Here is a 288,358-nt window from a genome sequence, read left to right on the forward strand (position 1 = left end):
TTCAAATCCTGGCTCTGCCTGTTCAGTAAGCCAGCACCTATTCAGTAGGAGACCTTGGGCAAGTCTCCCCAACACTGCTACTGCCTATAGAGCGTGTCCTAGTGGCTGCAGCTCTGGCACTTTGAATCCGCCAGGAGAAAAGCGTGATATAAATGTTCTGTGTTTGTTTAAAGTTATGACAGATCTGAGTTTTCTCATTCACCTCATGTCTTGGTCTCTAGACTTGATTGTGATTTGTTAACCTCCTTGCCGGTTCTCCCGAACTCAGTTCGGGGTAACCTGCGCAGGAGGATTTCTCAGGCCCCGCTGGGCCGATTTGCATAATTTTTTTTTCCTACACGCAGCTAGCACTTTGCTAGCTGCGTGTAGTACGCGATCGCCGCCGCTACCCGCCGCGCCACCCCCCCCCCCCCCCCGCCCCAGGCCCCTGCGCAGCCTGGCCAATTAGTGCCAGGCAGCGCTAAGGGGCGGATTAAAAAAAATTTAAAAAAAGTGCGGCGCTGCCTCCTTGCCGGATTTTTTAGAACGGCAAGGAGGTTAAAGAGTAACTGTAGTCAAAATAACAATGAATAAAATTGCTTTTTTCCCCCCAACACTAATTTATAAGTTATTTGTCAGTGTTTGACCACTGTATAATCTTTCCTCTCCCTGATTTACTTTCTGAAATGTATAACAGTCAGCAAAATCTTTAGTACTGGCAAGTAATCTCTGTGGAATGTTTGTTTACTGAGAGTTCTAAAGCCAGTAGAAAATATACCTTGTCTCGCAGAATGCTCTAGGGGAGAAATGCGCATAATAAACAGCCTAGGCTAAGCCTCAGTGGGAGAGCAGGGCTACATACCAATATACAGCTTTAAGAAGTGTTTCTGATACTGAAGACAGGAATATTACTATAAAAGTGGGTATCCTGAATGATTTACTTCATCCTACTATATGTTGTTACAATTCCTCTGTAAGTGCTCCAGGCTTATAGGAGTCCTTTGAGGCCATCTCAGGTATTTGTGACCTGATGGCATTAGCCTGAATAGTTTAAAATAACACTTTTTATGCTGTAATGCCAGTGTAACGCTTGCGGAATAATCTCCGTGGTCAGCGCACAAGACGTGCTCTGACACGGCGGAAATCCTCCACAAGCGTATGAAGGGGGGAACCCAGCTTTGGTGCAAGCACCAGTAAAGGGCAATTCCCACCGGCAGATGGCGCTGTGGGGTGCAGACGAGTACAATCGCTGCACGGCCACAGATGCCGGATGGGGATTGTACAGATCAAGACAATGCGGGGCTGAACAGCCCTTAAAGAGAAAGAGCACAGGTACAGAATGAATGTGTGTTCACCAATCTAGTCGCGACCCTGCGACGGTGAACACACATCAGCAGAAACAAAAGTAGGAACGCGATCGTGAGAAGGGCGATCGCCAGAAGTGACACAAGACAGATCAGAACAGAACACGAGAGGAGCAAAGGCACAGCAAATGATAATAATGAGAAGTAACGAAAATAACAAACGCTAACTAAACGCGAACACCGCACTCATTCGCAACAGCGAACGGGTTTACAGCGCGGTCTCCGCGTGTTAAGCACAACAGAGACAAGCACGCCTAACTAACCACCGACAGACAAACACGAAACAGAGAACGCGAGCGCTTGCTTAACGGTTACCTCACCGAGCCTACAGCAAGCGTTCGTATCAGACAAGACAGACAAACGGAAAACAGGAATAAGCTAGGAAGGATCCACAGCCGCTACCGCTGGGGGCTAGTGCGATCCAAGCAAGACAGGCAGATGAGATAGCTGGTAGCAACCGCTGCTCCAGCTATACTCCAGGAAGACAGAACAGAAGGATCCACAGCACTACCGCTAGAGGCTAGTGCGATCCAGGAAAACAGAACAGAAGGATCCACAGCGCTAGCGCAAGACTAGTGCGATCCAAGCTTGATAGATCAGAAGGGTCTACCGGTAGCAACCGCTGCCCTGGTTAGCACCCAGACAAACAGGACGATTTCCTGTCGACCACCGCTGGGACAGGACAATCGCAACAGACAGACAAAACAGATATGCAATCTAACTGCACTAGGAACTGCCTATAACTTTAACAAGAAATAGCATGGCTGACACTCTAGAAGTGTTTACAACAAACACTGAAGGAATGACCAGCAAAGGACTCTGGGAAACATAGCTTTTTATAGTGCCAGTCATCACAGGAGGCAGGTAGGGAATTTGCACGAATGTATGCAAATTCCTCAACAGCAGAACAGACCAGAAACTTGCAAAGGAAAGACAGGTCTCTCTTCCAGAGACCTGTAACCTTCAGACTAGAGGAATGGTCAAACAGCTGTCTGCCAGTGCAGCCAGCTGAGCGGATCATCACAGCCAGAAGTCTGCTTTCTCTGAGTTTAACGGGAACCTCTACTCTAGACCAAAAACATGTCAAACTCCACCAGGGAAGCTATACTGGAGGTGATGCAAGTGAACTGTATAGGGAGGGGAGGCTGTCATTAGACACCAGGGGCCTATATAGAGGAGGGAGGGGCCACTAAACACCAGGGAACTGTATAGGGGAGGTAGGGGGCCACTAGACACCAGGTAACTGCATAGCAGAGGGAAGACCACCAATCACCAGGGAGCTGTATAGGGGAGGTAGGGGACCACTAGACACCAGGGAACTGTATAGTGGAGGGAGGACCACTAAATACCAGGAAACTGTATAGAGGAGAGAGGGGCCACTAGACACCAGGGAACGGTATAGTGGAGGGAGGGAGGACCACTAAATACCAGGGAACTGTATAGGGGAAGGAGGGCCACTAGACACCAGGAAATTATAAAGGGGAGGGAGGAGGGCCACTAGACACCAGTGAACTTTATGGGGGAGAGGGTAAGGAGGACCACTAGACACCAGGAAATTATAAAGGGGAGGGAGGAGGGCCACTAGACACCAGGAAACTGTATTGGGGATGGAGGGGCCACTAGACACCAAGGAACTATATAGAGGAGGGAGGGGCTACTAGACACCAGGGAACTGTATAGTGGAGGGAGGACCACTAAAAACCAGGGAACTGTATAGAGGAGGGAGGGGCCACTAGACACCAAGGAACTATATAGAGGAGGGAGGGGCCACTAGACACCAGGGAACGGTATAGTGGAGTGAGAATCACTAAACACAGGGAACTGTATAAGGGAAGGAGGACCACTAGACACCAGGAAATTATAAAGGGGAGGATGGAGGGCCACTAGACACCAGTAAACTGTATGGGGGAGAGGGGATATGCTCACCAGGGAACTTTATAAAGGAGGGAGGTGGCTACAAGACTTGGCCCACGACTTAGTCCCAGTGTTCAATTTCAGCCCACTTTGTACTTGGGGTTGACACCCCTGCTCTAGACTCTAGCAAACTGTTCCTGTCTTCACGGTAGCTCCGCCTGCTATGAATGTCAGATACAATTAATTTTCTTGATTTCTTCCTGAGTGGAGATCCTATACATCACCAAGTGAGGGCTACAATTTATTGCAAACCACGATGGATTAGCCTCAGAGGTTAAATTTAATGTTTTCTCTTGAAGGTTATTGGGAAGACTGTACTGTGCTTGGATGGTGATGAGAGCCGGAAATATTATTGTTTCTGAAAACTGTCATCAACTCTTACAGGAGGGGGCTGAGTCATGGTAATAGCTATATAAACCAGTATACTCATAAGTATGGAGGCTCTTAAGTGCAAATATATATATTCCCGCTGGCTTATACAGTGATTGCAGGGATCTGCAACCCACTTTGTGAGTATAGCTACATATACTAACCACTTCCCATTTATTAACAATTCTACACCATTGGGCTCCCGGTCTCTCTGTTTAACTAGGTATTCTTGTGTACAAGGTCTCTACAAGGGTTACAGAAACCGAATACCTGAATTCAATAAGCTAGCTCAAATTACTAAAAATAAACTGGCAATTTTATTTGCTTTTGTCGTATTCATACATTTCCTACTCTTATCTAATAAACTCCGTCCCACTTAATTGTGGTGAAATCAAGGCAATCTCCCTCCATAAAGTTACTGTATATCCATACATCAGTCCTTGTGTAACCATGAATTGGTCTTGCAACTTTATTAGCTCTACGCTTCAGCACAGGGGCTACACTGAAGAGAAGAGGTGCCAAGCTGCTATTGGACCCAAAGCTGTGTGATACTCCGTTTGTTGATTGCCTGATGAAGCGGGACTGCGCCCGTGAAACGCGTTGCAGTATTTTATAGGAGTATGTGAATAAATACATACTCCTACAGAGGTGCCTGGCTCTTCTACTGACCACATATGTTATTGCTCTGTTGTTATTGCCTGATGAAGCGGGATCAAACCTGCGAAACGTGTTGCATATTTGGAGTTCATAAATAAAATATATTGACTGTCTTTACTACAGTCGTTGTGTGTCTACTTGGAGGAGGTAAGTCCACCACTACCTCCTCTATTTACCAAGAATTTGGTTTTTAAGCTCATTTAGCTTCCTTTTATCCTTTTGGCGCCTCTGTTCTCCTGCATAACAGCATCGTGTCTGTTTTGGTGTGGCAGGTCCACCACCGCCACCTGAATATTTTAAACGTTTTAGTATATTTTACTCTTCTGGCGCCTCTGTACACCTTTATATAAAGTTTTCCACCCTTGGTGGAAGGGTGGTACACCCTTTTTTCTCCTATCTACAGAGAGAGACATCTTAGTCCTGAGTAGGGACAGGCCTAATCACCCTACCTGCCTGTACAGTGGTTGCCTAAGCGGTAACCCATGTTTGTAAGTATAATACTTGCATTTCATTAATCCTCCTTGATTCAATACATACTACACTATTTTGGGCTCTCGGTTTTCTGCTTTGACTGAAGAGAAGAGGGACATTTTCGAATTCAGTGTGATATGTCATTTAAAACATTTCTTTCCTGTTATGCAATTAGAAATCTTGTTATAATGGGCTGATTAATGCAGTGTAGTTCAGATGAGAAATCTCTGTACTGAACAATAGGGTTATAGGATATTTCTTATGGTTTTAATATGTCCTAAATACAGACACAAAAACACTATAGATTGTGTTTACATAATAATGACAAGAGTCCAAAAGACTAACAGTTGCACAATCAGTCACAACTCTAAAGTTAAATGAGCTCTTCCTTGTCCAAATCACTCAGGGAACAGTTTAGATGATGAAAAACCACCACACTGCTTGCATACAGCATCAGGAGGCATGCAACTTCTGGTGTGCCATTAGATTTTTTTCACTTGTAAAACATTTCCCACACTCTGAACACAAAACAGACACTTCACCAGCATGGCTCCTCTGGTGTCTAAGAAATGCTACTTTCCCAGAGAACCCTTTCCCACATTCTGAACAAGAGAACGGTCGCACGCCTGTGTGCTTTCTCTGGTGCCTCACAAGGTCTCTTTTCTTACTGTATCGTTTCCCACACTCTGAACATGAAAAAGGTCGCTCGCCAGTGTGACTTCTCTGGTGTGTGTGAAGAGTTCCTTGATCAGCAAAACACTTCCCACACTCTGAACATGGAAATGGGCGTTCACCTGTGTGAGTTCTTTGGTGAATTAGGAGGATTCTTTTATCGGTAAAACATCTGCCACACTCTGCACAGGAGAAGGGACGCTCACCAGTGTGAGTTCTCTGGTGCTTGAGGAGGTGTCCTTTTTGAACAAAGGATTTCCCACACTCTAAACATGAAAAAGGACGCTCACCAGTATGGGTTCTCTGGTGTTTGAGAAGGCCTCCTTTCTCTGTGAAACCTTTCCCACACTCTGAACAGGACAGAGGACGCTCAGCCATGTGACTTCTCTGGTGTACCACAAGGGTTCCTTTCCGAGCAAAACATTTTCCACAATCTGAACAAGAAAAAGGACGTTCGCCAGAATGAATCTGCTGGTGTTCAAGGAGGTGTCCTTTCTGCATGAAACATTTCCCACACTCTGAACAGGAAAAAGGCCGCTCACCAGTGTGAGTTCTGCGGTGCTTCAGAAGGTCACCTTTTTTAATGAAACCTTTCCCACACTCTGAGCATGTGTGGGTGTGGATTCGACGATGTTTCAGAAATTCTCCCTTCTCGGTAAAAGATTTACCACACTCCAAACACAGAAAAGGTGGCCAATCTATGTGACTTATCTGGTGTTTAAAAAGGTCTCCTTTTCTGACAAAGCCTAATCTACACTGTGGACAGGAAAACAGCTTCTTCTCAGTGTGGACCTTCAAATGATCAGCAAGACTTTCTGCATCTGAAAAACATCTGCTGCATTTTGAACATGAGAAGAAGGGCTTTTCTTCAGAGTAAACTCTCTGGTGGTTAAATGATACTGTCTCCATCCTTAATGATTTCCCACCCTCAGTACTTAAATGGGTATCCTCATGTGTGTTGGTCTTCTGATGTTCAGCTTGAGATGATTCAGAGGCAAAGAGCTTATTATTCATAAGAGTGGAGCTATGTAATGTAGCACAAGATCCCTCCAGAACAGAATTGTCAGATGATGTGTGCGGAGATGGAAGAAGGATATCTGGAGTAACACGTGACTCATCAGAAGCTTCCTCACCACTAGAGGGAGATGTTCCTCTATCTGCACTGTGACCTCTGTGATGGGTGCTTCCAGGAACGGGAGAAGATTGCGTGTCGCCGTTGTCTTCTGCAGCATCATCTGGATGTGCCATCAAGTTTTCCTTGGAGAGGTTCCCCTTGTACTGTCCATCTGATGGAGAAATTATAATGTTCAAAATATGTATAATTTCTATGTCTTCTAAGCAGGAAATATATAATTATGTCAGTAGCATTACAGAGCTGAACTATTAAAGGTAAAGCCATCATACAGTAACTTCAAGAAAAGAGCAATACAATTAAATGCAAAATCCAGCCACCCATGACACATTGTACACAACAATGGAATCACTGTCATATAAATGGAGATGGAGGTAAGATGTTATACTGAGGGATGGAGATGGGCCTTTCATATGGTGTACAGTATCTCCTTCTCATTTGTTGGCACTATGTTATACTGAGGAATGGAGATGGGCCTTTCATATGGTGTACAGTATCTGCTCCTCATTTGTTGGTACTATGACATTATACTGAGGAATGGAGATGGGCCTTTCATATGGTGTACAGTATCTCCCCCTTATTTGTTGGTGCTATGATGTTATACTGAGGAATGGAGATGGGACTTTCATATGATGTACAGTATCTCCTCCTCATTTGTTGGTACTATGATGTTATACTGAGGAATGGAGATGGGCCTTTCATATGGTGTACAGTATCTCCTCCTCATTTGTTGGCACTATGATGTTACACTGAGGAATGGAGATGGGCCTTTCATATGGTGCACAGTATCTGCTTCTCATTTGTTGGAGCTATGATGTTATACTGAGGAATGGAGATGGGCCTTTCATATGGTGTACAGTATCTCCTCCTCATTTGTTGGTGCTATGATGTTATACTGAGGAATGGAGATGGGCCTTTAATACGGTATACAGTATCTCCTCCTCATTTGTTGGTACTATGATGTTATACTAAGGGATGGAGATGGGCCTTTCATATGGTGTACAGCAGTGTTTCTCAACATTTTATTGGTATGTACCCCTTTTAAAACCCTGTACTCACCAAGTACCCCCTGGCATAGTAAACATTATCACAAGTACCCCTTGACAAATATATATTTAATCGTAGTATATAATAATTGATTCTAAGCTATTTCCAAGCATCTACTATTGCTTTTAATTTGCTAAAACACTAATTTGGTGTTGTTTAAATAAGAGGTATCATTTTCTGTAACTCTAAATTTGTTATTCTTGGTTAAGTATATCAAGCCCGAGTACCCCCTGGAACCATCAGAAGTACCCCCTGGGGTACGCGTACCACACGTTGAGAACCTAGGGTGTACAGTATCTCCTCCTCATTTGTTGGTACTATGATATTATACTGAGGAATGGAGATGGACCTTCCATATGGTGTACAGAATCTCCTCCTCATTTGTTGGTGCTATGATGTTATACTGAGGAATGGAGATGGGCCTTTCATATGGTGTACAGTATCTCCTCCTCATTTGTTGGTGCTATGATGTTATACTGAGGAATGGAGATGGGCCTTTCATATGGTGTATATCTCCTCCTCATTTATTGGTGCTATGATGTTATACTGAGGAATAGAAGTGGGTAATTCATATGGTGTATCATATCTCCTCCTTATTTGTACTATAACTTAATCCTGACTCCATAACTATAGTCCTCATTTTGCAAGTTGTTCATATTACATAATGATCTGAAGGTCTCCTGAAATCCCATCAATGCTGCAAGACTTGAACTTAGAGTTATATACTGTGTATTGGAGATATACTATGCTTCGTTATTAAACATTAGTTACCTGTTCCAATATCCAAAGAACATTCTTCCTTTTTCACTGTCCCCGTCATTTCATCCTCTTCTGTAGGCTGCTGATCACTCATCACATGTGTCGCTGCTTCTTCCACTTTAAAGTTATGCTTTATATCAGCATGTTCTTCAGTCTAAGGCCATAATTTGATAAAAAAAAATGTAAAAATGGCATAATAAAGTTCACGAAGAACAATACAGTGTCATTCAAAATGGGATCTGATCTCTACACCCTCCTCAGATTCACCTACCTGATAATGGTGGGGGACGGTGTGATCTTCCTGTGGACAATCCTGGGAATAAAGAGAACCTGTACATCTCTCTGGTGGGTTTCTGTTACTAGATCCATCTGTAGGAAACACACACACGTTGACTGAATACATTATCTCCATGTGATTATAAAGTGATGGGGAATCTAGGTGGACCCTCCATACAAGAAATTAAAGTCTCCTCTTACCCAGTGATGTGAGGGCCGGCTGATTTTCCATCATGGTGTCCTTGTTTTCTTCTATATCCTGATAATTTTCTATTTCCACTTCCTCCTCCTCATCTTTGATCTCGTCTTTAACAATTATATTGATATCAGTGATGCTTCTCCCCTGACATTAAAAACAAACAATTAATAATAGTAACAAGGCAACTGGTATATAGATCATAACATTGTAGCATACTGCAGTTTATCCATGGAGTTTATACCTGATAACAGGATTGAGTCTTCTGATCTTCCACCACAGGGTTCTCCTCCTCCTGAAATGCAGGGCATTTCTGGCAATGAGAAACAAAACAGGGAAGAAGGACATATACAAGAATTTAGCATTATTAGGTTATTAGAAAGCACTTTGAGGCCCTCACATGCTGTGTATCAATTCTCCAGATCCATGAAGTCTCACTGGGCAAGTTTCCAAAACCAATATGGTGAAACAACTGTTGGGGAAGTATTTTAATGATTTACTAGGAATTGCTGGTGGAACCATAGAGCCACCTTCCAACCACCCAGGTATGCATGGACACTGTACAGTTTTGCTACAACTCTGATCATTCAGTTTTTTTTTTTACTACAAATATGTATCAACTTGCTGTTTATTGTACCACACTATTTTGCTTTTAAAATATAGTGACAGACTTTTTCTGGCCTTTTTGGAAGTTATGCACTCTACTACAACAATCTTGAGCACATAGTTGTCTCTGGGTGGATGTACTGGCTATCCCTATTGCTTAAATACAGCTGAACCGAGTGCCTGCCAGCTCTCTTCCATTTCTCTAGCAATAAGTGAATAGGACAAGTCTGCAATGGCGCTGAAAAACCATTTGTATTAACTGTCATCATGCAGAATCTTATTAAAAAGTTTAATTTCATCTAAGCACATCTGAAGGTTTCATCTTGTCACCTACAGCTTCACTATGTACAAAGAGCATCCGCCACCTTCACTATCCTTTTGCAAAGGAGCAGAGACTCAGTATGGAACAGACATTCCTTCTGCTTAATGGATAAATGTCCCATAATTCCCAGCAACGCTCACCTCTCCCACCAGCAGCTCCATCATCTTCCTGATGGCTTCCAGAATCTTTTGCTTTCTGTTTTTCTTGGGCATCACAGAGTGCCGTGAAGGAACTATAATAGTCACATGACCGCCAGGTTTGACTGGAGGTGGAATCTGTTTAAAAAAGGCCATTAGACCAACAATAATGTCACAAGAACTTCCACAAATCCACCTATGACCGTTTTGATTCCTCCTCACCTCTCTAGTCAGATATGTATTTTAATATCAGCGAGAAGAGTGCTGTTATATGATCTCCCAGAATCCTCCTCACATATCCTAATAATGGCTGGATAATGTAATCTTTCTCAGCTCTTCCTGTTCAGCCAGCACCTATTCAGTAAGGGCTATTTAGTTGGGCAAGACTCCCTGACACTGCTACTGTCCACTGAGCATGCCCTAGTGACTGCAGCTCAAGCGCTTTGAGTCCACCAGGGGGAAATTGCAATAGAAATGTTATTTGTCCTCCCAGAATCCTGTTTTATTAATGGAGATAAGAGTGATCTTATGTGAGCTCCTAGAATCCTCCTCAACCCTCTAGCCGCATGTGTATTTTATTAATAGAGATGAGCAACCTCAGGGTAGGTGGTGGGGTGCAATCAGGGGCGTAGCAATAGGGGTTGCGACCGCATCGGGGCCCTTGAGCCAGAGAGGCCCTCCCTCAACTGCAGTATTAGCTCTCTATGGGTCCTGTGCTCATAATAATCACTTCTATATATACTTTGAATAGTGGTAATCATTAACAAGCTGTTCCCCATCCCCTTCTTGCACCTCTGACACTGTAGTTGCCATTGGCAGTTCTTGGTGCACCATATCAATTGTTATGCATAGAGTGCTTGGGAGGCCCCATTGTAAAACATGCATTGGGGTCCACAGCTCCTTAGCTACGCCACTGGGTGTAATAGGAGGGGACCTGTGATATGTATTGTATGTAATTTGTGTAATAAAAGAGAATAAAAACGTTATGAAATAAAGAGAGATGAGCGATGTCATGTGACTTGTCAAAAACATTCTCACCTCTCCGGTCAGCAGGTAAATGACCTCCAGGGCGAGGCTGAACACCCTTTCGGTCATATGACTCCAGTCCACCTCCATCCTCAGTGATGTGGTCATGTGACCTGTCCTGAATACACAATTCATTCATCAATATATTATTACAGGAACTTTTTCTGTTTTTATTTCTTAGGCTAGATAGAGTGGGGGAGTGTTTGGCCTGGTACACACCATTCAATTTTCAATTCAGATCCTACTTTTGATCGAGAAAATTAGCTGATTGGGCAAAAATATATACAGCCTACATATTGCCAGTGTGCGATCCTAAGCTAAAAATCAATCTTTTTCTCAATTGGAAGCACATCAGACATGCTGGAAAATATTGAAGGAAATACTGGGTATTGCTTTGTGTGTATGCCGTTTTGATTCATTTTCAATCAACATCCAATCAGAAAACTGATCCCAATTAGAAAAAAATTGGATACGTGTGTATGCTAGCTTTAGTCTATACCCAATCGATGTCAGACATGAATATTGATCTGATCACTCACTCAGATAAGATTTAAAGCGTAACAGGCTTTAGAGAGTTGTCCTATAAATCCATCCATCTCATATCTCTCTGTGGGCTTGATTCATTAAGTTTATCGCACTGAAACAGTGCACGTTAATTCTTATTGCACACGTTAATTTAATTAGCGCAACTAAATGTGGCCATGATGCTAGTGAAGTGCTAATTTAATTAACGCATGCATTAAGAATTATCTTGCGCTGTTCTAGCGTGATAAGCTTAAAGGGAACCTTAACTGAGAGGGATATGGATGTTTCCTTTTAAACAATACCAGTCGCTTGGCAATCCTGATGATCTTTTTTGCTGCAATAGTGGTTGAATCACACACCTGCAACAAGCATGCAGCTAATCCAGTCTGACTTCAGTCCGAGCACCTGATCTGCATGCCTGTTGAGGGGCTGTGGCTAAAAGTATTAGAGACACAGGATCAGCAGGAGAGTCAGGCAACTGGTATTATTCTAAAAGGAACAATCCATATACTTCTCAGTTTAGGTTCCCTTTAATGAATCAAGCCATATACAATTCACTTTTTCACCTGAGTTTTCTCTTAAGTGATATATTCACAACTTGTAAATAAAATGCATTTTAAACCACCAGCAAGCAAGAAGATATTCAAAATAATTTTAATGGTATTTTTTTCTATTGCAAAGTGCTGAAAAAATATTTTAAAGCACACAGCCGAGGAAAAAAAACAAGATCTGCTTACCTGGGGCTTCCTCCATCCCCTGGCTAGTGATCAGTCCCTCCCGCAGCTCTGGGATCCCCTCCGTTGCAGATGCTGACCTTGCCAGGTCGGCATCTTTTGCATCTGTGCAAATGCGCAGCCATACTTCCATGGCTGGGAGCGTTCTGCTCAGGAGCAGAACGCTGCAGGCCACGGGAGCATGATCGCAAGTGGCACAGCTGTGCGTAGGAGCAGAACGCTCCAGGCCACGGGAGCGTGATCACAAGTGGCACCGCTGTGCGCAGGAGCAGAACGCTCCAGGCCACGGGAGCGTGATCGCAAGTGGCACAGCTGTGCGTAGGAGCAGAACGCTCCAGGCCACAGGAGCGTGATCGCAAGTGGCACATCTGTGCGTAGGAGTAGAACGCTCCAGGCCACGGGAGCGTGATCGCAAGTGGCATAGCTGTGTGCAGGAGCAGAACGCTCCAGGCCACGGGAGCGTGATCACAAGTGGCACCGCTGTGCGCAGGAGCAGAACGCTCCAGGCCACGGGAGCGTGATCGCAAGTGGCACAGCTGTGTGCAGGAGCAGAACGCTCCAGGCCACGGGAGCGTGATCACAAGTGGCACCGCTGTGCGCAGGAGCAGAACGCTCCAGGCCACGGGAGCGTGATCACAAGTGTGGCAGAGGCGGTGCTTAAGTGTCCCTCTTTCTCATCTCAAAAAGTTGGGAGGTATGGGCACAGCTGTGCGCAGGCGCAGAAGATGCCGACCTGGCGAAGTCAGCATCTGCAACAGACGGGACCCTGGAGCTGCAGCAAGGGACAGATCACTAGCCAGGGGATGGAGGAAGCCCCAGGTTAGTAGATCTTGCTTTTTGTTTTTTTTCCCTCAGACCTGTCCTTTAAAGAGAAGATGAAACATGATCTCCTAGGAAAAAAAGAATTGCATATGGGCCAATGTATCTATCTGTCCTTCTGTCTGTTTATCTACCCCAAATTCACTTATAGATTTATCCAACCATCCCATCTAGTCTATCTATCCATCCATATCTAGGCTATCTATTCCATACCTATCTATACACACACCTATCCATCTAGGAATAATATGGTAAATATACTAAACAACAATAATAACGGATAATAACAATATTACCTCCTGTGCAGCAGCTGCCAATCCTAATGAGGTCTCCTCCCACTTCCCCTATAAGCTGATACTTCCTATGCACATATACATTGATATCTATTTCCTCTTTGCGTTCCATTTGCTGTGAATGAGGTCTCCATCTTGTGGAGGAAAGAGGACCTGCAGCCTTCTAGCCAGACTTTTTATTTACTCTCATTTTTGTTGTACAAGCAAGACGTTTTGAATCAGGATGATATTGGCTAACTTAAAAGAATAAGAGTAAGCAAGCTTTCGGCTTTGCAGCCTTTGTCGGGCTTCAATCCTGTTTGCTTGCAAGCTGATGGAACAGACAGCTTTATACATGCAACATCAAAAGGGGGTACAAACATTCTTTTCAAGCATAAATAAATGTCATTAAGATGCCTTAAGTGAAACAGAACATCTAAATGGGGTTGGAGGTTGTTAGCTGAGATAAGAATCTTTGTTTACACAATCCTCACAGACCTGGGAGTTAGACTGTTACAGAGGCATCGTAAATTCTGAGTTCACAAGTTTAGCTATATAGGCTGAGAAAGAGATTTGGCATTAAATATCATCAGCCTCATACCAGTATAAAAAGTTTGTCTTTAATCAAGCTTTTGTCCACCGTTTTGAACAAATTTTTAAATTTCATTTCCGCTATTAATCTGTCATTTGATGTTTTGAAGCCACCCTTTAGAGCAGTGACACAAAGATCATACATGCTGAGTCCGTTGGAACGAAAGTGTGTAGCAACTGGGAGTTCAGATTTGGTATCGTTAATAGTGCGCCTGTGTCCATTCATACGTTTGCACAGAGTTTGTCCAGTTTCTCCCACATACCTTTTGATGTTGCATGTATATAGCTGTCTGTTCCATCAGCTTGCAAGCAAACAGGATTGAAGCCCGATGAAGGCTTAACAGCCGAAAGCTTGCTTGCATCTAACACTAAAAGATATACCATCCGGCACTACGTTTCATAGGTCCATAGATCTGTCATTTATTGCATCATCAACATTTTAAGCCTTGTATAGGTCCATGCTCACTGATACATATATGCAGTTACAGTTCATACCCTGTCCATGTCAGCTGTGGGGCAATGTGGGAGCAGGCGGACCGCTGCTCCCACATTGCCCCACAGCTGACATGGACAGGGTATGAACTGTAACTGCATATAAGTATCACTGAGCATGGACCTATACAAGGCTTGAAATGTTGATGATGCAATAAATGACAGATCTATGGACCTATGAAACGTAGTGCCGGATGGTATATCTTTTAGTGTTAGATGCATTGGATGATCCTTTTCAGCATTCTGAGCACACGGAAGGTTGACACCCTGTCATCCCTGTACCAGGAAATCCCTCCATGTTTGCCTCATAAACACAGTGCCAGTCTTTTTTTGCTTTTGTTTTTCTTCTTTTTGTGCAGAAAGCTTGCTTGCTCTTATTCTTTTAAGTTAGCCAATAAATGGCATCATTCTAATTTAAAACGTCTTGCTTTTACTGATGGCTAACACGGTACAATACCCTACTGCTACTGTTTTGTTGTCCAAAATTTACGTTACTACCTAATAAAATTCCAAATAGGTCAATTGGAAGGAAATTAAATGCATTTCATTACAATAAAACTGAACTTCAGTGTGTTGTGAGATTTTCACCTCGAATGGGACTTCCAGTGAGCTGCTGAGTAGAACTATTTACAATCAGGTCCTTGGAGTCGGTACAAAAATCACCCGCCTCCGCCTCCAACTCCTCAGTTTACGAAACCACTGACTCCAGGTACCCAAAATTGCTCCGAATCCACAGTCGGTCGAGGTGGCCACACACGATACAATAAAATCATCTGATTGTACGGCAATTCAATAAATTTGATCGGATCTCCTGACAAAATCTAAAGCTTTTTTTTTTTTTCATTCTTCTGAAATATCCGATCGGATTTCCTGTTTTTTTCTATTTTTATCGATCCGGATTGCTGGAAATTTTTCTAAAGATTATATGGTGTGTGTTAGAAACCCAGTATCTTCAAGGGGGGATTCCTGAAAGGTCTCTCCTCCTCGTCCGATGGCGCTACAGCCCAATTTGAGCCTTGGCCTCCTTTAGTATTCTGCCCCTTCCATCTCTATCTATTGTTGGCTGTTTCCAGCTGCGTATCTTAAGCAGTTCTTTGGCATCTTTGTCAACTTCCTCTGCCCATCTCTTTCTAGGTCTTCCAGTTGGTCTTCGTCCATCCATACTCCTTGTAAAGATTGGCACGCACAACATAATAATATGGTGGGACATTAGAGTATAACTATAGTAGGGATTAGATTGTGAGCTCCTCTGAGGACAGTCTGTGACGTGACTATATAATCTGTAAAATGCTGTAAAGATGCCTGTGCTTTATAAATAATCATATTATGGTAAGACAGACTATGACCATGCTAGAAATAGATTGTGGCCTCCTCTGAGGACAGTCAGTGACATGACTATGCACTCTGTAAAGTGCTACAGATGTGCTACAGATGTCCATGCTATATAATACATAATGGGCAGAATGAGACGATGTTGATTATTTTTATTTTTTAGCGGGGAGGAAGGTTGGAGAGAGATGATAAGACAGAGACAGGAGAGTGGGAGAAAGAGATAGAAGAGAGTGGGGGAAAGGTAGAGGTAGAAAGTGAAAGGCAGGATGCCTGTAGTAGACATTCTGGTGTCTCAGCTTGTGCCTTCCCCCAGACACTGCACCGGCCCAGCTCAGGCGGGGGGGGTGGGGGCGGAGTTTGCGGGGAGGGGTACATTCTGGGTACCAGTAATCAACCCCAAAACCTGCCTATGAAGAATAAGATAAAGCAAATGTGAGTCCACAAGATCCGGAATTTGTGAGAACTAATGTGTGGCTATGCAGAAGGCCAAAGAGGTGTCTGATCATTTACTGCTATCTGATTAATAAATCGCCAGCTTCTGAATCAGATTAGCCTCTTGCAATGTTTCGGTTTGGGCAATCCTCTATACCCCCCGTTTGGGCAATCCTCTATTGCACATGGCTGCAACCACCCTGAATTCTATATAAATGTTTCCACGTCAGAGAAACACCCCTCTGTGATATCTGCTGCGCCTGCTGTTATCTCCTGCATCTGTTGTTAGCTACTTTTAAAACTTTATGTAAACAAACAGGAAAGTACACTTAGGTTATACAATTTTAATATGCAATCAAACTGTGCATCGTTAATATAAATTTCTATGTCATTGTATGTCCACATTGTAGTGTTATGGAGTAGGGGAACATTTTGTCACATGTCCCCAAATATTCAGTATTATGAAGAAACCTAAAGAAACTGATGTATTTTGTGGTCATTGGGGTATATTCACTAAACTGTGGTAAGCAAAATAACGAGCATAAAATCTTACCGCATGCTGAGTAGAGCAGAATGCTACAAATTACAGGCAATGCATTATGCTCTGCTCATCGCGCATTAAGACTTTACTTAAGCTATTTTGCCCATTGCAATTTAGTGAATATACCCTCTTGTAACTGAGAACATTAGCAATAGGTGTTTCAAAGCCAAAATCTATGCATGTAAGAAGAACAGGTAGGCATGTAAGAAGAACAAGTAGCTTAAAGCGTACCTGAAATGACATGTGACATGAGATAAACATCGGGACATACAGTATAATACTAGCTTTAGTAAGTGAAGTGTGGTCCGGTGTCAGCCGAGAAGCAGAAATGCAGACATCAAACCAACAAACGTTGATTCCAGTGATACCTTTGGCTGTCCTTGCAGATTTCTTCTTTTTTTTCTTTCTTTAGACTGGCTGACTTTTTAACACTACTGTTTGTAGTTGCTCTCTGGATGAGAGATAAGCTGATTATTGAGCGCGCTGTGCTTAATCGGTAGTGACAAATCCTGCCAGAGTTCATTGGACTAGGGAAGTCTTTTTACACTTCAAAGGGGGTACAACTGTGTGACATCATGTCAGATTGAGCCTACAGAAAGATATATAAAGGTGCGTACACACGCACTACTGCCGCCAACGACGGGTCCGTCAGACCCTCCCGCTGGGTGGTCGTTCAGCCGACAGTAAAATGTGTACATGCGCTCTCGGCGGACTGATAAGGCTGTGTCTGATCGATCTGCTGAGCGGATCGCTCAGAAACAGCCTTAGCAGTCCACCGACAGCACGTGCACACGTGCTACTGTCGGCTAAACGTCCGCCCAGCGGGAGGGACTGACGGACCCGTCGTTGGCGGCAGTAGTGCGTATGTACGCACCTTAAGTCTGTATGTGATTCAAAACTTCTTATTGTACGGTTATGATACAGTTCTGTATAATGCCTGATGAACAAATCGTAATGTTTCGAAAGCTTGCAATAAACCATGTACAGTCAGTCATTAAAGGTATCACAAGAATCAATGTTTGGTGGTTTGGTAGCTTTAGTAAGAATTCTCTCAAGTGACATTACAACACAAGTTAAAAACAGCTTGTCAATTCAGTCCAGTTTCCTTAAAAATTAAAGAGATGCTAAAACAGCTGATAAACAGTAATATAATGATTTTAATAAAGTTTAAAGTGTTTCACTTACCTGGGGCTTCTACCAGCCCCTAGCAGCCTTACTGTCCTGCACCGGTCCTCCACGATCCTCTGTTCTCCTGTCGCCGCTAGTTTTGTTACCGTCAATGCGGCAACTGCGTGCCCCGAGCCAGCGTATCTTTGTTGCGTTCCTAAGAAAGGACGCTATTACGGGCGGGAACGCGAATAAAGATACCCGGGATGTGCAGGCGCAGTTGCTGCATCGACGGTAACGAAACTAGCTGGCGGCGGGAGAACGGAGGATCGTGGAGGACCACGGGACAGGAAGGCTGAAAGGGGCTGGCAGAAGCCCCAGGTAAGTGAAACACTTCTTTTTTTTTTTTTTATATATTCAGTTCCGCCCCCAAGTACAGGAGGGTCAAAGGGTCATTACTTCACTTTCTCTTCCAGCTTAAAAGGCAGAGTGTGGATTCTAAACTGCATCTGTGAGTGTGATGCGCAAACTTGCAAATTAAAGCATTCAACTGGAAATAAAAGTAGGAAAGTAGGAGAGTCATTTCCATGTTACCAATCTACACACATAATTATCTCATACATTTATTTTTACTTCAAGTTCACTTTAACAGGTCCTGTTGCAAATCATTTTGGTTGTTATGAAGCAGGCATATACAGTACGTATTATTGGTCCGGTCATATGCTCCCAGTTCCCAGCTCTTATTTCAAGTGGTGCAATCTAGGAGGAGGGCCAAACTACAAACAGACCCTGAATCTCTAATTCAGGCTGAGAATGGGGCGGGGTTTACAGACTGCGGCATATTGTCACTCACAACAATGATGCTCTGACTCCTAAGAAACTACCTTCTGCCCTTCAGATTCTCAGTTCCCATCATGCTGTGTAACAACATCAAACCTGACTCTACTGTATTAGATTCAGCAACTGATACATTGGGCATCAGTTTTTTTGTGTGGTTTTCCATTGCATTTTTTGCATCTGTACCAGTCACTGCATTCTTCCACTGCTGCCGCAACCCTCCGTTTGGGTCCCTGCATGCTAAAAACACTGGAATACTGATCCTAGACCCTCATCAGAAGCATCTCAGGCTCTCACATCTTTTGCAAAAGATCAGTGGGAATCCTTCCTGAATACCAGGGAGGATTTTCATTGGTCCACTATTTAGTGAACCAATGAGAATCCTCCTTGGGGAGGGTTGATTTCCAATGGTGTATTGCAAACCAACTGTAGCCTAATGCTTCTGTTCGGGCCCTGGGATCAGTATACCAGCGTTTCTAGTGTGCAGGGGACAATGAAGCAAGTTCAACCAGCAGTGAAGATTTTCAATTCATAGTTTTATTCACAAAGATAGTGAATACAAAGCCGTCACCCAATGATGGAATCAGGTGTAAGTATAGCGCGCAGATGTATAAAGCTCTCAGATGCTCACAGTGCTGTAGGATACACATGGAAGCGAGTGTATCTACATTGCAGCTGGGCAAAATAGCACAACGGACAGTCGCCGTTTCCAGCGGTCTCCCACTCTTTGTCAAGTGCAGCGCTGTGAGCATCTGAAAGCCTTATGCATTTGAGAGCTATACTTACACCTGATTCCATCAATGGGTGACGGCTTTGTATTCACTATCTTTGTGAATAAAACTACGAATTGAAAATCTTCACTGCTGGTCGAACTTGCTTCATTGGAATTCAAGTCTGATAGCCACACAGACCGGACTGTGCAGGAAGGATCTGCAGCAAGTGAGGTATGCTGTTCAGAAGGTATACTTAGAGTGCGGGGGCTGAATGGACAGCGGCAGCGGCGGAGGGCCCAAGTAGACAGCAGCAGGTATTTTGCAAAATGTACACGGCAAGCTGCCTACTGAGAACATCATCCGTCATCATCTGCGTCATCTGGCAGATCTAAAAAAGTCCTACAGAACCCAAAGTTACGTTCCACTTATCGGAACAGACCGAATGGATCCATTCAAAACGGATTAATGTGAATGGATCCCATTGCTTTGCATACATTCTTTTTCACTAAACGAAAAGTTTTTATTGCCAGTGTGACCGCGGCCGAAGTGTGGACAATGTGTAACAAGGACTCTGCTCTGTGGCAGCAATGAGGGAGTTTCTGGGAAATATCGCTGCCATAGTGCTGAGGAAGTGCAGTCTGACCTTACTTATATTATAGAAGTCGAGTTACACTTTAAAGGAAACCGGAATTGAAAATAAACTGCTGGGATAAACAATTGTATCTGTTCTCCTACTCCCAAAAATGACTTTTTTATTTTTAGAATGCCCATGTTTTATTTTCTTTTTAAAAGCTAAAAGAGTAGATTTATTGTTGTATTGTCTCATATGAATGATACAGTCTTCTACACAGTCTCTCCATTTTCCAGAGCTAAAATATATGAACGATTTACCTAGCTATCCCCTCCACTCAGAATCTGTTCTCTGCCAGGAAAGAGTTTTACGGTTAAGGGTTACGTTTTAGTCCCGCTAGATCCCAACTGTCACTTGCATATCTAAATGGAAAACAAAAGTTTGCTTTTTTAAAACAGAAAGAATTTGCGATAATTCAGGTTGGAGTGAGTTTGAGATGTCTCCCAGTGCATCACTGCTGAATATATGCAAATTAACCATTGTAACCCTTAGAAGCTAAATATCTAAATGGTTAACTCTTTCAGGCAGAAAAAGAAAAAAAAAAGGACACAGTCTAGTTATTTGTATGTTTGGCAGTGTACATACACTTGTCTATGTCACATCATTTACACTCTAAGCTTTTTTTCTGCCTGGCATTAAAGAGAACCTGAGACAATGTAAAAAGAAGCATTTACACATACCTGGGGCTTCCTCCAGCCCCCTGCAGGACGAATGGTCCCTTGCTGCCTTCCTCCGCTGTCTCGATTCTCCGCTATGGGTCCTCGTAGGTGAACGAGTCAGAGCAGAGTGCGCATGCACAGCACGCCCGCATGCGCCATCGTGCTCCCACCACTGGGAAAGTTCTGCACAGGTGCAGAACGCTCCCAGCCATGGCAGTGTGAGTGGCCGGACTGAACCTGTGCCGACTGGCTCACTTACCGGGACCCATTGTGGAGAATCAGCAACGATCAGCCTGCAAAGGGCTGTAGGAAGCCCCAGGTATGTATTATTTTCTTTTTTACATCGTCTCAGGTACAGTTTAATATTTAAATATATATTAATGACCTCTTAATATCTACCTTTTTTATGGCTCTGCTTACCACAAAATGCATTGTTGTATATGATTTTTACCCAGTTTTTTTTATCAAAAATTAGTTACTGAACCTGTCATAAAAAATAAAATGCTTGAACTGTCCTTAAAGCATATCATTACGAATAATTCAGTAGACTTCAAGACTGAAGAGTAGCAGTCACAGAACGTGTCCCATCTCGGAAGTGTGAGGCACTCTCGGCCTTGTAGTGAGGTATCCGGCCCCAGTGCTGTTGTATTCTGATACTCTGAAATTCCAACAAAACCATCAGTGGGTGTGCATTCTCTGGTGTACCAGAAGATTGCCTTTAGTTGAAAAACATTTCCCACACTCTGAACATGGAAATGGACGTTCGCCAGTGTGGGTCTGCTGGTGTCTCAGAAGGTTTGCTTTTTGGCTGAAAGCCTTTCCACACTCAGGACACAGAAAAGGCCGCTCGCCGGTGTGGGTTTGCTGGTGGATAAGAAGGCTTGCTTTGACAGTGAAACTTTTCCCACATTCCGAACATGAAAATGGCCGCTCGCCTGTATGAGATCTCTGGTGCGTAACAAGAGCTCCTCTCATTCTGAACCTCTTCCCACATTGTAAACATGGAAAGGGACGCTCACCTGTGTGACTTCTCTGGTGTATGTGAAGGGTTGCCTTTTCAATAAAACCTTTCCCACACTCTGAACACTGAAAAGGCCTCTCGCCGGTGTGGATTCTCTGGTGCTTGAGAAGGCCTCCACTTTGAATGAAACCTTTCCCACACTCTGCACAGGAAAAAGGCCGCTCTCCAGTGTGGCTCCTCTGGTGTACCTGAAGGTTCCCTTTATCAGTGAAACATTGCCCACACTCTGGACAAGGGAAAAGACACTCTCCTGTGTGGGATCTCTGGTGCAACAAAAGGCTTCTTTTGCGATTGAAGCGTTTGCCACACTCTGAACAGGAAAAAGGCCTTTCATCGTTATGGGTTCGTTGATGTATGAGGAGAGCTCCTTTTTGGCTGAAACATTTCCCACACTTAGGACATGAATATGGCCGCTCGCCAGTGTGGCTGTGCTGATGCATGAGAAGATTTCCTTTCTGGCTAAAACATTTCCCACATTCTGAGCAGGAGAAAGGCCGCTCTCCAGTGTGATGCCTCTTGTGTTTATGGAGGCCTCCATTTGTAATAAAACTTTTCCCACACTCTGAACATGAGAAAGGCCGCTCACCAGCATGGACTCTCTGGTGTTTAAGGAAGACCCCTTTCTGAGTGAAGCCTTTCCCACAATCTGAGCAGAAAAATGGCAGCTCCCTAGAGTGGGCTTTCTGGTGATTAAGGAGGTTTCCTTCCTTAGAGAAGTTCCTGCCGCAATCGGAACATGTAAAGGGGTGGTCAGCTGTATGGGTTCTCTGGTGTACAAGCAGGCCTACCTTCTGAGTAAAGCCTTTCCCACACTCTGGACAGGAAAAAGGTCGCTCGTCGGTGTGGGTTCTTTGGTGATTAAGGAGGTTTCCTTTCTTCATGAAACCCTTACCACACTCTGAACAGACGTGGGTCTGAAGTACAGGAAGGATTTCGTCATGGCTCTGCTGGTGCGTTAGAAGGTCTTCATTGCTAATGAAACTCATTCCACAATGTGGACAGGAAAATAACCTCTCTCCAGCATGGACTCTCATATGGACTTTGAGGCCTTCCAGGTCTGAAAACCATTCATCACAAACTGAACACGAACAGCGGTTTTCTCGAGTGAGACTTCTTTTCTGTGCAGAAGAGTCAAAATCCGGCCTAACTGATTTCCCACACTCTGGATGTGGAAACTGACCCTCATGTGTATCTGTCCACTGATGTTTATCAAGAAATGTCTCAGAGTCACAACTTTGAGCAAATTCTGAATGTGGGAAAACACTATTGATCTTCAGGCTGGTGCTAACTGGTGAAGAACATGATGCCACCAGATCGGACAGGCCTTGTTGTCTAGTCAGGCTTGAAAGATGGACATCTGAGGTAGTCTTGTATGGTCCACCAGAAGATTCTACAGGATTTAAGGTACATGAAGATCTTTCCACACTGGAAACTCTTTGGGTTTTGTGATGAGCAATGGAGTTTCCTCCGTGAGAACATTGTGTGACGCCATTATCTTCTGCAGCATCACGTGGGCGTGACATAAGATGTCCTTCCAAGGGGTTCCCAGAATACCGCCCATCTGTTGGGAAAGCTTTACTATTAAAAAAATCATTTAATGATTGATTGCAATATTGACAAAGATGGTAATGGTAAAACCTCTTTTGCAAGACTACTTAACTCTTTAGCAGCCGATTTATGTATGATTACATCCCAATTGCCTGCATTATACCTGTGACCTGCTAATGTAACATGCTCCTTCACCCCACCTAATCTCAAACTGCCTCAACTTGGCCTCCTCATTAAAGTGGACCTGAACACAAGGAAAGCATAGAGAAATACATCCTGTGTGTTTTTAGAGAGAAAAGCCGGCCTACTACCCCCTCACCTGTAAGTAACCACAAGTGTAATTTAATCTTTCAGCTGTGTCAGCACAGAAAATCGGCAGACAAAGCTAATATGTAAACACAGGATGTTAACCTTTTGTCTGCTTCCATGAAAGCAAAAAGTAGACACACTGTAGATTTATTGCAGGAGTTCTGTAAGCTGTAACAAAAAAAATTTTTCTTTAAAGGAAACATCAAACGGTTTAAAAAAAAAAAAAAAGCAGATCTAGAGACCGGCTGGGAGCAGCGCTGTGGCGAGGGACACATAAGCTGCCAAGGGGTAGAGGAAGCCCCAGGTAATTAGATCTGATTTTCTTTTAAACCTGATATTTACATTAAAGGTTGTTATGCTGTTGCTCATCTTTTAGAGGAGGTTTTGAGTTCAGGTCCGCTTTAACACATTTAAAGAGAACATAAACTGAGAAGGATATGGATTTTCTTTTTAAAATAATACCAGTTGCCTGACTCTCCTTCAGATCCTGTATCTCTAATACTTTTAGCCGTAGCCCCTCAACAAGCATGCAGATCAGGTGCTCTGACTGAATTCAGACTGGATTAGCTGCATGCTTGTTCCAAGTGTGTGATTCAGCCACTACTGCAGCCAAATAGATCAGCAGGACTGACAAGCAATTGGTACTGTTTAAAAAGAAACATCCATATCCCTCTCAGTTAAGGTTCCCTTCAATTATCTCTCAACATTAATCTCTTTAAAATTACCTATCCATCCTTGGCTCTGCCCTAATGATTCATTAATTATCAACCTACACTAAACACCTCCAGAAATTCTCTCACATACGTACTATGATGTTATACTGAGGAATGGAGATGGGCCTTTCATATGGTGTACAGTATCTCCTCCTCATTTGTTGGTACTATGATGTTATACTGAGGAATGGAGATGGGCCTTTCATATGGTGTACGGTATCTCCCCCTCATTTGTTGGTACTATGATGTTATACTGAGGAATGGAGATAGGCCTTTCATGTGGTGTACAGTATCTCCTCCTCATTTGTTGGTGCTATGATGTTATACTGAGGAATGGAGATGGGCCTTTCATATGGTGTACAGTATCTCCTCCTCATTTGTTGGTACTATGATGTTATACTGAGGAATGGAGATGGGCCTTTCATATGGTGTACAAGATCTCCTCCTCATTTGTTGGTGCTATGATGTTATACTGAGGAATGGAGATGGGCCTTTCATATGGTGTACATTATCTCCTCCTCATTTGTTGGTACTATGATGTTATACCGAGGAATGGAGATGGGCCTTTCATATGGTGTACATTATCTCCTCCTCATTTGTTGGTACTATGATGTTATACTGAGGAATGGAGATGGGCCTTTCATATGGTGTACATTATCTCCTCCTCATTTGTTGGTGCTATGATGTTATAGTGAGGAATAGAGATGGGCCTTTCATATGGTGTACAGTATCTCCTCCTCATGTGTTGGTAATATGATGTTATACTGAGGAATGGAGATGGGCCTCTCATATGGTGTACAGTATCTCCTCCTCATTTGTTGGAGATACTGAGGAATGGAGATGGAACTTTCATATAGTGTACAGTATCTCCTCCTCATTTGTTGGTATTCTGATGTTATACTGAGGAATGGAGATGAGACTTTCATATGGTGTACAGTATCTCCTCCTCATTTGTTGGTACTATGATGTTATACTGAGGAATGGAGATAGGCCTTTCATATGGTGTACAGTATCTCCGCCTCATTTGTTGGTGCTATGATGTTATACTGAGGAATGGAGATGGACCTTTCATATGGTGTACAGTATCTCCTCATTTGTTGGTACTATGATGTTATACTGAGGAATGGAAATGGGCCTTTCATATGGTGTACAGTATCTCCTCATTTGTTGGTGCTATGATGTTATACTGAGGAATGGAGATAGGCCTTTCATATGGTGTACAGTATCTCCTCCTCATTTGTTGGTGCTATGATGTTATACCGAGGAATGGAGATGGGCTTTTCATATGGTGTACATTATCTCCTCCTCATTTGTTGGTACTATGATGTTATACTGAGGAATGGAGATGGGCCTTTCATATGGTGTACAGTATCTCCTCCTCATGTGTTGGTAATATGATGTTATACTGAGGAATGGAGATGGGCCTCTCATATGGTGTACAGTATCTCCTCCTCATTTGTTGGAGATACTGAGGAATGGAGATGGAACTTTCATATAGTGTACAGTATCTCCTCCTCATTTGTTGGTACTATGATGTTATACTGAGAAATGGAGATGGGCCTTTCATATGGTGTACAGTATCTCCTCCTCATGTGTTGGTAATATGATGTTATACTGAGGAATGGAGATGGGCCTCTCATATGGTGTACAGTATCTCCTCCTCATTTGTTGGAGATACTGAGGAATGGAGATGGAACTTTCATATAGTGTACAGTATCTCCTCCTCATTTGTTGGTACTATGATGTTATACTGAGGAATGGAGATAGGCCTTTCATGTGGTGTACAGTATCTCCTCCTAATTTGTTGGTGCTATGATGTTATACTGAGGAATGGAGATGGGCCTTTCATATGGTGTACAGTATCTCCTCCTCATTTGTTGGTACTATGATGTTATACTGAGGAATGGGGATGGGCCTTTCATATGGTGTACAGTATCTCCTCCTCATTTGTTGGAGATACTGAGGAATGGAGATGGAACTTTCATATGGTGTACAATATCTCCTCCTCATTTGTTGGTGCTATGATGTTATACTGAGGAATGGAGATGGGCCTTTCATATGGTGTACATTATCTCCTCCTCATTTGTTGGTACTATGATGGTATACCGAGGAATGGAGATGGGCCTTTCATATGGTGTACATTATCTCCTCCTCATTTGTTGGTACTATGATGTTATACTGAGGAATGGAGATGGGCCTTTCATATGGTGTACATTATCTCCTCCTCATTTGTTGGTGCTATGATGTTATAGTGAGGAATGGAGATGGGCCTTTCATATGGTGTACAGTATCTCCTCCTCATGTGTTGGTAATATGATGTTATACTGAGGAATGGAGATGGGCCTCTCATATGGTGTACAGTATCTCCTCCTCATTTGTTGGAGATACTGAGGAATGGAGATGGAACTTTCATATAGTGTACAGTATCTCCTCCTCATTTGTTGGTATTTTGATGTTATACTGAGGAATGGAGATGAGACTTTCATATGGTGTACAGTATCTCCTCCTCATTTGTTGGTACTATGACGTTATACTGAGGAATGGAGATAGGCCTTTCATATGGTGTACAGTATCTCCGCCTCATTTGTTGGTGCTATGATGTTATACTGAGGAATGGAGATGGACCTTTCATATGGTGTACAGTATCTCCTCATTTGTTGGTACTATGATGTTATACTGAGGAATGGAGATGGGCCTTTCATATGGTGTACAGTATCTCCTCATTTGTTGGTGCTATGATGTTATACTGAGGAAAGGAGATAGGCCTTTCATATGGTGTACAGTATCTCCTCCTCATTTGTTGGTGCTATGATGTTATACCGAGGAATGGAGATGGGCCTTTCATATGGTGTACATTATCTCCTCCTCATTTGTTGGTACTATGATGTTATACTGAGGAATGGAGATGGGCCTTTCATATGGTGTACAGTATCTCCTCCCCATTTGTTGGTACTATGATGTTATACTGAGGAATGGAGATGGGCCTTTCATATGGTGTACAGTATCTCCTCCTCATGTGTTGGTAATATGATGTTATACTGAGGAATGGAGATGGGCCTCTCATATGGTGTACAGTATCTCCTCCTCATTTGTTGGAGATACTGAGGAATGGAGATGGAACTTTCATATAGTGTACAGTATCTCCTCCTCATTTGTTGGTATTCTGATGTTATACTGAGGAATGGAGATGAGACTTTCATATGGTGTACAGTATCTCCTCCTCATTTGTTGGTACTATGATGTTATACTGAGGAATGGAGATAGGCCTTTCATATGGTGTACAGTATCTCCGCCTCATTTGTTAGTGCTATGATGTTATACTGAGGAATGGAGATGGACCTTTCATATGGTGTACAGTATCTCCTCCTCATTTGTTGGTACTATGATGTTATACTGAGGAATGGAGATGGGCCTTTCATATGGTGTACAGTACCTCCTCCTCATTTGTTGGTGCTATGTTATACTGAGGAATGGAGATGGGCCTTTCATATGGTGTACAGTATCTCCTCCTCATTTGTTGGTACTATGATGTTATACTGAGGAATGGAGATGGGCCTTTCATATGGTGTACAGTATCTCCTCCTCATTTGTTGGTGCTATGATGTTATACTGAGGAATGGAGATGGGCCTATCATATGGTGTACAGTATCTCCTCCTCATTTGTTGGTACTATAATGTTATACTGTAGAATGAAGATGGACCTTTCATTTGGTGTACAGTATCTCCCCCTTATTTGTTGGAGATACTGAGGAATGGAGATGGAACTTTCATATAGTGTACAGTATCTCCCCCTACTTTGTTGGTACTATGATGTTATACTTATGACAAGGAGATGGAATTTTCATATGGTGTTCAGTATTGTATCTGCATATGGTGGAACAAAACAGCTTGGCTTTCCACACCTCAGTACTCGGGAATCACAATTGCAATTCTCTATTTTCTAGCCTGTGGACACAATTCTGTTAGGAGGATAGAGAAATACCACAAAAAATGGCAGGCGTGTTTTACCAGGCAATGATTCCTTTACTGGAGCTGATGTATGGCGTTACCCTTATTTCAAGTTTATGACTCACCTTGGCCAATATTTACACCAAATTCCTCCTCTTTCATTCTCCTCATCTTTCCACCCGCTACCATAATTGTCTGATCACCCATCACATAGGTCTCTTCTTCTTCTTCTTCTTTAAATTTAAGTTTCTTATCAGTCATTTCTTCAACCTAAACTCACACAATAACGAAAACAACATTTTAAAAATAAGATCAACAGCAATAATCAGGAAACAATGAAGAATATACTTTCACTTTCAAGTTGCTTTTGAGTTGTAGAACCTACCTGATCATGGTGAAGGATGGAGTGATCTTCCTGTGGACAATCTCTCGAATAAAGTAGACTTGTACATCTTTCTGTGGGGTCTCTGTTACTGGATCTATCTGTAGGAAACACACACTGACTGAATACATTGTCTCTGAGTTTATCAGATGATGGGGGATCTATGTGTACCCTCCGTACTCATGTCGCCTTTACAAGACATGGAGGTCTCCTCTTACCTGATGATGTGAGGGGTGTCTGATTCACTGTCATGGCATCCTTGTGGTGGTCCTTTTGTCCTTCTAAATAATCAATGTCATCCACGTCTTCCTCATCTTCCTCTTTGAACTCTTCTTTGACAAGAATATTGAAGTCAGTCAGGATCCCATCCTAAACATATAAGGGGTAAGACAGAAAAGAATGCAGATAACATATTTAGACCATATGTGACATGATTACTATGGGTTATCCACGGAGCTTCTACCTGATCATGGAGTGGGACCTTCTGACCTTCCATCACATTGTTCACCTCTTGAGCCTTCTGTCCTTCTAGACACTCTTCCTCTCCCTGCAGTGAAGGAATTTAGGAAGGTAAGACACATTGCATGCATGGAGGCGCTTCATTTGTAATTACAGTGTACCAGAGTAAACACCCGGGGCTTCCTCCCGCCCCATAAGCACGTCTGAGTCCCATGTCTTCCTCCCGCGGTCTGACGTTCAGCCGCAATCAGCCCCAGTAACTGGCTCAATCAGGTCCAGTCGGGGTCTTGTGCGCATGCACAGTAGTCCTGGACTGACGTGACTCAGCCTGTTACCAAGGCTGATAATCTGGTTTACTTTAAGTAGATACGCAGAAGAAGTTTCGACTGGACCAGTTTAATAAAACGCTCATTAAAAATTGACACTTATTAATAAGTAATGCAGAACTATAGAGAGCATTCATAAAGAAGGATTACTGTATATTATATCAAATGTGTATGACTGTGATGAGTGCATTAGAGTGTGAGCTCCTCTGGTGCAGAGACTGATGGGAATGGATCAGTGGTCTCCGTACAGCACTGTGGTATATAAGTCAGAGCTATATAAATGTATAATAATAATAATACTATAGTGTGTGACTGTGGTAAGGACATTAGAGTGTAAGCTTCTCTGGTGCAGACACTGATGAGAATGGATGAGTGATCTCTGTACAGCACTGAGGAAGGGGTCAGTAATCTCTGTACAGTGCTGTGGAATATGTCAGAGCCATATAAATGTATAATAATGATAATAAGTGTGTGACTGTGGTGAGGAGATTAGAGTGTAAGCGCCTCTGTTGCAGAGACTGATGAGAATGGATAAGTGATCGCTGTACACTAAGGAAGGACCCGGATGTGGTCGCTCTCTTGAAAAAAACGGAGACAGAAGTCCACCTTGGAGGCAGCCACGGGTATACTGTCACCTACCCTCCGAACAGGTTATGTACGAGGGTGTATTATGCACAAATAGGGAGGAAGAGGTGTCTTTCCCCCCCTATTTGCACAGTATAAGCTGTTTATTGGTCCTGTGGTGGTAGTAATTACTTCTATAGATGCTTTGAATAGTAGTAATCATTAAAAAACTGTTCCCCATCCACTTCTTGCACCTCTAATACAGTAGATGACCTTGGCAGGTTTTGTTGCGCCATATCAATTGTTACGTATAGAGTGCTTGGGGGGGGGGGGGGGGGGTCAAGCAGCTCCTTTTGTGCAGAGACTGATGAGAATGGTTCAGTGATCTCTAGACAGCACTGTAGAATATGCCAGAGCTATATAAGTGTATACAGTAATAATAATAGTGTGTGGTTGTGGTGAGGACATTAAGCACCACTGGTGCAGAGATGATGGGAATGGATCAGACACATCTGTACAGCACTGTGGAATGTCAGAGCTATAAAAATATATGATGAGAATGTATGACTGTGGTGGGGACATTAGAGTGTAAGTTCCTCTGGTGCATGCAGAGACTGGTGAAAATGGTTCCGTAATCTTTGTACAGCACTGTGAAATGTCAGAGCTATATAAATGTATAATAATAATAGTGTGTGAATGTGGTGAGGACATTAGAGTGTCAGCTCCTCTGGTGCAGATACTGAAGGGAAAAAAATCAGAGATATCTGTACAGTGCTGTGGAATATCTCACAGCAATTTAATTGTATAAGATAATAATATAAATATTAATGAAATCTCTTGTTACCTCCATTGCTGCCAGTCCCAGCAATGTATGTTCTCTACTTCCCTTTAACCCAGAACTTCCTGTCTGTAGACTCCACCTCTTCCTGCTTGAACACTGCATGTGCTATTAGTAGGATTACCATCTTGTGGAGAATAGAGAAAGTACAGCCATCGTTCATTAATTGTTGCTTGTTTTTTTTTTTTTACCAGTTGTGTATTGTGTTACAATACAAAAAAAATCATCTTTACATGAGTCTGCATCCAGGAATAGAACACATTCTGCCCCTGTGCTCTCTATTCTCATGCGGAAGGTCTCTTGGCTCCTTGTGATGTGCAAAAAAAACATCCACAGTGAAGGTGTTCATACACTGGCAGATGGGACAGCTGATTCACTCTTCAGAAATCCCTCTCTGATCGAAATCTGATAAGAGAAAGTGCTATTGCTGCCAGTAAACTAAACACAGATTTGCAATAGATTTCAGCATGAATTGTATTGGAAATCTGTCCAGCTTCCTCCGTCTGTGGGTCCACCAGGTCTACCCCATCTATGTAGTTGATTGCCCCTCCCCCCCCCCCCCCCGCCCCAATGGCCAGTGTGCAGTGTAGTTTTGGCTTACCTGTCCGCCGACACCCCTCCTCCTCCACGTCTTACTCTACTGCCACCTGGGTGTCCTGTACCCCCTTGCGTGCCATGTGCATGACTTCAGTGGGGTTGCAAACACAGCAGGAGCGCACCAGGGGACAGGAGAGCCAAGACTACATTGCACACTAACCACATGTCCAGGGGGTACACATTATATATAGGGGGACTGGCCGGGGGTAAGTCTGTCATCGGGAAAGTGAACGCCGCTATTGCTGTGTACCCGACCACATGCTTTTTGCTCCAGATCTTTCCAGCATCGTTCCAATTGATTTTGCCCAAAAATTGATCAAACCTATGAGCCTCCGATCGGGAGGCAGCTTTGAAATCCCTGCCAGAGTCACTCACCTTTAGGTTGCCATACATTGGCAGATGATCACCTGACCTGGCCAAAAAATATCCAAATCTGATCTTGGAGGGATCTATTCCTCTAGCGCTGTAATAACAGCGCAGGAGATTTGGACACAGCTGGAGCCACCATAGACCGTAAAAGGAATTACAGCTATGGCGGGACACACAGTAACTTCGGCGCCGTCCGAAGACAGAACTGAAGTTACTTTTAAAACACTATAATTTGGCCATCATTTCCCAGTATCCACGTGGCCCTAGAGGGGGAACAGTAATTAACGCCACCGGGACTTGTGCAGCAGTAGAATAAGCCATATAACGTCTGCGCCCAAGTCTCCCGGCGGACAGTTATCTCATACGCCTATTCCTGCCACACACTGCAAATAGATTTATAAAAGATTTCAGCTTGAAGTGCTCCCCCCCTACAGTGCTCTCCCGGGGCCCCGGCGGAGTACTTGCAATAGAGCACATTCACCTGTCTGGCCAGCGCACTCTTTCTGGTGTCCTTCCATCTTCATCCCCAAACACAGGAGCCTTATTTCCTTTCACAATCTAACTAGCCCTGTTCAAAGTTCTACATCTGTCTCAGCTAATTTAGATAATTGTAGAACTAAGAAAAGACTAAAGCTGGCCATACATCAGGTGACTTGGTGGCCGATCGATCATCTGATTCGATTATTATAAACAAAACGGATGAAAATTGGTGCTAAGAGCATGCCCCTATCAACAATGCAACCAGGGGTGCTCGGATACCCCTTTTCAAAATCTGAATTGATCCGGATACCCAGATATCCGGATCCAGATCGGATATCCGGATCTGATCGTTCTGATATCTGCGTACATGCGGATATCCAAATGCATTATCCGGGCTATCCGGGAGGATTCGGATATCCGGATGAAAAAAACGGAAGTGGCCTATAAATAGCTTCCAAAACGTTTTTTGAGGTAAATGATGCATGTAGCATCATGTTTTTTTTAAAAGGAAACACTAATTTATTATGTGGGGAGTTAAAAATACAAAAAAAATGGTTATAAATTAACATCAGGAGTAGGTTCCAGACAGCGGTTGTGCAGCATTGTGTCCAAAGTCCAACCGCACATCTGGGACATGACAGTTTTCAGCTCAGACACCTCCCAAAAAATTACACAGCAATTGTGTTCAGATAGTTCACCATGGCACCTAGTGTTGGTACCACGGCACAGTAAAACATTAGGAGAGGTTCCAGGAAGCGGTCGTACTGCCGCAGTTGGGGCCTCCCCACAACTCGGACTGCACAGACACCTCCAAAAAAATTACACAGCAATTGTGTTTAGTTTACATAGTTCACCATGGCACCTAGTGTGTTGGTACCACGGCTGTAAAATTTTTTGAACCAGACTTATGACTCAAGATGGAGCCTGGAGGTTGTGGTGGTAAGGCAGGCATAGTGATTTCCAGCCACTTCATTTCCCCCTCTTGCCAACAACAGGGGCCAGGAATTCACCGACCACCCAAGCCTGGTTTATTTTGAGAAACGTCAGTCTGTCCACAGACTGGGTGGACAGACGAGAGTGCTTCTCTGTGACCACGCCACAGGCCGTGACAGCACGCTGGAAGGGGGGCAAGCAAGGACTTCCAGGGCGTACTGCACCAGCTCGCTCCAAATATCCAGGTGCTTGACCCAGTAATCTAAGGAGTCCACAGGGGTGTCGCTGTCAAGCCTGCTGTAGGACCCTATGTAGTCTGCCACCATCCGGGCCAGGCGCTGGTTCTGACTTTGATAGCCACATGCTGCTGCAGGCACCTCCTCAGTCGGCAGCTGTACCGGCGTGGAGTACGGCGCCGTTGTGAGAGACAGCAGGTTTGATGGGCACCTGCTGCTGATGGACGCAGGCACTTGCTGCTGTGCTGGCAGGGGGGGGGGGGAGGCTTCCTCCAAGCGCCGAACCAGGGATCCTCATTCAGCACACAGGGTCTCCTCCTGCAGGCAGGAACTGATGCAGCTTCCCCTTCAGCCGTGGGTCCAGCATCAGGGTGATCCACATGTCCTCCCGAGCACGCATCTGCTTGACCCTTGGGTAGGCACTGCAGCATGTGCGCTGCCATGGGGAAGAGGGCTGCCATCTCTGCTGACACATACTCTTCATCACCCCCAGTGCTGTCCTCCTCCTCCTCTGATTCCTGAGCCTCCCCCTGCTCTCTCCAACCCCGCACCACTGCAGCTGCACTTGGCTGTGCCTCCTCATCTTCAAGGTCAGGGACCTCCAACGCCAAGTCCTCAACCTCCTCCTCCTGACGCAAAGAGGTGGACTGTGAAGGTTGCTGCTGCTGCTCCTGCTGGATCAAGGCTGCCTCTCCCACTTCCAGCAGAGCATCGAGGGCCTTGTCCAGCATGCACACCATGGTCACCCACTCACACAGTGACGCACGGTCCTGGCTGACCATGTTGGTGGCCTCAAGGAAGGGTGCCAGCACCAAGCACACAGCTGCATTTTTTCCCACACTGCATTCAGGATGATGTCCGGGGGGTGGGTGGTGCCGGTCCCAAACACGGTGACATCTGCCGTGGCTCTGGCCAGGTATCGGTTGACAGCCTGCCTCTGTTCAACCAGACGCTCTAACATGGCCAGGGTGGAGTTCCATCGTGTTGCAACATCAATAATGAGCCGGTGCCGTGGGAGGTTCAGCTCCAGCTGTGCGGCTTCCAGGGCCGCTGAGGCACTGCCCGAGCGGCGGAAATAACCCACTGTTTTCCGAGCCGCTTTGAAAAGTGGGTCCATCCCCTGGTAGGTGCTCAGAAATTTCTGCACCACCAGGTTCAGGACGTGGGCCAGACAGGGGATGTGGGTGAGGTATCCCCGGTGGATAGCAGCAACCAGGTTGGCCCCATTATCGGACACCACCTCTCCAACTCTGAGGCCTCTAGGGGTCAGCCAACTCCTCTCCTGCTCTCGGAGTTTGGCCAGGACATGGTCTTCCGTCAGCTTGGCCTTCCCCAGGCTGACTATCTCCAGCAGCGCATGGCAGTGGCGGTCCTTCACACTGCTGCTGAGGTGGGGGCGGCGGCAGGTTTGCTGGAGGGTAGAACCAGACCAGAGGAACCTGCTGCACTTCCCCTGGCCATGCTGTGGGGTGGCACCACCCACTGGATTGCTGCTGTGTCCGATGCTGCTGTCCCCTCGTCATCCCCTTCCACCAAACTGACCCAGTGCGCGGTGAATGAAAGGTACCGGCCTGTCCCGAACTGGCTTGACCATGAGTCCATGGTCACATGGACCCGCTCACCCACCGCATAATCCAGCCCATTCTCCACGTTGGCCATCGCGAAGCGGTGCAGTGCTGGCCGTGCGTGAGCAGTAGTGCCGGCTGGGTATTGGACAATCCAATCCAGCCCTGCGCTCTGCAGGAGTGCATGCATGTCGCTCCCCTCCTGCACAAAGGAGTACGGGAGGAGCTGGGAGGACATGCAAGCAGGCCGTTCAGCTGGCGGTAGAGATGGCCCGAACGGTTCGCCGGCGAACGGTTCCCGGCGAGCTTTGGTGTTTTTTTTTCCGGAAGTTCGGTTCGCCCCCATAATGCACATTTAGGGTCAACTTTGACCCTCTACATCACAGTCAGCAGGCACATTGTAGCCAATCAGGCTACACTCCCTCCTAGAGCCACTCCCCCCCCCCCCCCTTATTTAAGGCAGGCCCTGCCGGCCATTACAGTCACTCGTGTGCCTGCAGTAAATAGAGAAGGGACAGTTGCTGCAGACTCTCTCATAGGGAAAGATTAGTTAGGCTCTTGTAGGCTTGTTAGCTTGCTCCTTGTTGATTCTTATTGCTAAAATCAGTGCTGGGCCGAAATTACGCATTAGCGTAATTACGCATCGTAATTCACTACAAATGCACCGTAAGCGTTACGTGTAAGGTTACGGTATTACGCGTAATTAATTACGCGTAGACCGTAGGTTACGTTATTACGCGTAACAAATTACGCGGAAGACAGTAAACTCCCATTGAAATTACACAGTCTGCCGTAATCGCGTAATATTACGCTCCCGTATAATATAAAAAAGCCGCCGACTTTAAGGGTTAATAGCAAAGCCCCCTTAATTGCTAAGAGCCTCAAATTTGGAGAATATATTAAGGAGATCAGAAGGAATAAGAGGAAATTTTTTTTTTTCAAAAAGACCTTATAGTTTTTGAGAAAATCGATGTTAAAGTTTCAAAGGAAAAATATATACATTTAAAAACCCGCCGACTTTAACGGTTAATAGCAAAGCCTGCTTAAAATTTAGGAACACCAAATTCACGGGGTATATTAAGGGGATCAGTGGGAATAAGAGGACATTTTTTTTTTTCAAAAAGACCTTATAGTTTTTGAGAAAATCGATTTTTAAGTTTCAAGGGCAAAAATGTCTTTTAAATGCGGAAAATGTCCGTTTTTTTTGCACAGGTAACAATAGTGTTTTATTTTCATAGATTCCCCCAAGTGGGAAGAGTTTTACTTACTTCGTTCTGAGTGTGGGAAATATAAAAAAAAAAACACGACGTGGGGTCCCCCCTCCCAGACCTCTTTAACCCCTTGTCCCCCATGCAGACAGGGATAGCCAGAATGCGGAGCACCGGCCGCGTGGGGCTCCGCACCCTGACTATACCAGCCCGCATGGTCCATGGATTGGGGGGTCTCAGAAGGGGAGGGGCAGCCAAGCTTTCCCCTCCCACTCCGAGCCCTTGTCCAATCCAAGGACAAGGGGCTCTTCTCCACCTCCGATGGGCTGTGGAGATGGAGGCCGCGATTTCCTGGGGGGGGGGGGGGGGTTCATGGTGGCATCTGGGAGTCCCCTTTAAAAAGGGGTCCCCCAGATGCCCACCCCCCCTCCCAGGAGAAATGAGTATAGAGGTACTTATACCCCTTACCCATTTCCTTTAAAAGTTAAAAGTAAATAAACACACAAACCCATAGAAAAAGTATTTTAATTGAACAAAAAACATAACCACGAAAAAAGTCCTTTAATATTCTTAATTAACCATTAATACTTACCTGTCCCTTTAAAAGCCAGTTCCCACGCAATATCCTCGGAAATATACTAATCAGTTACAATGTAACAAAGTTGTTACAATGTAACAACTTTGTTACTTTGTAACTCCACCGCACCCGACGTCACTCGCCGCTCACCCGCCGGCCGCCGCATACACGCTCTAAGTCCCCGCCGGCTCCCGCCGTCCACTCCGCCCACACCTGTCACCCATATACATGCTGGCACCCATGGGTGCCAGCATGTATATAGGTGACATGTGGGAGAGGCGGGGAGGGCAGCGAGAGCCGGCGGGACTTAGCGTCCTTCACCCGACAGAGCTCTGAGCTATATAGCTCAGAGCTCTCTAAAGCATCTTTGTATTTGGGCTCCAAGGAGCCCCATTGGTCCTTAGTAGAGTTGGGCTGAACCTCCGATTTTAGGTTCGCGAACCCTGTTCGCGAACTTCCGCGAAAGGTTCGGTTCGCGAAAAAGTTCGCGAACCGCCATAGACTTCAATGGGGAGGCGAACTTTCAAAGTTTTAAAAAATTCTATCAACTGGAAAAATGATAGAAAACATGTTTCAAAAGCTCTAATACCTGGAGCCACACCTAATTGAGTGAAATACACATCACTGCTGGAGGACCCGCCCACCCTCCCTCCTCCAAGCAAGGTCCTTTATACCATTTGCCTACCTACACTAATTAGTTATGGGACAGCTGCTACACACTCTGCTAGGGAGATTTTAATTCCTCCCTCCTCCCACCTCCCTCCTCCCTTCTACCCTTCTACCTATTCCCTATTCCCTCCTCCCTCCTACCGGAGGGAGGAGGGTCTCTTCTGCCAGGGAATTATACTATTTTAAAAACCAGTATACATCATACCATAGCTGGTACATCATACCATAGCTGGGAATACATACATGAGTATACATCATACCATAGCTGGGAATCGAACGCAGATCTCACTGTGTGGTGGACACGTCACCCTAAGCACTGTACCACTACAGAAGTAAGTGAAGCTAGCCTAAAATTTAACATTTATGCTCAATGCAATAGAACCATTAGGTTGCTTAAAGGAGAACTGTAGTGAGAGGTATATGGAGGCTGCCATATTGATTTCCTTTTAAGCTATACCAGTTGCCTGGCAGCCCTGCTGATCTATTTGGCTGCAGTAGTGTGAATCACACCAGAAACAAGCATGCAGCTAATTTTTCCTTTTAAAATAATACCAGTTGCCTGAATTGCCTGCTGATCCTGTGTCTCTAATACTTTTAGCCACAGCCCCTGAACAAGCATGCAGATCAGGTGCTCTGACTGAAGTCAGACTGGATTAGCTGCATGCTTGTTTCAGGGTGTGATTCAGCCACTATTGCAGTCACAAAGATCAGCTGGACTGCCAGGCAACTGGTATTGTTTACAGGAAACAGCCATATCACTCTCAGTTAAGGTTCCCTTTAAAGGAGAACTGTAGTGAAAGGTATATGGAGGCTACCATATTGATTTCCTTTTAAGCAATACCAGTTACCTGGCTATCCTGCAGATCCTCTGCCTCCAATACTTTTAGCCCTAGACCCTGAACAAGCATGCAGCAGATCTGGTGTTTGACATTTTTGTAAGATCTGACAAGATTAGCTGCATGCTTGTTTCTGGTGTGATTCACACTACTGCAGCCAAATAGATCAGCAGGGCTGCCAGGCAACTGGTATAGCTTAAAAGGAAATCAATATGGCAGCCTCCATATACCTCTCACTACAGTTCTCCTTTAAGCAACCTAATGGTTCTATTGCATTGAGCATAAATGTTAAATTTTAGGCTAGCTTCACTTACTTCTGTAGTGGTACAGTGCTTAGGGTGACGTGTCCACCACACAGTGAGATCTGGGTTCGATTCCCAGCTATGGTATGATGTATACTCATGTATGTATTCCCAGCTATGGTATGATGTACCAGCTATGGTATGATGTATACTGGTTTTTAAAATAGTATAATTCCCTGGCAGAAGAGACCCTCCTCCCTCCGGTAGGAGGGAGGAGGGAATAGGTAGAAGGGTAGGAGGGAGGAGGGAGGTGGGAGGAATTAAAATCTCCCTAGCAGAGTGTGTACCAGCTGTCCCATAATTAATTAGTGTAGGCAGACAACTGAGTCAAATGGTATAAAGGACCTAGCTTGAAGGGAGGGTGGGTGGGTTCTCTAACACTGAAAGCAGTGTGTTTGACAATAACATGTCTGCTGACAGTGAAATGGAGGCTAAAAATTTTGCTCAATACAGCATTATGGGGCAAATCGAACTTCCGCAAAAGTTCGCCTGATACAGGCGACCGCGAACCCCCAAAGTTCGCCTGGAACCGTTCGGCCCAACTCTAGTCCTTAGCAGACCAATGGGGTTCCTTCTGATTTAAAGGAACCCCATTGGTCTGCTAAGTCCCCGCCGGCTCCGCTGCCCTCCCCGCCTCTCCCACATGTCACCTAGGCTATATACATGCTGGCACCCATGGGTGCCAGCATGTATATGGGTGACAGGTGTGGGCGGAGTGGACGGCTGGAGCCGGTGGGGACTTAGAGCGTGTATGCGGCGGCCGGCGGGTAAGCGGCAAGTGACGTCGGGTGCGGTGGAGTTACAAAGTAACAAAGTTGTTACATTGTAACAACTTTGTTACATTGTAACTGATTAGTATATTTCCGAGGATATTGCGTGGGAACTGGCTTTTAAAGGGACAGGTAAGTATTAATGGTTAATTAAGAATATTAAAGGACTTTTTTCGTGGTTATGTTTTTTGTTCAATTAAAATACTTTTTCTATGTGTTTGTGTGTTTATTTACTTTTAACTCTTAAAGGAAATGGGTAAGGGGTACAAGTACCTCTATACTCATTTCTCCTGGGAGTGGGGGTGGGCATCTGGGGGACCCCTTTTTAAAGGGGACTCCCAGATGCCACCATGAACCCCCCCCCAGGAAATCGCGGCCTCCACCTCCACCGCCCATCGGAGGTGGAGAAGAGCCCCTTGTCCTTGGATTGGAGAAGGGCTCGGAGGGGGAGGGGAAAGCTTGGCTGCCCCTCCCCTTTCCGAGACCCCCCAATCCATGGACCATGCGGGCTGGTATAGTCAGGGTGCGGAGCCCCACGCAGCCGGTGCTCCGCATTCTGGCTATCACAGTCTGCATGGGGGACAAGGGGTTAAAGAGGTCTGGGAGGGGGGACCCCATGTCGCTTTTTTTAAAATATTTCCCACACTCAGAACGAAGTAAGTAAAACTCTTCCCACTTGGGGGAATCTATGAAAATAATACACTATTGTTACCTGTGCAAAAAAAACGGACATTTTCCGCATTTAAAATACATTTTTGCCCTTGAAACTTAAAAATCGATTTTCTCAAAAACTATAAGGTCTTTTTGAAAAAAAAATTTTTCCTCTTATTCCCACTGATCCCCTTAATATACCCTGTGAATTTGGTGTTCCTAAATTTTAAGCAGGCTTTGCTATTAACCGTTAAAGTCGGCGGGTTTTTGAATGTATATATTTTTCCTTTGAAACTTTAACATCGATTTTCTCAAAAACTATAAGGTCTTTTTGAAAAAAAAATTTTTCCTCTTATTCCTTCTGATCTCCTTAATATATTCTCCAAATTTGAGGCTCTTAGCAATTAAGGGGGCTTTGCTATTAACCCTTAAAGTCGGCGGCTACCTAACATTGATCCATGCGTCAACTTTTCCGCTTGGCAGCATGACCGCATTAATTGCTAGTAGGAATTTACGCGTAAGCCAATAACGTAACAACCTGAATTACGGTATTCTTACGCGTAATTGCGTAAGGGCTATGCGTAATTACAGACATGTACCGTAAATGAATGTCTACGCCGTAAGCGTAATTCCGTAATGCGTAATAGCGTAAAATTACGCGTAATGATCCGTAAGCGTCGTTTTTTCCATTACGCCCAGCACTGGCTAAAATAGCACGCCACAACAGCTGTTTTAAGAGCTAACCTTGTTCTTGTGATCTATTTTTTTTTCTGTGTGTCCCACTGACACTTGTGTTGCAAAGACAGCCTTGCTAATTCATACTGTGTGTGCTACTGCCAGGCCCAGCACATGATTCAGTGACTACCTGTGTGTGTGACAGGTGCACATTGTAATACCCATTATTGCATATACCTACCTACCTGTTGTTCACAGTGCACCCACCTACCTACGTGAGTTGAGTGCACAACACAGTGTCACTGTGCCTGTCCGCTACCTGTCTGTGTGTGACAGGTGCACATTGTAATACCCAGTACTGCATATACCTACCTACCTACCTACCTGTTGTTCACAGTGCACCCACCTACCTACGTGAGTTGAGTGCACGCAGTGTCACTGTGCCTGTCCGCTACCTGTCTGTGTGTGACAGGTGCACATTGTAATACCCAGTACTGCATATACCTACCTACCTACCTGTTGTTCACAGTGCACCCACCTACCTACATGAGTTGAGCGCACGCAGTGTCACTGTGCCTCAGATTCTCGTTACAGGCAGTGAACAGCCAGCAGAAAAAGTAATTTAAAAAAAATAGATGTAAGCTTAAACTATGTTAGAGAAAGAACCATTGAAAGTTGATAAAGCAGTCAGACATTACCTGACATCACTGAGTGAGGAAGAGCAATCTCGCCATGGTGCGCACCAGTCCAGCACGGCCATCACTACACAAACAGCTGTTTGAGGTGGGTTACACAGTGAGTTTGGTGTGTCAATGTGTACATTACTCTAATTACACTCCCTGATTGCTGTATACACACGCAAGATGTTTTAAAGCACTTTAGGCCTGCAATTTAGCATTCAATGTGATTTCTGCCCTTAAAACGCTGCTTTGCGTCCAATCCAGATTTTTCCCTGGGACTTTTGGCATGTATCCCACTCCGCCATGCCCCCCTCCAGGTGTTAGACCCCTTGAAGCATCTTTTCCATCAGTTTTGTGGCCAGCATAAATGTTTCTAGTTTTCAAAGTTCGCCTCCACATTGAAGTCTATTGCGGTTCGCGCGAACTGAATTTTCGTGGAAGTAGCACGGGAAGAGGAGGAGGGAGCAGGAGACCACTGAGGAAGACTGGCTGCCTGAACAGGCCTCAGTGTTGGCAGGAGTGGCACTGGCAAAGGGGGTTCTGGTGGTGCTTTTGGTCGGAACACTGCCAGCACCAGCTTCCTTCAGCCTCTTGAACTCCTCATGCTCATGAAGATGTTTGTTGGCCAGGTGGTTGATGAAGCTGGAGGTGCTGTAGTTGGAGGGGGTTGCAACCTCTGCTCAGCTTCACCTGGCACACTTTACAAGTCACAAACTTGCTGTCCACTGAGGGCAGATCAAAAAACTGCCAGATCGGGGATTGTAATTTTTTCTTACGCCCTGAATGGGCTGCTGCTTTTCTCCCTGTGGTGGTTGGCCCTGCGGTGGTTGGGGCCTGGGGTTGAGTGGTGCAGCTGGTGGTAGTGGCAGAAGATGAAGCAGCAGGCTGTGGGTCCCGCATTCCACGCCCACTGCTGCTCCTGCCAATATCAGTGATGCTGATCCTCTGTGACAGACCCACAGATGCATCCTCCTCCTCAGACTCACAGCCAACATCCCCCTCCTGTGGTTGGTAGTCACGGTCCTTCATCTCGTCATCAGAATCAGAATCATTTTATTTCGCCAAGCACGACTGGGTTGTGCCCAGAATTGGGTTTGGCATACAGGGCACAATACACAATATGTTATACAAACACAATACAATACAGATACAGTTCCATACACAATTTCGCTACTGCTCAACGTTTTAACCTTGGTCTGCAATAGATCATCAGTTCATCAATCCTGCATGATCACGCATTATCAGCCCATGGTTTTCTACCTATTGCGTAAGGTGCATCAGTGCAGTTGGGTTCTGTGTAGGGAGTTTGTGAAGAGAGTTCAGAGAGTTCACAGCAGAGGGGAAGAAGCTGTTCCTGTGCCTTGAGGTCCTGGTGGCAATGGACCTGAACCTCCGGCCTGAACGGAGTCGGCTGAAAAAACGGTAACCTGGATGAGAGGGATCGTTAGTAATCCTCAGTGCTCTGGATTCTGGAACGCAGTCTGGTTGGAATTGTAGAGGAGGTCCAGAGGGGGGAGTGGTTTCCCGATTATCCTCTCCGCTGATCTTATCACCCTCTGTAGTTTGTATCTGTCACTGGCGGAAGAACCAGCGTACCAGACCAGGATAGAGGAGCAGAGTACGGATTCGACTGTGGCGGAATAGAAACTCGTCAGGAGTTTCTGGGACATACGTAACTTCTTCAGTTGGCGGAGGAAAAAAAGCCTCTGCTGGGCCTTTCTCTGTGTGGATGTGGTGTTGGATTTCCACGTTAAGTCCTTGGAGATGGTTGTGCCCAAGAGACGTGCACAGGGGACTATTTCCACTTCCAAGCCGTCGATGCAGATTGGGGGTGGGAGGGCCGGGGCGCATTTCCTAAAGTCAACAACCACCTCAACGGTTTTTGCGGTGTTGAGGACCAGGCCATTTTCCCTGCACCAGTGGCAGATTCTCTCAACCTGGTGGCGGTACTCCTGCTCTTCATTTTTGGTAATGAGGCCCACTATGGTGGTATCGTCAGTGAACTTGATCACTTTGACAGAGTCTGACGTGGATCATTATCAGCATCATACTCCCCCTCAAACAATTGCGGGGATGTTGATGACCCCCCAAACGCCTCTTTTGCTGACACCTCAGGCAAGGAATCCTCCCCAACAATCACCGTCACCATCTTTGACTCCTCCGCAAACCCCAGTCCCAGTGCGCCCAAAAAGTCCTTCTCAAAATCAGTGGTAACCGCCAGGGCCGGCCCTACACTTTTTGCCGCCTGAGGAAAATTTCTAAAAAATTGCTGCTGCTGCCGCCCCCCCCGTGGGGAGGAGGGCCGCCGAGCTGGAGGGGTAGCGGGCAGGACAGGGGTATTGGGCCTAGCGGCGGGGAGGGGGGTCGGACCCCCCCCTCCCTCGCCTGGGTCCCCCGATCTGCGCTTCCCTCCAGCCTTACATAGTGAAGCAGCCAGCCGCTACTCGTACGATGCACGAGCGGGGAGGACTCACCTCTTCCCAGCGTGCGCTCCACTGACTTCACTTCCTGCAGCGTTGCAGGAAGTGACGTCAGTGGAGCGCACGCTGGAACGAGGAAGAGGTGAGTCCTCCCCGCCCGTGCCTCTTACGAGTAGCGGCTGGCTGCTTCACTATGTAAGGCAGGAGGGGAGCGCAGATCGGGGGACCCAGGCGAGGGAGGGGGAGTACGACCCCCCTCCCCGCCGCTAGGCCCAATACCCCCGTCCTGCCCGCTACCCCTCCAGCTCGGCGGCCGGCTCCCCGCACCCAAGGACGGGCGGGTGCCGCCCCTAGAAAGATGCCGCCTGAGGCAAAAGTTTCACCCCGCCTCATGAGCGGGCCGGGCCTGGTAACCGCCCTGATTGCGCTTGCGGTGTCTGGACTACAGAGTGTGCCGACTGAGGGTAGGCTGCCCACTGGAGTCGACATGATGACCGACGAGTCCCCATGCACTGCTGGGCAGCTGGTGCTGCTCCTGCGAACAGGAGTGGTGGTGGGGGTGGAGGTGTCTGTTGTAGAGCTGGTGGTGGCCTGCTCATCCACCATCAGGTGCATCACAGGCTCGGCGTCTTTCTCCTCCAATTTGCGGCGCTGACCCTGCTGAAAAATGGCCGCTACACGCTGCTGCGCATCTGCAGCGTGACTCCCCCTATCAGCTGGGCACCCAGTGCGTCCACGGCCAGTGGCTAGCGGCGGAATGGACACTGGTGCGGCAGAAATGCTGTCGGTGACGGTGCCAGCAATGTTCCCTCTCTTCTTGCCCTTGATGCCCTTTCCCCGGCTGCCAGTGCCAGCAAACATAGTGCAAGTTTGTGTGATGATGATGTCACCAGATGGATGTGGGGTACTTGCACTTTATTGAAATTGGTGTTGGACTTTGATGAATCAGCACGGGGGTGACAGACAACTGAGTAGAAGAAGAAAACAGTGTGCACACTAACGGACGGTCTATCTGTCACTCACACTGACAATCAGCAGCGCAGCAGAAATGCAGTGATCTGTACCTAACACAGACACAGTACTAGTCTCTAACAACTAAGCACTGCAGTAATAACTACACAATAACACAGTAATCCCTATGCCTTAAACTATACTGTAGCTAAGGTAATATAGCACAGGCCTGGCCTGTGTGCACCAACAGCACAGACACAGACACCTAACTAGCAGAGCTGCTGCAAGCTGCAGAAGAGACTGTCACACACACTAACTAAAATCACAATGCAACAAACTAGTTAAACAACTATAAAAGAGTGGTATAGTACAGGTGTTTATGTGCAAAAACGCTGGGTTTAAACACAGTACTATGCACTTGCTTTAGCCAAACAGCACTGGAGTGTCTCTCAGTGTACAGTCACAAAGCAAGGACGAGTTCCCTCAACATGGCCGCCTCTTTATATACAGGGGGAAGCTGGCCAGAGTTCCCCTCTGTGGTTGCTAGGGCTTCTGCTGGGTGCCCTCTGATTGGCTCAATGACGTAATCTCCTTAGTTACAGTATTTGGATTCGGATATCCGACGGCCACCAGAAATAGGCCTGTGCAGCTGAAAGTAAGAGATGGCCATGCTTTCATGCCCAATCGCCTGGCCAAAAAAAAAGCCTGATTGGCTCATAAGTAGAGAAGGGATAGACTTTTCTGTCCTACCTCCTGACCAATGGAAGTAGGTCTGAGCAGTCCAAAGAAAGGGAGTGGTAGGCTTTCATGTCTCTTCTTCTGGTCAATGAAAGAAGGTGAGGTGGTCTTGCAGAGGGATTAGATTGTGAACTCCTCTGGGAACATCTGTAATGCAGTGTTGCTCGGATACCCCCCGATCACGGATTAGAGTAAATCCGGCCACGCCAGACTCCAAATCCAGATAAGCCGTGATTTGATGCGGATTTTGCCGTGATTGCATTTAGAATCTGTGACCATGGCTGTGATCATGGATTTGGCTTTAACGTTAAAAGCAAAGCCCCCATACATGCTACAATCACCAAAATTGCATGGATTATAAAGGTTAAAAGTGGCTACAACAACAAAAAATGCATAAAGATATTTTAGTTTTTGAGAAAAATCGATTTTAAAGTTAAATTAACACTTTAAATGCGGCTATTAATTGGTAATAATTGGTTTTAAACAGGGAAATAGACTTTAAGCAATCACAGAGTCCCCAAGCAGAGTTCCTAGCAAACTACAACCATGCAGGCAGGTGATGAGTCCCAATGGCCCCTGGCGGTGGTACCACTGGAGGTGGATGAGTGGACGACACCACAAAAACACCTAGAGTTTTTTTTTTTCTTTTTGCAGCGACAGCAATGACATGGCAGCAGAGTTGTCCGTGGACCCTGCCGGTGGGAACACAGACTTTAGTAGTGGATTACAACATCAGCGGAAGCAAGAGAAAGTCTAAGCAGTCAGCGGCAGCACAGAAGAAGACTATGGAACCTCACTGGAGGTACCACAGGATGATAATGCTGCTCAAAAATTATATGCATCGTGGACCCTGGTGGTGGGGACACAGACTTTAGTAGTGAAATTCAGTAGAAGCAGGAGGACTAAGCAGTCAGTGCGGCAGCACAAGAAAAGACTTTGGCACCTCAGCATGATAATGCTGCCCAAAAATTATATGCATCCATGGACCCTGCCGTTAGGAACAGTGGTGCTCTCCAGAGATTGCAAATTTGAATTTACCCGTGATGACGGGTAGATTTTCATGATTGCCGAACTCGAATTCGAAGAGCTATACTGCTCCCGAATTTGAAGTCGAATGTACCCGAATAGTCAATGTCGAATTCGGCCGTGATCACGGGTGTTAATGCGTGATCACGAACTCGGCTTCGGAATCCAGGGGATGACATAATTGGGCCAATCAGAAGGCCCCCAGCCGAGGCTTTAGCAACCAATCAGAGGAGGGGAGCCTGGCCCTCCCCTCCTCTATATAAAGCAGCGGCCATGTTGCGGAACCCGTCCTTGCTTGTGACTGTGCGGTACTGAGAGCATCTCCAGTGCTGCTGCGTGTCTTAGCAAGTGCTTTTCTTGTGCTAAACCCAGTGTTTTACATCCTACACACCTCCTGAACACATTTATTGTACTCATTTATAGTTAGATAGTGATTTGATTGTTATAGTTCAGTCAGCTAGTGTAGTGTATATACTGTATACTGTGCTAGGCTAGTGTTAGGTCTGTGTGCAGGCTAGGCCTGCTAGCCTAGGTAGCCTTAGCCTACTAGTTTAGGTAGGTTAGGGATTATAGTTAGTTGTGTACCAGTACTAGTTTTCTTAATTTCTACTGTTAGTCTGTGAGTTTATTAGCTTCAGTACTGTGTAATAGTTACCTCACAGGCCAGCATCTGTTGTGATCTGTGACTGTCATCTGCCCCACCCTATTGATTGCATCCGTGTGTGGCAGACTTTTATTGTCACCCACTGTCACACGAGTTAGTTATCGTCTACTACACTACTACTAGGGATTATAGTTAGTTATGTACTAGTACTAGTTTACTTAATTTCTACTGTTAGTCTGTGAGTTTATTAGCTTCAGTACTGTGTAATAGTTACCTCACAGGCCAGCATCTGTTGTGATCTGTGACTGTCATCTGCCCGACCCTATTGATTGCATCCGTGTGTGGCAGACTTTTATTGTCACCCACTGTCACACGAGTTAGTTATCATCTACTACTAGGGATTATAGTTAGTTGTTACCTAAGTACTAGTTTACTTAATTTCTACTGTTAGTCTGTGAGTTTATTAGCTTCAGTATTGTGTAATGGTAACTTCACAGGCCAGCATCTGTTGTGATCTGTGACTGACTGCGTGTCCTCTGCCCGAACCTATTGATTGCATCCGTGTGTAACAGACTTTTATTGTCACTCACGGTCTGTCACACGAGTGAGTTATCGACTACTGTATACACTACACTATTGCTAGGGATTATAGTTAGTAGTAGTTGTTACCTACGTACTAGTTTACTTAATTTGCACTGCTATAGTCTGTGAGTTTATTTAATGCCGCAGGTTTCACTACTAGTCTACTACTGTGTAATAGTTACTTCACAGGCCAGTGGCCACTAGGCCAGGCCAGCATCTGTTGTGATCTGTGACTGTCCTCTGCCCCACCCTATTGATTGTGTCCGTGTGTGACAGACTTTTGTCACCCACTGTCACACGAGTTAGTTATACTGTAGACTACACTACTGTTAGTAGTACTACTACTATTTAAAAAAAAAAACTTTCATTTTTTGTTGTCACTCACCAGTCACCACCAACCCAGACACTTTATTAAAGTTTACACCCTTTCTACACATATTTTTTTGTTTTTCTTACTGTACTTGTATAATTGTACAATGACTGCCAGAGGTAGAGGGTGAGGCACCACCAGGAGAGACAGCGCCATTGCTGCAGCCACAGCCAGCACCAGCAGGTCTGTGACTGGTCCGCCGCCAGACACTGACCGCAGAGTTGTGGAGAAGGGAGCAGAGGCGCAGTAGCATGTTGTGCCCATCTTTGCCCCAGATCATCACCCCCGGGCAATTGCGGAGAGTCAGGTTGTGGAATTGGTGGCGGAGCAGCAAGCCACCGTTTCCAGCCAGACCTCCAGCACCAGCGAGACCAGTGCCACCACCACCAGCACTCCCATCCGCAGCAAGCCTCCACCACTGCTTGAGGTCACGTCGACCCCAGCGACCAGCCTGCCCTCAATGAGCGCACTCTTTACACCAGGGACCGTGAGCGTTTTGAGGGATGTGGTTGCCCAGTTTGAGGAGGAGATGATGGGGGCATGCAAGGAGGAGGAGTATGAGGTGGAGGAGTTTGTTGTTGGCGCACAACAACCAAAATTTAATGAGGAGAAGGAGGGCCTGATGCAGGGGATGTTGGGGCAGAGGAGTTGGTTGAGGGCTCAGAGGAGATGTTTGGGGATGATGATGATGATGAGGTGGGGGACAGTCCCTATGTGCCACCACCAGCACAGTTGGTTGAAGGCAGCTCGTCATCGGAGAAGGTGTCTCTGGGACAGGGGCGCGACAGCAGCATAGCAGCCAACACAGGGCATGGAAGGCAGCTGGAACTGCAGCCGCCTGCGCAGTCCACTTCTGCCCAGGAATTTGAGTTGTTGGAGGAGGACGAGGAGGAGTTGGAGCTGCTGGATGTTGCTGTTGAGGGGGAACAGCGGAGTGCAGCAGCAATGTGTAAGAATCTATATGTTGGTTGCTATTGGCAACAGCAACTCCTTAGAGTTGCAACTCACAGCGACAGCATACAGGAGATAGAGTGGAGACAGCCACCTTCACCTTTAAGGGGTTTATTCAGCAATCAAGCATCTTGTGTTACATGTTGATTTATTCAGAGTATAAATAGTCTTTCCTATGTCCTATGTACATCACATATTTTCAGCATACAGACATGAAGCTAGTATTCTAACTAGGAAGCGTAGATAGCAGGATAACATGCAGAAGACGGAGCAGAAGTAGTCCTCCGGCATCCTCTCTATATACTTTTATATGAACATCGAAGAGTTAAAGGTGACATCATCTGAGCCATACCCCCAAGCCTACAATTGGCAGGCATGGGCATGTGACCCACCTCCTCATCTAATATACCAGTGCTTTATAACCTAGTTGCAAGGAATGTTTTGTAAATATTGGCTTTGTTTACCGTTTCCGTCGTCTAACTGTCGGTACAGTTAGACCTGATAACCCATTATGTGTCCTTCTAGAGGAACATGTTCCTTGTAACTGACTGCATCATTTCTCTCTGAGAAACTCTGCTTAAAGAGACCCTGTACTTTAGTACCTGAGGCCTAGAATTCAAGTATACTTACATTCTAACAGCCCCCCTGAAATGACTTGAGATGCGGGTTTCTCCATTAGGGTGCAGACCTATGAGCCTGTTTTTGTTATGTTTCACCCCTCCATGCTCGTTTCCAAACACACTCTCTCTGCTTTAAGTGAAGGCCCCTGGGAGGGAGAGCAAGACTTCTTGTCTCTCTGGGAAAGCCCTTCTTCTAAGCCCTCATCCCATTCTCCGCTCAGCCTTCTCGTCACAGGCGTATCCCTTACATACTCCACTTGACTATGTGAAACTTGCTTGTATAAAGGTGGTTTTCTAGAAGACCCCTAGCACTGTTCCGTCGCTTTGGGTACAATCAGCTCCGTCCCATAGGTACCGTCTGAAACCTTGTATTATGTGGCTTTGCTTGAAAATATAGGCTTGTGAGGTTGTGTACTTGACCCCAATCCTCTAACCATGTTTATTTGTTTGCGTAATTTTAAACACAAACTCACCTGTGTAATGATGCATATGATTGTAATCCCCATCACTACGACCAGTGGGTGCAGGAAAAAGGTTTGAACTGCGGAGGGCCAGTCTGAGTGCCCCTGGAATATCGCTCCATCAGGTCAGACTGGAACTCACCTGATTATATTTGTGTTCAACCTCTGTCAGCTCTCCACAATCATTAAACCTTGTTAGACTCCTCTCCTTTTAATTATTTTTCATATTGAAAATTGACATGCACAACATTATATATTATACATATTTGCCTATACTCATATACCCATCAATGGAATAGTATCCGCTCGGGGAACATATAAATAACATAACAAAAATAACAGCTTGGCGATATCATCAACAACTCATGAGAGGAGACTGTTATGATTGCTGTTCAGTAAGTACTCAAGAAATGTGATGCAATTTGATAAATGTTGAAGGCTATGGTGTATTCTTCTGCCAGGTTCGCTGCATGTGCCTTGCCGTGAGATATGGACCCTTCTCAAATTAGCTTTAACCTCCTTGGCGGTATGGACGAGCTCAGCCCGCCCATGTACGCCAAGGAGGATTGCTCAGCCCCTGGAGGGTCTTTTTACTTACTTTTTTTTTTCCGATTATGAGCACTTTGCTAGCTACATGTTCTGTTCGATCGCCGCCGCTACCCGCCGATCCGCCGCTAAAGGGGCTGTCCCCCCAGAAACGTCGATGACGTCATGTCTGATCATCACCATGGCGACGGGAGAAGCGACGATAGGAAGACACGCTTCTCGCAGGATCTCGGACACGTAAGTATAGCCGGCGGGGATTGGGAAGGTGGATGCGGCGTGGACGGCGTGGCGTACTGCTGTAGCTAGCAAAACGCTAGCTACAGCAAGCGGAAAGAAAATATTTAACAAAATGGGTAATGCGTACTTATGTACGCATTACCCAGAACGCCAGGGAGGTTAAACATCTTATAGCATCTCTCAAGGCGGGCATACTGTAGAGAAATGGCTATGATAAGCTACTGAAAACTTTCAACTCACCTAACGGATAAGAGGTACCCTCACTAACCTCAATATAACATATTTATTTAGCTATACCTTGTGAGAATCAGGATGTGGGGGGCCGCTGTGTGGGGCGCCTTACACCCCGGCCCGGGGTTGGGTCCCGACACTGGGGCGCCGCGCACAGGGGCCCTTCCACGCTCATATGTCATATATTCTTACTCCTGCCTCTCGATAAGCTGCACCCCCTAGATAAAACACCTATCTATTTATAAATTGCTCTTCATGAGTTGAATAAAACCATAACTAGAAAAGATATAGCATATAGCTTTCTTTTTAACAGATGACTTTATCTTAACCCCTCCTAGTGTCTGTTAAGTTAGTTAGTGTCTGTTAAGCCTCATCTACACGCGTAGATGAGGCTCCGATCCGGCGGCTCGATTAGCCGCCGAATCGCCTCTTCCACATCCCCGCGCGTCGCCCGCGCCGGATACGATTCCCCGCTCGTCCCCGCTGGCGCCGCTTATCTTCCGCTCAATTCCCTGCCATTATCCCCTCGCGGGGAACGAGCAGGGAATCAGCGGTGGGGAGATCCGTCCTGTCGGATCAGCGGCTTGATTGATAAGGAACATCGGAGCCTCATCTACGCGTGTAGATGAGGCTTAAGACAGGGAGATTATACACTGGATGGCATCAACATCCTTCAGTATAAAATCTCCTACATTGTCCTACCTTAATCTTAATCATACACTCTCCTGTGTACTTAGGAAAGACCTACTGTGTCCTTATATAAGTGATTAATTAGACAACTGTATCTTCTTTACTGTTAAAAAACAAAACAAAAGGTTCTGCGTCCTGGTTGATACTCATCACCAGGTGTTGTTGAGCAGCATCTGCTCTACAGTCACTCCCCCGTTTGCAGGCTTCGTCCTGTGAGTAGATACCCAAGAAGGTCTTTGTCGATCTAGGTATCTGGGTTGTATAACCAGTTAGGGAAGTAAGCTGTGGCAATGGTTATTGTTCTTTCTTATGTTTCATTGCGACAGCAGGGTGTTCTGTTTTGGTTTTGTGGTTCTGGAAGAAGCTTATATGTGTTCACTATTCTTATGCTGTATCCTAACACACCTCGAAAGTGTCCTCATATCATACTCAACTGTGTTCAGTGCTCTCACCTCCCGCCCACCTCTCTGAAGTATACTCTAGCTCAGGCATGGGCAAACTTGGCCCTCCAGCTGTTAAGGTACTACAAATCCCACAATGCATTTGCCTTTATGAGTCATTAATGTGGCTGTCAGACTCCTGCAATGCATTGTGGGACTAGTAGTTCCTCAACTGCTGGAGGGCCAAGTTTTCCCATGCCTGCTCTAGCTCCTAGGGTTAATACCTTGCTCTCATTTAATCGCATAATCAGCCATGGATTCACCAATTAAAATCATTTCTTGGAATGTCAGATGACTCTGTTCCTCCTTTAAAAGGTCACTAATGTTCCAGTATATACATAGGCACAAACCTCACATTTTGATCCTTCAGGAAACACATTTAGACAGCTCTTCTGTGAAAGCGCTGCGAAAACCCTGGGTAGGCAAAGCCTACCATTCTACCTATTCCTCATTCTCTAGCGGGACCTCAGTGTTGATTAGTAAATCTCTGAACTATAAAATTATCAACTCTTACACGGACACTGATGGAAGATACATCATAATACACATGTCAATATATGGCACCCTTCTATGCATTGTGGGTATCTATGCCCATCCCCCATTACAGGCCTCGCTATTACAACAAAATACAATTAAACTACAAAAATTTCTTCCAGCCAAACTCCTAATTGGCGATTTCAATGACATTTTAGAAGCTAAAAAGGATAGCACTAATCATTCTAGAGTGGCTGGTTCTGACTTGGTCCAATGGGCAGACGCTACGTCCCTTACAGAGATATGGAGATGGAAGAACTCTACGAAAACTGCTTTTTCACACTTCTCATCTACCCATAAATCAGCTTCGAGAACAGATCTGGCATTTGGGAATGCCGAACTGTTATCGCACATACAATCAGCTCAGTATCTGCCCAGTGGACTCTCCGATAATGCTCCTCTTGAAGTCTCTTGTTCTTTTGGCGCTTATAAAAATAAAGCTCTTTGAAAGCTTCACCCCAAGTGGATACAGGATAAAGATATAGGGGCTGCAATTTCTAGCTCCATTCAAAACTACTGGGATATCAATGAGGGAACTGCCTCACCACAAAATACTTGGGATGCTTTCAAGGCTACAATTCGTGGGGATTATATCAATCAAATATCAGCCTGTAGAAAAGAATATGAATTCACCCTAACGAAACTAGTTGAGAGCTAAGAGCGAGTCACCAGTGCCTACGCAGCTACCCCTGATGATAATACTTATAGTGAGTTGATGCAATGCAAAAGAACGCTACATTTACATATGACAGATTTAACTAAAACCTCTCTTATATAATGGCAGCAAGCTATTTTTAAAAGAGGGGAGATAAAAATGGGGAACTTTTAGCAAATATAGCCCATAACCCTTCTGAACACTCAAATATCCCTGAGATTAAACTTGATTCTGGCGATCTCACTGCCAATCCGTCTGAGATTCTAACACAATTCCACTCTTACGACTCAGATCTGTATGCAAATTCAATGGTGAAAATGCACAAATCTCTTATCCCAGCTGGAGATTCAAAGACTAGATGAGGAGACTTCCCAAGCCCTTGATAAAGACAAAGTACTGGAAGCAACTCTCTCTTTCCCCTCTCAGAAATACCCAGGCCCAGATGGGATTCCCATCGAATTCTATAAAAGATATATCAGAATTTTGGCCCCATTCTTAACCAAATTATACAACCACGGTATGGCTGGAAATGGTTTTCCTGAGTCATTCTCTCAGGCACATGTAATCCTCATACCTAAACCAGACAAAAATCCCTATTGTCCAATCTCCCTACTAAATAATGACCAAAAAATTCCAGCCAAAATCCTTTCCACCAGAGTAAATAAATGCATAACTGATATAATAGACCCCGATCAAACAGGCTTCATGCCCCAAAAGACGACAGATATCAACTTACGACCAGATTTATACACATATCCAATTGTCTTCCGGGACTGAAGTACCACGAGCACTCGCATTCCTTGACATACAGAAGGCTTTTGACTCTGTGGAGTGGAGGTATCTCTGGTTGACCCTAGCCAAATTTGGATTCAGTCCTAAATTTATCTCTGGACTTAAAGTTATATATAGCAATCAAATCGGCCAAATGTTATCCGGGGATATTCACTAAAAAGTGGCACTAGGCAGGGGTGCCCTCTCTCTCCAGCCCTCTTTGCGTTGGCCATCGAACCTATAGCAATGGCAATACGCCAAAATAACTCTTTGAAGGGCTTTCGCGTGGGGAAGCTGGAGGAGAGGGTATCTCTCTATGCAGATGATATGGTGCTATATCTGGAAGATCCTAACAACTCCATAAATGGCGTGCTTGACATATTCAATTCATTTTCTCCATTGTCAGGATTATATGTTAACTGGAGTAAATCAAAGATACTTCCTCTTACACAGAATTCTCAGTTGGTTAAATACTTAGGGGTTTGGATATCCCATAACTCTTTGGACTTCTACCAGCACACCCTCCTGCCCTTACGGAAACTAAACATAAATTGACCAGCTGGAAATGTCTCCCTTTATCCCTGGTAGGCAGAATCAACTTAATTAAAATGAAGTTACTACCAAAATATACATATATATTCAGGAACTCCCCCATACAACCAAACAAAACAAGTAAACTCATTGATGTGCAGCTTCATCTGGGATAACAAAACTCCCCAAATGAGTTTAAGGAAGCTACAGAGGCCATGGACAGAGGGGGGGCTAGCCTTCCCTAACTTTTACAAATATTTCTTAGCTAGCCAATTGGTGACTGCTCACTAGTGGCTTGCTCAGGACCACTCTAACTCATCTACGGTACTGGAGGCGGCGTGTTTAGCTCTTGCCCAGATCCTCTATAGAGGAGTCAAAGCACCTTACCCTCTCACTTTAAATATGAAAGTTGTAATCGAGGCCTGGAATACAGTACACTCTTGGTACAAAGCCCCAATCAACAGAGTATCTCCCAACACCCCTATCTGGAACAACCCTACACTCGAACAATTTTACACTGTTCCGGACCCGGTCGTTTGGATAAGGAAGGGCATCTCTCAGCTGAGACACATTATCTCGAACAGTACTCTTACTTCTTTTGACAGTCTTAAAGAAAACTTCACATTGCCTAACAGCTATTTCTTTTGTTATCTCCAGCTGAGACATGCATTTCAAACACAATACGGCGGGGCCCGGATTAGTTTACAGCGTTCCGAATTAGAAGACATTCTCTGCAATGAAAATCTCTAAAAAGCTCTTTCCTCTGTATAATAAACACATAATACTGCTTACGGAACCCCATTCCACAGCATACATGCAGCCATGGACTGGTTTAATTCCTGGATGAGGACTGAGAAAATGTTCTCATAAAACCTTTTGAATATTTAATAGCATCAAAAGATAAATTGATACAATGTAATATAATTCACAGAGCTTATATGACACCCTCCAGACTTGTTAAATTTCGATCCTCGGAGGGCTCCAGTTGCTGGAGATGTGGGGTTGATTCTGCAAATTTTGACCATATTTTCTGGCTCTGTTCAGCGATAGCCTCAAAATGGGAAGAAACATGTAAATATATTTCACGATTAACAAAACTAAGGGTCCCCCTGAACCATTTGGAGAAGTAACAACCTTAGCTCCAACCAGAGCTCAAAGAGCACTATTGGGCCTCCTACTGTTTTACTACAGGAAATCTATATTGCTGCATTGGAAACAGCAAGACCCTCCAACAATTCCATTCTGAAAAAACCTTATCAACTCATCTCTGCATTTATACAAGGCAGCATACATTGCCAGAGGTGGTGCTACTAAATTTCAAAAAGTCTGGGGACTATGGACAAAAAAATCGAGATATTAGATAACATGTAGACTTTGATGAGGAGGAACGGGTCTTCTCACTATATGTATGATTTTGATATATAATCAAATATACAAACCTTCACACATTCTATAAATATGCATTTGTAGGAATCTGCTCTTGTAATCTGCCTGGAGTATTTGGGGAGAGGGGGGAGGGAATGGGTGTTAAAAATATTAATGAGCAGTAATTACCTGTGCACTTAATAATGGATGCTATACTTTCAAATTGGGATGCAGTTATAATCCATGCTTAATGTCTAACCATTTTATATGTATAACAACTTATGTATTCAAGTGTCCTTACTGTAAGCTTAATGGTTTGTTTGTGTGTAATCCCCTTCTGTTTGGGGAATGTTGTTCTTATTGTGTGTTTTTAAAATTAAATAAAATAAAAAAATAAACCTGGTGAATCTGAGGGTCTCCGCAGTGAAGAGATGCTAGCTTTGAAGTACAGGGGAAAAAGGGGCGTATACATGCAATCCACATTATATACTCCTGAAAGCATAAACCCAGGATTGGAGAAGCCGAGAAACCTGAATGTGTGCATGAATACAACCAATATATGGGCGGTGTAGACTACAATGACGCGGTGATGAAGACGTACCTGGCCACACGCAAAACTAGATATTGGTATAAAAAAGTAGCCTTATACTAGCTGCAACTGGGCATTTACAACAGCTTAATGTTATACAAAATGTCACAAAACACTGGCAGCTATTTAGAATTTGAGGAGGGAATTGTTGCCTCTTTCATTTCCAAATCTGAACCTAACCCTGGCAGAAGACTTGATTCTGTTGCGAGACCTTCTGGATATCATTTACCAGAAATAATACCAGAGACGGAAAAAAAGAAACACCCCCAGAAAAAGTACAGAGTCTGCACTATAAAGAGGAGGACGGATACACGATTCCATTGCCTCGACTGTCCCGAAAAAACAGGACTTTGTTTGAAAGACTGTTTTAGAGTGTACCACTCTGAAAAAAATCCTTTATATATTTTCTCCTACCAGGCTCCACACAAACACCCAGCCTCTCTAGCCAGTATATACAAAACAGTCTAGAGAGTTTAGGGGTTTCATAGGAACAGCATCAGTCTCTATTCTTCATCAATACAAATTCTCCTCGACTGCAGTCGTAAAATGTAGACAGGTCACACAAGGATCCAAAACACAGAACCAAAATTTGTCTGAAACTTGTTTCAGGGCTAAAAGCCGCTTCCTCGGAGGCACACAAATATATAGATATCAGGTAAAACCAGGATTAGAAGACCGCAATCTGAAATGCTGTATAAACTGGTGTGGCACATAAAGTGTGCTCTCCACAAAGACCAAGTGAAGCTATATCAGCCACAATGAAGTCTGAGGTAAAGAAACTGTCAAATTCCTGCCAAAATGACCCCATTCTGTAAACTAGACCCCCTGAGGTATCCATCGATGGGGGCATTTATAAATTTGACTAGTTTACAGAATGGGGTCATTTTGGAGGGAATTAGACAGTCTTTTTGGCCTGAGCTGGAAAATGCAAACATGTTATTTATGCTCTTTGAAAGATCAATTATTGACAACTTTTCTAAACACTGCTATTTCATAAAGCAATCGTCTAGCCCCACATATCTGGTATCGTTTTATTCAGAAGGGATTACTAAATCATTTGTGGGGTAAATTTCTACAATACTTCAAAGCATGTCTGTGAAAAAAAAACAGAAAAACTGACATGTCTGAATAAAACAATTAATTTTTCTTTTTATTACATCCATTGTTCCATCAATATCCACCAAAACTCGTTTTTTGAAAATGATCAATGTCCCCATCAATGGATACCTCAGGGGGTCTAGTTTACAGAATGGGGTCATTTTAATTGGAATTTTACTATTTCAGTGGCTTAGTGCTTCAGAGAATTGATGTACAATGCAGAAAACAAGCATTGTAACCTTTGTTCACTGAAGAGCTAGGTTACACTTTTTTTCACAGTCCCTACAATGTACCGAATATTTAAATAATTTTCATTTTTTTGCACATCTGTATTGGAAACATATGGCAGAATACATTTTGAAAAGGTTTTATGTTTCAACTCAAGATATTTACATATTTTTGGTTGAACATTTCAGACAATATACCTTTTTTTGCATATATTCTCTTAAAAAACAAATACAATTCCACTATCAATATAATTAAGTGTTATAGAAAAGAAGCCCTGTTACTTCTGAAAAAAAAATAATATCTCATTTGTTGGGATAGACCAAAAATTGACTGAGATATTTAACCACTTGCCGACCGCGCACTCATAACGCGCATCGGCAAAGTGGCAGCTGCAGGACCAGCGACGCACATCTGCGTCGCCGGCTGCAGGCTATTTAATCAGGAAACAGCTGCTCGCGCTAGCGGCTGCTTCCCGTCAATTCACGGCAGGGGGCTCCGTGAATAGCCTGCGGGCCGCCGATCGCCGCTCGCAGGCTAAATGTAAACACAAGCGGAAATAATCCACTTTGTTTACATTTGTACAACGCTGCTAACAGCAGCAGCGTTGTACTAGATCAGCGATCCCCGGCCAATCAGCAGCCGGGGATCGCTGTCACATGACAGGCAGGAGCCTGTTAGAGGCTGTACCGGACAGATCTGTTCCTGTGCAGCCTCCGATCTCCGTGGCAGGGAGGGAGGGAGAAAGAGAATCCTGCGGTGGAGGGGGCTTTGAGGTGCCCCCGCCAGCCACACGCAGGCAGGAGCGATCAGACCCCCCAGCACATCATCCCCCTAGTGGGGAAAAAAGGGGGGCGATCTGGTCGCTCTGCCTGGTATTTGATCTGTGCTGGGGGCTGTAGAGCCCACCCAGCACAGATCAGCGAAATCAGCACTGGTCCTTAAAGGGGGGTAATGGCTGGGTCCTCAAGTGGTTAAACTCAAACAAAAGCATCTCAAAACCAGAAAAATTGCTCTGGTCCTTAAGTGTGTTTTATATGTCAGTCCTTAACCACTTGCCGACCGCACGCTTATACTGTGCGTCGGCAAAGTGGCAGCTGCAGGACCAGCGACGCAGTACTGCGTCGCCAGCTGCAGGCTGATTAATCAGGAAGCAGCCGCTCGCGCGAGCGGCTGCTTCCTGTCAATTCACGGCGGGGGGCTCCGTGAATAGCCTGCGGGCCGCCGATGGCGGCTCGCAGGCTAAATGTAAACACAAGCGGAAATAATCCGCTTTGTTCACATTGTACGGCGCTGCTGCGCAGCAGCGCCGTAAGGCAGATCGGCGATCCCCGGCCAATCAGCGGCCGGGGATCGCCGCCATGTGACAGAGGACGTCCTGTCACTGGCTGCACAGGACGGATAGCGTCCTGTGCAGCCCGGATCACTGGGGGGACAGGTAGGAGAGGGAGGGGGAGGGAATGTCGCCGCGGAGGGGGGCTTTGAGGTGCCCCCTCCCGCAACATGTCACCAGCAGGAGCGATCAGACCCCCCCTGCACATCATCCCCATAGGGGGGAAAAAAGGGGGGCGATCTGATCGCTCTGCGTGCCCGCTGATCTGTGCTGGGGGCTGCAGAGCCCACCCAGCACAGATCCCATCAAACAGCGCTGGTCCTTAAGGGGGGGTAAAGGGTGGGTCCTCAAGTGGTTAATTGAATCAAGTGAAGAATGTAACACAAGATAAGGTTATCACCAGTTCAGATGCAGCTGCCCCTGCAGGAGAAAAAGTCAGTCCTGTGATTTAACCGTTTGAATGCTGTTTTACTAAAGAAAAAAAAATTATGTTAGTATATTATATGCTGTAAATAATCTTTTAGAGCAAATAAGAAATACTGGGTTTCATTCCACTTTAAGGCCTCTTTCACAGTGCGACATTAAAGTTGCACGTTAAAACAACATTTAACGCAGAATAACTCACTGCAATGAAGACTCAATGCCCCATTTACAGTGCACACGTTGCGTTGGTGACTAACGCTGTACGTTAAGTGAAAGTGCTGCATGCTGTGCGCTATACACGATATTAGCTGCGTTAGACTATTTGCACATGCTCAGTAATGACTTAGAAGCATACTTTTCATTGCCTGTATGCTCTACTGTACTATAACAGGGCATTAAGTTGCGGTACGACTTTTTTTGGGCGAAGCATTGTAATTTGCATTGCGATTTTAACGTTGCATCGAAATGCAACGTCCTACTGTGAAAGAGGCCTTAGTGTCCAATAAAAACTGTCTTTTATACCTTATTTCCTCATTGAGGTCAGAGATTGTTTTATTCTACAATTTAGACTAATTTTGCACAAAAGCATTTGTTTTTTATTTTATTTTTTGGGTGGAGGGGGTGTCCCCTTCCATTTGTTATAAAACCAATACAGAATTCAGGTGAAAAAAAATCTCATAGGATTAGGACTAGCAATCAATTTCAAAAAGCCTTGTCTACCTGGGAATTTGTCCAGCCCTGTCTTATGCATCCATTAAAGGCCACCAAACGTTGGTCATCACTATCAGCATCGGTGAGTCTTCTTGTGTGCCTTTAGACCTGCTTTGAATGCAAAAGATTTCCCACACTCTGAGCATGAGAAAGGCTGCTCACGCATATGCCTGTTCTGGTGCGTAACAAGGTGTGCTTTCAGCAAGAAAGATTTCCCACACTCTGAGCATGAAAAGGGACGCACACCGGTATGACTCCTCTTGTGGATGAAAAGGTTTTCCCTGCGCAAAAAACACTTCCCACACTCCGCACAAGGAAAAGGCCGCTCGCCAGTGTGCGATCTCTGGTGCGCAAGAAGGTTTTCTTTTCTAGGGAAACACTTCCCACACTGCGGACATGGATATGGACGCTCCCCAGAGTGGGATTGCTGGTGTCTAAGCAGGTGTCCTTTCTCAGTGAAGCCTTTCCCACACTCTGAACATGAAAATGGCCGCTCCCCAGTGTGGATTCTTCGATGTTTTAGGAGGTCTGCTTTACTGACGCAAAATTTTCCACACTCAGAACATGAATAGGGGCGCTCACCAGCATGGGTTAGCCTGTATTTGTGCTTGTCTCCTTTGTTAGCACAGCACTCCCCACACTCTAAACACAGAAAAGGCCCTTGGCCATTATAAGTCTGCTGGAATTTTGAAAGGTGTTCTTTGTTGAAACAGCATTTCCCACACTCTGAACATGGAAAGGGACGTTCATCTGTGTGTGATTGCTGGTGTGCAAGAAAATCTCCTTTCCTAATAAAACACTGTCCACACTCTGCACAGGGGAATTTCTGCTCCCCAGTGTGACCCTTCAAATGTCTCTTAAAGCTGTTCTTAAACGAAAAACATCTGCCACATTCGGGACACGAAAATGGTTTTCCACTGGTGTCACTGCCCTGGGTGGTAACAGGTACCTCGTGTGTTGTCCCACTCTGTGAATGTGAGAAAGTCTTGTGGTCACCTGATAAAAAAAAAAATATATAAAATAATGGCAAAACTATTTTCATGTTCTCCACATTATAGAGATAGATTAATCATAGTATGTAAAATATCTCGCCTCTTTTATTAGTATTGTGATGTTATACTGAGGAATGGAGATGGGCCTTTCACATGGTGTACAGTATCTCCTCCTCATTTGTTGGTACAGTGATGTTATACTGAGTAATGGAGATGGGCCTTTCATATGGTGCACAGTATATCCTCCTCATTTGTTAGTGCTATGATGTTATACTGAGGAATGGAGATGGGCCTTTCATATGGTGTACAGTATCTCCTCCTCATTTGTTGGTACTATGATGTTATACTGAGGAATGGAGGTGGACATTTCATATGGTGTACAGTATCTCCTCCTCATTTGCTTGTACTATGATGTTATACTGAGGAATGGAGATGGGCCTTTCATATGGTGTATAGTATCTCCTCCTCATTTGTTGGTGCTATGATGTTATACTGAGGAATGGAGATGGGCCTTTCATATGGTGTACAGTATCTCCTCCTCATTTGTTGGTGCTATGAAGTTATACTGAGGAATGGAGATGGACCTTTCATATGGTGTACAGCATCTCCTCCTCATTTGTTGTACTATGATGTTATACTGAGGAATGGAGATGGGCCTTTCATATGGTGTACAGCATCTCCTCCTCATTTGTTGGTACTATGATGTTATACGGAGGAATGGAGACGGGCCTTTCATATGGTGTACAGTATCTCCTCCTCATTTGTTGTACTATGATGTTACACTGAGGAAAGAAGGCGGGCCTCTCATATGGTGTACAGTATCTCCTCCTCATTTGTTGGTGCTATGATATTATACTAAGGAATGGAGATGGGCCTTTCATATGGTATACAGTACCTCCTTCTCATTTGTTGGTGCTATGATATTATACTGAGGAATTGAGATGAGCCTTTCACATGGTGTACAATTTTGTTTTAACACACAGTACATGGTACCTTTAGGGCAATACTTATGTTGGGGTCATGGTGTTACTTATAATATTGAGGAAGGGAGGTGGACCTTTTCATATGTTGTACAGTACCCCTTCCTGTAAAGCTTAAAACTTATCAAGAAATAAAGGCACATGCATTCCTTAGTTCTAGGTCTTACAGGCCAATTGCTTTTATTCAATGGTGTGAAACTTTGGTCAATCTCCATTGATATGTGTAACTAGTAGCTGAAGACATGGAATGGAAATAAGAAAAGATTCTGAGCCTGTCTGTTACTTGCCTGTGTTAATATCTGGATGAAATTCCTCATCACTTGTCCTCATCATATCCTCATCTTCACTCCCTCTCAGATAAGGTTCTTCCTCTTCCTCTTTAATTGTTACTGCTATAATATCCTCCTCCTCCACAGACCGATGCTCATTCCTCACAGGCATTCCGTCTTCTTTTTTCACAGCACCTTTCATAATTGTTAGTTCTTCACCCTACAGTCATGAAATTATGATAACACAATAATGAAGTCTACACAGAAGAATATTATCTCATGGAGTTTAAAGCCTTATGTAAGATGTAAGTTCTAGTTCCTCAGTTCTACCTACCTGATAATGGTGGGGGATGTGGACTTCTTCCTGTGGACAGACCTTGATAGAAACCGAACCAGAAGGTTCCTCTGGTGGGTTTCTGTTATTGGATCCATCTGTAGGAAACACACACTGACTAAATACATTGCCTCTATGTGATTATCATTTGATGGGGAATTTAGGTGGACCTATTACTGCTCTCCTTTATAATAAATGAAAGTTACCAGGTAATTTCAGGGGTGGTTGTTTCTCCCTCAGGACTTTGTTGCTGCCATCTAACTTCTTCCACTTTTCTATCTCAACTTCTTCCTCTTCATCTTTTATCTCTTGTTTAACAATAATAATATTAAAATCAGTGAAGTTTTTCACCTGAAAGCATAAGGAATAGATATCAGTAGTAACAAGGAAGCCAATGTATGGATAATAGGTAGCTTAAACACCACAGATTATGCATGGAGCTTCTACCTGAGGATGAGTTGGGATCTTCTGATCTTCCATCACAATGTTCTTCTCCTGATCCTTCGGTCTTTCTAGATGTTTCTCCTCCTGCAGTGCAGAGAAACGCACATTGAGAAACAATACTGGGAAGGAGCATCAATGGCAAAAACCGAGCACACAATTCAACAGAATCAAAGTATTTTTTCAGAATACTCATTTATAGATTAGTCAGTGTTTGCCCATTGTGAAATCTTTCCTTTCCCTGATTTACAATCTGAAATGTATCACTGGTGGTGACATCTTTAACCACTTTACCCCCAGCCTTACGAATTTCTCCGTCCCTTTTTCCATCCTTTTACCACCAGGGACGGAGAAATCCGTACTTCCCGCGCTCCTGCCGCTGGCCGCGCTTCCGCTCGCTTATGCGCGCAATCCTGCTCGCATGCACGCCGCCCGGAGATCAATGAATGGAAAAACCATTCCTGTTCGTTGATCTAAGCCCCGCAATGATACACTGCTTCTATGAGAAGCAGCGCGATCATTGTGAAAAAAAAACAAACTTTCCCAGCTTCATAGCACTTCCTGCAAGCGTCCCTCCGGACGCTTGCAGGTCGCATTAACAAAATGTTACTGTGGCCATCTTGTGGTCAAATAGTAAAACTACACCCTAAAGCATTTTTCACATACAAATATATTAGTTTTACACAAAAAAATAACTCATTACCTCCCACACTCCCCAATTTTTTTTTTTTTTTGGGGGGGGGGGGGGGGTGTTAAAAAAAATACAAAAAATTACAATTAAAAAAGTACATAAATAGTTACCTTAGGGACTGAACTTTTTAAATATTTATGTCAGGAGGGTACAACACTGTTACTTTATAAACTATGGGCTTGTAATTAGGGATGGACGCAAAACTGAAAAAAAAGCACCTTTATTTCCAAATAAAATATTGGCGCCAAACATTGTGATAGGGTCACAATTTAAATGGTTTTATAATCGGGACAAATGGGCAAATAAATTTCATGGGTTTAAATTACAGTAGCATGCATTATTTAAAAACTATAATGGCCGAGAATTGAAAAATAATGAATTTTTTCCCACATTTTTCCTATTTTCCCATTAAAACATATTTAGAATAAAATAATTCTTGACATAATGTCCCACCTAAAGAAAGCCTAATTGGTGGCGGAAAAAACAAGATATAGTTTATTTCATTGTGATAAGTAATGATAAAGTTATAGACGAATGAATGGAAGGAGCGCTGAAAGGTGAAAATTGCTCTGGTGCTCAAGGGGTAAAACCCCTCAGTGGTGAAGTGGTTAAGCCTGGTGATCTCTGTGGAATGTTTGTTTACTTAGAGTTCTATGCACAGAGGTTTCTTGTGGGAAAGGGGGTATTGGCTACTGATAGGGATGAAGTTAAATCCTGGGTCAAAGTTCCTCTAAGTAGGTGCAGACATCATTGAATAGTGTGTATATATACACACTATATAAACTGCTGGAGACTTTTCAGGCTTGAACAGCATAAGGGCCTACTGACTTTGAATACACTATGAACAGATTGTGTAGGTAGGTAAGCACTCATACTACATGGAAGTGGTAACATTTGCCAATCAAAATTCTACAAGTGTACCGGGCTTTAGCCTGCTATAATCTGTATTGACTGTGCTGTGACCAACGAGCACCTGCTTGCTATACTGATAACAGCCAGGCTGTTGATCTGATCCTGTGACCCCAGCACCACAAGGCAACACTGCTAACCACTTACAACATCCTAACTGATTATATACAAGCTAATATCTTTTACCTCTTCTGCTGTCAGTTTCAGCAACGTCTCCTCTCCATTTTCTTCCACCTTCGCTAAAAATCCCCAAGTTCCTGTCTGTGTCCCACACCACTTCCTGCCTATGGTTCCACCACTTAGCATATGTACGTTTCATTCAGCACAGCAAGAACTGCCATCTTGTGGAGAAACTAGGAACTACACCCATACTTCATTGATACATCGTACAATACAATAAAATAAGATTTGTAAAACACTTTTGCCCTTGGAGTCAAAGCACATAGATATGCCTCAATCAATACATAGCTGCAAGATGCACAGCTCCCAACTCCCTCTTTGGGAACCAAATCCCTCTGTCCTTCTTTCTTCCTTATTTACTCCTCTTTCAAGACTGATCTACAGATCTGTGTTAATATATGTATTTTTCTACCGAAAATATGTTTAACTGACTGTAAATTTTATTCCCATTAATTCAATTGATATATTTCTTTTTTTCCCCATATATTAAAATTAAGAAAAACTAATGAGAATAGAAGACCAGTATGGTTTGAATAATAAAACTAGATCTTTTGATTCTGTATTCTTTGTGAGATGCATAGGGGTGTGGTGGGGGCATGGTTAGAGGTTTGGAAGGGGTGTGTCTTTCCCTCTTTCTTAACTCAAAAAGTTAGGAGGTGTGTCCATATGTTTGGTAAACTCTTACCCAGTATGGCTGTCCCTGGGCTGGCACAGCATCCCCATGGCTATGCACATGCTGACGTCCTCATAGACAGGTGTGCATGGCCACGCTTCCATTTTAGAGGCCAAATAGCCACTCTGTTAATCTGACAGCCAATGGGCTGCTGGGACTTGTAATCTCATCTGATATGTTCCTGTCCAAATAAAACTGCCCCTGTCCAGCACACCTTGTGTTTAACTGTGTTTTTTTTTCTTTTTTAAACAAGAAAAGGTTTGAAGAGATTAACTTGCGCAGTGGATAGCAATCAGACATATGAGATACATCTATTATTATTGATTTATATAGCGCTAGCATCTTCTGTGGTGCTGTACAACACAATACAAGGTATAACAATGTAATATAAGCAATACAGTTACAGTTAACAGTACAATACAAAGGTGGATTACAGCCGATGCAGTGAACAAATCAACTACAGATTTTTACATAATGTTGGGAGATATGCAAACACATTACACAGCATTGTGAGACAAAAGTGGAAGAGAGCACTTGCCAATTGGCCTACTTACAGTCTAAAGGGTTTATGAATAGTATAATAGGGAAGGGAAGCTGTTGTAAGATTAACTTTCTGAAAATCGGTTGTTTAAAGGGCCCTAACACCTGGACAGTGGCATGGCAGAGGTGGATACATGGCAAAAGTTCCACCAAAAATTACATAGTTTACGCAGAGTCGTGTTTGAAAGGGACCCTGAACGTTATATATAAAAATAAAATCGGTACTTACCTGGGGCTACCTCCAGCCTACCGTAGGCTATGAGTTCCCCGGCGTCATCTTGGCTCCTCACCCGGTCCTGCTGGAGACTTCATTACCGGCGACACCCGGGCCAAGTGTTGGCCCAACACTTCCTGAGGTCAAGGTAGGAAACCATGCATGCACAGGAGTTTCATGCCGGCCACCGTGATGACGCATAGCGTCACCGTTCAGGAAGTGTTGGGCCGACACTCTGCCTGGGTGTCGCCGGTAATGAAGTCGCCAGCAGGACTGGGTGAGGAGCCAGGAAGAAGCCGGGGGAACTCGCAGTCGGCCTACGGTGGGCTGGAGGTAGCCCCAGGTAAGTACCGATTTCATTTTTATCTACCGCTTAGGGTCTTTTTAATCTCTGTAGGGCAGAAATCACATAACATTCCTACATTTGTGCATTGTGCAATAAAGTGCTTTAAAACGTCCAGCCTGTACACGTCGATCAGGTAGTGTAATGGTTAAGCCCAGTTCACACTGACAGACAAAACGCCGTGCTTATCACACCACAAATAACCACAAAGAGCTTTAGTGATAACATCAGGTGAGCGAATAATTGTTTTTATTAGTTGACACTTCCAGGACGTAAATGTTAGTCCTCTCTGCAGCAATATTTGCGTAGTGGTGATGGTCGCCGTGCTTGTGCGCACGTTTACGGGAGTGCACGCGGTTTTCCAGGCCCTATGTTCAGGCTGAGGTAGTTAAATGACATTGAAGTGACCAAAAAAAACTACTGATTTTGCAGTTTGGGCCCAGCGTTGGATTAGTAGGCTTTATTGATCACCTGAGGTGACCATACATAAATACATTTTTGCAAAACTTATGCAGTGCATAAAATTTTGTTTGATCACAATGAAGCAAACAAGCTTATTGTCTTGGATGTGCTAACACAATAATATAGCTCATTGCTTTGTTTTCATAACAGTGGCTCATATTTATGTTGTTCGTCGCCAGCTAGTCTGGCCTCTTCACTGGATAAACTCAAAGACACAAAACCATGTTCCAGTGTTTCTAGAAATGCTGCTTAAAGGGAGACTCTGCAAATCAAGTCTTTTAACTAAACTCAGTTAAAGTAACTGAGGCCTGCGAATTCAATCATATAACACTTAAATTCTTACAGTCCCCCCTGAAAAGGCTTGATCTGCAGATCCCTTCTACTGGTTCAGACAGCACCGTTTTCTTTTCTTTATGTTTCACTATTCGTTGCTCATGCTCACACACTTTCTCTGCTCTAGGTGGTTATCCCTGGGAGAGAGGGCAAGACCTCTTGGCCTTCCTGTAACCAGGCTATCTGGGGATGCCCTACTTCTAGGTCCCTATATACCACATTGTTAGCATTTGCGTCACTTGCGTATCCCTTACAAACTTGCATGATCATGGAAAAGTGAAACTTGTTTGTCTGTTAAGCAACGGAGCAGTACCAGGTGTCTTCTAAAAGAACGCCTTTAAACAAACAATCAGCTCCCTCATAGGTACTGCTGAAAGCTATACACCTAACCTTGTATGTCGCTTAGCTTGGAAATATTGGCTTATGAGATTGTTTATCTGACACCAATCTCTTAACCATGTTAATTTGTTTGCGTAGTTTCACACACAAACTCACCTGTGTAATGATGCCCAAGATTGTCATCCTCATCATTACGACTAGTGAGTGTAGAAAGAAATTTTGAACTGCAGAGGCCCAGTCTGAGTGTCCCTGGAACATCGCCAGAAACCTTCTCTACCAGGTCAGTCTGGAACTCACCTGATTGAATTTGTGTTCAACCTCTTTAAGATCCCCTTGATCATGGTGAAATATCACCTCTAGTTTAGTGTTCTGTTTGTTTAACCGTTGTACCAAAGTGTGGTCTTGTGTCCATTTATCCCATGGCGTTTTATCTTTCAGGATGGGCACTTCATGTGGAGCTTTGAACTTTAGAGTTCTCTTAACAATTTGAGGAATAACGTAGTCAAACCTTGCTGACTTGATCCATATGGGATCTCCGCTCACACAATAAGTTCCCCTTGGAAGATTAACCTTGTCGGAACAATTATGAAAATGTACCGTGAATGTGTCAGTAGACATCATGTTTAAAAAACAAACTTTTCCTTCAGCCACCGGAGATATTGGTTTGGCTTCGGGATGGATCTTTTGAATGGCAGCTGCGCATTCTGTGTTACTGAGCCAGCATGCTTCCTCACTAAATCTGACTTGCCAAACACAGTTACTTCTCTGAGTATTGCCAGCATAACGACACATCTACTTGTTTCACCTCCCCATCTAGCGCCAAAAAATGTTGACCTCTCAGGTCACGGTGTAAGACGTGTGTTGAGGAAACAGGTGTCCCCAGTGATACTACTGGAAAAACTACCTGTGTTTTTCCATCGGTAGGAACTAAGGAAGTAGCGGTGCATAAAGAATTGTCGCACCCTTTCCCCCTGTTTACCCAGACATCTCCGTGCATCCATGCAAAAGATCCTTCCCCACGAAAATCGATAAATCTCTCCTTGTCAAGTCTCAGTTGTAAAGGAGTTTTACCTTCTGATAAGGCTAGAGCCATTAGCAAATCTATAGAAAAGATGTCTTCTCTTAGAGACAATATGTAAACACAATACAATTCATTCAATTTATGATGTGAAAAAAAAGAAAACGTTTATTAAGGACTTATCCAGAAACATCAAGAATTAAAAAGTATAAAACCACCCTCTTAAACCGATTATAATCGGAAATCTCTCCAGGAGCTAGGATCAGAGCAGTGACAAATCATTTGTATAAGTGACTAGTGCACGAAAAATAGTATATTGCACAAATCCCTTCACTATCGTACCACCAATAAACTACCTACATAACTTATCATTCGTAAATCTTCCATAAAAAATCCTTGCCTGTGAACAAAAAAGTGCTGCGTGCTGTCTAAATATAAACAATCTATTGTGAACATATCACTAAACCAATTCCAAAACAATCTATAGTGAAACAGTAATATCACAATAAGTTATACTGTGCAATGCAAAAATACTATGCAAGATCTATTTGGACCTTTAAACTCTAGGAACTGTGGGATGCAAAAACTGTATGTCCATGCTCCTTCATCCTCCTGCGCTATTTTTAAACTCCCTCTTTTTAGTCCCATCACAGAGAGTCCCCGGGGTGCTACCTGATGTATCCCAGGATTCTACCTCTCTACTCCAAAAAGTCCCCTGATCCATTAAACTCAAGTCCCATGCTGACCCTTGTGGCCCTCCCCAGAAGAATACTGTAGGTATTCGTTCTTCTGGGAAATTGAGTAGCATCTCAATGACAAAAGATGTTCCCAACTGTCCTGATTGGACCTTTGCCCCCCCCCCCTTATGTCCTGAGGCAAAATGCGTAAATGCGGAAGAATATACTCTCTGCAATGTTTCAATTAAGAGTACCTCCTCACTTACCCATCTAGCATGTGGGTAAGTGGCTAAATGTGGACTGTGTAATATTGTCTCATATTGTGACCCGTGTAGTGAGGATGATGTTACCTGAGTTGACACTCCCTTCCTCGGGATCGCTCCCCCCACCCTCTTTCTCACCTGAAAATGTGTCTGGATCACGATTCTTACTTCTCATTTCGATAAACCAAACCCTTCTGCTTTCCAGCCTTTACGTGTGTATAGTTGTCTCAGAGACACCCTCTGTTGGTTGCTCCAGAGTGTGACATTGTTCACTGCTTCTCTCCTGGAGAAGTGACGCTTACTGCTCGTTCCTCTCCACTCTAGAACCATCTCACTCCAGAGAACCAAGACAAGGTAATCCTGAACAACACACTCCACCTTTTGCATGTACCCATTGTACTGCAACGTACCAGCACACTTGACCCTTCATACCTTTCACCAACATTGTGCCATGAAATTTATTTCCACCTGGCACCAGTGATCTTTTCCTCCTTCCCGGTTCGGTCCAGTCGGGCCAATCAGAGGGAAGTGCAAAAGGATCAGTACCCTTTTCTCCAAACAACTAAAGCCCCTCAGCTGTTTTAGTACCGAGCACTAAAGAGTTAAATGTGATATCATCTGAGCAGGAACTCATCGCCTGCGATTGGCTGATAAAACCTCATGATATAATGACAGGCACGGTCTATACTGTGCTTGCCCGAACTATCACCTAGTTCTAAGAACTGTCATCTTGTTCTGAAGAGGTCATTTGTTTAATGTTCTTGTGAGAATATTTTCATAACAGTGGCTCAAATTTATGTTGTTTGTCGCCAGCTAGTCTGGCCTCTGCACTGGATAAACTCTTTAACCTTGGCTGGTGTTGTGTAAGACACAAAACCATGTTCAAGTGTTTCTAGAAATGCTGCTTAAAGGGAGACTTAAGTCAAAAATAAAAAATGATTTTTACTCACCTGGGGCATCCCTCAGCCCCCTGAAGCTGTATGGTGCCCTCACAGCCTCGCTCCGATCCTCCTGTCCCCGCCGGTGGCTACTTCCGGGTTCGGCGACAGCCGCCGACAGGCTGGGAACGCGAGTGATTCTCCGCGTTCCCAGCCGCTATATCACCCTCTATGCCGCGTTCCCAGTCTGTCGGCGGCTGTCGCCGAACCCGGAAGTAGCCGCCGGCAAGGAACAGGAGGATCGGAGCGAGGCTGTGAGAGCACCATACAGCTTCAGGGGGCTGAGGGATGCCCCAGGTGAGTAAAAATCATCTTTTTATTTTTGACTTAAGTATCCCTGCAAATCAAATCCCTGCAAATCAAGAGAGACTCTGCAAATCAAGTCTTTTAACTAAATTCAGTTAAAGTAACTGAGGCCTACGAATTCAATCATATAATACTTCAATTCTTACAAATACAAGGTATAACAATGGAATATAAGCAATACAGTTACAGTTAACAGTACAATACAAAGGTGGATTACAGCTGATGCAGTGAACAAATCAACTACCGATTTTTACATAATGTTGGGAGATATGCAGGCACATTACACAGTGTTGTGAGACAAAAGTGGAAGAGAGCACTTGCCAATTGGCCTACTTACAGTCTAAAGGGTTTATGAATAGTATAATAGGGAAGGGAAGCTGTTGTACGACGAACTTTCTGAAAATCGATTCATGAATGAACCGTGAACATTTCTGCATTCATTTGCTAACCGGCAAACGTGGTGAAACCTGCCACTTCAATGGGCAGGCAAATTCTAACACCTCTAGTGACTATTTCACATAACTGATGTATAAGTTGTTTAAAGGACCCTAACACCTGGACAGTGGCATGGCAGAGGTGGATACATGGCAAAAGTTCCCCGGAAAATTACATAGTTTACGCAGAGTCGTGTTTTAAAGGAACTCTGAACGTTATATATAAAAATAAAATCTGTACTTACCTGGGGCTACCTCCAGCCCACCGTAGGCTGCGAGTTCCCCGGCTTCCTCTTGGCTCCTCACCCGGTCCCGCTGAAGACTTCATTACCGGCGACACCCGGGCCGAGTGTTGGCCCAACACTTCCTGAGCGGTGAAGCTCCGCGTCATCACGGTGGCCGCTACTCGTCATCACGGTGGCCAGCGTGACAGTCCTGCACATGCACAGGTCAAGGTAGGAAACAACGCATGCACAGGAGTTTCATGCTGGCCACCAGCGGGAGCGGGTGAGGAGCCAGTAAGAAGCCAGGGGACCTCGTAGTCGGCCTACGGTGGGCTGGAGGTAGCCCCAGGTAAGTACCAACTTCATTTTTATCTACCGCTTAGGGTCTTTTTAATCTCTGTAGGGCAGAATTCACATAACATTCCTACATTTGTGCATTGTGCAATAAAGTGTTTTAAAACGTCCAGCGTGTACACGTCGATCAGGTAGTGTAATGGTTAAGCCCAGTTCACACTGACAGACAAACCGCCGTGTTTACCACACCACAAATAACCACAAAGAGCTTTAGTGATAACATCAGGTGAGCAAATAATTGTTTTTATTAGTTGACACTTCCAGGACGTAAATGTTAGTCCTCTCTGCAGCAAGATTTGCGTAGTGGTGACGGTCGCCATGCTTGTGCGCACATTTGCGGGAGTGCACGCGGTTCTCCAGGCCCTATGTTCAGGCTGAGGTAGATAAATGACAGTGAAGTGACCCAAAAAACGACTGATTTTGCAGTTTGGGCCCAGTGTTGGATTAGTAGGCTTTGTTGATCACCTGAGGTGACCATACATAAATACATTTTTGCAAAACTTATGCAGTGGATACAATTTAGTTTGACCACAATGAAGCAAACAACCATATCGTCTTGGATGTGCTAACACAATAATATTGCTCATTGCTTCATTGAGATATCCAAGCCCCTTCACCACGAAAAGGTAACAATCATGAAGGGGAATTGACATGTACATGCCTTTATTTTTTGTATTTTTTTATGCAGCCACTGTAGCACCAGAGGCCAGAAAAAAATTGCAATTCCATGCCTGAAAAATGAGGTTTTGTTGCAGCCGCTGTAGCAGAGGCCTGAAAAATTCAGGATTTATCTGTATAAAATGTGACACGGCCGGCAGCAGGGCACAGCACAAAAAAACAAAAACAAAACTAAACTAAAAAAAAACAGTCCTTACAAGCACTATTGGATTATGTAGTCAGTGCCCTACTAGCAGCAGCACACCTGTCTCCAACAGCTTAATTGTGCACTGGATACACAGAACAGCAATCTAACAATCATAGCTGGCCTTTGACCTGAGCGACCGGAAGGGGCGCCGGCTTCCAGGGGAGCGCACATGATGTGCATTTAACTGCCCCTTGCTGCATTTCTACTTGCTGGCTGTGGGCTCCAGGTCCGTCTGTGGCTGCTGTGAGTGGTATCTCCGCTCCCTGGTGCTGCTGGGGGTGATGGGGCGAAGACTCCAGGAACCTGCTGCTGCCTCTTGCTGAGTCTGTGTGAGCGGTGTGTGCCAGTATCGCCGCCCCTTGCTCATAGGCGACGTTTGAGCCGCACACTAATCAGAGAGAGACCTGCTTGTCACTCCTGACTCCTGGCCATCTTCTGTCCCCAGCTACAAGCAGAAAAGTAAGGTTCCCCAACTGCCTCCCGGTTGGGGAAGTGTGTGTGTGTATGTGTGTGTGTGTGTGTGTGTGTGTGTGTGTGTGTGTGTGTGTGTGTGTGTGTGTGTGTGTGTGTGTGTGTGTGTGTGTGTGGGGGGGGGGGGGGGGGGGGTGCTTATATATGCTATGCTTATATATTATTTACCTGCCTAGCTATAAACACTAAAAGGGGGATCTGTTTATATATACTAAAGGGGGTTCTGCCTATATACACTAAAGGGGGGAGGGGAATCTGCCTATATACACTAAAAGGGGGGTATGCCTATCTACACTAAAAAGGGGGGGGGGGGGATCTGCTTATATACACTTAAGGGGATCTTGCACATGGGCGTGTGTGTGCGCATGCATGCGATGAGGATGAATGGGGGGGGGGGGGGCACCATAATCTGGTTACGGCCAGGGCGCTGTGAATAGAGATGGCCTGAACGATTCGCCGCCGAACGGTTCTCGGCGAACTTTGGTGGTTCGTGCTCGCCAGCGAAGGCAAACTTTTCCGGAAGTCTGGTTCGCCCTATAATGCACCATTAGAGTCAACTTTGACCCTCTACATCACAGTCAGCAGGCACATTGTAGCCAATCAGGCTACACTCCCTCCTGGAGCCACCCCCCCCCCCATTACACTCACTCGTGTGCCTGCAGTAATTAGGGAAGGGACAGCTGCTGCAGACTCTCTCATAGGGAAATATTAGTTAGGCTCTTGTATGCTTCTTAGCTTGCTCCTTGTTGATTCTTATTGCTAAAATAGCACTCCACAACAGCTCTTTTGAGAGCTAATCTTGTTCTTGTGATATATATATTTTTTTTCCTGTGTGTCCCACTGACACTTGTGTTGCATAGACACCCTTGATAATTCATACTGTGTGTGCCACTGCCAGGCCCAGCACATTCAGTGACTACCTATGTGTGTGACAGGTGCATATTGTAATACCCATTACTGCATATACCTACCTACCTGTTGTTCACAGTGCAAACCCCTACCTATGTGAGCTGAGCGCACGCAGTGTCACTGTGCCTGTCCGCTACCTGTCTGTGTGTGACAGGTGCATATTGTAATACCCATCACTGCATATACCTACCTACCTGTTCACAGTGCACACACCTATCCTACGTGAGCTGAGCGCACGCAGTGTCACTGTGCCTATCCACTTCCTGTCTGTGTGACAGGTGCACATTGTAGTACCCAGTACTGCATATACCTACCTACCTGTTGTTCACAGTGCACCCACCTACCTACATGAGCTGAGTGCACGCAGTGTCACTGTGCCTGTCCACTACCTGTCTGTGTGTGACAGGTGCATATCTTAATACACATTACTGCATATACCTACCTACCTGTTGTTCACAGTGCACCCACCTACGTGAGCTGAGCGCACGCAGTGTCACTGTGCCTGTCCGCTTCCTGTCTGTGTGTGACAGGTGCACATTGTAATACCCATCACTGCATATACCTACCTACCTGTTGTTCACAGTGCACCCACCTACCTACGTGAGCTGAGCGCATGCAGTGTCACTGTGCCTGTCCGCTACCTGTCTGTGTGTGACAGGTGCACATTGTAATACCCATCACTGCATATACCTACCTACCTGTTGTTCACAGTGCACCCACCTACCTACGTGAGCTGAGCGCATGCAGTGTCACTGTGCCTGTCCGCTACCTGTCTGTTTGACAGGTGCACATTGTAATACTCATTACTGCATATACCTACCTACCTGTTGTTCACAGTGCACCCACCTACCTACGTGAGTTGAGCGCACGCAGTGTCATTGTGCCTGTCCGCTACCTGTCTGTGTGCGACAGGTGCACATTGTAATACCCATCACTGCATATACCTACCTACCTGTTGTTCACAGTGCACCCACCTACCTAAGTGAGCTGAGCGCATGCAGTGTCACTGTTCCTGTCCGCTACCTGTCTGAGTGTGACAGGTGCACATTGTAATACCCATTACTGCATATACCTACCTGTTGTGTTAAGTGCACCCACCTACCTACGTGAGTGCACGCAGTGTGATATACCACTCCGTGCATACCTGTGTGACTGCACATTGTATTAGTCAAGTCAGTGCATACCTTTCAATTCATCCCCCAGATAAGGACACAACGGACAAAACAGGCAGAGGTAGAGGCAGACCCAGAGAAAGGCAACCCAGCAGGTCTGTGCAAGGTCGTGTTGATGTGATTTCGTGCGGCCCTGGCCCAAAGTACACTGCTCAGAAGAAGGCACGTCCCATTAACTCCCAAGATTGTCATGACGTGCTTGGCTATTTAACACAGAACACTTCTTCCGCAGCCACTCAAAGGCACATTCAAATAATTCTTCAGAAGATGATTGCACATGCTAGGGGTACTGCATGGAAAACAGCATGCTTGTCTATGCAGACCAAGTTAAAGTGAACCGAGCACCTTTTTAGCACTCAGGACATTTCTATAGCACATGAAAAATGCATGCCAACAATCTGTTTCATTATTAAAATAAACTTTTATTTTACCTTGTATTTTACAATCAAAGGAGTTTTAATAGCCTGTTTCAGCAGCCTGACCGTCCACAGAAATCTCAGGAAGCTAATTGTTTTATTTAACTAATTACCCAGAAGAGAACAATCTCTTTTCAACAACAAAGGGGGTGGGTAATTAGGACTGTTTCTTTAAAAACATTGTGTGTTTCAAACAGTCCTAATTACCCACCCCCTTTGTTGTTGAAAAGAGATTGTTTTCTTCTGGGTAATTAGCTCAATAAAACAATTAGCTTCCTGAGATTTCTGTGGACGGTCAGGCTGCTGAAACAGGCTATTAAAACTCCTTTGATTGTAAAATACAAGGTAAAATAAAAGTTTATTTTAATAATAAAACAGATTGTTGGCATGCATTTTTGCTATAGAAATGTCCTGAGTGCTAAAAAGGTGCTTGGTTCACTTTAACAGCAGATTTTAAGATAATGGCTCAAGCCTTATCAGAAGGTAAAACTCCTTTACAACTGAAACTTGACAAGGAGAGATTTATCGATTTTCGTGGGGAAGGATCTTTTGCATGGATGCACCGAGATGTCTGGGTAAACAGGTGGAAAGGGTGCGACAATTCTTTATGCACCGCTACTTCCTTAGTTCCTACCAATGGAAAAACACAGGTAGTTTTTCCAGTAGTATCCCTGGGTACACCTGTTTCCTCAACACATGTCTTACACCATGACCTGAGAGGTCAACATTTTTTGGTGCTAGACGGGGAGGTGAAACAAGTACAGTGTTCTCCCCAGAATTTTTTTCCAGCCGGGTGGCATGAAATCATAGTCGGGTGGCATGAAATAGTAGCCGGGTGGGGTGAGATGAGAGAATGCAGGGCCAGTGCTTTTGTAAGCAACTCTGCTTACAGCATAGGAGGAAGTGAGCCGATGACAGCCGGGTGGTCACCAAAACTAGCCGGGTGGAGAACCCGGCTAAAAGATCCTGGGGAGAACACTGAAGTAGATTTGTCGTTATGCTGGCAATTCTCAGAAAATTACCTGTGTTTGCCGGGGCAAGTCAGATTTAGTGAGGAAGCATGCTGGCTCAATAACACAGAATGCGCAGCTGCCATTCAAAAGATCCATCCCGAAGCCAAACCAATATCTCCGGTGGCTGAAGGAAAAGTTTTTTTTTTTTTAAAACATGATGTCTACTGACACATTCACGGTACATTTTCATAATTGTTCCGACAAGGTTGATCTTCCAAGGGGAACTTATTGTGTGAGCGGAGATCCCATATGGATCAAGTCAGCAAGGTTTGACTACGTTATTCCTTAAATTGTTAAGAGAACTCTAAAGCTCAAAGCTCCACAGGAAGTGCCTATCCTGAGAGATAAAACGCCATGGGAAAAATGGGTACAGGTTTTAACACAAGACCACACTTTGTTACAATGCTTAAACAAACAGAACACTAAACTAGAGGTGATATTTCACCATGATCAAGGGATCTTAAAGAGGTTGAACACAAATATAATCAGGTGAGTTCCAGTCTGACCTGGTGGTAGGGCTGCACGATTTTAGGGTAAAATCGAAATTGCGATTTTTCTCTCAGAAATCGCAATTTCGATTTTCCCCCGATTTTTTTCAAATCCTGCTTTTTGCACTTTGGGGCAGCAGGAGGGGGGGGTTGTGTTTGTTCACGGTCCGGAATGCCCGTCCGCACTGCCCGGTCCGCTGTCTGTAACTTGCTTTTGGCCCCGCTGTGCGCGGATTGGCCAGAAGCAGTGAATATGTATAAGTGTTAATGAGCGGGGGGCGGATCCACTCGAGCGAGCGGCGGGCACATACAGCATTACTAATCACTGGCTAGCGATGGAATCACGGCAGCGGTAGGCGGAGCTGTATGCTCTGTACAGCTCCGCCTACCGCTGCCATCATTCCATCGCTAGCCAGTGATTAGTAATGCTGTATGTGCCCGGCCGCTCTCTCGAGTGGATCCGCCCCCCCGCTCATTAACACTTATACATATTCTCTGCTTCTGGCCAATCCGCGCACAGCGGGGCCAGAAGCAGTGATCCTCAACACTAGCAGTTTAACTAACAACATTAAGCTCGACTGAGATTTTCAGCTTGTGCTGCAAGGAGGGCACATCTGAGTCAAGCGCAGATAGTACTGGTACTATCTGCGCTTGACTCAGACGTGCCCTCCTTGCAGCACAAGCTGAAAATCTCAGTCGAGCTTAATGTTAGTTAAGCTGCTAGTGTTGAGGATCACTGCTTCTGGCCCCGCTGTGCGCGGATTGGCCAGAAGCAGTGAATATGTATAAGTGTTAATGAGCGGGGGGGGGGGGGGGGGGGGCGGATCCATTCGAGAGAGCGGCCAGGCACACAGCATACAGCTCCGCCTACCGCTGCCGTGATTCCATCGCTAGCCAGTGTTTAGTAATGCTGTATGTGCCCGCCGCTCGCTCGAGTGGATCCCCCCCTCGCTTATTAACACTTATACATATTCACTGCTTTTGGCCAATCCGCGCACAGCGGGGCCAGAAGCAAGTTACAAACAGCGGACCGAAAAACCGAAGGTACTGACGATCAGCAGATCGTCTTGCCACGAACCGCGGTTTCGGTTTTGAACCGAAAAACCGTGCAGCCCTACCTGGTAGAGAAGGTTTATGGCGATGTTCCAGGGACACTCGGACTGGGCCTCTGCAGTTCAAAATTTCTTTCTACACCCACTAGCCGTAATGATGGGGATGACAATCTTGGGCATCATTACACAGGTGAGTTTGTGTGTGAAATTACGCAAACAAATTAACATGGTTAAGAGATTGGTGTCAGATAAACAATCTCATAAGCCAATATTTCCAAGCTAAGCAATACACAAGGTGAGGTGTCTAGCTTTCAGCAGTACCTATGGTGATGGAGCTGATTGTATAAAGGTGGTTTTCTAGAAGACCCCTAGCACTGCTCTGTCGCTTTGGGTACAAACAAGTTTCACTTTTCCATGGTCAAGTGAGGTATGTAAGGGATGCGCCTGTGACGAGAATGCTGAGCGGAGAATGGGATGAGGGCTTAGAAGAAGGGCATTCCCAGAGAGACAAGAGGTCTTGCTCTCCCTCCCAGGGACATTCACCTAGAGCAGAGAGAGTGTGTTTGGAAACGAGCATGGAGGGGTGAAACAAAAACAGGCTCATGGATGCTGTCTGAACCAGTAGAAGGGATCTGCAGATCAAGCCTTTTCAGGGGGGATTGTTAGAATTTAAGTATTACCATATATACTCGCATATAAGCCGACCCGCGTATAAGTCGAGGTACCCACTTTTCCCTCAGTAACCAAGAAAAAGTGATTGACTCACGTATAAGCCCCCTCCCCAGTATAGCTCTCCACAGTAGCCAGATGTTCCCCCAGTACAAGTCAGCCCACCTCCACTTAGTCAGATGGGCCCCAAGGATGGTACAGCTGTGTCTCAAGATGTCACTAGATGGTGTCATATATAGACAGTGATTGCCACACCGAAAGAACACTCGGATCATTGCACCCCTGACACGCTGCTTGCACGCTCTGCTCCACAAGCCAGGACACACAGGTAGTCCTGAGCAGTGCAGTCTGCACACCAGGTTGCAGGGGATGAGGGGCACGGACACAGCAGGGAGGCAGCTAGCAAGAGCAGGTTCACTAGTGCACAATCCTTATGGTCCTCTGCCAGTAACAAAACCTGCTCCATCATCCATTCTTCTCCACTGACTCGCATATAAGCTGAGGGGGTAACTTTTCAGCACATTTTTTGTACTGAAAAATTAGGCTTATACGCGAGTATATACAGTATATGCTCGAATTCGTAGGCCTCAGTTACTTTAACTGAGGTTAATTAAAAGACTTGATTTGCAGAGTATGCCTTTAAAGAGGATTTCTAGAAGCACTGAAGAACAGTGCGATACGGGAACTCCCAAGGCTGTATCAGAGATATCCAGTACAGAGGGCAGACCAGCTGGCGACGAACAACATAAACATGAGCAATTGTTATGAAAACATTCTCACAAGAACAGTAAACAATGGCCTCTTCAGAACAAAATGACAGTTCCTTGGAAAAGGGACTTTTCCAGGACATGCGCAGTAAAGACTGGGCTGGTCATTATATCACGAGGTCACATTTAACTCTTTAGAGTTTAGTATAAGAAGAGGTAAGAAGGGAAGAATGGCTACTTCTTCTGCTGCTTCTGACTTCTGGCTGATGACTTCCACCCTTTACTCTTTTTGAGATGTATTGTCATCTTATCTAACTGTATGCTGTATATAGGCCTATGGGCTACGTAGTATAGATGTAAAATAAGTATAGATGTAATATAAGAGAAGACCTGGTTGCCATGCATCGAAGATAATAAGGTTGTTGCTTCATTGTGGACAGACTCAATTTGATCAGCTGGACAGTCACTGTTGTTCTATCATTGAGCTACCACAGCCCAGCGACCATATGGGCTTGAAAACCGACGCCTGCTCTCTCGCCATGGTGCGCACCAGTCCAACACGGCCGTCACTACACAAACAGCTGTTCGCGGTGCGTTACACAGTGAGTTTGGTGTGTCAGTGTGAAGCAGAACTCTAATTACACTCCCTGATTGATGTATACACATGCAAGATGTTTTAAAGCACTTTAGGCCTGCAATTTAGCATTCAATGTGATTTCTGCCCTTAAAGTGATCCTTAAGCCAACTGAAAAAAATGAGATTTACTCACCTGGGGCTTCCCTCAGCCCCCAGCAGCCGATCGGTGCCCTCGCAGCTCCGCTCCGATGTCCCAGGACCCGCCGGCGAGCACTTCCGGTTTGGCCGTCACCGGCCGACAGGCATGGGAACGCGAGTGATTGTTCGCGTTCCCAGCCTGTATATCGCCCCCTATGCTGCTATTGCGGCCAGGAGGCTGCAATAGCAGCATAGGGGGCGATATACAGGCTGGGAACGCGAACAATCACTCGCGTTCCCATGCCTGTCGGCCGGTGACGGTGAAACCGGAAGTCGCCGCCGGCGGGTCCTGGGACATTGGAGCGGAGCTGCGAGGGCACCGATCGGCTGCTGGGGGCTGAGGGAAGCCCCAGGTGAGTAAATCTCATTTTTTTCAGTTGGCTTAAGGATCACTTTAAAACGCTGCTTTGCGTCAAATCCAGATTTTTCCCCGGGACTTTGGGCATGTATCCCACTCCGCCATGCCCCCTCCAGGTGTTAGACCCCTTGAAACATCATTTCCATCACTTTTGTGGCCAGCATAAATGTTTCTAGTTTTTAAAGTTCGCCTCCCGATTAAAGTCTATTGTGGTTCGCGAAAGTTCGCGCGAACCGAACTTTCACGGAAGTTCGCGAACCCGGCTCGCGAACCAAAAATCGGAGGTTCGGGCCATCTCTACTCTTCACCTCACTCGCTCTCCTCTCTCTTCTCCTCCTACTCTGACTGCATGCTGTAAGTGTAAACACAGTACAAACATGATGATTGTGTCATGGGGACCATTTCACAATGTCAGCACCACAAGACCCCCTACAAGCTACAGGAAATGTGACCACAAATAAGCAATGCTAGCAAGAATGCTAGCATGAATGCCATACTAACAAACACAGACTCTCAATTTCATCATATTTGATATAAAAAACGCCTCTATTAACCATATTCCTGCCCCAAATGAATTATCATAAATTGTTATCTCAATAAAGCTATATGAAGATGGGCTGTGCCTAAAAAACAAAGGAAGTTAATCACTCTGAACCTAACAAACATCTCTTGTGTTTGTTTTAATTCAGCTCCTTGCATGCATTAAGTCTGATTAACTGTCAATCAATATGGAACACCTGGATAAAATCAGAGGAGCAGTTTGCTTCTATTACAATTGTCTGGTAAGAACATTCACGATCTCTGATTCTCACACTGCTCCCCAGTTATATGTATAGTATCCCCAGTTATATAATACTCCCCTTATGTTGTCCACAGTTAAAGTGCATGTCTTTCATTGCACCCAGTTATACTGTTTCCCTTACAATGTGACTAGTTATAGTGCTGCCGATATAATATGCCCAGTTATAGTGCTGCCGTTATACTATGTCCAGTTATAACAATATTTTTATAGCGTTTTTCTCCCTGGGGACTCAAAGCGCTGTGGCCCTGCATTATGCAGTCTCAAAGGCTCGGGAAAAGAGGTGAGTGTTTAGCCTTTTTTTAAAGCTGTCCAGAGAAGGAGCCTCTCGTACTGATTGTGGAAGTGAGTTCCATACAGTAGGGGCTGCATAGGAAAAGGCCCGAGCACCAAATGTTAAGTGCGTCCTGGGAATAACCAGCTTCATCTTGTTGGCAGAGCGGAGGGTGCGTGGAGGGGCATAAAGTTCCAATAGATCCGCTATGTATTTGGTGCTGCCCTTGTAATATGCCCAGTTATAGTGCTGCCCTTATATGGCCCGTTATAGTGCTGCCCTTGTAGTATGGCCCGTTATAGTGCTACTATTATAATATGCCCGGTTATAGTGCTGCTCTTATAGTATGCCCAGTTGTAGTGCTGCTCTTATAGTATGCCCAGTTATAGTGCTTCCCTTATAGTATGCCCAGTTATAGTGCTGCCCTTATAGTATGCCCAGTTATAGTGCTACTCTTATACTATGCCCAGTTGTACTACTGTCCTTATAGTATGCCCAGTTATAGTGCTGCCCTTATACTATGCCCAGTTATAGTGCTGCCCTTATACTATGTCCAGTTATAGTGCTACTCTTTTACTATGCCCAGTTGTACTACTGTCCTTATAGTATGCCCAGTTATAGAGCTGCCCTTATACTATGCCCAGTTATAGTGCTGCCCTTATAATATGCCCAGTTATAGTGCTGCCCTTATACTATGCCCAGTTATAGAGCTGCCCTTATACTATGCCCAGTTATAGTGCTACCATTATAGTATGCCCAGTTATAGTGCTGCCCTTATACTATGCCCAGTAGGAGAACAGAGGCACCAGCAGGATAAAAGTGGATAAAAACTTTAAAATTTGCTGGGAGGAAGTGGTGGACTTACCTCCATAAAGCAGACACGAAAGACTGTCTGAATAGTAGTCACATTTATTAATTAGTACCCCAAAACAGTGCAACGCGTTTCGCAGGCCCAGCCCGCTTCATCAGGCAATAAAAATGGGGACAAGACAGAATTTCAGCAATAGCAGGTGTGGCGCTACACCTGCTATTGCTGAAATTCTGTCTTGTCCCCATTTTTATTGCCTGATGAAGCGGGCTGGGCCTGCGAAACGCGTTGCACTGTTTTGGGGTACTAATTAATAAATGTGACTACTATTCAGACAGTCTTTCGTGTCTGCTTTATGGAGGTAAGTCCACCACTTCCTCCCAGCAAATTTTAAAGTTTTTATCCACTTTTATCCTGCTGGCGCCTCTGTTCTCCTACTGCTATACCGTGTCCACCCCTGGTGGAGGGGTGATCTACCCCCTTTCGCATCTACAGAGAGCGACTTCTTATCCCTGAGTGAGGACAGGTCTAATCTCCTCACCTGCCTATACAGTGGTTGCCTGTGTGGTAACCCATGTTTGTGAGTATAATTTTCTCACGATAACCTTTACTTCATTTATTATTATTATTATTATTATTATTATTATTTATTAGATTTATATAGCGCCAACATATTACGCAGCGCTGTACAATAAATAGGCTTACAGACAATGATAACAGGGTTGACAGAACAATACAGGTAACGGACCATAGAGACAACAATACAGGTAATAGCAATAAGATACACAACACAATGCAGATAATAGTACAATGCCAGATCATAAACTGGAATGGTAGTGGTAAAAAATTACCAGTTCCAAATTCTGGGTAAAGTGCACACAGTCAAGTATGATACACAAGGGAAGAGGGCCCTGCCAAAGGCTTACAATCTAGAGGGAGGGGCTGGTGACACAAAAGGAGGGGGTGCATCAAGAAGTTATTGGCAGAAAGGATTAGGGTAGTGTCGAGTTGATGTAGGCCTCCTTGAAGAAGTGAGTTTTGAGTGCTTTTTTGAAGGTGTTGAAGGTGGGAGCAAGCCTGATGGGCAGCGGGAGAGAGTTCCACAGGATAGGGGCAGCTCTAGTGAAGTCCTGCAGTCTGGCATGGGAGTGCGAGATGCGTGGGGTGGTTAAGAGGAGGTCGTTGGAGGAGCGAAGTGGGCGGCCAGGTGTATATCTGCTGACCAGGTCAGAGATGTAGGTTGGGCAGGACTTGTGTAAGGATTTGTATGCCAAACATAGGATCTTGAAGTTGATTCTGAAGTGAATTGGAAGCCAATGAAGGGATTTGCGTAGGGGAGTTGTGGAGACAGAGCGGTGGGAGGAGTAGATGAGTCTGGCTGCTGCGTTCATGATGGATTTTAGGGGGGCGATGCGGTTTTGAGGAAGGCCTGACAAGAGGGAGTTGCAGTAGTCCAGGCGGGAGATGATGAGGGCATGGACAAGGAGTTTGGTAGTGTCTGGGGTCAGGAAAGGCCGGATCTTGGAGATGTTGCGTAAGTGGAAATAGCAGGCTCTAGCTACGGTTTGGATGTGGGAGGTGAAGGAGAGGGCCGAGTCTAGGGTGACACCCAGGCAGCGGGCTTGTGTGGTTGGATGAATGATTGTGCCATTGACAGTGACATAGAGGTCAGTGGGGGGTGAAGCAGCACGGGGCGGGAAGATTAGGAGCTCAGTCTTATCCAGGTTTAATTTTAGGAACCTGGCAGACATCCACGATGAAATAGCTGAGAGACCAGAGGATACCTTCTCCATGGTGGTGGTGGAGAGGTCAGTGGTATGTAGGTAAATCTGGGTGTCATCTGCATATAGGTGATAGTTGAAACCCAGAGAGGAGATGAGTTTTCCTATGGAGGCGGTGTAAATGGAAAACAGCAGGGGACCAAGAACAGAGCCTTGGGGGACCCCAACTGAAAGTGGGAAGGAGGTTGAGGAGGAACCATTGAAGGAGGTCTTGAAGGAGCGATTTGAGAGGTAGGAGGAAAACCATGCTAGGGCACGGTCTTGGATACCCACAGATTGCAGTGACTGGAGTAGCAGGGAGTGATCAACAGTGTCGAATGCAGATGAGAGGTCTAGGAGGAGAAGGATAGTGTATTTTCCTTCGGCCTTGGCAAGCGTGAGGTCATTGACGACCTTGGTGAGGGCAGTCTCGGTGGAGTGACCTTGCCGAAATCCTGATTGTAGGGGATCAAATAGGGAGTTGGAGTCAAGGTAATGGGTCATGCGTTGGTGGACTAAACGCTCTAGGAGTTTAGATGCAAAAGGGAGTAAGGAGATAGGACGGTAGCTGGATGGAAGTGAGGGGTCTAGTGAGGGTTTTTTAAGTAGGGGAAGTACAGTGGCCTGTTTGAAGTCAGAGGGGAAGGTACCCGTAGAGAGGGAGAGGTTAAACAGAGTGGTGAGGACAGGAGCCAGAACAGGGAAGTGAGGACGGAGGCATTTGGATGGCACAGGGTCTAGGGGGCTGGAGGTGGCAGGAGAAGTGGCTAGGAGACGGCTGACTTGGTCCTCTGTGATAGGAGTAAAGGCAGTGAGTGGAGGGTGGGGTGGGGAATAGGTATTGGTGGGGGAGGAAGAGGTGGTGGAGTGGAGGCATGAGATTTCCCGTCGGATGCTGGCTATTTTGTCGGTAAAGTGGGTGGACAGATCAGTGGCTGAGAGGGCGGAGGTGGGGGGAGGAGTGGTGGGGTTAAGGAGGGAGTTGAAGGTGGCGAAGAGGCGCCGAGGGTTGGAGGCTTGGGATCCGATCAAGGCAGCAAAGTATTTTTGTTTAGCATCAGTTAATGCGGTATAGAACAGCTGCAGGTTGGCCTTGTACGCCAAGAAGTCGGAGTTGCTGCGGGATTTCCTCCATTTGCGTTCGTAGGTGCGTGTCTGTTTTTGGAGGTTGCGAGTGTGTGCATTGTGCCAGGGCTGGGGGTTGATGGGACGGCTGGGGCGGAATGTGGGGGGTGCAGCAATGTCTAGGGCTGCTGAAAGGGTCTGGTTGTATTTGGCCACAGCTTGGTTTGGGCAGGTAACGTTAGGGAGGGTGGATGAGAGGGAGTGGAGGGGGTTGGCTAGTGCAGTTGGGTCTAGGTTATGCAAATCTCTCTGCCAACGACCTGAGGGTGGAGGAGGGTTGGGGGAGGATGATGGGGAGATGGAGAAAGTGAGAAGGTGATGGTCGGAGAGGGGGAAGGGTGTGATGTCCAGGTTGGGGAGGGTGGCTGATTTTGAGAGAATCAGGTCGAGAGTGTGGCCAGCGCGGTGGGTGGGGGAATTGGTGTGTTGGGAGAGGCCAAGGGAAGTAGTGAGGGAGAGCAGTTGAGAGGCTTCAGGGGAGTAAGGACTGTCCATGGGTATGTTGAAGTCCCCAAGTATGATTGTGGGGAGGTCAGAGGAGAGGATGTGTGGGAGCCAAGAGGCCAGGTTGTCCAGGAATTGTTTAATGGAGGTGGATGGGGGGCGGTAAAGGACTGTGATGACTGCTGGAAGGGGATGGTAGAGGCGGATAACATGTGTCTCAAAGGATGTAAAGTTTAAAGAAGGGGGTGGCGTGAGGACACGGAAAGTGCAGGACGGGGAGAGGAGCAGACCCACCCCTCCCCCAGACCTGTTTTCTGGTCTGGGGGTGTGACTGAGGTGAAGTCCCCCATAGGAGAGGGCCGCTGCTGCAGCAGAGTCAGAGGGGGTGAGCCATGTCTCTGTGAGGGCAAGGAGGGTGAGGGAGTTGGAGAGGAAAAGGTCATGGATTTCAGTGAGTTTGTTGCGGACTGATCTAGCATTCCAGAGGGCGCAGGAGAGAGGGGTGGTGTGCTTGTGAGAGATCTGGATGGGAATGAGGGAGGAGAGGGAGTGAGTGTGGGTGCGGGAAGGAACTGTGAGGGGGGTGGAGACATGTTTAGAGTGGGGTGTGCATGGAGTCAGTGATGGAGTGGTATGGGAGTTGCGTGGGGTTGGAGGGTAAAATGGGAGGGTAGAGTTACATAAGGTGACCTTATTGAGGACTAGGTGGTGAAGGAGCAGGTGGAGGAAGAGCATATTGTGATATGTAGATAGTGGAGGAAGAGGTGTGCAGAAAGGTGGAGGAGTCATGGAGTTTGAGAGTAGGGAGAGATGGTTTGTGTAGGCCGAGATGTTTGGCAGTGTTTAAAGTTGTAAATAATGCAAATACCTTAGTGACTGCTTAATGCTGCTGGATTGCTGGTGAATTCTGGTAAATTCAATTAGTAAGATCCTTAAAGCGATCCTTAAAATGCGAGCCGACAATCGTCAAAGCCGATTACACAGCATCCTTATGAACATCCACACAGCCCTAATGTTTGAATAAGATTGGTCTAGAGACCATTAGCCTCCACTACAATCAGCTGTGAGCTGGACAGGAAGTTGACCAGCATGGGGGTGGACTATGCAAATACTTAGAGCTGGGTGGATAAAGAGGTGTGAATCAAGCAGACAGTAAGATAACAATAGCTTGGGGGGGGGGGGGGGGGGATACAGGTAAATGCAAGCAATTTAGATATTAGAGTAAGGGCAGATCAGAAAAAATAATTAAGTCCCATACACAGGTAGATGCAATTTGAGAATCGTGTGCAGATGTAGAAAGTCCCATACACAGGTAGATGCAATTTGAGAATCGTGTGCAGATGTAGAAAGTCCCATACACAGGTAGATGCAATTTGAGAATCGTGTGCAGATGTAGAAAGTCCCATACACAGGTAGATGCAATTTGAGAATCGTGTGCAGATGTAGAAAGTCCCATACACAGGTAGATGCAATTTGAGAATCGTGTGCAGATGTAGAAAGTCCCATACACAGGTAGATGCAATTTGAGAATCGTGTGCAGATGTAGAAAGTCCCATACACAGGTAGATGCAATTTGAGAATCGTGTGCAGATGTAGAAAGTCCCATACACAGGTAGATGCAATTTGAGAATCGTGTGCAGATGTAGAAAGTCCCATACACAGGTAGATGCAATTTGAGAATCGTGTGCAGATTTATGCTTAACATACTACACTATATTGGGCTCTCGGTTTCTCTACACTTTATACTATGCCCAGTTATAGAGCTGCCCTTATACTATGCCCAGTTATAGAGCTGCCCTTATACTATGCCCAGTTATAGTCCTGCCCTTATACTATGCGCAGTTATAGTGCTGCCCTTATACTATGCCCAGTTATAGTGCTGCCCTTTACTATACCCAGTTATAGTGCTGTCCTTATATTATGCCCAGTTATAGTGCTGCCCTTTACTATGCCCAGTTATAGTGCTCTCCTTATAGTATGCCCAGTCATAGTGCTGCCCTTTACTATGCTCAGTTATAGTGCTGCCCTTATAGTATGCCCAATTATAGTGTTCTCCTTATAGTATGCCCAGTTATAGTGCTGCCCTTATACTATGCCCAGTTATAGTGCTGCCCTTATACTATGCCCAGTTATAGTGCTCTCCTTATAGTATGCCCAGTTATAGTGCTGCCCTTATACTATGCCCAGTTATAGTGCTGCCCTTATACTATGCCCAGTTATAGTGCTGCCCTTATACTATGCCCAGTTATAGTGCTGCCCTTATACTATGCCCAGTTATAGTGCTGCCCTTATACTATGCCCAGTTATAGTGCTGCCCTTATACTATGGCCAGTTATAGTGCTGCCCTTATACTATGGCCAGTTATAGTGCTGCCCTTATACTATGGCCAGTTATAGTGCTGCCCTTATACTATGGCCAGTTATAGTGCTGCCCTTTACTATGCCCAGTTATAGTGCTGCCCTTATAGTAAGCCCAGTTATAGTGCTGCCCTTATACTATGCCCAGTTATAGTGCTGCCCTTATACTATGCCCAGTTATAGTGCTGCCCTTTACTATACCCAGTTATAGTGCTGTCCTTATATTATGCCCAGTTATAGTGCTGCCCTTTACTATGCCCAGTTATAGTGCTCTCCTTATAGTATGCCCAGTTATAGTGCTGCCCTTATACTATGCCCAGTTAGAGTGCTGCCCTTATACTATGCCCAGTTATAGTGCTGCCCTTATATTATGCCCAGTTATAGTGCTGCCCTTATACTATGCCCAGTTATAGTGCTGCCCTTATAGTATGCCCAGTTATAGTGCTGCCCTTATACTATGCCCAGTTATAGTCAGTGGCGTAGCTAAAGAGCTGTGGGCCCCGGTGCAAGTTTTACATGGGGCCCCCCCAAGCACTCTATACATAACAATTGATACGGCGCACCAAAACCTGCCAAGGACAACCCCAGTGTCAGAAGTGCAAGAAGGGGATGGGGAACAGTGTGTTAAGGAATATTACTATTCAAAGCATCTATAGAAGTGATTATTACCAGCACAGGACCAATAGAGAGCTAATACTGTGATAGAGGGTGGACCCTTCGGGGCCCCTCTGGCCCAAGGGCCCCGATGCGGTCGCTACCTCTGCACCCCCTATTGCTACGCCCCTGGTTATAGTGCTGCCCTTATACTATGCCCAGTTATAGTGCTGTCCTTATACTATGCCCATTTATAGTGCTCTCCTTATAATATGCTGTTATAGCACTTCCCCAGTCCTAATGCTCCACTTATTGTTACTGACTATAAATACATCATGTAATTAAACTATACAAAAAAATTACCTCGTATTCCCTGCTGTACTTCCAGTCTCAGTCAGCCGTGACTCTTCTGCTACTTCTTCTTATCAGGTCACTTCTTATTTCCTGTTTGAAGGATACACACCTCCTTCTCTGGGTGCCCCACCCCAATCCAATCACGCTTGTACTATGCCTTTCCTTGCCATAGCTGGCACTGCCATCTTGTGGAGGAAATATAAACGGCAGTCGACTTTGCTCTGCTTTGCATAGCAGTTATAATCCCCTACCTCAGGGGCGTCCACACTTTTTCAGCTTGCGAGCTACTTTAAAAATTGCCTAAACTTAGCATTTATAATGTTGGTATATTATATGACACAGCCCCGTTTCTAGGGGCGTGCGAGGCGTGCCGTTGCCCTGAGCGCAGAGGGAGGGGGGCACGGAGGGGGAGCCGCGGCCACACTGAGACTCAGCCGCTGGAGGGGAACCTGACTTCTCCCCATCTTCCTCTCGCCGGGGCTCCCCTTCGTGCTCCCCCTCTTAACAGGAAGTAGCGTGTATATCAGCGGCTAAGCAGACGGAGATCAGCGGCAGGTGAGCGGCGGCGATTGGAACAAGCAGGGATCTGAGTTATTAATACATGCTTCCCTGCGCTAACTCTGCATAGAGAGGAAGCACGGAGGATAGCCCCAGGGAGAGGAAGATGGGGAGAAGTCGGGCTCCCCTCCAGCGGCTGAGTCTCAGTGTGTCCTCTGCTCCCCCTTCATCGCCTATGGGGGGGTGTCACCTACCTATCTAACCTATATTGCAGGCACCTACCTTTCTAACCGATACTGGGGGCTCCTACCTATCTAACCTATACGCGGGCACCTACCTATCTAACCTATACTGCGGGCACTTACCTAGCTAACCTATACTGGGGGTGCCTACCTATCTAGCTTATACTAATGGCACCCACCTACCTTCTACTGTGGGCACCTACCTACCTAACATGTATTGCGGGCCCCTACCTATCTAACCTATATTGTGAGCACCTACCTATCTAAACTATACTGGGGGCACCTACCTATCTAACCTATGCTGGGGGCTCCAACCTATCTAGCCTATACTGCGGGCACCTACCTATCTAACTTATACTGGTGGCAACTATACTGGCTACCTTTATTGGAGGCAACTACCTAGCTAACCTACACTTGGGGGCTATACCAGGTGCACCTGCCTGTCTAATCTATACTGGGGACATCTATACTGGGCTGTCTTCCTATACTGAAGGTACCTACCTGGTTAAACTATACTGGGGGCAATTATACTGGCTACCTATACTGGGGGAACCTATAGCTGGCTACATATACTAGGTGCAACTAGACCTGGCTAACCTATACTGCAGGAACCTATACCCGGCTCCATGGGGGGGGGGGGGGGTTCAATGTTTACCCCCTTGCCCTGGGTGCAATTTACCCTAGAAACTGCCCTGTTATCACAATATAAATGCTAAGTTTAGCATTTGAAATGTTGGTAGATCTCTTGAATACACACACACACATCCAATTGCACCACAAGCATTAAGCATAGACATAGGCAAAATAAAAAAACTCTCTCTCTCTCTCTCTCTCTCTCTCTCTCTCTCTCTCTCTCTCTCTCTCTCACACACACACACACACACACACACACACACACACTCAATCCTTCCTTACCCCTCCCGACCACCACCACAAAAAGTAGAGTCAACTTGAATTCCAACCTTTAAAGTGTACTGGAGCTGAAACATTAAAAAGATTGCATACATACCTGGGGCTTCCTCCAGCCCCATCCGCTCCGATCACTCCCATGCCGCCGTCCTCCGCTGCCCCCAGCTTTGGGAACCGAGTCCCAACACATACGTCGGTCAGAGTCAGTCTAACGTAAGAGAAGTGCGCTGTTTGCGTATCTCTCCAGCAGTCGCTGGAAAGATACATAGAGGGTACACTTCTCTTGCGTAGTTGGCCATGACTGACGTCAGCAGGGGCGTATCTGGGTAATATAGAGCCTATGGCAAACAATGAAATTGCACCCCCCCCCCCCAGTCAGAGCCCCCTTCCTCTCTAAAAACAACATCCTTTCTTGTGTACTTGTGTTATGGTTGACTGTGTTTTTGAGCCCAGGATTTTGCTAAAGTTACTTTTTTGGAAATATCTCTTCTTATTCCCTCTCTGTCCTATTTTCCAACACTAAGCCAAGTGCGCCCTACATACATGTTAAGTAGCCATTTTCCCCAGATAATAATCCCGTATGGCAGGCATGGGGGCACAGCACAGGGGCAGGCTTGGCAGTGCAGCACAGGGGCAGGCATGGCACCCATGGTGCTGTGGCGCCCATGGCACGAGCCATGCCTGCACCCCTCTAGATAGAGGCGTATCTAGAGGGGTGCAGGCATGGCTCATGCCATGGGCGCCATAGCACCATGGGCGCCAGGCTGCCTCTGTGCTGTGTCCCATGCCTGCCCCAGTGCTGCAACACCATGCCTGTCCCTGTGCTGCACCACCCTTTGCTGCTCCCCTCAAGCCTGCTACTATGCTGTGCCCCATGCCTGCCCCCATGCCTCTCCCTCACTCAGACCTCAGATCAGATTAATTCTGTTATCTGGGGAACATGGCTACTTAATTTGTGCATTTATGTAGGGTGTACTTGGCTTAGTGTTGAAAAAAGAGGACAGAGAGGCAATAAGAGATATAAGCGATATTTCTAAAAAAGTAACCTTAGTAATATCCCAAGCCAAAAACCACAGGCAACCATAACACATGTACATGAGAAAGGATGCTGTTTTAGAGGTAAAGGGCCCTCTAAGGGGGAGTGGAGGGGCACAATTTCAATGTCTGCCACGGGCTCTCTATTACCCAGATACGCCCCTGCAGTGAGTGCACGCACGCGCAAACACGCGCAGGAGCTAGCCTATGAACAGTGACTGAGTGAGTGTCCCTAGTACAGTAAGTAAGTAAGTAGTAACAGTCAGTAAGTACAACTAACTAATTACAATAATGAATCAGTTATCAGAAGGAAATAGAGTGTGTGTAGTGTGTGTACACAGACAGTGAGTGCACACACGCAGGAGCTAGTAGCCTATGAACAGTGACTGAGTGTCCTAGACTCCTAGTACAGTAAGAGTAAGTAGTAACAGTAAGTACAACTAACTAATTACAATAATCAATCAGTTATCAGAAGGAAATAGAGTGTGTGTAGTGTGTACACAGACAGTGAGTGCACACACGCAGGAGCTAGTAGCCTATGAACAGTGACTGAGTGTCCTAGACTCCTAGTACAGTAAGTAGTAACAGTAAGTACAACTAACTAATTACAATAATCAATTACAATAATCAATCAGTTATCAGAAGGAAATAGAGTGTGTGTAGTGTGTACACAGAAAGTGAGTGCACACACGCAGGAGCTAGTAGCCTATGAACAGTGACTGAGTGTCCTAGACTCCTAGTACAGTAAGAGTAAGTAGTAACAGTAAGTACAAACAACTAACTAATTACAATAATCAATCAGTTATCAGAAGGAAATAGAGTGTGTGTAGTGTGTGTACACAGACAGTGAGTGCACACACGCAGGAGCTAGTAGACTATGAACAGTGACTGAGTGTCCTAGACTCCTAGTACAGTAAGAGTAAGTAGTAACAGTAAGTACAACTAACTAATTACAATAAGCAATCAGTTATCAGAAGGAAATAGAGTGTGTGTAGTGTGTGTACACAGACAGTGAGTGCACACACGCAGGAGCTAGTAGCCTATGAACAGTGACTGAGTGTCCTAGACTCCTAGTACAGTAAGAGTAAGTAGTAACAGTAAGTACAAACAACTAACTAATTACAATAATCAATCAGTTATCAGAAGGAAATAGAGTGTGTGTAGTGTGTACACAGACAGTGAGTGCACACACGCAGGAGCTAGTAGCCTATGAACAGTGACTGAGTGTCCTAGACTCCTAGTACAGTAAGTAGTAACAGTAAGTACAACTAACTAATTACAATAATCAATCAGTTATCAGAAGGAAATAGAGTGTGTGTAGTGTGTACACAGACAGTGAGTGCACACACGCAGGAGCTAGTAGCCTATGAACAGTGACTGAGTGTCCTAGACTCCTAGTACAGTAAGTAGTAACAGTAAGTACAACTAACTAATTACAATAATCAATTACAATAATCAATCAGTTATCAGAAGGAAATAGAATGTGTGTAGTGTGTACACAGAAAGTGAGTGCACACACGCAGGAGCAGCTAGTAGCCTATGAACAGTGACAGTGAGTGTCCTAGTACAGTTACAGTATATAACTACAATACTAATACAATCAGTAGTAAAGGACAGCAGAAATACTGGTATAGAATAGAGAGAAATAAACAGAGGACAGGAGGACAGCTGCCCACACAGGCAAGGCCCTGAGGCCTAAAGCTGTAAGCCTGCAGCAGCTGGCCTGTCTCTATGTAACACAAAAGCTACTAACTAAAATACAATGTCTAACTAACTAACAACAATATAGGTGTGTATAGGAGGTGTATGTGAGCAAAAACGCTAGGTAAATGACCACAATAGAGCTCTTGCTAAGCCAAAGCACAAAGGAGCAACTCTCTCTCTGTACAAGTCTCAGGCAAGCACGGAGAAACGGAACATGGCGGCCGCTATTTATAGGGTAGGGGCTGGCCAGGGTCCCCCTCTGTGATTGGCTGCCGTCAGAGGGCCTGGGAGCCCTCTGATTGGCTCTAAGGACATCAATCTGGGCTATGACGCTATTCGAGCTCGGTACCGAGCTCGAATAGCGCCGTTTGCTCGAATAGCTCGAATAGTGAATGGGCTATTCGAGTGTACTCGAATAGCCCATTCGAATAGCTACAGCTATTCGGAGCTCGAATACCGAGCTCGAATAGCTGGAAAAGAGCTCGAATATTCGAGCTACTCGAATATTCGAGCTCTGCTGAGCACCACTGATCAACAGTTTGTTGTGTCTACCTGGAGGAGGGAAATCCACCTCGGCCTTCCCCGATTTTTAAACTTTTTATTGACTTTTATCCTTTTGGCTCCCCTGTTTGCCTGTACAAGTTATACAAACAAGTTAAACATGTGTTTGGCAACTGGTAAGGACAAATCCCCATGCTATGCTTACATAAGAGCCACTTCGAATACCCGCGTCCATTGTGAGTGTATTTTTATTACTTTTTATATTAAACTAATGATTTTACACTAGCATCCTTTGAGTTTTAGTGACACCAAGAAGGCTGATACAGCTGGGGCGTTTGTGTTTTGGTCGTATCACATTTGCTATAATTATTGCCTCCGAATATTAGGGAGGACACCAGGGTGAGTGCGGGCATGTATTGGGGGAGTGTCCTGGCACTGGCATGGTGGTACACACTGAGATGACGGGAGTTGTCATCCCTAATCTCTAAACATTAGTAAACTTTACTTTTTTCTTTTGATCAAGCAATGTGGGCTGCAGTTAGCATATTCCCCACAAGATGGCAGTGTGATTTTGTCAGGTGGAACGCATAGACACTCGGGAAGTGAGATTAGAAGTGGGAGAGTAGCTGAGAGTAGATATTTATTGTCAGGACTGGCAACGGCAGAGGAGGTATCGTTTTATTTTTGTATTTACACCCAGAGACCTGTATTTCCCTTCCACCATAATAACCTGCTGTTACTTTACAAGTGTAGTACACTTTTCTTCTACATATACGTGTGTCCTAGATAACTGGGGCAAGAGAGGAATGGGCTGTGTGATTCGCTTCCCTGGCTGAAATCATGCTACTAAAGGTCACCCAACTTATCAGAGAACTCACAGAAGGTGGGAGAGAGTTAAAGCCAGCTATGCATGGGTCATCCTGATGCAGTAGTGTAGCTAAGGAGCACTTTGTACATAACAATTGATATGGCACCCCAAAACCTGCCAAGGACAACCACAGTGTCAGAGGAGCATGCAGTGAAAGGGGAATAGTTTGTTAATGATCACTACTATTTAAGGCATTTACATAAGTGATTATTACCAGCACAGGACCAATATAGAGCTAAAACTGTGGTTGTGGGAGGGCCCCAATGCGGTCGCAACCTCTGCACCCCCTATTGCTACGCCACTGTCCTGATGGTCAGCAAATTACCGGAAATTGATTGAGTACTAGTCTACTTGAAGGGACCCAGCAGAAAACATCATAGGGGAATTTAGCTAACGTGATTGGGTGGACAGCACCCTCTTAAACCTTTTAGGTTTCGGATAGGAGTAAACTACGCCCACAGTATCCTGCCAATCACAATGTTTTGTGCTGCAGAGGGTGCTCTGATTTGAGAACTATTCCCCATGAAGTTTCCTTCTGGGACCCCTCAGCTGGACTAACGCCTCATTCATTCAGTTGACTCAGACTCTTTGTGACCATATGTACTCCTGTAAGCCTGATGTCTCTCTCTGTCAATCACTGCTTCTTTCAGCTGTTGCATAGGCATGTTCATAGCTTCACAAATGCTGTCTATTCACCTTCACAAAGAATCCAATCTTCTCACTAGTAGTGTTGTCCGGATCATGAACGATTCGGATCTTTGATCCGAATCTCTTTTGTGAGTCGAATCATCCGAATCATCAAAATGAGTGATTCGGATCGCAAAAGGGGCGGGGCCAGGAGCAACACGCCCCCTTCTCAGCGGGCAGTGGGGTCATGGAAGCAGAGCTGAGATGGATCGTTCTGTTGGAGAGGAGTCAGGGACAGGTAGATGAGAGAGAGAGGACATCGGTGCCACTGCCAGATATGTGTAGAGCACACATACTGGCTATAACGTGCTGCTCATTACAGGCTGTCTGTTCCGTAGTTGTGCACAGTGGACGAATTGGAAACTTTTGGCTCAGCTCAGCACAGCTCAGTAACTTTGCAGGCACTGTGATTGCTGTGCAATATGATCCTCCTGCACTCGCTCTAAACAGCTGCACTTCACTTCTGGGAATGCTTTGGGGAATGCTTTCTTTTACTGTGCAACGTTTGCATTCAAAGTATACAGATGAACATATAGGTGAAATATATGTAAAGCATGATTGCAGCATGTGGGTATTGTGTGCAAACAAACATTTCTGCTCTCTGCTCGTCCCTCCTCCCTTCTCTGTCCACTCCCTGCCCTCTGTCCATCTTCTCCCCTTCTCTGTGTGTCCTCCCCCCTCCCCTTCTCCTGTCCTGCTAGTCATTTCACCCCCGAATGCTTCCGTAGTAAAATGATCCGAGATTCGGATCAAAGATCCGGATCTTTTCAATGATCCGATTCGAATCATCCGGATAATTGAAAAGATCCGAACTTCGCATCTCTACTCACTAGGTGACCAAAGTATTAGCGTTATAATAGTAGTATCAACCCCTCTAGTGAACACTCTTGCTTTATTTCATTAGAGGGGAACTTTATCCAAGGATTGAACTTTAATCCAACCAGTACCCGATACCCCATTTCCTATGAGAAATCTTTACCTTTTCTCGAATAGATCATCGAGGGGGAGGTTCTGTATGGTTGAGGCAAATAGCGTCTGTTTCCAACGGCCAAGCAAGCAGTATCTCCTTCTGTGCATAGAACTCCTAGTAACGAACATTCCGTACAGATCACCTGGCAGGACTAAAGATGTTACCACCAGTGATAAATTTCAAAATGTAAAACTGGGAGAGTAAAGATTTTACAATGGGCAAACACTGACTAAAATAATCTATAAATTAATATTGAAAAAAATAAACCATTTTATTCATTATGTTATTTTCACTACAGTTCCTCTTTAAGTATTGACTGGTTAGATCTTCTGGCAGTCCAGGGAACTCTCAGTAGCTTTCTCCACACGCGCGTTACCATAGACTTACATGACTTCCGGTACAAGGCAGATCGCCACAGGACCGTAACATAGGTACAGTGGGTTGCAAAAGTATTCAGCCCCCTTGAAGTTTTCCACATTTTGTCACATTTACTGCCACAAACATGAATCAATTTTATTGGAATTCCACATGAAAGACCAACACAAAGTGGTGTACACGTGAGAAATGGATCAAAAATCATACATGATTCCAAACATTTTTTACAAATAAATAACTGCAAAGTGGTGTGTGCATAAATATTCGGCCCCCTTTGATCTGAGTGCAGTCAGTTGCCTATAGACATTGCCTGATGAGTGCTAATGACTAAATAGAGTGCACCTGTGTGTAATCTAATGTCAGTACAAATACAGCTGCTCTGTGAGGGCCTCAGAGGTTGTCTAAGAGAATATTGGGAGCAACAACACCGTGAAGTCCAAAGAACACACAAGACAGGTCAGGGATCAAGTTATAAAGCAGGCTTAGGCTACAAAGAGATTTCCAAAGCCTTGAACATCCCACGGAGCACTGTTCAAGCAATCATTCAGAAATGGAAGGATTATGGCACAACTGTAAATCTACCAAGACAAGGCCATTCACCTAAACTCACAGGCCGAACAAGGAGAGCGCTGATCAGAAATGCAGTCAAGAGGCCCATGGTGACTCTGGACGAGCTGCAGAGATCTACAGCTCAGGTGGGAGACTCTGTCCATAGGACAACTATTAGTCATGCACTGTACAAAGTTGGCCTTTATGGAAGAGTGGCAAGAAGAAAGGTATTGTTAACAGAAAGCATAAGAAGTCCCGTTTGCAGTTTGCCACAAGCCATGTGGGGGACACAGCAACCATGTGGAAGAAGGTGCTCTGGCCAGATGAGACCAAAATGGAACTTTTTGGCCAAAATGCAAAACGCTGTGTGCGGCGGAAAACTAACACTGCACATCATTCTGAACACACCATCCCCACTGTCAAATATGGTGGTGGCAGCATCATGCTCGGTGGGTGCATCTCTTCAGCAGGGACAGGGAAGCTGGCCAGAGTTGATGGGAAGATGGATGGAGCCAAATACAGGGCAAACTTACATACCTGATATTTAACTCTTTCAGGCAGGGAAAAAAAAAGGAACACAGCTTAGTTATTTGTGTGCTAAGCACTGTACATACACATGTCTATCTCATCATGTCACATGTCACTTTGGGTATCGTTTAAAAGGCAGATCCACGGAAAAAAAAAATACTAATCCACTTACCTGGGGGTTCCTCCAGCCCGTGGCAGGCAGGACGTGCCCTCGCCGCCGCTCCGGAGGCTCCCGGTCTTGTCCGGTGGCTCACCTGACCTGGCCTGGCCGGCTTCCTGGTCGGGCTTCTCCTTGCGCTCCAATGTGCGTCACACGCGGTCGCGCTGACGTCATCGGACGTCCTACGGACTGTACTGACCAGGCGCAGAACTACTACGCCTGCGCAGTACAGCCTGGAGGACGTCCGATGACGTCAGTGCGACGGCGTGAGACGCACGTTGGAGCGCACAAGAGCCTGACCTGGAAGCCGGCCAGGCCAGGTTGGGTGAGCCACCGGAGAAGACCGGGAGCCTCCGGAGCGGCGTCGAGGGCACGTCCTGCCTGCCACGGGCTGGAGGAAGCCCCAGGTAAGTGGATTAGTATTTTTTTTCTCTGTGAACCCTCCCTTTAACTATCCTGATCTTTGTTGGTAAAGTGACATCTCTATCCTTTAGTATCTTGTCCAAACTTGCCATAGCTTTCCTCCCAAGCAACAAGCATCTCCTAATCTCACTGCTGCATTTGCCATCTTCAGATGTCTTTGATCCCAGAAAGATGAAATCTGTTTAACTTTTTTTTTAAATGATCAATGGAACAAGAGAATGAACGTTGTACAGATTATAGCCAGGCAGCCTGTGCTACTCACTGGAGAGGGGAGGAAAGACAATAGGGTGGCACACAAGTGAGAGGCGACTAGCAGGACGGGTACATGCAGCACAATGGCCTCATTTATCACATGCTCGTTAGCAATCCACCATAGCAGATTGCTGAATGACATCATGGTGCAGCTATCCACAGAATAGAATCTTGGCTGTGTCCATAAGTGCTATCCAACTGTTCTATAATGAGGTAGTCAGACTTTCTGGTGATCTATGTCTTAGTAATCACACTTGTAGCTTGGCTGCCAGTGAGACGCCCTGGGGGTGCAGATGTTGGAGAAGGATAATTGGGAGAACAGGAAAAGACCGACTTAAAGGCTAACATGCTACAGAAAATGTGTCAGCGCTATATAAAAATGTGATTTATTAATGATCTCACACAGTGGGCTCCTGCAGGCAGTCAATAATCAAAATAATTCCTTTACAGAGAAAAGCATCCTGTATTGGTCACATGACCGTATCTGCAAGGATGGAGGAGGACTGTAGTCACCTGACGGAGAGGATATTAGACCTCACCCTGGAGATCATCTACCTGCTGACTGGAGAGGTGAGGAGGATTCTGGGAGGTCACATGACATCACTCTTATTTTTGTGTATACACACACACACACACGACCAGAACGGTGAGGAGGATTCTGGGAGGTCACATGACATCGCTCTTATTTCTGTGAGTAAAACACAACACAACACTCGCGCGCGTGGCCATGTGAGGAGGATTCTGGGAGGTCACTATGTCACTCTTAACTCTATTGATAATACATATATCTGACCTCAGAGATAAGTTGGATTCTGGGAGGTCACATGACATCACTTTTCTCGCTATTGATAGAATACACATCAGAGTAGAGGTGAGGAGAATTCTGGGAGGTCACATGACATTGTTTTTCTCTCTGTTAGTAAAACACATGTCTGATCAGAGAGTTAAGGAGGATTCTGGGAGGTCCATAAAAACCTTGTAGTCACATATAACATAGAAATGTATATGAAACTGGACTGGCTGGACAAAGGACTGGGAGAAATAAAATCTTTTGTCTTTGGTTAGTTTGACACGTGTTGAGTAGAGGAGGTCCAAGAGATGCTAACGGTTCTGGCTTGCATGCAGATTGTATGCATCTTGGCCAATCATATGCCTTTCCTTCTGGTTTTAATTGATGCCTTTCCAAACTGCATATAATTTACATAGTATTGGTGCAGAGCTTCAATAAATAGAATAAAAGTGTGGCTTTGCATGCAAGCTTAAATCATTAGCATCTCACTGGTCGTGTCTTCGGTGCTCAGGTGTGGGCAGCACAGCATGGAGTGAGGTAGGCCTGTTTGACCACTGAGAGGCACCACTGGCCATAGTTCCCATGAGTTTCCAGAGCTTATTTAGGAGGCTACGCTCCCAGATTATTCACTGAACGTGATTTATATGTCTGTGATCCTCAGTGCCTGTCTGCCCCATCCCCAGTGACCGACTTGTGCTGTGTGGCTGTGTGTGTGTGCGTGCGTGCGTGCGTGCGTGTGTGTGTGTGTGTGGTTCTGGGAAAGTTATAGCAATACCCTTGATCTTTCCATACAGAATTGTCCTCCAGTGAAGTCTGGTGATCTTATGTCCATCATGGTGCCCCCACCTCACTCCCTGACATCCATAGGACGAAAGAAGCAGAGGATTCTAGATGTCACCAAGAAAATGATAGAGCTGCTGACAGGAGAGGTGAGCGGTGCTGGGAATTATAGGACATTATCCAGTAAAAGGCAAGGTACGGATGTGGTTTGTGATTGTATCATTCTGTGTGTCAGGTTCCTATAAGGTGTCAGGATGTCGTCATCTATTTCTCCATGGAGGAGTGGCAGTATATAGAAGGACACAGGGGCCTCTACAAGGATGTCATGATGGAGAACAAACCAACCCTCACATCACTGGGTAAGGGGGGACTTTCATGTCTTGTAAAGGAGAGAGCGGTAAGGAGGGGTCTTCTAGATCCCCCATTATATAAGCGCATAGAAACTATGTATTCAGGCAGTGTGTGTGTTTCCTACAGATGGATCCAATAAGACAAACTCACCAGAGACATGTACAGGTCCTCTTTATTCCCAGGACTGTCCACAGGAGGATCCCACCATCCACCACCATGATCAGGTTGGTGGAAATGAGAGTGTTGAATTTGAAAGTGGCACCAAACTATGGGGTTGAAATTTTTAAATGACTTCTCTCACCTTGGCCCTTATTTCATTTTTATCCTGACTTTTCTCCTAGGAGCTGATTTTTCATTATTTTTTGTCACTTTGCAATTATCAAAAAGTAGGTGAAAAGTACTGCAAAAATAATTTTGAGTGAATTAAGAGGTGGGTTGAATAGTGGCTCTTCTTTGTATCTCACTTTGTCTATCAACAAGCACAAAATAAAAGATTGAAAAAGTAATCTCACAGTTAAAGGACCACTGTAGTGAGAGGTATAAGGAGGATGCCATATTTATTTCCTTTTAAACAATACCACTTGCCTGACAGCCCTGCCGATCTATTTGGCTTTAGTAGTGCTTGAATAATACCAGAAACAAGCATGCAGCTAATCTGGTCAGATCTGACAATAATGTCAGAAACACCTGATCTGCTGCATGCTTGTTCAGGGTCTATGGCTAAAAGTATTAGAGGCAGAAGATCAGCAGGATAGCCAGGCAACTGGTATTGTTTAAAAGGAAATAAATATGGCAGCCTCCATATCCCTCTCATTACAGTTGTTCTTTAAGGTTAATCTTTAATCAGGAACAACTTTTTTTTTTGCTTGAAGAATGCTGTAAAGATATTTTATAGATACGGTGAGGAACCAATAATGAAAGAAAACTGATACTATGGTTTTTGGCTCTGCCCCTACATGAAATAATGTGTGGACCACACAAGCTCTTCTTTTGAGTGATCTGGCAAATCTGTTTTATTGTCTATCATACTTGTAGGCCGAGGACCTGATCAAGTTGACTTTTGAAGGGAAAGAGGAAGAAGAAAACACTTTGGTGAGGGATGAAGAGAAATGTATGGAGAAGTTTGAGCTGAGAACAATTACAAAGGAAGATGTTCTTACAGAGATCAACTCAGGTGGGTAATAAATATCATTGTTTCCAAAATGTATATTTTCCTCTCTATTTTTACTTAATTTATTGGTGGACAGATTGGTGGAAAGGAATAACTAAATATTGATGTCTATCTCCATTCCATGGAGATGGACATCAATGTGTAATTCTAAGGCTTACAGATCAGTTGCTCCTATTTATTGCCTGATGAAGAGAGTTAATGCCAGTGAAACGTGTTGCATTTTTTTGTATAGTATATACAAAAGTATATATTATTAAAGAATTTTTATACTGAATACTAACTATCTGAGTCTATTTGGGGAGGTTAGTCCACCGCTACCTCCCATTTTAAACTGCTTTTAATTTATTTTACTCTACTCTGCTGCATCTGCTCCAGAATAATGAAGTATTCTTAGTCTACCCTTCGTAGAGAGGAGTTACGCCTATCTGTTTCATTTCTACAGAGATCAACATTTTAATCTGAGTAGGTTACCATTAGTACCAACAAATGAGGAAGAGATAGTGTACACCATATGAAAGGCCCATCTCCATTCCTCAGTATAACATCATAGTAACAACAAATGAGGAGGAGATACTGTACACCATATGAAAGGCCCATCTCCATTCCTCAGTATAACATCATAGTACCAACAAATGAGGAAGAGATAGTGTACACCATATGAAAGGCCCATCTCCATTCCTCAGTATAACATCATAGTAACAACAAATGAGGAGGAGATACTGTACACCATATGAAAGGCCCGTCTCCATTCCTCAGTATAACATCATAGTACCAACAAATGAGGAGGAGATACTGTACACCATATGAAAGGCCCATCTCCATTCCTCAGTATAACATCATAGCACCAACAAATGAGGAGGAGATACTGTACACCATATGAAAGGCCCATCTCCATTCCTCAGTATAACATCATAGTACCAACAAATGAGGAGGAGATACTGTACACCATATGAAAGGCCCGTCTCCATTCCTCAGTATAACATCATAGTACCAACAAATGAGGAGGAGATACTGTACACCATATGAAAGGCCCATCTCCATTCCTCAGTATAACATCATAGCACCAACAAATGAGGAGGAGATACTGTACACCATATGAAAGGCCCGTCTCCATTCCTCAGTATAACATCATAGTACCAACAAATGAGGAGGAGATACTGTACACCATATGAAAGGCCCATCTCCATTCCTCAGTATAACATCATAGTACCAACAAATGAGGAAGAGATAGTGTACACCATATGAAAGGCCCATCTCCATTCCTCAGTATAACATCATAGTAACAACAAATGAGGAGGAGATACTGTACACCATATGAAAGGCCCGTCTCCATTCCTCAGTATAACATCATAGTACCAACAAATGAGGAGGAGATACTGTACACCATATGAAAGGCCCATCTCCATTCCTCAGTATAACATCATAGCACCAACAAATGAGGAGGAGATACTGTACACCATATGAAAGGCCCATCTCCATTCCTCAGTATAACATCATAGCACCAACAAATGAGGAGGAGATACTGTACACCATATGAAAGGCCCATCTCCATTCCTCAGTATAACATCATAGTACCAACAAATGAGGAGGAGATGCTGTACACCATATGAAAGGCCCATCTCCATTCCTCAGTATAACATCATAGTGCTAACAAATGAGGAGGAGATACTGTACACCATATGAAAGGCCCATCTCCATTCCTCAGTATAACAGCATAGTACCAACAAATGAGGAGGAGATACTGTACACCATATGAAAGGCCCATCTCCATTCCTCAATATAACATCATAGTACCAACAAATGAGGAGGAGATACTGTACACCATATGAAAGGCCCATCTCCTTTCCTCAGTATAACATAGTTTCAGCAGCTGGGATAGAGGTAGATCCATATCCAGTCTATGGTATGATATTGTCACCAGTGAACCCAAATGTGCCGTAGCTGGTGTGGTTGTGTTATATATATATTCTTGAACTTGATGACAATCATAGATGAGCTTTGTCTGCAGAATTGAAACATTGACACGTGTAACAGTAACATTTTCTCTCCAGCAGGGGAATACAATGTTGGGAACGCCTCAGAGGGACATCTTATGTTACATCCAGACATTACTGTGGATAGAGGAATGGAGAAGCCACCCGATCATGAGAAATTACAAGCTTTCAACTTAGACCCCTATGTGCCATGTTGCAGAGCCAATACAGCAACAGATCCATCTAATGCAGAGGAATCTCCTTGTGATCCATCACTTTATGCCAAATATGGAGACGATCAGAGATTTCAATGTCTTGAATGCAGCAAATGTTTCACATCAGAAGCAAATCTTGCCGAGCACAGAAAGACGCACATGCGGCCTGTGTCTTGTTTAGAGTGTGGGAAATGTTTTAGATGGAAATCCAAACTTATCATTCACCAGAGAATTCACACCGGCGAGAGGCCCTTCCCTTGTTCTGGGTGTGAGAAATCATTCAAAACGAACTCAGAACTTGTGAGTCATCAGAGAGTTCACACTAGTGAGAAGCCCTTTGTCTGTTCTGAGTGTGGGAAATCATTCAGATCTATGTCAAGACTTGTTAATCATCAGAGTGTTCACACCGGTGATAAGCCCTATGCCTGTCCTGATTGTGGGAAAGCATTCAGAGTTATTCCAGAACTTGTTAGTCACCAGAGAGTTCACACCAGCGAGAGGCCTTATTCTTGTCCCGAGTGTGGGAAATCATTCAAATCAAAGTCAAACCTTGCCAAACACCATAGATCTCACACCATTGAGAGGCTCTATCCTTGTTCTGAATGTGGGAGACATTTTAGAGTAAATTCAGAACTTATTGTTCACCATAGAATTCACACTGGCGAGAAGCCCTATGGTTGCTCTGAGTGTGGGAAATCTTTCAGATCAAAACCACAGCTTGTTGGTCACCAGAGAGTTCACACCGGAGAGAAGCCTTATCTCTGTTCCCAGTGTGGATGCTCATTCAGATCAACGTCTAATTTAGTCAGCCACCAAAGAGTCCACAATGGTCAGAGGCTGCGTCTAGGTTCAGAGAGCGGGAATTACTTCAGAGAAAAGTCAGAACCTGTTTAACACCAGACAGGCCTCATCACTGGGAGACCTTTATGCTTGTTCTAAGAGTGGGAAATTGTTAAGGGTACATTTAGAAAGGATTGTCAATGAGATGCAAAGTTGATGCAGCATTATACAAATTATGCATGCAAATTTATGTAGCTTGAACATGGAACAACTCTTTGTGTTCAGAGTTTGGAAAATCATTTAAAAAAATTATGTCTCCATACAAATCAGAGAGTTTACATCGATGAGATGGCAATTTCCTGTTCAGAGTGTGGGAATCAGTGAAGAGCGCAATTGTTAATAGGGATGTAAAAGGCACCCACTGGAGTATAAAATTATTGAAATCAGTGGAAATGTTGAGGTAAGAGACTAGGCGCTAGTCTACTTTCTGGGACCCACCGCAAATCCCCATAGACACTTTCAGCTGGGCTGCAAAACGGAACAAATGTCTGCTTTCACCTTGTTTAAACCCCCACAAGCCTTATATCCCCGGGTAGCTAAGCATGCCCTCTAACGGACATTTAGGTTTTCGGTAAAAAAAAGTTTACATTGTCTATGTAGGAGCTCCCGAACGGCCTAAATCTCGGGTCCATCGGCCAGCTTAATTCTGCTGTGCAGGTCGTTTCTTCCTCCTCATTGGAGGGTTTGTTAGCTGACAACAAAAGCTGGCACGCCCCCACCTAACAATCCCTCCAATGAGGAGGAAGAAACGACCTGCAGAGCAGAACTAAGATGGCCGATGGACCCGAAATTGCAGCTGTCCGGTGGCTAGTATACAGTCAGTTAAGTTTTTTTTTTTTTTTTACCGAAAACCACAAAATTCGTTACAGGGCATGCTTAGCTACCCGGGGATATAAGGCTTGTGGGGGTTTAAACAAGGTGAAAGCAGACATTTGTTCCGTTTTGCAGCCCAGCTGAAAGTGTCTATGGGGATTTGCGGTGGGTCCCCTAAAGTAGACTAGCGCCGACATTTGTCCCGTTTTGCAGCCCAGCTGAAAGTGTCTATGGGGATTTGTGGTGGGTCCCCGAAAGTAGACTAGCGCCTTATTCTGCTGTGCAGGTCGTTTCTTCCTCCTCATTGGAGGGTTTGTTAGCTGACAATAAAAGCTGGCACGCCCCCACCTAACAATCCCTCCAATGAGGAGGAAGAAACGACCTGCAGAGCAGAACTAAGATGGCCGATGGACTCGAAATTGCAGCCGTCCGGCGGCTAGTATACAGTCAGTTAAGTTTTTTTTTTTTTTTTTACCAAAAACCACAAAATTCGTTAGAGGGCATGCTTAGCTACCCGGGAATATAAGGCTTGTGGGGGTTTAAACAAGGTGAAAGCAGACATTTGTTCCATTTTGCAGCCCAGCTGAAAGTGTCTATGGGGATTTCCGGTGGGTCCCCTAAAGTAGACTAGCGCCAGAAACTACTTACCTAGAGAAGAATGTCTAAGCTTGTATGTTCCATAGATAAAGTTTTATTTGCACTTGTTTCTTCAGCATACAAGTTTAGACATTCATCTCTAGGTAAGCAGTGTCTTACCATACCTTTAACCTCCTTGGCGGTATGAAAAATACCGCCAGGAGGGAGCGCAGCAGTTTTTTAAAAAAAAAATAATTTTTTAATCATGTAGCGAGCCGAGGGCTCGCTACATGATAGCCGCTGCTGAGCGGCATCCCCCCGCCCGCTTCGATCGCCTTCGGCGATCTCCGATCAGGAAATCCCGTTCATAGAACGGGATTTCCTGGAGGGCTTCCCCCGTCGCCATGGCGACGGGGCGGGATGACGTCACCGACGTCACTGACGTCGGGACGTCATTGGGAGTCCCGGGCCACCCCTCGGCGCTGCCTGGCACTGATTGGCCAGGCAGCGCTGGGGTCTGGAGGGGGGGGGGGGCCCGCGCCGCAGCAGATAGCGGCGATCGGGCAGGGGCCGGCGGCGATCAGAGTGCTGGCGCAGCTAGCAAAGTGCTAGCTGCGTCCAGCAAAACAAAAATTATGAAAATCGGCCCAGCAGGGCCTGAGCGGCACCCTCCGGCGGCTTACCCCGTGTCACACACGGGGTTACCGCCAAGGAGGTTAAAGCCTCATCTACATCGTAAATTTTTTTGTCAGATTGGATCTATTTGATAATTTCCAACCGGTCCGTTAGATTTTGCAATAGCTTTTGGGTCCTTATCAAAAGCAAAATCTATCGAAAAATTGATCTGAAACAATTTGGATGTCTACACAAGATGCAGTTTCTTATTAGATCTATCTAACAGATCCGTCTATCTGATGGGAAATTGTACCGTGCAGATGAGGATTTACACTGATTTGAATCATTTAATACTTCCATGGGCACCTCTTAACTTTCCTGTTTACAATTGCGTTACCCTCAGTTGGAGGGCAGTGATAGTAGTCTCACTTTTAAGAGAGAGCGACCTACCCATCAAGAGATCCTCTATTAACCCCAGTGTGGGACGGGTGTTCCCCGCACATACATGTAATTAAGGCACTAGGAAATGTGGGTGCAGGATAATGCCAAAAAACGGCTCACCCTGCTCCTGCAAAAGTCCTGGCAGCGTTAATTACTATTTCCCCTCCAGGCCGCCATTGACACTGGTGAAAGACACAATTCGGCTTCCAGCTATTGCTGATGGCCAAATTACCGTATATTCCGGCGTATAAGTCGACCCCCAACTTTTCCAGTTAAAATATAGAGTTTGGGATATACTTGCTGTATAAGACTACCCCTCTTCCAATGCACACCAAATAAAAAATATCATATACTGGTGCTATGTATGAACAGATACTGGTGTTGTACTGTATGTGATACCCAGTATATAACCATATATAGGTGATCGACTGGTTGGATTGGTCAACTCTCCCTAAGCGGGTTGGTCAGCTCTCCCTGTTTATCAGAGAGGTATGAAAGAATAGATTGCGCTGTGCCCATAAAACACGCCTCTTTCACCCGTCTGGCCCACCCTTGTATGCTATTTACCTCCTCTGCCTCTCAGATCTTGCACATGTGCACCTGCGCCGCTTCACAACTGTCCTCAGCAGTGAGATATGAGAGGCAGTAACAGGACAGGGCGTATCACCCGGCATCAATGACACCCGTCGTATAAGACGACCCCTGACTTTTCAGATGATTTTCAAGGGTTAAAAAGTAGACTTATATGCCAGTATATACAGTACTCTTTTTTTGTAAATTGTAATTTGGGCTCCATCTTTTGATGGCCCCCAAATTACTGTCTGAACGCAGCTTTGGACCCTAAATTTAACCCGTATCCCCAGGTCCTCAGGTGGTTCTGTTTAGCAACCCGGGTTTTTGAGTACCTCGTTTTTTCCACACTACTTCTTCCAAGTGTCTAAAGGTGGCCATACATCTCTCAAGCTTCGTCCTCAATCCACATACACGCACCCCACATGGTTGCCAGAGTAATGGGGGCATGCGGGTGACGTCACACACACACCCACTTATGCGCCGACAACCACATGGGGTGCGTGTATGCGGTGAGTAGGGATGATCAATGAGATGCAAATGCTTCCGAAATTATGCACATTTTCATGCAAATATATTCAGCTTGAAAATGGAACAATCAAATTAAACCCTGATTTCAATTTTCAAACTGCAAATATTTTCTTAAAAATTTGCATCAACTTGGAAGAATTTGCATAGCTTTGATCATCCCTAGTGGCGAGGTGACAAGTGTTTCTGCTGAAATCGATCTGGAATCCGCCTGTGGTGTATGGGCAGCAGACATATTCGTCTCTGATCAGATTCAATCAGAGAGAGATCTTGGTTTATTTGCCTGTACATCATCTGCTGTATGGGCACTATAAACGAAATACACTATATTGGTTTTCTTTCCTTCTCTTGGGCTTGATTCACTATGCGGTGCTAACCTACTTAGCACGTCTAAAGTCTTTAGGCCCGCTAACCAGGGTGCTAAGTAGGTTAGCACCGGTTTTCTCAATCAGATCAAGTCCTATGCGCGCGCTAAGTCCCATAGGCTTTAATGGGCAGTTCGCACGGATTGCCCTGCGCTCTGTGAAGTGCGCGCGCAAAACTTTGTGCACGGTACTTTGCGCGCGATCACTACTTCCCACATTTACACTCAGTTTAGACGTGATAAGGGCCAGTGCTAACAGTTAGCACTGCTTTGTGAATCGAGCCCCTTGTGTTCATTTTTTTCCACCTCCTTAATGTAGAGAGCAAATTTATATTTCATTGAAGGGGAAAGCCATTGTTATGTTTTGAGAGGAATACATCATTTAGATTTAAAGTGTATTTTATTTTCACACTGCTGAAAAAAAAGCCCTCTGCTGAAAAAAAGCCCTTTTCTTTTTTCGATTGTGGGAAATCAGTTGAGAATAAAAAGCTGTAAATGTATTATTAGTGGCCTTTTTATTGTTCTGAGTGCAAAAGAATTTACAGAGAGGGAAGAGACTGTGTCACTAGAGGTGTACCGAACGGTGCGCCGGCGAATGGTTCCAGGTGAACATTGGGGGTTCGCGTTCGCCTGCGTCAGGCGAACTTTTCCGGAAGTTCGATTCGCCCCATAATGCACTATGAGGGTCAACTTTGACCCTCTGCATCACAGTCAGCAGGCACATTGTAGCCATTCAGGCTACAGTAAGCCCTGGAGGCCCCCCCCCCCCCCCCCCTTATATAAGGCAGCCTCCGGCGGCCATTACAGTCACTCGTGTGCCTGCTAGAGAGAGGAAAGGGACAGCTGCTGCAGACTTTTTCTCTTAGGGACAGATTAGTTAGGTTCTAGGCTGCTTTGCTTGTTCCTGACTGATTAATATTGCTTTTAAAGCACCCAGCAACAGCTCTTTTCAGAGCTCAACCTGTACATTTTTTTTTCTGACACTTTTGTTGCATGCACAGCCTTGCTAATTGATAGTGTGTGTGCCACTGCCAGCAGCCCAGCACATTCAGTGACTGACTGCCTGTGTGTGTGACAGGGAGCTGCACATTGTACTACCCAGTACTGCATATACCCCAGTACCTGTTGTGTTTACTTAACCCACCTCATCACTGCATATACCTAGCTTTGTGTTGAGTGAACCCAGCTCACTGCATCTAACTACCCAGTACCTGTTGTGTTTACTTAACCCACCTCATCACTGCATATACCTAGCGTTGTGTTGAGTGAACCCAGCTCACTGCATCTAAGTCTAACTACCTGTTGTGTTGAGTGAGAACCCACCTCACTGCATCTTAAGTACCTTTACTGTATACTGTTCAGTGAACCCAGCTCACTGCATCTAACTACCCAGTACCTGTTGTGTTTACTTAACCCACATCATCACTGCATATACCTAGCGTGGTGTTGAGTGAACCCAGCTCACTGCATCTAACTACCTGTTGTGTTGAGTGTGAACCCACCTGGCCACCTCACTGCATCTAACTACCTGTTGTGTTGAGTGAGAACCCACCTCACTGCATCTTAAGTACCTTTACTGTTGAGTGAACCCAGCTCACTGCATCTAACTACCTGTTGTGTTGAGTGTGAACTCACCTGGCCACCTCACTGCATCTAACTACCTGTTGTGTTGAGTGAGAACCCACCTCACTGCATCTTAAGTACCTTTACTGTTGAGTGAACCCAGCTCACTGCATCTAACTACCTGTTGTGTTGAGTGTGAACCCACCTGGCCACCTCACTGCATCTAACTACCTGTTGTGTTGAGTGAGAACCCACCTCACTGCATCTTAAGTACCTTTACTGTTGAGTGAACCCAGCTCACTGCATCTAACTACCCAGTACCTGTTGTGTTTACTTAACCCACCTCATCACTGCATATACCTAGCCTTGTGTTGAGTGAACCCAGCTCACTGCATCTAATTACCTGTTGTGTTGAGTGTGAACCTACCTGGCCACCTCACTGCATCTAACTACCTGTTGTGTTGAGTGAGAACCCACCTCACTGCATATAGCTAGCATACCCCCGAGATGGACAAAATGGACAAACCAGGTAGAGGAAGAGGTAGAGGCAGACCCAGAGGAAGGCCACCAGGCACCGGCAGGTCTGTGGCTGTGCGAGGTGGTGTTGCTGTGATTTCATGCGGACCTGCCCCAAAATACAGTGCTCAGAAGAAGGCACGTGCCATCACATCCCAAAATCGTGAGGAGGTGATTGAGTATTTAACACAGAACACCTCATCTCCCGCAGCCACCAGCGCTACAACAAGCACCACATCCGCTGCATTTGACACTTCGCAGGAGTTATTTGGTGGTGGTGGTGAAATCACTGATTCCCAGCCACTACTGCAACAACAACAAGAAGGCGCAGGTACACCACCTCATACGTCTGAGTTAGGTGGCGATAGTATGGACGTAACGTGTGTGGATGGGGATGATGGTGGACCACCTGAAGTTGGTGCACTTGAGGAGGTGTCTGAGGAAAGCGCAGCTGGCCAGGAGGATTATGATGACGATTATACGGATACCACATATGTTCCCGGTAGAGGAGATGACCAGGGGGACAATTCAGAGGAGGAGTCAGAGAGGAGTAGGAGGAGACGACTCCATGATAGAAGCAGAGGGAGCTCGTCCTCAGAAACAGCTGGGGGCAGTGTCCGGTGCCATGTATCGCCAGCTATGGCCAGGGAGCACACATGCCCTTCAACGTCAGCTGCTGCTGATGCCACCGTAGCGCCATCAGCCCAGGGGGGCTCAGCGGTTTGGAAATTTTTTCACGTGTGTGTCTCAGATCGGAGCAAAGCCATCTGTTGTCTCTGCCAGCAAAAATTGAGCCGTGGAAAGGCCAACTGTCACGTAGGGACAAGTGCTTTACGAAGGCACCTGGAGAGAAGGCACAAACAGCTATGGCAAGAACACCTGAGGAAAAGAAGCACCCCTCAAAAGACAAGCAGCGGAGAACAACCGTGGCAGCCGTCACAGGGGGCTTCTGCTGCTCCACGTTCCCATGGTATTGTTCGTGGCTGGGGGGGAGGAAGAATGGATACACTTTTAAACAATTTAAAAATACAACCATCTAAACTTTCAAACAATTTAAAAATACAACCATCTAAACTTTCAAACAATTTAAAAATACAACCATCTATCATTTTCAAAAAATTTAAAAAAAGGGCAAAAAAACTTGCCCTCCGTAAAACATTCTTGGCAAATGCTTTCGACTTGGTTTGTCTTCCGCTGGCTCAAGGGTCCATCTGACCACAGATGCCTGGTCTGCAAAGCACGGTCAGGGCAGCTACAGCATGGGTCTCAGCAGGCTCCCACTTCGGGCCGCAATCCAACCTTCATTCCCCGCGGTGACAATGGCAGACTTGCCCTCCATAACGGATTCCCGTTAAAGGATTTAAAGTTAATTCATTTCAAATACACAGCAGGGCCTCGAAAGTCCGCCTCCTGTATTGTTATTTTTGGTCACTACCTCGGGGCGGGCGTGCATGCCTACCTGCTGCCCTCCTTGGATGTGTGGTGGTAGCCGTTTCTCAGGCTCCACACCGGATTCCATCCCTCATTTCCCGGCCATTACCCGGGGTCACAAATGACAGACTTGCCCGCCTCCATATGATTCTCGTGAAAGGAATCTGGTGTCATCTTTGCCCGCCATAACTGGTTCTCGTTAAAGGATTTAAAGTACATTCATTTCAAATACACAGCAGGGCCTCGAAAGTCCGCCTCCTGTATTGTTATTTTTGGTCACTACCTCGGGGCGGGCGTGCATGCCTGCCCGCTGCCCTCCGTGGATGTGTAGTGGTAGCCGTTGCTCAGGCTCCACACCGGATTCAAACCTCTCATTCCCCGGCCATTACCCGGGGTCACAATGGCAGACTTGCCCGCCTCCACAGGATTCTCATTGTAGCGGTACTGAACAAGTACACAGCAAGTAGAAAATGTAAATTAAAAACAAAACGTAAGCCTTTTAACAATGCCATGGAAAGTTGAGAAGGAAGTCACACATTACCTGACATCACTGAGTGAGGAAGAGCAATCACGCCATGTTGTGCATCAGTCCAGCATGGCCGTCACTACACAAACAGCTGTTTGCGGTGCGTTACACAGTGAGTTTGGTGTGTCAGTGTGAAGCAGTACTCTAATTACACTCCCTGTTTGATGTATACACATGCAAGATGTTTGAAAGCACGTTAGGCCTGCAATTTAGCATTCAATGTGATTTCTGCCCTTAAAACGCTGCTTTGCGTCACATCCAGATTTTTCACCGGGACTTTTGGCATGTATCCCACTTCGCCATGCCCCCCTCCAGGTGTTAGACCCCTTGAAACATCTTTTCCATCACTTTTGTGGCCAGCATAATTTTTTCTATTTTTCAAGTTCGCCTCCCCATTGAAGTCTATTGCGGTTCGCGAATTTTTCCGCGAACCGAACCTTCTGCGGAAGTTCGCGAACCCGGTTCGCGAACCGAAAATCGGAGGTTCGCGACATCTATACTTCTCACATGTACACCACTTTGTATTGGTCTTTTACGTCGAATTCCAATAAAATTGATGCATGTTTGTGGCAGTAATGTGACAAAATGTGGAAAACTTCAAGGGGGCCGAATATTTTTGCAACCCACTGTATGTAGGGCGTACTTGGCTTAGAGTTAGAAAAGAGTACAGAGAGAGAATGAGAAAAGATACTAAAAAATAATAATTTCCGGAATATCCCGAGCTGAAGAACATATGTACGCGAGAAAGGAGGCTGTTTTTAGAGGGGAAGGGGGCTCTGACTGGGGAAGGGGGCACAATTTCAGTGTTTGCCATAGGCTCTATATTACCCAGATACGCTCCTGCATATACCCTGCCCTTGGGTGGGGAGGAGGGTGAGGGTGCCCGTGGGTAGGGATGAGGGTGAGAATGGCAGTTAGTGGGGAGGAGGGTGCCACTGTAGAAGGCAAAAAAAATGATTGAGGCGCCAGCTGCGCTGAAGTGGGATGCAGGATGCCGGTCATGACATTCCTTCCTCCCTCCCTCCCTTGGAATCTGCCCCCCTGTGTCCCCCCTGCTAGCAGAGTGCGCAGCTGAGCGGAGCGGGCTGTCATGACCGGCATCCCGCATCCCACTTCGGTGCGGCTGGTGCCTCGATCATTTTTTTCACCCTCTCTGCCCACTGCCACCCCGGACACATAGGGAGGGGGGGGGGGGGGGAAGCGCGGGATAGCGGGACAGTCCCGCACGATTCGGGACGGTTGGGGGCTATGCTTTATGGGTACAAGTGGTTTAGGGTAATGAAAGAGTTGCAAAATCACGTTGCACATCGATTGAAGCTCTAGGACCCACTACAGGTGCTTTGCGACAAATTGCAGAAGTGCCGGGTTTCACCGCTATTCCCTAAGTGGTCGCAATGTGGCTATTGCAGCCAGTGATGCGATAGCTCCCATAATGCTGCCTGCAAGCAGTGTTTTGCGATCGCAGAGCTACTGGGACCACCTTCATAAGGATTCACTGGTGTGGCACTCACTGCAAAAGCTATCCCGGTGGGTCCAAATCCAAGGGGGGATTTTGCAGCGATCTGTACATTTTTTATTACGTGCACATGCGCCAAAAATGCTACAGGCACAACGATTGCAATTTTAGGAAATCGATAAAGTGGGATGATCCCCTCCATTGACTTTCAGTGATTTGGAATCGCTGGTTTCAAATCGCTGCTGAAAACACTCGGACCCCAGATCAGTTCCCTAGCTAGCGTTCACCTGTAGCATGCAGTTCCTCTATTCTCCACAAGATGGCATTGCTACTTATAGTAAATGGAACGCATAGAAAGGAAGTTATGTCTGGTACAGACAGGAAGAGTGGTGTCAGAGGTGAGCTTTGAGGAAGAAGAGAGAAGACATTGCTGGGACTGGCAGCAGAGGAGGTAATAAGAGATTATAATTGTGTGATTATTATTCATCTACACCCAGTAAGCCTTCTGCATCTACCTATTACCAGCAGCAGCTTCTACACACATAGAAGGTGATTTATGAATATATGATGATAGTATAGTGGATTACTCTGAATCAAAGGTTGGACACACAGCAGAAAGACATATAGGGTATACTACTCTGCTCTGGAAAGCAAAGGGGGTGGCTACAACATGCAGTTGCCTAGTGTCCAAGTCCATTAGTAGATTGTCCCAAAATTAACAATATGATCTATTCAGACTCTGGTTCGACAGCTTTTGCGTGCTAGTCTACTTTAGGGGACCCAGCAGGAAACTTCATAGGAAAGTTCTGCTAATTGATTGGATGGACGGCACCCTCTTAAACTGCTAGGTTTCACATAGGTTGTATTAAACTACGCCCACACTCTTCGGCCAATCACAACACTTTATGCTTTAGAGGGTGCTGTGATTGGAGAACGGTTCCCTATGAGGATTTCTGCTAGGACCTCTAAAGTAGAATAGCGCCTCAATTGGTGTTTGAAAAGTTAGTTCCAGGGAAAAAAAAATATATCTTTGTTATGGAGGTGGGAACACTCAGTGGGTCTGTATGATTTTTACTCATGTCTTTGCCCCCTGTGGATCTGACACAGCAATAGTGATAGATCACTCCTTGACTGAAAATCTATGAGGCAGTGACCTATTCTATTACACTCCTTGTTGTCAGTTTTAGCAGTAATCCATCAATCCTCAAACCACTTAATGCAATCCAATCCAACGCTGTGCAGCTGTCATTCCTCTACCCACTCAATGGAGATCAGCCGACATGCCTGATCCACCTTCTCATTCCTGAGCTGTCCAGGAATCAATGTAAGTCAATCACGCAGGTTAGAGGTGATGTAATCCTTGACAAGTTAGTCACTTTGGCTTTTCACTGACTGGAAAGTGAACTTTGCACAGGACTGATCAAACTGCAAAGCCTAATAATTATTTCCACCTATCAGCTTGACTGATTTATCAGCTGGTAATTAGCCAGTAGTTTTCAGAAACTGATTAGCCCTTAGTTGAGATCCAAGTGAATTTTGCTTCCTGTAGATCAGGAAAAACACCCCAACCAAATTTTGAGCACAACCTTAGATTGGGCATGTTGGGACAACAGGTTGGAAAAAAGGTTAATGCGAGTGGCCAGCCTTATATGGGATAGTAGGATGGAGGAGACACAGCAGAAAACATCATAGGGAACAGTTCTCCAATCACAGCACCCTCTACAACTTGAATCATTCTTATTGGCTGAATAGTGTAGGGGTAGTTATTATGACAACCTATTCAGAACCTAAAAGTCGTAGAGGGTGCTGTCAGTGGAGAAGTGTTGAAGCATCAACCAATCACGTTAGTGGATTTCCCTATGAGGTGTCCCAGCGCTGGGGCACCTCAACTACTCTAGCACAGCAAAATGATCATGGGAACATCTGAAGATCAACCCCCCCCCCCCCACTTCCCCCCCTCCCCCCCCACACACACATAGTAGCCACTCATCGCTTTTCCCAGCCCCGTGGCACATAGTGGTCAGTCATTATTTTACCCATCCACCTCCCCTAATGCAGTGGTCAGTCTCTTTATCCAGCACCCTCTCAACCTGCCACCCCTCGCCCCGACCCCCGTGGCGCATATTTGCCAATCATCTCTTTCTCTCCCTCCCCCCGACATAGTGGCCAGTCATCACTTTACCCAGCCACTTCCCCTGACACAGTGGCTATTCATGTTCCCCCCCCCCCCCCTGTGTAGTGACCAGTCATCTCTTTTCCTAGCACTGACCCAGCCAACCCCCCCCCCCCACCCGTCATAGTGCCTGGTCATCACCATACCCAGACACACCCCCCCCCCCCTTAGCCGATGTATTGGCCAGTCTATTTATCCAGCCACCTCTCAACCCACCGCCCCTCTCCCCCTGCAGCACATACTGGCCAATCATCTCCTCCCCCCACCACCAACTTAGTTGCTAGTCATCTCGTTACCCAGCCTCCCGCCCCATGCACTCATAGTGGCCAGTAACTTAACTTTGTGCACCCTCCCCCCCACCCTCGCTCTTAATTGCTATTGTTCTGTATATTGTACAAACAGCCCCCCACCCCCACCTTTCTAGAGTAGCACAGGGAGTACTTTCATTTTCCTTCTGATAGTCATGCTGTGTGCTAATATCCTACAGCTCCTGATCACATATGTGCTGCCCCCAGGAGGTTGAGAGGACCCAATGCAGTGTCCAGATCAGGCAAATATCAAAGTGCTCCCTGAACTACTCTGCATTTTGGGAGGGAGGACAAGTAAAGCCTGCTGCGGTGCCAATAGTAAATGGTTGCTTTGACGTTCTCTCCCCTCTCTGCCAGAAGACCTTATGTTAAAATGTATGTCATATTATCCAGAATCTATCAGGCAAGATAACTCTGTTTATTATCCAGCTGCAGGGAGGAGCATCCATCTTGGACATATCACATGACCACGTCACTGAGGATGGATGGGGACTGGAGTCACATGACGCAGAGGATATTAGGTCTCACCCTGGAGATCATCCACCTGCTGACTGGAGAGGTGAGGAGGATTATGAGAGGTTGCATTATGTTGGTCTTATTTCTGGTAATAAAACACATCACTGTTATCAGGCGAGGACTCTGGGAAGTCACATGACATCACTTATATTGCTATTAATAAAACACACATCTGACTGGAGAGGTGAGGAGGATTCTGGGAGGTTGCATTATGTTGGTCTTATTTCTTGTAATAAAGAAAATAAACCTGACTGCAGAGGTGACAAGGGTTCTAGGAGGCCACATGACATCACTGTTATCAGGTGATCATTATGGGAAGTCACATGACATCACTTATATCGCTATTAATCAAACACACATCTGACTGGAGAGGTAAGAAGGATTCTGGTACTTAAAGAGAACCCGAGGTGGGTTTGAAGAGTACGATCTGCATACAGAGGCTGGATCTGCCTATACAGCCCAGCCTCTGTTGCTATCCCAAACCCCCCTAAGGTCCCCCTGCACTCTGCAATCCCTCATAAATCACAGCCACGCTGCTGACAAACAGCTTGTCAGAGCTGGCTGTGTTTATCTCTATAGTGTCAGTCTGCTGCTCTCCCCGCCTCCTGCATAACTCCAGTCCCCGCCTGCATCCCTTCCCTCCCTGCTGATTGGAGGGAAGGGACGGGGGCAGGGACCGGAGCTATGCAGAAGGCGGGGGAGCAGCTGAGACTGACACTACAGATGTACACAGCCTCACAGCACGGCTGTGATTTATAGGGGTTTGCAGAGTGCAGGGGGACCTTAGGGGGGTTTGGGATAGCAACAGAGGCTGGGCTGTATAGGCAGATCCAGCCTCTGTATTCAGATAACATTCTTTAAACACACCTCGGGTTCTCTTTAACACTACTCATATCTATGTTAATAAAACACAAGTGACCAGAGATGTGAGAAAGGTTCTGGAAGGGCCACACAACACTATTTATGCTCTTTCCATACAGCGCTTTCCTCCTATGAAGTCTGTTGGTCATGTGACCATTTCAGTGCCGTCACCTCACTCTCTGAAATCCAAGAAACACAGCAAGCCAAAGATTCTAGAAGTTGCTTATAAGATCATTGAGCTGCTGGAAGGAAAGGTGAGCAGTGCTTGGAATGTAATGTTTTTGCTAGGTTGGCAATGTTTTGCTGAATTATTTTGTACTTAACCACTTAAGGACCACGATCCCCCCCCCCCCCCTAGTGACCAGGCTATTTTTTTACAATTAAGGCCACTGCAGCTTTAAGGGCTCGCTTTAGGGCCACACAACTCAGCACACAAGTGATTTCCCCCCTTTTCTGTTGGTTGGCTATGATCACTCCAAGGATGTTTATTTATTTATTTATTTATTTTTTTGGTAAATATTTATATCCTTTTTTTTTATAATACATTTCCTCTTTTTTTTTTTTATTTGTGTCCCAGTCCCTCCCTCCCCTCACCAGCCAATCACTGTGATCGGCTGTCATAGGCATCAACCCTGAGCCTGCCAGGGTCCCCAGTTCAGCGCTGCTGTCTCCTGGCGGCGATCGCCGCTGGGAGACTGATGACGGATCGAAGCTGCACTCACATAAGCGCATGTGATCGCCTGCAAATCACTTCCCCAGGACTGCACGTGTTGGGCGGTCCTGGGGCTGCTGCCACGCCCACGCCAATTGGTGTGGAGTGGTTCTTAAGAGGTTAAAGCATACTTAATTTGAGGTGAAACTGACTAAGGTAATCACAGAGGTATGTTCATGCTGGGGCCACATACCTCTGTGCATTATCCGATCCTCTCCTTCCACAGCCCCGGCTCTAATCACTTTTTGAAAAATATGATCTTTGACTAAAGTCAAATTTTCAGACAGGAAGAGGCAGAGTTACAGCAATGTTCCTCCTATCACACGCAATTCCCTCCTCTTCCCCACCCCTAAGGCATCTGAATGTTGCAGGGTAGAGAAAGAAATGGAAGGGTGATAGGAGGGAACATGGCCACATGCCTGCCACCTCCTGTCTGAAAATTTGACTTCAGCCAAAAGTCACATTTTTCAAGGGAGGATTACAGAGACCCGGGTGATTGCAGAGCATAGCTCTGTTCTTAACTTAGTTAGCTTTGCCTTAGCTCAGCTATACTTTAATTTATAAATTCTTATTTTCAGTGCATTGTGCCTAAGTGTTTCCAAATTCTCTGCAATACAGGAGGAGGAGGAGGAGGAACACCTGGAGGGACAGGAGTATTCTGAGGAGAATATTGTGATTGAAGATCCTAAGATTCCACCCCACCTTCAGGTATAAGCTCCATGGATAAACATTGCTGGTTATGTTATTATCTATATGATCTATATGTTGGCTACCTTGTTAATACTATTGTTTTTACTGATCTTTTCAGGGGAGGAGTCCTAATGATTCTAGTATTGTTGTTAAACAAGAAATAAAAGTTGAAGATGTAATGGAAGAGTGGCAGTATATAGAAGGACCTAATGACACGATGGAGAATCAGCCGCTCCTCATTTCACTGGGTAAGAGGAGACTTTCATTTATTGTAAAGGAAAGAGCAATACGAAGCGTCCACCTAGATCCCCCCATCGTCTGTTAGACACATAGAAACAATGGAGTTGATTAATTAAAGGACGTAACGTGAGCAACCTCCACTTACTAGCACCAATAAATCAGCGCAACTTAATGTTGTTTCCCTGCACGCTACAGACGCTAGTGGCAGCGTAGCGTGCAAGAACCTTATTGCTTACTTATGGCCCCTACGCTGCCACTAGCGCCCGTAGCATGCAGGGAAACAACATTAAGTCGCACTGATTTATTAGCGCGAGGAACAGGGGGTTGCTTGCGCTATTTCCTTTAATAAATCAACCCCAATGTAATCAGTCAGTGTGTGTTTTATACAGATGGATCCAGTAACAGGAACCCACCAGAGAGATGTACAGGTCCTCTTTGTTCCCAGGGTTGTCCACAGGAAGAATACAACTCCACCTTCTTTAATCAGGTAGCTAAAACCAAGGGTCTGGCCCTTAGAAGTGTGTAGAGCATTATATGGTCTATGAATGTTTACATTTCAAGATATTATTTTCATTCAGGTGAAAAGGGAAGAAGAAACTTGTATGAGGCGTGAACAGCAGGATACAGGGGATGTTGAAATAATGGATACAAAGAAAGAGGAAAGTTTTCGGGACGTAAGAACTGGTAAGTTATTTATCTTCTTGTAAATTAACCATGTCGTCCAACAAAAGGAAAGGCCCATCCCCATTCCTCAGTATAACATCATAGCACCAAGAAATGAGGAGGGGATACTGTACAACATATGAAAGACCCATCTACATTCCTGAGTATAACATCACAGTACCAACAAATGGGGAGGAGATACTGTACACCATAGGAAAGGCCCATCTCCATTCCTCAGCATAACATCATAGTACCAACACATGAGGAGGAGATACTGTACACCATAGGAAAGGCCCATCTCCATTCCTCAGTATAACATCATAGTACCAACAAATGAGGAGATACTGTACACCATATGAAAGGCCCATCTCCATTCCTCAGTATAACATCATAGCACCAAGAAATGAGGAGGGGATACTGTACAACATATGAAAGACCAATCTACATTCCTCAGTATAACATCATAGTACCAACAAATGAGGAGGAGATACTGTACACCATATGAAAGACCCATCTACATTCCTCAGTATAACATCATAGTACCAACAAATGAGGAGGAGATACTGTACACCATATGAAAGGTGCATCTCCATTCCTCAGTATAACATCATAGCACCAACAAATGAGGAGGAGATACTGTACACCATATGAAAGGCCCATCTACATTCCTCAGTATAACATCATAGCGCCAACAAATGAGGAGGAGATACTGTACACCATATGAAAGGCCCATCTCCATTCCTCAGTATAACATGTTCAATGTTCTCCCCAGAAATTTTTCCCAGCCGGGTGGCATGAAAAAGTAGCCGGGTGGATTGTAAGAGGGGAATGCAGGGTCGGTGCAACTCTGCTTAAAGCAGAAGAGGAGGTGAGCTGATAACAGCCGGGTACTCAGCAAAACTAGCCAGGTGGAGCACCCGGCTAAAAGAACCTGGGGAGAACACTGATTATAGTACCAACAAATGAGGAGGAGATACTGTACACTATATGTAAGGCCCATCTCGATTCCTTTGTATATATTCAAAGCACCAACACTTGAGGAGGAGATACTGTACACTATATGAAAGGCCCATCTCCATTCCCCAGTATAACATCATAGTACCAACACATGAGGGAGGATACTGTACACCATATGAAAGGTCCATCTCCATTCCTCAGTATAACATCATAATACCAACAAATAAGGAGGAGATACTGTACACCATATGAAAGGCCCATCTCCATTCCTCAGTATAACATCATAGTACCAACAAATGAGGAGGAGATACTGTACACCATATGAAAGGTCCATCTCCATTCCTCAGTATAACATCATAATACCAACAAATGAGGAGGAGATACTGTACACCATATGAAAGGTCCATCTCCATTCCTCAGTATAACATCATAATACCAACAAATGAGGAGGAGATACTGTACACCATATGAAAGGTCCATTTCCATTCCTCAGTATAACATCATAATACCAACAAATGAGGAGGAGATACTGTACACCATATGAAAGGTCCATTTCCATTCCTCAGTATAACATCATAATACCAACAAATGAGGAGGAGATACTGTACACCATATGAAAGGTCCATTTCCATTCCTCAGTATAACATCATAGTACCAACAAATGAGTAGGAGATACTGTACACCACATGAAAGGCCCATCTCCCTTCCTCAGTATAACATCATAGTACCAACAAATGAGGAGGAGATACTGTACAGCATATGAGAGGCCCATCTCCATTCCTCAGTATAACATCATAGCACCAACAAATGAGGAGGAGATGCTGTACACCATATGAAAGGTCCATCTCCATTCCTCAGTATAACACCATAGTACCAACAAATGAGGAGGAGATATTGTACAGCATATGAGAGGCCCATCTCCATTCCTCAGTATAACATCATAGCACCAACAAATGAGGAGGAGATGCTGTACACCATATGAAAGCCCCAGTTCCATTCCTCAGTATAACATCATAATACCAGCAAATGAGGAAGTGCTACTGTACACCATATGAAACTATCTTAGTTTAACAGTATCTTATCTTACCTCCAGTAGGGGGACACAACGTTGGGAACACCTTGAAGGGACATTTTATTTCACATCCAGATCATATGTCAGAAGATAATAGCGTCACACAATGTTCTTCAGGAGGAAACTCCATTATCAGGATCACTCATCAAGGGGTTTACGTGGCAGGGAGTGCAGCAGATCCTTCTTGTGTAGAGGAATTTTCTTCAGCTGCGTTGGATGGAATTGCACCTAGGGAAGATCATATTGGTCCATATTCCGAGTGTGACAATTCATTTCCATTTTCTGAGTGTGGGAAATTCTTCATTCAGACAAATGATCTTCATGTGCAGCCGAGAGATGATACCAGCGAGCGCCGGTTTTCCTGTTTGGACTGTGGTAAATGTTTCACTGAGAAAGGAAGCCTCCTCAGACATCGGAGAACCCACACAGGTGAACGCCCTTTTTCCTGTTCAGACTGTGGAAAATGTTTTTCACAGAGCGGGGACCTTATTAAGCACCAGAGAATCCACACAGGTGAGCGTCCATTTTCCTGTCCAGAGTGTGGGAAGAGTTTTGCTCGGAAGGAAGTCCTGCTCAACCACCAGCGAACCCACAGTGGTGACCGCCCTTTTTCATGTCCGCAGTGTGAGAAATCCTTTAGTCAGAAGGGATACCTTCTAAAGCACCAGAGAACCCACACAGGGGAGCGTCCGTTTTTCTGCACTGAGTGTGGGAAACGGTTTAGTCAGAAGAAATACCTTCTCAGGCACCTAAGAACTCACACAGGGGAACGCCCCTTTTTATGTCCAGAGTGTGGGAAGTCTTTCCGGCAGACAAAAGACCTTCTTAGGCACCAGAAAACACACACTGGCGAGCGGCCTTTTTCATGTTCAGATTGTGGAAAATGTTTTGTAAGACGAGAAAGTCTAAATGTGCACCAGGTAACCCATGCCTGCAAGTAACCAACATTTGGCGACATTTCATTGTTGGAACTAGGGATAGTCCATGACATGCAAATAAATCCGAATTGAGGCAAAATTTGCATACAAATTTATGCAAAACATTAAACTGGACCAAACAAATTCCACCTCAACATGATCTGACTGGTCAACTTTGAATTATTTTCATCTCATTGACCATCCCTAGTTGGAACTGTTGTGCCCTTAAAGTGTTTGTGTCCTTAAAGAGTAACTGTGACCAAGGATTGAACTTCATCCCAATCCCAATAGCTGATACTCCCTTTTCCAGGAGTAATCTTTACCTTTTCTCGTATAGATCTTCAAGCTCGTCTGTATGGCTGATATTGTGGTGAAACCCCTCCCACAGTGTGATGTGAGGAACTAGGTCCTGACATCACACCGTGAGAGCCTTGTAGCATTGTGGGAAATAACGTCTGCTTTCAACTGCCAAGCAACCAGTATCTCCCTCTATGCATATGTATAACTATATAAAAAAACAAAACCTTTTAGCCTATCGCATTATTAGGGGATGTGGTTAAAGCGGATCCGAGATGAAAAACTAACTATAACAAGTAACTTGTCTATATATCTTATCTAAAGTTTAGATAGTTTACACAGCAAATCTAGCTGCAAACAGCTTTAATAGAAAATGATTATTTCTTCCTGTGATACCATGACAGCAGCCATGTTGTTTGTAAACATTACACAGAGGCAGGTTTATCTGCATCTTGAGCACTCAGCCTGTGAAAAAAACGAATCCCCCCTCCTTCCTCCTCCTCTCTGCCTTTGAAATCAATGGCTAGTAACACCTCCTCCTCCTGCCCAGACTGTGCTCCCATGAGCCATTGCTACTGCCAAGGCTCTCTGAAAACCTGTGGGTGAGGTTTATTTAGTTTATAAGGAATTAGAGTATTAAAACAAAAACATAAAAGTATTTGGCTTGAGGAATGCCCTATAAACAATAGGAAAGGAACACAATTATGCAATGAGTAAAAGTTCACCTCGGATCCACTTTAAAGGTAATAGCAATTGTTGCTGTCTTGATTTTCTTATGTCTGCCAGTAGTAAAGATGATTACCTGCAGGCTGATTTTGCATCAAACAGCATGAACAAATTACAAAGCGAATATCATTTTTAGATTTCTCTTCTATTTTTTTTACTTCTCACTTTGCAGTGTATTCATTTATTTTTTCCCATTTTCGCTAAACTTCCTCTTTGAAAACAACTTGGCACATTTTGGAAAAATATATCAAATGAACCGTCCTCTAAGGGAGGTTTGTAGATAAGAAGTTCCACGGAGAATAATGACAAAAACTAAAATAACACTCTTTGATAATGGGAGGACTTTCACAGAAACCACAGCAGAAAATAGTCACACCCGGAAGTAAACAGAGGCAGACCAGAGTGAGAATAAGCGATAGCAGTGCTTCCTTATGGTCTGTATCTGACAAGGTAACAGAGGCAGTCAATCAGCAGGAACAGAAATAGAGATGGCAGCTCCTCTATCCCTCTTTGACACCTATACTTCATGTAAGTAATGAAACAGGGAACCTATAAGACATAAACTTATGCAGAGATGCACAAACAGAACCAGCATTTAATAACTAAACTCAAAGTTGGATAAGGCAAATTCTAATAGCAAACAGTCTGATAATTAAATATAAACAGTGCATTAAAGAAGAAATGCTGGAGAAGATACCTAGTCCCAATGTGCGTGTCACTGTTGTACAGCCTGCTTCTTCTCTCTGGATTCAGCTGCTGCGCAGGTCACTCAGGTGGGAACTAGGGATGATCAATGAGATGGAAATACTTCTGAAATTATGCAAATTTGTATGCAAATGTATGCAGCTTAAAGAAAGGACCAATCAATTAAAAAAAAATTGCCCAAATTTGCATCAACTCAGAAGAATTTGCATATCTGCACATTACCACTGAGGTAGGAAGAAGCGAAGATCTAGATCATATTTCATCCATGCATTATGGTAGAAACCATGTGTCTATGAGGTTGATTCACTAAAGATATAGCTCACAAGCAATAGTATAAAAATAAAATACACCTTTTTTTCCAAATAAAATATTATCACCTTACATTGTACTAGGGACATACAGGGGCTGGACAAAATAATGGAAACACCTAACATTTTGGCATCATAATCAACGTTTTAAGCAATCAAAACTTGATATATGTTAATTTTTTTTTTATTATTATTATTGTTATTTGATATGTTTAATTAAAATAATTGTTTTTTTTACAGATATTTAAACAAAAGTTGGTTATAATTTATAAAAAGGGCAGATCTCTCAGACTTTCAAAAAGGCCAAATTATTGGTGCGCGTATGGCAGGCACTACTGTAGCAGAAACTGCCCGAATGCTTGGCATTTCAAGAGGTACTGTCTCAAAAGTAATGACTGCCTTTGAAAGAGAAGGAAAAACGTCCTCAGCAAAGCACAGTTGTGGCTGAAAGTCAAAGTTGTCTGAGAGAGACCGTCGGACTCTAAATCGAATTGTTAGAAAAGCTCGCAAGACCACGGCTCCTAAAATCACTGCAAAGCTGAATGAACACCTCCAGAACCCAGTTTCCACAAAAACTGTTCGTCGGGAGATGCACAAATCTGGATTCCACAGAAGAACTGCAATTAGAAAACCTCTGCTCTCAAAGAAAAATGTTTAAAGTGTTTAGAGTGGTGTAGAAACCACCAGAATTGGTCCCTCGAGCAGTGGAAAAATGTGATTTTTCTCTGACAAATCATCGTTTACCTTATTTCCGACCTCCGGCCGAGTGTAAGTTTGGAGACAGCCGAAAGAAGCATTTCATCCAGACTGCTTTTTTCCAACCGTAAAACATGGCAGGGGTTCTGTGATGGTCTGGGGTGCTATTTCTTGGAAATCCGGAGGGACCAATGATTTCCCTTCATGGAAGAATTAACAGCCGGGACTATTTAGGAACTTTGGGCGACCAAGTTCATCCTATGGTTCAAGAACTGTTTACGGAGGGGAATGCCATCTTTCAAGATGATAATGCCCCAATCCATACAGCTAGAATTGTTAAAGAATGGCACGAGGAACATTCTAATGAAGTTGAACATCTCATCTGGCCACCACAATCCCCAGACCTCAACATTATTGAGCATTTATGGTCGTTATTAGAGATTCAAGTAAGAAGTCGATTTCCGCCGCCATCGTCTTTAAAAGAACTGGGGGGTGTTTTAACTGAAGAATGGGCTAAAATTCCTTTGGAAAAAATTCACAATTTCTATGAATCAATACCTCGGAGAATTGAGGCTGTAATTGCCCCAAAAGGTGGACCTACACCATATTAAAATATATTTTGTTGATTTTCAAGGTGTTTCCATTATTTTGTCCAACCCCTGTAATTTAAATGTTTTAATAACCATGACAAATGGGCAAATAAAATATGTGGTTTTTATCTACAATAAAACATTTTATTTTTAAACTATTAAGGCTGAAAACGGAGAAATTATGAATTGTTTAATTTTGTTTTCTTTTTCCCTGTAAAATGCACATAAATTTAACAAAAAGTACTGCTCAAAGAAAGCCTAGTTTGTCCAACAAAAAAATAATATATAGATCATTTCAGTGTGATAAGTAGCGATAAAGTTATTGGTGAATCAATGGTGGCAGCATGATGTGAAAATTGCTCTGGTTTTTAAGAGGAAAATAAAACTGTGGTTGGTAAGTGGTTAATGTAGTAGCAGCCATGCTAGTGAAGTATCGCGGTTGCACTACCATCGCTTCTCACGTCAGTTGGAAGGATCGTGTGTAACAAGAACACATGCTGCGCTGACAGGACCCCGCATACCGATGGCTTTCTACTACTAACCCACATGTGGACGATATCTTTAGTGAATCAACCTCTATATGAGGAAGTGTTACTTGTAGTTCACAGGAAGTAGAATATGGCAAACAACTAAGACCTCAGTCTGCTCAGAGGAAACTCACCTGTCAACAGAAGCCTTAGAGCTGTAAGGATAGATCTAAAGCTACAGGGAAACACAACTATGTAACAGGATTTTTAATGTGGAAGTTCAGTTCCAAAGATAATACTTATAATTTACATTAATTAACAAATTGCTTTAAGACTTTGCCGGGTTTAGTTTTGCTTGTAGATGGGCATTTAGGAGGCCATAAATACATTACTGGTGTCTGAAGTACTGAGTTAATGCTTTTTCTACAGTCTGTAATTTAAATTTCATGATGTGTTTTATTAAACATTTTTGCAATTGTGTCTTCTTTTATGCTTTTGTATTATTCCACCACTAGAAAGCATCTCTCCAATAGGGGTTTGCCAGGAAGTGCATTGCATTGGCCCAATTCCAAACTGTATACAGTTTGCTTAATTTTTACTTTGAATTCAGAATATCCAATTGACTGTGTCTCAGCTCCAATAACAGAATCAGGAAAGTCTCACTTCCCTTGTCACCAGGAGTGGCCAGCAGATTTCTGGTTTCCAGGAATTTGCAGGCATGTGTTCTTGCACAGCACACTTAAAGAATACCTGAACCATGGATAAATATACCATGTGGCCATACCTGGGGCTTCTTCAGTGTCCCCAAAAGCTCTGTGGCTACTCAGCTTTGCCCACCTTCCCTCCATTGTGTTGCTTTCCAGCTGAGCCCAGTCGGAGCCAGGGCATACACTCCATCCTCGCCAAACACACTCTTTGATCACTCTCCTGAATGACTATGCACAGTAGCTGTGGAATGATCTGGGCATTAGTAGTTTGGAAAGACTTGAAGGATGCTTCCAGCCGAGGCTATAGCACACAGCCATGAAGGAGCGTGCACTGAGAAATCTCACAAGCGTAGACAGCATGCACACTTCAGTCACGAATGAAAGATCAAGACGGAGGGGAGGTCGGCACAGCTGGGAGCCACAGAGATTGTTTGGGTATTTAAAGAGCCGCAAGTATGGCCATGTTGTATATTTATTTTCAGTTAAGGTTTGCTTTAAGACACTGTCGCAGCATTTTGATTGGTTTGATGTCAGGACTTTGACTAGGCTATTATGATACCTGGATTTTTTTCAGCCGTTCTGCTGTAGATTTGTTGGCGTGTTTGGAATCGGCGTCTTGTCGCATGACCCAGTTTCTCCAGGCTATAGCTGCCACACAGATGATCACATTAGTATACAGAGGAGTGCTCAGGTGCGGACTGTACCCATGCTTGTACATTGTGGCCTTCCTTGAACATGGAGGGAAGGAGCCACAAGAACATATCTGACAAGCTGTTGTTGGATATGTTCAGAGGGACCCTGCACAGTAATGGTGGGCTCAAGGAGCATAGCATTATTTTAGGCTAACTACACATTTTGTTGCTATGGGAGGGCTGATGACATGAGGCACATGTGATTGCAGGGGTGAGTAGAACAAAGAATTTGGTCTGTGCTCAACAAATACCTAGAGCCCAGTAGTGTCCACGACCCTGGCTACCTCTCCTGCTCAACTACTTTTTTTTAATGAAAACTCTGAGGTGGTAGTCAAAGGTGATCTACTCTGCCTAGGGAACCTCCTCACCTTCATCCACTGGGCGGTCTTTACAGAAATCCAGCCCTGGAATGGAAGGTTATAACAACTGTCAGATATATCCTACTACTTGGCTTGCCCAGGTCATGGCCTTCTCTCATGAAGCGGCTAATTCGACCAATGTGGAGTGTCGGAGTCACATAACGTACAAACAAATCAACATATGTACAAACGAAGAACCAGTAGCTGGAACATCAAAGATGTCATCTGCTAGAAAATTGCCATAGAGTATCATCAGCAGCTGACCAATAGATCAGCAGCTCGTTTTTACTTTGTCCTTCATTACTTTATTTTCTGTGGAAGCTGAGACTTAAAGTGAACCTCCAGACTAAAAATTGACTCAGCAGCACTGAAAAGGCCTGGTGTTTCTTTAACAGTTTCACAGCATCAGAACTTTGTTTCTCTTATACAAGCCTCATTTTTAGCTGCACAGAAGAAAACTGCCCAGGCTTTTTCCCCCTGATGCTGTGCAAAGCATGATGGGATTTCTGATGTTGTTCTCGTTCTGCTGTTTTATTTTATTTTTTTGCTGTTTTATGTTTTATTTATTTTTTTACATTTTGTAGTCGTTATCAGGACAAAGGACAGTTGGAACTGTGTCTTATGCTCCTTGTCACCTCCTTTCAACCAAAAAGATGGCTGCCCCATGACAAAGATGGCAGCCCCCATGAATCACAAACATTTGCCTGTTCTTTTAAAACCGGGTGGGTAAAAAAATATATTACCTATCTATTGTAATTAACATAACTAATGTAACTTAATGACAGTATGTTTGTTTAGGCTGAAGTTCCCCTTTAACCACTTGAAGACCCACCCTTTACCCCCCCCCTTAAGGACCAGCGCTGTTTGTTGGGATCTGTGCTGGGTGGGCTCTGCAGCCCCCAGCACAGATCAGCGGGCACGCAGAGCGATCAGATCGCCCCCCTTTTTTCCCCCCTATGGGGATGATGTGCAGGGGGGGTCTGATCGCTCCTGCCTGCAGGCATGTTGGGGGGGCACCTCAAAGCCCCCCTCCGCGGCGAAATTCCCCCCTCCCTCTCCTACCTGTCATGCAGATCGCCGATTATTTCCGCTTGTGTTTACATTTAGCCTGCGAGCCGCCATCGGCGGCCCGCAGGCTATTCACGGAGCCCCCCGCCGTGAATTGACAGGAAGCAGCCGCTCGCGCGAGCGGCTGCTTCCTGATTAATCAGCCTGCAGCTGGCGACGCAGTACTGCGTCGCTGGTCCTGCAGCTGCCACTTTGCCGACGCACGGTATAAGCGTGCGGTCGGCAAGTGGTTAAATATTAGTTAGATTCTCCACTCATCACTATTTAAAGGGAACCTAAAATGAGAGGCATATGGAGACTGCCATATATTTTTTTTTTAAATCATCAATACCAGTTGCCTGTTATCTTGCTGACCTCTTTGGCTGCAGTAATATCTAAATCACAGACCTGAAACAAGCATACAGCTAATCCTGTCAGTTTTTTTTGTACAGCTTTTTGAAACCGCTGATCTGGATGCTTGTTCAGGGTCTATGGCTAAAACTTGTATTAGAGGCCGAGGATCAGCAGGGCTGCCAGACAACTGGTATTGTTTAAAATGAAATCCATATGTCAGCCTCCATATCCCTCTCACTTCAGGTTTCCTTTAAAAGCTGTTACAGTGGTACAGTATTGTACCATGGTAGACAGGGCCATAACTACAGGGGAGCAGCCTCTGCCAGGGGGGATCAGAGCTGTAAGAGGACCCCAACTGGTACTTCACATCCCTCATACTTGTTATGGGCGTGATGGTTATGCTGACCACACTTGTTTCATGACCCTTACAAGATGGCCCTTGTAATGATTGGTGTAGCACACAGATGTCTGATTATGTGTGATCTGCAGAATCACCAATAATACAGACGTTATACCTGATTATGTGGTGATCTGCAGTATCACCAATAATACAAGTATAGTAAATGACCAACAAGATATGTAATGCTTGGTGCAACAGGCCTCTTGCACACTGCAAGTGATTCCGATTCAGATTCCGCTTTTTAATCAGTTTTTACATCCGATTCAGATTCCGATTTGCAGTGTGCAGGGAGCAAACTGCAAATCGGAATCTGAATCGGATGTAAAAACTGATTAAAAAGCGGAATCTGAATCGGAATCACTTGCAGTGTGCAAGAGGCCTAACAGAATGAGTAGCAGAACCTCACCAGAGGAGCTGGTCGGTATAGAGTAAAGAACTGATTAGTTTAGGAAAACCTCACCACAAGAGCAGGTGGGTATATTAGAACACAGTAACTGATTGGTTAGACTTCACCTCACCAGAGGAGCTGGCGAGTACTAACCGTACACAATAAGTGACAGTTTGGCTTTACCTCACCAGAGGAGCTGGTGGGTACTGTCAATACAATAACTGATAATTTGGCTTCACCTCACCAGAGGGTGGCTGGATAGTGTAATGGTTAAGGGCTCTGCCTCTGACACAGGAGACCTGGGTTCGAATCTCGGCTCTGCCTGTTCAGTAAGCCAGCACCTATTCAGTAGGAGACCTTGGGCAGGACTCCCTAACACTGCTACTGCCTATAGAGCGCGTCCTAGTGGCTGCAGCTCTGGCGCTTTGAGTCCGCCAGGAGAAAAGCGCGATATAAATGTTCTGTGTTTGTTGTTTGTTTGTTTGAGTACTATCAGGAAACAATAACTGACAGTTTTGGCTTTACCTCACCAGAGGAGCTGGTGGGTTCTGTCAGAAAAGCACCTTACCAGTGACAAGGGCTCACTGGTGAGTAGAGAGGTCAGGCAGGCAAAAGGTCAGCAACGAGCGGGCAGGCACAGTACAGAATCGACAGGCAAGAGAATGGTAAGGTATCAGGCAGGGTTCAGCAACAGAGTCAGATAGGCAGAAGTACAGGAACGGTTATCAAAGAGCAGAGTCAGATGGTAGCAAGAGTCATACACAATATATCAAAATACAGTATAATAATATCCTAGTCTTGTGTGAAATCCCTGGTTTCCTCCCAGATCAAAGCACACGAGATACTATCTAAGGTCTGAGCGCTAGCACATAAGTATTCACAACAGCAGACAAGTTGCGAGTGAACAGCGAAGGCTTTTGAAGCAGAGGAGACCCCACGGCCGCGCCCACTCCAATCAGCCAATCCGGAGCGCCGTGAGTCACCTCTGACGTCAGCCGACCAGCTGGTCAGCTGACGCGCATCCTCCCTGCATAAAGGTCCTGTCTCCGCGCGCGCCCGCACGATACAGCAGCCCTATGTGCCAATGATAGACCCGTCCTCGGCGTACTAGACGCCAGAGGCACGGGTGACGTTCCTGAGCATGCAGGCGAGGCGGCTGCAGAAACACCCTGCGTGTCCGCAGCCGCCCTGACAGCAGATGTTACAACCCTTCAGGCTGTGAGGGCAGGGCTGGATTTATCATAAGGCATTGTAGGCACGTGCCTACAGGCGCCTGATGATAGGCAGCTCACTCAACTCCGAGTGCCTCCCTCCCTCCTTCCTTATGCAGAGTCATGATGATTGTAAATGAGAGGTTTTAGACCCTGCTCTTGGTATTTCACTGACAAGATCTCCCTCAGTCGTGGCACCTCTGGCTACTTAATACTGAGGTTCCTCTAGCTACCTAATACTTGGGGGCATCTATAGCTACTTATTATGGGTTCTTCTGGCTACCCAATACTAAGAGGCACCTAAACCTACCTATGACAGGCAAGGGAAGTAAGGGAGAAGTGACAGCTGGGCCAGCCTGCACACTTGCGGTGCGGTTGTGGGAGGGGTTTGAGGTTCATGGAGGGCGAAGTCTAATTTGCCAGAACATCTGTGCCTATGGGCTCCTGTGAGGTAAATCCAGGTCTGTGTGAGGGTCACCGGGGGTAGGCAAGAGAAAGGGTGTAAACTTTCAGGGGCCCTATCAAACATTTGCTGGGGGGCCCCAAGTTACGCTCATGGTGGTAGCCATCAGTTATAGCTGTGGTAGGGGGTGATCGACACCCTAAAAAAGAAGAACATAGAAACATTGGGATCCAAATGGTGCAGTACGTCACATGTTCAATGGCAAATGTACAAAAAGGTAGTGGTACTCACAAAGGATGGTTGCACAGGGGGCAACCAACCACTGAAAGCAGGTGGAGATTTATAAACCCGACTCCACTCGGGTGACCTGCTGGAACTGCATCTGGTCACACTCTTGGCAAAACAACAAAGGACCTATCAGTGGGGGAGTGTGAGAATCCGCAGGCAGCCTTTTGACCATTGTTTAGGTTTGCTTGCTGCAGGACTCTGGAAAGGAGACCTTTTGTCAGTTGTGCAGCTTGTGTTGCTGAGAGATTTGCATACATTAGTCATGCAAATCCGTTACCTGCCTTCTTTTGATGGCTGGCACTATAAAAGCATTTTGCTACCAGAATGCTTTGCTGGACATTTCCCTTCCATGGTCTGTTCCTGATGGACACTGCTGGAGTGTCAGCCATTCTCGTTTGTTGAAGTTATCTTAGTGTAATTCGTGGGGATGCACTAGGCAGTTCCCTAGTGCAGTTAGGATTGCATTATCTGTTTTGCCTGTTCCGTCTGTCTTGTGTTTGGATCGCACAAGCCCTAGCGTTAGCGGCTGTGGATCCTTCTGATTGAGTCTGGAGTGTAGGTTGGAACAGCGGTTGTTTCTGCCTACCTCATCTGTTCTGTCTGCCGTGTGTTTGGATCCTTCTGTTCTGTCTCCTGGGATCGCGCCAGCCACTTTTCGCTAGCGCTGGGGATCCTTCTGTTCTGTCTCCTGGGATCGCGCTAGCTACTTTTCGCTAGCGCTGGGGATCCTTCTGTTCTGTCTTCTGGGATCGCGCTAGCCACTTTTCGCTAGCGCTGGGGATCCTTCTGTTCTGTCTTCTGGGATCGCGCTAGCTACTTTTCGCTAGCGCTGGGGATCCTTCTGTTCTGCTACTCTGTACCTGGATCGCGCTAGCCACTTTTCGCTAGTGCTGTGGATCCTATCTCTCGCTTGTCCCTGTTTTCGTTTGTCTGTCTTGTCTGCTACGCTTGCAGGAGGCTCGGTGAGGTAACCGTTAAGCAAGCGCTCGCGTCCTCTGTTTCATGTTTGTCTGTCGATGGTTAGTTAGGCGTGCTTGTCTCTATTGTGCTTATCACGTGGAGACCGCGCATAACCGCGTGCAATGTTGCGAATGAGTGCGGTGTTCGCGATTAGCTAGCGTTTGTTATTTTCCGTATCTCCTTATTGTATGATTTGCTGTGCCTTTGCTACCCTTGTGCGCTGTCCTGCTCTGTCTTGTGTCTCTATCGGCAATCGCCAATCTTGTGATTGCGTTCCCACTTTGTTTCCGCTGTTGTGTGTTCACTGTCGCTGGGTGGCGGCTAGTTTGGTGCACACACATACATCCTGTCCCTGTGCTCTTTCTCTTTACGGGCTCTTCAGCCCCGTTTATCGGGTTCTGTACAATTCCCATCTGGCATCTGTGGCTGTGCAGCGGCGGTGTTCGCCTGCACTCCACAGCGCCATCTGCCGGTGGGAATTGCCCTCTGCGGGTGCATAGCACCTAGCCTGGGTTTCCCAAAATCATACGCTGGTGGAGGGTTTTCGTTGTGTCAGTGCGCGTCTTGTGCGCTGACCACGAAAACGACCCCGCCACCGTTACAGGGAGCCATTGGGTACAGGAGTACACCCCCAAAGGAGGGCGAAAAGCACAAAGTGGGGGAAGAGGCACCTAATGATAAATAAAACTGTGTTAAAACAGCTAAAATAATAAAGGGAGAGGTGGCTTACCTCAATAATGACACATTCATACACTTATGAAGTTTAATCATTATTGAGGTAAACCACCTCTTACTTTATTATTTTAGCAGTTCTATCTATTATTTATTGGTCACCTCTTCCCCCCCTTTGTGTTGATCAGTTATAGCCGAAATTGTTATACCACTTATTTTCTGACATTAAAATATTCAATATTTATGCTGTCAAATCAATTCATAATACCTTCTTCAGACTCTAATGCTGTGTACAGGGCCGGATTTAGGCCAAAGCCACCTAGGCCGTGGCCTAGGGAACCAGAGGAGCAAGGGCACCAAAGCAGCAGGCTAAACTGATGCAGCATTTGCAAATGCTGCAATGCAGGAAGATCAGGTGAGCGCCTGACCACGGTACTCTGCTGCTAGCTGCCTGTGCAGCAAGAGAAAGCTTTGGCACTGGAGATGATCGTAGAAATGAGTGACACTGATGGCTGCTGTGGTGTGAAGGCAAGCTGGCTATGTATACTGAAAGGGGGGTGGGAAAAGGAGGGATTAAGGGAGTCATCTGGCTACCTATACCCTGGCTACCTATACCGGAGGGAAAGGAGGGAGGGGTCATCTGGCTACCTATACTGGGGGGGGGGGGGGGGGGGGGTCATCTGGCTACCTATACTGAAGGAGGGTGGGTGGTGACAGTGGCCTGGGGCGGTAAAGAGTACAAATCCGGCCCTAGCTGTGTAATGGAACTTATGTTGAAAAGCCCAGCTTGTATATGGAGGAACATATGTGTTTTAACACATTTTATTTAGTACATGATATTGATTTATATTAGAAAAAAAAAAAAAGTACAAATACATATAAGGTGTGCATTCGAACATTAGCCAGTAAATAAGTTATTTTAATTCAAAACTTCTGCCGTAAAAGCTGAAACATAATGGGAAAAACAGAGCGTTCACATAAAGCATGCAGTTCCGCTACTCACCACAAGATGGCAATCTCACCAGTAGTGAATGGAACGCAAACACAGGAAGGAGGGTTTGGCCCAGATAGGAAGCTATGGGTGGAGTGTGAGGAAGTAAAGAAGAGACATTGCTGGGACTGGCAGGAGAGAAGGTAATAAGAGATTATTTTATATTTACACCCCGTAACCCCTGTCTGTCCTCATCCCTATCACCAGCTGCTACCCATAGAGGAGAGTGAGCTATAAATATAGAGGATAATAATGTAGGAGATTTGTGAGGGATCCCAGGTATGAGTCTGGACACAGCAGGAAGACCAGGAACTCATCTTAGCCTTCTTATTACTTATTTATAATAATACAAATATCTGCAGTGCTACTGTATAAATAAGTAATATAAAATGCAAACATACATTACACGGGGCAGTATGGAGACTGTGTCCCGCCTCATCTGATAACCAATTATAGCATAGTTAAAGTTCATCCCTTGGCACAGATCAAAAAACCACCACTGAATAGTTTACTGGTCGAAGTGCTCAAATATGACCTTTTCTGTGTGGAATGAGGCTTCTAATCACCTGACGTGAATAGGAGAAGGTGAGTACAGAAGTCAGTTTCAGACTTTGGGGGTGTGGCTGCTGTTCCTGCTTTGGTTACACAATCAGCGCTGCAAGGGGTGGGGCACAGTCAGAATCTTTCTGAGAAGTTACAACCAGCAGCACAGACAGTCTGTGATACAGGGAGGGGCTGGTTTCTGGGCTCCTGAACAAGTGATTTCTTTGATATCAGCAAATTAGACTGGTAATAGACAGACAGAACCGTGCTAATCTACTTGAGGTGACCCAGCAGGAAAACCTAATAGGGAAATTCCACTAACATGATTACTTGAACATCACCCTCTAGATATTTTAGGTTTCAGAAAGATTGTAGTAAAAAGAACACCCACACAATTCGGCCAACTGCAACGTTGCCAGTTGTTGAGGGTGCTGTGATTTGAAAACTGTACCCTACGAGGTTTGCCACTGGGTAACCTAGACTAGCGCCGCAAACACTGACTGCAGATGGAAAGCTACACAGATCTGTGAAAAAAAATTGTACCTGCAATATAACTAAAATGTATCTATGCTATACAATCCTAATATGCTTGTCTTTGGTGAGTTTGTTATTTTACGCCAATAAATATACTGTACATCTATCTGTGATATAACGTGTCTCCTATATGCTCATCCTGCTCTGATCACTTTGTTTAGCCCTGCGGTTCTGGAACCCTTTCTGTCAATGGTACATCCCATGCATGGTCTTCTGTTGCCAAGGCGTTACCTCCACTGTGCCTTTCTTCCATGTTGTTCGCAGTTTCTCGGCAGGTTATCTTTAGGTCTTTTTGTGCCATACTACCGATCAAAACTTTTAGACACCCCCATTTTTTAAGATATTTTATTGAAATTACAGCAGTTCAAGTCTAATGAATAGCTTGACATGGTACAAATAAAAGAGCTGAATTGAGAAAGGTTAAAAAGAAAAAACAAAGGTTACCCAAAATTGGAGAATGTACATTTCAGAATGGTACAAAATGGCCTTTTGCAGGGAAAAATAAATTGATTAACAACTTAGAGCTGTTTTGCAGCAAAGGAGGTTGATTTAGCCTGGAAAGTTGTGGCTTCCAATTTCTACAGGTGTCCCAACTTGTCCTGATTACTTACAACCCCCTCTGTCTGCATAGAAGTAGTGTCAGAAGCAGGGCTGTGGAGTGGGTACATCATCCCACTATGCCTCAGTGTATGAATTCTCCGACTCCAGGTACCCAAAATTGCTCCAACTTCACAGCCCTTGCAGACCTATGTGGAGTGGGTACAAAAATCATCCAACACCGACTCCAGGCACCCACACATTTCTTAGACACTGACTCCACAACCCTGGCTGCAACACACTGTGGTAACATCCTCTGTGAGCATTATTTAACACTGTATTGTACTGCAGAAATAAATGTGTTGCTATAAAAATGGAGAGAAAAGGGAAATTGACAATAGATCATTATAACACTTAAAAGTACAGGTCTCTCCCACAGAGAAGTTGCAAGGAAAGTTACAGTGTCATTGAGAACCGTCTACTTCACCAGCAAAAGTCATGCAGAAACTCGGAAACCTCTGATAGGAAGAGGTGTGGCCGACCAAGTTTCTGAGAGTGAACAGCTTGTGTGATCTGCAGCTCACAGGACAGCCTCAAGCACAGCTTAATAGTAAGCAAGCCACCGTTTCATCTGTAAAGAGAAGACTTTGCAGGTTTGACAGGTCAAGTTCCAGCTAGAGAGCCTTTGCTAAAACATCAGAATAAGAAAAATGCGCTCATTAGTAGCCAACTGGCGTTATCATAAAACACTGGCAGTTGTTTGCTGAGGAATCAAAGAAGGAGTTAAGAACTGGTGGATCAAAATTTGACATCTTTGGTTGAATGGTTCCTCTCATGTTACATTCACTGTTAAGCATGGAGGAGAAAGTCTGATTGTCTGTGGTGTAGTGGTTAGAACTTGTGACGCTGTGGCGCTGGATACCTGGTTTGAATCCTAGCCGGGGCACTATCTGCACAGAGTTTGTATGTTCTCCCCGTGTCTGTAAGGGTTTCTTCTGGACACTTCTGGTTTCCTCCACATGGAGGTGTTTTGAAGAATACAGGATTGCGGACTTGTACAGATTGAGAGGCACCCTGAACCAAAATGGCTATCGCAGCACTCTCTGGTATTTGCCTAGTTGATCAGGTGTTCATCCTACAGCAAGATTATGACCCAAAATATTAGTTCAAGGAACATAACAACAAGATGGTGAGCTTATAGGCATGGTATGGCCAGACTTCAAACCTCATCAAGCTGCTTTGGGATGAACTGAACGCTGTTTGTCTAATGATGTGCCACTGATCATTAGGACAATACAGGCTTGACTTTGTACCTAGTGCCCGGCTTTCTACTCTAATTGATCAAGGCGTTTACCTCACCGTAAGCACAGCTACTGGGGCTGAGTGGCCCTACCGCTGCATGCATCTAGTGCCAGCAGCTCATCTCTTTACTGTTTACATTTTGGTATATATATATATATATATATATATATATATATATATATATATTATATCATGTTACAGTACACTATGCGTTTTTATTACATAGTAAATTATCTGCACTCCAGTCTGGGATTCTCACAGATTCTCAGCAGCAGCTCCCTCCGCCCTCAGCCTCACAAACTGTTTACAGAGAATTAGCGCACAGAGCCTGCAGGGGGCATGCATAACTTCTCCCTATTACAGCAGAGGCAGTGCATTCTTCCCTGGGTCGACAAAGCTTGACAAAGAAAGAAGATTAGATATATTACAGAGACAGTGCAACTAGAAAAGGCTGCAATAATCCAGACCACATTAGAACAGGTGTAGGATAGAAGAAATACGGCTGAAAATTTTGCTACAGAGTCTCTTTAAGGTACTTTTGTTTGTTTTTTTGTCTCTCACGGCTACAATAAACCTGCCATTACAATTATATACTGGTCATTTCTTGGTCAGAGGGAAACCGGGCAAAATCAGGCAGAGATCAAATACTTCTTTCCTTCACTATGTCCTCTCTCCTTATATGCATGTCCTCCCCAGTCTGGCCTGTGCCCAATGAGCATCACATTTTATTTTCATTTATATAGCTGTAACATTTACTAATAATATAAATATATATAGTTGTAGCTGCAGTAGTTGTTGGTAGATGTGTGCTGAGCTCTGGCTCCAAGCATAAGGGACGAGTGGCTTGTGGGCAAGTTTTTGTCTTGGTCACACTGACTAATTAGGCCAGAGGCAAGTATAGCATAAGGAAGAGCCTATATTATGCTGAGTGTGTGGCACATGTAATGTATCCCCACCCTGATACAGCTCAGAGTCCTGCAGCCCTGATTATTCTCCGCTTACTGTGTATCTACAGAGTGAACCACCATTTATGAATCACATGACCACATCACTGAAGATGGATGAAAACTGGAGTCACATGACTGAAAGGATAATGAACCTTGCCTTGGAAATCATCTACCTGCTGACTGGAGAGGTGAGGAGGATTCTGGGAGGTTGCATGATATCACTCTTATTTTCTGTATACAAAACACACACCTGACCAGAGAGGTGAGAAGGATTCTGGGAGGTCACATGACATCACTTTTATCTTCTAATAACAAAACATACACCTGACCAGAGAGGCGAGGTGGATTCTGGGAGGTCACATTATGTCACTCTTATCTCAATCAGTAAAACACACACCTTATTGGGGATGTGAGGAGGATTCTGGGAGGTCACTTGACATCACTCAAATGCTAGAGAGCTGACGATTCTGGGAGGCCATATGACATCACTCTTATCTTCTATTAATAAAACACCCCTGACCATTGAGGTGAGGAGGAATACAGGGAGGGCACGTGATATCACTGTTATTTCAATCAATAAAACACACACCTGATTGGGGAGGTGAGGAGGATTCTGGGAGGACACTTGACATCACTCTAATACTAGAGAGATGAGGGGGATTCTGAGAGGTCATATGTACTGTTATCTCTTACTATAAAACATACCTGGCAATAGAGATGAGGTGAGAAGGTGGTCACATGACATCACTTTTGCTCTTTTCTTAACAGAGTCTTCCTCCAGTGAAGTTTGGAAGTCATGTGACCATCACGGTGCCCCCACGCCACTCCCTGAAACACAAGAGAAACACCAAGTGGAAGATTGTAAAGGCCACCAATAAGATCACAGAGCTGCTGGTGGGAGAGGTGCGTAGTCCTAAGAGTTATGAGAAATGACTCAATTATTTATTTAAATTGTTTTGTGTTTGAAAATTGGTGATGGTGTACTGAATGATTTTCTGCTTGAGTTTCATGTGAACCCCGTCTATACATTGTGTCTTACTGAGCCTAATTCACTGCACTGCAGGAGGAAGAGGAGGAGGATGAGTGTCTGGAAGGTCAGAAGGTTCAGGAGAACATTGCGATGGAAGATCAGAATATCCAACCTCATCCTCAGGTAGAAGCTCCATAGATAATGGGTGTTATTTATGTTCTGATCCATATATTGGCTTCTCAGTTACTACTACATTATTATGTTTCCCTTACATTTTAGGGTAGAAGCCCCACGGCCTGTAGTACTATTGTCAAGGGAAAGTTACAAGACAATGATGTGATTGAGGTGGGGCAATATATAAAAGGACACAAGGACCTCTACAAGGATCCCATGATGGAGAATCAGCGGTCCCTCACATCACCAGGTAAGAGGAGAGGGCAGTATAGAGCATGCATGTTAAAGAGGCGCCGGAAAATTTGGGCGCAGGTTGAAGCCGAAAGACAACTCGCCCTGCTCCTGCAAATTTCCCAGCTGTCTTCAATACAATTCCCATGCTTATAGCCTTATTGGATAGGGGGAGATGTAATTTGGGCTCCAGCTATTGCCAAATTACGCTATTTATATTGTAATTTGGTTACAGAGTATTTCCGGCGCCCAAATTACTCAGTGACAGCAGTAATTCACATTATTAGTACAGCTGTAATTCACATTATGGTGTCGCCCAAATAGCGACATCCAAATTACCTGTCTCGGTATGGATGGTCCACCTAGATACCCCCATATCTTTTCATGCACAACAGTTCAGTAAGGCTGTAATAACCACATAGCCAGTGGATACATTAATACTGCTTATCACTCTGTACCAAACCATTAATTCACATTTGATTCATTATGCCAATGTGAGATCTTTCTCATTTATGAACTGATGTGATAAGCATCATCGGCACTTGTTAATCTGATGCTGCGTCAGCTCAATATTTCCAGAGCAATAGTTTCATACAGCATAAGTGAAGGGAAGAAAACAATAGCATGTGGGTTCTCTGCTGAGCTGTACTAGCCCCCGCCCACACACCACTAAAGTGACTGTTCATGAGCAGAGACAGACCTGGCAAGTATTTGGGTCCCCACAAACACTGGTCCACATGACAGCCCAGGGGCCCCAGGTCTCTCTCACTCACTGGGGCCCCCAAACCACCATGCGACACCTAGAGGGAAGTGCGGGCAAGCCCTGGACCTCTCACCTCCAGGGGACTCGCCCCACCACCTCTAAACTGAATGCCAACTGCAACAAACACAATTGCTAACTTCCAGTCAGAGCAATATCCTGCCTCTATCGGGCCAGCAGACGCTAGTCAGCCAATCAGGTGCACTGTCATACACCCTTTGCCTGCTGTACCATACCTAGCAGGAATTACATAGATTAGCATTCAGGTGGGAGGCTTCGGTCGGACGCAATCGTGAATTGCGTCGTTTACAGGGACGCCCCGTGTAGGCACATCGCCCACACGGTCCCCTCCCTAACCACTCACCTGTCAACCGCATCCTAGAAGCTGCAAAAAATAAATTTAAAATCACAAACACTGGTCCACATGACAGCCCAGGGGCCCCAGGTCTCTCTCACTCACTGGTGCCCCCAAACCACCATGCGACACCTAGAGGGAAGTGCGGGCAAGCCCTGGACCTCTCACCTCCAGGGAACTCACCCCACCACCTCTAAACTGAATGCCAACTGCAACAAACACAATTGCTAACTTCCAGTCAGAGCAATATCCTGCCTCTATCAGGCCAGCAGACGCTAGTCAGCCAATCAGGTGCACTGTCATACACCCTTTGCCTGCTGTACCATACCTAGCAGGAATTACATAGATTAGCATTCAGGTGGGAGGCTTCGGTTGGACGCAATCGTGAATTGCGTCGTTTACAGGGACGCCCCGTGTAGGCAAATCTCCCACACGGTCCCCTCCCTAACCACTCACCTGTCAACCGCATCCTAGAAGCTGCAAAAAATAAATTTAAAATCACAAACACTGGTCCACATGACAGCCCAGGGGCCCCAGGTCTCTCTCACTCACTGGTGCCCCCAAACCACCATGCGACACCTAGAGGGAAGTGCGGGCAAGCCCTGGACCTCTCACCTCCAGGGAACTCACCCCACCACCTCTAAACTGAATGCCAACTGCAACAAACACAATTGCTAACTTCCAGTCAGAGCAATATCCTGCCTCTATCAGGCCAGCAGACGATAGTCAGCCAATCAGGTGCACTGTCATACACCCTTTGCCTGCTGTACCATACCTAGCAGGAATTACATAGATTAGCATTCAGGTGGGATGCTTCGGTTGGACACAATCGTGAATTGCGTCGTTTACAGGGACGCCCCGTGTAGGCACATCTCCCACACGGTCCCCTCCCTAACCACTCACCTGTCAACCGCATCCTAGAAGCTGCAAAAAATAAATTTAAAATCACAAACACTGGTCCACATGACAGCCCAGGGGCCCCAGGTCTCTCTCACTCACTGGGGCCCCCAAACCACCATGCAACACCTAGAGGGAAGTGCGGGCAAGCCCTGGACCTCTCACCTCCAGGGAACTCACCCCACCACCTCTAAACTGAATGCCAACTGCAACAAACACAATTGCTAACTTCCAGTCAGAGCAATATCCTGCCTCTATCAGGCCAGCAGACGCTAGTCAGCCAATCAGGTGCACTGTCATACACCCTTTGCCTGCTGTACCATACCTAGCAGGAATTACATAGATTAGCATTCAGGTGGGAGGCTTCGGTTGGACGCAATCGTGAATTGCGTCGTTTACAGGGACGCCCCGTGTAGGCACATCTCCCACGCGGTCCCCTCCCTAACCACCCACCTGTCAACCGCATCCTAGAAGCTGCAAAAAATAAATTTAAAATCACAAACACTGGTCCACATGACAGCCCAGGGGCCCCAGGTCTCTCTCTCACTGGGGCCCCCAAACCACCATGCGACACCTAGAGGGAAGTGCGGGCAAGCCCTGGACCTCTCACCTCCAGGGAACTCACCCCACCACCTCTAAACTGAATGCCAACTGCAACAAACACAATTGCTAACTTCCAGTCAGAGCAATATCCTGCCTCTATCAGGCCAGCAGACGCTAGTCAGCCAATCAGGTGCACTGTCATACACCCTTTGCCTGCTGTACCATACCTAGCAGGAATTACATAGATTAGCATTCAGGTGGGAGGCTTCGGTTGGACACAATCGTGAATTGCGTCGTTTACAGGGACGCCCCGTGTAGGCACATCTCCCACACGGTCCCCTCCCTAACCACTCACCTGTCAACCGCATCCTAGAAGCTGCAAAAAATAAATTTAAAATCACAAACACTGGTCCACATGACAGCCCAGGGGCCCCAGGTCTCTCTCACTCACTGGGGCCCCCAAACCACCATGCAACACCTAGAGGGAAGTGCGGGCAAGCCCTGGACCTCTCACCTCCAGGGAACTCACCCCACCACCTCTAAACTGAATGCCAACTGCAACAAACACAATTGCTAACTTCCAGTCAGAGCAATATCCTGCCTCTATCAGGCCAGCAGACGCTAGTCAGCCAATCAGGTGCACTGTCATACACCCTTTGCCTGCTGTACCATACCTAGCAGGAATTACATAGATTAGCATTCAGGTGGGAGGCTTCGGTTGGACGCAATCGTGAATTGCGTCGTTTACAGGGACGCCCCGTGTAGGCACATCTCCCACGCGGTCCCCTCCCTAACCACTCACCTGTCAACCGCATCCTAGAAGCTGCAAAAAATAAATTTAAAATCACAAACACTGGTCCACATGACAGCCCAGGGGCCCCAGGTCTCTCTCTCACTGGGGCCCCCAAACCACCATGCGACACCTAGAGGGAAGTGCGGGCAAGCCCTGGACCTCTCACCTCCAGGGAACTCACCCCACCACCTCTAAACTGAATGCCAACTGCAACAAACACAATTGCTAACTTCCAGTCAGAGCAATATCCTGCCTCTATCAGGCCAGCAGACGCTAGTCAGCCAATCAGGTGCACTGTCATACACCCTTTGCCTGCTGTACCATACCTAGCAGGAATTACATAGATTAGCATTCAGGTGGGAGGCTTCGGTTGGACGCAATCGTGAATTGCGTCGTTTACAGGGACGCCCCGTGTAGGCACATCTCCCACACGGCCCCCTCCCTAACCACTCACCTGTCAACCGCATCCTAGAAGCTGCAAAAAATAAATTTAAAATCACAAACACTGGTCCACATGACAGCCCAGGGGCCCCAGGTCTCTCTCACTCACTGGGGCCCCCAAACCACCATGCGACACCTAGAGGGAAGTGCGGGCAAGCCCTGGACCTCTCACCTCCAGGGAACTCACCCCACCACCTCTAAACTGAATGCCAACTGCAACAAACACAATTGCTAACTTCCAGTCAGAGCAATATCCTGCCTCTATCAGGCCAGCAGACGCTAGTCAGCCAATCAGGTGCACTGTCATACACCCTTTGCCTGCTGTACCATACCTAGCAGGAATTACATAGATTAGCATTCAGGTGGGAGGCTTCGGTTGGACGCAATCGTGAATTGCGTCGTTTACAGGGACGCCCCGTGTAGGCACATCTCCCACGCGGTCCCCTCCCTAACCACTCACCTGTCAACCGCATCCTAGAAGCTGCAAAAAATAAATTTAAAATCACAAACACTGGTCCACATGACAGCCCAGGGGCCCCAGGTCTCTCTCTCACTGGGGCCCCCAAACCTCCATGCGACACCTAGAGGGAAGTGCGGGCAAGCCCTGGACCTCTCACCTCCAGGGAACTCACCCCACCACCTCTAAACTGAATGCCAACTGCAACAAACACAATTGCTAACTTCCAGTCAGAGCAATATCCTGCCTCTATCAGGCCAGCAGACGCTAGTCAGCCAATCAGGTGCACTGTCATACACCCTTTGCCTGCTGTACCATACCTAGCAGGAATTACATAGATTAGCATTCAGGTGGGAGGCTTCGGTTGGACGCAATCGTGAATTGCGTCGTTTACAGGGACGCCCCGTGTAGGCACATCTCCCACACGGTCCCCTCCCTAACCACTCACCTGTCAACCGCATCCTAGAAGCTGCAAAAAATAAATTTAAAATCACAAACACTGGTCCACATGACAGCCCAGGGGCCCCAGGTCTCTCTCACTCACTGGGACCCCCAAACCACCATGCGACACCTAGAGGGAAGTGCGGGCAAGCCCTGGACCTCTCACCTCCAGGGAACTCACCCCACCACCTCTAAACTGAATGCCAACTGCAACAAACACAATTGCTAACTTCCAGTCAGAGCAATATCCTGCCTCTATCAGGCCAGCAGACGCTAGTCAGCCAATCAGGTGCACTGTCATACACCCTTTGCCTGCTGTACCATACCTAGCAGGAATTACATAGATTAGCATTCAGGTGGGAGGCTTCGGTTGGACACAATCGTGAATTGCGTCGTTTACAGGGACGCCCCGTGTAGGCACATCTCCCACACGGTCCCCTCCCTAACCACTCACCTGTCAACCGCATCCTAGAAGCTGCAAAAAATAAATTTAAAATCACAAACACTGGTCCACATGACAGCCCAGGGGCCCCAGGTCTCTCTCACTCACTGGGACCCCCAAACCACCATGCGACACCTAGAGGGAAGTGCGGGCAAGCCCTGGACCTCTCACCTCCAGGGAACTCACCCCACCACCTCTAAACTGAATGCCAACTGCAACAAACACAATTGCTAACTTCCAGTCAGAGCAATATCCTGCCTCTATCGGGCCAGCAGACGCTAGTCAGCCAATCAGGTGCACTGTCATACACCCTTTGCCTGCTGTACCATACCTAGCAGGAATTACATAGATTAGCATTCAGGTGGGAGGCTTCGGTCGGACGCAATCGTGAATTGCGTCGTTTACAGGGACGCCCCGTGTAGGCACATCGCCCACACGGTCCCCTCCCTAACCACTCACCTGTCAACCGCATCCTAGAAGCTGCAAAAAATAAATTTAAAATCACAAACACTGGTCCACATGACAGCCCAGGGGCCCCAGGTCTCTCTCACTCACTGGTGCCCCCAAACCACCATGCGACACCTAGAGGGAAGTGCGGGCAAGCCCTGGACCTGTCACCTCCAGGGAACTCACCCCACCACCTCTAAACTGAATGCCAACTGCAACAAACACAATTGCTAACTTCCAGTCAGAGCAATATCCTGCCTCTATCAGGCCAGCAGACGCTAGTCAGCCAATCAGGTGCACTGTCATACACCCTTTGCCTGCTGTACCATACCTAGCAGGAATTACATAGATTAGCATTCAGGTGGGAGGCTTCGGTTGGACGCAATCGTGAATTGCGTCGTTTACAGGGACGCCCCGTGTAGGCAAATCTCCCACACGGTCCCCTCCCTAACCACTCACCTGTCAACCGCATCCTAGAAGCTGCAAAAAATAAATTTAAAATCACAAACACTGGTCCACATGACAGCCCAGGGGCCCCAGGTCTCTCTCACTCACTGGTGCCCCCAAACCACCATGCGACACCTAGAGGGAAGTGCGGGCAAGCCCTGGACCTCTCACCTCCAGGGAACTCACCCCACCACCTCTAAACTGAATGCCAACTGCAACAAACACAATTGCTAACTTCCAGTCAGAGCAATATCCTGCCTCTATCAGGCCAGCAGACGCTAGTCAGCCAATCAGGTGCACTGTCATACACCCTTTGCCTGCTGTACCATACCTAGCAGGAATTACATAGATTAGCATTCAGGTGGGAGGCTTCGGTTGGACACAATCGTGAATTGCGTCGTTTACAGGGACGCCCCGTGTAGGCACATCTCCCACACGGTCCCCTCCCTAACCACTCACCTGTCAACCGCATCCTAGAAGCTGCAAAAAATAAATTTAAAATCACAAACACTGGTCCACATGACAGCCCAGGGGCCCCAGGTCTCTCTCACTCACTGGGGCCCCCAAACCACCATGCAACACCTAGAGGGAAGTGCGGGCAAGCCCTGGACCTCTCACCTCCAGGGAACTCACCCCACCACCTCTAAACTGAATGCCAACTGCAACAAACACAATTGCTAACTTCCAGTCAGAGCAATATCCTGCCTCTATCAGGCCAGCAGACGCTAGTCAGCCAATCAGGTGCACTGTCATACACCCTTTGCCTGCTGTACCATACCTAGCAGGAATTACATAGATTAGCATTCAGGTGGGAGGCTTCGGTTGGACGCAATCGTGAATTGCGTCGTTTACAGGGACGCCCCGTGTAGGCACATCTCCCACGCGGTCCCCTCCCTAACCACTCACCTGTCAACCGCATCCTAGAAGCTGCAAAAAATAAATTTAAAATCACAAACACTGGTCCACATGACAGCCCAGGGGCCCCAGGTCTCTCTCTCACTGGGGCCCCCAAACCACCATGCGACACCTAGAGGGAAGTGCGGGCAAGCCCTGGACCTCTCACCTCCAGGGAACTCACCCCACCACCTCTAAACTGAATGCCAACTGCAACAAACACAATTGCTAACTTCCAGTCAGAGCAATATCCTGCCTCTATCAGGCCAGCAGACGCTAGTCAGCCAATCAGGTGCACTGTCATACACCCTTTGCCTGCTGTACCATACCTAGCAGGAATTACATAGATTAGCATTCAGGTGGGAGGCTTCGGTTGGACGCAATCGTGAATTGCGTCGTTTACAGGGACGCCCCGTGTAGGCACATCTCCCACACGGTCCCCTCCCTAACCACTCACCTGTCAACCGCATCCTAAAAGCTGCAAAAAATAAATTTAAAATCACAAACACTGGTCCACATGACAGCCCAGGGGCCCCAGGTCTCTCTCACTCACTGGGGCCCCCAAACCACCATGCGACACCTAGAGGGAAGTGCGGGCAAGCCCTGGACCTCTCACCTCCAGGGAACTCACCCCACCACCTCTAAACTGAATGCCAACTGCAACAAACACAATTGCTAACTTCCAGTCAGAGCAATATCCTGCCTCTATCAGGCCAGCAGACGCTAGTCAGCCAATCAGGTGCACTGTCATACACCCTTTGCCTGCTGTACCATACCTAGCAGGAATTACATAGATTAGCATTCAGGTGGGAGGCTTCGGTTGGACACAATCGTGAATTGCGTCGTTTACAGGGACGCCCCGTGTAGGCACATCTCCCACACGGTCCCCTCCCTAACCACTCACCTGTCAACCGCATCCTAGAAGCTGCAAAAAATAAATTTAAAATCACAAACACTGGTCCACATGACAGCCCAGGGGCCCCAGGTCTCTCTCACTCACTGGGACCCCCAAACCACCATGCGACACCTAGAGGGAAGTGCGGGCAAGCCCTGGACCTCTCACCTCCAGGGAACTCACCCCACCACCTCTAAACTGAATGCCAACTGCAACAAACACAATTGCTAACTTCCAGTCAGAGCAATATCCTGCCTCTATCAGGCCAGCAGACGCTAGTCAGCCAATCAGGTGCACTGTCATACACCCTTTGCCTGCTGTACCATACCTAGCAGGAATTACATAGATTAGCATTCAGGTGGCAGGCTTCGGTTGGACGCAATCGTGAATAGCGTCGTTTACAGGGACGCCCCGTGTAGGCACATCTCCCACACGGTCCCCTCCCTAACCACTCACCTGTCAACCGCATCCTAGAAGCTGCAAAAAATAAATTTAAAATCACAAACACTGGTCCACATGACAGCCCAGGGGCCCCAGGTCTCTCTCACTCACTGGGGCCCCCAAACCACCATGCGACACCTAGAGGGAAGTGCGGGCAAGCCCTGGACCTCTCACCTCCAGGGAACTCACCCCACCACCTCTAAACTGAATGCCAACTGCAACAAACACAATTGCTAACTTCCAGTCAGAGCAATATCCTGCCTCTATCAGACCAGCAGATGCTAGTCAGCCAATCAGGTGCACTGTCATACACCCTTTGCCTGCTGTACCATACCTAGCAGGAATTACATAGATTAGCATTCAGGTGGGAGGCTTCGGTTGGACGCAATCGTGAATAGCGTCGTTTACAGGGACGCCCCGTGTAGGCACATCTCCCACACGGTCCCCTCCCTAACCACTCACCTGTCAACCGCATCCTAGAAGCTGCAAAAAATAAATTTAAAATCACAAACACTGGTCCACATGACAGCCCAGGGGCCCCAGGTCTCTCTCACTCACTGGGGCCCCCAAACCACCATGCGACACCTAGAGGGAAGTGCGGGCAAGCCCTGGACCTCTCACCTCCAGGGAACTCACCCCACCACCTCTAAACTGAATGCCAACTGCAACAAACACAATTGCTAACTTCCAGTCAGAGCAATATCCTGCCTCTATCAGGCCAGCAGACGCTAGTCAGCCAATCAGGTGCACTGTCATACACCCTTTGCCTGCTGTACCATACCTAGCAGGAATTACATAGATTAGCATTCAGGTGGGAGGCTTCGGTTGGACGCAATCGTGAATTGCGTCGTTTACAGGGACGCCCCGTGTAGGCACATCTCCCACACGGTCCCCTCCCTAACCACTCACCTGTCAACCGCATCCTAGAAGCTGCAAAAAATAAATTTAAAATCACAAACACTGGTCCACATGACAGCCCAGGGGCCCCAGGTCTCTCTCACTCACTGGGGCCCCCAAACCACCATGCGACACCTAGAGGGAAGTGCGGGCAAGCCCTGGACCTCTCACCTCCAGGGAACTCACCCCACCACCTCTAAACTGAATGCCAACTGCAACAAACACAATTGCTAACTTCCAGTCAGAGCAATATCCTGCCTCTATCAGGCCAGCAGACGCTAGTCAGCCCTTTTAGGTGCACTGTCATACACCCTTTGCCTGCTGTACCATACCTAGCAGGAATTACATAGATTAGCATTCAGGTGGGAGGCTTCGGTTGGACACAATCGTGAATTGCGTCGTTTACAGGGACGCCCCGTGTAGGCACATCTCCCACACGGTCCCCTCCCTAACCACTCACCTGTCAACCGCATCCTAGAAGCTGCAAAAAATAAATTTACAATCACAAACACTGGGTCCCCCTAAGTTATATTAACCAGCCTGATATGGCTGTCACTGTTGGGGGGGGGGATACATTGTTAGTCAGGCTGCAGAGGCTTCATTTCATAATGCAGTAGGCTCACCACTCATGGTAATGGTGCTCTTTGTAGATCCCTTGACTTAGTGAAGTGCATAGTAATGAAGGGTCGGTGATTTATGACTCTATTTAATCATCCTAACAATGAACCAATCAGATTAGCACCCTTATAATGGCTTATGATAAAAGCCATCTTTTTGGGGGTTGTAATATTTTATTCCTAAATTTGATAGAAATCTTTGTGGTACATCTCCAGGATCCAATGTTGATCTGCTGCTGGTGCGTTGCTGGAAGGCGGCAAACCAAGATGGGGTTCCGAGGAAGAACCCAAAGGAGTTCCCTCAACATTAAACATAAATAGAATATTACAACCCCTATGTAGTTTACTAATTGGAATTTCCACTCGGCATGGCAAGTGGATGACAAATCTTACAGGGGAACTGAAGCTTTTAAGCAATACCAGTTGCCTGGCAGCCCTGCTGATCATCTGCCTCTAATACTATTAGCCATAGCCCCTGAACAAGCATGCAGCAGATCAGGTGTTTCAGACTTTAAAGTCAGATCTGACAAGACTAGCTGCATGCTTGTTTCTGGTGTTATTCAGATACTACTGCAGAGAAATAGACCAGCAGGGCTGCCAGGCAACTGGTATTGATTAAAAGGAAATAAATATGACAGCCTCCGATACCTCTTACTTCAGTTCCCCTTTAAGTTGATGGCTTAAAGTGAACCCGAGGTGAGAGCGATGTGGAGGCTGTCAATTTATTTTCTTTTAAATAATACCAGTTGTCTGCGGTCCCTGTTGATCTTTCTGGGATCAGTAGTGTTTGAGTCACAACCCTGAAGCAAGCATGCAGGTAATCCAGGCAGACCTGAGTCAGAGCACCTGACCTGCATGCTTGTTCAAGGCCTATGGCTGAAAGTATTAGAGACACAGATTCGGGGGGACGGCCAGGCAACTTGCATTGTTTACAAGATAATAAATAAGGCAACCTCCTTATCCTTCTCACCGTGGGTTCCCTTTAAGATGACAATTTCTGGGGCATGTGATTACTTTGATAGAATCTGTCAATGATCTGTTACCCATAACTACCCAAATAATCAACTTCTGACTGATTTTGAAAGGTTGGTAAGTTGAAAGTGTGCCATCAGGAGGGTGTAGGGGTGATGATCAGTGTCTGGGTGACATGGAATGACTATGAGCATTACAAATAAAAGTTATTTGTCAATTAAAAAAAAAGGTTGTAGATAAATCTGGATGTTTAGCAGTGTAAATCAATAAATTTCAATGGAGTTTACATTTCCTTTCTTCGCAAGTACAGACCCAATGTATTCAGTGCGTGTGTTTCCTACAGATGTATCCTGCAACATAAACCCACCAGAGAGATGTACAGGTCCTCTTTATTCCCAGGATTGTCCAGAAGAAGATGACACGATCCCCCACCATTATCAGGTAGGTAGAACTGAGGGTCTGCAACTCAGATGTGGAGAGAACTACTGTGTTTTGTTTACTTTTTGCGTATTATTGTTCACTTTCTAAAGCTGTTTTTTGTCATCCTTCTCACTTTGTGTCTTTAGCGGGACGAACACATCACAGTGAAAGTTGTGGTTAAAGAGGAAGAAGAGGAAGTATATGTGAGCGGTGATCAGCATTCTGTAGAAGAGGGAGAAATAATGTGGACTATAAAGGAAGAGGAGCGTTCTCTCAATATCAGAACTAGTAAGTAATCACAGAATAACATCATAGTACCAACTTATAAGGAGAAGATACTGTACACCACATGAAAGGCCCATCTCCATTCCTCAGTATAACACCAGAGCACCAACAAATGAGGAGGGGATACTGTACACCATATGAAAGGCCCATCTCCATTCCTCAGTATAACATCATAGTACCAACCAATGAGGGGGGAGATACAGTACACCATATGAAAGGCCCATCTCCATTCCTCAGTATAACATCATAGTACCAACAAATGAGGAGGAGATACTGTACACCATATGAGAGGCCCATCTCCATTCCTCAGTATAACATCATAGCACCAACACACGAGGAGGAGATACTGTACTCCACATGAAAGGCCCATCTCCATTCCTCAGTATAACATCATAGCACCAACAAATGAGGAGGAGATACTGTACACCATATGAAAGGCCCATCTCCATTCCTCAGTATAACATCATAGTACCAACAAATGAGGAGGAGATACTGTATACCATATGGAAGGTCCATCTCCATTCCCCAGTATAACATCATAGTGCCAACAAATGAGGAGGAGATACTGTACACCATATGAAAGGCCCATCTCCATTCCTCAGTATAACATCATAGCACCAACAAATGAGGAGGAGATACTGTACACCATATGAAAGGCCCATCTCCATTCCTCAGTATAACATCATAGTACCAACAAATGAGGAGGAGATACTGTATACCATATGGAAGGTCCATCTCCATTCCCCAGTATAACATCATAGTGCCAACAAATGAGGAGGAGATACTGTACACCATATGGAAGGTCCATCTCCATTCCTCAGTATAACATCATAGTGCCAACAAATGAGGAGGAGATACTGTACACCATATGAAAGGCTCATCCCCATTCCTCAGTATAACATCATAGCACCAACAAATGAGGAGGAGATACTGTACACCATATGAAAGGCCCATCTCCATTCCTCAGTATAACATCATAGCACCAACACACGAGGAGGAGATACTGTACACCATATGAAAGGTCCATCTCCATTCCTCAGTATAACATCATAGCACCAACAAATGAGGAGGAGATACTGTACACCATATGAAAGGTCCATCTCCATTCCTCAGTATAACATCATAGTACCAACACATGAGGAGGAGATACTGTACTCCACATGAAAGGCCCATCTCCATTCCTCAGTATAACATCATAGCACCAACAAATGAGGAGGAGATACTGTACACCATATGAAAGGCCCATCTCCATTCCTCAGTATAACATCATAGTACCAACAAATGAGGAGGAGATACTGTACACCATATGAAAGGTCCATCTCCATTCCTCAGTATAACATCATAGCACCAACAAATGAGGAGGAGATACTGTACACCATATGAAAGGTCCATCTCCATTCCTCAGTATAACATCATAGTACCAACACATGAGGAGGAGATACTGTACTCCACATGAAAGGCCCATCTCCATTCCTCAGTATAACATCATAGCACCAACAAATGAGGAGGAGATACTGTACACCATATGAAAGGCCCATCTCCATTCCTCAGTATAACATTATAGCACCAACAAATGAGGAGGAGATACTGTACACCATATGAAAGGTCCATCTCCATTCCTCAGTATAACATCATAGCACCAACAAATGAGGAGGAGATACTGTACACCATATGAAAGGCCCATCTCCATTCCTCAGTATAACATCATAGTACCAACACATGAGGAGGAGATACTGTACTCCACATGAAAGGCCCATCTCCATTCCTCAGTATAACATCATAGCACCAACAAATGAGGAGGAGATACTGTACACCATATGAAAGGCCCATCTCCATTCCTCAGTATAACATTATAGCACCAACAAATGAGGAGGAGATACTGTACACCATATGAAAGGCCCATCTCCATTCCTCAGTATAACATCATAGTACCAACAAATGAGGAGGAGATACTGTACATCATATGAAAGGCCCATCTCCATTCCTCAGTATAACATTATAGTACCAACACATGAGGAGGAGATACTGTACTCCACATGAAAGGCCCATCTCCATTCCTCAGTATAACATCATAGTGCCAACAAATGAGGAGGAGATACTGTACACCATATGAAAGGCCCATCTCCATTCCTCAGTATAACATTATAGTACCAACACATGAGGAGGAGATACTGTACTCCACATGAAAGGCCCATCTCCATTCCTCAGTATAACATCATAGCCCCAACAAATGAGGAGGAGATACTGTACACCATATGAAAGGCCCATCTCCATTCCTCAGTATAACATTATAGTACCAACACATGAGGAGGAGATACTGTACTCCACATGAAAGGCCCATCTCCATTCCTCAGTATAACATCATAGTACCAACAAATGAGGAGGAGATACTGTACACCATATGAAAGGCCCATCTCCATTCCTCAGTATAACATCATAGTGCCAACAAATGAGGGGGAGATACTGTACTCCACATGAAAGGCCCATCTCCATTCCTCAGTATAACATCATAGTGCCAACAAATGAGGAGGAGATACTGTACATCATATGAAAGGCCCATCTCCATTCCTCAATATAACATCATGGTGTGAGCAGAAGATATGTTAGTAGATCCATCACTCTTTTCCATAGCACAAGGATGTCATCAGTGCATGGCATAGAGGTCTGTTGTACTGGTGACTACTAGACAAGCATAAGTGACTCCTCACAGCAGATCATTAAATGGTAGCATGCGTGTAACTGTAACATTTTTCTTAAACAGGGGAGCATGACGTGGGGAGCACCCCGAAGAGGCTCCTAATGTCACATCCAGATGTTACTGCAGAAGTTAGTATTATACAATGTTCTCCAGGAGGAAACCCCATTTCTGGAAATGCCAATCACAGTGGTCACAGTGCAGATAGAGGGACAGCTCCTTCTAGTGGTGAGGAGTCTTCTTCCACTTTGACAGATGGACCCGGACAAGACAACATATTTCTGTGCTCTGAATTGGATAATTGTTTTGCCTCCACATCATTTGTTGATGAGGATCAGCTCCTAGGTGATCCTCCTTTTCCGTGCCCAGAGTGTGGGAAATATTTTATTTTGAAAGGAGACCTTTTCGCACATCAGAGAAGTCACTTAGTTGAGCATCCTTTTTCCTGTGCATTGTGTGGGAAATGCTTTGCTGACAAGGGAAATCTTCTTAGACACCAGCAACTCCACACCGGTGACGGTCCTTTTTCGTGTTCTGAGTGTGGGAGATGTTTTGTTCACAGAGGAGATCTACTTAAACACCAGAGAAGTCACACAGGCGAGCGCCCATTTTTATGCACAGAGTGTGGGAAATCTTTTACTGAGAAAGGGAACCTTATCAGACACCGTAGAATCCACACTGGTGAGCGTCCTTTCTCATGTTCTGAGTGTGGGAAGGGCTTCATTCAGAAAGGAGACCTTATTAAGCACCATCGAACTCACAGTAGTTTTGAGCGTCCTTTTTCTTGTTCAGAATGTGGGAAATGTTTTCTCATCAAAGCAGATCTTATTAAACATCAGAGAAGCCACACAGGTGACCACCCTTTTTCATGTGCAGACTGTGGTAAATTTTTCAGCTTGAAGAAGGACTTTTTCAGACACCAGAGGATTCACACTGGTGAGCGGCCTTTTTTATGTATAGAGTGTGGGAAAACATTCATTCAGAAAGGAGACCTTGCTAAACACCGGAAGAGCCACATAGGAGCTCGCCCATTTCCCTGTTCAGAGTGTGGGAAATGCTTCACGGAAAAAGGCAACCTTCTTCGACATCGGCAAACCCACACCGGCGAGCGGCCCTATTCCTGTTCAGAGTGTGGGAAAAGTTTCATTCAGAAAGGAGACCTTTTTAAGCACCAAAGGACTCATACGGGTGAGCGCCCTTTCTCGTGTGCAGAGTGCGGGAAATCTTTCAGTGAGAAAGGAAACCTCCTTCGGCATCAGAGAACCCACACCGGTGAGCGTCCATTTTCCTGTCCAGAGTGTGGGAAAGGCTTTATTCAGAAGGGAGATCTTGTAAAACACCAAAGAAGCCACACAGGCGAGCGTCCCTTTCCGTGTTCAGACTGTGGGAAATGTTTTATTGAGAGGGGAACACTGCTTAAACACCAGAAAATTCACAGTGGCGAGCATCCTTTTTTGTGTTCAGAGTACAGCAATGGTTTCTTTCAGGAAGCTGACCTGTACATGCTCCACGGATCGCAGTCTGAAGAGAACGCTTTCTCATGAGTGTGAAAAGTGGTTTACCGCTCTCAGGAGAATACACACACTGTGATGCTGGCGACAGACATTAGGGGGCATCTTGGAGTTGCTTAGAGGTACACACGTGATTGGGGGTGTGGGGCTTTTGGCAGCCATCTTAGCCTGGTGCACCCCCATGCCCACAGCACAAGAATGTTAAAAAGAAAATATGTTTTCTGGAAGAAAACACGTGTTATATAGGACAACTATTGCAAAAAGTTGTAAAATACATACATAAGAATAAACATTTCTCCCAGGGTAAAATGAACTATAAATTACTTTGATGCAGTCACTTATAATCAGAGCAGTGCTTTTCAGCGCTGCTAGATTTGGGCGCAGCTGGCGCCTCCATAGACTACAATAGGAATCATTCCTATTGAAGCGCTCAGTGAGTAACGTCGGCTCCGTCAGAAGACAGAGCCGAAGTTGCTTAAAAACATAATAATTCGGCCTCCAGCAATTGCTGGAAGCAGAATTATTTCATTTCCCCACTATCCATGGCGGCCTGGAGGTGGAATAGTAATTAAATCGGCCCGGACTTGTGCAGAAGCAGGATCAGCTATATACCGCTGTATTTTGCGCCCAAGTCTACCGGTGCCGATTTCAAATGTACTCCTTACAATCGCCTTTAAAAATCTGGCAGATCTAACAGGTTTCGAACTTGTCCATCTCCTCATGGGGGATTTGCAGCTATTCCTTTATTTACAAAAGCATATACTGGACTGCAGTTTCTCTGACGTAATAGTGTGCAAACAAGTAGAGAAGCTGGTCAGCATCTTTGTATGGATCCTTTCCAGAGAGTGCTGGTTTAAAGAATAAAGGTAATATTGAGAATATCCCATGGGAAGATAGACTAGTCCAAAATCTGTCAGCTTTTTTACTAACTACTGTAAGTGAAAGCAACGTAAGAAAAAGGTAATTTATAGTACACTTTATACGTTTACAGCATTTGTCATCTAGCTGAATGATGTGAAGTGTGAGCTATTAGATTCGGCCTCCAGCTGGTATAACTTTATAGCAAGCCTGGAAACCGTGACAGCGCACAGCTTGATGCAAAAGACTTCTCAGAATTGCCCAGAATTCATGTCTCTCTCTCTGTGGCATCAGTTTGCACAAAGCAGATGGTACAATTGTAAACACTCCTTTTGCACCACTATAGTCTTTCTAGTTTTTAAAGTAAACCTGTCATTTAAAAAAAAAAATAGATACTTACTGGGAGGGGGAAGCCTTTGGATCCTAATGAGGATTCCCTCTCCTCCTCAGGCAGCCAGGTCCAGCGCTGGCTCCCCTGAACAAGCAGGAACAATAATATTTACATTTGGCTGTGTGTGCTGGCGTAGTAGCAGCTTTCCCATTGGCCTCCGGCAGATATGTGCAAGCCCATTCAGGTATGCTGTACTGCACAGGTGGCTCGTGCCTGCACAGTAGAGCGGACCTGATCGGGCTCGGTTATTTCCGCTAAAGCCCAAGGGAAAGCTGCTAGTGTATATGCACAGGAGCGGCAACAAGTGGACTTTTGGGGGTGCCAGCGCTGAATCCCTTCTTATGAGGATGATGGGGAAAGGCACTTTATGATCCCAAGGCTTCCCCCTCCCCAGTTAAGTCCCCCCCAGGGGCACTTTTTTCTGTTCAGTTTTGCTTTAATTATAAATACTTTTTTGAACAAAAGGTATGGGTGAGTTCCCCTAACCAAGACCCCTCCACACATCTTTTATTTCCTCATCTGCAGCTATCATCAGGAGATATTGACTTTTTATAGTGATGAACTAAGAAAGTCTACAGAGCTGAGTCATTGCTTGAAGTCTCTGTGCTCCTGCTGCTGTATACTCTTCTCTCAGAAAAGCTTAGAGATGGAGATAACCATTTATTGTCTAGAGGAACTGTTAAAAATGTGTAAGCTTCATGAAGGTTTTGTGCTGGTAATGCCATTTTCAGATTTGTAGAAGGCACGATGGAAGCCCTCATAAAACAGGCTAATAAAAGAATATTATTTAGGCTTGTAGAATGTGGCAGAAATTAGATCAAGTGGAGGATAGCTTAGTTATGGTTAGTGTTAACTACAGTAATATTTATTACACAGGGAGGAGGGATGCTGCTTATTGGCTGCTGTGCTAGGGATATGCACACAGTAGTTGGTGGAGTCACTCCTATGTCAGCAGCCACTGTCAGCCATATTAGGCAGCTTTTCCAGTGAATATATACAGAGCCCCAGAGCAACATGAGAGATGACATGTAATAGAAACACATAAAGATGATTTGATAAGGATTTTTTGTTTCTAGGAGAAAGTTCAGCTATACTTTAAGGGATATCTGAGGTGATAAAAGTGTATATAGCTTTATTTACCTTGGGCTTCTTCCAGCCCCTAGAAGTCTGAGTGTCCTTTGCTGCAGCTCCAGCCTTCTCCTGGCTCCGGCTATCAGCACCATAGTGGCTGAGTGTCCTTTGCTGCAGCTCCAGCCTTCTCCTGGCTCCGGCTATCAGCCCCATAGTGGCTGAGTGTCCTTTGCTGCAGCTCCAGCCTTCTCCTGGCTCCGGCCATCAGCCCCATAGTGGCTGAGTGTCCTTTGCTGCAGCTCCAGACTTCTCCTGGCTTCAGCTGTCAGCCCCATAGTGGCTGAGTGTCCTTTGATGCAGCTCCAGACTTCTCCTGGCTCCAGCTGTCAGCCCCATAGTGGCTGAGTGTCCTTTGATGCAGCTCCAGACTTCTCCTGGCTCCAGCTGTCAGCCCCATAGTGGCTGAGTGTCCTTTGATGCAGCTCCAGACTTCTCCTGGCTCCAGCTGTCAGCCCCATAGTGGCTGAGTGTCCTTTGATGCAGCTCCAGACTTCTCCTGGCTCCAGCTGTCAGCCCCATAGTGGCTGAGTGTCCTTTGATGCAGCTCCAGACTTCTCCTGGCTCCAGCTGTCAGCCCCATAGTGGCTGAGTGTCCTTTGATGCAGCTCCAGACTTCTCCTGGCTCCAGCTGTCAGCCTCATAGTGGCTGAGTGTCCTTTGATGCAGCTCCAGACTTCTCCTGGCTCCAGCTGTCAGCCCCATAGTGGCTGAGTGTCCTTTGCTGCAGCTCCAGCCTTCTCCTGGCTCCGGCTATCAGCACCATAGTGGCTGAGTGTCCTTTGCTGCAGCTCCAGCCTTCTCCTGGCTCCGGCCATCAGCCCCATAGTGGCTGAGTGTCCTTTGATGCAGCTCCAGACTTCTCCTGGCTCCAGCTGTCAGCCCCATAGTGGCTGAGTGTCCTTTGCTGCAGCTCCAGCCTTCTCCTGGCTCCGGCCATCAGCCCCATAGTGGCTGAGTGTCCTTTGATGCAGCTCCAGACTTCTCCTGCCTCCTGCTGTCAGCCCCATAGTGGCTGGGTCAGCGGCTTCTGTGCTTGTGCGTGACTCACAGGATTGTACTCCCAATGCTGGGAGCGTTCTGCACATGCGCAGTAGCACTGTGTGTGCGCAAAATGAGCTAGGCAGCACGACCGTAAGAGGCAGGTGCAGAAGCCTATGATAGATGAAGACCGCAGCTACATCAACTAATACATAGGGCTTGATTCACTAAGACCAATAGCATGCCTTATCAGAGATAACACGCCTTATCAAAGTTAACATGCCTTATCAGAGTAGCATAGAGAGCGCTACGAACCCGCCGGGGCTCAGGGCAGGACGAGTGGAGGTCTCATCATTGCCAATTAGCAGGCAAAAGTTTGCTATGCTACTCTGATAAGGTGTGTTAACCTCTTGCCGAGGCGGCAGCCCCAGGACCGCCTAACGCCAATTGGCGTAAAGTCCTGGGGCTCTGTTTTGCAGGAGATCGCGCGCAGGCTGCGCGCGCATCTCCTGCTTGGGGGGCGGAGCTCCGCCCCGCCTTCAGTCTCCGAGCGGCTATTGCCGCTCGGGAGACTGTTAGACGGCGTGATCGCCGTCTATTTACTCTGTGCAGCGCTGCGATCAGCAGCAGCGCTGCACTGGGGACAGCCATGTGACACGGCTGTCCCCCTGGGGGACAAGAGAGCGATCGGCTCTCATAGGCAGAAGCCCTATGACAGCCGATCGCCGTAATTGGCCGGCTGTGGGGAGGGAGGGAGCGAGGGAGGGAAGGGATTTAAAGGAAGAGGGTTTTTTTTTAAAAAAGCGGCAACACAAATATTTATAAAAAAAAAATAAACATGGGGGGAGCGATCAGACCCCACCAACAGAGAGCTCTGTTGGTGGGGAGAAAAGGGGGGGGGAATCAATCGTGTGCTGTGTTGTGCGGCCCTGCAGCTTGGCCTTAAAGCTGCAGTGGCCTTTTAAACTAAAAATTGCCTGGTCACTAGGGGGGTTTAGCCCTGCAGTCCTCAAGAGGTTAATGTGGATAAGGCGTGTCATCTCTGATAAGGCATGCTATTTGTCTTAGTGAATCAAGCCCATAGACTTCTAGGGGCTGGAAGAAGCGCCAGGTAAGTAAAGTTATGTGCACCTTAATCTCCTCGGATATCTTTTAAAGCACACTTAAAGGGAGAGGAATACGGAGGCTGCCATATTTATTTCATTTTAAACAATGCCAGTTACCTGGAATCCTTCTGATCTTTTTGTCATCAATGGTGTCTGAATTACACACCTGAAACAAGCACACAGCTAATCCAGTCAGACTTCAGTCAGAAACCCCTGACCTGCTGCATGCTTGTTCAGGGTCTATGGCTAAAAGTATTAGTGGCAGAGGATCAGCAGGAGAGCCAGGAAATATCAGTCACATGACCGCAACAACAATTGTTTGGGTGCGTGCCCAAAGTGTGGAATGGTCACATGACTGCTATTTTGTCTTACAAATTTAAAGTCCAACTTTAGCACATTTTTTATGTGTGAATTAACAGAAGGTTGTTTCAGATGAAACATGTATAAAAGAAAGGCTTTGTGTACAATGTCACTGTTTTAGCAAGATTCATAAGGGAGATGTGTACCTGCTGCACCACTCCATAGATCTGCATCTTCTCCTAAATGACTTCCATCTGTCTGCTCACTTCCCTCTCTAGCCAGGTCATTCTGAAGCCACACCTCCCTACTAGTGACTGACAGCCGTGCTAGCCTATCAGTCAGCAGGGAAGTGTGATGTCAGCTGTCAGAGCACTTGCTCTTTCCCTTTCATGCCTATATGAGTCTCGGGGGAGGGGCCTAGACTGAGCAGACATGATCATGTGACTGGAGGTCGCTGAGGAGGAAATGTAGATTTATAAAATGTGCAGCATGCATTTCTTTATTTTCAAAATGTGCAAAGTTTTTATAAACAAACAAAAAAAAAAATCAGATAATTAAATAAAATAATGTTCTATTAAATGCCTAGAAAAGACTGTGCTTGAACCTGACTTGAGCGTTCATGGTTACCTTTCTTTTTCCAATTTAGAACAGATAGTGAGGTTTTAATGTATGGAATACACTTAATCAATTATGCAAGCTGGTGTGTGGTTTCATGTAATCTGTCCTCCTATGTAATCCTTCCTTGTCACTGGTGTATATTTTATTAAAGACAGTTTTGCTCAATTTCCTGTGGGCATTTATTGTGTATCATGTGACTTCCTGAGACCCTCCCCACCGATATCAGCCAATAAGCTTCAGGTTCTCCTCACACCCCTCCCACCTCTGGCTGTGACATCCAGTTGACAGACCATTCACAATTTTGAAACTTTGCATTCCATGCATTTATCAGACACCTGCTGAGGCTCTATGAGGCTGGGGCAGAGAGGTGATATCATTTCCTTAGTAACAGTGAGAGGATATAATTTCCTTAGTATCAAAGAGATTGTCATTTTCTTAGTAACTGTGATATCTTGCTCCGGTGAGATCTCCTCTCAGCCACCTGGCACTTAGATCATTGCCCCAGATGGTGATAAATCTTTTTGTAGGATGAGGCTGATAGGACAGTCACACTCCACACGTTGGGTGCTTCCTGAATACATACTAGAAGGTAGATTAGCTTCCCCAGAGCTGGTCATAGAATATCAAATATTTTGTGGGACAACCTCTCTATGAGATCATCTGGCTGGGTTCACACTAGGCCACAGCTATGTATCATCCACTGTGCCTGTCCATTGATCTATGGTGTCCATTGTAATGGACATGTCATACTTGGCATTTTCTTGACCAATCATCTCTGAGCCCACTGCTTGGGATGCTGACCAAGGAAAGATTCTTATTAGCCCAGATCAAAGGTCCAATCGGAAGCCCTGGATAACATTCAAAGATGCTTATACATGGGCTTCCATTCAGATACAGGTTTCAACTGCCATCTCCCAGCGCACTGACTTCCGGTTGCTGATCAGAATGGGAGAGGGGAGTGGGGTAGCAATGCAAATGAGAAAGGAGAAAACCTCTCACTGTATAGTTTTTTTTTTTGACAATAAAAGTTTATTAAGCACATTAAAAGGAGATCACAACAGCAATAAAATGACATTGGCATTACAACACACAGCTATAGCAGCACTAACAAATATGTCAGGGAAGTAAAGAACATGGAAAAACATCAATAAATATGGCATAGGTATAACTGCCCTGTACCACAGGACATGAAACAAGCTTTATGCTACAGTGTTTATTCACAGTAGTGACTGAAGGAGAACCTAGAAGCTCTCACTGTATAGTTTAACTCTAAAGGAGCTTCCAGAAAACATTGTAGACTAGCTTCCAGAGACAGATAAGCCGCTCTGCTTTGATTATACGCACTCTTCTGGCTTTATATGCTCTTTAGGCGTTATTCAAAAAGGTGTGAGCTGTAAGTGGCTGGGACTCTTGTGAGGTTTTTTTCCTGCAATAACCCTGGCCAAGATGTCTGTGAAAGCAGAACAGCAGAATGTAAGTGACACCCATCGAAATGCTGATTCCCTTTTGAAAAATTGGACTAATGCTTTGCTAAAGAGGAACTTTAACCAATGATTCAACTTCATTCTAATCAGTAGCTGATACCCCCTTTTCCACCACAAATCTTTACCTTTTCACAAATAGATCACCGGGGGCGTCTGTATGGCTGATATTGTGGTGAAACCCCTCCCACGGTGTGATGTCATGACAAAGTTCCTGACAGTTTTCTGTGTGTGAACCTCGTTGCATTGTGGGAAATAATGGCTTTTTCCAACTGCCAAGCAAGCAGTATCTCCTTCTGTGCATAGAACTTTCAGTAACGAACATTCCGTATAGATCATCTGGCAGGTCTAAAGATGTCACCACCAGTGATACATTTCAGAATGTAAATCAGAGAGAGGAGAGATTTGGGTAATTACTGACTAAATAATCTATAACTTAATATTGTAAACAATAAGCAATTGTATTCATTATGTTATTTTCTCTACAGTTCCTCTTTGAACTGTCTTAGGCTTTACTATATGAGTGTAGCAATTCATCTGGCTCTGCAATGTGATGATGTAAGTGCTGAGACCCACTAAAAAGCGCTATAGTAATTGCTAGCGATTTGTGGAAGTGCTTTGTGAGCGATTTTGGATGTGATTTCCCTGCTCCTATACAATACATTAGAATGGAAACGCTCCCAAAATGCTGCCTTTCCTGCAATTGCGATTTCCCTAGTCACAATCGCTCCAGTGGGATCTGCTCCATCCACTTACCTTGTCAAAGGGTTTTGGGAAATCGCTAGTGATTGAAAGCGATTCTAAAACGCTGCTCAGACAGGAGTGTCTCACGGGGATCAAAATTGCATGATGGAGGGGAGAGATTTTTTTTTTATCTAGTCTTAAAAAATATTTTTGTTGACAGAGAAGAGAGAGGGTTATGCGGGCTGCCATATTTATTACTCGGTTACTTGCCTGCATAGCTCCCAATGTACCCTTTTTTGGAGGGACAATCCCTGTTTGGGAGCCCTGTCCCTCTTTCCTCCTCATTTGTCCCTCTTTCAGGACTTTGTCTCTCTTTTTATATAAACTATATATTTCTCTACTACAAAATGTGTTTGACTCTAAATTTTATTCCCATCCTTTAAATTGATATACAGCATTACTCACAGTGGCGTAGCTAAGGAGCTGTGGGCCCCGATGCAAGTTTTACATTGGGGCCCCCCCAAGCACCCTATACATAACAATTGATACGGCGCACCAAAACCTGTCAATGGCAACTACAGTGTCAGAGGTGCAAGAAGGGGATGGGGAACAGTTTGTTAAAGATTGCTACTATTCAAGGTATCTATACAAATGATTATTATGAGTACAGGACCAATAGAGAGCTAATACTGCAGTTGAGGGAGGGCCCTACGGGGCCTCTCTGGCCCAAGGGCCCCGATGCGGTCGCAACCTCTGCAACCCCTATTGCTACGCCCCTGATTACTCATTTTAAAATGTTAATATGAAGGAAAATGAACCAGGATAGAAAAGACCAGTGTGGGTTTAATTATAAAACAACATATTTTTCCTATGAAATCTTTATGGTATGCGTGACTAGAGGTGTGACGGGGGCGTGATCAGGGGTGTGGCAGGGGCGTGGCTCAAGTGTCCCTCTTTCTTATCTCAAAAAAAGCTGGGAGGTATGTGGCTGTCATGCTGATCTTTTTGAGCTCAGTAGTGGCTGAATCACACACATGGAACAAGCATGCGGGTTAGTGAGGTCAAACTTTAGTCAGAGCACCTGATCTGCATAAGCATTCTGAGACAGTGGTTTACAGTATTGGAGGCAGAGGATCAACCGGACAATCAGGCAATCAAAGTTGTTTAGGAGGAAATTAATATGGCACCCTCGACATCTCTTAAAAATAACTACTGTATCTTAGAGTTAGCCATGCCGCCCATAGGTGATAACAAGTATGTGTACATCTATTATATATTTTACCACCATTGTGTCTAAATGCAGCACAAGGTGACTTCTGTAGCATAAGGTGTTTTCTTTTTCAAGACCCAGATGAGTATTGGACTCAGTCTTCTTAAAGGGCAACTGAAGTGAGAGAGATGTGGAGGCTGCCATAGTTATTTACTTTTAAGCAATACCAGTTGCCTGGCTATCCTGCTGATCATCTGCCTCTAATACTTTTAGCCATAGCCCCTGAACAAGCATGCAGCAGATCAGGTGTTTTTGACATTATAGTCAGATCTGATAAGATTACCTGCATGCTTGTTTCTAGTGTGATTTAGACACTATTATAGCCAAATAGATCAGCAGGACAGCAAGGCAACTAAAAGAAAGAAAAGAAAGCAAAAGTTAAATACTTGGGGGGGGGGGGGGGTAGCCTCTGAATGATCCAAAGGCTTCCCCAATCCTCTTGCAGCCCACCGTTGCTTGCTGGGACCCTCTTTTTCTTCACAGCCACCCTCCAGCCGATGGAAGAGCACAGCCGTACTACGAAGGCGCGATGATGAACCGCACCTGGACAGTAGCACAGAGCTGCTCATGCATGGAGATGGAAGTGCGGCCCTGTGAACATTCACCAAGCATTCAAATATGTCCCAGCACTGGATCAGTGTGGTCAGGGGATGGGGTAGACCAGGGGCGTAACAATAGACCTTGCAAGGGATGCAGCCGCAGGGGGTAGGGTTGCCACCTTTTGGGGGGAAAAATACTGGCTTGTAGGCGTGGTCTGGGGGTGTGGCCTAAAAGTGGGAGTGGTTTGTCCCGACATTCTTAGTTTGGATCTGGGCCTCCTGCATAGCAACAAAACGCATCTCGAGCCTACAGGCTGGTTATGCATTTGTACAGCCTCAGTCCTGCAGTGAATAATCACAATACTTTTTTTTACTTATTGCAGTCAGTCGGGTGCTGTTTATAGTGGCTTTTATAGCAGTGACATATTTTTCATAATTAGAAGATTATTTTACCTTAAAAAGGTCGTTCCTTAATTTAAAGTACCCCTGAACTGAGGTACTGCTCATTGTCCTTGGGGTCCCCCATACCCCTTCATATTTGACGGAATCCTTCAGTTGAATATGAAATCCAGGAGGCTCCGCCTAACGATGGAGTGCGAATCAGAACTGCGCTGGTGTAAGTTCCAAATGGTGCAAACACAGAGAAAGCAAGTGCTCATTCACAAGCATTGTCTATTACTGTGCTGATCAAAACCCACGCCTGGCAGTTTAGAGTAGTGGGGGGTTGGTGGATTAATAGGGGTAACCCTGAGGATAACGAGCAATGCCAGGACACTTCTATGAAGGTAATATAGCCCACAATGGGCATCCTTCAATAGATTTTACCCTGGCTCAGGGGTACTTTCAGAAACATTCAAGATGGAGTCTTAAATGCTAAGAAGGCTCTAAAGGTCCCGTTCATATACTCAATGTCACTCAACGGCTATTGGGACCCAATTCCTCGGGCGACATTGCAGGGCAAAGGCTGTGCAGACACGTTGCTTGCTTGCTAGGAAGGAAACAATGCATTCTCCCGGGCTGCTGCAGATTTTGGATTGCAGAGGCGTTTCTGCCTCAATGTTAAGTATAGGAAAAACGCAAACCGCTCTGAAAAACGGCACTTCAGAGCGGTTTGCCAGGCGTTTTTTGTTACAGTAGCTAATCAGTAACAGCTTTACTGTAACAATACATGAAATCTACTACACCAAAAACGCTTCACAAAACCGCAAAATGCTAGCTGAAACGCTACAGAAAAATAAGAAAAAGCGTTTCAAAATCTGCTAGCATTTTGCGGATCTGCTAGCGGTTTTTGGTGTGCACCAGGCCAATGTGGGCAACATGTCAGCAGAAAACAAACACAATTTGGGCCACATTTCAGCAAAAAACAAACAATTTGGGCCACATTTCAGCAAAAAACAAACACAATTTGGGCCACATTTCAGCAAAAAAAAATGCAATTTGGGCCACATTTCAGCAGAAAATAAACGCAATTTGGGCCACATTTTAGCAGAAAACAAACGCAATATGGGGCACATTTTAGCAGAAAACAAACACAATTTTGGCCACATTTTAGCAGAAAACAAACGCAATTTGGGCCACATTTTAGCAGAAAACAAACGCAATTTGGGCCACATTTTAGCAGAAAACAAACGCAATTTGGGCCACATTTTAGCAGAAAACAAACACAATTTGGGCCACATTTTAGCAGAAAACAAACACAATTTGGGCCACATTTCAGCAAAAAAAAAAAAGAATTTACTCACCTGACAGAAGTCCCCTCACACTGCCGACCTCTGGCGTGCAGCTCCCCGGACGATCCTCCTGCAGTCTCCCGCACTGAACTGAATAGCAGGGCCACGGGAAGATGGCACCCGAAGCCCTGTACTGGAGACACAAATAGTCTCCAGTACAGGACTTTGGACGCCATCTTCCCGTAACCCTGCTCTGCAGGCTGGAGCTGGGCTGCGCTGGCTGCCTATTAGACGCCGCGGCGCAGACAACAGTGTGACGTCTTGATGACGTCACGGAGCCTCCGAGGCCCCTAAAAACATGAGGCCCCAAGCGGCTGCTTGGTGCCTGGTGGCGCCCGTGCTGTACACACGCTTTTTAGCAGAGGTGGTTGTTAGCAGCCTCCTTGGACAAGTTTCATCAGGCCTTAAGATTAGTTTGATAAGGAGCCCTTGGTTATACAGTTATGCCCCTGCTGTAGCAGGACATACCACACATTAACCTTAAAGGGCAACTGAAGTGAGAGGGATATGGAGGCTGCCATATTCATTACCTTTTAAACAATACCAGTTGCCCGGCAGCACTGCTGGTCCGCTTTACTGGAACAACCACACTTCACCACCATTACAGGTCTCTAACAGGGATGCTCAAATCCGACCCGGGAGATAGCCGGATAGTTGCTATCCGGATATCTCCCAGGAGGGCTGTGCGGGGTGGGTCCCTCGGCGCCTCCCACGATGCGCTCCACGCAGCGGTCACGTGAGTAGTACAAACACTTCCTCCTTCCAGGTTGAAGGAGGAAGTGTGGAGCGCATCGTGGGAGGCGCTGAGGGACATACCTAGAAGACGTCAGACAGGTAAGCTTGACCGCTTGAACCGCCCACCCCCCCCCCCTCCCCCAAACACCCCCGCACAGCCGTCCTGGGAGATATCCGGATAGCAACTATCCGGCTATCTCCTGGGTCAGATTTGAGCATCCCTGGTCTCTAACTCTAGAACTGGAAGCCGGTGCAAGCCCCCTGCGGGTACACCTCTCCTGCAACACCATGTACTAGAACAAACTTAGATCCTGCACACAAAAGGCTTCTTAAAATATCTGTATTAGCAGCATACAGAGCAAGCAGAAGCACACGACAGGTTTTCTCAGGTGAGGAAGAGCTATGCCCAAAACATGTTGTGTGCCTCTGCTTGCTCTGTATGCTGCTAATGCAGATACTTTAAGAAGCCTTTTGTGTGCAGGATCTAAGTTTGTGTGCAGGATCTGCTAGTCTGCTTGGCTGCAGTAGTGTCTTAATAATGCCAATAACCTCTCTATCGAAAAGTATTAGAGGCAGAGGATCAGCTGAGCTGCCAGGCAACCGGTATTGCTGAAAATGAAATAAATATGGCCACCTCCATAGACCTCTCACTTCAGTTGTCCTTTAAAGTGAACCTGAGATGGTTCACTAGCCCCTATTTATACTTACCTGGGGCTTCCTCAAGCCCCATGAGCACTGGGGCCTCCCTCGCCATCCTCCTCGGCCCCTCTGTTCTGCCGCTATATCTCTCTGTTCTGCTGGGCAGTCACGGGCTTCTGTGCATGGGCATCTCGGGTGTGCCCGCACCCCTCATCGTACTTCGGTGTCCTGGAGGATTCTGCGCCTGTAGGGGAGTTTATCTGCCCTGGGCTAAAGCCAGATCCCAGCGGACCATTGGAGAGGACATTACACTGTCCTCTCCCTCTGACTGCTTGTGATCTGGCAGCAGGTGGGAACGTAGCCTAAGGACTCAGTCACATCACTGATGCAGACTGGCCGTGCTATTGGGACGCAATGCATATGATTGCACGCCATCTGCGCGCTGCTGATCTCATTCATTACAGTGAATGGGATCAGCGCTGTGATTCCTGAAAAATGCATGCAGCAGTGTGATAGCGCATCACACTGCTGTACTGTACAGCGCAGCATAGAAGTGCGGTCTGTGCACTTCTGCCATTCTTGCGTGTTGCACATAATATGTGCTGCCAAAATGTGCACCAAAGTGCCTATGATGTGAATGAGTCTTTATCCTGTAAAAGCAAAAAGACTGTTTCCATTAAGTCTGAATGTGCAGATGGGAAACTACTGCCGATTCAAACAATAGCTTGCTGTCCAGATCGCTTGCCAATCTGGACAGCAGTTCTCCAAAGCACACACCTGAATCCCTGTAACCATATAACTATAGTGATTCAGCTTCGCAGCAGCACTGGTGACATGCCCCAATGGAAATGGACATGGCACCTTACAGGTGGGAATGTCTGTTATCGTCTATAGCTACCATTCAGAAAAAAAGAATTGGTTAAGTAGCTGCAGGGCTCCTGCTTTTCAGACAATTTGCAAGCTCAAAAGCCCCATTTGATTGCAGTGTTAATCTGCATATCTTTAGGTAATAGCCTTCTTCACAAATGTTTGACGCTGTAACAGCCTGTCATTAACACCTCCTGGTCCCTCAGGAATTTTTACGACAGGTAGCCTCTCCTGGACTCCTGGTACAGCGGAATATACTCTATTCACTCGTAACAATTCACTGAAAGAGAACTGTGACAGACTGACAACTGAGCCGACCATGAGAAACATAGAATGTAATTATGGAGAACCTGTGTGACGCTTCAGACTTCAAAGTTTCAGAAGACTGCACTGACTGCAGTGGAGCAGGAGGAGGGGCAGACACTCTGCTTGCTGCGTGTAGAATACATTGCACTTCCTCCTTCTACACCTCGGCCACGAACAGCTAGTGTAGGCACAGGAGTGGGGCGGGCCAGCCCAGCCAGTGGAAGCGCTCTCATTGGCTGGCAGCAGTTTGGGGAGGTTTTATATAGCAATGCTCTGTTTCTCCTCTTGTTTTTACCGGCAAATCCTGAGCAAATGCCCTGCCGGTAAAAAAAATATTCCGGCACCGGCTTTCTAATGAAAAAAACGGCCCTGCCGCCCGAATACCGGCTGGGTGGCAACCCTAGCAGGGGGGCCTAGAAGCTGCAGGGGGCCCATCCTGAGAGACTGATAACTAAAGGCACAGAGAAAAAAAACTTCCTGCTCTCTGCACACTTGTTCTAATGACTCCATCTGCTCAGCCAATGATAAGGAATCATACATAGTTTTACAGACAAAAATGTATAGATTTGTTTTGGCGGGAGAGGGCCCCATCCAGTGTTTCACAGGGGGGGTCCATTGATTTCTAGTTACAACCCTGGGGAAGACTCTGGGATATCCAGGGGCTTCTCTCTACTGAGGTAAGTAACTTTTACTTTTCTTTTCTTATCCTCACTGATCCACAAGATGATGTATGTAGGGTAGCCATCTGCTTCCTGGAGAAACGTCAATTGTTGTTGTGAAAATCTGCAAGAATTAGCGTAGCATGTAGTTCCTCTACGCTCCACAAGATGGTGATCTCACCAATAACAATTGAACGCAAAAGACAGGAAGTTATAGGTGGATTGTCAGGAAGACATTACTGGGACTGGCAGCAGAGGAGGTAATAGGAAATAACTATATCTTTTATTTATTTTTTATATATATTTTTATAACCCCCCCCCCCCCCCCCCACCTTACCACGCGCCCCTCCCACATCACCAGCAGGTTCTGCTACACATAGAGCAAGGTGATCTATAGATCTTGCCATCTCATCTTTCCCATACTCATGTACTATCATCATCATTACCATCTCTGTGTATGAAGAATCACCCTGAACCCTGATTCAAGACTTCTTGCTTTTTCTCATGGCTAACACGGTACAACACTCCACTGCTACATGTATGTGTGTAATACTGACATCTTTTGCAGCACTTTTGCATAGTCAGGTCACTGACTGTACTCAAAGGAGCTCATCCAGGGCGGCCTTAGGTTTCATAGCGCCCTGAGTGAAACCAGATTTTGGTGCCCCCCCCCATTCATCCTTTTTACACACACACACACACACACACACACACACACACACACACACACACACACACACACACACACACACACACACACACACACACACACACACACACACACACACACACACACACACACACACACACACACACACACACACACACACACACACACACTGCTGCTGACACACACACACACACACACACACACACACACACACACCCATATGCAATTCCCCTTTTCTCCTGAGTTTTCTCCTAGGAGATAATTTTCATCTTCATTTTAAAATAACTTTTTTTTAGCATTTTACAATTAAAAAAAGTTCCTTAAAGTTGGTGAAAAAGTGCTATCAAGACCCCCACCTTTAGTGTATGTATGTAGGCAGATCTTCTCCTTTTAGTGTATATAGGCAGATCCCCCCCTTTAGTGTATATAGGCAGATTCCCTCTTTAGTGCATATAGGCAGATCCCCCCTTTAGTGCATATAGGCAAATCCCCCTTTTAGTATATATAGGCAGATCCCCACTTTAGTGTATATATAGGCACCCCTGACAGCCCCTCCCCCCCCCTTTCCTTCCCCAACCAGGAGGCAGTTACTTTTCTGCTTGTCTTGTCCGCTGTGTTGCTGGGGACAGAAGATGGCCAGGACTCAGGAGTGGCAAGTATCTGATTTGAGGCAGCGAAGCCCTGGAGCAACCTGCATCTCCCACTGAAGCAGGCTGAGCCATCCAATCAGACATCGCCTGTGAGCTAGGGGCGGCGCTGCTGGCAAGTATTGCTCACACATGCACCATAAGAGGCAGCAGCAGGTTCCTGGAGTCTTTACCCCACCCCCCCTTAGCGGGACAGGGAGGGCAGAGTCAGAGCTACTCGCAGCAGCCACAGACAGACTCGGAGCCCGCAGCCAGGTAGAAATACGGCCAAGGCCAGTCCAGAGTAGATGAATGCACGTGCGCCCCCCTGGAAGCCGGCGCCCTGAGTGACTGCTCTGGTCGCTCAGGTCAAAGGCCGGCCATGAGCTCATGTAATCCTGCCATAGTCATAATCATAGTCTAATGTCTTACCATATATGTTTATAAAGCACTGGCATCTTCTGCAGCACTTTACAGAGTATATAGCCATATTCTTGTGTCCCACCATATGTATTTATATAGCGCTTACATCTGCAGCACTTTACAGAGTACAAAGTCATGTCACTGACTGTCCTCAGAGGAGCTCACAATCTAATTCTACCATAGTCGTAGTCTAATGTCCTACCATATTATTATCTATTTATAAAGTAGAAGAAACTACAAAAATCTATACTCACCCGCTGCCTCCTCCAGCAGCATAAACACGTGCAAGTCCCTGGCCTTCCTCCCGCGGCCTGCCGATCAACCGCAATCAGCTCCAATAACTGTCTAGGTCATGTCCAGTGTGGGTCATTTGCGCATGCATGAGAGGTCCGTGCATGCGTAGACCCAGACTGGACGCGACTTTTTACCAGTTACCGGGGCTGATCGCAGATGAACGGCAGACCGCGGGATGACGGCGAGGGACTCACACGTATTTATGCTGCTGGAGGAGGCAGCAGCGGGTAAGTATCGATTTTTGTAATTTGTATGTTGCTCGTGTGCAAACACTACACTATACACACTCTCTGTGAACATGCATATGCCCTTAGCCATAGGTATTTCCTAACGCCAACAGTGTGTGCATACCATTACGTGGACATTCAGACAGGATCAAGGCCAGGTAACACTGATGCTGGAATTAATGGCATCAAATTGACCATTAGGCACAATGTTCCTCCAAACCAGAGCTGTGGAGTCGAGGAGTCAGAGTCAGAGCAATTTTGGGTACCTGGAGTCGGAGTTGGAGTCGGTGGTTTCAAAAACTGAGGGATCAGAGTGAGGAGTCGGTTGATTCTTGTATCAAATCCACAGCCCTGGTAAGTATTAGACTAAGGAGTCGAGGAGTTGGAGTCATTTTGGATACCTGGAGTCAGAGTTGGAGTCGGAGGTTTCATAAACTGAGGAGTCGGAGTTGGAGTCAAATGATTTTTGTACTGACTCCACAGCCCTGCCCCCTCCTCTGTGGCACTATGCCCACTCTCACTTTCCCTCTCCAGTGTACTCTCTCTCCCTGACTTTTTGCTCTTCTGAAGAAAGTACTGTGCTGTCTCTCTTTGACAGTTTTCGCACACTTGGTTCGGTTGTCTTACTCCTCTTTGTTTTATCTGCACCCGTCTATATATATATATGCACTGTGTGTGTGTCTCCCTTCTCAAAATAAGCATATCCCCTCAGTCTAGCCTGTGATCAGCTGGCAGCACACTCTTGCTGTATATATACATCTAGATTTATGCTGCTCACAATGTAAAAGGTGCAGTAGACACTGTATTTAGTAGATATTTATAAATGCCAAACACACAACAGAAGTTGCTGATTGCGAGCAATACTGACAGTCCTTGCTTCTGTCACACTGTCAGAGTAGGCTGCAGAGGAGTATAGTGTAATAAAAAGCTCTAGCCATGCTAAATGAGCAAAATATGTGACATATGCTCGTTGTGATACATCTCTCAGTCTTACAGTTCACATATTTCTCACCTTATCATCTGTCCAATCTGTCCACAGAGAGGAGCTTTCTGTACAGATGACATCACTGGAGATGGAGGAGGAACGGAGTCACATGACCGAAAGGATATTAAATCTTGCTCTGGAAATCATCTACCTGCTGACTGGAGAGGTGAGGAGGATTCTGGGAGGTCACATGACATCACTCTTATCTCCATTAAAAAAAAAAACACATACCTGACTAGAGAAGAGGGGTGATTCTGGGCGGTCACATGACTTTACCCATATTTCTATTAATAAAGCACATGTATTTGGAGAGGTGAGGAGGATTCTGGGAAGTCACTTTTATCTCCGCTAATAAAACACACACCTGACTTCAGAGGTGAAGAGGATTTTGGGAAGTCATATTTATTTCTATTAATAAAACACACACCTGACTGGAGAAGGGTGGAGGAGTCTGAGAGGTCACATGACATGGCTTGTTTTTTTTTTAATACAGAGATTTTCTCCAGTGAAAATTGGTAGCCATGTGTCCATCATGGTACCTCCGTCTCACTCCCTGATGACCGACCGAAACACCAGGCAGAAGATTGTAAATGCCACCCACAAGATCACTAAGCTGCTGGCGCGAGAGGCAAGTATTACTGCGATCTATGTTATAAATTATTTTCTGTTTATTCTATAAATCATTCCCTGTATTGTGTCTCACCTGGCCACTGTTTCTGCATTGCAGTGGAAGTGGGAGTGTCTAGACGGACACAAGGATCTGGAGGAGAACATTGTGATGAAAGGTCAGAAGATCCCTCCTCATCCTCAGGTAGAAGATCAATAGATGATTACTGTTGGATATGTTAGGATCAATTCATGGACTTCCTTGTTGTTGTTATTATTTAATCCTTATACTTTCAGGGCAGATATTTGACTGATATCAATTTAATAATGAAAGAAGAGATTAAAGATGAAGAAGATGAAGTAGAAATGGGGACTTCTCAGGATTTAGGACACAAGAAGCCCAGTAAGGTTGACATGATGAGGAATCAGCCGCTGCTCATATCACCAGGTACGAGGGGGTGTACGTGGCAGTTTGCCGCCCGGTCACTTTGGCACAGGGCGAGCTGAATGATGGCTCACTCTGCTGCCGGTGAAATTCCGGGAGGCGTTAATTATCATTCCCCATCCGAGTCATAACAACTTAGAGGGAAAAGTAATTTGGGGTCCGGCAATTTCCAGTTCAGTTTTCAGTCGGGGCCATTTGGCACAGGCGCAGTGCGGCTAAGAGCGCACCCCGTCTTGCTCCCATGGCTGGTATTGTACTACTGTGCAGGCACAGAACTCTCCTGGCAGCGGGAGCATTGTGGGCATGCGCAGCCGGGTCGGCAATGTACAGTCCAACTGGCCGCGAAAAAGGAGCTGCTGCAGGAGAATTTAGGAGCCTTTAGACCCCGGTGAGGGAGTGATCTGCATGCAAGGGGCTGGAGGAAGCCCCAGGGCCAGGTATGCATAAAACTTTTATGCCCCCTCGTCTTGGGGTCACTTCACGGAGGAATCTCACTTCAAGTTAGATACTTACCTAAGTAGTCAGAAGGCTCTGGCTACCATAGAGCCTTCCCGGTTCTCGGTCTGTCCCATCTTTGCGGTGCTGTCCCCTGTTGAAGTTACTTGACGGACTCTGAATTACAATTCCTTGGCAGACTGCGAAAGTACTTGCATCCCCGAGTGCTTTTAAAGATGGGCATATGCGTACTGCGCATGCCCAAGTTCGGATTGGCGCATGCCTAGGACAGATGCACTCATGCCACCCCTAGACCTCCTCCACTCTACTAGAACGAGGTCGAGGGCCTCCAAATTTTCGCAAGACCCCTCCCCCCAGGTAGTTGATTCTTTGAGGTCCTTCCATTGAGACGTCGTCCAGAACCACGAGGGGCAGGAAAACCTTCTTCCCCCAGGCTGTCCTTCTACTGAACTCCAGCCTCTCCTGCTAGGTAAAAATCTATTAACCCTTCGCACTCTCACATGCAAATGTTCAAACAAATGCATTCACAGATTCACTCGTCCAGGCACAACTGTTATCCCTACAGCTAAGTTAAAAGCCGGGGTTTTAGTTCACAGAAGAATGCATTCTTATGGTTAGTCACCTATACTGCGCAGAAGTACCCAGGTAAACATAGGTGTCCTAACTCTGGCCCTGTAACATGCATAGTGCAGGCATGCAAACACATTCATTGCATCAAACCTATCAATGGATTAGGAGCACACATCCTGACGTCCTCTCCTGGGACAGACAGTGCATCTTACCAATCGCACAAGGGAGCTAACGTTATGCACTATGCATGTTACAGGGCCAGAGTTAGGACACCTATGTTTACCTGGGTACTTCTGCGCAGTATAGGTGACTAAGCATAAGAATGCATTCTTCTGTGAACTAAAACCCCGGCTTTTAACTTAGCTGTAGGGATAACAGTTGTGCCTGGACGAGTGAATCTGTGAATGCATTTGTTTGAACATTTGCATGTGAGAGTGCGAAGAGTTAATAGATTTTTGCTGTTTTCTAGCCACACCCCCTTCAGCACCTCCCTTTCCTTAACTTACTTAATGTCCTAACTAGATGCGATGTGCCTGGATATATGTATTTTGTTCTTGTTACTGACCCCTGTGGCTAGGGTCTAATTCAGTACACTCCCTCCTTCCCCTGTATGTGTTTGTCAGCATGCACACAGCTTATGCTGGTGTATGTGCATGGTGCACATGGACGCATAACGTTATCTCCCTTGTGCGATTGGTAAGATGCACTGTCTGTCCCAGGAGAGGACGTCAGGATGTGTGCTCCTAATCCATTGATAGGTTTGATGCAATGAATGTGTTTGCATGCCTGCACTATGCATGTTACAGGGCCAGAGTTAGGACACCTATGTTTACCTGGGTACTTCTGCGCAGTATAGGTGACTAAGCATAAGAATGCATTCTTCTGTGAACTAAGACCCCGGCTTTTAACTTAGCTGTAGGGATAACAGTTGTGCCTGGACGAGTGAATCTGTGAATGCATTTGTTTGAACATTTGCATGTGAGAGGGCGAAGGGTTAATAGATTTTTGCTGTTTTCTAGCCACACCCCCTTCAGCACCTCCCTTTCCTTAACTTATTTAATGTCCTAACTAGATGCGATGTGCCTGGATATATGTATTTTCTCCTGCTAGGTAGTGACACCCCAGTCACTGGACAACTATTCAGCGAACTTTTCCCATCTTGCCCCACTAGTCCCTGGTCAATTTTTCACCAAACTTTAGGATCCTGCCCCACTACCTAGCCATCAGTCCCCTAGCATCAGCATGCATGCTTCCCACGTCTATAGGTGGGTGTACTAATGTAATGTATTGTCTGTCTGTCTATGTACCGCTGTCATTGTCATGTGTACCACAAGTAATTCCGGGTATGTCGCGTGGCGTACTTGGTGAATAAAACATGATTCTGATCTTCAGACGTACTTGGGGATGCAAGTACTTCTGAAGGCTGCATGAGGTGTGCTGAAGAGATATTTGACCAAGCAGGGGGACAGCAGTGGAATGACGGGACAGAGCGAGGAGCAGGAAGGCTCCATGGTATCTAGACCAAGTGCTCTACATAGGTGAGTATGTACCCTGAAGTCAGTCTCATCACTTCAGGTTCATTTAAAACTTTATAGAGTGTGTGGACCTACAATTGTTTTATGTACAACCTTCCCAGTTGATCACTCCTCACGATTGGCTAACTACAGTTCTTTTTGGGCCCTCCGTAGCAGAAGACACATTGCTAGCCTGCAGGCTAGTGACATGTCTGTACAGTGCTTGGCCCCAGGATGAAGATCTGACCCTTTAGGGCGATAGTCCTCTTACATTTGCGCGAGGCTTGAGCAAGGCATACAAGATAGATGACAAGCTGTCATGAATCATGTGTTAGCACCCAGTATAGTTAATATGTGCTAGTTTACGTACATCATTAGGTGCAAACTTATCATATAATTCTTTTCATGGGTGTTTAATATTAAAGTGAAACAGATAAAAGAGGCATTAAACAGCATTAAAAATGCACCAGGTCTGTCAATTCACTCAGTATGTGTGTTTCCTACAGATGGATCCAGTTACAGAAACCCACCAGAGAGATGTACAGGTTCTCTTTATTTCCAGGATTGTACACAGGAAGATTCCACTATCCCCTACCATTACCAGGTAGGTTGATCTGAGCAACAGCTCAAATGTGCATCCAAGCTGTACTAGTTGTTATAAGTTAGTCTGTCAATGTTCACATCTAAAACGACCACTATGAAATAAAACTGTAAAATGTATAATACATGTGCATGCATTCATATAAAGGTGCATGCACACCTTTGACTGGTGTCGCCCATCAGAGATCAGTACCGGGTCCCCTTGGGGGGCATCGCTGGGCCGGGTTGTAGTGCACACATGCGTGTTAGCTGTGTAGCTGACGACACGCTGTGTTGCTATGCAGGATGACGAGTGACGCATGTGTGGCGTCACACGGTGGGTGGGGGAGCAGCGCAAAAAATTGGATCGGCAGGGAGATCGTCGTCGCTAGGGTTGAGTAGATCTGCCCGGCAGATCGCTTGCAGGTTGGGGTTGGTGGTAACTGGCTGCCATACAGATGCCTGATAGTTGGCTGAGGCGGTCATCATCGGCCTCCTCAGCCGACTTCAGTCAGGCGTGTGTATGAGGCCTAAAGCAAAATGCACTGTAAACTACTTTTTCTTGTGTTAAATACCAAAGGAGAGGTACCCAGAAAGTAAATAATATTATCATAATGAAAAATGAAGCTTACCTCCCAATAGATGGTAGACAAGGTGGTGAATGAGCCCTCATGGATTACACCCTCTTTCTCCAGTCTACACCAGCAGGCTGTTAGGCACAAAAAAAAGCAACATAAGCATCTCATATCGCTTGTTACCGGCAGATGGAAAGTGTTCACACCTGAGGAAGTCAAGACACAGAACATTTATATGACGCTTTTCTCCTGGTGGACTCAGGCCTCTTGCACACTACATGTGATTTCAATTTTTTATACGATCCGATTTTTCATTCCGATTAAAAAACCTAGCAGCATGCAGTACCTTTTTTAATCAGAATCAAAAATCGGATAGTATAAAAAAAATCAGAATTGCAGGTAGTGTGCAAGAGGCCTCAAAGTGCTTCAGGGCTGCAGCCACTTAATACACGTTCCACGGGTGACCAGGATCATTGGAGAGCCTTGCCCAAAGACTGTTTTAAATATTGGCTGGAGCTGGGATTCGAACCCTGGTCAAAGACTCAAATCCCGCATCACAGTATGCTTTCCAGCGGAGGAGGGTATAACCCACCAAACGCATCATGCTAATAAATTATTTTCTAGTGCATTTTTTAACATTTATCATTTTAATATTTTTTATGTTTTCTGGGCACCTCTCCCACCTTGCAGAGTACATAGTCATGTCACTGACTGTCCTCAGAAGAGCTCACACTCTAACCTTACCAAAGTCATAGTCTAATGTCCCACCATATTATTATTATGTATTTATATAGTACTGACATCTTCTGCAGCGCTTTGCAGAGTACATAGTTATGTCACTGACTGTCCTAAGAGGAGCTCACATCTAATCCCTACCATAGTCATAGTATAATTTCCCTACTACAGTAGAGTCTCAGTTATCCAGCACAGACGGGGATTGGCTGATACCCAATCATAATAATAATACCCAATAATAATAATAAGTGGGCTCTCTGGTTGCTTGAGACTCAATGTTAAAAATAGGCCCAGCTAATACAGTACTTGTAATTGATAGCGGAGATACCGCCGCAGCGGTGAGCGGCAGGGCGGTTATCTCCGCGTCTCAGCCGGTGGCCTTTGCCGCGCAGTTACATGCTGGAGTTTTGCCTGGTCCTTCAGTTGCACATAGACTGAGGGCTACGCGCGCGCCAGGCGACAGGACCTTTATGCGAGTAGAAGGGGAGTCAGCTGATCGGCCGGTCAGCTGACTCCAGCGGTGCTCCGGATTGGCTGAGTGACTGGGGCGGCGCTGTGGAGCGCTTGCAGTATATATAGGACCTGCCTGTCAGTTGATCCGCGTCTGCTGTTGCGAATGCTAGGTGTTAGCACTCAGACCTTAGTCAGATCCCAAAGTGTGCTAGAACCAGCAGGAGCTGGGGATCCACATTTAGTCAGACTCTGTTGATAGCTTAAAGTACTAATTGCATTGTATTATTTGTTATGACCTTCTGCTAGCCTTGACTACTCTTCTGCTTACTGATTCTGTGCCTTTGCCTATCTGATCCTGTTGCCGACTCTGCCTGAATACTACTCTGATTCAGCCTTCTGTCTTTGTACCGTATCTGTCCGCCTGTTACCGAATCTGCTTGTCTGAATATCCTGTCCTCACCAGTGAACCTAGTCACTGGTGAGGGATTCTCTGTTTAGGAATCACCCGCTCCTTAGGTGATTGAATCTGCAATACAGTCTGAATCACCTGCTCCTCAGGAGATCAGTAACTGCAGTACAGTCTGAATCACCTGCTCCTCAGGTGACCAGTAGCTGCAGTACAGTCTTAATCACCTGCTCCTCAGGCGACTAGCTACTATAGTCAGTAACTGCAGTACAGTCTGAATCACCTGCTGCTCAGGTGATCAGTAGCTGCAGTACAGTCTTAATCACCTGCTCCTCAGGTGACTAGCTACTATAGTACTTTCCTCATTACCTGCTCCTCAGGTGATCTGCTGCAGTGCAGTCTGAATCACCCGCTCCTCGGGTGATCAATGCCTTGTCTTATTGTATACCACCCGCTCCTCGAGTGAACTGATTACTATTGTTGTCTACATCTCCAGCTTGCTGGAGGTTGTATTCCTGAGTTCAATAGAGATACCTCTCTATACCAGCTCCTCTGGGGTAGTGAGTATCTCTACACATTACTGTTGCACCAAACACCTATGTTACATCTGGTTGTCCTGCGTCTCGCTATACTCGCATTATTGGTGATTCTGCAGATCACCATATAATCAGGTATAGCATCTGTATTATTGGTGATACTGCAGATCACCAATAATCAGAATATCTGTGCTTGCTGACACCAATCGTTACAGTACTACACCCTATTCTATATAGCTGTGGAGTCGGTACAAAAATCTTCCGACTCCGACTCCTCAGTTTATGAAACCAAACCACTGACTCTGACTCCAACTCAAACCCAAAATGGCTCCGACTCGGACTCCTTAGTCTAATACTTACCAGGGCTGTGGATTTTGTACAAAAATCATCCGGCTCCCGACTCCTCAGTTTATAAAATCACAACTCCGACTCCGGGTACCCAAAATTACTCCGACTCCAACTCAGACTCCACAGCTCTGCATACCATGAACGCTGTATTACATGTTAATATACAGTCATTGAAAGTATATTAACTTTGGGGGATCTGTGAAACTCAGGCTTTAGTATCAGCAGAGCCAACAGACAGCCTAAGAACAGTAGTATTTCAAAGGAGAAAGAAATCAGGAAGCAACTCGCCATGTCATACTTCAATAAAACTTCAACTTTTAATGCGTTTCTTCCATAAAAACAAAAAGTGGTAAAAAGACAAAAATCAATACTTAACATTCAGGAGGCAGTATGGGAGGATGCGGAGGATGGTCGACGATCGTTTCGCCCCTTAATAAGGGCTTTTTCCAGACCCTTATTGAGGGGCGAAACGATTGTCGACCATCCTCCCATACTGCCTTCTGAATGTTGAGTATTGCTTTTTGTCTTTTTACCACTTTTTGTTTTTATGGAAGAAACGCATTAAAAGTTGAAGTTTTATTGAAGTATGACATGGCGAGTTGCTCCCGGATTTCTTTCTCCTTTGAAATACTACTGTGATTGACACTTATCTTCATCTGGAAGTTGCACCGCTGTTTGTAGTGGCAATAAGGTTATAAGGCATAGGTGTGCACTCGCTCTTTTCTCTCCCCTGATCTACTTAGACAGCCTAAGAAGTTGGCCTTCACCAGTGTGAGCACTGGGGCAATTTGTGCTGGTTGGTTGAGTTCTTGATAATCACAACTCTACTGTATAGTGTAATGCTAGCTTTTTTTTTTTTTTTTTTGGGGGGGGGGGGGGGGGGGTCTTATTCTATCTGTATGTTTTTGGGGATATGGAAGAAAACTGAAGTACCTCCTACATCCCAAAAACATACAGAGTTAACTAGCTTCTCCTAAAAAATGGCTCCCAGACTATGGTATGCATATACAACACAACACTAGCAGAGCAAAAAATTATTACCTCACAGATACAGGGTACAGAAACGATATAAATCATAGAAAGAGAAATAGGAACCCATTTGCTAGAGAATGAATAGACTGGACAAGTAATTGCAGTATAGAAAAAAACCTTCATTAATATAAACATACTGACATTAAGAACAATTAAAATGGGTGTAAAATTCCCTCATACTCATTGTAATCATAAGCCTCTGCTATCAAAACATATTGTGTGAAATACGGAGTCAAACGGAGCCCCGGAAAAATAGGAAGTTGACCAGGAAAAAATATGTGAGAAAGAAAACCGTGCTAGTGCACATAAAAATATAATAAGAAAAGATCCACAAAAAACTATAGTGATAAATGATCCAAAAAGTGTCACAGATGTATAGTGTGGGCAAATATACTAGTAATTCTGGACACCCAAGTGCATAGTGGATTCAGTATCTATATGCAGCCATATAAGAGCAGTGGAAAAATGGGAAAGATATATGGCCGTGTTCAAGAGATTGGCCTTGTATATAAAGTGTCTAAGTGCAGAGAGGTATGGAGCTGCAAGCTGAACAAACAGTATCACATGAAACATAGCACAAGCATACGTGCAATAAGTGCAAGAGAATAATTACAATAAATACAAAGTGTATATACATATGACTATAGTAGGGTTTGGAATGTGAGCCCCTCTAGGAGACAGTGACAACACTATATGCTCTGTACAGCTCTGCGAAAGATGTCAGAATGTTGGCATAGTGATTGGCGCTCTCGCCTTGCAGCGCTGGGTCCCCAGTTCAAATCCCAGCCAGGTCAACATCTGCAAGGAGTTTGTATGTTCTCCCTGTGTCCGGGTGGGTTTCCTCCGGACACTACAGTTTCCTCCCACATCCTAAAAACATAAAAATAAGTTAATTGGATTCCGCCTAAAAATTGTCCCTAGACTATGATACATATACTGCACAATACACACATAGCCATAAGATTATGGTAGAGATTAAATTGTGAGCCCCTCTGAGGGACAGTTAGGGCTTGATTCACAAAGCGGTGCTAACAGTTAGCATGCTGGTGAAAAGCCCTTTATCACGCCCTAAACTCAGTTTAAGCATGATAAGTTTAGGTGTGATAAGTTTAGGTGTGATAAGTTTAGGTGTGATAAGTTTAGGCGTGATAACTATAACACCAACTAGGTTAGCACCGCAGTGCACAGCTGATCAAAAGTTTTGCGCTAGCAAAGTCTGGTGCACTTCGCATAGACTTTAAAGGCGCTGCTTTGCATGCGGGACTTTGCGCGCGATCTAAACTTATCAAGCCTAAACTTATCACGCCTAAACTGGCTTTTAACCAGCGTGGTGCAATGGTTATCACGCCTAAAGTCTTTTAGGCGTGCTAACTAGGTTAGCACCGCTTTGTGAATCAGGCCCTTAGTGAAAAGACAATCTACTCAGTACAGCACTGCGGAAGATGTCGGTGCTATATAAATACTAAATAATAATAATACGGGATAATAATATACAAACTCCATGCAGATTGTGTTCTTGCCCAGATAGTACTGGGACCCAGTGGGGTGAGAGTGCTATCCACAATACCCTATGTGAAGATGTACTAGTGAGAATAGGTTCGGTATTACCAATACTTCGTGTAGCATGACCACTGCATTGCAAAAAGTCATTTACAGTGCATTGTACTGTCCGAAAAATGCACCGCTTATATGTGTGTGTGTGTTTTTTTCCAATATTAATAATAATTCCCCTTTTTTTGGTGTTAGATGGAAGAATACAATACATTACGTGTTGTGGTTAAAGAGGAAGAGGAAGACACGTATGATGGTGATCAGAAGTCTGTGGAGGAGGGAGAAACAATGTGGTCTATTAAAGAAGAGGAATGTATTCTGGATATCAAAAGTGAGTAATATCAGTGTAACATCAAAGTAGCAACAAATAAGAACGAAGTACTATACACCATATGAAAGGCCTATCTCCATTCCTCAGTATAACATCATAGCTCCAACAAATGAGGAGGAGATACTGTACACCATATGAAAGGTCCATCTCCATTCCTCAGTATAACATCATAGCACCAACAAATGAGGGGGAGATACTGTACACCATATGAAAGGCCCATCTCCATTCCTCAGTATAACATCACAGCACCAACAAATGAGGAGGAGATACTGTACACCATATGAAAGGCCCATCTCCATTCCTCAGTATAACATCACAGCACCAACAAATGAGGAGGAGATATTGTACACCATATGAAAGGCCTATCTCCATTCCTCAGTATAACATCATAGCACCAACAAATGAGGAGGAGATACTGTACACCATATGAAAGGCCCATCTCCATTCCTCAGTATAACATCACAGCACCAACAAATGAGGAGGAGATATTGTACACCATATGAAAGGCCCATCTCCATTCCTCAGTATAACATCATAGCACCAACAAATGAGGAGGAGATACTGTGCACCATATGAAAGGCCCATCTCCATTCCTCAGTATAACATCATAGCACCAACAAATGAGGAGGAGATATTGTACACCATATGAAAGGCCCATCTCCATTCCTCAGTATAACATCATAGCACCAACAAATGAGGAGGAGATACTGTGCACCATATGAAAGGCCCATCTCCATTCCTCAGTATAACATCATAGTACCAACAAATGAGGAGGAGATACTGTACACCATATGAAAGGCCCATCTCCATTCCTCAGTATAACATCATAGCACCAACACATGAGGAGGAGATACTGTACACCATATGAAAGGCCCATCTCCATTCCTCAGTATAACATCATAGTACCAACACATGAGGAGGAGATACTGTACACCATATGAAAGGCCCATCTCCATTCCTCAGTATAACATCATAGCACCAACACATGAGGAGGAGATACTGTACACCATATGAAAGGCCCATCTCCATTCCTCAGTATAACATCATAGTACCAACAAATGAGGAGGAGATACTGAACACCATATGGAAGGCCCATCTCCATTCATCAGTATAACATCATAGCACCAACACATGAGGAAGAGATACTGTACTTACACCATATGAAAGGCCCATCTCCATTCTTCAGTATAACACCATAGCACCAACACATGAGGAGGAGATACTGTACTTACACCATATGAAAGGCCCATCTCCATTCTTCAGTATAACATCATAGTACCAACAAATGAGGAGGAGATAATGTACACCATATGAAAGGCCCATCTTCATCCTTCAGTATAACATCATAGTACCAACAAATGAGGAGGAGATACTGTACACCATATGAAAGGTCCATTTCCATTCTTTTTTTTTAAACAGCCTTTATTAAACATAATAGCATAATACAATTTACATGAAGGTATATCACATTTCCAGTACAGCATTATAAAATAATTCTCAAAATACGCCTTAGAATCACATCTTGACAATTAAGCAGTTTTCGTACCAAAGTGGAAAAATAGTAAACGACATTTATTGTGCCTATTCATAATAATAAAGAGTGGCAGTTATCAGACACAACACATACAAGATAGCAGGTGGTATTAGACTTTACAACTGTCTTAAGATTAAAAAATTAACCTAGGCCAGCAAACAATCTATCCTGGATTAGAGAAAAATCAGGCAGACCCGGGGTATCCAACCAACCTGACCAAATCTTATCAAATTTCTGGGGAGCTTTTCTATGTTGGTATATTATTTTCTCCAACTTTAAGTATGTATTTACTTGTTTAATCCAAATTTCTACGTTTGGGGGGTTTGGATCCTTCCAGTGCACTAAGATTAATTTCCTTGCTTGGAATAGTACGCGGGTTATCATCACTTGCGTGCCCTCCTGAGTGTTTAAACCCACCAACGAACCCAAGATACAAAGTTCTATACTTCTGTTCTGTTTTTGTTTGGAAACAGTATCAATAATATTTAAAACTTGCTCCCAATATCTAAATAGTTTGGGACATCTCCATAACATGTGTAAAAGGTCCCTGTGGTCTCTACAACATCTGGGGCATATTGGGTCATCCCTGTAGCCCATAGAAAAGAGCCTTTTAGGAGTTAGTAGAGTTCTGTGTATAATGTTAAGCTGTGATAGTTTTTGGGAGGCATTAGTAGAAACCAAGGGGACATTCTGAAGGATATCCATCCAATCTTCCGTAGCCAATTCTCCCAAATCTTGCGCCCATTTGTCAAAGCACCTGAGAGGGTACTTCTTTAAAAATAAGCTAAGCAGCATTGAATAAGACATTGAAATGAAGCCACTGCGTTCATTACATTGATTTAAAAGATTGTAGACAGGAGATGGCTGCATCAGCAAAGAATGTGAAAAGCGTTGCTTTTTAATTGCGTGCTTTAGATGCATATATTGGAAATTTAACAAAGGTGAATTGGGTTTTTGTAGAGTTAAGATATCTTGCAGTGGCCTCACCTCTTGGTCTCTCAATACTTGTGATAAGGAAGAGATACCATTCCTAACCCAGGTCTTTAAAAAAGGGAGGTTCGCCAATTCCGGAAATCAGACTGGAGCATCAAGAGGAGTGTATTTAGTGATCCCCTGGATATCTTGCATATGTCTCACCCTTTCCCACAGTTTCTGCATAAGTAAAAGAGTGGGTTCTTTTCCTTTTTTGTTACCGACCCTACCTGCCTCCATAGCTTCATATAGTGATTCAGTTTTTAAAACTGAGCTTAACAGATTCCTACTTGAATCTATCAATTCTCCGGTCCCCCAACCCACCAAATGCTGTAATTGTGCAGCAAGGTAATAAACCCATGGGTTTGGTACTGCTAGGCCTCCCTCTTCCTTAGAATATTGTAAAAATTTAAGCTTAATTTTAACTCTACCCTGCCCCCAGATAAAATCCCTAAAGATCTTATCCAAAGTTTTGAAGAGTTTTAAATGGAGCCATATTGGAGCATTATGTAGTAAATACAGTAACTGCGGCATGGTTACCATTTTAATAAGGTTAATTCTGGCTACCGGGGAAAGAGGCAGCTTAGACCAGACTTTTAGTTTTTGTCTTATTTTAGACAATAGGGGGGTAATATTCAGGGATTCAAATGACTCAATGTCCGCAGAGAGGACTATACCGAGATATTTAAAGGAACTAACTTTTTGTTTGTGAGCACAACAGTTTGGAAGTACAGCCTCTTGTCTATCTAGAAGCAATATTGAGGATTTTTCCCAATTTATTGTGAGGCCAGAATATCTACCAAAATTTGATAAAGTGCTCATAACGGCTTTTAACGTTTCATTGGTATCTTGCAAAAATAGTATTGTGTCGTCTGCATAAAGAGCAACTTTTTCTTCTATATCCCCGTATTTAAAACCCCTAATCCTCTTATCAGTCCTTATTAGCTCAGCAAGTGGCTCTATAGCTATTGCGAAGAGCAGGGGCGACAGGGGACAACCCTGCCTAGTACCCCTCTCTAGTTTAAAGTACGCAGACATTGAGTCATTTACCCTGAGCCTAGCTACTGGAGCCGTATAAAGGATTTTAATCCATCGACTGAAGGATGGTCCAAATCGCATTCTATCCAGAACTGCGTATAGGTACTGCCACTCTACACTGTCGAAGGCCTTGGCAATATCAAGAGAAAGGACAGCTCTATCTCCCATATGATCAGCTTTCAGCTGCATATTTAAAAAGGCCCGTCTAACATTAATAGCTGTGGATTTTGAGGGAATAAACCCTGATTGATTTGGTTTTATGATTGTAGTTATAATTTTTGCTAACCTATTTGCCAAGACCTTCGACAGTATCTTAACATCTGCGTTAAGGAGTGATATAGGCCTATATGAATCCATTTTAAGTGGGTCCTTTCCTGGTTTTGGAATCAGAATTATAACTGCCTCCATCATAGATTGGGGCAATATACCTGTTCTAAATGTTTCATCAAAGACTTCCAATAGCTGCGGAAGAAGGAATTCAGAGTAATTTTTATAAATTTCCACCGGAAGGCCATCTCCGCCCAGTGCCTTATGTCCTGGAAAAGCAGAAACTGCTATTTCCAGTTCATCCAAAGTAAGTGGTGCCTCCAACATGGCTCGATCCTCATCTCCAATCTCAAGCAAGGGAATGGAATTCATATAAATTACCAGTTCTTGCAAAGTATAGTTTATCCTGGATGTATATAAATCTGTATAAAATCTTTGTAGCTCTCCAGCAATACTATTAGTGTCTGTTATGATATTTCCACCTTCTATGACCAAATCGTTAATGTAATTTGGAGGGGTCTGTGCCTTTGTGATCACAGAGAGTAAGTGACCCGTTTGGTCTCCTTGCTCAAAAAAGGCCTGTCTAAGGAAGAATCGTTTGTGATTTGCTTTAGTAACAAGATATTCCTTCAAAGAGTCCTGAGCTTGAACCCAGTTATTCCCATTGATATCTGAAGGATCAGCTATAAATAAGACTTCTGTGTCCATCACTCTTTTAGTTAAATAACCATGTCTCTCTCTAGTTTTCGATCTAATTTTATTAATTTCCCTCACCAGTAAGCCCCTAAGAAAAGCCTTAAAAGCCTCCCAAGAGATGCCTCGCTTGAGTACATCATTGTTATATATGTTACGGCCAGAACCCGAAGTTTGGCCACTTCTAGTTCTGGCCGGCCACTTCGGGTTCTGGCCGGCCAATTCGCGAAGTGCCCGCTGCGCTGCGGCCAATGTTAGAAACGGATCGTTTACTCTGATATGAATGTATCTTCTGGCCGCAGCGCAGCGTCCAAACGTATTAATTTGTTGCAATTTTTAAGCCGGCGGCAATGTAACGATTCAAGCCGCCGGCTTTTTCATCTGCCTCATCTCTCTCCCTCTCTCTTCTTATGGCCAGCCGGCGGGGGGGGGGGGGGGACACGCGAGTCCCCCCGGGAGTCGTTCGTCGCAGCAGGGGCAGCAGAGCGGGGAGGCTGCAGACATTGCTTCTGCCAGCACCCGCTCTGCAAGAACGGCAGGCTTCCCTGCCGCGACGAACGACTCCGGAGGGACACGCGTGTCCCCGCCCGGCTGCCCATAAGAAGAGAGAGGGAGAGAGATGAGGCAGATGAAAAAGCCGGCGGCTTGAATCGTTACATTGCCGCCGGCTTAAAAATTGCAACAAATTAATACGTTTGGCCGCTGCGCTGCGGCCAGAAGATACATTCATATCAGAGTAAACGATCCGTTTCTAACATTGGCCGCAGCGCAGCGGGCACTTCGCGAATTGGCCGGCCAGAACCCGAAGTGGCCGGCCAGAACTAGAAGTGGCCAAACTTCGGGTTCTGGCCGTAACATATACAAAGAATGCCCTTAGCTCTTGAGTAATTTCAGAATGTGTCTCTAATAGTGTTAACCAATAAGGATTTGATTTCCATGGCATTTTAGGTTTAGTCATACGTATGGGGTTAAAAAAGGTTACTTTAAGGGGTGAATGATCTGAGAGTGTTCTTGTTAGATAGTTAACATTCTCAATTAGAGGCAACAAGGCTTGATTGCCAATTGCCAGGTCTATTCTGGAGAGAGACATGTGGGTCCTACTAAAGCAAGAGTAGACCAAATCTGTAGGATGTGAATTACGCCAGATGTCTATTAATGCTAACTCCTCCATAAGCTTGGCTAGAGGGGAAGATTGACTGGGCTGTGCTCTGGATCTAAATCTATCCAATTTCCTGTCTAGGTACATGTTAAAATCTCCTATCCAAAGTACAGGAAGATGCATTTTATCCTGGATTAGTTCAATAATTAGGTGCAAATTAGAAAGTGAGAAAGGAGGAGGAGAATATATAGCAACTATTAAACATTCAACTGAGTTGAAATGACCATGTATTATCACAAAACAACCTTCTGTGTCAACATGGGAAGCCGTTAATTGAAATTGCAGTTTTGAATGGATGAGGATAGAGACTCCTCTAGAATATGATGAATGAGTGGAGTGGAACCCAAAGGAGATCCCTCTTTTGGAGAGCCAGGTAAGATTATCTTTGGTCAAATGCGTTTCTTGCAGACAGAACACAGCAGGGCCCCGTTTCTGCAAGAAAGACAATATTGCCTGCCGTTTAGTTTGATCAGCCAACCCTCTCACATTCCAGCTAACAACTGAGAAACTTGGCATATTTCACTTAATGTATAGTAAAGGGGAATTTAGAGTACTCACACTGCCTAATGTCAAAAAATTGTTCACTGTACTGGATCCGCCAAGACATAAAAAGGAAACTATAACAAAACCTAATATTCAGGGTAAAAACCCCCTTATCAATAGAGCACATAATAAACAAATATTCAAGAGAAATAATTAAATAGAATTGTGTGTGCTCAGTAGTGTCACTTACGATCTGTAGCAGTAGTCTTCTGCTCTACAAGAGAAGAAACTACTCTGAAGCTAAAGCACCACCTTGTGTTTTGCTCCCTACCTTTGGTATAAACCCAATAAGAATTCCAAAAAGGATGATGCAATCCCATGTAACCGGTGACCCTTACTTTCAAAATTATAGAGTAGAAGAGTAAAGTATAGCACATACTGATAGACACGGATACTTGCTTACATAACAAAACTTCTTATAATCAAGATTATCTAACTAGATGAACCAGGAGATAACTTATGTTGCCCTTAAGTCCATAAGATCTAACTGAGTGAGAGAGCTATATATTATACCCAAAGTCCTTGAGATATCAAAACTACCTTAACTCTCCATACTTAGTCCTTCTCTGGTGAAGACTTCTGGCGCAGATGTTGTTCGTTTTCATCAAGCCACTGCGTAGCTTCTTTAGGTGTTTGGAAAAAGTAAGCCTCATTCTGCGCGATAACTTTCAGTTTGGACGGATAGAGCATGGCATATTGAAGATTTAACTTCTGCAGGCGTTGTTTGACGTCATAGAACTTTATTCTCTGCTTCTGGACTTCCGCTGAAAAATCCGGATAGAAAGAAATTTTTTGCTCTCCATACATAATGTTACCTTTTAACCTCGCCTACTTAAGGATAACTTCACGATCTTGATAATGAAGTAACTTCGCTAACATTGGTCTAGGTGGGGCCCCTGGCTTGGGGGGTCTCGCAGGAACACGATGCGCTCGCTCAATCGCGTATAGCTTAGAAAAGGCATTTGCACCAAACACCTCCAGCAACCATCTTTCAATAAAAGCTATAGGATCCGAATCCTCCGTCTGCTCTAGAAGCCCTATTATACGTACATTATTTCTGCGGAGTCTATTTTCAATGTCGTCAGACTTGTCTGTATTCGCAATGTGTTTGATCACTCTCTTAAGATCTCTCACTACTGGGGCAACAGTATCTTCTATATCACTGACCCTTTTCTCTAGGTCTGCAGTTCTTTCTCTGATTTTGGACATGTCTTGTCTCAAAAGCACCAACTCTTCCTTTATTCCTCCTGTTTGTTGCGACACAGAGACTATAGCCGCATTACAGGTCTGTATAGCAGCGAGGATCTCTCCTAAAGAGGGTTCTTTCTGCACATCAAGACTGTTAGTGTCATCTGTCAGCATTGCCTCGTCCGCAACAGCAGGTACTTCTGCTTCAATGGCAGTTTCCCACTCTCCGTCTGCTGCTTCCGTATTTTGGCCTGTCTGATCTGACTGCGCATTTTCCGCAACCCCCCGATCCGCCTTCTGCTGCTCAGACACTGCCTGGTCTCTCCCCTTCACCTGCTTTGCATCTTTGTGTACAAACTTTTCCAGTCGGGCGGCTACTTCTTCTTGGTGAGGGCCTGTCTTACGAGAGCGTGTTAGCCGGGAGTCAGCACCATCTTGTCTCTTCGCCGGCTCCATCAGGCTTCTCTCTTCTTTGCCCTCTCCTTTCGGCATCAGTATCTCCAGAGTCCCCGAACAGCGTCTACAGGGGCACCAAGTTTTCCACTCAGCCGCGGCAGCTTTCGGGAAAGTTTAGGCTCACGGGTCCGGTACACAGGATCACTTTAGTCAGGATCACAGCGGGAGCTTTGCAAAGTGCGTGCACTCACATTGCCGGCTGGCCACGCCCCCCCCCCCCCCCCATTTCCATTCTTTAGTATAACATCACAGTGCCAACAAATGAGGAGGAGATACTGTACACCATATGAAAGGCCCATCTCCATTCCTCAGTATAACACCATAGTACCAACAAATGAGGAGGAGATACTGTACACCATATGAAAGGCCCATCTCCATTCCTCAGTATAACATCATAGTACAAACAGATGAGGAGGAGATACTGTACCCCATATGAAAGGCCCATCTCCATTCCTCAGTATAACATCATAGTACCAACAAATGAGGAGGAGATACTGTACACCATATGGAAGGCCCATCTCCTTTCCTCACTATAACACCATAGCACCGACACATGAGGAGGAGATACTGTACCCCATATGAAAGATCCACCTCCATTCCTCAGTATAACATCATAGTACCAACAAATGTGGAGGAGATACTGTACACCATATGAAAGGCCCATCTCCATTCCTCAGTATAACATCATAGTACCAACAAATGAGGAGGAGATACTGTACACCATATGAAAGGCCTGTTTCCTTTGCTCAGTATAACATCATAGTACCAACAAATGAGGAGGAGATACTGTACACCATATGAAAGGCCTGTTTCCATTGCTCAGTATAACATCATAGTACCAACAAATGAGGAGGAGATACTGTACACCATATGAGAGGTCCATCTCCATTCCTCAGTATAACATCATAGCACCAACACATGAGGAGGAGATACTGTACCCCATATGAAATATCCACCTCCATTCCTCAGTATAACATCATAGTACCAACAAATGAGGAGGAGATACTGTACACCATATGAAAGGCCCATCTCCATTCCTCAGTATAACATCATAGCACCAACAAATGAGGAGGAGATGCTGTACACCATATGAAAGGCCCATCTCCATTCCTCAGTATTACATCATAGTACCAACAAATGAGGAGGAGATATTGTACACCATATGAAAGGCCCATCTCCATTCCTCAGTATTACATCATAGTACCAACAAATGAGGAGGAGATATTGTACACCATATGAAAGGCCTGTTTCCATTGCTCAGTATAACACCATGATTTCAGCAGCTGAAGTGTAGGTAGGTCTATTGTCATTTCCTGACATATTAATGTCATCAGTGTACAGTATTGTCCTATGTGTTGTAGCTGATTTGATTGTAATAATTATATGATGGAGCTCAGTGTCTGGTGACTACTAAGACAACATATGTGACACACAATAATAATTGACATGTAACAATAATATTCTCCATCCAACAGGAGGACACAAAATTGGGAACACCTTGAAAGGATGTCTCATCTCAAATTCAGATAATAATACAGAAGATAATGACGTCACACAATGTTCTCCAGGAGAAAACCTCATTAGTTACACTGCAGACACAGGAACAGCTCCCTGTAGTGGTGAAAAGTCATCTTTTGCCTTGTCAGTTGGAGGTGGACAGGTAGAAAAGGCATGTTTGAGTTCTGAATTGGATCAGTGTTTGGCATCTAGATCATTTGTTGGTGGGAATCATCCCTCAGGGGAGCCTCCATATCTTTGCTCACAGTGTGGGAAATCTTTTGTTTCTAAAGGAGGATTTTATTCACATCAGAAAACTCACACAGCTGAGCATCTTTACACGTGTGCGGAGTGCAGTGAATGTTTTATTCTGAAAAAGGACTTCCACAGGCACCAGAGAGTTCACCGCAGTGTGCGGCCTTTCTCATGCTCAGAGTGTGGGAAATCTTTTGTCCAGAAATGCGATCTTGCCAAACACCAGAAAAGACACCTGGGTGCTCGCCCCTTTTCCTGTGAAGAGTGCGGGAAATGTTTCTCTCAGAAATTTAACCTCCTTCAGCACCAGCAAACCCACACAGGTGAACGGCCATTCTCCTGTTCAGAGTGTGGGAAAAGTTTCACCCAGAAAGGAGTCCTTTCTAAACACCAGCGGACTCACACGGGCGAGCGGCCGTTTTCTTGCTCAGAGTGTGGGAAACGTTTCATTCAGAGAGGAGAGCTTTTGAAACACCATATGATCCACACTGGTGAGCGCCCCTTTTCCTGTGAAGAGTGTGGGAAGAAGTTCATTCAGAAGGGAGCTCTTGTGAAACACCGAAGAGTCCACACAGGTGAACGCCCCTTCCAGTGTTCAGAGTGTGGGAAATGCTTCACTGAGAGTGGAACCCTTCATAAACATAGGAGAACCCTGCACTCTCAGCAGTGAGGACCTTCAAGCATCACATTACCCGGGCATCTATACCTGTCTGCTTGACCATCATCTTGTTGTTCTTATACTGACTGAATGTGCTACTATTCTAGACATATCGTAAATGTTGTCAAGACTTCTATGTGGCATTTTCATGCAGGCGCAGAAGCTGTATGAATTACAGTCATTGTTGAGGAGTTTCTGGAGTGTTATGGACCTATGCTGGCTTGCTGCATTACAACACTCAGGGAGATGCCTTTTCCAGAAGAATTTCAGAAAGCAATAAAGCACAATTATTGCAAGCAACTGAAAATTTAAAACACACACACACACACACACACACACACACACACACACACACACACACACACACACACACACACACACACACACACACACACACACACACACACACACACACACACACACACACACACACACACACACACACACACACACACACACACACACACACACACACACACACACACACACACACACACACACACCTCCCTGAGTAAAATGCACTATAAATGACTTATTTCCTGTTGCTGTCACTTATACCACATTTTAAAAATCTGACAGGTTTTGGAATAGTCCATCTCCTCATGGGGGATTCTCAGTTTCTTCTCTGATTCTCAAAGCACTCATTGAATGACAGTTGCTCAGTCCACCTGCCAAAATAGTATGCAAATAAGTAGGGAGGCTGGCTGGCGTCTCTATACAGATCCTTTCCAGAGTGTGCTTTTGTGCTTTTGTAAAGAATAAAAGGTAATATTGAGAATCTTCCATGAGGAGATGGACTAGTCCAAAATCCGTCAGACTTTGCCCCTAAAATGTTAATGCCTCAGTTCAGGTGACCTGTTAACATTAATCTGTCTTGTATGTCACACTTCTCTTGTGTCCACTATCTGGTGACTTATCTGGTGACTATCACAATAAGTGACATCACACCTCCTCATGTTATCACCATATTGGCTGCTAGGGCCATCATGGAGAATACTTGAGGGGTCTTCTACACCCAGATAGTGGGTTTCCTACACTTCTATACTACCCACTCTAGGTTTATTTTACTTACAAGTTTGATTACTGACATGTTTAAAAATAGGGGCCAATAAACATGATACTGTAATCAATATGTCTTCCCCATCCTTTGCATGAATGCTACAGACAATTGTCTATAAACCACTTGGGTGCTGTGTAAAATGAATAATGCAGCGGAACCTTGGTTTGCAAGCATAATATTTTCCGGAAACATGCTTATGTCCGAAGCACATTTATATCAAAGCGAATTCCCCCATAAGGATGAATGGAAACTCATATGTTTCCTTCTACATGTATTTATTTATTGTATTTATAAAGCGCCAACATATTGCGCAGTGCTGGACATTAGTTAAGGTTACAGACAATAAGACAATACAGGAATACATGCAAACCAGATCACACAGCACAGTATGAGTATAGGTAATGCTTAGTCAGTCACTGGATGGGAGCATGGGGATTAGGCAAGTTGAGTCCACTCAGAACCATAGGATGGGTGTATGGTAATGCAGGTGCATCATCAGGTAGGAGACACAAGGAGGAGGACCCTGTCGAAGGATTACAATCTAGAGGGAGAGGTAGGGACACGACCAGAGTTCAGCTGCGGCTTTAGAGAACATGGGGGGTAGGCCAGAGTGAAAAGGTGACTTTTGAGGGCTTTCTCGAAGATGTTGAAGGTGGGGGAAACCCTAATGGGGGGAGGTAGGGAGTTCGATAGTGTTGGAGCCAGATGGATATCTGGCTGTCGATCCATGATTAGACCTCTAATGTCTAACCATCAATGGGAGTAATAAACAAGATTGTGGCATGGGGCTTAAGATTAAAGGTTTATTGAGCATACACATAATGCCTCAGCTCAGAGATTGTAATCCTGACACGTTTCGCATGTCCAAACCTTGCTTCCTCAGAGGGTGATACAGTGAGACATTGGGAGGTCCAATCGTGGGCCTATTGGACCGACAGCCAGATATCAATCTAGCACTGTGCGCTAAAAATATCTTTATTGCTGACTCTTGTAGTATGACATTAATCACCCAAAAGTATTTTAAAAGGGGAGGTAACATGTATTTATTTCCTAAAATATTTTTTTTCCTATGTAGAGACACCACATTTGTGTATTTAATTCCTATTTGATATTATTGAATGCCACGTGAAATATTGTATGTATTTGGGTTTCGGAAGGCTACAAATTTAAAGCAATCTTTTTTTGATCATACTTCATTTATAGCAGGGCAAAATGTACAAGACCACTGAATATTCACACAAATGGCTCCATCTAGAAATCTAGACCTCTCCAATGTATTTGGTGAAGGGTATAATTAGGGATTTGACATCTGGTCTTTTTTAAATTTTGATTGGAAGAATGGGGTAAAATGTATTTTTTTTCTGCAAATATGCTACTTTAAAGTGTGCCTAAGATGGGGCAAAAGGAAAAATGTATACATACCTTGGGCTTCCTCCAACCCCCTCCAGGCTGATCGCTCCCTCGTTGTCCACCACCTTGTTCCTCCGCAATTGGCCCTGGAAAATCCTCCAGTCGAGGCCAATCAGTGCAGGTGCAGTCTGGCCGCGAGCACTCTCCTGTCACGCCCCTTACGGCCGGGAGCATTGTGAGCCTGTACAGTAGTACTGCACAGGCACAAAATGCTCTCAGCCATGGGAGTGCGAGGTGGGCTTGCCCTGGCAGTGCATGCGCAGTATGCCCCGGACAAATTTCCAGGGCCAATCGCGGAGGATCCAGGCAGCGCAGAAGGATGGCGAGGGAGCGATCAGCCTGGGTGCGGCTGGAGGAAGCCCAAGGTATGTATACATTTTTCCTTCTCAGGTTTACTTTAAAGCACATAATCCACACATGCCATTTGCAGTCCCCAAAATACATCCTTAAAGTGATCCAGAGCCGAAGCTCAGGTACAAAAGTAGATACCTTCCTAAAGAGAGGGAAGCCTCAGGATCCCATTGAGGCTTCCTTCTTTGCTCTGCTCTCCCCCGTAGCTAAACGCGCCCCCCCCCCCCCCCCCCCCCGGAGATTGGCGACATTGCTGGCGATGCAGTTACACGGTGCAGTTACACGGTGCCTACTGCGCATGCGTGTCCGTGCCCGTCTGTCTCTTGCGCGGCCATGAATGCATGGTGGAGAGCTACGCGGCCCCAATGTGGAGAGGGGTTGTGCTCAGCAACGGGGGGTCACGCTGAGCATCGGGGGGCTGCTTCCGACCGAGGGAAGCCTCAATAGGATCCTGAGGGTTCCCTCTTTTAAAGGTAATATACAGTATTTAATAGCAAACCCGATCTTGGTATATTCCTTGTCTTGTCTATTTCTTCCATGCATGTAGATACCAACTACTAATGCCTCAGTCGCATTGTTAGAGGCCCGGGGGGGGGGCCCTCAATTTTCTTGGCAAGTATATTTAGGGATTTGACACCGTTTTTTTTCGATTTGGATAGAATGAAAAATGATAAAATTATTTTTGTATGCAGTTCCCCTACTCACCACGAGATGGTGATCTTACCAGTAGCAAATGGAACGCAAACATACCACGGAAGGTTTGGCCAGGCAGGAAGCTATGGGTGGAGTAGCAGGAAGTAGAGAGGAGACATTGCTGGGACTGGCAGAAGAGGAGGTAATACGAGTTAATACTTTATATTTACATTTATTACACCAGATTATACCCTTGTGCCCCCGACCCAGCAGCTGCTGTCACACATAGAGAAGGGTGATCAATGCATATAGAGGATAATAAAGCTGTGAATGATCTCAGATTAGAGGTTGGACACTTGCATGGAAGACCTGGGATCATCTGTACTGGCCAGGAATCGGGGTGGGGGATGAGCAGTGAAGAAGGTGAAGCTTTCTACAGCATCCACCTGTACATTACAATGCTAGTAATGGCTGTGGCTCTGTCTATTTTCAGTTTTATCCTCAAATGAATTGTACAAGATGGTAACAGGATGACTACTGCTCAGTAGAAGGCCAGTGAGGGAGGAATTGTTAAAGGATACCCGAAGTGACGTGACATGATGAGATAGACATGGGTATGTACAGTGCCCAACACACACATAACTATGCCTTGTTCCTTTTTTCTTTCTCTGCCTGAAAGAGTTAAATATCAGCAATGTAAGTGGCTGACTCAGTCCCGACTCAGACAGGAAGTGACTACAGTGTGACCCTCACTGATAATAAATTCCAATTATAAAACACTTTCCTAGCAGAAAATGGCTTCTGAGAACGGGAAAGAGATAAAAAAGGGGTATTTCAGGACTGAGTCAGCCACTTAAATACCTGATATTTAACTCTATCAGGCATAGAAAGAAAAAAAGGAACACAGCATATTTATTTGTGTGCTAGGCACTGTACATACACATGTCTATTTCATCATGTCACATGTCTCTTCGGGTATCCTTTAAATCGGCACTTTGCATCATAGTGGATGACTACCTTACCTCTAATTTCATCTAACTGACACATCAGCGTTGCTTGTCCAAGCCTGCATGGTTAATTGATCAGCTGCTGGTTAATTAATCAGGTGCTCCAGAATCTGATTAGCCTATGCAACATTTTCAGTTTGGAAACTCTCATTCATGTCATGTCTTATGTACGTTAAAGTGGACCTGAAAAATCCGCCCAGTGTCCGTTAATAGAGAACAGCCTGTCTAATTCTTCCTTCTAAACAAGTAATGAGCTAGTGTAATTTGAGCTGGCAACTATCTGCTGATTTTTGCTGAATTCCGAGCTAATATGTAAACACAGGAGGCTATCCCTTTCTGTGCTCCCAGGATACCAGGAAGCAACCACTCTGCAGCATCCCAGTAGGAGTTATATTGTAACGATCCGCTCAGCTGCCTGCGCAGGCAGGCAGCCTTTTGATCATTATTCAGGTCTGCATGCTGCAGGACTCTGGAAAGTAGACCTTCTGTCAGTTTTGCAGCCTGTGCTTGCTGAGGAATTTGCATACTTAGTCATGCAAATTGCCTGGCCACATTCATTGGAGGCGTGTACTATAAGTAGTATGTGTGTCCCACAATGCTTCGCTGCTCATAGAGGTTTGTTCCTGCTGGACTCACCTGGAGTGTCAGCCACTGCTATCTTAGTATAGTTAATTCTTGGGGAGTGCTCCTTGCATTCCTAGTTAGTGCAGTCAGTTTGTGTATAATTTGTACTGCCTATTCTGTCTTGTCTTGTCTGTCGCGATTGCGCTGTCACCAGCGGCGGTTGATAGCGAATCGCTCTGTCTTGTTTGGATCTCACTAGCCTCTAGCGGTAGCGGCTGTGGATCCTTCTGATCTGAGTTCCTGGAGTGTAAGCTGGAGCAGCGGTTGCTACCAGCTACCTCATCTGATCTGTCTTGTTTAGATCGCACTAGCCGCTAGCGTTAGCGGCTGTGGATCTTTCTGATCTGTGTTCCTGCTTGGATCACACTTGCTCTGGCGGAAGAGCGGTGGATCCTTTCTGCCTAGTTCCTGTTTCTCGTTTGTCTGTCTTGTCTGATACGGGCGCTTGCTGTAGGCTCGATGAGGTAACCGTTAAGCAAGCGTTCACGTTCTTTGTTTCGTGTTTGTCTGTTGATGGTTAGTTAGGCGTGCTTGTCTCTATTGTGCTTATCACGTGGAGACCGCGCATAACCGCGTGCACTGTTGCGAATGAGTGCGGTGTTCGCGGTTAGCTAGCGTTTATTATTTTCCGTATATTCTTATTGTATTTGCTGTGCCTTTGCTACCCTCGTATTCTATTCTGATCTGCCTTGTGTCACGTCTGGCGATCGCACCTCTCGCGATCGCGTTCCTGTTTCGTATCTGCTGTTGTGTGTGCGCGGTCACGGGGTGGCGACTAGATTGGCGCACACACATACAACCTATCCCTTTGCTCAATCTCATTCGCAATCGCCTCTCTTGCGATTGCGTTCTGCGCTTCGTACAAATTCCTGTCTGGCATTTGTGGAGGTACAGAGGATTGGTTCCTCTGCACTCCCCAGCGCCATCTGCCGACAGGAATTTTCCCTCTACTGGTGCTTGCACCAAAAGCTGGGTTCTAGTATCTTGACACGCTTGTGGAGGACCTCCGCAGTGTCAGCGCACATCTTTGTGCGCTGAACACGGAGATATCCCACAATCGTTACATTATGAGCAGCCCAACCCAAAACCCCAGTGTAGAGGGAATTTCTGATTTGTACGATTTTGCTGAGTATGGTTCCTGTGTCTTTAAGAGTTTCAAAATATTAAATTCAGAGACGAAAGAGGATTTTCTCTCTGAATGCGTAAAATTTTGTCTGAATCCTACTTTTCAAATTACTGATCCGTCCACGTCTGCTCTCCAATTAGCTTATGTGCTTTTGAAAGATGATCTGTTTGTATGGGCTCATGAAATCTTGCAAGACAATTCTTGGAATGATAATCTATATCAGTTTCTTACATTTACATTCTCCTACTGGTTTGAGTTGCCTTGCTTGCCACCTGCCCTGTATGAGTGTGTAGTTGCTAATGAGTCAGCTGCTCTACCTACTTCATGCAAAACCATTCAGTTTGAAAATGAATGCAGTAACTATTCCCCTGTGTCTAAACAGCAGCCACCTAAAGCAGCAAGGACTAAAAGCAGGAAAAAAAGGAAGACTTCTCAGCTGAAAAATCCGTTGCCCATAGCAACTACAAATAAAAAAATTGTGTCTGTATTGTAAAGTCTGAAATTTCTCAGTCTCAGGTTTCATTACCCCAAGAAAGGGCATTTGTGGATCCTTTGATAGGCAGAATTATTTTCTATATTAAAGGAGTGAGAAAGTCTTTGCATGTTCCTGACCCCAACCCTTATGAGGGTTTCTTGGAAACAGAGTTGTTTGAACCCCCATTTGCTCCATGGGATATTGGAGCATTAATTGAGGAGTTCGAGATTGATTGGAAGGCGTTTTGCGATTTTTACATCGCAAAAAGCGCAGAGATTCTTTATGCTTGTCTTGATTCGGTGTACGCTTTGATTGACTCTGATGAGTGTGATGAATGTTTTGTGAATCCGGTGACTTATGTGTGGCAGACGATTTTGGATGAATTGCACACACACCAATCAGTTGACTTCAATAAAGAGACATCGTTATCGGATGATTGTTCCTGCCTTTCTGGGGTAAAGCATGTGAGTCTAGATATTGTGCGACCTGACATGAATGGGTGCACTACTGTGGTTGATTCTTGTGCGAATCTTGAAAGATTCTCTCCTGATTGCGTGAAGTTTGAATCTATGCGATGTAATGCCTGTTTCTCAGATGTTCCTGCAGATTGTGATCAACATGAATGTGCCAGTTTTCTCAAAGATATGTGGGATCCCTTGTCATCTAAGAACAGATCTTTAAGATCTTCCATCTATGATCCTGCTATGGGAAAAATTCCTAAACTATGCAGCATCAAAAGTGAAATTAATATGCCTAATAAAGTTTATTCTGTTGATGTCGCTATTTCTTCTGCAGATGAGTCTCTGTCTCACCCTGTTCACACCTGTAAGGGTCCGTTGCCTGGGGACAATTGCTCCAGTGTTTCGACCCTAGATGCCTTGCAGTCTGCTCCGCAGATCACGGAGATTTGCGCTATGGAAGCGACAGTTTCACAACCTAAAGCGATCTTGGATTCGCAGGTTTTGCGTTCTGGCTCCTCGGATTTGACATTGTTAGCCGAATCTAAGAGTGAGACAGCGCTTCGGTTTTGCGAATCTGACTCTGAAACATCTCTGCTGGGTCCAGAGAAAGTTTCTCTGAGCCTGCCCTGTACCATGAATAACAATATGATGTCCAATCACACTGACATTTGTGAGTCCCTTTCTTGTTCTGAGGAAAGTGCTGATTCTGCACCCTGTACTCTGGATGAGTTAAGATGGCCTTGTTTAGAGTCTCCTGCAGTGTCCCTAGAGGCTCGTCTAGGTATTGCCACTATACTCACCTGTTTTTCTGCAGTTTTGGAGTTACAAGCTAGTTTGACTGCCACACAGAATTCTGGGTACAGTGAGAATGAATTTAGGGAGTCAGTGTGTGTTCCAGTAAATATACCTGCACATTCCCCTCATGATGATGAGATCCAGTCTCAGGTTATGGTGGAACCATTCCTGGGACATCTGCCCTGTCCACAAAATAAAGTTCCAGTTTTGCCCTGTAACATGGATAGTTCAGAATCCTTCCGAGAAAACTTGAAAAAAGATGTTCTGGAGGTCTCCGAGTTCCTCCCAAAGGGTGCAGAACTTGTAGGAGATGTCTCCTGCCCCCCAAGTCCTTCTGAGGTGTTACCCTCTTCCGTAGGCATTGCTGCCTTGCTGGCTACCTTTTCAGCTCTGATGGAGCTTCACTCATATGTAGTCAATGATGATATTATTGTCACAGAAATTTCTGAATTTGTATCCGAGTCTTCTTGTGAAAGTCCAGTGCCTGTGACCTCCACTCATGATGATTCTCTGTCCGGTACTGGTTTTGGTCTTGTCGTGCCGGACTCTGAGGCTGGCAGTTCCCCGACATGTACTGAGGTTTCTCCTGTGCTGGTGTACCCCAGTGTGCTCTGTGACCCAGAAAGCCCAAGTGTGCCTCGGTTACCAGCGTACTCAGATGCTTCCTCGGTGGAGACATGCTCTGATTTAGCCTGCCTGCTTGCATGCCCAGAAGTGGTCCCTGAAAGTCTTGATCTTGATGGGTGTCCTCGTAATTCTGAATCCGGAATTGTCATTGGTTCCATGGGGGTTCTTGGTAATTCTCCATGTGAGCCTGGTGATTGTTCTGCCCTCTTGGGATCTCTGTGGAGCTTCAAAAGGTTCTGGGAGATTCCGGTCCCCTGGATAAGATCAATGGTGGCTTTTGTGTTGTAAGGGACACTTCGAACAGGTATTGTGGCAGGTTTGGTATTTTCGGACGCTCCTTGGAAGGTGGTGGGTATTGTCTGGAGGGTGTCGATGGCTTTTTCTCTGGTATCCACAGTCCTGATGGGTGTTACGCTAAGACTGGTAGTACTGATGGGCATGTTTTGGTGGCTTCTGTTTCCGATGAGGTCGGTTTCGGGTGGACTGACTCTGGAATTGGACCTTGTCGGGCTGCCCCGACCTTCATGAGTCTTCAGTTAGAGTTTTTTGGTAACGCCAGTTTTAAAAGACGTCTGGAATTCGTCCCTAGGGGGGGGGGGGGGGGGGTACTGTAACGATCCGCTCAGCTGCCTGCGCAGGCAGGCAGCCTTTTGATCATTATTCAGGTCTGCATGCTGCAGGACTCTGGAAAGTAGACCTTCTGTCAGTTTTGCAGCCTGTGCTTGCTGAGGAATTTGCATACGTTGTCATGCAAATTGCCTGGCCACATTCATTGGAGGCGTGTACTATAAGTAGTATGTGTGTCCCACAATGCTTCGCTGCTCATAGAGGTTTGTTCCTGCTGGACTCACCTGGAGTGTCAGCCACTGCTATCTTAGTATAGTTAATTCTTGGGGAGTGCTCCTTGCATTCCTAGTTAGTGCAGTCAGTTTGTGTATAATTTGTACTGCCTATTCTGTCTTGTCTTGTCTGTCGCGATTGCGCTGTCACCAGCGGCGGTTGATAGCGAATCGCTCTGTCTTGTTTGGATTTCACTAGCGGTAGCGGCTGTGGATCCTTCTGATCTGAGTTCCTGGAGTGTAAGCTGGAGCAGCGGTTGCTACCGGCTACCTCATCTGATCTGTCTTGTTTAGATCGCACTAGCCGCTAGCGTTAGCGGCTGTGGATCTTTCTGATCTGTGTTCCTGCTTGGATCACACTTGCTCTGGCGGAAGAGCGGTGGATCCTTTCTGCCTAGTTCCTGTTTCTCGTTTGTCTGTCTTGTCTGATACGGGCGCTTGCTGTAGGCTCGATGAGGTAACCGTTAAGCAAGCGTTCACGTTCTTTGTTTCGTGTTTGTCTGTTGATGGTTAGTTAGGCGTGCTTGTCTCTATTGTGCTTATCACGTGGAGACTGCGCATAACCGCGTGCACTGTTGCGAATAAGTGCGGTGTTCGCGGTTAGCTAGCGTTTATTATTTTCCGTATATTCTCATTGTATTTGCTGTGCCTTTGCTACCCTCGTATTCTATTCTGATCTGCCTTGTGTCACGTCTGGCAATCGCACCTTCTCGCGATCGCGTTCCTGTTTCGTATCTGCTGTTGTGTGTGCGCGGTCGCGGGGTGGCGACTAGATTGGCGCACACACATACAACCTATCCCTTTGCTCAATCTCATTCGCAATCGCCTCTCTTGCGATTGCGTTCTGCGCTTCGTACAAATTCCTGTCTGGCATTTGTGGAGGTACAGAGGATTGGTTCCTCTGCACTCCCCAGCGCCATCTGCCGACAGGAATTTTCCCTCTACTGGTGCTTGCACCAAAAGCTGGGTTCTAGTATCTTGACACGCTTGTGGAGGACCTCCGCAGTGTCAGCGCACATCTTTGTGCGCTGAACACGGAGATATCCCACAATCGTTACATATATAAGCTGTAACGTAGAAATTTTTTTCTTTAAAGGTTATTATGATGTTGCTTACCTTTTTTGGCACTAGTCTAGTTTAGGGGACCCAGCAAGAAATCTAATAGGGAAATTCTGCTAATGTGATTGGGTGGGCAGCGCTCTCTCAAACTTTTAGGGTCCAGATAGGTTGTAGTAAACTACAACCACACTATTCAGCCAATCACAGAGAAAATTGTTCCCTTTGAGGTTTACTACTAGGTCCCGTAAACCAGTGGTCCCCAACCTTTTTGGACCCGGGAACCGCTTTGATGTAAAACATTTTTCCCAAGGCCCGGCAGACCAGAATGGGGAGAAATAAAGCACACTGCTGAACGACCCTTCATCGCCTTCCTGCATAGCAACACAGCGCGTCATCAGCTACTCAGCTGACACGCATCTGTGCAGCCAGACCCAGAGAAATCGCCCAAGGAGATTAAGTCCTGATCCCCAACAGGTTGCTAGTGTGTACCCGAGAGCAGGAATCAGATTTTATACTTACCTGGGGCTTCCTCCAGCCCCATACACAGCTACGCATGCACAGAAAAGCCCAACTGGCGTAACCAAGCTAGATTACCAGGGTTGATTGTGGCCGAACAGAGCCACCCGGGAGGACAAAGAGGGATGCAGTGGTGGTTATGTCGCTGGAGGAAGCCACAGGTAAGTATAAAATCTCTCTGATTCTAAAATATATGGTGCTCATGTCCAGGCTTCAAGCAATGTGCTTCTGTAATTGTATAAGTGGGAGCACTGAGCTGTAACTGGAGGCAACAGTACATAAACAGTTAGGTCAGTGGCAGTACAGGGGAGTGAGGTGGGAAGACAGACCACAGCTTATAGATGAGATAAGCAGCGATGCTTGCCAAATCCTGCTGCCAGCTGGGGGGAGACACAGGAATAGGAGAGGGGATTTGTCAGTCAGAGATCTGCACTTTTTCACCTATGGTTCAAAAGCAACCAGAGCAGATGCGTACATGCCGAGTGATTACGGAAAATTGTATACTCACCTAACGGTAATTTTCCTTTCTTTCCAAGGTCCATGTCAGCATACTACGGGGTTAGTCCCGCCCTGTGACCCCTCCAGGACTCGTTAGTATAAATTTTGAGCCCCTCCTCCTAACAGATGCTTTATTTTACTAGTCCTGCTATAGACCCAAGTTAAGGGTGGGCCCTCCGTATGCTGACATGGACCTTGGAAAGAAAGGAAAATTACCGTTAGGTGAGTATACAATTTTCCGTATTCTTTCCATGTCAATGTCGGCATACTACGGGGACCTAACTATACTAGAGAAAAGATGGGAGGGACAATAGGTTAATGCATCAAAAAACAAACATTTATTTGTCATCTAGCATAAAGAAGAGATATCCTACTTTCAAAAACACAGAAAAAACAGAATTCAACTGCACAAAACAAAGTTCGTCATGAGGCAGGCATCTTTGCTGCCGACAGGATCTCTCTTCCAAACTGTACTGTGGACAAGGCTCCAGGGTCAACCTTGTAATGTGTGACAAAGGTGTTCAGTGACGACCAGTTAGCGGCACGACATATCGTCTCTGGGGATACCTTCACTAATGCCGCCCATGATGTTGCAATCGATCTTGTGGAGTGTGCCGATATCTCCTCCGGTGGCGTTCTGCCCATAATTCTGTGAGCCGCTTTTATAGTTCTCACCAGCCAGGTCGCTATGGTTCTGGATGTAGCCGCCTGTCCTCTCCTATAGCCTACAGGGACTACAAATAACCTTGTTGTCTTGCGGAAGCCCCTTGTTAGCTCTATGTACCTTTCTAATATCTGCGGTATATTAAGGCTATCCGGCTCTTCTGCAGTATCATCGTGAAAGGCAGGTAAGTTCCACTCTTGATTAAAATGATATGAACTTGCGACCTTTGGTATAAACTGATCCACTGGCCTTAGCGACACCCTGTCCGGAAAGAATTGAATGTAGGGCGCCTCGCAGCTGAGGGCCTGTAGTTCTGAAATTCTTCTTGCAGATGTGATTGCTGTCAAGAAGACTGCTTTTAAGGTGAGGTTAGTCAGCGTACATTCCGCTCTGGGTTCAAATAGATGTTTCTGCAGTGCCTTCAAAACTAGTGGAAGGTCCCACTGGGGATACCAATTTCTCTTCGGTGGTTTGATCTTGGTAACCGCCTGGACAAACTGTACTACTAGTGGCTCAGTTGCCCATTTCCTCTGCGTGAGTGCAGAGATGGCGGAGATCTGAGTCTTTATAGTACTAAGGCTAAGGCCCAACTCTACCCCTCTCTGCAGGAAGGCGAGAATAGTTGTTACCGTAATCGATTCTAGCTGTAAGTTCTCCTCTGTCAGAAAACTCAGGAATCTATTCCAGGTTCTGTGGTATGTGACATTGGTCGTTACCTTCCTTGCCTTGAGTAAGGTCTGGATAACCTGTTCTGAACATCCCAAGCTCCTAAGTCTTCTCCTTTCAGTCTCCATGCCGCTAAACTGAGCAGTTCTGGATGTGGGTGTAAGACTTTGTTCTGGGACAACAGGTCCGGTGTTGTCGGCAGTACTATGGGGGGAGCCGTTGCCAGTTTTTGCAGAAGGGGGAACCACGGCCTGCGTGGCCAGAACGGAATGATTGCCAACACCAATGCACCCTCCATCTGGATCTTCTTCAGTACCCTGTAAATCATTGGTACGGGGGGAAAGATGTATGCTAGGTTGAAATTCCATGGCATGGATAATGCATCCCATCCCTCCGCCTGCTGGTACCTGAACCTCGAGAAAAATTTCTTGCATTTGGAGTTGCTGGGTGTCGCCATGAGGTCTATCTGCGGGTGACCCCATGTACTGCAGATTGTGTTGTAGACTTCCCTCTTCAGGCTCCATTTGTTGTGATCCAGCCAGTGTCGGCTCAGGGAATCCGCTATGTGGTTCCTTACCCCTGGAATATAAATTGCACGAAGGTATTGCAGATTGCTCTGTGCCCAAGTCATTATCGGTTCCACCTCTTTTAGTAAGGTCTTGCTGCGTGTGCCTCCTTGCCCCTGAAGATAGGCCACAGCTGTCGTGTTGTCCACCTTCAGTAAGACGCCTCTGTTCCTGACATGAGGAGCAAAGTGTATTAACGCTTCGTACACTGCTCTGATCTCCAGTATGTTTGCTGGGGTATCCTGCGGATCGATTGACCATCTTCCCTGGGCATAGCTGGACTCCAGATGGGCCCCCCAACCCCACCTGCTTGCGTCCGTCGTTATGACGATTGGCTTCATCGCTACCAACTCGTGATGATTGAGAAGGTTCTCCCTGTCCTTCCACCAGCAGAGTTCCTGTCTCATTCTGGGAAGGATGTTGATTTTTTGTTGGAGATCTCTGCCCCTCCATTGATCTAGGAATCCCTTCTGAAAGCTGCGCATATTCCATCTTGCCCATTTCGTCATGGGTATGGTGGCTGTGAAAGTCCCCAGAATCGCCATGCATTGTCTTGCTGTTATGGTTATGGCGGTCCCCAGTCTTGACACCTTCTTTATTATTGACTCCACTTTGTCTGCAGGCAGACTGACCGCATTCCGTTTCGAGTCTATACTTGCTCCTAGGAATACTATTTTTGTCGTCGGGGTGAGCTTGCTTTTCTCCCAGTTGCCCAGCCAACCGAAACCTTGCAGCGTCTCTAGGAGTATCTGTCTGTGTTGAAGCAGTACCTGCTCGGATGGTGCCACTAGCAAAATGTCGTCCAAGTAATGGTGAGCGTGCAACCCTTGGCGTCTGAGCAACGCAATAATTGTGATCAGGATCTTGGTGAAAGTCCTTGGTGCGGTGCATATGCCGAAGGGCAGTACTCTGAATTGGTAATGTGACTCGCCTACTGAAAACCTGAGATATCTTTGAAAGGAACTGCGGATTGGTATGTCTAGGTATGCATCCGATATGTCTACTGCAATCATCCAGTCGTTTAGCTGTATGGAGGGAAGTATTGTCTGCAGAGATTCCATTTTGAACTTTTCCTGCTGTATGTGTTCGTTTAGGAAGCGTAGGTCCAGCACTGGACGTAACTCTCCCGACTTCTTGGTTACGAAGAATAGGGGGGAATATAATCCTAGAAATCTTTCCTCTGGATCCACCTGTATTATCGCCCTCTTTTCCAGTAACTCCTGTACGTATTGGTGCAACAGACTGAGCCTCTGTTTTGATGCTGGTATGCTTGTTGGCTTGAAGTGTGGTAAGGGGGGTTCCTTCTTGAAGGCCCAGGAGTGGCCCCGTCTTATAGTGTTTACGACCCATGGGTCTCTTATTTCCTTCGCCCACCGGTGAGAGAAGTACTGAAGCCTGCCCCCTACTGGCTTCATGTGGGCGAGCACACCATCAGAAAGATTTGCTGGGTTGAGTACCGGAACTGGTCCCCCTCTGCTTGTTAAACTTGGAGAGACTCGATTGGGTGCTCTGCCAATTCCTCCGAAAGGACTGCGTCCCCCGAGATGCTCTGTAATCTCTTTGCCTATTCTGAAATTGTCTTCTATCATTCGGCCTCACCCTTCTCTGGCGCCTTTCCTGAGGCAGAAGGCCGGATCTTCCGCCAGTTACCCTTGAAATCGCCGAGTCCATCTTGGGACCAAATAGGTTCTTCCCGTCATATGGAATCTTGCACCACGCAGTCTTTGAGTTTGTATCTGCTGCCCATGGGCGTAGCCACATTGCCCTCTTTGCTGTGACTGTATGCAATATTGCACGAGCCACACACCTGATTATGTCTATGGCTGCCTCACTGATGTAGTCAGAAGCTAATCTGAAGTCTTCCAGTGCCAAAACTAGTGTCTTGCGATCCACGTTTGCTTGAATAGCACCTTCCAGATTCTCAGTCCATGTTCTGAGTGCACGAGACACGGCGGTGAGTGCTATCGCTGGTTTACAGGCTGAACCCATTGCGCCATATGCACGTTTTAGATCTGTATCTACCTTCCTCTCCAGTGGCTCCTTAAAAGAAACAACATCTTCCAAAGGTAGGATTACGTGTTTCGCAAGCCTAATGACTGAGGCATCAACCACCGGTGGATTATCTAGTTGTTTGATCAGGTTGCTCTCCATCGGATATAACTTTGAGAATCGATTATTCATTGATACTTTCCTCTCGGGTTTTGACCACTCCTCCTGAATGAGTTCTTCTATCTCCTCCATAACAGGAAAGGCTAGAGGTTTCTTCTTAAGATGTGGGAAAAAACGTCGTTTCTTGGAGGGAGGCTCTTCCTCCTCTTCCCAATCTAAAGCCTGTCTCACTGCTCTAACAAATGGGGTGACTAGGAAAAAGTCAAACCCTACTGCCAGACCATCTTCCTCCTCCGGAAGATCAGAGTCCTCCTGTTCCGCATAGCGGGTATCTGTAGTCTTCTTACTAGTGTGTTCAGCCAGTGACTGCTGTACAATGTCCTTAACAAGATTCTTTAAATCTTCCGTGGGCTCCTCCTCCACAGGTATGGAGTAGAAACAGTCTGCACAGACCAGCTCCCCGGCATACACCCCTTTCCACAAGCCCAACATTTCTTTGTCTGCTTCGGACTCTTGTCTGGATTCTGAGACCCCTTATCAGAGCGAGCTTTACTCGATCTCAGCGACGATCCGCGCTTAGAAGTGGACGGGTTCTCTCCATGCTGGGAGTCACTGTATAGAAATAAACGGAAATATTTATTTCTGTAAGTCTAAATATAACCTCAGAGCAAACAAAAAAAAAAAAAAAAAAAAAAAAAAAAAAAATAATAATAATATAAGGGTAAGCCCGTGCCCTACCTATAATCCTGCGGCTGGTCTGTTGCGTGGGCAGCAGAATCCGACTCCATGTTAAGCTGGGCAGTTAGCTCTGACAGATAAGAAAAAAACATACGTCCATAAACAATCTGCAGAACTACACTACCATCCCGCAGCACACAAGTATCTCTCTCAGCCCCTATCTACACACACCTGAAAACTGTAGGGCAACAAACTTGACTGATGGCGACAGACAGAGATACAACACCCGGCTGGGAACAAGATACAATGGAGCAATCATTAGTGTCAGCGCGGAGGCTGCATGCTGCAAATCTTTAGGCACATGAAAAAGAACAGTCTCTGCAGTGTCCACTTGGACTCTCACCCACTCTCTCACTCTGGCTGGAAGCTGGCGTTCTCCCCTGCACACCGATGTCTGTCGCCCGGCTACTAGGCTGAGTCCGCCTTTTGACTGCTGCTCTCCGCCTCCCGGAAGTACACCGATGACGTCACTTCCCCCCGGAAGACTATGCGTTCCAGGGCTCTCTTCGTACTGCTGCCCACTCATAGCCAGCGCTGATTTACAGCGCATGTCGGCGGCTCCTCTCCCCCAGAAAGACCAGCAGAAAGAGGGGGTCCCAGCCTCCTACGCCTGTTTAAGGCGAAACAGAGGGGGCTTCGCACAGAGAGGTGCTGTGCGGCCAGCTACCAAGACAGCAGCAGGTAGGGCAAAAAGAAAAAAACGCTGTAGCAAAAAAACAAAAAAGGAAAATATTCCCTATGCTCCTACTAACACAATGGTCCTGGAGGAGGACGAGAAAAAAAAAAGCATCTGTTAGGAGGAGGGGCTCAAAATTTATACTAACGAGTCCTGGAGGGGTCACAGGGCGGGACTAACCCCGTAGTATGTTGACATGGACCTTGGAAAGAAAGGCTGTCACTGAGGCAGCGTGTGCGGTTTGTCTGATCTGTGTGCTTCTGAACCGTAGGTGAAAAAGTGATCTGACTGACAAATCCCCTCTCCTACTGCCTGACTGTGTCTCTCCCCAGCTCAAGCATTGCAGCTCGTTTCCCCTTCTATTCCCGGCGTCTAACGAAGCATGGTAATGTTACCTGGCTGGCTGCTGAGGGGGAGTCAAGACTGAGGAATGTCCGGCATTCGTGACTGTACTGCTCCAGTGCTAAGCTGTCTCACTCGTGCAGGCTGTTTGATCTGGCCGGGGTTGTGTGGGCGTGCTCTATTGGCTGCCTTTCTCTTTCATTGCGCCGCCAGAGCCTCAGTGATTGATGGGAAGGAGGGACTGAGGAGGAGATACAGGTTTTGGCTCAGGGACCACCCTCTGTCGGCATCCGTGTAGCGCGATCGCTACACAACAAAGTTACAGCCGCGTGGTGAGTCATAGCCGCAGCTGCACAGCAGTGAGGCAGGGGACCGCGGCCCGACTCAACATGTCCTGCGGCCCGGTATTGGGCCGCGGACCGGTGGTTGGGGACCCCTGCCGTAAACTAGACTAGCACCAGTTTTTTTTTTTTTTTAAATCATCTGTTGGTACACTTGTACCTTTCTTTATTGGGTGTATATCCCTGCCGAATCAGATCACATTCTGCATTATCCCCTACATGAACCAGTCTGAAGTAACCAAGGTTACAAGTAAGCAAGTTTATTCATAAGCTCACTCACTCCAATGTGGCTTTACATCTAGTAAATGATAAATGATCATAATATCTAAGTTTCCCTTTGGTGACCATTGCAGTGTCTTCACCTCACTGCTTAATACCCAGGAGGAACCCCAAACATATCTGCATTTAAAGGGGGCTTAGATGCTTTCCTGGAATTGAAAGACATCCATGGCTATAATTACTAGGTAATGCCCAGTGGTGTTGATCCAGGGATTTTATCTGATTGCCATCTGGAGTTGGGAAGGATTTTTTTCCCTTTTGGGGCTAATTGTACCATGCCTTGTAAGGGTTTTTTGCCTTCCTCTGGATCAACAAGGATATGTGAGAGAGCGGGCTGGTGTTGTATTTTGTTTTCTGGTTGAACTCGATGGACGCATGTCTTTTTTTCAACCCAAATAACTATGTAAGAATACTGTAAACGCTCCTACTGGATCATTGTGCTGAACAGTGCTGGGATTTGGGGCCAGTTCCCCCATGTAAATTAAATTTACCAGTTTGGTGCGTTTCTGCAGCTCACCGGTGAACATGCAAACAGATCTAATGTTAAAAATAGCTTGTGCTGCCACTTATTTTATACAGAGCTGGTTGCTACATTGCAGTAAATGCAACACATAGTCCTGACCTGCTGCATTTTCCCATACGTGGTATATGCTGCTGATGCTGACAGAAACAATTCAAGCCTATGGAAACGGACGGTGTCCATACACACTATGCTGTTTACCACATCCATTCTTCTATCACCTTTTTCTGTCTTTTCTGTGTCCTGCCTTTATCTGCCAGCGTCTTCTATCATCTTTGTTCTTCACCTCTGGTGGCTGCCACCACTGCTCAAGTCTTGCTGCTGCTCCGGTCGCCATTGCCAACAGTCACCACCCCAGCAAAAGCCTATTAAACTGCTTGGGCTCCGTATTGGACATGAAATAGACCAATGGGAGGCCTCAATGACTTCCATTGGTCTGTTTCATGTCCAGTAGGGAGCCACAGCACAACGGATCCATAAAGGAGCACTAAAACAAGTTGCAATGGAGTATGTGATGGATCTGGACAGATCAGCTTTACCCCTGCATTGGCGTTCTGTCCAGAACTGCCTAATGTGGGAGCCAAGTCTAAGGAGTAACTACCCAATTTTATTTTATTTTATTTATTTACTTTCAGCTGGTGATAATGTAAATAATTCCCTTGCTTGCATTGTGTCTAACATTGCCCAATTCTTACATTGTAGGAGGAGGAGGAAAGGGAGTGTTTGGACAGCCATGAAAAATCAGGAGGAGAACGTTGGGATGGAAGATCAGAAAATGTCACCCCATCATCAGGTACAAGCACCATGGTTAATCAGTGCTAAGCATGTTATGATCTATATATTGACTGTCTTATTACTGTCATTTATCCCTTATATTTGAAGGGAAGAACCATGAACGACTTCATAATCATTAAACAAGAAATAAAAGATGAAGATGAGGAAGATGTGATGGAGGAGAGGCAGAATTTAGAAGGTCACAAGGACCTCTACAATGATACCATGATGGAGAATTGTCTGCCCCACATATCATCGGGTAAGAGGAGACTAACTTCTTGTAGAGAGCAGTACGGAGGGTCCACCTAGATCCCCCATCATCTGATAAAAACATGGAGAAAATGTATTCAATCAGTGTGTGTTTCCTACAGATGAATCCAGTAACAGAAACCTACTAGATAGATGTAATGGTCCTCTTTATCCTCTGGATTGTCCACAGGAAGGTCACACCTTTCTCCACCATTATGAAGTAGGTGGATTTCAAGGTCTACAGTTCAAATGTGGTTGTAGACTGTATTAAATTTTGTCCACTTTAATCCTTTTGGAGGTCACATTTTAAAGATGTTATTTAGATCATTCTTTTTATTGTTTCAGCAGGAGGATACCATCACAATGAAAGTTGTGGTTAAAGATGAAGAAGAGACGCATTTGTGGGATGATCAGCAGTATATGGAGGAGGAAAAAATAATGGGGGCGATTAAGGAAGAGGATTTTTTTCTGAATAACAGAACTAGTAAGTAAACTCAGCACAAGAAAATGTTTTCAACAAATGAGGAGGAGATACTGTACACCATATGAAAGGCCCATCTCCATTCCTCAATATAACATCATAGTACCAACAAATGAGGAGGAGATACTGTACACCATATGAATGGCCCATCTTCATTCCTCAGTATAACATCATAGCACCAACAAATGAGGAGGAGATACTGTACACTATATGAAAGGCCCATCTCCATTCCTCAGTATAACATCATAGCTCCAACAAATGAGAAGGAGATACTGTACACCATATGTAAGGCCCATCTCCATTCCTCAGTATAACATCATAGTACCAACAAATGAGGAGGAGATACTGTACACTATATGAAAGGCCCATCTCCATTCCTCAGTATAACATCATAGCTCCAACAAATGAGAAGGAGATACTGTACACCATATGTAAGGCCCATCTCCATTCCTCAGTATAACACTATAGTACCAACAAATGAGGAGGAGATACTGTACACCATATGAAAGGCCCATCTCCATTCCTCAGTATAACATCATAGTACCAACACATGAGGAGGAGATACTGTACACCATATGAAAGGCCCATCTCCATTCCTCAGTATAACATCATAGTACCAACAAATGAGGAGGAGATACTGTACACCATATGAAAGGTCCATCTCCATTCATCAGTATAACATCATAGTGCCAACAAATGAGGAGGAGATACTGTACACCATATGAAAGGCCCATCTCCATTCCTCAGTATAACATCATAGCTCCAACAAATGAGAAGAAGATACTGTACACCGTATGAAAGGCCCATCTCCATTCCTCAGTATAACTTCATAGCACCAACAAATGAGGAGGGGATACTGTACACCATATGAAAGGCCCATCTCCATTCCTCAGTATAACATCATAGTGCCAACAAATGGGGAGGAGATAGAGGAGATACTGTACACCATATGAAAGGCCCATCTCCATTCCTCAGTATAACATCATAGTACCAACAAATGAGGAGGAGATACTGTACACCATATGAAAGGTCCATCTCCATTCCTCAGTATAACATCATAGTACCAACAAATGAGGAGGAGATACTGTACACCATATGAAAGGCCCATCTCCATTCCTCAGTATAACATCATAGTACCAACAAATGAGGAGGAGATACTGTACACCATATGAAAGGCCCATCTCCATTCCTCAGTATAACATCATAGCGCCAACAAATGAGGAGGAGATACTGTACACCATATGAAAGGTCTATCTCCATTCCTCAGTATAACATCATAGTGCCAACAAATGGGGAGGAGATACTGTACACCATATGAAAGATCCATCTCCGTTCCTCCATATAACACTATAGTACCAACAAATGGGGGGAGATACTGTACACCATATTAAAGGCCCATTTCCATTCCTCAGTATAACATCATAGTACCAACACATGAGGAGGAGATACTGTACACCATATGAAAGGCCCATCTCCATTCCTCAGTATAACATCATAGTACCAACACATGAGGAGGAGATACTGTACACCATATGAAAGGCCCATCTCCATTCCTCAGTATAACATCATAGTACCAACAAATGAGGAGGAGATACTGCACACTATATGAAAGGCCCATCTCCATTCCTCAGTATAACATCATAGCACCAACAAATGAGGAGGAGATACTGTACACCATATGAAAGGCCCATCTCCATTCCTCAGTATAACATTATAGCACCAACAAATGAGGAGGTGGAGGTAAGTTTATCTCAATTCCATTACATAATATCATCAATGTACTCTCCTCCCAAAATGTACCATCATTCAATTGCTTGGGCCAGTTATTTAAAGTAAATCTAAACTGAGAGGTATATGGAGGTTGCATAATATATTATTTCCTTGTTACAAAATACCAGTTTCTTGCCATCCTGCTGATCTATTTGGCTGCAGTAGTATCTGAATCACACACCTGAAAAAATAATGCCGCTATTCTAGTCAGGCTTCATTCAAAAACGGATTAAAAAACTTCATTCAAAAACTTCAAAAATCTGATCTGCTGCATGCTTGTTCAGAGTCTATGGCTAAAAGTATTAGATGTAGTGAATCAACAGGACACCCAAAAACTGGTATTGTGTAAAAATTAATAAATATGTCAGCCTCCACATCCCTCTCACTTCAAGCGCCCTTTAATAGATCTCAGTGAGCCTCCTGATCACTAGCCCAACATAAATTACTCCTGATTGCAGAACATGAGACAGTAATGTGTGTGTAACGTTACCATCTCACCTCCAACAGGTGGACGCAAAGTTGGGAACACCATAGAGAGATTTCTTGTCTCACATCCAGATGAGATTGCAGAAGATAATGATGGCATACAATGTTCTCTTGTAGGAAACCCCATATCTGGAAACACCCATTGCAGAGTACACAGTGCAGATAGAGAATCAGCTCCCTCTAGTGGTGAGGAACCTTCTTCGGTTTTAACAGATGGAGTTGGAGAAATAGTTAAATGTCCAGCGTCTACGTCAGGTGTTGGTGGGAATCATCTCTCAGTGGAGCCACCATATATTTGCCCACAGTGTGGGAAATCTTTTATGTCGAAAGGTGGCTTTTATTCTCACAAGAAAAGTCACATGTGTGAGAATCTTTTCTCATGTACAGAGTGTGAAAAATGCTACTCTGAGAAAAAGCACTTTAACAGGCACATGAGAATTCACACTGGCGAGCGGCCTTTTTCCTGTTCAGAGTGTGGGAAATGCTTCACTGTTAAAGAGAAGCTTCTTCGCCACCAGCAAACACACTCTGGGGAAAGGCCTTTTTCCTGTGCAGTGTGTGGAAAAAGCTTCACTTGGAAAGATAAGCTTGCTCGGCACCTGAAAACCCACACCGATGAACGTCCTTTTTCATGTTCCGAGTGTGGGAAATCTTTCGTTCAGAAAGGAGACCTGGACAAACATCGAAAAAGACACATAGGTGCTCGTCCATTCCCATGTTCAGAGTGTGGGAAATGCTTCACTGAGAAAAGTAATCTCCTTCGGCACCAGCAAACCCACACCGATGAGCGGCCATTTTCATGTACAGAGTGTGGGAAAAGTTTCATTCAGAAAGGAGATCTGCTGAAGCACCAGAGAACTCACACAGGCGAGCGTCCTTTTTCCTGTGAAGAATGTGGGAAAAACTTTATTCAGAAAGGAGCTCTCATAAAACACCAAAGAAGCCACACAGGTGAGCGTCCTTTTCAATGTTCAGAGTGTGGGAAATGCTTTACGGAGAGCGGAACTCTTCTTAAACACAGAAGAACCCAGCATTGACTGCTCCAAGGACCTGCAAGAATTACAATGCATATCGATTCTATGGCCAAGACATCCTCAAATTTTCAGTTTGTTGGCCTGCACTCAATACAGGTATGGTGGTCATATAAAGTCTGCCACCTCCCTCGAGGTGGCATAAAGATACACTTATGAAAAAGATATGGTTCACCTTATAGAATGCAAATAGAAGTGGTTTTATTTCACCAAAACACTGGTCACCATGTAATGCAGGCAACAATAGGGTGTGCCAGAGCAGTCTCTCACACCAGGCTTCACACACCTGGGCCTTCATTCATTAAGATGAGCTGCTAAAGCAGGGCAGCTTGATGTGATAGAGCGCTCCTTAAAATGAAGAGCGGCCGTTATGCACGCCTTACATAGCAGTGCTCGCTGGTATATAAGGAGCGTCCCTTCCTTAGTTACCAGCGAAGCTTACATAGCAACACGCGTAACTTTAAATTAACATAGTAGCGGCCAGTAGTGAAGTATCGCGGTGGCGATACTTCACAGGACCACCCGCATTTAAAGTTGTTGCTGTGCGCGTTACTATGTAAGGCGCGCTCCTTGGTGGCTGAATGGTGGCTGAAAGGTGTAATGGTTAAGGGCTCTGCCTCTGACACAGGAGACCTGGGTTCGAATCTCGGCTCTGCCTGTTCAGAAAGCCAGCACCAATTCAGTAGAAGACCTTGGGCAAGTATCCCTAACACTGCTACTGCCTATAGAGCGCGTCCTAGTGGCTGCAGTTCTGGCGCTTTGAGTCCTCCAGGAGAAAAGCGCGATATAAATGTTCTGTGTTTGTTTGTTACATAGCAACGAGCACTGCAATGTAAGGCGTGCATAGTGGCCACTCTTTATTTTAACGAGCGCTCCCTCACATTAATGAATCAAGGCCCTGGTTCACCGGTACACAGTCCTTCCGTGGGTCACCACTCCACCAACAATTAGACACAGTAAGGAATGAAGGAGGCGCTCCCTCACATTAATGAATCGAGGCCCTGGTTCACCGGTACACAGTCCTTCCGTGGGTCACCACTCCACCAACAATTAGACACAGTAAGGAATGAAGGAGGCACTCCAAAGAGGTTTTAATCTTGCGTTTATCAAAAGGTAGCGACACATGTTTCGGGGTTCCCCTTTTCCCCCTGAGGAAGGGGAAAACCCTGAAACATGTTGCATGTTGCTACTTGTGTTTTAATAAACACAAGTTTAAAACACCTTTGGAGTGCCTCCTTCATTCCTTACTGCACCATATAATACAGGATAAATTTGGGTGCTCATCTACACTATGGAATAGGGATGATCAATAAGATGCAGCTTTTTCCAAGTTGATGCAAACTTATGTAATTTTTTTATGCAAATATATGCAGTTTGAAAATGGACCAATCAGTTTAAACCCAGGTTTAAATTGATTGGTCCATTTTTAAGCTGCATATATTTGCATAAAATGTACATAAATTTGCATCAACTCGGAAAAAAATGCATCTCATTGATCATTCCTAGTATGGAATCTGTACAATTATCTGACAATAATTATTTAAATCACATACAATTTGTATGATGTGCACAACCACATTTAATGTTGCTAGGTTATACTCTGCATCTTTTCATTGTGTATTATTTAAGAGCAACCAATTGTATGTCAAACTTTATAGCTGGGCATAGCAATTGCCATTGACAGGAAAGTTTCCTAATCTAGATATTTAGAAGGGATGATCAATGACATGCAAATGCTTCCAAAATTATGCAAATTGTTATGCAAATATATGCAGTTTGAAAAGGGCTAATCAATTTAAACCCAGGTTTAAATTGATTGGTCATTTTTCAAGCTGCATATATTTGCATAAAATATACATACATTTGCATCAACTCGGAATAATTTGTATATCTGTGATCATCCTTCATATTTAGGTCAGGCTGGCTCTGAGTCCTGCAGAGGCTTCTTACGCCCTCCTTGCTCCCACTCTTACTTGTTGGATATGTTACGTGGCCATGTTCCTCTCCGTGCACAAGCTCCGCCGTATTGCATCTGCACAGTAAGCTTGAGCTGCTAGTCCTCATGCTGGTGCTACATGGCCCCGCTCGTGCATGATGAGGAGTGTGGTCGTGAGTTACAAGAGGGTCCTGGGCAGCGACGGTGGTCTCCAGGAGGACACGGGACCTGCTTCCTCGGGGAGATAAGAGTACTGGTACGAGCACTAGATAGACCAAGCAGACATGTTTGGTCTGTCTAGTGCTTGTATCAGTACTTATTACTCCTAATCTTCCTGATGAAGGGGGTCACACCTGTGAAATGCATTGCACTGTGGAGTATCTAATAAAGTTTTTTTTTTTGTTTAAATTTTACAAAGTTGAGTCATCTTTGGGGAGGGAAGTCCACCACTACCTCCCTTTTCAAACAGATTTTAGTGAATATTCTCCTATTATTGGTATCTCCGTTCCAAATATTTACAGCAAATCTTTAGATTTAGATAAGGAGAGATAAATCATGAGTTAAGTAATTTAAGGAGAAGTTGGGCTTGATTAATTAAGCTGCACTGCTAAAGCAGTGCAGCTTAATGTAATGGAGCAGCCGCTATGCACGCCTTACATAGCATCGCTTGTTGCCATGCCTTCCTTAGTTACACGCCTAGCTTACATAGCAACTTCAAATGTGGGCGGTCCTGTGAAGTATCCCACCCGCCATACTTTACTAGCGGCCGCTACTATGTTAATTGACATAGTAGCGACCACTAGTGAAGTATTGCAGTCACGATACTTCAAAGGACCGCCTCGCATTTTAAGTTACATGCGTTGCTATGTAAGCAAGGCAGTTAACTAAGGAAGGCACGCTCCTTACATGGCAACAAGTGCTGCTATGTAATGCATGCATAGCGGCCGCTCCTTCACATTAAACTATAATTAATCAAGCCCATTGTGAGTTAAAAAGTAAGATGAGATAAATAAACAGAAAATCTTTTGGACTCAGCCCCCATGTCACTCACAGGAGACCTGGTTATACTTTTGCCTGTAAGTGTGAATTTTCACTAACCGTTTATGGAATGTATATATACCCTAACATTTGTAAGAATCTATACGTTGGTTGCTATGGGCAACAACACTACACCTTCGTTCGGCACCATATCACAGGAAGTGTGATAACTTGACTCTCGTCACAGCAAGCAGCATAGGAGATAGAACTTCTTAGGCGTCATCACAGTTTCAAGGAGTTTATTCAGTAAACAAATATACAGATGCTCATCCCTACACAGTGAAGCAATTGTTCTGTAGGAAGTCCTCTTGCGTTACAGCTCTTGGTTCCATTTGTATGGCAACCAGGTTTTCTCTTATGTTCCCTCTATACTACGTTACATCTAGACTACGTGGCCCGTAGGCCTATATACAGCATACAGTTAAATAGGATGGCAATACATTACAAAAAGATTAAAGTGTGTGTAGTCATCAGCCAGCCATCAGAAGAAGCAGAAGTCCCTCTCTGGAGCCCGTCACCTGCTTCAGTACCGATCACTAAAGCGTTAAATGTGACATAACACATCGCCTGCTACTGGCTGATAAAACCTCGTGTTATAATGACAGGCACGGTTTTTACTGCGCATGCCCGAACTATCACCTAGTTCTCTAAAGTTCTAAGAACTGCAAGAGGCCATTTGTTTAATGTTCTAGTGAGAATATTTTCATAACAGTGGCTCATATTTATGTTGTTCGTCGCCAGCTAGTCTGGCCTCTTGTACTGGATATCTCTGATACAGCCTTGGCTGGTTTTCTGTAAGACACAAAACCATGTTCCAGTGTTTCTAGAAATGCTGCTTAAAGGGAGACTCTGCAGATCGTCTTTCAACTAAACTCAGTTAAAGTAACTGAGGCCTCCAATCATATAATACTTAAATTCTTACAACATCAATCTGCCTTATACGTCATGCACATCTTGTGCCCGTTACATCGTGCCCATCACAGGAGCACTCGGCACTAGGGGGCATGTGGGCTCTTCATGGCTCCGGGTGGTCTGCTAGGTCCATTGTGGAGAATACTAGGGGAGCACTCTACACCTGAGCACCTTATTACCCCGGATGGGGGGGGGGGGGTACTCTTCTATACTACCCTTTCCAGGTTTATTATACTAATCTGTGTTGATTACTGGCATATTTTTTAAATAAAAGTTGTATTTTATGGATGTAATCTTGTGTGTGAGTTCAGAGTATGTTCACATTGGTCCATTATTCATGCTGTATGTTCATCTTCACACTTAGGGGTTGAATCACTATACTGTGCTAACACATAGCACGGTCGCGCTATGCCTTTAGCACACAATGTGACGTGCGTAAAGGTTTGCGCTTACGTGCTAACAAAGGTCTTCGCGTGTTAAAGACCTTTGTTAGCGAGTGAGCGCAAACAATTACGCGCGTAAATATGTGTCGGCGTCACTTTGCATGCTAAATGCATTGCGCGATCATGCTATGGGCTTGATTCACAAAGCCGTGATATGCTTAGCGCGCGTACAGGTTTGCGAGCATAAAAGTAAAGGTTTGCACGCATTAACTTTCCCCGTTCACACACTAACCCGTGCGAATGGGTTAATGCGCACAAACCTTTACTATTATGCATGCAAACCTGTACGCACGCTAAGCATATCACAGCCGTGATATTTATCACAGCTTTGTGAATCAAGCCCTATGTGTTAGCACGGTATAGTAAATCAAGCCCATAAGGTTTGTTTGCTCAGCTCAAGCTATTGTCAGGTGATAATGACTTTTTACATCACCGACTTTCTGTAGTGAAGTGCTGGGAATATTCATTGCTTGGCTTTGCTGTGCTTTTCTGGTAAAAGCTTTTCTCTTAGGCCTATTTCAGGTGTACGAGAGAAATAGCCGCCGGGAGACTTGGGCGCAGGATACAGCCGATATATACGGCTTGCCTTGCTCCTACACAAGTACCGTCGGCGTTAATTACTATTCCCCCTCCAGGTCCATGTGGATAGTGGGGAATGATGTAATTCAACTTCCAGCTATTGCTGGAGGCCGAATTAAAGTGTTTTAAAAGTAACTTCAGCTCCGTCTTCTGACTGCGACGAAGTTACTCCCTGTGCGGGACTGTAGCCATAATTCCTATTACGGTCTATGGTGGCACTGGCTGCACCCAAATCTACTGCGCTATAATCCACATGCTCGTCTTTTAGGCGGGGGCTGCACTGTGCATTTGTCAGACAGTTCAGCCTCCTGGCTGCTGTAGATGAGCGCCATTCAGGTGCAATTAAAAGGCAGCCAAAAGGCAATGTTTGTAATGCCACGCATGTCAGCGCTTGACTCGCAGTGGTGTTACTACCTGACAGAGATCCGTGACATGTCGCGTCTGAGCCTGGCTGCAGCCACCCTCACATGTGACTCAATGGGGGCGGGGCCTGTCCAGTGGTGGTCCCGTGCGGTAACAGGTGCCCGGACGGTGCTTGAGAGCAGCTGACAGGTGGTGAAATAACTGCCTTCAGCAGCTCACATGAAATAGACCTTAGGAGATCTTATAGGTAACCCCCTACAGAAAGTGTCAAATGTTGCAGTATAATCTCATTATAGTAAACTCCAAGGGACCGGGAAAAGTGGTTTATTATATCAGAAATTGTCCTAGAAATATCCCAGCATGCCCTGGTGCATTCTCTGCTGCGAAGGACCAACTTTGTCCTTCCACTGGAGGTGCAGTCCAAGCACTTTTACATTTAGTAGACCACAAGGTTAAAGTGCAACTGAAGCAAGAGGGATATGGAGGCTGACATATTTAATTCCTTTTTAACAATGCACATTGCCTGTCTGTCTTGCTGATCCTCTGCCTCTAATACTTTTAGCAATAGACCCTGAACAAGCATGCAGCAGATCAGGGGTTTCTGACATTATTGTCAGATTTGACAAGATTACCTGCATGCTTGTTTCTGGTGTGAGTCAGACACTTCAGCAGCCAAATAGATCAGCAAGGCTGCCAGGCAATGTGTATTGTTTAAAAGGAAATAAATATGGCAGCCTCCATATTTTTCTCATTTCAGTTCCCCTTTAAGTATACCTTAGGGCTGCAGAGCCAGGCTGGACATATTGCTGGTGCAGTATCCAGGGCTCCTTAAACATTGCAGCCATCACTGAATAGAGGTAGCCACTTGTTTCCTGTGTGTGGCTCCGATACCTCCGCAGGCGGGATTTGCAGCACTCGCCCAGCAGGACCAGCACAGGCGCCCAGTAGTACCACTTGAGATCTCCCCGTATAAAGCCTCAGCAACACTGCTGCTGTAGCTGGACAGATCCAGGTATCCAGATGCAAATGTGTGCAGTATGCCACAGCACTGGTGTTCAAGGTTATCATCAGTATATGTGTGTCACTTCAGAGGTCCCTCCTCAGCACTGCCACAACCTGTGTGAGCACTCACAGCGCAAGAAAAGATCAAAGAGGGATGCTCTCAGTGGGTTTCAAAACAAGTCCACATTCCAGTGTAAAACCAGCCAATCACATTAAGGGTACACTTACATCACCAGGGTTCTAACCCACTTAGGGCCTCTCTGGTATACAGCGCTTCCCAGCTCAGTGGCACTAATGCCTTCTCTCTGGCACTCTGCACAGCTCTGCCCGCTCTACTCCTGACTAGTTTCACCGTTTCGCTGTCTTCAGGGGTAACCTTGTTTTGAAACAGTACTATGTGCTTCCCTCTACAGTCTCTATCCTTCACAACATTGGGGTCTCTCTCTCTCTCTGCCACCTTACACTTCCTGCAACCTTATTTTCCCTCTGCATCACTCAGAGTTCTCTCTCTCTACCACTTTGATCTTTGTCTGCCCACCACTGTGCTCTCACCCTCTATTCCCTGCCACATTGCTCTCTTCATCACCACTTTGTTCTCTCTCTTGCATATGTTGTTCTTTCACCACTACAATTCTCTCCTCTCTTCCTTGGCTCACTTTGCTCTGCCTCGGCTATCTCACTTCAGTAAGCCAGGTAGCTATGCCCAGGCACATATGCCAGGCCACGTAGAAGGCCCCTTCTGGCAGTAGCACACGGTTGTAACTTCTACAGCTCTATTACAAACTCTGTTCTTGTGCTTCACCTGGCCGGCCTGACCCATTGCGTGGGGTGTGTGTCTTGGAACACGTGTGGAAATTCCTCACACACACCATAGCACTGGTGCACAAGACATATGCAGCCAGGGACATACACCAAACTTGAACTATAACAAAGGGGGTAGCAGTCAGGACATATAGGCTAATCCATACAAAAGTGCAACAGTAAAATGTGGAAACATTTGCATAAAAAGGATCCTGGCTCTGCAGATGACCAAATGCTGTGTAAACTGTGCATTGGTAGTAGTTCTATACCTGGGTGGAGGAGGGAAGGCAGCTGGTGGGCGCCAATCGGTGCACGGCATTATGACCGTTTCACAGGGCGGATGCCGAGCTTCATCTGAGGCCGGTGTATTGGCGCCCACCGGCTGCCTCACCTCCACCCAGGGATAGCACTACTACCAATGCACAGTTTACACAGCATTTGATCATCTGCAGAGCCAGGATGCTTGTTATGCTAAAGTTTCCACATTTTACTGTTGCACTTTGTATGGATTTTGCTATAATTAAACTCTAGTGCCCGACTATTTCTGCCTCTTGGACATTTTGCATTGAACTTTGCCTTTGTCTTGAGCACATAGTTTGCCTGGGTGACACACATGCACTGCTGACTGGCCCAATACAGCCTAGCCCGAGTGCCTGCCAGCCCTCCCTTCAGTTTGCAGAGGACATATAGGGTGCCTGAAGTCACTTAAACAAAATAAAACAAACAACAAATAAAATAAAATTAGATACCTCAATGGGGGAAACCACCGGGAAGTTTACTTTATCGTAAGAGATGGATCAGGTGCATAACTACAAATCATGCCCCCCCCCCATGCAAAACTTTAAGCCCCCCATCCTCCCATATTCAACACCCTTTCCCTTGCCCAACCTTAGTGACCCTCACAGCCTGGGAGGCATCTTGTGAGGGTCATAAAACAAGTGTGGCCATTCTAATCTTCAAACCCATAACAAATGTAGCCACAAAAACACCTGATCTGAAGCATGGACCCCCTTATTGGAAGAAGGAAAGGTAGTACATTTGCATCAATTCAAAGTTATTTGCATCTACTTGACCATCACTAGCATAGTATTCCACTCCAGGGGTCAGTAGCCCCCCAGCCTTGTATAATGTGTGGCGGGCGTACTTATTAGTACACCACCGGTGAGTTGGGCACAGGGTGAGCCAAATGATGGCTCTCCCTGCTACCGCTCAAATCCGCTGCAGTGTTAAATACTATTTCCCCTCCAGTTGTAGCACCTCGGAGGAGTCATTTGGGGTTCGGCTATTGCAGGAGCCCCCAATTTCCCTTACACACCCCACACAGTATAACATTACCGCTATGGCAGCGACTAGTTTCAGCGACGAGCATGGAAACCACTTGCTTCATGTGAGGCGGGTCTAAGGTTTCCTATTAAACAGAAACATTTCCAGCAATCTGAACCGGAAAAGGCCATTCTCTTGTGTGACTTATCTGGAGTCTAAGAAGCTGATGTTTATCAATTAAATATTCTCCACATTCTGAACAGGAAACAGGTGATCACCCGTTTGTTTTCTTTTATCACTGAAACATTTCCCACACTCTGAACATGAATTAGAATGCTCACTTGCAAGAACTCTGTGATGATAAATAAGGTCGGAAATAAATAGGAAAGATTTGCCACGTTGGTTTGCGGTGTTTGTCATCTGTCTGGTGCTTGTCCTGCTTGTCATGTACCCAGGGAACAGGTTTCATGATCTGGCCCCCGACCAATGACCATGGGTTGGAATCACACTTGAAGGTGCATTCAGGTTACACCTTTAGATTGTTTAGTTTGTTTAATTTGTTTTCTACTCCCGGAAGTATACCTCCCTTTCCTGTCGCCTCCCTCCCCTGGAAATCCTGGATGAGTTCTGCTCAGATCACAATCCTACCCCAGTGTCTTGCTGCTGCCAACATACCTCATTCACATGTTTTAAGCTGATGTTAACTGTTTGAGGATGATATGAAGTCTCATTCTCTGTTCAGTTAGTTCGGTATCTAACCTACCCAGGGGCAAACCCAGGAATTTCAAGTGGGGGATTCCTGAAAGGTCTCCCTCAGCCATGCACAATACAGTATAACAATATGGTAGGACATCATGCTGGGTACACATAATGCAATTTCCCGTACGACTGACCATGGGATCAATCAGGAGCAGTTTGGATACAGATAATAATGAGGACAGCTGACGTAATGAAAGTGAAGCATTCACACAGCAGGGCACAGGGCTGTGCTCATACCTGACTATGTTAAGTTCCCCAGAGCTGCTCCATGCTCTGTACACACGCAGCTGCTCCATGCTCTGTACGCACACTGCTGCTCCATGCTGTGTACACACGCTGCTGCTCCATGCTCTGTACACACGTTGCTGCTCCATGCTCTGTACACACACTGCTGCTCCATGCTCTGTACACACACTGCTGCTCCATGCTGTGTACACACACTGCTGCTACATCCAACGTCAACTATAGCAGGGAAACAGAGGGGCAGTGCTGTGAGCTGCAGGATGCCTGCAGATATTCTGGTGTCTCAACTTGTGCCTGTCCCAGACACTGCACTGGTCCTGGTCTTAGGGGGGATTCTGGGCAGCTGTAATCCCCCCCCCCCGTGTTTACCTATGCTACCCTCCTCTCATTTAACCCAACTTTAGTATAGGTAGCAAGGTATATGTGCCTTCAGTATAGGTAGGTAGGTATAGGGGCCCTCAGTATAGGTAGCAAGGTACATGTGCCTTTAATATAGGTAGGTAGGTAAAGGAGCCTTTAGTATAGGTAGCAGGGTATAGGGCCTTCAGTATAAGTAGGTACGTAGGCAGGTATAGGGGCCTTCACGTAGGTAGGTAGGTATATGGGGCCTTCACATAGGTAGGTAGGTAGGTATAGGGGCCTTCACATAGGTAGGTAGGTATAGGGACCTTCACATAAGTAGGGAGATATAGGGGCCTTCAGGTAGGTAGCTCTGTGCTCCCCCAACCCCCCCCATGGCCCCCTCATTCCCCCCCATGCCTCTTCTGCTGCCCCCCCTGCATAAATAAGCACCCACTCACCTTCTTTGTGGAGCGCAGAGCGGCAGACCTCTTCCTTACTTCCCTGTTCCCTTTAGTGGACGGACCGGCTTTTACTGATGACGTAATAGTAAAAGCCTGTCACTAGGGGGAACAAGGAAGTCGGCGAGAGGTCTGCTGCTGCTCTGCACTCCGCTCTGTATAGGTGAGCGGATACTTCTCAACTATGCGGGGGGCAAGCGGATGAGGCGCGGGGGGGGCAGAGGAGGATGAGGGCGAGCGGGGGGAGCGACGGATGCTTGGGGACGCAGTGTCTGGTTTCGATGAATGGTAAATGGCGTCGGGATTTGAATCCACGAATCTCGAATATTTCCCAATAATTGAGGCATTCATGGATTCGCCGGATTCGTCTTCCCATCCAGGGGTGCTCGGATAGTACTTTTTAAAATCCGAATTGATCCGGATACCTAGATATCCGGATCCGGTTCGGATATCCGAATTCAACCTTTTAAATATCCGCGTGAACGCGGATATCCGGATGCATTATCCGTGGATATCCTAACTATTCGGATATCTGGATAGAGAAACCGGAAGTGCCCTTTAAAATGCTTCCATAACGTTTTGGAAGATAAAAAAACTGCTCCCTCCACCCTCTCCTCCTCACTGTTCATGGATCTTGTCTTCCAGGGATTTGTAGAATGTCAAAAGCAAGCTCACATACATTGGCCAGGAATCAAACCCAGGTCAACTGCTTGGAAGGCAGCTATGCTCACCACTATACCACCAACATAACATGCTGAAGCCAGCCAGTTCACTCATCTCTTCAACTACAAGAAAGGCCCAGGAGTAGTCTTAGCTACTGTAATATCTATGTTACGGCAGGGCCCTTATTACACTTTCTCTTACAGGGCTATGGAAACCGTTTTGCCCATGCGATACAGCGAGGTGCAAAAATCAAATCATGCCTAGCAGAGGATTGTTTCAATCCATCGACCTCTGGGTTATGGGCCCAGCACACTTCTGCTGCACCACTCTCCAGTCTGCTTACATTTGTATACAATCTTCAAGCTTATGAAGGGTACATTAGTTCCCTTCACAAAATACAAAGTCATCCCTGGGTGGGCTTGAACCACCAACAGTTCGGTTAACAGCTGAATGCTCTAACCAATTGCGCCACAGAGAGTGTGAGTGCAGCTGCTGCTAAATGGCTATCTGGGGTTCTCTTTGGACAACTGTTGAACACAAAAGGCAAGGCCGTCCCTGGGTGGGTCTGAACCACCAACCTTTCGGTTAACAGCCAAATGCACTAACCAATTGCGCCACAAAGACTGTGCATGCAGTTGCTGCTAAATGATTTTATGGGGATGTATGTGTGTCTTTTGGAGGGAGGAAGTAAGTCTGCTTTAACACCACTTTTTCCTACAATGAAGCATTCACTGTGTGGTAGCAAAATGGTGCAGTGGAAGTGTGCTGGGCCCATAACCCAGAGGTTGATGGATCGAATCCATCCTCTGCTTGGCATGATTTCATTTTTGCACCTCGCTTTATCGCATGGGCAAAACAGTTTCCATAGCCCTGTAAGAGAAAGTGTAATAAGGGCCCTGCCTTAACATAGATATTACGGTAGCTAAGACTACTCCTGGGCCTTTCTTGTAGTTGAAGAGATGAGTGAACTGGCTGGCTTCAGCCTGTAATGTTGATGGTATAGTGGTGAGCATAGCTGCCTTCCAAGCAGTTGACCTGGGTTTGATTCCTGGCCAATGTATGTGAGCTTGCTTTTGACATCCTACAAATCCCTGAAAGACAAGATCCACAAACAGGGAGGAGGGAGAGATTTTATGTTTGTAATCGGTTTCGGATCCGGATATCTGAAATATCCGTGGATATCCGGGTAATGCGCCCAAATATCCGCAGATAGCTATTCGGTTTTAAAAAAAAATCCGGAATCCGAATCGGATAGTGTAAAAAAGTTTGTATATTCGGGTTACCCGGATATCCGGAATCCGGATGAGTATCCCTGGTTCCATCCCTAGAAATTAGAAAAGTTTGTACTTAAGTTTTTCTAATAACAAATTGCATATACTCCAGAATGTTATGAAGAGTGTTCAGATGAATTGCATAGTCCTTCTTTGCCATGAAAATTAACTGAATCCCGAAAAAACCTTTCCACTGCATTTCATTGCTGTCATTAAAGGACCTGCTGAGATCATTTCAGTAATCGTCTTGTTAACTCAGGTTAGAATGTTGGCGAGCTCAAGGCTGGAGATCATTTTGTCAGGCTGATTGGGTTAGAGTAGCAGACTTGACATGTTAAAAAGAGGGTTATGCTTGAAATCATTGATCTTCCATTGTTAGGGCCGGCCTTTGACCTGAGCGACAGGTGCGATCGCTCAGGGCGCCGGCTTCCAGGGGGCGTTCCTGCTGCCTGTGTTTTAATGCAAAGCTGCGGCCCCGGCTAGGTCCGTCTCGCTCCGCCCCCTGGTGCCGCTGCTGGGGGTGATGGGGGGCAAAGTTGGCAAACATGCCCGTGAAGAGGGGGAGCTGCGGGGAGGGCAGCCCGACCTCTCCCTCCCTTCCTCTCTGGGCCGCCCTCTGTGCTCCCCCCTCCAATGCAGACTGCAAAGAGAACAACTCACCTCCCTAGTTCCGATCGCCGGCGCCTCTCACTTGCCGCTGGTCTCCTCTTCTACATTGTCACTGATGCACACTAAACTTCCTGCTTAACTGATGCACACTAAAATTCCTGCTTAACAGGAAGTTTAGTTTGCATCAGTGACAATGTAGAAGAGGAGACCAGCGGCAACTAAGTGAGAGGCGCCGGCGATCGGAACCAGGGAGGTGAGTTGTTCTCTTTGCAGTCTGCATTGGAGGGGGGAGCATGGAGGGCGGCCCGGAGAGGAAGGGAGGGAGAGGTCGGGCTGCCCTTCCCGTGGCTCCCCCTCCACTATGAGGGGGAGGGGCACCTACCTATCTAATCTATACTGGGGGCAGCTACCTATCTAATCTATACTGGGGTCAGCTACCTATCTAATCTATACTGGGGGCAGCTACCTATCTAGCCAATACTGGGGGCAGATACCTATCTAGCCAATACTGGGGGCACCTACCTATCTAACCTATACTGGGGGGCACCTACCTGTCTAGCCAATACTGGGGGCACCTACCTATCTAACCTATACTGGGGGGCACCTACCTATCTAATCTATACTGGGGGCAGCTACCTATCTAGCCAATACTGGGGGCACCTACCTATCTAACCTATACTGGGGGGCAGCTACCTATCTAATCTATACTGGGGGCAGCTACCTATCTAATCTATACTGGGGGGAGCTACCTATCTAGCCAATACTGGGGGCACCTACCTATCTAACCTATACTGGGGGGCAGCTACCTATCTAATCTATACTGGGGGCACCTACTTATCTAACCTATACTGGGGGGGGGGGGCAGCTACCTATCTAATCTATACTGGGGGCAGCTACCTATCTAACCTATACTGAGGGCAGCTACCTATCTAATCTATACTGGGGGCAGCTACCTATCTAATCTACACTGGGGGCAGCTACCTATCTAATCTATACTGGGGGCAGCTACCTATCTAATCTATACTGGGGGCAGCTACCTATCTAATCTATACTGGGGGCAGCTACCTATCTAATCTATACTGGGGGCAGCTACCTATCTAATCTATACTGGGGGCAGCTACCTATCTAATCTATACTGGGGGCAGCTACCTATCTAACCTATACTGGGGGCAGCTACCTATCTAATCTATACTGGGGGCAGCTACCTATCTAACCTATACTGGGGGCAGCTACCTATCTAACCTATACTGGGGGCAGCTACCTATCTAATCTATACTGGGGGCAGCTACCTATCTAATCTATACTGGGGGCAGCTACCTATCTAATCTATACTGGGGGCAGCTACCTATCTAGCCTATACCCTATACTGGGGGCTCAGATCCCCCCCCCCCCCCTTAGTGTATATAGGCTACTAGTCTTGCAGTCGCAGATCCCCTTTTAGTGTATTTAGGCAGCAGATTCCACCCCCCCCCCCCCCCCCATCAGTGTATGTGTGTGGTGCGCTCGCACGCAAAGAGGATGAATTGGGGGGGGGGGCAAAATCTGGTTATGCTCAGGGCGCTGTGAAACCTAAGGCCGGCCCTGTTGTTAACCATGGTGACCAGCAAAGAAACGCATGCACCCATCATTGCGTTGCATAAAAATGACTTTCGCAGGCAAGGATATTGTGGCTACTAAGATTGTACCTAAATCAACAATTTATAGGATCATCAAGAACCTCAAGGAAAGAGGTTCAATTCTTGTTAAAGAGAACCCGAGGTGGGTTTGAAGAATATTATCTGCATACAGAGGCTGGATCTGCCTATACAGCCCAGCCTCTGTTGCTATCCCAAACCGCCCTAAGGTCCCCCTGCACTCTGCAATCCCTCATAAATCACAGCCATGCTGCTGACAAACAGCTTGTCAGAGCTGGTTGTGTTTATCTCTATAGTGTCAGTCTGCTGCTCTCCTCGCCTCCTGCAGAACTCTAGTCCCCGCCTGCATCCCTTCCCTCCCTGCTGATTGGAGGGAAGGGACGGGGGCAGGGACCGGAGCTATGCAGGAGGCGGGGGAGCAGCAGAGACTGACACTACAGATGTAAACACAGCCTCACAGCATGGCTGTGATTTATGAGGGATTGCAGAGTGCAGGGGGACCTTAGGGGGGTTTGGGATAGCAACAGAGGCTGGGCTGTATAGGCAGATCCAGCCTCTGTATGCAGAAAACATTCTTTAAACACACCTCGGGTTCTCTTTAAAGGAGTTATCAGGGATATTTGAACAAAATAAGTGCTACTTACCCGGGGCTTCCTCCAGCCCCAAGCTCCCAGCATGTCCCTCGCAGAGATGGCCCGGACCTCCGATTTTCGGTTCCGTGAACTTCCACAAAAGTTCGGTTCGCGCGAACTTTCGCGAACCGCAATAGACTTCAATGGGGAGGCGAACTTTGAAAACTAGAAACACTTATGCTGGCCAGAAAAGTGATGGAAAATATGTTTCAAAGGCTCTAACATCTGAGTTTATCCACTGCTGCAGCACGCACGTGGTATACCTGTTATGGTGCCCGTGCGGGCTGCAGTATGTGGGACGTACGAAAAGAGCTTTACACAAACAAATTGGGGAACATATTGGGAACATTAGTAGAGGATATAAAGGACACAGTGTTTCTAAACATTTCTTTGAGCAGCATGGGAGGGACCCAAAATTGTTGAAATTCTGTGGGGTACAAAAATTGACGACAAGGTGGAGGGGCTGTCACTAAATTAGGGAGATATCTAAGATGGAAACAAAATGGATTTATGATCTTAAAACAATGCAGCCGGGTGGATTGAACGTTGAGCTTGATCTGAATTGTCATATAGCTGATGATTGAAGGGAGGATTGAATGGAGCTGTATATATAAATAATGATGGGGGACACAAATGTGAAGGTAAAATTGTATTCAATTCAGTTATTGTAATTGGTGAATATGTGTATTAAGGGGTGGGGGCATTATGGACAGAAAGGGGTTTATTTGTAATAATGTACATGGTGTTACATATGTGGAAGTGAGCGCCTAGAAACAGAGGTAAAAGTAGAGCAATTGTCCCTTTCCTATGGTAGCTGGTGTAGCCTTTTTTGGAAGCATTACCGTGGACCCATGATTTTAGTCTGTTGAGGTTTTTTGCCCGCTTATGATGCGGAATTCCGGATCGCAAAATCAAGGAAGGAAGGGGAAGGGGAGGGAAGGGGAAGAAGGGAAAGGAAAGAGAAGAAAGGAGAAAAGAAAAAGAGAGAAGAAAAAGAAAGAGAAAAAAGAAAAAAAAAATTTTTTAATTTTTATGCGGAAATCCGTTTTTTATGCGGAATTCCGTTTTTTTGAATGCGGAGTTCCGTTTTTTGAATGCGGAAATCCGTTCAACATGCTGCCATTTGTAGTCCGTCTGATAGGAGTTACAAAAATCCGGATTTTAGGGCGGAATTTGGAGGGGTGGAGCCCTGAGGGGCTTGTGACCCTAACTACCCAATTGGAGAGCCTGGGATAGATCTGATCCTAGGGAATGATGGGTAATGTAGTCCCTGATAACTGTCGGGCGTTTTGTCAATGTTTGTATAACTTGTTTAAAAATAAATATAAAATCAAAAATGTAAATGTAATGCTCCTGGGAAAATAGGAGGAGCTAAAATACAAACATACGCCTAACTGTGTGAGCTTGTTTTCCGAGGTTTTACAGTACTGGTTTAAACATGCAAATAAATGTGGACCAATTTATAAAAATATCAATTTAATATCGAATAAATATTACAATATCAAAACAATATAATATTGCACTTTTGATATAAAACAAAACTCATAAGGTCATTCTTATAATAAGCAATGAGCTGGATAATAATTTCAGTAAAACATCAAAATGTTATTATACTTATTCACCAATACAAAAGGCTTAAACCAATTAGCAGTCAACTCAAATACAGTGCAGAGTTATGACTCATCCAATATGGCCGTCGGCCCTGTTACTCAATTTACCACAGGGTCTCTGGAGACAAAATGGATGAACTGAACGACAACAAAATGGCTGTTATCAAAATCAAAATGGCTGCTATCAAAAACAAAATGGTGGCTATCAAAAACAAAATGGTGGCTATCAAAAATCAAAATTGCGCAGTCCAAAATCAAAAATGCGCTATCCAAAATAAACTGGCTGATGTCAGCTATACCATTCAATATAACAAATTTAGGATGACTCAGTGGATCTGACGACTGGGCGTTGCCCCACAATCGCTATGCAATCAACTATAAATGACAGGAATTTTCCCACTGTCTACACTTTAACCTCCGCTGGCCTGTGATACTACACAGAGCAAGCGGGTAAAATACATATAATTTTGGAATAAGATATCTATTGAGTCGTCCTAAATTTGGCTAGGTGTGGCTTGCACATGCTGCGGCAAAGTATCAAAATATCTAGAGGAGGTAGCTTAAAGTATCTAGCGCTTTTATCCAAAACTGAGTTAAACAGCCAGTTATCAATGAACATATGGTAGAACTTAGGTGAGTTGTTTCCAACTTGCAACTTTGGAAAAGCTCACCCCTTTTTAAAATATCAACCAATGAAATTCAATCAATACATCATATGTTCAGATATTCTGCGCTGTAATAAGCCGTCTAACTAACAAGAAAATCAGAACTGGGTTCAAGTATAGTCACCAAGATGGCCTCTGGGCGTGTTCCTCTTAGGCGTGGTTGCGTTCAGATGGCAGGGATCCCTTATGTCCTGGTCTGCTCCGCTCTCTTGATGGTCTGATCCTCTCATTGAATGACCCCTCTCATCTTATTCCCCTCACTCCCTATGGTCCTGCCCAGGAGATTAAATCTTCTAGCCTATCACTGGGCAGTGGGAGTGACCAATGGGAGCTTTCTGTGACTAATCTTTAACCCAAGTGTAATACTGGCTTTCACCCTTTGTAGGTGCTGTTGGCTAACTAATCACAGACTTACTGGGATATTTGGCAAACTAAAAACAAAAATCATGTTTTATTATAACCCAACAGTGAATAAATCAATGTTATAATTCCTCTATGGATAGCTGACTTTGCTGGAATCACTGGTTATTATTTATTATACAGTGACCTTTTCTACCATATTTAAGATAGATTGGATTTGATCCAAAAATCATTGGCATATTTAAAATCATCATGGATCTCTCCTTTTATAAAACATATTGTGCTTGTTAGCAGAGTTTTATACCATTAACATTATTGTTTAACATGCAACACTGGTAAACATATAGCATATCCATATTATTATTGAATTGATTGTAACTAATGTATAAGACTTAATCATATAATATCTGTATTACTCTTTGTATGATACATTTCTACTCATAAGGTATACATATGAGTGAGTCATGTGTTATTCTCTGAGTCGTGTCCTTAGATGGGGAATTGTTTAACTCAGCCTGTGTTTGCTATGTCACCAAGTTTCTTGACTTGCAACAATGGTTAATTTCTAAAATCTAAAAGCCTTAGAGATTGTATTCAGATGTTCATCTATTCAGCAAATATATTTGCCTCTTGAGAGGTCTCTTCCATTGTTACTCAACTTCTCTTGTTTGGCAATTGTTTGGCCAAGCAAGGTAACTGTGTTAACTATTAGTCATACTGTGGTCTCCTTTCTATTCACAGACACTCTTGAATGGCTAACCACTTGCTAACTAACATCTGATCTTCCTTGAGACACACAGACTGGACAATTCAGCATCGCTACATTAAAATAGGCTATACATTTCTATATAATCAATGCACCTATATTAACCTATAATCCCCGTATATTAAAAAGTCTTTGTCTCCTGTACCTTAGGGGAAGGAAATTAATTAGGTTTTATTTGTATTTGATCATGCGCAGTTCAGTTTATCAGAAAAACGTTACTCCGCCATATGGAAATCTCGACACATCCCCCTTTTTTCCATAATGTTTCACAAAGTGTGAACTTTCTGGAAATAACAACAAGGATTATTAAACGTTTTTCGTTTCTTCGTTTTCTTCATTCCCGTGGGAACACGTTGTGAACAAAACTTTTAAAACTTCGTATTTGTAATCCAAGTTCAGAGGGAAATGGACTTTAAAACATTGTCTTCATCATATTGAAGTTCATGTTTCATGCTTCAAGAAAAATAAACTTGGCAAACGATACTCCGGCTGTAAACAAACAGGTTTCCTCTTGCTGCAAAGGTAGCAATAGCGACTGTAACAGCGATGAACTGCTTTGGCCTTTGGTTCAAACAAAAGGATTTTCCGGATCTGCTTCAAGATTTGAATAACTCACTCCTGTGAGTATCTGGTGTGCAACAGATATCCAACTTGCATCTCCATCAAATGGACCTCGGATACATCAGCTCGTCATTCAACGACACATCGCGGTTTTAGGCTCATTTGGACCCTCTAGGATAGGAACATCTATCTGGTCATGATGAACTCCGCGGTATCCGGTAACATCAGGGATGCTGGATCTGGCATCACACTTGGCTCGGCATTCTTCCCCAAGATTAGGACTGCGTAAAGGATGGCAATCGTCAGGTGGGGCATCTTTGCGCCGGATTGGAATCTTTGTGTCCATATGGATTCTAGTAGAGATTAACACATCATTAGGTATACCTGTCAGGAGAAAAATAATTTGTTAGCACACATTTCCAGATTGCTCAATTCTCCGCAACTGTGAGCTAGGGTGACAAATACGCAGTTGATTAATATGTACCCATTTTTCAACAAAATCATCCCCCTTAGGGATTTTAACCTTGTAAACCACAGGAGACAATTTATCAGTGATTGGATATGGACCTTTCCATGAAGGGAGGAACTTCTTTTCCTTTACCTGGTCTCTGGCGAAATTGTACAGATACACCTTATCGTCAACCTGATACTCCTTTTGGGTAGTTTTGAGGTCATAGTACGTTTTCGTACTGACTGCGGCTCTTTCGATGTTTCTTTGAGCAAATGCGAAGGCATGCTGGAGGTGCTTTCGTAAGTTCTCCACGTATTGATGTGCAGTAGTTGCATTCATCAAGTTGTGATCTGTGGTTTTGTAAAGCAAATGCTGGGGTAACACCATCTTTCTACCTGTGAGCATCTCAAATGGAGAAAGTTTGGTTGCTGCGCTTGGAGTAGCTCTAATAGCCATAAGAACTAGTGGCAGCTTAACGTCCCAGTCTTTACCTGATTCGCTAACAAATTTTTTCAGGATATTTACAATGGATTGATTGTAACGCTCCACTCCACCACTAGAGGCTGGTCGGTAAGCTATGTGTAGCTTCCGTTTTACCCCTAGGATTTCCCACATTTTGGTCATTACTTCACTGGTGAAGTGACTTCCGCGATCGGATTCGATGCGCTGTGGAAGACCAAATCGGGAAAATATGTGGTTAATGAGCAGTGATGCGCACACACTGGAACTGCATGTTTTACTTGGTAGACATTCTACCCATTTAGTGAACAGGCATGTTACGGTTAACATATACCGGTTTCCTTTTGAGGACGTTGTTACTGGACCAATAAAATCGATCTGGATGTCTGACCATGGCATAGCTATGCCTCTTTTCATCAGCGGTGCCCTGTGAGTGGGACCTTGTGGCTGGAATTGAGGGCATACCAAGCACCCTTGACAATATGTCCTGACATCCTGTAACATGTGTGGCCAGTAAGCGTAGTCTCTTAATAACTCATACGTTATTTTCTCTCCTCGATGACCAGCTGTTGGGGCATCGTGAGCATGTTGTAACATTAAACCCCGATATGCTGCGGGTACTACCCACTGCGTAATACCATTTTTCGAGGTTCGTATTAGCAATCCATCCTGTAATGCAAATTGTGACACACCTTTCATCAAAATACGTAATTCTTCGTTGTCACTGCAGTCTTCCACGGTGATGGGATAATTATGTGGACTTCCAATATGTTTATAAAACAAACCAATAACGGGATCCCCCTTTTGGCTCGCAATGAGATCCTCATTAGGAGAATCTTGACACCACATTGCCACACTGGGTTGAGACTCCTTTTGGGCCTGCCCCCTAGTGGTGACATTTACTTCGATAGTTCCCATGAGGTCATTGATATCGAAGATCTCACCATCAATGGCTGCTTTCTTAGCGAGGGAATCTGCTAGATCGTTCCCATCTTTATCAGCGCCAGGGTGTTTCGAATGACCCCTTACCTTTTTCCAATAAATGGTAAGGTCGTGGGTATTAACCAGTTCATCAATTTTACAAAACAATTTACCATGTTTGACTGGCTTTTTATTACTCCTTGTCATGCTAGTTCTTTTCCAACTGGGAAAATATTCCACAAAACTGTTCCGAACATACTCAGAATCTGTTATCAAAACAAATTCCTTAAGGTCATGTTCGATAGCCATTTGTATAGCTTTATACACGGCAGCGAGTTCTGCGACCTGGCTACTTTTGGGACCAATTTTGTATCCCGCAGATATCTCTGGAAATATGTTATTCCATACGATACCGATACCTGCAACCAGCATCTTTTCATCTCCTTCTGTGTGAAAAGAACAGCCGTCAACATATGCACATGGTAGTGATTTGCAGTACTCCTCTTCATAGGATTTATATGGAGATAAAGATTGCTCTTCCAGAAAATCGTTTTCTGGTGGCTCATCTTTATGTTCCACATGAGTACAATCATGGAGTTCAGCTAATCCTTGAGCAACTGGATTTTTAGTATCCTGTTTATATTTGATTTCCAGTGGCCATCCCATTAGGGACATTGTCCATGCCGTTATCCTACTGTTTGACAGGTTACCTTCTTTTATTTGATCACTTTGTAAATATTGTAGTGATTGGTGTGCAGTTTCCACAATGATCTTTTCCCCTTGAATAAAACTTCTGAAATATTGCAAAGCCCACACAGTTGCTAATAATGCCTTCTCACAATTATTAAATTTGATTTCAACTGGTGATAATGATTTGCTGGCATAAGCAATTATTTTATTCAGTCTTTCTTGCTTTTGGAAAAGAACTGCACTTACACTCTTGTCGGTAAAACCTGTTTCAACATAGAAGGGTTTACCACCTTCTGGATAAGCAAGGCATGGGGCCTGTATGAGTTTTGTTTTAAGCTCAGATACAGCTTGTTCATGGCACTCATTCCATTCCCATTGTACTCCTTTCTTTAGCAGCTGCAATAGCGGCTTTGTAATCTCAGCATAGTTATCTATGAACTTGCGAGAATAATTCATCATCCCCAGGAATGATCTCAGTTCCTTGAGATTTGTGGGGGACTTCGTATTTTTGATTGCTTCCACTTTCTTTTTCTGTGGATTAATTCCTTCTGCAGTAATTTCATGTCCCAGGAAATTTACCTTGGATCGGCACCATTGAGCTTTCTGTAGGGAAAGTTTAACACCTGCTTCTCTTAGTTGATTTAATACATATCTCAACTCTGAAATATGTTCCTCAAAGACTGTACTTTTGATAAGGATATCATCGACATAAGTTAGTGTACCTCGTTCTGCTGCATCAGGCATTGCTTTGTGCATAAACACAGCAAATTCGTGGCCTGCGTTGATGTATCCGAAAGGCGTCCGGGTCCACGCAAATTGTCTATTACCGAACGTAAAGGCTAGTTTGTATTGATCCCTTTCATCCACTTTAATTGTCCAATATCCTTGTGCGCAGTCAAGGGCTGTGAATATTTTAGACCCTTGGATTTGCGCCAAGCATTGGTCAATGTATGGTACGGGCCAACCAGACATGTAGACACGTTTGTTTAGTTGTCTCAAGTCTGAGCATAGACGGAACTGACCATTCGGTTTGAGAACTCCAAGTACTGGATGATTGAAGGAACTGTGTACTGGGCGGATAATACCTTTCTTTTCCAGGTTCTTAACAATTTCCGATAATGACTCGTAGGCTGCTAGCGGAAGTCGATATTGTTTGATAAACACAGGGGGTGCATCTGGATCAGTCAGGATTCTTGTAACATGCAGGTTAGTTTCCCCACAGTCATAAGAGTCCTTGGCAAACATGTCCTGGAAATCCCAGAATAGTTGCCTTAGCTGTTGTCGTTCTGATTCATTAGAACATCCATCAGCTATAGAGAGTTGTTCTTCTACCCGTTCCTGAAATTCTGGGAAAATCTCAGGTTGACCTACCTCATAAGCTTCTTCAAGCCTATTAGTTAAGTCATTTGGGGTGTAACATGCTTGATCCTTACCCTGCTGGAGTGATTGATACTCACTTTCATTGATCTCATGGTTAAAAATCAATGATGTTTCCTCGACATGACATGTACCTTCCTCAGGACTGAAAGGATAAACAGAATGTATGCTGAACAATCCTTCAGGTGTTGAGAAATATTGTTGGTCCACTATTTGTTCTTCTGTCAAATATTCATCAGGTATTAATCCAATGACTTCATTTTGGAATCCAAAAGTGTAATATTCTGAGTCAATGGCTAAGCCAATCATTGTATCCTCCTGTAACGTGATACTATGAGGGCTCATGTTTTGCATGACCATGTATAATGGTTCCTGATGAATATTTATTAGGGGAATTGGTTTTACCTTCAACCCCAATTGTTGCATCCGATTGGATAAACAAATCAATGCATCTGCATTTCTCATCTTTTGCCCCTTCTTTACTTGAATGGGTAAAAGAAATGATTTGCAACCTTCAGGGACTTTTACTTTTTCAGCGACAGTGATATCCACTGCATATGGTATTCGCTGTCCCCATCTCAGGGCTTGTTCTCTATCCTGGAATTCCTCTGGGTTTCCGGATAATCTGGACCACAGAACATTATTGACCAGATCAACCTGTATGGCAAATCGGTGAATAATGTCGTTTCCTAAGTACATTTGGTACTGTGGCTCCTTTAACACATTGAAGACATGTTTTGCAGATTTGTTTCCTAGAGACACAGATAAAATGCATTTTGCAATCACATTATGACTCTGGTTATCGTTATCCAGATCGTGTATCCATTCCTGTGTGGAAATAAATTTGATGACCTGAGGGTCTGTAACCTGCTTCAGCAGTCCTAGGCCTATGTAGCTGGCCTCAGATTTGAGATCCAACTTGGCATATTTTACCCGAGCAATATTATTTACCTGCACGGGAACCAGCACATTATCATTGATTTTCTCGATTTCAACCAATGCCTGTGTATGCTTGGTTATGCCTGCCACTTCCTGGTTTCCCCCTTTAAAGGAAATAGTTAACACATCCTCTTCAAGGACTATCTTTTCAATCTTATCCTTTCGGATATTTATGATGTGAAAAGCAGTGTTAGCATTTTCCTCGGGTTTACCGTTTTTCAGGATCGTGACTTCTGGTATCTGACTGTTCCGGAAATGGATTTCAACAGAGTTAGGCCTTTCCTCAATCATATGGCAGCTGCGTTGCGACTGTGCATTGCTGGAGCGCTCAAAATCAATTGGAGTATTGACTTGAGCCCATATTGCTTCATTAATAAAGTCAATTATGGAATTTAGTCGTTTGAGCAAATCGATTCCAATGATCAATCTATCATATGGAAGATCAACAATCAAAGTTGGATGTTTAATGATCTTTTTACCGATCTTATATGTCAGCCAGGATGTGCCTTTTACTTGTAAACTATTACCACCAACGCTTATCAGCGCACCGTCAAAGGCTTTTAATCTTGGCTTCCTTTGTGATGAATCCAAGATCTGCTGGTAATAGTTAAAAGACAGAATAGTGACCTGGGAACCGGTATCCAGTAAACCTGGGATCGGTCCGATACATCCATCTTGTAGATGGGTATCGATAAAATACCGGCCATCTATCTGTTCAAGATTGCAAAGAAAATTGGAATGCTTTTCCATTTGTTGCTTCAGAGAATGATCTCTCTGCAGCGTCAGGGTATTAGGAACTTGTTCCTCCTGATTCTGCCTGCAAGGCATTTGGGTTCCCATGGATTCTATCACTGGGACAATCTGAACAGAGGGTACTTCACGCTCTGGCTCACATGACACAGTATCATACATTTGTGGTGAAATATCAAGCACATTAGACTTCCCCTCCTCGACCTGGGGTAGGTCGGTACATTGCACATCATTTTCATTAACCGTATTGAGTACTGCCATATCCATCTCCGTGCAGTGATTTATCTCGGTTTCCTTTAGTTGGCAGAGCTGGGCCCTGCCTTCCCAGCTAAAAAATCCTCATGCTGTCTTCCTACAGATCCCTGAGCCAACTTACCCATCATGTCACTGAGTTTGTTCACTTGATCGACAAGCTGATCAAACCTATTAGGTCGGCGAGGGTTCTGGTTCCGGGGATCATATCTGTTCCCTGCGGGTGATCCACTCCTAGGTGAATTAGGTGGTGATCTACCCCTAGGTGAATTAGGTGGGTGCTGTCTCCTTTCCCACTGCTGCCTGGGTCGGTTATCCCATTGTCTATATCTTTGGGGACGTCTGTACCCCTGGGGTTCTCTATATCCCTGGTAACCTCTATACCTTTGACTACCCTGGTTTCCTTGGTAACCCTGGTATCCTTGATACCTGCGATTGAACCGAGGACGGTAGACCTGGTTCTCAGAACCTGAGCTATCCCTATCTGACCCTTTAGGATTTTGTGGTCTGTTTTGATTAGGGTTTTGTTGCTGTCTTTGGCCCTGCTGGATAGGTACTTTTGCAGGAGGTATTTTCTTCTGTTGGGATTCAAGGTTTAGGTCCGCTTTCACTTTGGTTTCTTCTACTCTGTGCTCTGGGTACTTTCTGTTGTTCCTCCCACTTACGTTGGAACTCCCACTGATATTGAACAGCAGTGTCGCTGAGGTAACCATTTTCTCTAGGGAGTTTCCGAAGTCTAACTCATTGGCCATGCTTAACTTTATTTGGGTAGGCAATGCATCATAATATGCCTGTTTAAAATCAAGAGACTCCCAGTTAGGATTCCGATATGCCAAACTGTAAGAGTTTTTTAGCACAGAAAGGAATTCTCGGGGGCTCTGATCGGGTCGACAAGTAAGTCGATACACATCTCGTTTTGCTTCTGAGATAGTGCGATACGGCCCAAACTCCAGCTTCACTTCGTGTGAAACTGCTTGCCATCTAATGATACCTCGCTCCTTAAATGAGGTGAAATGGTGGCGGTATCTGTCATCAAAAACCCATGGGAGAAATCTGATTTTGTCTGCTTCAGACAGATTTAAAGAGTCCATAGTGGATTCATACAACTCCATGTGGGATGCTATTTGCGCTGAACCCTTTTTAGTGAACTTTGGTACAGCGGTGTTTAAGAATTTTATGATGCTGGCCGAGCTCTGTTTTTCTTGGGGGTACTGATTATTTCCCCTATTTGACTCCCCCCTATACGTACCTTTCCCCCTTCTTGGGATAGGGCTGGATTCTCGCTTTCTCTCATCAGCCTCCAATTCATCTGAATCAATATCAGCAAGGGAGTCGTGACCTTTATGGGAATCATCATACCTAGGGGCCCTCATTTGCATATCTCTCTCTGGAGAGGAATCCAAATGTTGATCTTTAGGGACCCTTGTACTGTCATCGATTATGGTATTCATAGTCTTACATACCGTCTCCATACGATCCAACATGCCTTGCCATTTTAGGTCATATGGAGTGAGTACTGGCGGGCAAGGGCTGGATGATCTATCGAGTCTACCTGCCTGTTGGATTTTGAAGTACTGCTGTTGTAGTTCTTCAAAATCCTGTTTAAGTCTGCGATGCGCTTCACGATTCCGTTCGGCGTCTCTTTCCAGACTTTTGATCGCTACCTCCCTGTCTGAAATATCAATCATTAATTGGTCTCTATCAGCCCTTATAATTTGAAGATCTGATTCCACATCCCGTAACTGGGAGTTCAATGATTGGACGTTTCCCTCTGTTCCTTGCAATTGGGATCTCAACTGTACAATCTCTTTTTTCCTAGATTGTGCAAGAATATCTACCTCTAATAACCCATATAACACAGAGGGTAGGGCGCCTAACAACCTCTTCTTCAGTTCGGAATCCGAGGTTATTGTGGTCATACATGAAAGATAATGATCAACCATACCTTTAGATTGAAATATACAATCAGCTTCCTGTTTTACACTTTTCCTCATTCTGCCTATCCATTCATCTACTTCCTCATTATATTTTAGTTGTATAAATATAAATTCCACAATTTTTCGGAACGTCTGTTCCAAATGCAGTTCTGAATCACTACCTGTAGCACTCATGATTCAATAGCCAATGCAATAAAACCAGCTCAATAAAACGTTTTTACACTGTTTAAACCAGTAATGGAAAGTAAACGGATCTCGCTGGGGCCTCCAATTCTTATGTCGGGCGTTTTGTCAATGTTTGTATAACTTGTTTAAAAATAAATATAAAATCAAAAATGTAAATGTAATGCTCCTGGGAAAATAGGAGGAGCTAAAATACAAACATACGCCTAACTGTGTGAGCTTGTTTTCCGAGGTTTTACAGTACTGGTTTAAACATGCAAATAAATGTGGACCAATTTATAAAAATATCAATTTAATATCGAATAAATATTACAATATCAAAACAATATAATATTGCACTTTTGATATAAAACAAAACTCATAAGGTCATTCTTATAATAAGCAATGAGCTGGATAATAATTTCAGTAAAACATCAAAATGTTATTATACTTATTCACCAATACAAAAGGCTTAAACCAATTAGCAGTCAACTCAAATACAGTGCAGAGTTATGACTCATCCAATATGGCCGTCGGCCCTGTTACTCAATTTACCACAGGGTCTCTGGAGACAAAATGGATGAACTGAACGACAACAAAATGGCTGTTATCAAAATCAAAATGGCTGCTATCAAAAACAAAATGGTGGCTATCAAAAACAAAATGGTGGCTATCAAAAATCAAAATTGCGCAGTCCAAAATCAAAAATGCGCTATCCAAAATAAACTGGCTGATGTCAGCTATACCATTCAATATAACAAATTTAGGATGACTCAGTGGATCTGACGACTGGGCGTTGCCCCACAATCGCTATGCAATCAACTATAAATGACAGGAATTTTCCCACTGTCTACACTTTAACCTCCGCTGGCCTGTGATACTACACAGAGCAAGCGGGTAAAATACATATAATTTTGGAATAAGATATCTATTGAGTCGTCCTAAATTTGGCTAGGTGTGGCTTGCACATGCTGCGGCAAAGTATCAAAATATCTAGAGCAGGTAGCTTAAAGTATCTAGCGCTTTTATCCAAAACTGAGTTAAACAGCCAGTTATCAATGAACATATGGTAGAACTTAGGTGAGTTGTTTCCAACTTGCAACTTTGGAAAAGCTCACCCCTTTTTAAAATATCAACCAATGAAATTCAATCAATACATCATATGTTCAGATATTCTGCGCTGTAATAAGCCGTCTAACTAACAAGAAAATCAGAACTGGGTTCAAGTATAGTCACCAAGATGGCCTCTGGGCGTGTTCCTCTTAGGCGTGGTTGCGTTCAGATGGCAGGGATCCCTTATGTCCTGGTCTGCTCCGCTCTCTTGATGGTCTGATCCTCTCATTGAATGACCCCTCTCATCTTATTCCCCTCACTCCCTATGGTCCTGCCCAGGAGATTAAATCTTCTAGCCTATCACTGGGCAGTGGGAGTGACCAATGGGAGCTTTCTGTGACTAATCTTTAACCCAAGTGTAATACTGGCTTTCACCCTTTGTAGGTGCTGTTGGCTAACTAATCACAGACTTACTGGGATATTTGGCAAACTAAAAACAAAAATCATGTTTTATTATAACCCAACAGTGAATAAATCAATGTTATAATTCCTCTATGGATAGCTGACTTTGCTGGAATCACTGGTTATTATTTATTATACAGTGACCTTTTCTACCATATTTAAGATAGATTGGATTTGATCCAAAAATCATTGGCATATTTAAAATCATCATGGATCTCTCCTTTTATAAAACATATTGTGCTTGTTAGCAGAGTTTTATACCATTAACATTATTGTTTAACATGCAACACTGGTAAACATATAGCATATCCATATTATTATTGAATTGATTGTAACTAATGTATAAGACTTAATCATATAATATCTGTATTACTCTTTGTATGATACATTTCTACTCATAAGGTATACATATGAGTGAGTCATGTGTTATTCTCTGAGTCGTGTCCTTAGATGGGGAATTGTTTAACTCAGCCTGTGTTTGCTATGTCACCAAGTTTCTTGACTTGCAACAATGGTTAATTTCTAAAATCTAAAAGCCTTAGAGATTGTATTCAGATGTTCATCTATTCAGCAAATATATTTGCCTCTTGAGAGGTCTCTTCCATTGTTACTCAACTTCTCTTGTTTGGCAATTGTTTGGCCAAGCAAGGTAACTGTGTTAACTATTAGTCATACTGTGGTCTCCTTTCTATTCACAGACACTCTTGAATGGCTAACCACTTGCTAACTAACATCTGATCTTCCTTGAGACACACAGACTGGACAATTCAGCATCGCTACATTAAAATAGGCTATACATTTCTATATAATCAATGCACCTATATTAACCTATAATCCCCGTATATTAAAAAGTCTTTGTCTCCTGTACCTTAGGGGAAGGAAATTAATTAGGTTTTATTTGTATTTGATCATGCGCAGTTCAGTTTATCAGAAAAACGTTACTCCGCCATATGGAAATCTCGACATAACACACAAAGTAGAGCCAATAGACAGTGAAGTTAGAAACGAGCTAAAGAGCTCAGCGAATGGTGCTCACTGAATCATATGGTCATGTGATGTGAAAACTGTTTAAAAGCGTCTGCAGGCTCCTATTAGCTAAGCTCCTGATGAGTCCAAGTGACGAAACTAGTCGGGCGGCGCTGTAGGAGCCGGTCAGACGCTGGATCACCTCGAGGATTGTTTTATATGCGCATTTTAACTGGATGTTTGTAAGTGCACTTGCTCTTTTTAATATATTTTATTAAATGGAATTACGCTATGGTACACCTGTTTGAGCCCTAGATCATTTCTTTGCTGACACAAGAGAAAGTCATCACAACAAGCTAGAGCTGCTGGTCTGTGAAGGGTCGACCATATTATCTGGTGAGAGGCTTGAGTGCATAGCTGGTGGAGGCACTTTAGGGTGACCCGTGAGTGGAGTGGGAGCACTGGTGGTGCAGGATAGTGTATGCTCTGTAAACGGTATCACACTATTGCTGTGTCTCTCTTTCATATGACATGTATACACACATCTGAGGAGTCCTATATCAGTGGAGGAGTTCGTGTGCTGGCATGGTCCAAAAACGTGATTGCTAATCGTTAGTGGTTGGCCTATTGTTCCGGTGAGAATATATCATTACTGCTATGAACTGTATATGAAGAATTATTGCTTGGACTATTAACTGGATACCTGTGGATCACACCTATTGAGGGTGTTGTGGACTTTTTAAATGTGGAATCTTGTGTATTAATATGTGGGGTGTTGAGCGCTGTTTCCATAGAATAGAAATGAGTTTTTGCATGGATGAGTGGGATAGACGCCAAAAGTCCCGGGGAAATATCTGGGTTTGACGCAGAGCAGCGTTTTAAGGGCAGAAATCACATTGAATGCTAAATTGCAGGCCTAAAGTGCTTTAAAACATCTTGCATGTGTATACATCAATCAGGGAGTGTAATTAGAGTACTGCTTCACACTGACACACCAAACTCACTGTGTAATGCACCACAAACAGCTGCTTGTGTTGTGACGGCCATACTAAACTGGTGAGCACCATTTCGAGATTGCTCTTCCTCAGTGATATCAGGTAATGTCTGACTGCCTTATCAACTTTCGATGGTTCTTTCTCTACCATTGTTAAAGCTTATATCTATTTTTTTTTTATTACTTTTTCTGCTGGCTGTTCAGTACCTAGCTGTAACGAGAATCTGTTATGGAGGGCAAATCTGCCATTGTGAGTGACCACAGGTAATGGCCGGGGAATCAGGGTTTGATTCCGGTCCGGAGTGGGAGTCTGAGAACTGGCTACTACCACCACACATCCAAGTAAGGACCCATTTGCTGTATAAGTAATGTACCTGCCCTGACCGTGCTTTGCAGACCAGGCATCTGTGGTCAGATGGACCCTTGACCCAGCGCAAGACGAACCAAATCAAAAGCATTTGCCAAGAATGTGTTATGGAGGGAAAGTCTGCCATTCATTCAACTGTGTGAAACTTTTGATGGTACTTTCTCAGTAGCATGGTGACCACATGTAATGGCTGGGGAATCCTGGTTCGATTCCGGTCAGAGTGGGAGCCTAAGAAACGGCTACCACCATCACACATACAAGGAAGGCAGCAGGCATGGCATGCACGTCCCGAGGTAGTGACCAAAAATAACAATACAGGAGGACCTTCGAGGCCCTGCTGTATTTGAGATAAATCAACTTTAAATCCTTTAATGAGAATCTGTTATGGAGGGCAAGTCTGCCATCCATTCAAGTGAAAGGTATGCACTGACTGCCAGGTATAATACAATGTGCAGTCAAAGATGCAGTGAAAGGTATGCAGTGACTGCAAACAGCCGTTTGTGTAGTGACGGCCGTGCTGGACTGGTGCGCACCATGACGAGAGTGCAGGTGATGGGGGCTTTCAAGCCCATATGGTCGCTGGGCTGAGGTAGCTGAATGACAGAACAGTGACTGTCCAGCTGATCAAATTTGGTCTGTCCTCAATGAAGCAACGACCTTATTATCTTTGGTGTGCCCCCCAACACACTCATATAGCCGTCAGTCATTGCTTCATCGTGATATGCAAGCCCCTTCACCGCGGCAAGGTAATGATCACGAAGGGGAATTGACACATGTACATGCCTTTTCTTTTGTTGTTGCAGCTGCACTGCAGCCAGAAAAATTAGGCAGGCATGTACACGCACCAGAGAAATTCAGGAATCCACCTGGAGTCCTGGACCCCGTTGGTGGTGGCAGAGAAGGCAGTCAAGCGGCCTGTGGGCAGAGATGCTGTGTGGGGAGCGACTTAGTCTTGGGGCAGGCAGTCACACGGCGGGCAGGCAGATATGCTGTGTGTGTGGACTGACTTCGTCTTCGGGCAGGCCTGAGCGTGCTTTGCAGACCAGGCATCCGTGGTCAGATGGACCCTTGACCCAACGCTGTGTGCCAGAGATGTCACCACTTGCCTTTCAACATTACGGTACAGTTTAGGTATCGCCTTTTTTGAGAAAAAAATTGCGGCCTGGTATCTTCCACTGCGGTGTGTGGCTTTGCTTTTGTGTGCTGCTTTTCCTCAGGTGGTCATCCCATTGCAGTTTGTGCTTTGTAATCATGTGCCTTTCTAAGGTAGTTGTCCCTACGCGGGTCTTGCTATTTTCACAGCTCAATTTTCGGTGGCAGAGAGTACAGATGGCATTGCTCTCATCTGAGGCAGACACACAAAAAAAAGTCCACAATGCTGAGCCCTGGGGTGATGGCACTTTGGTGGTGGCAGCTGACTGAGTGTTAAGTGGGGTGCCAGAATCGGAGCAGAAGGAGGAAGATATGTCACACTTCCGTGCGGAAGCTGAGAAACATGAGGTGTTCTGTGTTAAATAGTCAACTACATCCTGACAATATTGGGGGTTGATGGCACGTGCCTTCTTCTGAACACTGTACTTTGGTCGAGGGCTGCACGAAATCACAACAGCGTGACCTCGAACAGACCTGCCAGGTTTTGTCCATATTGGGGGGGATGAAGTGAAAGGTATGCACTGACTTGACTAATACAATGTGCAGTCACACAGGTGCAGTTAACAGGTATGCACAGAGTGGTATATCACACTGCATGCACTCACGTAGGTAGGTGGGTGCACTGAACACAACAGGTAGGTATATGCAGTGATGGGTATTACAAATGTGCACCTGTTACACACACATACCGTGAACAGGTACAGTGACTGGTGGTATTGAATGTCACACTGCGTGCGCTCACGTAGGTAGGTAGGTAGTTGCACTGTGAACAACAGGTAGGTATATGCAGTGATGGGTATTACAATGTGCAACTGTCACACACACAAGTAGTAACTGAATGTGCTGGGCCTAGCAGTGGCACACACAGTAGGAAATTAGGAATTACCAAGGTTGTCTATGCAACACAAGTGTCTGGGACACACAAACACACACACAAAAAAACCCCCCACAAGAACAAGATTAGCTCTCAAAAGAGCTGTTGAGGGGTGCTTTTTTAGCAATAAAAATCAGCAAGTAGCAAGCTAAGAAGCCTACAAGAGCTGCCTAACTAAGCTTTCCCTATAGGTCTCTGCACAGCAGCTCTCCCTCCTCTAATTACTGCAGGCACACGAGTGAGTCCAATGCCTGACGCTGCTTGCCTTTTATAAGGGGGGGGGGGGGCTTCAGGAGGGAGTGTAGCCTGACTGGCTACACTTCTCTCCCAAAAAAAGATGGTTTCAATCCATCAACCTCTGGGTTATGGGCCCAGCACACTTCTGCTGCGCCACTCTGCTTACATTTGTATACAATATTCAATTTTAAGAAGGGTACATTAGTTGAAATAGTTACACTACAATCTATGTTACAGCAAGGCCTTAATGACACTTTATCTTAAGGGGCTATGGCCGCCGATTGGCCCATGTGGTAAAGCAAGGTGTAAAAAACGAAGTACACCTAGCAGAGGGCGGTTTCAATCCATCACCTTCTGGATTATGGGCCCAGCACACTTCTGCTGCGCCACTCTGCTGCCGTACAGCAGATGCTTCGTTGTAGGAAAAAGTGAGTGAGACCGCTTAGCTGTACAGAAAAATGGGCACTCCTTTGCCTACTTCTTTCTGGCCTTTGTCATCACGAAAGGATCATAGAAAGCTGTCCCTGGGTGGGCTTGAACCACCAACCTTTCGGTTAACAGCCAAACATGCTAACCGATTGCGCCACAGAGACTGTGCACGCAGTTGTTGCTAAATGATTTTATGGGGATGTATGTGTGTCTTTTGGAGGAAGAAGTAAGTCTGATCCAAGAAGTTTAACGCCACTTTTTTGTACAATGAAGCATTCACTGTGTGGCAGTAGAGTGGTGCAGCGGAAGTGTGCTGGGCCCATAACCCAGAGGTTGATGGATCGAAATGATCCTCTGCTAGGTGTACTTTGTTTTTTACACCTTGCTTTACCACATGGGCCAATCGACGGCCATAGCCCCTTAAGAGAAAGTGTCATTAGGGCCTTGATGTAACATAGATTGTAGTTTAACTATTTCAACTAATGTACCCTTTTTAAATTTGAAGATCGTATACAAATGTAAGCAGAATGGCGCAGCGGAAGTGTGCTGGGCCCATAACCCAGAGGTTGATGGATTGAAACCATCCTCTGCTAGGCATGATTTCATTTTTGCACCTCGCTTTATCGCATGGGCAAAACGGTTTCCATAGCCCTGTAAGAAAAAAGTGTAATAAGGGCCCTGCCGTAACAGAGATATTACAGTAGCTAAGACTACTCCTGGGCCTTTCTTGTAGTTAAAGAGATGAGTGAACTGTGACACCAAACTTAAAAAAACAAACAAACAAACAAAAAAACAGCAAACAGTGAAGCTTCCCCATATTGGAGCATTGGATTTGGTAAAGTCTTAAAGGAGTTGTCAGGCAAAAAGTTAGAAAATAAGCGCTACTTACCGGGGGCTTCCTCCAGCCCCAAGCTCCCAGCACGTCCCTCGCCGCAGCTCTCCCCGCAGTCGTTCGCCGGAGCTCCGACCCGGTCCCCGGCGATGACGTCAGAGCGATCTGGAGGTCGCTCTGTACTGCGCCTGCGCAATCAGCTCTGTCAATCACTGACACGTGGGCCGGAGCGGACAGCGCAGGCCCTGTGAAGAAAGCCGGGCGGATCGCTCAGACACAGCCTTTTCAGTCCAGCGACAGACTGTACACACACTGTACTGTCTGCTGCAAACAAGCCCAGCAGGAGGTGACGACGGACCCGTCGTTGCCTTTGATCAGGCGTCTGTACGAACCTTAAGAAAGCCCCCAGCGCCGCCAAGAAGAGCCCCACTAAAAAGGCGGCCAAGAAACCGGCGGCAGCTGCTGCCAAATAGCCCAAAGCTGCCGCTAAACCCAAGAAAGCTGCCAAGAGCCCCGCTAAGAAGGCAGCCAAGCCTAAGGCCGCCAAAAGCCCGGCAAAGAAGGCAGCAAAGCCCAAGAAGGCCGCTCCTAAGAAGAAATAAGCCGCAGCTTGTCTCTCCACAAACCCAAAGGCTCTTTTCAGAGCCACCCACATTTTTCCTGAAGGGCTGCGATGCTTATAATCAGGGCCGGATTTGTACTTTTCACCGCCCAAGGCCAACTATACCGTCTGTTTGGTTGTTATCTCTGTGTGCCCCAATGATAATTCTACTTACTTTCCCTCATTGGATGTCAGTTGTCACAGATGACTATTTTAGTAATATGCGTATAGATTACAAGTTATGTTTTCCTTAAGAACTTTTATGTTATGTTTGTTATCTCATTAATGATGGAACCATGGGTCACCATGAGAGTTAGGCTGATGTGTACCTGCAGGTTAGAGCTTACAGGTCTTGCAGAGACGACACAAGTACAGGACAGGGAGTTTGAAGGGTTAAATCTGTTCTTGTAGATATGGATGGCTGCATAGAATAGCTTTATTGCCCCTCACTGAGCCGCCCCTACATTTCTGGTGCCCTATGTGGCCTTGCCAGAAATCCGGCCCTGCTTATAATAATTACAATTGTCTCCGATTATTAAAGTTAGTAACAGTCCCACCATTGCCAGATGATGCCCCCCCCCCCCCCCCCCTGATTATCTGTGACTGATGGTAAATATTCTACTAGTTTGCCTTTATCTAAACCAACATATTAAGTAAATGATCCGGCTGATAAAAATAGAGGAGCCAGAATTTGCAGCAGCGGAACTCTGGGGACGCAGCTCGAGTATCCCCGATTAGTGTTGTCCGGATCATGAACGATTCGGATCTTTGATCCGAATCTATTTTGTGAGTCGAATCATCAAAATGAGTGATTTGGATTGCAAAAGGGGCGGGGGCAGGAGCGACACGCCCCCTCTCAGCGGGCAGCGGGGTCCTGGAAGCAGAGCTGAGATGGATCGCTCTGTTGGATGGGAGGCAGCCTTGCAGGGAGACAGGTAGATAGGTAGATGAGAGAGAGGGGACATGGGTGCCACTGCCAGATATGTGTAGAGCACACATACTGGTTATAACGTGCTGCCTATTACAGGCTGGCTGTTCTGTAGTTGTGCACAGTGAACACATTGGAAGCTTTTGGCTCAGCACAGCTCAGTAACTTTGCAGGCACTGTGATTGCAGCACAATATGATCCTCCTGCACTGCTCTAAACAGCTGCACTTCACTTCTGGGAATGCTTTCTTTCACTGTGCGACGTTTGCATTCAAAGTACACAGATGAGCATATAGGTGAAATACATGTAAAAGCATATGATTGCAGCATGTGGGTATTGTGTGCAAGCAAACATTTCTGCTCTCTGCTCGTCCCTTCTCTGTCCACTCCCTGCCCTCTGTCCATCTTCTCCCCTTCTCTGTGTGTCCACCCCCCTTCCCTTCTCCTGTCCACAGCAGGGAAAGACCTGTCCTGCTGTTCATTTCACCCCGAATGCTTCGGTAGTAAAATGATCCGAAATTCCGATCAAAGATCCGGATCTTTTCAATGATCCGATTCGAATCATCCGGATCATTGAAAAGATCCGAACTTCCCATCTCTATCCCCGATTAGTTTTTACTGGCCGGGTGTAGATATTCTGAGATGAGCGGTGTAAGCTCCGGTACATTTCTGCCCGGCTAGCAGCAGTCCCTGCAGTGTTTGTAGCCGGTGTGATAGCGGCACTACCGCTCTGTATGGAGAAAGTGGTGGCAGCTCTGATCTAAGCTACAGAATTGCCGGGTGCCCACAACTTGTCTGTCTGTACAGGGATCCATCTGCAGTTCAAACAAGCTCCGTCTGTACTTACTGTTTCAACAAAATGTCACTAAACATGCAGGGCACAGGCTAAAAACGGCACATATGCTCAAGCAGAATCAATTCAGCCTACATGGGTAATATACAAAAATAAATAGCAGAGCTAAGGGGGAAAAAGATGCTTTCCTATGAAAGGGTCATATGCTCATAGTTGCCAATACACTGGTCCTGAGCGATGTGTTGTGGAGAAGTTGCAGTGTGTGTAGCGCGTACCGGTTACCCTGCATGTAAATGAGGAAAGGGAAATACGAGGAATTTCTGTTCTGGGTCACATGATCAGAGTAAAATGCTCTACCATTAGTGTTGTCCGGATCATGAACGATTCGGATCTTTGATCCGAATCTATTTTATGAGTCGATCATCCGAATCATCAAAATGAGTGATTCGGATTGGAAAAAGGGGCGGGGCACGGAGCGACACGCCCCCTCTCAGCGGGCAGCGGGGTCCTGGAAGCAGAGCTGAGATGGATCGCTCTGTTGGATGGGAGCCAGCCTTGCAGGGACAGGTAGATAAGAGAGAGGGGGCATGGGTGCCACTGCCAGATATGTGTAGAGCACACATACTGGCTGCAATGTGCTTCTCATTACAGGCTGTCTGTTCGTAGTGCTGCACAGTGAACACATTGGAAGCTTTTGGCTCAGCTCAGTAACTTTGCAGGCACTGTGATTGCAGCGTAATATGATCCTCCTGCACTCGGCACAGCTGCACTTATCTTCTGGGAATGCTTTCCTTCACTTTGAGACGTTTGCATGGAAAGTACACACAGTGGCGTAGCTAAGGAGCTGTGGGCCCCGATGCAAGTTTTACAATGGGCCCCCCTCAGCACTCTATACATAACAATTGATACGGCGTACCAAAACCTGCCAATGGCAACTACAGTGTCAGAGGGGCAAAAAGGGGATGGGGAACCGTCTGTTAATGATTACCACTATTCAAAGTATCTATAGAAGTGATTATTATGAGCACAGGACCAATAGAGAGCTAATACTGTAGTTGAGGAAGGGCCCTTCGGGGCCCCTCTGGCCCAAGGGCCCCGATGCGGTCGCAACCTCTGCAACCCCTATTGCTACGCCCCTGAGTACACAGATGAGCATATAGGTGAAATATATGTAAAGCATATGATTGCAGCATGTGGGTATTGTGTGCACAAACATTTCTGCTCTCTGCTCGTCCCTCCTCCCTTCTCTGTCCACTCCCTGCCCTCTGTCCATCTTCTCCCCTTCTCTCTGTGTGTCCACCCCCCTCCCCTTCTCCTGTCCACAGCAGGGAAAGACCTGTCCTGCTAGTCATCTCACCCCGAATGCGTCGGTAGTAAAATGATCCGAGATTCGGATCAAAGATCCGGATCTTTTCAATGATCCGATTCGAATCATCCGGATCATTGAAAAGATCCGAACTTCCCATCTCTATCTACCATCCGGAGCTACGAGCGACTTGTCTTCCCCATCGTATTGCTCTCAGCATTAAAGGGGTTTTATGCAGCAAATTCAGCGGCGGAGCAGATGTTAGGGAATCCTCATAATCTGAATTGAGCCATCATAGTCCGCTGCTTGTATGGGCGAAAGGAGAAACACATCTGACTAGCCGATGTATTCAAATATCCCGCGCGTATATTAACGGTCCTTCCCGCCATTTTATCGATCTCCAACTATACACTCCTAGATTCAATTGGTCACGATTTGCACATCTTTTCCTACAATCAATATTACCGCCGTCATGTTTCTGCTGCGTGCATCTCCCGCATACCCAACCATACCGCTATTCCAGCATCAATCTCCGGTCCCATCCGCTATATAAGGAGCGTACAGCTTCCAGAGGGGAGCCCAGCTTGCAAATACTATAAGAACCGTCTCCAATTATAGGCAGTTACCCTCTACTGCAATTATCCTATGACGGCCACCCATGTCAGCGGTTTAATGGAAGTAGCCAGTGATGACGGATAAGATGAAACAGCAGTTACCGGGCTAATCGGTATAATAATTCCCTAGACTCCATCTGCTAGAGCTCCCGCTTCTTTCATTGGACTCCCGCTATAAGCAGCAATGCGCCCTGCTGCTATTACACTGCGGTGATAGAACAGCACTTTTATGGAGAAAGTGGGTGGCCCTGAAAAGGGCCTTTGGATACAGAGATAGTGAGGAAGGAGAAAGTCTCGCTTAGCCCCCGAAGCCATAGAGGGTGCGGCCCTGGCGCTTGAGGGCGTACACCACATCCATGGCGGTGACCGTCTTCCTCTTGGCGTGCTCGGTGTAGGTGACGGCGTCCCGGATGACGTTCTCCAGGAAAACCTTCAGCACTCCGCGGGTCTCCTCATAGATGAGGCCGGAGATGCGCTTGACACCCCCTCTGCGGGCCAGGCGGCGGATGGCAGGCTTAGTGATGCCCTGGATGTTATCCCGGAGCACCTTCCTGTGCCGCTTGGCGCCTCCTTTCCCGAGTCCCTTCCCGCCCTTTCCTCGGCCAGACATGATGATGCTGTTTCTTCTCCGTTGTAGAGATGAAATAATCTGTGCTGCCGCCGCCTCTCTTCTTATACAGTGTTGGCGGACCTGATGGGAGACTGCACATAAGGGGCGGAGCAGATCGTGCAGTTTTTTTTCTCATGCGTGTTGCTTCTTGTTTCCCTTTAGGCTTTTCCCGTGCAGTCCTATTAGCGTGACAGTAAACCAGTGACTGACTAATACTAGTACAAGCAGGAAAAGCTTGTTTTTCGCACAGTACCTTCAAATAGATTAAAATGTGTTTTTTTTTTTACCCCGCTAAAACGATTATCCGTTTATTTCTCATGAAGTACGCCCTGTTCTGGAATTCACTTTAAAAAATAAGCCTGGGCACAACTATTTTTGTACTATAGAGAACTGATTGTTAGGGCCCTTTCACATGAGCACTGCAGTTGATAGGCAGTGAAAAGACTTGAACTGTCACAACTACTCGCTGCTGCTTGGTAACTGCTCACATTGGTGAACTGTCCATGTGAAAGGGCCCTTATGCTGGGCATACACGGTGAGATAATGCACCAGAATAAAGCCAGCGCGTTGCGCTCGTCCCCACGGGCGCTTATCAGCGCTTAGTTTTCTGCATTGTCCGCCCATGGGGATCGAGCACGGTATCGGTCCACGACGGTGATCAGACATCGGATATTATCAATGGAGCCACCAGCGGTTCGATTGATAAGAGCTATCGCGCCGTGTATGACCAGCATTAAACCGGCTGAATGGTGATTCGTCCCAGAACATAATTATCGGTGGGAAATTTGAAATACTATCTGCTGTGACTTAACCAATCACAGCTCCAGATGCTAAAAATTCGGTGTGCAAGCGGAAGATGTTTCTATGTAACAATTGCACCCCACATTTCCCAGATTATAAAAGTTAATGAGATTTGCTTTTCTTTTACATATAATCTTACTCGTTTCTCTAATTATACCAGAAATGAGTGTTACATGTTTCAATTTGTCATGTTTATATTGCCAACTTCCACTTTTTGAATACAAACATCGTTTTAACGTACTAGATATAGCCGGCACTCATACCTTGTTCACAGGCCCAGAGCCTAATCAAGTTGAATGTTAAAAAGGGTATAGTATTCCTCGATAGTATATGGATTATATAGCACTAGCATATGGTACGCAGGGCTGGACAAGAGCTACACACTAATATCTGATGTTACAGCTCTGAATAGAAAATGTGGGGGTGGCTCTGAAAAGAGCCTTTGTGTTGTGGGTGATAAATTATAACGGAAGCTTATGCCCTCTCGCCGCGGATCCTGCGGGCCAGCTGGATGTCTTTGGGCATGATGGTGACCCTCTTGGCGTGGATGGCGCACAGGTTGGTGTCCTCGAAGAGCCCCACCAGATAAGCCTCGCTGGCCTCCTGCAGAGCCATGACGGCCGAGCTCTGGAAGCGCAGGTCGGTCTTGAAGTCCTGGGCGATCTCCCGCACCAGGCGCTGGAAGGGCAGCTTGCGGATCAGCAGCTCGGTGGATTTCTGATAGCGGCGGATCTCTCGGAGAGCCACTGTACCGGGCCGGTAGCGGTGAGGCTTCTTCACTCCTCCGGTGGCCGGGGCGCTCTTTCGGGCGGCTTTGGTGGCCAGCTGCTTGCGTGGAGCTTTCCCTCCGGTGGACTTGCGGGCGGTCTGCTTAGTTCTGGCCATCGCTCAATCGGCTGATTCTACTCACAAGGGAAAGAGACTAAGGAGAGCGGCCGGGAAGCGCCTTTTTATACAGCCAGTGGTTGCACCACACCACGCCCTCTACATACCATTGGCATCACGCGCTGAGTAGAGAGCCAATTACCTGTCTTCTATATCCGCCTCTTGATGCGCAGCTGTGCGGGATCCAATCACCTGGCGGCACCTCCTGAGATCCCCGCCCAGAGCAGTTATTGATTGGACGGTACGTTATCAGGCGAGCTCACCCCACGCCCTCTGCGTGCTGATACTCCTATTATACAACACTCTGCCCTCTGATTGGTCAGAGCGATCGGGAGCCTTTATCTGATTGGTGACTGGGGAACATTTGCTATTTTTTAAAAGGTCCCGCCAGTGTTGCTTTGTTATAGCAGCCCGCCCTCAATTCTTCAATAATGTCTTGTTTGGGTCTTATTCATGGAATCTTCTATAATCTTTATTGATAGTCCCATTAATACTTTTATTCATTGTAAAGCGGCGAGTTATAGACGAGCAGTTTGTCTCTGCAAGTCTTTATTTTCTCGCACGCATTTGGTCTTTTCTGTGCCGACTTGTAGATCTGTCGTTAGGGAGACAGTTTAGGAGAGCTGAGATCTCCCTCCCCCTCCTGTGCAATTAGCCAGGGTAGTGATAGAAAATGAGTTTTTTCGCTTTACACACAGACCGATCTAACCGAGCGGCGCGTTCTCCGGGGCTCTCCCCAAATTTGGGATTAGTGTTGCTGAAGGAGTTATGAGATTCTCCAGCAGATCGGAAACCAGGATGGTTTAGCGTTTATCAGCGTTACCGATTCTATTCACGGTAATATTCTTGCAAATAAGTTCAAAAAAGGATTTTACATGGAAACGTGTTTTTTGAGTTCCCGCCCTCCCCACGCACAATTTGGAGGATGAACAATAGGTCTACTCCCATGAAAGCAGGAAGTAGACACACTGAAGATGTTTTGCCAGATTTGTTTCAGCTGTACCAAATACATATTTTTCTTTAAAGTTTATGATGCGGCTGTGTACTTTCCAGAGCAGAGAGGAAGTTCTGAGTTCAGACCCGCTGTAACAGAGGACTTCAAGTGTCCTGGTAATTGTGCTGAAGTTATTCTAAACGCAGCAGGCTAAAACTGTCACGACTCATAACTTACCGATTCATATTCACTAGCCCTCTTTATTGAAGCGCGTGGCTGCAGATCAGAAACCGGGGAACAAGATGATTCATTTTAATCTAGGGGAGACTGCGGAACAGCAAAGTCGCTTGCAATATGATGTCCTAAAAAACACTCCCAGCATGTCAGGCCCACACCCGACGGACCCCACAACAGAAGTCGGCACCCGGTTACATTACTCTGCGCACATACAGAGCTCCATAGGGAGTACAACGGATCAATTTAGATGTAGACAAGAATTGGGCACTAATCTACTGTATTTATCAGCACAAATCGCGAGATGTATACTAGCCTGATTACTATTGAAAATCCTGTGCATGTGTAAATACAGGGAGACTTCCATGCATTACACACGCTGCAATAAGTTGATGTATAGTGTAATATTGTTGCGATACAGTACAGCTCCGTAGTGAATGAGTGAGTGGCTCTTAAAAGAGCCTTTGGGTTATCTGTATAGCTGGGTGAGAGATTACTTGGCGCTGGTGTACTTGGTGACGGCCTTGGTGCCCTCGGACACGGCGTGCTTGGCCAGCTCTCCCGGCAGCAGCAGGCGGACTGCGGTCTGGATCTCCCGGGAGGTGATGGTGGAGCGCTTGTTGTAATGAGCCAGGCGGGAAGCTTCCCCGGCGATGCGCTCGAAGATGTCATTGACGAAGGAGTTCATGATGCTCATGGCCTTGGAGGAGATGCCGGTGTCGGGGTGCACCTGCTTCAGCACCTTGTACACGTAGATGGCGTAGCTCTCCTTCCTGGTCTTCCTGCGCTTCTTGCCGTCCTTCTTCTGAGTCTTGCTCACCGCTTTCTTAGAGCCCTTCTTGGGCGCCGGGGCGGACTTGGTTGGTTCGGGAGCCATGCTGATTCTCAGTACCTCTGCAGAGTGCGGAGACACAATGAGAAGCAGCGCCGCCTCCTCTTCTTATATAGGCGGCCTATGCTAATCAGGCTGCAGGAGAACCGGCTCACACTATTGGAGAGCGTCACTAGCGCCGCCTGATTACCGCCCCTTATAACTGATTGGCTGGAGGAGTGACTTGTATCGTTGAATAGCGAAACAAAGAACTCCAGATTCAATTGGCAGCTTGCGCAGTGAACCCCGCCCCGGCCCTTGCTGATTAGTGTATAGCTAGACTCTCATGCTATTGGCTGAGTTGAATAGCAGCCAATCAGGTGGCTGCGCGGGGTTTGCAGCTGGGTATATAGGACAGGAGGAGGGGCAGGCTTGGTTATTCTCTGTAGAGATGGGAAGTTCGGATCTTTTCAATGATCCGGATGATTCGAATCGGATCATTGAAAAGATCCGGATCTTTGATCCGATTCTCGGATCATTTTACAAGGGAAGCATTCGGGGGTGAAATGAATAGCAGGACAGGAGGAGGGGGTGGACACACAGAGAAGGGGAGACGATGGACAGAGGGCAGGGAGTGGACAGAGAAGGGAGGAGGGACGAGCAGAGAGCAGAAATGTTTGCACACAATACCCACTAGAGATGGGAAGTTCGGATCTTTTCAATGATCCGGATGATTCGAATCGGATCATTGAAGAGATCCGGATCTTTGATCCGAATCTCGGATCATTTTACTACAGGAAGCATTCGGGGGTGAAATGAACAGCAGGACAGGTCTGTGGACAGGAGAAGGGGAGGGAGTGGACACACAGAGAAGGGGAGAAGATGGACAGAGGGCAGGGAGTGGACAGAGAAGGGAGGAGGGACGAGCAGAGAGCAGAAATGTTTGCACGTAATACCCACATGCTGAAGTCATATGCTTTACATGTATTTCACCTATATGTTCATCTGTACACTTTGAAAGAAAACGTCGCACAGTGAAAGAAAGCATTCCCAGAAGTGAAGTGCAGCTGTTTAGTGCCGAGTGCAGGAGGATTATATTGCCTTTCAATCACACTGTCTGCAAAGTTACTGAGCTGTGCTGAGCCAAAAGCTTCCAATATGATCACTGTGCAGCACTACGGAACAGACAGCCTATAATGAGCAGCACATTGCAGCCAGTATGTGTGCTCTACACATATCTGGCAGTGGCACCCATGTCCCCTCTCTCTTATCTACCTGTCTCCCTGCAAGGCTGCCTCCCCTCCAACTCAGCGATCCATCCCTGCTCTGCTTCCAAGACCCCGCTGCCCGCTGAGAGGGGGCGTGTCGCTCCTGGCCCCGCCCCTTTTGCGATCCGAATCGTTCATTTTGATGATTCGGATGATCGACTCATAAAATAGATTCGGATCAAAGATCCGAATCGTTCATGATCCGGACAACACTAATACCCACATGCTGCAATCATATGCTTTATATGTATTTATATGTATTTCACCTATATGCTCTATCTGTGTACTTTGAATCCAAACCTCGCACAGTGAAAGAAAGCATTCCCCAAAGCATTACTAGAAGTAAAGTGCAGCTGTTTAGAGCAGCGCAGGAGGATCATATTGCACTGCAATCACAGTGCCTGCAAAGTTACTGAGCTGTGCTGAGCTGTGCTGAGCTGAGCCAAAAGCTTCCCATGTGTTCACTGTGCACAACTACGGAACAGACAGCCTATAATGAGCAGGGATGGTCGTAGTCAGCCAACTTCGCTACGCTGGAAATACGCGTAGTTTTACGCAATTACGCTTCGCCAAACTACTGCGAAGCGTAGTGTATGCGGATACTTATGCCCGTATGCAGAAAATTGTACGCATTAATTTCTTCAAAAATGCATACACTGGGAACCCTTCTATGCGTACATTCCCCTTTCCAATGCGTAAATTTGTATGCATACAATCGCATGCGGAAAATTAGACGCGAGTAACGCATTCGTAGTTCACTACGCAATACACATGTTAACTACGCATAGTGGGCGTAAGTAGAGATGAGCGTAATGACTTAATTACGATTTCGCGAAATTTCGCGTAATTAGTGTAATTACGATTATGGCCGTAAGTACATAATCGTAATGAAGAAGGATTTCGCGAAATTCCGCGTAAGCGTAATTTTTGCGTAATTTTCGCATTACAGTGGGTATCGCGAAATTACGTTTGCCTTGCATGCAACCGTTTGTAAGCGTAGTTACATAACGTAATTTCGCGATAGTTCATATTACTGTAAGAGTTAACTTTCGCATCGTTTTCGCGTTACGGAATGCTATTTCGCATATAAAATTCGCCATGCAGATGAAAATGCATTTGGCGAAAATTCGCGAGCAATCCTGCTAACAAGTAATTACGAAATTCGCGAAATTACGAAGAAATGCGAAATTACGTTATGGTTTAACGCAAAATTACTTTATGGTTTAACGCGAAATTACGTTATGAACGAAATGCAAAATTACGCGTTGAAAATTACGCTTACGGTATTTTCAATTACGATTTTAATGGCAATTACGCTACCATAATTTCGCACCGTAATAGCAAATTTCGCATGCGTAATTATAGTAACGCGAAATTTCGAAAATTTCGGCTCAACACTAGGCGTAAGCTACGCGTAGCGGCACTTCGCTACGCGTAAATTCGTAAGCGTAGGTTTTAAACTTCGCCTATGAACTACGATGCGTAGATGCGAACTACGATGCGTAAATTCGCACTGGCGTAGTTTCTGCTCATCCCTGATAATGAGCAGTAGTGGTGCTCAAATACCCCTTTTTAAAATTCAAGTTTGGTCGAATTCGAATAGTAAATTGTTCGAGGTCAGTCGAATATTCGAGTCGAATAATTTTTACTATTCGATTCGACCTCGGACTTCGAGCTCACTATTCAAGTCGGTATTCGAGCTCATTATTCGAGCTGACTATTCGAATTGGCCTTAAATAGCTTCCAACACTTGTTTTGAGGGTGAATGATGCAAGAAACATCTTTTTTTCCAAGTAACAACAGCAAGTGATTATGTGGGGATGTTCCTTTAAAAAAAAAAAAGGTGGAAAGAGAAGTTGTGTCCAGAATTTTGTTCAGTACTGTATATACTTCTTCTTCTTCTTCTTCTTCTTTATCTTCTATATCTTCTTCTTCTTCTTCTTCTATATCTTCTTCTTCTATATCTTCTTCTATATCTTCTTCTTCTTCTTCTTCTTCTATATCTTCTTCTATATCTTCTTCTTCTTCTTCTATATTGTCTTCTTCTTCTTCTTCTTCTTCATCTTCTTCTTCTTCATCATCTTCTTCTTCTTCTTCATCATCTTCTTCATCATCATCTTCTTCTTCTTCATCTTCTTCTTCTTCATCTTCTTCTTCTTCATCTTCTTCTTCATCTTCTTCATCTTCTTCTTCTTCATCTTCTTCTTCTTCATCTTCTTCATCTTCTTCTTCTTCATCTTCTCCATCTTCTTCTTCTTCATCTTCTTCTTCTTGATCTTCTTCATCTTCTTCTTCATCTTCTTCATCGTCTTCTTCTTCATCTTCTTCTTCTTCTTCTTCATCATCATCTTCTTCATCTTCTCCATCATCTTCTTCATCTTCTTCATCTTCTCCATCTTCTTCTTCTTCATCTTCTTCTTCTTCTTCTTCTTCTTCATCTTCTTCTTCTTCTTCTTCTTCTTCTTCTTCTTCTTCTTCTTCTTCTTCTTCTTCTTCTTCTTCTTCTTCTTCTTCTTCTCCTTCTCCTTCTCCTTCTCCTTCTCCTTCTCCTTCTCCTTCTTCTTCTTCATCTTCTTCTTCTTCATCATCTTCTTCTTCTTCTCCTTCTTCTTCTTCTCCTTCTTCTTCTCCTTCTTTTTCTATATCGTCTTCTTCTTCTTCACTTATTTCTCTTTTCAATTTTTTTTTTTAAAGAAATGCAGCTATTTTTGAGCGTAACAAATAGCTGGTGGCGCACGCATGTTGGAAGCGCCATTGTATGTGCTCCCTGGCAGTGGAAACACACAGACAGCAGGAGGTAAATTCAGCAGCAGGAGGAGGAGGATGAGTGTGTGGCAGCAGGCAGTCAATGAGGCAGGCAGCGTGACATAATAGCCCTGGTACCTAGCGGTGATACCAGGGCTGTAAATAAACACAGCAGGCAGGAGGTCCCAGACAGCGGTCGTGCAGCCCACATCGTGTCCAATACACAACTGGGATAACACAGTTTTCAACCCGGGCACCTCTGAAAAATTAAACCTTTTTTTTTTTTTTAATGGTTTTGTAGTTTTGGTTTTACAACCAATTAATTACACAGATATAGCTATTTTTTGACGTAATAGCTGGTGGCAGAGTGGCAGCAGAATGTAATTCTGTGTACCCTGGCAGTGGGAAACACAGACAGACAGCAGCAGCAGCAGGAGGAATGGAGGAGTAGTGTGAGTGTGGCAGCAGGCAGGCAGCGTGACATAATAGCCCTGGTACCTAGCGGGTGATACCAGGGCTGTAAATAAACACAACAGGAGGTCCCAGACAGCGGTCGTGCAGCCCACATCGTGTCCAATACACAACTGGGACAACACAGTTTTCAACCCGGGCACCTCAGAAAAATTAAACCTTTTTTTTTTAATGGTTTTTTGGTTTTGTTTGTAAAACAAATTACACAGATATATAGCTATTTTTTGACGTAATAGCTGGTGGCAGAGTGGCAGCAGAATGTAAATCTGTGTACCTGGCAGTGGGAAACACAGACAGACAGCAGAAGGGCAGTACACAGCAGCCCACTGTAGTTGTAAAATGTGTGGCTGCAGGCGACGTTAGGGATGGTCGAATGCCAATTTCCGATTCCGCGGTAAATCCGCATTCCGTCATGTACCGATTACCGATTCCGCCTTCCGCTACCAATTTCCGCATTCCAATGCGGAATTTCCGCCGGAAATCGCGGAAATTCCGCCCGACTTTAACATCGATTTTCTCAAAAACTATAAGGTCTTTTTGAAAACTTTTTTTTGCATCTTGTTCAGAAGATTCTGTTTAATAAACCCTAAAAAATGGTGTTTCTAGGACTTACAGTGGCTTTGCTATTAACTGCTAAAGTCGGCGGATTTTTACTGTAATATAAAATGCAGAAAATAGGCAGATGCAGATTTTCTGCATTTTACATTACAGTAAAAATCCACCGACTTTAATAGTTAATAACAAAGCCCCCTTAAGTCCTAGAAACACCAAATTTTCAGGGTTTATTAAACCGAATCTTGTGAACAAGTTTTCAAAAAGACCTTATAGTTTTTGAGAAAATCGATGTTAAAGTCGGGTGGAATTTCCGCGATTTCCGGCGGAAATTTCCGCGATTTCCGGCGGAAATCCGCCTACGGCACTTACATTACCTATTTCCGCATTCCGATGCGGAAATGCAATTTCCGATCGGAATTTCGGAAATTGCATTTCCGCGGAATCCGAATGAGCATCCCTAGGCGACGTAATAGTCAAAGTGAACCAGGCTGGCTTAGTGAGCAGGAGCCAGGAGGTGGTAAAGGGTGGTAAGGCACATTAACGATGGTTCTAAGTTCCGGCAGCCAGTTCATGTCCCCCTCTCGCCGACAACAGGGGCCAGGAACTCGCCTTCCACCCACGCCTGGCTCATCTTGAGAAACGTCAGTCTGTCCACAGACTTGTGAGACAGACAGATGTGAGCGTTTCTCGGTGACCACACCACCAGCTGCACTGAAGCAGCGCTCGGACAGCACGCTGGAAGGGGGGCAGGACAGCACTTCCAGGGCGTACTGCGCCAGCTCGCTCCAGATCTCCAGGCGCTTGACCCAATACTCCATGGGATCAACAGGGGCATCGCTGTCAAGCCCGCTGTAGGACCCCATGTAGTCAGCCACCATGCGGGTCAGGCGCTGGCTGTGACCGGAGGAGGATGCTGCTGCATGCACCTCCTCTCTAGTCACTGCTGCCGGAGCCTCTACAGTCCTGTAGAGCTCGTGGCTGAGAGACAGCAGGTCTGTGGGGCGCTTGCTGCTGGATGCAGGCACCTGCTGCTGCCTCTGTGCTGGTTGGACAGTGGGGGTGGAAGGCTGGGGGAAGGCTTCCTCCAAGCGCTCAACAAGGGCCTGCTGCAAGCTCCTTATTTGTTGCGCTGGGTCTCCTCCTGCAGGCGGCAGGAACTGGCTCAACTTCCCCTTGAGGCGCGGGTCCAACATCATGCTGATCCAGATGTCCTCCCTCTGCTTCATCTGGATCACCCTGGGGTCCCTGCGCAGGCACGTCAGCATGTGCGCTGCCATTGGGAAGAGGCGGGCCACGTCTGCTGGCACATCGACGGCAGTGCTGTCCTCCTCATCCTCCTCCTCTGCCGCCTCATCCTCTCTCCACCCCCGCACCAACTCAGCTGCGCTGTGCTGATCCCCCTCATCAGTAGTGTTGGGCGAACATCTAGATGTTCGGGTTCGGGCCGAACAGGCCGAACATGGCCGCGATGTTCGGGTGTTCGACCCGAACTCCGAACATAATGGAAGTCAATGGGGACCCGAACTTTTGTGCTTTGTAAAGCCTCCTTACATGCTACATACCCCAAATTTACAGGGTATGTGCACCTTGGGAGTGGGTACAAGAGGGAAAAAAATTTAGCAAAAAGAGCTTATAGTTTTTGAGAAAATTGATTGTAAAGTTTCAAAGGAAAAATTGTCTTTTAAATGCTGAAAATGTCATGTTTCTTTGCACAGGTAACATGGTTTTTACCGCCAGGCAGTCATAAATGTAATAAAGAGAAGAGGTTCCATAAACAGGGACCGGTAACGCTAACCCAGCAGCAGCAGCAGCACACGTGATGGAACAGGAGGAGGCGCAGGAGGAGAAGGCCACGCTTTTTGAGACACAACAACCCAGGCCTTGCATGAGGACAAGAAGCGTGCGGATAGCATGCTTTTTACCGCCATGCAGTCATAAATGTAATAAAGATAAGAGGTTCAATAAACAGGGACCGGTAACGCTAACCCAGCAGCAGCAGCAGCACACGTGATGGAACAGGAGGAGGCGCAGGAGGAGAAGGCCACGCTTTTTGAGACACAACAACCCAGGCCTTGCATGAGGACAAGAAGCGTGCGGATATAGCAGCAATGCTTTTTGCCGCCATGCAGTCATAAATGTAATAAAGAGAAGAGGCTCAATAAACAGGGACCGGTAACGCTAACCCAGCAGCAGCAGCAGCACAGAGCACACGTGACGGAACAGGAGGAGGCGCAGGAGGAGAAGGCCACGCTTTGAGACACAACAACCCAGGCCTTGCATGAGGACAAGAAGCGTGCAGATAGCATGCTTTTTACCGCCATGCAGTCATAAATGTAATAAAGATAAGAGGTTCAATAAACAGGGACCGGTAACGCTAACCCAGCAGCAGCAGCAGCAGCACAGAGCACACATGATGGAACAGGAGGAGGCGCAGGAGGAGAAGGCTACGCTTTGAGACACAACAACCCAGGCCTTGCATGAGGACAAGAAGCGTGCGGATATAGCAATGCTTTTTGCCGCCATGCAGTCATAAATGTAATACAGATGAGAGGTTCAATAAACAGGGACCGGTAACGCTAACCCAGCAGCAGCAGCAGCACAGAGCACACGTGATGGAACAGGAGGAGGCGCAGGAGGAGAAGGCCACGCTTTTTGAGACGCAACCCAGGCCTTGCATGAGGACAAAAAGCGTGCGGATATAGCAATGCTTTTTGCCGCCATGCAGTCATAAATGTAATACAGATGAGAGGTTCAATAAACAGGGACCGGTAACGCTAACCCAGCAGCAGCAGCAGCACAGAGCACACGTGATGGAACAGGAGGAGGCGCAGGAGGAGAAGGCCACGCTTTTTGAGACGCAACCCAGGCCTTGCATGAGGACAAAAAGCGTGCGGATATAGCAATGCTTTTTGCCGCCATGCAGTCATAAATGTAATACAGATGAGAGGTTCCATAAACAGGGACCGGAAACGCTAACCCAGCAGCAGCAGCACACGTGATGGAACAGGAGCAGGCGCAGGAGGAGAAGGCCATGCTTTTTGAGACACAACAACCCAGGCCTTGCATGAGGACAAAAAGCGTGCGGATATAGCAGCAATGCTTTTTGCCGCCATGCAGTCATAAATGTAATACAGATGAGAGGTTCAATAAACAGGGACCGGAAACGCTAAACCATCCCAGATGTTCATTGGTCATGTTACTTGGTTGGGGTCCTGGAGTGTTGCGTAGTCATTTCCAATCCAGGATTGATTCATTTTAATTTGAGTCAGACGGTCTGCATTTTCTGTGGAGAGGCGGATACGTGAACCTTGCAGGCAACGGCATTCTTCAAGCTTCGGGTTATTTTGCTGACCACGTGCTCATGCAACTCAGGCACTGCAGAGCGCGCAAAGTGGTAGCGGCTGGGAACCACGTAACGTGGGATGGCCACTGACATCATGCCCTTGAAGCTGTTTGTCTCCACCACTCGATATGGCAGCATTTCGCAGGCCAGAAGCTTGGCTATGCTGGCTCTTACTGCCACGGCCCGGGGGTCATTTGCTGGCAATTTCCTCTTGCGCTCAAACATCTCCGAGACAGACAACTGAACCGTAGGGCTGCACAACGAAGGGCTGTTGGTTGTTGTGTTTGATGAACACTGGGAGACCTCAAGAGCACTACTCCGGAAAGTGACAGTGTCAGCGTCATCTGATTTTTTGGAATGTTTTGAACCACGCAATGGCTGGGCTACTGCTGCTGCTGAGGCGGGTCTGGTGGTGAGTCTGGTGAACCCAAGGGAGGCAGTGTTGCTGGTGGTACCCTGTCCTGCCGCGTTTGCCCACAGAGTGGGATGTTTGGATAGCATGTGGCGGCTCATGCTGGTGGTGGAGAGGTTGTTAATACTTTTCCCCCTGCTCAGGCGGGTCTTGCACACCTTGCAAATCGCCATGGTAACATCCTCAGTGCAGTCTTCAAAGAAAGCCCAGAATTTGGAGCACCTGCCTTGCTGGCGATTTCTGTTTGCGCCTCTTTTGCCTCTCACTTGAACTTCCACGCTTGTGGTGCCTGAAATTGCGCGCCGCCTACCTTGTGGCACAAGGCGAACTCGTGCAGCAGTGGGTTCTTCAACAGACTCATCTGTGCTGCTGCTACGACGGCGATGTTCTCGTTCACAAACAAAATCTGGGTCTATGTCCACATTGTCCATACCCTCCTCTTCCATCTCCTCAAACTCGTCATATGTCATTGTGGGGGGCCGCCGCCGTGGAGTACAGCTCCCCAGCACAACCGTCAGGGGAAACACCTCTTCCCTTGCCCCTCCCTCTTTCACCGGATTTCTTCCTCATTTCACTTATCCTTACAGTACACGCTGACTGGCAGCAGTACAGTGGCAGTACAGAAATGCTATACAGTGGTGGGTGAGCGGTGTACCACTATTGCCAGCAGCGACACAGAGCACAATGCTATACAGTGGCGGGTGAGCGGTGTACTACTGTTCCCAGCAGACAAAGAGTGGCAGTAAACACAATGCTATATAGTGTGGCTGAGCCGTGTACACAGAGTGGCAGTAAACACAATGCTATATAGTCTGCTATATAGTCACCCCGAACGGGGTGATGTTCTGCAGCACCCGAACAGTGGCGAACACTGTTCGCCCAACACTACTGGGAACGCAGATTTTAGTACCTAAACACACGATACAACATGTTTTCCGGGGTCGGACTCTGAGGCACATACAGATGGTCCCGATCATCATCCTCATCATACAACTCTTCTCCTGAGTCTGACCCACCCACCACCTCTGCCACCCCAACATCCCCAGACACAGTCACAGACCCCTCATCGTCCTCAACATTAACTTGGGATGCTGGCCTGAGCCCGACCTCCTCCTCCACATCAGGCCCCATCATCCCCTCAATGGCAGCCCTCATTAATCGCTCTGGCGCCGGACCGATGGACACAACGTTCTCCTCCGGGGAGGGCTGCTGCTGACCACTGGCTGCTGGGGTGGATGTTATAGCTTGCGTGGGGCGTTGGCTGTTGCTGTTGTTGGGAGTGCTGCTCACAGCGGAGGTCTCTGAGGAACTCATGGTGAGCTCATATAGTGGTTGACGGTGAGTGGAGTATTACTGATCCCAGCAATATACACACTGACTGGCAGAGTACGCAATGCTATATAGTCTGGCTGAGCCGTGTACACAGAGTGGCAGTGAACAATGCTATATAGTCTGGCTGAGCGGTGTACACAGAGTGGCAGTACACACAATGCTATATAGTCTGGCTGAGCCATGTACACAGAGTGGCAGTAAACAATGGTATATAGTCTGGCTGAGCGGTGTACACAGAGTGTCAGTAAACAATGGTATATAGTCTGGCTGAGCGGTGTACACAGAGTGTCAGTAAACAATGGTATATAGTCTGGCTGAGCGGTGTACACAGAGTGTCAGTAAACAATGGTATATAGTCTGGCTGAGCGGTGTACACCGAGTGTCAGTAAACAATGGTATATAGTCTGGCTGAGCGGTGTACACAGAGTGTCAGTAAACAATGGTATATAGTCTGGCTGAGCGGTGTACACAGAGTGTCAGTAAACAATGGTATATAGTCTGGCTGAGCGGTGTACACAGAGTGTCAGTAAACAATGGTATATAGTCTGGCTGAGCGGTGTACACAGAGTGGCAGTACACACAATGCTATATAGTCTGGCTGAGCGGTGTACACAGAGTGGCAGTACACACAATGCTATAGAGTCTGGCTGAGCGGTGTACACAGAGTGGCAGTACACACAATGCTATGTAGTCTGGCTGAGCGGTGTACACAGAGTGGCAGTAAACACAATGCTATATATAGCGTGGCTGAGCGAGGTGCACAGTGGCAGTACACACAATGCTATATAGTCAGGCTGAGCCGTGTACACAGAGTGGCAGTACACACAATGCTATATAGTGTGGCTGAGCGAGCGGTGTACTACTATTCCCAGCAGACACAGAACAGTAAACACAATGCTATATAGTGTGGGTGAGCGAGCGGTGTACCACTATTCCCAGCAGACACAGAACAGTAAACAGAATGCTATATAGTGTGGCTGAACGAGCGGTGTACCACTATTCCCAGCAGACACAGAACAGTAAACAGAATGCTATATAGTGTGGCTGAGCGAGCGGTGTACCACTATTCCCAGCAGACACAGAACAGTGAACAGAATGCTATATAGTGTGGCTGAGCGAGCGGTGTACTACTATTCCCAGCAGACACAGAACAGTAAACAGAATGCTATATAGTGTGGCTGAGCGAGGTACACAGAGTGGCAGTAAACAGAATGCTATATAGTGTGGCTGAGCGAGCGGTGTACTACTGTTCCCAGCAGCGACACACAATGACTGGGGGGGACCCTGGCTAGCGTGGCTGGAGAGCGAACTACCCTGCCTGCCTACCCAAAGCTAAACCCACAGAGAAATGGCGGAGATATGACGTGGTTCGGGTATTTATTTACCCGAACCACGTGACCGTTCGGCCAATCAGAGCGCGTTCGGGCCCGAACCACGTGACCCGTTCGGCCAATCACAGCGCTAGCCGAACGTTCGGGGAACGTTCGGCCATGCGCTCTTAGTTCGGCCATGTGGCCGAACGGTTTGGCCGAGCACCGTCAGGTGTTCGGCCGAACTCGAACATCACCCGAACAGGGTGATGTTCTGCAGAACCCGAACAGTGGCGAACACTGTTCGCCCATCACTACTCATCAGCAGCAAGGTCAGGGACCTCCACCAAGTCCTCCTCCTCCTCCCCCTCAGAGGTGGACTGTGCAGCTGCTTGCCGCTCCTGCTGGTCTAAGGCTGCCGCTCCCTGTTCCAACAAAGCATCGAGGGCCCTGTTCAGCAGACAAACCAGGGGCACCCACTCGCAGACCATAGCATGGTCCCTGCTCACCATGTTAGTGGCCTGCAGAAAGGGAGCCAGCACTAAGCACACCTGCTGCATGTGCCTCCAGTCATCATCGGGGACGATGGACGGGATGTTGCTGGTCTTGTCCCTTCTCTGAGCGGAGGAAACAGTGGCCAGGGCAAGGTACTGGTTGACAGCGTGCTTCTGTTCAACCAGACGCTCCAACATCGCCAGGGTGGAGTTCCAGCGAGTCGGAACGTCAAGGATCAGCCGATGGCGTGGCAGCTCCAGCTCTTTTTGCACGTCTTCCAGGCTCGCACAGGCTGCAGCCGAGCGCCGGAAGTGACGCACAACGTTACTTGCCGTTTCCAGCAGTTCGCCCATCCCCTGGTAGGTGCGCAAGAACTTCTGCACCACCAGGTTCAGCACGTGGGCAAGACAGGGGATGTGGGTCAGGTTTCCCCTGTCTATTGCGGCAACCAGATTGGCCCCATTGTCGGCCACCACCTCTCCGACTCTGAGGCCTCTGGGGGTCAGCCAAATCCTCTCCTGCTCCTGGAGTTTGGCCAACACATGGGTTGCCGGCAGCTTGGTCTTCCCAAGGCTGACCAAGTGCAGCAGCGCTTGGCAGTGGCGGGCCTTCTCGCTGCTGCTGAGGCGGGGGGTTTGGCCAGGTGTGCCGGAGGATGGCAGAGGATCGGAGGAACCTGCTGCAGTTCCCCCGACCCTGCGGGGTGGCACCACCCACTGTGTTGCTGCTGCTGCTGTGCCCGCTGCTGCTCTCCCATCCTCACCCCCTTCCACCAAGCTGACCCAGTGGACAGTGAAGGACAGGTAGCGGCCTGTCCCAAAGCGGCTGCTCCAGGAGTCCATGGTGACGTGGACCCTTTCACCAACCGCGTGCTCCAGCCCTCGCTCCACATTGGCCATCACAAAGCGGTGCAGTGCAGGAATGGCCTTGCGGGCGAAGAAGTGTCTGCTGGGGAGCTGCCAGTCTGGGGCTGCGCAAGCAAGCAGCGCACGAATGTCGCTCCCCTCCTGCACGAGCGTGTACGGCAGGAGTTGGGAGCACATGGCCCGTGCCAGCAAGCCGTTCAGCTGCCGCACGCGACGGCTGCTGGGAGGCAGAGCCCTAACCACCCCCTGGAAGGACTCGCTCAAAAGGCTCTGGCGTGGCCTTTTGCTGGCACGGGAATCAGCAGACACAGCAGAGGAGGCCACTGAGGACTGGCTGCCAGAACAGGCCTCAGTGTCGGCAGCAGGAGTTGCAGAGGGGGGAGGAGCAGTGCGTTTCCGCACTCCTGCTGGTGCTGCTGGAGGAGCAGGAGGGCGGGTGGCTGCTGTTGCTGCTGCTGCTGCTGCTTGACTCATCATGCCTGGGGTCAAAAGAGTGCTGAGTGACAGGTCGGCGACTGACGGTGAACTGGCCTCCTCCCCAGCCCCTGCTGGGCGGCTGCTGCGAACAGGGGTGGTGGTGGTGGTGGTGAGGGTGGAGGCCTCGGATGCAGAGCTGATGGCGGGCTGCTCATCCTCCGTCATCAGTTGCACCACAGTGTCTGCATCCTTTTCCTCAATGGGACGTTTCCGACCCGGCTGGAGGAAAATCGGAGCAGGTGCTACACGCTGCTGCTGCTGTGTCTCTGCAGCGTGAGTTACAGATGCTCCTGCTGGGCGGCGCCCAAGGCGTCCACGGCCAGTGGCTATAGGAGGAATGTTAGCCACTGACGCTGCTGCTGCGGAACTGTGCATGGTGGCGCGGCCGCGCCCGCGGCTTGCCACAATGCTGCTCCCTCTCCTCCTGATTCCCTTGCTGCCCTTCCCCTTGCCCAGACCGCGCTGGCTGCCACTTCCATACATCTTCGATGTTTTGGGCGTAAACACAAAAGTTTTTTAAAAGGGCGGGTGAAAAGTGGGGTACTTTAATGGAGTGGGTTGGTGGGCGAGGTGACTGAGTGAGTGTCTAGTACAGTAAGTTAGTAGTAACAGAGTCAGTAAGTACAACTAGAAGTTACAATAATCAGTAGTAATAATCACAAGGAAATACAGTGTGTGTACACAGACAGTGAGTGAGTGCACGCACACGCAGGAGCTAGCCTATGAACAGTGACTGAGTGTCCCTACTAGTACAGTAAGTAGTAAAAGTAAGTACAACCAGAAATTACAATAATCAATCAGTAATCAGAAGGAAATAGAGTGTGTGTACAGTACACAGACAGTGAGTGCACGCACACGCAGGAGCTAGTAGCCTATGAACATTGACAGTGAGTGTCCTAGTACAGTTACAGTATATAACTATTCAGAAGGAAATAGAGTGTGTGTACACTACAGTACACAGACAGTGAGTGCACGCACACGCAGGAGCTAGTAGCCTATGAACAGTGACAGTGAGTGTCCTAGTACAGTTACAGTATATAACTATTCAGAAGGAAATAGAGTGTGTGTACAGTACACAGACAGTGAGTGCACACACACGCAGGAGCTAGTAGCCTATGAACAGTGACAGTGAGTGTCCTAGTACAGTTACAGTATATAACTATTCAGAAGGAAATAGAGTGTGTGTACACTACAGTACACAGACAGTGAGTGCACGCACACGCAGGAGCTAGTAGCCTATGAACAGTGACAGTGAGTGTCCTAGTACAGTTACAGTATATAACTATTCAGAAGGAAATAGAGTGTGTGTACACTACAGTACACAGACAGTGAGTGCACGCACACGCAGGAGCTAGTAGCCTATGAACAGTGTCAGTGAGTGAGTGTCCTAGTACAGTTACAGTATATAACTATTCAGAAGGAAATAGAGTGTGTGTACAGTACAGACAGTGAGTGCACGCACACGCAGGAGCTAGCCTATGAACAGTGACAGTCAGTGAGTGTCCTAGTACAGTTACAGTATAAAACTATTCAGAAGGAAATAGAGTGTGTGTACAGTACACAGACAGTGAGTGCACGCACACGCAGGAGCTAGTAGCCTATGAACAGTGACTGAGTGAGTGTCCTAGTACAGTTACAGTATATAACTACAATACAAAATACAATCAATCAGTACTAAAGGACAGCAGAAATACTGGTATAGATGAGAAATAAACAGAGGACAGGAGAGAACAGCTGCCCACACAGGCAAGGCCCTGAGGCCTAAAGCTGTAAGCCTGCAGCAGCTGTCTGAGTCTCTCTGTATGTAACACAAAAGCTACTAACTAAAATACAATGTCTATCTAACTAACAACAATATAGGTGTATATAGGAGGTGTATGTGAGCAAAAACGCTAGGTAAATGACCACAATAAAGCTCTTGCTAAGCCAACGCACAAAGGAGCAGATCTCTCTCTGTGCAAAGTCGGGCAAGGACGGAGAAACGGAACATGGCGGCCGCTATTTATAAGGTAGGGGCTGGCCAGGGTCCCCCTCAGTGATTGGCTGCCGTCAGAGGGCCTGGGAGCCCTCTGATTGGCTCTAAGGACATCAATCTGGGCTATGACGCTATTCGAGCTCGGTATTCGAGCTCGAATAGCGCTGTTAGCTCGAATAGCGCGAATAGTGAATGGGCTATTCGAGTTCACTCGAATAGCCCATTCGAATAGCTCCAGCTATTCGGAGCTCGAATACCGAGCTCGAATAGCTGAAAAAGAGCTTGAATATTTGAGCTACTCGAATATTCGAGCTCTGCTGAGCACCACTGATGAGCAGCTCATTGCAGCCAGTACGTGTGCTCTACACATATCTGGCAGTGGCACCCATGTCCCCTCTCTCTCATCTACCTGTCTCCCTGCAAGGCTAGCTCTCATCCAACAGAGCGATCTATCTCAGCTCTGCTTCCAGGACCCCGCTGCCCGCTGAGAGTGGGCGTGTCGCTTTTGGCCCTGCCCCCTTTGCTATCCGAATCACTCATTTTGATGATTCGGATGATTCGACTCACAAAATAGATTCGGATCAAAGATCCGAATCGTTCATGATCCGGACAACACTATCCTGTTGAAGAGTTATTTGTATCCCTGAAGTCAGCATGTCTGGAAGAGGTAAACAAGGCGGCAAGGCTCGTGCCAAGGCCAAGACTCACTCCACCCCGCATAGACATGGGGGTGGGGTGGCTAGTGGGCGGGCACAGCAACCAGTGGAGGTTCATATGAAGTGTTATTCTCTGTTCAGTTCGGGATCTCAGCTACCCTCCTCTCATTTACCCCAAATCTGCACTGAATCCACACACTTTGTGAACCACAAACGCTACATGATATTACATCTATTCTATTCTTGTCCTCATCCTCTCTATAACCAATTCCCATAGCATACCTCCCAACTTTTTGAGATTAGAAAGAAGGACACTTAAGCCACGCCCCTGCCACACCCCTGATTGCACCCCCATCACACCCTTAGTCACACATACCATAAAGATTTTATGAGAAAAATATGTTTTTATAATTCAAACCACACTGGTTCTTTCTATCCTGGTTCATTTTCCTTCATATTAACATTTTAAAATTAGTCGAATATCAATTTAAAGGATGGGAATAAAGTTTAGAGTCAATCAAACACATTTTTTTTAGTTGATAAATATATATATTTGCATAGAAAGAGAGACAAAGTCCTGAAAGAGGGACAAATGAGGAGAAAAGAGGGACAGAGGGACAGGGCTCCCAAAGAGATACAGTTGGGAGCTATGCCCATAGTCTCTCTCCTCGTCTCTGTTCTGGCCTGGCTTGTCTGTGCTTAGCAGCAGATAACTGTTTGCCAGTATGTATAAATAATGCAAGCCTAGACCCACATTTGGAGATATGACCCCCCTAGACCCTAGACATCTCGTGTGTGCGAGGCTCATCCTAATGGCAGACAGCAGAGGTGAGCTCAGCCTGTGCTAGCATCCGGGGCATTTCTCAGCATAATACTCCCCTCCAGGGGTCAGTAGCCCCCCATCCCCGTATAATGTGTGGCGAGGATCCTCTCCTTCATATTGCGGGGGGCAATGACAGGAGACCCCGTATATTAGACATGTTACCCCCTGATAATGATGGAGACAGAGGAGATCGGGGGAGCAGGAAGCGGAGCTGGTCACATTACAGCGGGTTTTCCCGGCCACTGTCGCCGCTCAGAAGCCCCCCGTGACTGTAATGGAGGAGGGGAGACCCCTGCCAGCCGGGCGGCCGCACACAGGGGGCGCATCGCTACTTTCCAGGGGGAATAAACCCACTTTTCTCCCGGAGAGGAAACACAAGCAGAGAGCCGAGGAGTGACAGCTGTGTGGAGGGGAGGGGCGGCTGAGAGTTCGGATCCCACCAATAGGAAGATGCTACTATCAGCAGCCAATGGCAGCGCAGCCGGGGAGAGTATATAAGCGCTCACTGGCAGCCACTTGCAGTGTTACACTTTGTAATATAACTAGGAAGATGGCAGAGACCGCCCCAGCAGCCGCCCCTCCCGCAGCGGAACCCGCCGCCAAGAAGAAGCAGACTAATAAGAAGGCGGCAGCCGGAGGAGGAGCCAAGAAAGCCAGCAAGAAGCCTTCCGGCCCCGCCGTGTCCGAGCTCATCCTCAAGGCCGTGTCCGCCTCCAAAGAGCGCAGCGGGGTCTCCCTGGCCGCCCTGAAGAAGGCTCTGGCTGCCGGAGGCTACGATGTGGAGAAGAATAACAGCCGCCTCAAGCTGGCCATCAAGGGCTTGCTGACAAAGGGCAGCCTCGTCCATGTCAAAGGCACCGGCGCCTCCGGATCCTTCAAGGTCAGCAAGAAGGAGGCAGCCGGCAAAGAGCACAAGAAGCCGGCGGCGGCCAAGAAGAAGCCAGCAGCTGCCGCCAAGCCTAAGAAGCCGGCTACTGCCAGGAAGCCCAAAGCCGCCAAGTCCCCGAAAAGCCTAAGAAAGCCCCCAGCGCCGCCAAGAAGAGCCCCGCTAAGAAGGCGGCCAAGAAACCGGCGGCAGCTGCTGCCAAGAAGCCCAAAGCTGCCGCTAAACCCAAGAAAGCCGCCAAGAGCCCCGCTAAGAAGGCAGCCAAGCCTAAGGCCGCCAAAAGCCCGGCAAAGAAGGCAGCAAAGCCCAAGAAGGCCGCTCCTAAGAAGAAGTAAGCCGCAGCGCGTCTCTCCATAAAACCCAAAGGCTCTTTTCAGAGCCACCCACATTTACGCTGAAGGGCTGCGATGCTTCTTACAAATGCCTCCGATTACTTCTAGTTAGTAACAGTCCCACCATCTCCAGGTGATTTCCCCCCCTTTGTGCAGTGTTAGGTAGAGATGGGAAGTTCGGATCTTTTCAATGATCCGGATGATTCGAATCGGATCATTGAAGAGATCCGGATCTTTGATTCGAATCTCGGATCATTTTACTACCGGAAGCATTCGGGGTGAAATGAACAGCAGGACAGGTCTGTGGACAGGAGACGGGGAGGGAGTGGACACACAGAGAAGGGGAGAAGATGGACAGAGGGCAGAGAGTGGACAGAGAAGGGAGGAGGGACGAGCAGAGAGCAGAAATGTTTGCACGTAATACCCACATGCTGCAATCATATGCTTTACATATATTTCACCTATATGCTCATCTGTACACTTTGAAAGAAAAGGTCGCACAGTGAAAGAAAGCATTCCCAGAAGATAAGTGCAGCTGTTTAGTGCGGAGTGCAGGAGGATCATATTGCCTTTCAATCACACTGTCTGCAAAGTTACTGAGCTGTGCTGAGCCAAAAGCTTCCCATGTGTTCACTGTGCAGCACTACGGAACAGACAGCCTGTAATGAGCAGCACATTGCAGCCAGTATGTGTGCTCTACACATATCTGGCAGTGGCACCCATGTCCCCTCTCTCTCATCTACCTGTCTCCCTGCAAGGCTGCCTCCCTTCCAACAGAGCGATCCATCTCTGCTCTGCTTCCAGGACCCGCTGCCCGCTGAGAGGGGGCGTGTCGCTCCTTGGCCCCGCCCCTTTTGCGATCCCAATCACTCATTTTGATGATTCGGATGATCGACTCATAAAATAGATTCGGATCAAAGATCCGAATCGTTCATGATCCGGACAACACTAGTGTTAGGGACTCCCTAGTAACGTGCTGCTCTTCCAGCGGAGGTGGGTGGAAGGCGGCCATACACGCTGAGGGATCAAAGAATCGGGTGAAGTGGGGGGATTGCTTCATTCTGTAAATTCAAATTTTAGCTGCGCTTAATCTAACTTCAGGTTCACCGGCAATAGGAGTTTCACCATCATGTCTCACATGCATATTGCTGCAATCACAATTATAAAAAATGCATAAGGTTAAACGAAATTATTCATTGCCTCCCTCTGATAATCTGTGACTGATAGTAAATATTCTAGCTTGCCTAAACCTACATATTAAATGATCCGGCTGATAAAAATAGAGGAGCCAGAATTTGCAGTAGCAGAACTCTGGGGACGCAGCTCGAGTATCCCCGATTAGTTTTTACTGGCCGGGTGTAGATATTCTGAGATGAGCGGTGTAAGCTCCGGTACATTTCTGCCCGGCTAGCCGCAGTCCCTGCAGTGTTTGTAGCCGGTGTGATAGCGGCACTACCGCTCTGTATGGAGAAAGTGGTGGCAGCTCTGATCTAAGCTACAGAATTGCCGGGTGCCCACAGCTTATCTGTCTGTCTGTACAGGGATCCATCTGCAGTTCAAATAAGCTCTGTCTGTACTTACTGTTTCAACAAAATGTCACTAAACATGCAGGGCACAGGCTAAAAACGGCACATATGCTCAAGCAGAATCAATTCAGCCTACATGGGTAATATACAAAAACAAATAGCAGAGCTAAGGGTGAAAAAGATGCTTTCCTATGAAAGGGTCATATGCTCATAGTTGCCAATACACTGGTCCTGAGCGATGTGTGGAGAAGTTGCAGTGTGTGTAGCGCGTACCGGTTACCCTGCATGTAAATGAGGAAAGGGAAATACGAGGAATTTCTGTTCTGGGTCACATGATCAGAGTAAAATGCTCTACCATCCGGAGCTACGAGCGACTTGTCTTCCCCATCGTATTGCTCTCAGCATTAAAGGGGTTTTATGCAGCAAATTCAGCGGCGGAGCAGATGTTAGGGAATCCTCAATATAATCTGAATTGAGCCATCATAGTCCGCTGCTTGTATGGGCGAAAGGAGAAACACATCTGACTAGCCGATGTATTCAAATATCCCGCGCGTATATTAACGGTCCTTCCCGCCGTTTTATCGATCTTCAACTATACACTCCTAGATAATCGGTATAATAATGCCCTAGACTCCATCTGCTAGAGCTCCCGCTTCTTTCATTGGACTCCCGCTATAAGCAGCAATGCGCCCTGCTGCTATTACACTGCGGTGATAGAACAGCACTTTTATGGAGAAAGTGGGTGGCCCTGAAAAGGGCCTTTGGATACAGAGATAGTGAGGAAGGAGAAAGTCTCGCTTAGCCCCCGAAGCCGTAGAGGGTGCGCCCCTGGCGCTTGAGGGCGTACACCACATCCATGGCGGTGACCGTCTTCCTCTTGGCGTGCTCGGTGTAGGTGACGGCGTCCCGGATGACGTTCTCCAGGAAAACCTTCAGCACTCCGCGGGTCTCCTCATAGATGAGGCCGGAGATGCGCTTGACACCCCCTCTGCGGGCCAGGCGGCGGATGGCGGGCTTAGTGATGCCCTGGATGTTATCCCGGAGCACCTTCCTGTGCCGCTTGGCGCCTCCTTTCCCGAGTCCCTTCCCGCCCTTTCCTCGGCCAGACATGATAGTAGTGTTGTCCGGATCATGAACGATTCGGATCTTTGATCTTTGATCCGAATCTATTTTATGAGTCGATCATCCGAATCATCAAAATGAGTGATTCGGATCGCAAAAGGGGCGGGGCCATGAGCGACACGCCCCCTCTCCGCGGGCAGCGGGGTCCTCGAAGCAGAGCAGGGATGGATCGCTGAGTTGGAGGGGAGCCAGCCTTGCAGCCACCACAGGTAGATGAGAGAGGGGACATCATTGCCACTGCCAGATATGTGTAGAGCACACATACTGCCTGGCTATAATGTGCTGCTCATTACAGGCTGTCTGTTCCCTAGTGCTGCACAGTGATCACATTGGAAACTTACGGCTCAGCACAGCTCAGTAACTTTGCAGACAGTGTGATTGAAAGGCAATATGATCCTCCTGCACTCGGCACTAAACAGCTGCACTTATCTTCTGGGAATGCTTTCTTTCACTGTGCGACCTTTTCTTTCAAAGTGTACAGATGAACATATAGGTGAAATACATGTAAAGCATGATTGCAGCATGTGGGTATTACGTTTACGTGCAAACATTTCTGCTCTCTGCTCGTCCCTCCTCCCATCTCTGTCCACTCCCTGCCCTCTGTCCATCTTCTCCCCTTCTCTGTGTGTCCACCCCCTCCCCTTCTCCTGTCAGTGCAGTTTCTAGGCTAAAATGCACCCAGGGCGAGGGTGTAAAAATTGCGCCCCCCCCCCCTTGGGTTAGATAGGTAGGTGCCTCTCAGTATAGGTTAGATTAGGTAGGTGCCCCCTAGTATAGGCTAGATTAGACAGGTGCCCCCCAGAATAGGTTAGATTAGGTAGCTGCCCCCCAGTATAGGTTAGATAAGGTAGCTGCCCCCCCCCCCCAGTATAGGTTAGGTAGGTGCCCCCCAGTATAGGTTAGATAGGTAGCTGCCCCCCAGTATAGGTTAGATTAGGTAGCTGCCCCCCAGTGTAGGTTAGATAGGTAGCTGCCCCCCCCCCAGTGTTGGTTATATTAGGTAGCTGCCCCCCAGTGTAGGTTAGATAGGTAGCTGCCCCCCAGTGTAGGTTAGATAGGTAGCTGCCCCCCAGCGTAGGTTAGATTAGGTAGGTGCACCCCAGTGTAGGTTAGATAGGTAGCTGCCCCCCAGCGTAGGTTAGATTAGGTAGCTGCCCCCAGTATAGGTTAGATAGGTAGCTGCCCCCCAGCGTAGGTTAGATTAGGTAGCTGCCCCCAGTATAGGTTAGATAGGTAGCTGCCCCCCAGTGTAGGTTAGATTAGGTAGGTGCCCCCCAGTGTAGGTTAGATAGGTAGGTGCCCCCCAGCTTAGGTTAGATTAGCAGCTGCCCCCCAGCGTAGGTTAGATTAGGTAGGTGCCCCCAGAATAGGTTAGATAGGTAGATGCCCCCAATAATGGAGGGGGGAGCCGCAGGGAGGGCAGCCCGACCTCTCCCTCCCTCTCCTCTCCCGGGCGCCCTCCGTGCTCCCCCCTCAGATGCAGAGTCCGTGAGCAGCAGGGAAGCGCTGTTTACAACTCACCGGCTGCCTGGCTCCAAGCGCTGCTCTCTCGCCGCTGGTCTCCTCTCTCTGTATACATACTGATACACGCTGCTTCCGGCTACAGGAAGCAGTGTGTATCAGTAATTATACAGAGAGAGAGAGGAGACCAGCGGCGAGAGAGCAGCGCTTGGAGCCAGGCAGCCGGTGAGTTGTAAACAGCGCTTCCCTGCTGCTCACGGACTCTGCATCTGAGGGGGGAGCACGGAGGGCGCCCGGGAGAGGAGAGGGAGGGAGAGGTCGGGCTGCCCTTCCCGCGGCTCCGGCTCCCCCCTCCATTATAGCGCCCCCCTCCCAACAGCGCCCCGGGCGGCGGCGGCACGCTCCGCACGGGGCAAGAAACGGGGCTGTCTCCTGTCCACAGACCTGTCCTGCTGTTCATTTCACCCCCGAATGCTTCCGGTAGTAAAATGATCCGAGATTCGGATCAAAGATCCAGATCTCTTCAATGATCCGATTCGAATCATCCGGATCATTGAAAAGATCCAAACTTCCCATCTCTACATGATAGTAACACTGCTGTTTCTTTGCTGTAGAGATAAATTGATCTGCGCTGCCGCCTCCTCTCCTCTTATACAGTCTGGGCGGACCTGATGGGAGACTGCACAGAAGGGGCGGAGCAGATCGTGCAGTTTTTTTTCTCATGCCTGTTGCTTCTTGTTTCCCTTTAGGCTTTTGCCGTGCAGTCCTATTAGCGTGACAGTAAACCAGTGACCAGGGCCGGCCCTAGACTTTTTGCCGCCCGAGGCAAATGTTTAAAAAATTATTGCTGCCTCCCCATCCCCCCCACCCCCCGTGGGGGGGCACTGCCGCCACCGAGCTGGAGGGGTAGCGGGCAGGATGGGGGTATTGGGCCTAGCGGTAGGGAGGGGGGTCGAACCCCCCCTCCTGCGCTCCCCTCCAGCCTTAAATAGATCAGAAGCAGCCGCTACTCGTAAGAGGCACGGGCGGGGAGGACTCACCTCTTCCTCGTTCCAGGCCAGCGTGCGCTCCACTGACGTCACTTCCTTCAACGCCGCCCACTGTATTGTAAGTGGACGGCGTTGCAGGAAATGACGTCAGTGGAGCACACGCTGGAAGGAGGAAGAGGTGAGTCCTCCCCGCCCGTGCCTCTTACGAGTAGCGGCTGCTTCTGAACTATTTAAGGCTGGAGGGGAGCACAGATCGGGGGACCCAGGCGAGGGAGGGGGGGCCGACCCCCCTCCCCGCCGCTAGGCCCAATACCCCCGTCCTGCCTGCTACCCCTCCAGCTCGGCGGCCGGCTCCCCGTACCCACCGACGGGTGGATTCCGCCCCTAGAAATGTGCCGCCTGAGGCAAAAGTTTCACCCCGCCTCATGAGCGGGCCGGCCCTGCCAGTGACCGCCTAATATGTACGAGCAGGAAAAGCTTGTTTTACACATAGTACCTTCAAATAGATTAAAACATTTTTTTAATCCCGCTAAAACGATTATCTGTTTATTTCTCATGAAGTACGCCCTGTTGTGGAATTCACTTTAAAAAATAAGCCTGGGATTTACCAATCTTTCCTAGAACGTCAGCGCACAACTATTTATGTACTAAATAGGGAACTGATTGTTAGGGCCCTTTCACAAGAGCAGTTGATAGGCAGTAAAAAGACTATTGATGAACTATCACAACAACTGCTCACTGAGCAGAGCACATTGTTCAACTGTCCATGTGAAAGGTCCCTTATGCTGGGCATACACGGTGAGATAAAGCGCCAGAATAGAGCCACCGCTAGTCCCCACGGGCGCTTCCTTGTCAGCATTGTCCGCCCGCGGGGGATCGTGCGCGGTATCGATCCGCAGGGGTGATCAGACACGTTGGATATTATCAATGGAGCCATCAGCAATTCCATTTATAAGAGCTATCGCGCCGTGTATGACCAGCATTAGGCTGGCTGAATGGTGATTCGTCCCAGAACATAATTATCGGTGGGAAATTGGAAATACCATCTGCTGTGACTCAACCAATCACAGCTCCAGATGCTAAAAGTTCGGGGTGCAAGCAGAAGATGTTTCTATGTAACAATTGCACCCCACATTTCCCAGATTATAAAAATTAATGAGATTTCCTTTTCTGTTACATATAATCTTACTCATTTAATCATACAAGAAATGAGTGGTATGTAATTACAGGTTTCAATTTCTCATGTTTATATTGCCTAATTCCATTTAATAAAAAGTTTTGAATACAAAAATTGTTTTAACGTACCAGATCCACCCGGCACTCAAACCTTGTTCACAGGCTCACAGCCTAATCAAGTTAAATGTTAAAAAAGGGTATAGGATTTCTCGATACATGGATTATTATATAGCACTAGAATATGGTACGCAGGGCTGGCCAAGAGCTACACACTACTATCTGATAGGTTACAGCTCTGAATAGAAAATGTGGTGGCTCTGAAAAGAGCCTTTCTGTTATATGAAAGTAATACGATGTTCTTATGCCCTCTCGCCGCGGATCCTGCGGGCCAGCTGGATGTCTTTGGGCATGATGGTGACCCTCTTGGCGTGGATGGCGCACAGGTTGGTGTCCTCGAAGAGCCCCACCAGATAAGCCTCGCTGGCCTCCTGCAGAGCCATGACGGCCGAGCTCTGGAAGCGCAGGTCGGTCTTGAAGTCCTGGGCGATCTCCCGCACCAGGCGCTGGAAGGGCAGCTTGCGGATCAGCAGCTCGGTGGATTTCTGGTAGCGGCGGATCTCTCGGAGAGCCACTGTACCGGGCCGGTAGCGGTGAGGCTTCTTCACTCCTCCGGTGGCCGGGGCGCTCTTCCGGGCGGCTTTGGTGGCCAGCTGCTTGCGGGGAGCTTTCCCTCCGGTGGACTTGCGGGCGGTCTGCTAGGTTCTGGCCATGCCTGATAGTCAGCGTTACTCTGCGATAGTGTTGTCCGGATCATGAACGATTCGGATCTTTGATCTGAATCTATTTTGCGAGTCGAATCATCCGAATCATCAAAATGAGTGATTCGGATCGCAAAAGGGGCGGGGCCAGGAGCAACACGCCCCCTCTCAGCGGGCAGCGGGTAATGGAAGCAGAGCTGAGATGGATCGCTCTGTTGAAGGGGAGGCAGCCTTGCACAGGGACAGGTAGATGAGAGAGAGGGGACATGGGTGCCACTGCCAGATATGTGTAGAGCACACATACTGGCCTCAATATGCTGCTCATTACAGGCTGTCTGTTCCGTAGTTGTGCACAGTGAACACATTGGAAGCTTTTGGCTCAGCTCAGCACAGCTCAGTAACTTTGCAGGCACTGTGATTGCTTTGCAATATGATCCTCCTGCACTCGGCACTAAACAGCTGCACTTTTCTTCTGGGAATGCTCTTTCACTGTGCTACTTTACATTCAAGGTATACAGATGAACATATAGGTGAAATATATGTAAAGCATATGATTGCAGAATGCGGGTATTGTGTGCAAGCAAACATTTCTGCTCTCTGCTCGTCCCTCCTCCCTTCTCTGTCCACTCCCTGCCCTCTGTCCATCTTATCCCCTTCTCTGCGTGTCCACCCCCCTCCCCTTCTCCTGTCCTGCTAGTCATTTCACCCCCGAAATGCTTCCATAGTAAAATGATCCGAGATTCGGATCAAAGATCCGTATCTTTTCAATGATCCGATTCGAATCATCCGGATCATTGAAAAGATCCGAACTTCCCATCTCTACTCTGCGAGCTCTGTGTGATCTGACGCAGCCGCTACTCCCATTTATACTGCGCTCTGCCTGCTCATTGGGCGCAGCGCTCACGTGCCTCATACTGATTGGCTATTGGGGGACATTCGTTACTATTCAAATGTACCGCCAAAACTAGTGCTTTGTTCCAGCAGCCCGCTAGTTTACCGCTTATTTGCTTGTCCTATGTATGCAACCATGTAAAAACCGTGCTAGATGATGATAATATTATTACTTATAGTAAAAGCAATGAGGAATAGCGGGAAGAACATAAAAGAAGATCGCAGCAATGTCTCTCTTCAGGGAACACACTTGACTTTCAGTTTTCCGCGCGCGTTTTTCTGCATACTTTATCTGCACACCAAGTGTGTTTCCATGCAGGAAAACGCGCGCGTTTTTTTACAGCAGCTGATATAAATGATAGAGGAAACTGCCAAAATGTGCAGAATCAGGATGCAGAATGTCAGTTTTTTTTCTGCGTGCGAACAACACAGTAAGTGTGCACTAGCACATTGATTAACATGAGTTCTCAGTTTTTCTGTGCAGAAAACGCACACGAAAATAGTCAAGTGTGATTTAACCACAACACCAGTATGTATTTATGTGTATCGGCTCAGGGGAAACCGCGCATCTCACATCAGAGAGAGGAAACCGGAGTCAGGATGGAAACAATGTAACAGATGATAGAAATAGATACAATGTTTGGGATGTTGCTGCTCTTCATGTATCTATTCCGTGTGCTGCAGCCGGCTGGGGAGCTACACGGCACTCGTTACTGCAGATCAGCCGGGCTGAGGATCCCTGTCCAGCATCAGCCGCCACAGTTATAGGAAGTGATCACAATGCTGCAGAGCCAGCCGGGAATACAAACAGAGCAGTGCAGAGATCTCCGTTGCTTCCTTGGAGGATGAGTAGCACTTGTGGTGGCAGTATTATGTCATTGGCAGGGGGACACCCCCGTGTTAGATATACATGTTTGCCGTATCCCTTTATAAGCTACACTGCATGGAAGGGCAGAAGGGGGCTGGTGTGTAAGGGAAGCTTAAAAGTCCGAGGTTGTCTACAGTAATGCCCTGAACAACACCCTTCGAAACGCTGCACACTAAATCTGAAGTACCCTCATCAGCTAGCGCCTGAATCCTGAGGACTTCCCTGACCTGATAATCCCCCCCACAAAAGCAGGAGTCAGGAGAGTAGGCACCTAGTTATATATTTTGTAGAGAACGGCTCCATAGCCCTTTATTACGGTTGGTTCTTGATCACAAATTGAGCTGCCTGGGTATACTTTGTATTGGTCTAAGCCCTCTATCACAGAGCCATATCAATCCGTCCCATGCATGCACTGATGAGGACCAAGTCTGAAACAGGCTGTGTGCATGTTAGATTGATGCGGCTTTAGGCTTATTATACCCCAGCGGCGGATCGTTGCTTTCAGGAGCATAGAGAGAACGTGCATATTCAGGTGGGAAACCAAAATTGCTCAGACAGCTAAGTGATCACAAACGCCTTCTGTTTGAGAAGAAGGCAAAATTAAGTTTACCTCCAGAAGGAAGTGATTTTATC

General features: G+C 45.8%; 9 protein-coding genes and 2 pseudogenes across 10 annotated transcripts; 4 read left to right on the forward strand and 7 right to left on the reverse strand.

Moving 5' to 3' along the window:
• Nucleotides 1–4,999: 4,999 nt before the first annotated feature.
• LOC137534894 (oocyte zinc finger protein XlCOF6-like) lies at nt 5,000–28,343 on the reverse strand. The gene is made up of 8 exons (XM_068256582.1): nt 28,277–28,343; nt 10,940–11,045; nt 9,905–10,039; nt 9,081–9,149; nt 8,842–8,983; nt 8,636–8,733; nt 8,377–8,518; nt 5,000–6,712 (listed from the first exon to the last, which is right to left on the reverse strand). Exons 2-8 carry the CDS (start codon nt 11,033–11,035, stop codon nt 5,208–5,210), a joined length of 2,187 nt encoding a protein of 728 aa, XP_068112683.1. The 5' UTR covers nt 11,036–11,045; nt 28,277–28,343; the 3' UTR covers nt 5,000–5,207.
• Nucleotides 28,344–60,247: 31,904 nt separating this feature from the next.
• Nucleotides 60,248–89,784, reverse strand: LOC137536444 (gastrula zinc finger protein XlCGF57.1-like). Its single transcript, XM_068258646.1, has 6 exons — nt 89,703–89,784; nt 63,393–63,473; nt 63,152–63,296; nt 62,946–63,043; nt 62,630–62,831; nt 60,248–61,366 (listed from the first exon to the last, which is right to left on the reverse strand). The coding sequence occupies exons 2-6, from the start codon at nt 63,423–63,425 to the stop codon at nt 60,444–60,446; spliced, it is 1,401 nt and encodes a 466-aa protein (XP_068114747.1). The 5' UTR covers nt 63,426–63,473; nt 89,703–89,784; the 3' UTR covers nt 60,248–60,443.
• A 5,415-nt stretch (nt 89,785–95,199) lies between these two features.
• LOC137536943 (zinc finger protein 850-like) lies at nt 95,200–161,244 on the forward strand. Its single transcript, XM_068259112.1, has 22 exons — nt 95,200–95,252; nt 99,845–99,964; nt 100,979–101,113; nt 101,200–101,323; nt 101,442–101,539; nt 102,351–102,489; nt 104,538–105,562; nt 115,291–115,364; nt 117,824–117,953; nt 118,891–119,025; nt 120,102–120,191; nt 120,292–120,421; nt 120,803–120,900; nt 120,992–121,097; nt 123,127–124,042; nt 140,166–140,334; nt 140,915–141,049; nt 141,210–141,299; nt 141,396–141,540; nt 152,604–152,701; nt 152,827–152,968; nt 155,727–161,244. Exons 2-22 carry the CDS (start codon nt 99,869–99,871, stop codon nt 157,202–157,204), a joined length of 5,553 nt encoding a protein of 1,850 aa, XP_068115213.1. The 5' UTR covers nt 95,200–95,252; nt 99,845–99,868; the 3' UTR covers nt 157,205–161,244.
• Nucleotides 161,245–170,907: 9,663 nt separating this feature from the next.
• Nucleotides 170,908–195,434, forward strand: LOC137534904 (oocyte zinc finger protein XlCOF7.1-like). 2 transcript variants are annotated; one of them, XM_068256608.1, is made up of 8 exons: nt 170,908–171,481; nt 174,743–174,854; nt 175,182–175,316; nt 175,416–175,499; nt 175,592–175,742; nt 178,786–178,883; nt 184,690–184,825; nt 194,151–195,434. In XM_068256608.1, the coding sequence occupies exons 2-8, from the start codon at nt 174,762–174,764 to the stop codon at nt 195,095–195,097; spliced, it is 1,644 nt and encodes a 547-aa protein (XP_068112709.1). In that variant the 5' UTR covers nt 170,908–171,481; nt 174,743–174,761; the 3' UTR covers nt 195,098–195,434. The 2 variants fall into 2 exon arrangements, with proteins under 2 accessions (XP_068112709.1, XP_068112710.1); XM_068256609.1 differs by lacking the exon at nt 170,908–171,481 and adding an exon at nt 171,918–172,001.
• A 3,280-nt stretch (nt 195,435–198,714) lies between these two features.
• On the forward strand, nt 198,715–219,607 carry LOC137534913 (zinc finger protein OZF-like). The gene is made up of 6 exons (XM_068256627.1): nt 198,715–198,741; nt 214,170–214,260; nt 214,350–214,500; nt 214,613–214,710; nt 214,836–214,974; nt 217,249–219,607. The coding sequence occupies exons 2-6, from the start codon at nt 214,201–214,203 to the stop codon at nt 218,262–218,264; spliced, it is 1,464 nt and encodes a 487-aa protein (XP_068112728.1). The 5' UTR covers nt 198,715–198,741; nt 214,170–214,200; the 3' UTR covers nt 218,265–219,607.
• A 37,375-nt stretch (nt 219,608–256,982) lies between these two features.
• Nucleotides 256,983–257,853, reverse strand: LOC137536944 (histone H4-like). Its single transcript, XM_068259113.1, has 2 exons — nt 257,812–257,853; nt 256,983–257,404 (listed from the first exon to the last, which is right to left on the reverse strand). Exons 1-2 carry the CDS (start codon nt 257,851–257,853, stop codon nt 257,012–257,014), a joined length of 435 nt encoding a protein of 144 aa, XP_068115214.1. The 3' UTR covers nt 256,983–257,011.
• A 715-nt stretch (nt 257,854–258,568) lies between these two features.
• Nucleotides 258,569–259,019, reverse strand: LOC137534916 (histone H3). The gene has a single exon (XM_068256631.1). It carries the CDS (start codon nt 259,007–259,009, stop codon nt 258,599–258,601), a length of 411 nt encoding a protein of 136 aa, XP_068112732.1. The 5' UTR covers nt 259,010–259,019; the 3' UTR covers nt 258,569–258,598.
• A 1,651-nt stretch (nt 259,020–260,670) lies between these two features.
• Nucleotides 260,671–261,054, reverse strand: LOC137536945 (histone H2B 1.1-like). Its single transcript, XM_068259114.1, has one exon. It carries the CDS (start codon nt 261,052–261,054, stop codon nt 260,671–260,673), a length of 384 nt encoding a protein of 127 aa, XP_068115215.1.
• A 17,212-nt stretch (nt 261,055–278,266) lies between these two features.
• Nucleotides 278,267–278,958, forward strand: LOC137534914 (histone H1.11R-like; annotated as a pseudogene).
• Nucleotides 278,959–281,258: 2,300 nt separating this feature from the next.
• On the reverse strand, nt 281,259–281,570 carry LOC137536946 (histone H4). The gene has a single exon (XM_068259115.1). It carries the CDS (start codon nt 281,568–281,570, stop codon nt 281,259–281,261), a length of 312 nt encoding a protein of 103 aa, XP_068115216.1.
• A 3,997-nt stretch (nt 281,571–285,567) lies between these two features.
• On the reverse strand, nt 285,568–285,978 carry LOC137536947 (histone H3-like; annotated as a pseudogene).
• Nucleotides 285,979–288,358: the final 2,380 nt, after the last annotated feature.

The sequence above is a fragment of the Hyperolius riggenbachi genome, chromosome 10, assembly GCF_040937935.1.
Source record: "Hyperolius riggenbachi isolate aHypRig1 chromosome 10, aHypRig1.pri, whole genome shotgun sequence".
NCBI classification, from domain to species: domain Eukaryota; kingdom Metazoa; phylum Chordata; class Amphibia; order Anura; family Hyperoliidae; genus Hyperolius; species Hyperolius riggenbachi.

What these genes read in the sequence shown, in the direction of transcription:
- LOC137534913 (XM_068256627.1), top strand. Translation starts at nt 214,201, where the DNA reads ATGAAAAATCAGGAGGAGAACGTTGGGATGGAAGATCAGAAAATGTCA. An exon ending in CCTTTCTCCACCATTATGAA is followed by an intron (nt 214,711 to 214,835) that starts GTAGGTGGATTT and finishes TTATTGTTTCAG; the next exon opens with CAGGAGGATACCATCACAAT. An exon ending in TTTTCTGAATAACAGAACTA is followed by an intron (nt 214,975 to 217,248) that starts GTAAGTAAACTC and finishes CACCTCCAACAG; the next exon opens with GTGGACGCAAAGTTGGGAAC.
- LOC137536444 (XM_068258646.1), bottom strand. Translation starts at nt 63,425, where the DNA reads ATGGAAGATCAGAAGATCCCAACTCATCCTCAG. An exon ending in AGATCCCAACTCATCCTCAG is followed by an intron (nt 63,297 to 63,392) that starts GTAGAAGCTCCA and finishes TTATGCTTTCAG; the next exon opens with GTGAAAAACTTCACTGATTT. An exon ending in ACATCCCCCACCATTATCAG is followed by an intron (nt 62,832 to 62,945) that starts GTAGGTAGAACT and finishes TCATGACTGTAG; the next exon opens with GGTGAAGAACTAACAATTAT.
- LOC137534916 (XM_068256631.1), bottom strand. Translation starts at nt 259,009, where the DNA reads ATGGCCAGAACTAAGCAGACCGCCCGCAAGTCCACCGGAGGGAAAGCT.
- LOC137536943 (XM_068259112.1), top strand. Translation starts at nt 99,869, where the DNA reads ATGACCGTATCTGCAAGGATGGAGGAGGACTGTAGTCACCTGACGGAG. An exon ending in TTGAGCTGCTGGAAGGAAAG is followed by an intron (nt 119,026 to 120,101) that starts GTGAGCAGTGCT and finishes TCTGCAATACAG; the next exon opens with GAGGAGGAGGAGGAGGAACA. An exon ending in TCTACCTGCTGACTGGAGAG is followed by an intron (nt 140,335 to 140,914) that starts GTGAGGAGGATT and finishes TTTTCTTAACAG; the next exon opens with AGTCTTCCTCCAGTGAAGTT.
- LOC137536946 (XM_068259115.1), bottom strand. Translation starts at nt 281,570, where the DNA reads ATGTCTGGCCGAGGAAAGGGCGGGAAGGGACTCGGGAAAGGAGGCGCC.
- LOC137536944 (XM_068259113.1), bottom strand. Translation starts at nt 257,853, where the DNA reads ATGCCCAGCATAAGGGCCCTTTCACATGGACAGTTCACCAAT. An exon ending in CACATGGACAGTTCACCAAT is followed by an intron (nt 257,405 to 257,811) that starts GTGAGCAGTTAC and finishes GTCTCCCATCAG; the next exon opens with GTCCGCCAACACTGTATAAG.
- LOC137534904 (XM_068256608.1), top strand. Translation starts at nt 174,762, where the DNA reads ATGACATCACTGGAGATGGAGGAGGAACGGAGTCACATGACCGAAAGG. An exon ending in TCTACCTGCTGACTGGAGAG is followed by an intron (nt 174,855 to 175,181) that starts GTGAGGAGGATT and finishes TTTTTAATACAG; the next exon opens with AGATTTTCTCCAGTGAAAAT. An exon ending in AGATCCCTCCTCATCCTCAG is followed by an intron (nt 175,500 to 175,591) that starts GTAGAAGATCAA and finishes TTATACTTTCAG; the next exon opens with GGCAGATATTTGACTGATAT.
- LOC137536945 (XM_068259114.1), bottom strand. Translation starts at nt 261,054, where the DNA reads ATGGCTCCCGAACCAACCAAGTCCGCCCCGGCGCCCAAGAAGGGCTCT.
- LOC137534894 (XM_068256582.1), bottom strand. Translation starts at nt 11,035, where the DNA reads ATGACCACATCACTGAGGATGGAGGTGGACTGGAGTCATATGACCGAA. An exon ending in TGGAGCTGCTGGTGGGAGAG is followed by an intron (nt 9,150 to 9,904) that starts GTGAGCGTTGCT and finishes TCTCATTGCCAG; the next exon opens with AAATGCCCTGCATTTCAGGA. An exon ending in CCGTCCCCCACCATTATCAG is followed by an intron (nt 8,519 to 8,635) that starts GTAGGTGAATCT and finishes TTATGGCCTTAG; the next exon opens with ACTGAAGAACATGCTGATAT.